Source organism: Tachypleus tridentatus, chromosome 8 (genome assembly GCF_004210375.1).
Source record: "Tachypleus tridentatus isolate NWPU-2018 chromosome 8, ASM421037v1, whole genome shotgun sequence".
In the NCBI taxonomy this organism is placed as follows: domain Eukaryota; kingdom Metazoa; phylum Arthropoda; class Merostomata; order Xiphosura; family Limulidae; genus Tachypleus; species Tachypleus tridentatus.
Window position 1 is genome coordinate 141,972,311 of NC_134832.1, and position 238,270 is coordinate 142,210,580.

General features: G+C 34.7%; 1 protein-coding gene across 3 annotated transcripts; it reads left to right on the plus strand.

The window, feature by feature from the left end:
• The first annotated feature begins 45,515 nt into the window (after nt 1-45,515).
• On the plus strand, nt 45,516-164,411 carry LOC143223631 (cell adhesion molecule Dscam1-like). Of its 3 annotated transcripts, XM_076451831.1 has the most exons (26): nt 45,516-46,412; nt 77,730-78,050; nt 97,860-98,021; nt 99,194-99,340; nt 99,507-99,797; nt 105,663-105,932; nt 108,281-108,688; nt 114,385-114,546; nt 117,283-117,567; nt 119,001-119,120; nt 124,313-124,486; nt 126,407-126,554; nt 126,756-126,904; nt 130,895-131,026; nt 131,574-131,747; nt 131,987-132,057; nt 132,983-133,223; nt 137,441-137,539; nt 139,233-139,418; nt 141,031-141,321; nt 142,029-142,193; nt 142,567-142,763; nt 143,312-143,393; nt 159,055-159,162; nt 160,579-160,661; nt 161,251-164,411. In XM_076451831.1, the coding sequence occupies exons 1-25, from the start codon at nt 46,367-46,369 to the stop codon at nt 160,629-160,631; spliced, it is 4,482 nt and encodes a 1,493-aa protein (XP_076307946.1). In that variant the 5' UTR covers nt 45,516-46,366; the 3' UTR covers nt 160,632-160,661; nt 161,251-164,411. The 3 variants fall into 3 exon arrangements, with proteins under 3 accessions (XP_076307946.1, XP_076307945.1, XP_076307944.1); XM_076451830.1 differs by lacking the exons at nt 45,516-46,412; nt 77,730-78,050; nt 97,860-98,021; nt 99,194-99,340; nt 139,233-139,418 and having other exon boundaries at nt 99,514-99,797; XM_076451829.1 differs by lacking the exons at nt 45,516-46,412; nt 77,730-78,050; nt 97,860-98,021; ... (2 more) ...; nt 160,579-160,661; nt 161,251-164,411 and adding an exon at nt 143,739-144,028 and having other exon boundaries at nt 99,514-99,797.
• Nucleotides 164,412-238,270: the final 73,859 nt, after the last annotated feature.

Below are 238,270 nucleotides of genomic sequence, written 5' to 3' on the forward strand. Positions count from 1 at the left end.
CACAGTTTAATGTTTCAGGTCTTCTTCCATGTTGATTACACAGTTTAATGTTTCAGGTCTTCTTCCAAGTTGATTACACAGTTTAATGTTTCAGGTCTTCTTCCAAGTTGATTACACAGTTTAATGTTTCAGGTCTTCTTCCAAGTTGATTACACAGTTTAATGTTTTAGGTCTTCTTCCAAGTTGATTACACAGTTTAATGTTTCAGGTCTTCTTCCAAGTTGATTACACAGTTTAATGTTTCAGGTCTTCTTCCAAGTTGATTACACAGTTTAATGTTTCAGGTCTTCTTCCAAGTTGATTACACAGTTTAATGTTTTAGGTCTTCTTCTAAGTTGATTACACAGTTTAATGTTTCAGGTCTTCTTCCAAGTTGATTACACAGTTTAATGTTTTAAGTCTTCTTCCAAGTTGATTACACAGTTTAATGTTTCAGGTCTTCTTCCAAGTTGATTACATAGTTTAATGTTTTAGGTCTTCTTCAAGTTGATTACATAGTTTAATGTTTCAGGTCTTCTTCTAAGTTGATTACACAGTTTAATGTTTCAGGTCTTCTTCCCAAGTTGATTACACAGTTTAATGTTTCAGGTCTTCTTCCAAGTTGATTACACAGTTTAATGTTTCAGGTCTTCTTCTAAGTTGATTACACAGTTTAATGTTTCAGGTCTTCTTCCAAGTTGATTACACAGTTTAATGTTTTAGATCTTCTTCTAAGTTGATTACACAGTTTAATGTTTCAGGTCTTCTTCCAAGTTGATTACACAGTTTAATGTTTCAGGTCTTCTTCCATGTTGATTACACAGTTTAATGTTTCAGGTCTTCTTCCAGTTGATTATTACACAGTTTAATGTTTCAGGTCTTCTTCCAAGTTGATTACACAGTTTAATGTTTTAGGTCTTCTTCCAAGTTGATTACACAGTTTAATGTTTTAGATCTTCTTCTAAGTTGATTGCACAGTTTAATGTTTTAGGTCTTCTTCTGAGTTGATTATGCAGTTTAATGTTTCAGGTCTTCTTCCAAGTTGATTACACAGTTTAATGTTTCAGGTCTTCTTCCAAGTTGATTACACAGTTTAATGTTTTAGGTCTTCTTCTAAGTTGATTACACAGTTTAATGTTTTAGGTCTTCTTCTAAGTTGATTACACAGTTTAATGTTTCAGGTCTTCTTCTAAGTTGATTACACAGTTTAATGTTTCAGGTCTTCTTCCAAGTTGATTACACAGTTTAATGTTTCAGGTCTTCTTCTAAGTTGATTACACAGTTTAATGTTTTAGATCTTCTTCCAAGTTGATTACACAGTTTAATGTTTCAGGTCTTCTTCCATAGTTGATTACACAGTTTAATGTTTCAGGTCTTCTTCCAAGTTGATTACACAGTTTAATGTTTTAGGTCTTCTTCTAAGTTGATTACACAGTTTAATGTTTCAGGTCTTCTTCCGTGTTGATTACACAGTTTAATGTTTCAGGTCTTCTTCTAAGTTGATTACACAGTTTAATGTTTCAGGTCTTCTTCTAAGTTGATTACACAGTTTAATGTTTCAGGTCTTTTTCTAAGTTGATTACACAGTTTAATGTTTCAGGTCTTCTTCTAAGTTGATTACACAGTTTAATGTTTCAGGTCTTCTTCCAAGTTGATTACACAGTTTAATGTTTTCTTCTTCCAAATCTTCTTCCAAGTTGATTACACAGTTTAATGTTTCAGGTCTTCTTCCATGTTGATTACACAGTTTAATGTTTCAGGTCTTCTTCCAAGTTGATTACACAGTTTAATGTTTGAGGTCTTCTTCCATGTTGATTACACAGTTTAATGTTTCAGGTCTTCTTCCAAGTTGATTACACAGTTTAATGTTTCAGGTCTTCTTCTAAGTTGATTACACAGTTTAATGTTTCAGGTCTTCTTCTAAGTTGATTACACAGTTTAATGTTTCAGGTCTTCTTCCAAGTTGATTACACAGTTTAATGTTTCAGGTCTTCTTCCGTGTTGATTACACAGTTTAATGTTTCAGGTCTTCTTCTAAGTTGATTACACAGTTTAATGTTTTAGGTCTTCTTCTAAGTTGATTACACAGTTTAATGTTTTAGGTCTTCTTCCAAGTTGATTACACAGTTTAATGTTTCAGGTCTTCTTCCAAGTTGATTACACAGTTTAATGTTTCAGGTCTTCTTCCAAGTTGATTACACAGTTTAATGTTTTAGGTCTTCTTCTAAGTTGATTACACAGTTTAATGTTTCAGGTCTTTCTTCTAAGTTGATTACACAGTTTAATGTTTCAGGTCTTCTTCCAAGTTGATTACACAGTTTAATGTTTCAGGTCTTCTTCCAAGTTGATTACACAGTTTAATGTTTCAGGTCTTCTTCCAAGTTGATTACACAGTTTAATGTTTCAGGTCTTCTTCCAAGTTGATTACACAGTTTAATGTTTTAGGTCTTCTTCTAAGTTGATTACACAGTTTAATGTTTCAGGTCTTCTTCTAAGTTGATTACACAGTTTAATGTTTTAGGTCTTCTTCCAAGTTGATTACACAGTTTAATGTTTCAGGTCTTCTTCCAAGTTGATTACACAGTTTAATGTTTCAGGTCTTCTTCCATGTTGATTACACAGTTTAATGTTTCAGGTCTTCTTCCAAGTTGATTACACAGTTTAATGTTTTAGGTCTTCTTCTAAGTTGATTACACAGTTTAATGTTTCAGGTCTTCTTCCAAGTTGATTACACAGTTTAATGTTTCAGGTCTTCTTCCATGTTGATTACACAGTTTAATGTTTCAGGTCTTCTTCCAAGTTGATTACACAGTTTAATGTTTCAGGTCTTCTTCTAAGTTGATTACACAGTTTAATGTTTCAGTTCTTCTTCCAAGTTGATTACACAGTTTAATGTTTTAGGTCTTCTTCTAAGTTGATTACACAGTTTAATGTTTCAGGTCTTCTTCCGTGTTGATTACACAGTTTAATGTTTCAGGTCTTCTTCTAAGTTGATTACACAGTTTAATGTTTTAGGTCTTCTTCTAAGTTGATTACACAGTTTAATGTTTCAGGTCTTCTTCCAAGTTGATTACACAGTTTAATGTTTTAGGTCTTCTTCTTCCAAGTTGATTACACAGTTTAATGTTTCAGGTCTTCTTCCAAGTTGATTACACAGTTTAATGTTTCAGGTCTTCTTCCAAGTTGATTACACAGTTTAATGTTTTAGGTCTTCTTCTAAGTTGATTACACAGTTTAATGTTTCAGGTCTTCTTCTAAGTTGATTACACAGTTTAATGTTTCAGGTCTTCTTCCATGTTGATTACACAGTTTAATGTTTCAGGTCTTCTTCCAAGTTGATTACACAGTTTAATGTTTCAGGTCTTCTTCTAAGTTGATTACACAGTTTAATGTTTCAGGTCTTCTTCCAAGTTGATTACACAGTTTAATGTTTTAGGTCTTCTTCTAAGTTGATTACACAGTTTAATGTTTCAGGTCTTCTTCCGTGTTGATTACACAGTTTAATGTTTCAGGTCTTCTTTTATGTTGATTACATAGTTTAATGTTTCAGATATTCTCATGAGTTCATTATGCAGTTTAATGTTTCAGGTCTTCTTCCAAGTTGATTACACAGTTTAATGTTTCGGGTCTTCTTCTAAGTTGATTACACAGTTTAATGTTTCTGGTTTTCTTCTAAGTTGATTACACAGTTTAATGTTTTATGTCTTCTTCCAAGTTGATTACACAGTTTAATGTTTCAGGTCTTCTTCCAAGTTGATTACACAGTTTAATGTTTCAGGTCTTCTTCCATGTTGATTACACAGTTTAATGTTTCAGGTCTTCTTCCATGTTGATTACACAGTTTAATGTTTTAGGTCTTCTTCTTAGTTGATTACACAGTTTAATGTTTCAGGTCTTCTTCCATGTTGATTACACAGTTTAATGTTTTAGGTCTTCTTCCGTGTTGATTACACAGTTTAATGTTTCAGGTCTTCTTCTAAGTTGATTACACAGTTTAATGCTTCAGGTCTTTTTCCATGTTGATTACACAGTTTAATGTTTCATGTCTTCGTCCAAGTTGATTACACAGTTTAATGTTTCAGGTCTTCTTCCAAGTTGATTACACAGTTTACAGTTTCAGGTCTTCTTTCAAGTTGATTACACAGTTTAATGTTTTAGGTCTTCTTCTAAGTTGATTACACAGTTTAATGTTTCAGGTCTTCTTCCAAGTTGATTACACAGTTTAATGTTTTAGGTCTTCTTCCAAGTTGATTACACAGTTTAATGTTTCATGTCTTCTTCCTAGTTGATTACACAGTTTAAAGTTTCAGGTCTTCTTTGAAGTTGATTACACAGTTTAATGTTTTAGGTCTTCTTCCGTGTTGATTACACAGTTTAATGTTTCAGGTCTTCTTCTAAGTTGATTACACAGTTTAATGTTTCAGGTCTTTTTCCATGTTGATTACACAGTTTAATGTTTCATGTCTTCTTCCAAGTTGATTACACAGTTTAATGTTTCAGGTCTTCTTCCAAGTTGATTACACAGTTTAATGTTTCAGGTCTTCTTCTAAGTTGATTACACAGTTTAATGTTTTAGGTCTTCTTCCAAGTTGATTACACAGTTTAATGTTTCAGGTCTTCTTCCAAGTTGATTACACAGTTTAATGTTTCAGGTCTTCTTCCATGTTGATTACACAGTTTAATGTTTCAGGTCTTCTTCCAAGTTGATTACACAGTTTAATGTTTTAGGTCTTCTTCTAAGTTGATTACACAGTTTAATGTTTCAGGTCTTCTTCCATGTTGATTACACAGTTTAATGTTTTAGGTCTTCTTCCAAGTTGATTACACAGTTTAATGTTTCAGGTCTTCTTCTAAGTTGATTACACAGTTTAATGTTTTAGGTCTTCTTCCGTGTTGATTACACAGTTTAATGTTTCATTCTTCTTCTAAGTTGATTACACAGTTTAATGTTTCAGGTCTTCTTCCAAGTTGATTACACAGTTTAATGTTTCAGGTCTTCTTCCAAGTTGATTACACAGTTTAATGTTTCAGGTCTTCTTCTAAGTTAATTACACAGTTTAATGTTTCAGTTCTTCTTCCAAGTTGATTGCACAGTTTAATGTTTTAGATCTTCTTCTAAGTTGATTACACAGTTTAATGTTTCAGGTCTTCTTCCATGTTGATTATACAGTCTAATGTTTCAGGTCTTCTTTTATGTTGATTACACAGTTTAATGTTTCAGGTCTTCTTCCAAGTTGATTACACAGTTTAATGTTTCAGTTCTTTTTCCAAGTTGATTATACAGTTTAATGTTTTAGATTTTCTTCCAAGTTGATTACACAGTTTAATGTTTTAGGTCTTCTTCCAAATTGATTACACAGTTTAATGTTTTAGGTCTTCTTCCAAGTTGATTACACAGTTTAATGTTTCAGGTCTTTTTCCAAGTTGATTATACAGTTGAATGTTTCAGGTCTTCTTCCAAGTTTATTACACAGTTTAATGTTTTAGGTCTTCTTCTAAGTTGATTACACAGTTTGATGTTTTTAATCTTTTTCCTAATTTATTACACAGTTTAATGTTTCTGGTTTTCTTCTAAGTTGATTACACAGTTTAATGTTTGAGCTCTTTTTCCAAGTTGATTGCACAGTTCAATGTTTCTGGTTTTCTTCTAAGTTGATTACATAGTTTAATGTTTTAGATCTTCTTCCAAGTTGATTACACAATTTAATTCTTCAGGTCTTCTTCCATAATTGATTATGCAGTTTAATGTTTCAGGTCTTCTTTCAAGTTCATTGCACAGTTTAATGTTTTAGGTCTTCTTCTAAGTTGATTACACAATCTAATTCTTCAGGTCTTCTTCCGTGTTGATTATACAGTTTAATGTTTCAGGTCTTCTTTCATGTTGATTACATAGTTTAATGTTTCAGGTCTTCTTATGAGTTCATTATGCAGTTTAATGTTTCAGGTCTTCTTCTAAGTTGATTACACAGTTTAATGTTTCGGGTCTTTTTCTAAGTTGATTACACAGTTTAATGTTTCTGGTTTTCTTCTAAGTTGATTACACAGTTTAATGTTTGAGCTCTTTTTCCAAGTTGATTGCACAGTTTAATGTTTTAAATCTTCTTCCAAGTTGATTACACAGTTTAATGTTTCAGTTCTTCTTCCATGTTGATTACACAGTTTAATGTTTCAGGTCTTCTTCCAAGTTGATTACACAGTTTAATGTTTGAGGTCTTTTTCCATGTTGATTATACAGTTCAATGTTTCAGGTCTTCTTCCAAGTTGATTACACAGTTTAATGTTTCAAATCTTCTTCTAAGTTGATTACACAGTTTAATGTTTCAGGTTTTCTTCTAAGTTTATTATACAGTTTAATATTTCAGCTCTTCTTCCAAGGTATTGCACAGTTTAGCGTATCAGGTCTTATTCCTTGTTCATTACACAGTTTAATGTTTCAGGTCTTCTTCTAAGTTGATTGCACAGTTTAATGTTTTAGGTCTTCTTCTAAGTTGATTACATAGTTTAATGTTTTAAGTCTTCTTCCAAGTTGATTACACAATTTAATTCTTCAGGTCTTCTTCCATTATTGATTATGGAGTTTAATGTTTCAGGTCTTCTTCTTAGTTGATTACACAGTTTAATGTTTTAGGTCTTTTTCCGTGTTGATTACACAGCTTAATGTTTCATATCTTCTTCTAAGTTGATTACACAGTTTAATGCTTCAGGTCTTTTTCCATGTTGATTACACAGTTTAATGTTTCAGGTCTTCTTCCAAGTTGATTACACAGTTTAATGTTTTAGGTCTTCTTCCAAGTTGATTACATAGTTTAATGTTTTAGATCTTTTTCCAAGTTGATTACACAGTTTAATGTTTCATGTCTTCTTCCATGTTGATTACACAGTTTAATGTTTCAGGTCTTCTTCCGTGTTGATTACACAGTTTAATGTTTCAGGTCTTCTTCTAAGTTGATTACACAGTTTAATTCTTCAGGTCTTCTTCCGTGTTGATTACACAGTTTAATGTTTCAGGTCTTCTTCCATGTTGATTACACAGTTTAATGTTTCAGGTCTTCTTCTAAGTTGATTACACAGTTTAATGTTTCAGGTCTTCTTCTAAGTTGATTACACAGTTTAATGTTTGAGATCTTCTTCCAAGTTGATTGCACAGTTTAATGTTTTAAATCTTCTTCCAAGTTGATTACACAATTTAATTCTTCAGTTCTTCTTCCATGTTGATTATACAGTTTAATGTTTCAGGTCTTTTTATGATTTGATTATGCAGTTCAATGTTTGAAATCTTTTTCCAAGTTGATTATACAGTTCAATGTTTCAGGTCTTCTTCCAAGTTGATTACACAGTTTAATGTTTCAGGTCTTCTTCTAAGTTGATTACACAGTTTAATGTTTCAGGTTTTCTTCTAAGTTGATTACACAGTTTAATATTTCAGCTCTTCTTCCAAGTTGATTGCACAGTTTAGCGTATCAGGTCTTATTCCTTGTTCATTACACAGTTTGATATTTCAAGTCTTATTCTAAGTTGATTACACAGTTTCGTGTTTCATGTATTCTTCCGTGTTGATTACATAGTTTAATGTTTCAGGTGTTCTTCTAAGTTGATTACACAGTTCAATGTGTCAGATCTTCTTCCAAGTTTATTGCACAGTTTAATGTTTTAGATCTTCTTCTTTTTTGATTACATAGTTTAATCTTTTAGATCTTCTTCCAAGTTGATTACACAATTTAATTCTTCAGGTCTTCTTCCATTATTGATTATGCAGTTTAATGTTTCAGGTCTTCTTCCAAGTTCATTGCACAGTTTAATGTTTTAGGTCTTCTTCTAAGTTGATTACACAGTTTAATGTTTCATATCTTCTTCTAAGTTGATTACACAGTTTAATGTTTCAGGTCTTCTTCCGTGTTGATTACACAGTTTAATGTTTCAGGTCTTCTTTTATGTTGATTACATAGTTTAATGTTTCAGATCTTCTTCCAAGTTCATTATGCAGTTTAATGTTTCAGGTCTTCTTCCAAGTTGATTACACAGTTTAATGTTTCGGGTCTTCTTCTAAGTTGATTACACAGTTTAATGTTTCTGGTTTTCTTCTAAGTTGATTACACAGTTTAATGTTTTATGTCTTCTTCCAAGTTGATTACACAGTTTAATGTTTCAGGTCTTCTTCCAAGTTGATTACACAGTTTAATGTTTCAGGTCTTCTTCCATGTTGATTACACAGTTTAATGTTTCAGGTCTTCTTCCATGTTGATTACACAGTTTAATGTTTTAGGTCTTCTTCTAAGTTGATTACACAGTTTAATGTTTCAGGTCTTCTTCCATGTTGATTACACAGTTTAATGTTTCATGTCTTCTTCCAAGTTGATTACACAGTTTAATGTTTCAGGTCTTCTTCCAAGTTGATTACACAGTTTAATGTTTCAGGTCTTCTTCCAAGTTGATTACACAGTTTAATGTTTTATGTCTTCTTCCAAGTTGATTACACAGTTTAATGTTTCAGGTCTTCTTCCAAGTTGATTACACAGTTTAATGTTTCAGGTCTTCTTCCATGTTGATTATACAGTTTAATGTTTCAGGTCTTCTTCCATGTTGATTACACAGTTTAATGTTTTAGGTCTTCTTCTAAGTTGATTACACAGTTTAATGTTTCAGGTCTTCTTCCATGTTGATTACACAGTTTAATGTTTTAGGTCTTCTTCCAAGTTGATTACACAGTTTAATGTTTCATGTCTTCTTCCAAGTTGATTACACAGTTTAATGTTTCAGGTCTTCTTCTAAGTTGATTACACAGTTTAATGTTTTAGGTCTTCTTCCGTGTTGATTACACAGCTTAATGTTTCATATCTTCTTCTAAGTTGATTACACAGTTTAATGCTTCAGGTCTTTTTCCATGTTGATTACACAGTTTAATGTTTCATGTCTTCGTCCAAGTTGATTACACAGTTTAATGTTTCATGTCTTCTTCTAAGTTAATTACACATTTTAATTTTTCAGTTCTTCTTCCAAGTTGATTGAACAGTTTAATGTTTTAGATCTTCTTCTAAGTTGATTACACAATTTAATTCTTCAGGTCTTCTTCCATGTTGATTATACAGTTTAATGTTTCAGGTCTTCTTCTATGTTGATTACACAGTTTAATGTTTCAGGTCTTCTTCTGAGTTGATTACACAGTTTAATGTTTCAGGTCTTCTTCCAAGTTGATTACACAGTTTAATGTTTCAGGTCTTCTTCCAAGTTGATTACACAGTTTAATGTTTTAGGTCTTCTTCTAAGTTGATTACACAGTTTAATGTTTTAATCTTCTTCCAAGTTGATTACACAGTTTAATGTTTCAGGTTTTCTTCTAAGTTGATTACACAGTTTAATGTTTCAGGTCTTCTTCCAAGTTGATTACACAGTTTAATGTTTCAGGTCTTCTTCTAAGTTGATTACACAGTTTAATGTTTCAGGTCTCTTTTTCCAAGTTGATTGCACAGTTTAATGTTTTAAATCTTTTTCCAAGTTGATTACACAGTTTAGCGTTTCAGGTCTTTTTCCGTGTTGATTACACAGTTTAATGTTTTAGATCTTCTTCCAAGTTGATTACACAGTTTAATTCTTCAGGTCTTCTTCCATAATTGATTACACAGTTTAATGTTTCAGGTCTTCTTCCAAGTTGATTACACAGTTTAATGTTTCAGGTCTTCTTCTAAGTTGATTACACAGTTTAATGTTTCAGGTCTTCTTCCGTGTTGATTACACAGTTTAATGTTTCAGGTCTTCTTCCATGTTGATTACACAGTTTAATGTTTCAGGTCTTCTTCCAAGTTGATTACACAGTTTAATGTTTCAGGTCTTCTTCTAAGTTGATTACACAGTTTAATGTTTCAGGTCTTCTTCTAAGTTGATTACACAGTTTAATGTTTCTGGTCTTCTTCTAAGTTGATTACACAGTTTAATGTTTCAGGTCTTCTTCCAAGTTGATTACACAGTTTAATGTTTTAAATCTTCTTCCAAGTTGATTACACAATTTAATTCTTCAGTTCTTCTTCCATGTTGATTATACAGTTTAATGTTTCAGGTCTTTTTAAGATTTGATTATGCAGTTTATTGTTTGAGGTCTTTTTCCATGTTGATTATACAGTTCAATGTTTCAGGTCTTCTTCCAAGTTGATTACACAGTTTAATGTTTCAAATCTTCTTCTAAGTTGATTACACAGTTTAATGTTTCAGGTCTTCTTCTAAGTTGATTACACAGTTTAATGTTTCAGCTCTTCTTCCAAGTTATTGCACAGTTTAATGTTTCAGATCTTATTCCTTGTTCATTACACAGTTTGATGTTTCAGGTCTTCTTCTAAGTTGATTACACAGTTTAATGTTTCAGGTCTTCTTCCGTGTTGATTACACAGTTTAATGTTTCAGGTCTTCTTCCAAGTTGATTACACAGTTTAATGTTTTAGGTCTTCTTCCGTGTTGATTACACAGTTTAATGTTTCAGGTCTTCTTTTAAGTTGATTACACAGTTTAATGTTTCAGGTCTTCTTCCAAGTTGATTACACAGTTTAATGTTTTAGGTCTTCTTCTAAGTTGATTACACAGTTTAATGTTTTAAGTCTTCTTCCAAGTTGATTACACAGTTTAATGTTTCAGGTCTTCTTCCATTGATTACACAGTTGATTATTGATTACACAGTTTAATGTTTCAGGTCTTCTTCTTAGTTGATTACACAGTTTAATGTTTTAGGTCTTCTTCCGTGTTGATTACACAGTTTAATGTTTCAGGTCTTCTTCTAAGTTGATTACACAGTTTAATGTTTCAGGTCTTCTTCCATGTTGATTACACAGTTTAATGTTTCAGGTCTTCTTCCAAGTTGATTGCACAGTTTAATGTTTTAAGTCTTCTTCCAAGTTGATTACACAGTTTAATGTTTTAGGTCTTCTTCCAAGTTGATTACACAGTTTAATGTTTTAGATCTTCTTCTAAGTTGATTACACAGTTTAATGTTTCATGTCTTCTTCCATGTTGATTACACAGTTTAATGTTTCAGGTCTTCTTCCGTGTTGATTACACAGTTTAATGTTTCAGGTCTTCTTCTAAGTTGATTACACAGTTTAATTCTTCAGGTCTTCTTCCGTGTTGATTACACAGTTTAATGTTTCAGGTCTTCTTCTATGTTGATTACACAGTTTAATGTTTCAGGTCTTCTTCTAAGTTGATTACACAGTTTAATGTTTCAGGTTTTCTTCTAAGTTGATTACACAGTTTAATGTTTCAGGTCTTTTTCCAAGTTGATTACACAGTTTAATGTTTTAGGTCTTCTTCCAAGTTGATTACACAGTTTAATTCTTCAGTTCTTCTTCCATGTTGATCTATTCCAAGTTGATTACAGTTTAATGTTTCAGGTCTTCTTCCAATTTGATTACAGTTTAATGTTTTAAATCTTTTTCCAAGTTGATTATACAGTTTAATGTTTCAGGTCTTCTTCCAAGTTGATTACACAGTTTAATGTTTCAGGTCTTCTTCTAAGTTGATTACACAGTTTAATGTTTCAGGTCTTCTTCTAAGTTGATTACACAGTTTAATGTTTCAGGTCTTCTTCTAAGTTGATTACACAGTTTAATGTTTCAGGTCTTCTTCCGTGTTGATTACACAGTTTAATGTTTCAGGTCTTCTTCTAAGTTGATTACACAGTTTAATGTTTCAGATCTTCTTCCAAGTTGATTACACAGTTTAATGTTTTAGATCTTCTTCTAAGTTGATTACACAGTTTAATGTTTTAGATCTTCTTCCAAGTTGATTACACAGTTTAATGTTTCAGGTCTTCTTCCAAGTTGATTACACAGTTTAATGTTTCAGGTCTTTTTCCAAGTTGATTACACAGTTTAATGTTTCAGGTCTTCTTCCAAGTTGATTACACAGTTTAATGTTTCAGGTCTTCTTCCAAGTTGATTACACAGTTTAATGTTTTAGGTCTTCTTCCGTGTTGATTACACAGTTTAATGTTTCAGGTCTTCTTCCAAGTTGATTACACAGTTTAATGTTTCAGGTCTTCTTCCAAGTTGATTACACAGTTTAATGTTTTAGGTCTTCTTCTAAGTTGATTACACAGTTTAATGTTTTAGATCTTCTTCCAAGTTGATTACACAGTTTAATGTTTCAGGTCTTCTTCCATTATTGATTATGCAGTTTAATGTTTCAGTTCTTTTTAATGTTTGATTATGCAGTTTAATGTTTCCTGTCTTTCTCCAAATTGATTACACAGTTTAATGTTTCAGGTCTTCTTCTTAGTTGATTACACAGTTTAATGTTTTAGGTCTTCTTCCGTGTTGATTACACAGTTTAATGTTTCAGGTCTTCTTCCAAGTTGATTCCACAGTTTAATGTTTTAGGTCTTCTTCCAAGTTGATTACACTGTTTAATGTTTAAGGTCTTCTTCTAAGTTGATTACATAGTTTAATGTTTTAGATCTTTTTATAATTTATTACACTGTTAAATGTTTCATGTCTTCTTTCATGTTGATTACATAGTTTAGCGTTTCAGGTCTTCTTCCGTGTTGATTACACAGTTTAATGTTTCAGGTCTTCTTCTAAGTTGATTACACAATTTAATTCTTCAGGTCTTCTTCCGTGTTGATTATACAGTTTAATGTTTCAGGTCTTCTTTTATGTTGATTACACAGTTTAATGTTTCAGGTCTTCTTCTAAGTTGATTACACAGTTTAATGTTTCTGGTTTTCTTCTAAGTTGATTACACAGTTTAATGTTTGAGCTCTTTTTCCAAGTTGATTGCACAGTTTAATGTTTTAAATCTTCTTCCAAGTTGATTACACAATTTAATTCTTCAGTTCTTCTTCCATGTTGATTATACAGTTTAATGTTTCAGGTCTTTTTATGATTTGATTATGCAGTTCAATGTTTGAAATCTTTTTCCAAGTTGATTATACAGTTTAATGTTTCAGGTCTTTTTCCAAGTTGATTACACAGTTTAATGTTTCAGGTCTTCTTCTAAGTTGATTACACAGTTTAATGTTTCAGGTCTTCTTCTAAGTTGATTACACAGTTTAATGTTTCAGGTCTTCTTCTAAGTTGATTACACAGTTTAGTGTTTCATGTCTTCTTCCGTGTTGATTACACAGTTTAATGTTTCAGGTCTTCTTCTAAGTTGATTACACAGTTTAATGTTTCAGATCTTCTTCCAAGTTGATTACACAGTTTAATGTTTTAGATCTTCTTCTAAGTTGATTACATAGTTTAATGTTTTAGATCTTCTTCCAAGTTGATTACACAATTTAATTCTTCAGGTCTTCTTCCATTATTGATTATGCAGTTTAATGTTTCAGGTCTTTTTCCAAGTTGATTACACAGTTTAATGTTTCAGGTCTTCTTCCAAGTTGATTACACAGTTTAATGTTTTAGGTCTTCTTCCGTGTTGATTACACAGTTTAATGTTTCAGGTCTTCTTCTAAGTTGATTACACAGTTTAATGTTTCAGGTCTTCTTCCAAGTTGATTGCACAGTTTAATGTTTTAGGTCTTCTTCTAAGTTGATTACACAGTTTAATGTTTTAGATCTTCTTCCAAGTTGATTACACAGTTTAATGTTTAATGTCTTCTTCCAAGTTGATTACACAGTTTAATGTTTCAGGTCTTCTTCTGAGTTGATTACACAGTTTAATGTTTTAGATCTTTTTCTAAGTTGATTACACAGTTTAATGTTTCAGGTCTTCTTCTAAGTTGATTACACAGTTTAATGTTTCTGGTCTTCTTCTAAGTTGATTACACAGTTTAATGTTTTAGATCTTCTTCTAAGTTGATTACACAGTTTAATGTTTCAGGTCTTCTTCCATTATTGATTATGCAGTTTAATGTTTCAGGTCTTTTTATGATTTGATTATGCAGTTTAATGTTTCCTGTCTTTCTCCAAATTGATTACACAGTTTAATGTTTCAGGTCTTCTTCTTAGTTGATTACACAGTTTAATGTTTTAGGTCTTCTTCCGTGTTGATTACACAGCTTAATGTTTCATATCTTCTTCTAAGTTGATTACACAGTTTAATGCTTCAGGTCTTTTTCCATGTTGATTACACAGTTTAATGTTTTATGTCTTCTTCCAAGTTGATTACACAGTTTAATGTTTCAGGTCTTCTTCTAAGTTGATTACACATTTTAATTTTTCAGTTCTTCTTCCAAGTTGATTGCACAGTTTAATGTTTTAGATCTTCTTCTAAGTTGATTACACAATTTTATTCTTCAGTTCTTCTTCCATGTTGATTATACAGTCTAATGTTTCAGGTCTTCTTTTATGTTGATTACACAGTTTAATGTTTCAGGTCTTTTTATGAGTTGATTATGCAGTTTCATGTGTCAGTTCTTTTTCCAAGTTGATTATACAGTTTAATGTTTCAGGTCTTCTTCCAAGTTGATTACACAGTTTAATGTTTTAGATCTTTTTCTAAATTATTACACAGTTTCATGTTTCAGGTCTTCTTATGAGTTGATTATGCAGTTTCATGTGTCAGGTCTTTTTCCAAGTTGATTATACAGTTTAATGTTTCAGGTCTTCTTCCAAGTTGATTACACAGTTTAATGTTTCAGGTCTTCTTCTAAGTTGATTACACAGTTTAATGTTTTAAATCTTTTTCCAAGTTGATTACACAGTTTAATGTTTAATGTCTTCTTCCAAGTTGATTACACAGTTTAATGTTTCAGGTCTTCTTCTGAGTTGATTACATAGTTTAATGTTTTAGATCTTCTTCTAAGTTGATTACACAGTTTAATATTTCAGGTCTTCTTCTAAGTTGATTACACAGTTTAATGTTTCTGGTTTTCTTCTAAGTTGATTACACAGTTTAATGTTTGAACTCTTCTTCCAAGTTGATTACACAGTTTAATGTTTTAGGTCTTCTTCCAAGTTGATTACACAGTTTAATGTTTCAGGTCTTTTTCCGTCTTGATTGCACAGTTTAATGTTTCAGGTCTTCTTCTAAGATGATTACATAGTTTAATGTTTTCTATCTTCTTCCAAGTTGATTACCTAGTTTAGTGTTTTAGATCTTCTTACATGTTGATTACGCAGTTTAATGTTTCATGTCTTCTTCCAAGTTGATTACACAGTTTAATGTTTCAGGTCTTCTTCCAAGTTGATTACACAGTTTAATGTTTTATGTCTTCTTCCAAGTTGATTACACAGTTTAATGTTTCAGGTCTTCTTCTAAGTTGATTACACAGTTTAATGTTTCAGGTCTTCTTCCATGTTGATTACACAGTTTAATGTTTCAGGTCTTCTTCCAAGTTGATTACACAGTTTAAAGTTTCAGGTCTTCTTTGAAGTTGATTACACAGTTTAATGTTTTAGGTCTTCTTCCGTGTTGATTACACAGCTTAATGTTTCATATCTTCTTCTAAGTTGATTACACAGTTTAATGCTTCAGGTCTTTTTCCATGTTGATTACACAGTTTAATGTTTCATGTCTTCGTCCAAGTTGATTACACAGTTTAATGTTTCAGGTCTTCTTTCAAGTTGATTACACAGTTTAATGTTTTATGTCTTCTTCCAAGTTGATTACACAGTTTAATGTTTCAGGTCTTCTTCCAAGTTGATTACACAGTTTAATTCTTCAGGTCTTCTTCCATGTTGATTATACAGTTTAATGTTTCAGGTCTTCTTCCATGTTGATTACACAGTTTAATGTTTTAGGTTTTCTTCTAAGTTGATTACACAGTTTAATGTTTCAGGTCTTCTTCCAATGTTTTACACAGTTTAATGTTTTAGGTCTTCTTCCATGTTGATTACACAGTTTAATGTTTCATGTCTTCTTCCAAGTTGATTACACAGTTTAATGTTTCAGGTCTTCTTCTAAGTTGATTACACAGTTTAATGTTTCAGGTCTTCTTCCATGTCGATTGCACAGTTTAATGTTTTAGGTCTTCTTCCATGTTGATTACGCAGTTTAATGTTTCATGTCTTCTTCCAAGTTGATTACACAGTTTAAAGTTTCAGGTCTTCTTCCAAGTTGATTACATAGTTCAATTCTTCAGGTCTTCTTCCATGTTGATTATACAGTTTAATGTTTCAGGTCTTCTTCCATGTTGATTACACAGTTTAATGTTTTAGGTCTTCTTCTAAGTTGATTACACAGTTTAATGTTTCAGGTCTTCTTCCATGTCGATTGCACAGTTTAATGTTTTAGGTCTTCTTCCATGTTGATTACGCAGTTTAATGTTTCATGTCTTCTTCCAAGTTGATTACACAGTTTAAAGTTTCAGGTCTTCTTCCATGTTGATTACACAGTTTAATGTTTTAGGTCTTCTTCTAAGTTGATTACACAGTTTAATGTTTCAGGTCTTCTTCCATGTCGATTGCACAGTTTAATGTTTTAGGTCTTCTTCCATGTTGATTACGCAGTTTAATGTTTCATGTCTTCTTCCAAGTTGATTACACAGTTTAAAGTTTCAGGTCTTCTTCCAAGTTGATTACATAGTTTAATGTTTTAGATCTTCTTCTCTATGCATTTTCTTTTTTATTTACTTTTCTTTTTTTGGTTTTAACGTTTGTCTGTCACATTCTTATTTTCTATCACAACCAAGTAGTGAATATTGTTTCGTGTCTTTGTTTGTTAGTTTTGAATTTTGCCAAAGCTGCACAAGAGTAAGACAGGAGGGAAGGCAGCTAGTCGTCACCACCCACCGCCAACTCTTGGACTACTCTTTTACCAATGAATAGTGGGTTTGATGGCACATTATAACATCCCCACAGCTGAAAGAATGAGCATTTTTGGTGTGACGGGGATTCGAACTCTCGCCTCTGAGATTACGAGTCCAGTGCTTTAACCTCCTGTCCATCATTTTTGTTTTATTTCCTTGTTCCATAAGCATTGCTTTCTCTTATAAAAAACGCCCTAGTTAGTTAATTAATTTGTTTTGAATTTCTTGCAAAACAACACGAAGGCTATCTTGGCCAGCCGTCCCTAATTTAGCAGTGTAAGGCTAGAATGGAAAGCATTTAGTCATCATCATCCACAGTCAACTCTTGGGCTACTTTTATCAAGGAATAGTGAGATTTGCAGATGAAAAGGTGCACATGTTTATTTTGTTGGGGATTCGAGCTCGCGACACTCAAAGTAAACGTCGAGTGCCTTAACCACCTGGCCATGCCGTCAAGAAACCTTAACCACCTGGCAATGCCGGGCAAGAAACGTTAACCACCTCGCCATACCGGCCAAGAAACCTTAACCACCTGGCCATGCCGGGCAAGAAACTTTAACCAGCTGGCCATGCCGGACTAGAAACGTTAACCGCCTGGCCATGCCAGACAAGAAACGTTAACCACCTGGTCATGCCGGACAAGAAACCTTAACCACCATTTCATGCCGGACAAGAAACCTTAACCACCAGGCCATGCCGGACAAGAAATTTTAACCACCAGGTCATGTCGGACAAGAAACTGTAACCACCAGGTCATGCCGGACAAGAAACCTTAACCACCAGGTCATGCCGGACAAGAAACCTTAACCACCAAGTCATGCCGGACAAGAAACGTTAACCACCAGTCCATGCCGGACAAGAAACCTTAACCACCAGGTCATGCCGGACAAGAAACTTTAACCACCAGGTCATGCCGGACAAGAAACCTTAACCACCAGGTCATGCCGGACAAGAAATCTTATCCACCAGGTAATGCCGAACAAGAAACGTTAACCACCAGGCCATGACGGACAAGAAGCCTTAACCTCCAGTCCATGCCGGACAAGAAACGTTTACCACCTGGCCATGCCGGACAAGAAACCTTAACCACCAGGTCATGCCGGACAAGAAACAAAACGATCTAGAAAACTTTTACTCTTCCTCTAGTGACTTCCACAAGGTGTTCTTATCTTTCTTATTCTGACTCTTCCCGATAGGTAGCGCCACCACTCTTGTTAGTGTACAGTGTACATTATCTTCTGGCTATGACTTAAACATCCTCCTTCTCCCCCGAGTGAGTATTTATCGACAATATTTCTCCCTCCTATTACCTCTGCCCCTCCTGTGGCACAACAGTGTGTCTGCAGACTCACAATGTTAGAAACCGGGTTTCGATAACTCCGGGTAAACAAAACACAGATAACCCATTGTACAACTTTGTGCCTAATTCCAAAACACCCCGTTATTTCAATTATTTTAGACTTGTTTCACGTAACTCCTCAGTGTTAGTTCTGTTACCTGACTCCCTAGCTTCTACTTTTTGTGATCTTTAGAGGCACTTACATTAAGAACCTACTAATTTGCTTATTTTACACCTATGATAATAATTTTTGGCACTTACCTCAATAGCATGTTAAATTCTTTATTCTACACTTAAGATGACCTTTTCTGGTCCTTACTTCACGAATCTACTAACTTACTTAATTTTTACATCTGGATTTCCATCAACATCTTACATCCTCAATGTAATTACTCTTTAAAGTTCTCTAACTTTAACCTTTTGGTAAGTACTTACAGTTATGTTATTTATTACAGTTCCTATCGTCCCGTTTACTACATACCTTTACTTTATTTTCTCCATGCTAAAGACTTATTTCAAATACCTTCGTCTTCTTTATGCCGGATCCTTGCTTGTTTCAGTAGATGACCTCCTATAAGTCATTTTTCCCTATTTAACGTAATTCTCTGGAGTATTTCATTTTCCGTTTCCATAATTTTGGCTAACACTTTATCTCTTCATGACACTGGTATATCTGTGAAGACAGTTTCTTCTGATGATACCAATAGTTACCCAGACTGGTCAAATACACATGATGATTGGCTACTTCCGACGGAGTGGTTAGAGACATTACGTCCGTGAAGTGGTTCCAGAGGGAATTTCTGTCTTAGAGAGAGACGACATCATAGATATACAAAGTGGCACCAGAGGACGTATGGGCATGATGATCACGTGGATAGTTCGCGAGCGATCTACCAGAGTGTAATGTTTTACCATTTCATCAAATTACGATATCAAGGTCTTAGAATTAATATTTTACCTAATCTACATAACATTGTTTTTATAATTATCACAATTACAGTTCATAAGTAAAACATTAAATTTTATATTTTTAATATTATCAATTTTGTAGTTTTCGCTTTGTGTACATTTTACAAAGGCGGATAGTGCTACTAAAGCTTGTTTCTTGCTTACTGACGTTTTATATATGTTGGCTCGATGAGAAACATTCTTACCATTTCGAAAAACAAAACATTTAATTGCACCTAGGTCATTCTCAAACTATAGCTGACATTACGGATGATAAGTTTATAAAGCGCCGTGGGGGCGTTATAATGTGTATGGTCAATCCCACTATTCGTTGTTAAAAGAGTAGCCCAAGAGTTGGCGGTGGGTGGTGATGACCAGCTGCCTTCCCTCTAGTCTTACACTGCTAAATTAGGGACGGCTAGCGCAGATAGCCCTCGAGTAGCTTTGCGCGAAATTTCAAAACAAACAAACCAAAGAAAACAAGTAAACAAATCCATACGAATGTTTCTAGATTATATCCAGAGTTGATACTTTTTATTTGTGTAGCAATATGTTAAAACGAATTCCGTTTTATGACGAGACATCATAATAACATCATGTCATGACATAAATAAACGAATAAAGAATTCAGTGCAAACTGAAATGTAATATTTTAGTTTACAAGATCAAAAACACTAGATTATTGGTATTTAAAAACACATATTTTCCTCGTGTAAATTTTGAAACAGTTTTTTTTTTTTCCCGTAACATGTCATGTATTATCTTTCATTATAATTTACATAATCCGGCTGTCGATACGTGTGGTGGGCAGAGCACAGATAGCCCATTGTGAATCTTAGTTCTTTATTACTTTATAGAAAGATCATCAAATATATTAAACAATCAATTACAAAACAGCGTTCTTTGATTTTTTTTATATAAAACTAACGTTTCACCATATGCTATTTTTATATAAAACTAACGTTTCACCATATGCTATTTTTATATAAAACTAACGTTTCACCATATGCTATTTTTATATAAAACTAACGTTTCACCATATGCTATTTTTATATAAAACTAACGTTTCACCATATGCTATTTTTATATAATACTAACGTTTCACCATATGCTATTTTTATATAAAAGTAACGTTTCACCACATGCTATTTTTATATAAAACTAACGTTTCACCATATGCTATTTTTATATAATACTAACGTTTCACCATATGCTATCGAATATAAGTAAAATAACAGGCACAGCAAGCATAGTGAAACATTTATTAACACAACTTCAACATACATTAACATACTGTTTATGTAAGTCATTTATTCTATAAGATAATGGCTTAGCTTTCATGTATATTTCGTATATTATATCAGTATTACTATTTGTTCAGTTCAGTAGGATTTTTAATAAGTGACAACGTTAGAATACAACTCTTGTATTTCATTTAGTTTATCATATTTTACAATAAAAATATCTTACATTCATTACTCAAGAACATTAAACTATATCCAAAATATAACAATCAATCAAAAGTTCAGACAGGGTCAGTCAAAAATTATAATCTAATTTCATCTTGCGTTGATTATTCACTACGGTCTAAAGATCAAATTTCACATAATTACGTATCTTTTGTGATAAATTACATCTCATAAATATCAGTTTCTAACAAACATATTTGGACGGTTAGTAGAAATCACCATTTGTATTTCTTATACTAAATTCGTATTTCATCATAACCTAATATACTATCATTAGCACATGTAAGTAGAATAACAGACTTAAAAAGCATCGTGCAACATTTGTTAACAAAATGTCAAGATACAATAATGTGCTATTTACGAACACTATAAATATTATAGTCCATCAAATACTGGCATATACATATCCCGTTTGGTCTATTATGATGAGCGCCCCAGTGGCTCAGCGGTATGTTTGCGAACTTGCAACGCTATAAACCGGGTTTCGATACCCGTGGTGGGCAGAGCACAGATAGCCCATTGCGTAGCTTTGTGCTTAATTGAAAAAAACCAAAAACAAACAACTTTTATGATGAAATAGTTAGTCAGTTATCACCATTAGATTCCATCAAGGAATATAGGGCCGCAATCGCTTGCGGATTCTTCAACAGGTATTTAAGTGAGTAGGTTGTTAGCCCACTGCACTGAGCCGTCCCTAATTTAGTAGTGTAAGACTAGAGGGAAGGCAGCTAGTCATCACCACCCACCACCAACTCTTGGGCTACTCTTTTACCAACGAATAGTGGGATTAACCGTCACATTATAACGCTCCCACGGTTGAGAGGGCGAGCATGTTTGGCGCGACGCGGGCGCGAACCCGCGACCCTCGGATTACGAGTCGCACGCCTCACGCGCTTGGTCATTCCAAGCCCCATGATGAAATAAATACCATGAATTTTAATTACTAATAAGTATATTATAATAACTAATACAAGTCTTCACTTATAGTTCTGTAATGTTATGTAAGAGTATTCACCTTATGATTTTTAGCAGGTTTTATATTTTCCGTAGGCCGACTTCCTGCAGGTATCACACCTCTAAATGTTGCTGGTTTGGTGTAGAGATCTTTTTACCGAATTTACTGAACATATAGGTATATCACCTGTTGTTTATTACGCGAACTTACAGCTGTATTTTCAGCAGTTTCTTTTCAAATATCTGAGCTCTTCATTTTGTTAAGTTCCTGCAACGTATTTATCTTTCTATTGAAATTATTATTTTAATCATCCTGAAAGGTGATCTTATTTCCTCCAAATTATAATTCTTTTCTTTCCTCATGTCATTACACAGACATTCTTTCTCCTATAATGACGCCCACCATTCGTCTTCTCTCCACCTACTGTTGTTGCAAACCGTTAAGTTCTCTGAATTTGTCGAACCCTCACAGCCATTTAACCCTAGCCTGATATGTCTAACCTGCTGCTGGTATTCTGAAATCCTAGTATAACATTCTTTCGAAATTACTGCTTCTTGACTATCCTTTCTAAAATCAGCTCTAGTAACAACAAATCGATCGTCGCTCGCCGCCGTTGCTAACACAGAAAGCTTATAGCGATACTTCCATCTGTTGCTAAGGGATAAAGTAGGATAAAAGTGGATCTGTCGCTTTCAATCCAAACCAGGAAAAGATGCATTTCATTACCTCTTTGTATTGAAAAGATAGACACAAAAGATCTGCCTGAAATACACATTTTTACCGTATTTCGTTGCGAAAGACATTTCAACAGAACACAGAGACAGATATTTCATTACATTTGAAAAAAGGACCATCCGTAATATATATTGTAAATATATGTAAATACTTTACATATCGTGAGTAAGTTAAGCTACTAATGCAAGTACAGAATATAACTGGAAACCTAACGTTTCATGTATTCCAGTAAACCACTGATAAAGAAAAGAAACAAATGATTCGCAGAATGATGTTTTAAGACTGCTAGTTTTAAATTTGATGACAAATGAGAAAGTCATAAATATTAATTCGTCTTAGTGTATTCTTTGTGCTCACAGCGCACTTTGTAATGCCGGTGTCTATCAGCGATCTGAACAACAAAAATATCAATTACATCTCTCCAAAATTATTGAAATCTTTTTTTTGTTTTGTTACACAAGCTTTGAAACGACTTTCCACAAATAGAATAAAAACGTATCGGGTAACAGGGCCCTAACGTGCTTACCTTTCTAGTATTGCTGTTAAGCCTATTATAAATATTGTTTAAAGCTTATGATACATCCAGTTCAGAACAATTTAATGCAATGAAGCAGTTGAATAGCAAATTCAAACAAACTGAAAGTGATGTTTAAAAAAACAGTTTAGCAAGTATTGTTAGGCTAAAAATATATAATAATTTTTGGATTTTCTACATGATTATCATTCCGTCTGATAAATGTAACAAGGTTAACATGAGATATGATATCTTGACGTAAACCCAGTAAAACAAACTCTCATATGATTATTATTTAAAAAAATCTTAATTTGTAGATACTATAATGTTGTTGTTGTTGTTTTTAACTCTGCTCTGTTATGTCAGATTATAAGGTGTAAAAAATAAATCAATATAGCTGGGTGTCATCCTCAAGGATCCATAGGAAAAGGCTCGGTTTACGAGGATAAAGGCACACGTCAGTAAATTAAAGCAAACGTTTTTTTATTGAAGTTTTGAAATGTGACGTACGTTTCTTTGTTGTTGAAGCCTGTCTCTACTTATCAGCCAGAAGGTGCAAGTTAGTTAATAACACCATTATTAATTTATTATATTCCTGTCCTAATTCATGTTTGACAAGCCGACGATCTATTTGGTCTCGTCTTATAACTCTGGAATATAAGATAAGCCTCATCAGTATTAGGCTAAACAATACATAAAACAAATGAGCACACAGATAAGAAAACGAGATTGTGTCTTACAGTTGCCATATCGACGACCGACAGTCGTCCCTTTGAATAAGCCCGTTGGTTATGTCTATAATGCAAACACCTCAGACTCTTGAAAACGCCGTCCATCTGGCGACATTATATGTAGTTTCTTGAAAGTGCCGGGGGTAAGCTAGTTTATTATAGGACCCGGACGTATTACACCATTACAAAAATGAAGAAAAAAGATAGAAGGGGAAACAGAAACAACTTCAAGTTTGTTGGAAATTAAAATATGGCGAGAAACAAATATTTCATGGCGTTATTGGTAAGAAAACACAAGTGGTTCGGAAACAGACAGTTTCAGAAATCGAGAAACATAAATTAGTGACTGAAGTGGAAAATCACACTAGAGAAATAAATGGTTAAGATGACAAGAGTTTAAACGCATAAAAATAAAACTTGTGAAAGAAATAAGTAGAAACAGAATCAGCAGAAAACAATGATAACAACAACAGTTGAAAAGAAACCCTAGCTGTTTGTGATAGAGTGACGGGAGTTGAAACACTAAACATGACAAAAAAGTAACTAATCTGATAGGCCCGACATGATCAGGTGGTTAGGGCGCTCGACTTGTAATCTGAGGGTCGCGTGTTCGAATTCTCGTCATACCAAACATGCTCGCTTCTCCAGCAGTAGGGACGTTATAATGTTTCATAAATCCCACTATTTGTTGATAAAAGAATAGCCTAAGAGTAGGCGGCGGGTGGTGATACAATACAAACTAATCTAACAGAAGAAAAAACTCTAAACACTACAAAACAATGACTAATCTGAGAGAAAAAATACACTAACTATAATAAAAATGGCAATTTTGATAAATGTGAACATTTTAAACATGAAGAAAACGGTGACTGTGGTGACGTAAGTAAAATTCTTAAACATGACAAAATAATCTCTAAAATATCACGAGACCTTAAACAGAAAGAGCAAAACCTGTGACTTAAATCAAACCCTATATATGACAGGATAGTGCCTGCTATGACCTGTGCAAATGTCCCAAATATGTGATGTAAGAAGTTACAACCTTAAACGTAACGAAGTAACTGATAGAGTGATATTTGCGAAAACCACAATTCCGACTAAATAATCACCAATGTGAGAGATGAACGCTAAACCGTAAATAATGCGATAAATAATGTAAAAATTAGGCTGTTTAATGCATTGAATGTTATTGGTATTTAATTTTGATTTGTTGTTATTATACGTCTATTTGAGAAACAAACTCTTCATTGCAACTTAATGTGTGTAGTTAACACTAAATTAAATCTTCCGGTCTGGTTGATTTTCACGATATATTGTTTGGTATGTGTGCGAAAACTTTATTTACAGCGAGGGTATCTAGCTGATGAAATATTGTTTTTTAATATTTATAAATAAAAACATAAAAAACTATATTTAATTAGCTCTTCCTATTGCCAGACTTATTCTTATTTTAGCTCTAATCACACAGCTATACCTGATCGAAGATTAATATTCATTATCAATAACATTTCACACCGTGATAAATTATGTTATAAAATATGTTAAAAACACATGTTAAAAGTCAACGTAAGTCAATATTCTGGCAGCGATAGTGCAACATGTAGAAAAAGTGGGGGGGGATATTACCACAATGAGTTTATTTATGCAATAGATAAAAACATATTGAATGAGCAATATAATGGAAAGTAATTATACGAACACAAAGTGTTCCAAAAACTAACGTAGACTACGCCGTGATTGCTCTAAAAATTCTGCAAATTAAAAACACGGAACTCGACGTAGTGTTGTTGTTTTTTTTTAATTAAGCACAAAGTTTCACAATGAGCTGTCTGTGATCTGCCAACTACGGGTATCGAAACCCGGATTTTAGCGTTGTAAATCCATAGACATACCGCTGTGCCACTAGGGGGCAATACCATGTGTAGAAAGAATAGTATGACGTATAACGTATAGAAAACAAGAGTAAAATTTGTAGTAAAAACAAGAGAAATAAAGTGGATGTTTTGATTGAGCATGCCATTCTACCTTCCTTTATATCCGCCCTTTGGGGTCAAGGGTCAACATCATTTAGTGGTTCACAGCAATCCATTGAGGTCAGTAGGTCAATAACAACCATCTTTCTGTTCTTTGTTTGTAGCCATTATTCTAACATATCCTTCCTTGAAAACTGTAGGTCAATGTTCCGTTATTTTCGGTTCATGTTTACTCATAGAGGCCAAAAATGCACACCTATAACTATTAAATAGTTATTTTATCGCTATCTGAATCCGATAATCAGTAATATTCTGTTTTCTTGTTATGATCGTTCCTTTATCTTGATTACTGACCTTCTTTTCGGCTGATAAAAATTTTTGGTACTCATGAACAAACATGAAACAGACATCAGAGAAATATTGAGGTTATTTTCCATCTGTGATTTAAACACTGAATTAAACCGTTTCACTACGAACACTCAATAATATATAAATGTTAAACGTTTCGTAAGTAGTGTGTATATTCTCAGGAAGAGCCTTGAATTTACGCAATCAAACACAAAGCTACACAATGGGCTATTTGTTCTCTGCCCACCATGGGTATTAAAACTCGGTTTCTAGCGTTATAAGTCCGCAGACATACCATTGTGCAATTAAAGAGCATTGGTAATAAACAGCATAAATATATGTAAATCAGGTACTGAATGTGTCCAGTTTATTCACGTGTTTAGATGATAGTCGCATTTTACTTTTAGCAATCAAATTATCAGTAAAATAGACTGGATAGCTGATAGCTGAATGATCACCATTTGTCTTTAGACTGACCAGTCTAGTTTAGTTGCTTTATAAAATCATAAATAGAGAAATATATATTTTAATAAAAACTATTAAAAGTGGACTGCTTACGTTCTAATGGGAATACTGAATGTAATCATCGTGTCCGGACTATGGATCCTGCGTTTGCCAGTCCTCGCTCCAATTTCGCAAAAACTTGCTCCGCACTTTTGAGTAGTGGACAATCTGTAAGAACGATAAACAATTCCCAATACGTCCTCAACCTGCAGAGGGTATCGCTAACTAATTGTCTTTCCCATAGTCTATCAGATAACCCTTGTGTTTGTTCCTGTAAAAATTCTGAGGTAAATAATTTCATATAAAAAAAGGTAACAGCTCAGTGAATGTCTACACAAATTAAACGTAATCATATCTGAATGAGACGTTCACTTCCAAATAGAAGGAACATCTTGGTTCATTTGAATAATGTTTGAACCAGTGCCATCACAGCGTAAAATTTGCACGTGAGGAAAATAACGGTAATGATTTTTTCTTTTTGTACACTCGAGCGTTTCAGTAAAAATTGAATGTTTTTAATCAGCCAGTGTAAAACGTGTGTTGGCTTATATTACCATAAACTAATTTTTGTATCATACGAATACAAAAACAAAAAACAACGTTTTTGTTATAAAAGACCTTGTTCGTAGAGAGCAATCATGACTATAAATTGTAAAACAAAAGTACATGTAGAAATGACTCATATTACAAAAATTGTTGGTTATCCATTAAAACTCATTATGATACACCAGTTATTCAGGTTCCCTATTGCACAAGGTAAGGTCAAAGTAGTGGCAGTAAGTTATTTTTATTTAAAGAAGAATGTTCGTGAAATATTTCAAATCAACATTCATGACTGTAACAAAAGTTTATCTTTCAGTGCAAATATGACTTAGGAATCACATTAGAAGTGAAACGTCCATCGGCTGAAGTAATCTCGCATGATGTGGAAACCTATCCTTAGAGTACCATTGGGAAACTTCACTCAATTTCAATACGTTTCAAATCAAGCTGATATAGACAACATCACAATAACAGCCCAGTATGGTTGCTTCTTAGACTAACAAAAAAAATTCAAGGTGTTCGGAAAGTCACTGTGCAGTTTTGTAATCATATGTTATTATATTCTTTCAGTGTATTTCAAGCCAGCAACTGATATCGGTGTTTAGAAACAAAATAAGAAGGATCCAGGCCTGTATTGATGCCAACGGGGGTTACTTTCAACATTGTTTATAACTGTCATTCATATTTACCTCCTGTATTCTATATTGAAACATGTCTGTTGATAAATATATAAGTGTACAGTGACTTTCCAAACACCCCGTACTTTTCAATACTTAACAAAAGTGTATCGTGGATATTCAAACTCGCTTTTGTAAGAGAGAAGTTTTAGCAGTTCATCTAAGTTTATTATAATAACAAAAACAGAACGAGATAAATATAGAACAGTAACAACTTCTACTTAAAACTCTTAATTGTTTTTACCATAATCAAAAAATTACGAAACTAACGATATTATGAAAATAAAACAATAGTAACAACAATAATCTAAATATTGTGACATTTATAACAAAACAAAATTACAACTAGTAATGACATTAAAAAGAAAAAAATGATAAAAATATAAAAGTAAAATCAATGACAGTAGCAAACTAAAGCTATCGAGAATATAAAACTAGAAGTAACAATAGAATTAGACAAACTACTGTAAGCGTCAAGTTAAAACTAGTGGGAGGATAGAAATTAAACGGAATAAACCACTGGTTTTCTTATAAAAACTAAGCCGAGAAACAACTTCTAGTTAAGTGAAAAACTAACAATGTAAAATTTGAGAGAGGATTTCCCCAAGTTTGATATCAATAACAATTAAAAACTAGCAATGTAAAATTTGAGAGTGGATTTCCCCAAGTTTGATACCAATAACAATTAAAAACTAGCAATGTAAAATTTGAGAGTGGATTTCCCCAAGTTTGATACCAATAACAATTAAAAACTAGCAATGTAAAATTCAGTGGAGTATCACAAAAAGCCAGTATTATTATTAAACTGAAGTTAAATAAAGTACCTACCAAATGAAACCTAACAATGTTGTAAGGTCAAACTAACAGGAGTACCTATCAAATGAAACCTAACACTGTTGTTAGGTCAAACTAACAGGAGTACCTATCAAATGAAACCTAACACTGTTGTTAGGTCAAACTAACAGGAGTACCTATCAAATGAAACCTAACAATGTTGTTGGGTCAAACTAACAGGAGTACCTATCAAATGAAACCTAACAATGTTGTTAGGTCAAACTAACAGGAGTACCTATCAAATGAAACCTAACACTGTTTTTAGGTCAAACTAACAGGAGTACCTATCAAATGAAACCTAACACTGTTGTTAGGTCAAACTAACAGGAGTACCTATCAAATGAAACCTAACAATGTTGTAAGGTCAAACTAACAGGAGTACCTATCAAATGAAACCTAACACTGTTGTTAGGTCAAACTAACTGGAGTACCTATCAAATGAAACCTAACAATGTTGTTAGGTCAAACTAACAGGAGTACCTATCAAATGAAACCTAACACTGTTGTTGAACGTAAGCTATGTGGAGTACCCACGAAATAAAACTTAATATTATTGTTAAACTGAAGCTAAGTAGAGTATCTACCAAATGAAACCTAACAACGTTGTTAAACTGAAGCTAACTGCAGTATCTAACAAATAAAACCTTACAATGTTGTTAACCTGTAGCTAAGTACCTACCAAATAAAACCTAAAACTTTCGTTAAACTGAAGCTAAGCGGAGTATCTACCAAATAAAAACTAACAATATTGTTAAACTGAAACTTAATGGAGTACCTACCAAATTAAAGTTAAGCATTTTGGTGAAGTGTTTCTAAGAAGGGTAAGTACCTACCAAATGAAACCTAAAAATTTTGTTAAACTGAACCTAGGAGTAGTACCTACCAAATGAAACATAACAATTTTGGTGAAGTGAAGCTAATTGGAGTGCCTACCAAATGAAACCTAACAATGTTGTTAAACCGAAGCTGAGTACCTACTATACGAAACCCAACAATGTTGTTAAACTGAAGCTAAGTAGAGTATCTACCAAATAAAACCATATAATGTTGTCAAACTATATAAGTGGATTACTTGTCAAAAAGAACCTAACACTGTTGATAAAATGTAGCTAAGAGGAGTAATAACCAATAGAAACCTAACAGTGGTTTTAACCAGAGCTAAGTGGAGTACCTACAAAATGAAACCTCTCAATTTTGGTAAAGTTAAACTGAGTAGAGTACCTAACAACGTTGTTCAACTGAGGCTAAGTGGAGTACCTAATAAATAAAACCTAACAATTTTGTTGAACTAAAGCTAAGTTGAGTACCTAATAAATAAAACCTAACAATTTTTTTAAACTGAAGCTAAGTGGGGATACCTACAAAATCAACGTTAAGAATTTTGGTGAAGTGAATATAAGTGGAGTGAGCACGTACCAAATGAAACCTAACAAGTTTCTTAAACTGAAGCTATGTTTAGTTCCTACCAAGTAAAGCCTAACAATGTTCTTAAACTCTACCTAAGTCGAGTAACTACAGTATGAAACCTAAAATTTTGTTAAACTGAAGGTAAGTTAAGTATCTACCAAAGAAAACCTAATAATTTTTTAAACTAAACCTGAGAAGAGTACCTACCAAGAGAAAATTAGCAATGTTGTTAAACCGAAGCTAGCTAAGTGAAGTACCTTCCAAATGAATCCTAACAATAATGTTGAACTTAATCCAAGTAGAGTACCTACCAAAATAAACCTAACAATGTTGTTAAAGTAAACGTACGTTCAATAGCTATCATATGAAACTTAAGAATGTTGTTAAACTGAATCTAAGTTTAGTACCTACCAAATAAAACATAACAATGTTGTTGAACTAAAGCTAACTAGAGTACCTATCAAATGAATTCTAACAATGTTGTTAAACTGGGGCTAAGTGAATTACCTACAAATTGAGCCCTAACAATGTTGTTAAAGTGAAGCTAAATGGAGCATCTTCCAAATGAAACACAAGAATTTTGGTGAAGTGAAGCTTAGTTCTGTATCTACCAAATGAAACCTAACAAATTGTTAAACTGAAGCTAAGTTTAGTACCAACCAAATAAAACCTAACAATGTTGTTAAACTGAAGCTAAGTAGAGTACCTACCAAATGAACCTAACAATGTGGATGAAGAGAAGCTAAGTGGAGTACCTACAAAACGAAATATATGAAGCCTAACCATGTTATCAAATTGAAACAAATTGGAATGTCATCCAAACAAAACCTAAGAATGTTGTTAAACTGAGACTAAGTGGAGTACTTACCAGTTGAGCCCTAACAATGTTATTAAAGTGAAGCTAAATGGAGTACCTTTTAAATGAAACAAGAATTTTGGTGAAGTGAAACTAAGTGGAGTACCTACCAAATGAAACATAACAATTTTGTTGAACTGAAGGTATGTGAGGTGCCATCCAAGTGAAACCTACCAATAGTGTTTTACTGAAGCTAATTGGAGTGCCTACCAAATGAACCCTAAGATATTGTTAAACTGAAATTAAGTGGAGTACCTACCAAATAAGACGTAATAACGTTGTTGAACTGAAGCTAAGTGAAATTCCTACTAAATAAAACCTAACAATTTGTAAAACTGAAGCTAAATCAAGTACCACCAAATGAACCCTAACAATGTTGTTGAACTGAAACTAAGTGGAGTACCTACCAAATGAAACCTAAAACTTTTTGTGAAGTTATGTTAAGTGGAATACCTTCCAAATAAAACCTAACAGTGTTGTTAAACTGAAGCTACTAGAATACCTACCAACTAAGTTCTAAGAATGCTGTTAAAGTAATGGTAAATGGAGTACCTTCTACATGAAACCTTACAATATTGTAAAACTGAGGCTAAGTAGACTACCTATGAAATGAAACCTTACAATTCTGTTAAACTAAAGCTAAGTTAAATATCTGCCAAATAAAATATCACAGTTTTGTTAAACTGAAGCTACTTTTTTATGCATGAACCTAAGTCGAGTATATACGAAATGAAACCTAATAATTTTGTTGAACTGAAGCTATGGAGATCAAATTGAAACTACTGGCACTGTTCGTCTAAACGTTACGTAAAATAGCTAACTAAATCATATAATTAAATCAAAAACTAATAAAGAGAGTGACGAATTAAAAATGGTAACAATATTTAACTGAAGTTAACGATAGTAATAAACCAAAACTAACAACTATAGTTAATGTGATAGTTGAGGGTTACAAAGTAAAGCTAATTACAATATTTATCTAAAACTAAAACGAACGTAGATCAAAAACTGGAGACACTTCTGTACTTACTCCAATGATACAAACAAACTGAACTTCAACTAGTGAAGTTCTTTCTATCAAAACAAAGATTTTTGTTTATGTTGCATAAGGTATTGAGTCGTTTAGACCAAGTGCTTAAGTAGTTAAATTGCCTCTTGTCAGCCATATATTTCTCTAATTTTGTAATATTATATACCCTTTCTTTGATTATTCCGATAGGTAAATCAATTTTGTTGTTATGTTTGTATAATAATCGAATTTCTGTGCTTTTCACGTGTTCAGAATTTCTTACAATTGTTATTTCTGAAGTGAATGATTGATTTCCAAATTGTGTGAATTTCACCGTCAAACTTAGGTATTTTATATCACAATCAGTTTCATTCTTCGCCCTCTATTCGTATTTATCCTGCTGCCACTCGGAAGGAAAATTCCTTAAAAGTGATGCTTCTACAAGTATTTTTAATGGAGACAAAAAAACGACACGTGACAACAAACTAGCTGTGATTTTGTTCAGCCCTTATACATAACCCAGTTTATTGAGATTGCATCGTCCAACGAGCTAAGAAGGAAAACATGTATATTAACTTACGCAGCTCCACACAGATCACTGCACTAATGCGCCATCTCTTTTGTTTGGCACTCTAAGAGAGGCCTCGTATGCATTTAATATGTATATAGATATATACATATCTGGATTCAACGATATCTTGGTGTACTTAAAACAACCTTGGTCGTATTACTATTACTGATATTTCTGTAATAAGTTGATCTTGTTTACTTCTAGTACTCACAGACTGGTCCCAGTATACTTCAGTCTTTCACTTATACGCTGTTGGCCAAAATCTTAAGGCCAAAGAACATAAAGAAAAAATATGCATTTTGCGTTGTTAAACTCAACCACTTATTTGAGTAGAATTTCGAAAGATGAAAATAAGAAAAGGGAAAATAAAAATTAAAAACTTTTTTAGCATTTCATAGGGAAAATGTGAACACTATGAAATTAGCCTGAATACTAGCTGGTCAAAAGTTTAAGACCATACTGAAACGAAGCGTTAATCGGTAAACACGTAATAAAATTTAGTCATTTCTGTTCAAGCATTAGCGTTGTCAACATCTCCCACTGACATCTCCTGTGTTACATTGGGTAAAAACATGGCAAAGGCTAAAATATTGACAGAGTTTTAACGTGGCAGAATTGTCGAGCTGCAAAAGCAAGATCTCTCTCAACGTGCCATCGCTGGTGAGATTGGGTGTAGTAAAACAGCTGTTGCAAATTTCTTAAAAGACCCTGAGGGATACGGAACGAGAATTTCAAGTGGTCGGCTCAAGAAAATTTCGTAGGCATTGAGCAGGAGGATTCGACGGGTTATCCGGCAAGACACCAGTCGATCGTTGAACCAGATTAAGGTCCTTACGGACGCAGAATGCAGCTCAAGAAAAATAACACAGCATCTACGAGAGAAACGCTTTAAAACTGTAAATGTCTTCAAAGGCCACGACTCCTTCCACACAACGAAACAGCTCGGTTAAACTTTGCTGAGAAGCACCAAACATGGGACGTAGAAACGTGGACAAAGGTTTTGTTCTATGATGAGAAAAATATTAACTTGGATGGTCAAGATGGCTTCCAACGTTACTGGCACGATAAGGATATCCCCCCGGAGGCATTTTCTACACGACACAGTGAAGGAGGTTCAATCATGATCTGGGGTGCTTTTTCCTTCCATGGAACAATGGAGCTTCAGGTTATACAGGGGCGTCAAACAGCAGCTGCCTATATTGGTATGTTGGAGAGAGCATTCTTATTGACTGAAGGCCCTCGCTTGTGTGGAAATGACTGGATCTTTCAGCTGGACGACGCTGCAATCCACAATGCTTGAAGGACAAAGGAGTTTTTCATGGCGAATAACGTGATTTTTTGGACCATCCAGCATGTTTGCTCGAACTAAACCCAATTAAAAATGTTCAGGGATGGATGGCATGGGAAGTCTAAAAAAATGGACGTCAATTCCAAACAGTGCATAATCTTCGTGAAGCCATCTTCACAACTTGGAATAACATTCCAGCCAGACTTCTGCAAACGCTTATATCGACCATGCCAAAGCGAATGTTTGAAGTTATTCGCAATGACGGCCCTGCAACTCACTACTGAGACCTCTTGTTGGGCATTTTCTACCCTTTTTAGAACTTCTCTTTGGTATGGTCTTAAACTTTTGACCAGCTAATATTTAGGCTAATTTCATAGTGTTCATATTTTCCCTATTAAATGCTAAAACGTTTTTTACTTTTATTTTCCCTTTTCTTATTTTCATCTTTCGAAGCTCTGTTCAAATAAGTGGTTGAGTCTAACAACGGAAAATGCATATTTTTTCTTTATGTTCGTTGGCCTTAAGATTTTGGCCAGCAGTGTGTGTACGTACGTTTTTATGTACGTATAAATACGTAGCTTGGTCTTCTAGTACCTTAGCATACTTGGTATACTCTTGGAGTAAAGACACTATTTGTTAGTGGGTGACTCTTTTATTTTAAAGATTCAAGGGCATGGAGAGTCAGATTACAGGGTAGTGGGGCTCATTTATGTATCAGTTAGTAATATCCTACCGTTTTTTAATCAACTTCCATTAACAGTATTAGTTAGTATAAATATTTAATAAATAGTTTTCATTATTAAGTTTACACTATTGTTATTATTATTACGATAAAGATCATTTCATTTCGTTCACTTTGTATATGGACTTGGGAATAATGTAGATCTACTAAAGTGAAGGTCCAGTCATAACTCTGAGCTCGAAAATATGAACAAAAACGAGAGTATACAACTAGTAAAACAATGGTTTCTTATAACTCTGATCTTAACACAATACAATTAGCTGTACTCATTACTGGGTTGAGTTTCGCTGTAAATATAGAGCTTGCTCTGATTTGAAATATCAAATACTAGTGTCACCACAATATGATAATGGTCTAAACAAACCACACAATATGCAGATATCTATGTTATTTTATAATTATTATTATTTCTAATAACATTTCTAATGTGTTTTACTACAGTGTTTTTTATGCCCAGCACAAATTTCAGTTTTATTATTATTTTATTTGTATCATAAAGATTATCTCACGTTGTTAGATTATGGGTTTAGAACTAATCTAAATTTACTGAGATGATCGAGCTAAGTGTAGTTTTGACTACAGTGCGAAATTAGACTATTGGCTGAGATATATCTATTTTATTTTATTGTAGTTTCTAGTTTAATTTTATGTTTATTATTTTATTAAAATGATTATTCTGCATAATTAACGTTGCATATGAATTTTGGATAATCTACACATTCTGGATTAGTCGAACTTTGTGAGGTATTAATGGCCAAGAATGTCGTTAATAGCGAGGGTACCCCGATTATTAAACAATGTATTTTGGTCATTATGTCAAAAATAAAAACCATTTTCTGTTTTATCGGTCTGTTTGTGTGTGTGTGTGAATCTCCAATCACATCCAAGCTACTGGGCCAATTGCCTACAAAGTTGACACATGGACTAGATTTGATTTTCTGGTGAATAAGAGTTGTTTGATTTTAGGCAGTGAAGTGCAGATTTGTGTGTGCGCAAAATGACCTTTTTTGTTGTTGTTGTTTTTGCACATAGGAAACGCAAAGGTTGTAGGATGAAAGCTCACTTCCTTAGGGTAAAGACGTGCTATAGTGTGATCCTCAAAGACGTTACTGTGCATGGCTTTCGACCAAAGTCAGTCATAATCATATCATAACCAAGCCTCAAAGTACACATTTTCACATAGGAAGAACTACGTCCTTATTTCTTTGACTAATAAAACTGTCGTTTTCATTTCAAAACCATATGTATAACGTTTTACTTCACACATTGGACTTTTTTCATTTGTGTTCCCTACAGATCACCCAAAAAATGCTGAAACGTAAGCAGTCCAGCCTCTCCAAGCCCAAGAAATTTAGAAAAAGAATAACATTGCGATGAGCAAATCAGACAATGGAGCAGCGAGAGTCTCAACAACAAAGAATCGAGGAATTCCCCGAGGGCTCAGGAGACATCTGAGAAAAAGGAACATCGACAATTCAAAAACTGAATCTCTACTACAGTGCAAGGGCTGAAAACACACCATCCCAAAAAGAAAACACCAGTGACAAGACAAAGACCCTGCTACTGCAAATACTAAGAAACAAAACTCTGTCTGGAACATAGCTTCTCAAGCTCTATATGAGTATCTTGCCAAAACTTTGATGCTAAAAAGTGGAGAGGAGAATCCAAGGAAATGTGCTGTTGTGATGTAAAAGTCAAGCTTAGCCTTCTGGAGACCCCTCCTGTGTCATTGAAATCCTTAGTACCTGGTTAAAGAGAAACCCTTATTCAAAGCACTTGCTGGCCATCATCAGGAGGTACAATCCTTGCTTTCAAATAACTTCTTTTCGTGCATCACAGGAGAGAATGGAGCCAAGATTTATGGCCATCTTCAACGTTCAAAGTCAAGTCTATCATTGAATCAGATCCATTCAGTCGCTACCTGGCGCGAAGAGCCCAAGCCTCTCCAGGTTTACTTCATTAGAAATGAAGATCAGCAAGGGAATCATCGATGCAGCATTATTCCTTGTGTCTAGCGAGATGTTGGCCTTTTTCTTCAAGGGATGTCACACCAACTTTCAAACATTCAACTCAATATGTCACCTCCAATGATTATTGAGTTATAATCAGTGCAGACAAGGTCCCTAGAAGAAGCATTTACGGAAATTCAATGTCCCAACCTGTGATGAGGTTGATATTTTATGTGGGTAAAGATTTGTTGGTTTTCAATTTTCGCGTAATACTACACGAAGGCTATCTGCGCTAACCATCCTTTATTTATCAGTGTAAGACTAGAAGAGATGCAGCCGCTTATCACCACCCACTAACAACTTATGGGTTACTCTTTTACCAACGACTAATGGAATAGACCATAACATTATAACGCCCCAACGGCTGAAAGTGCGAGCATATTTGGTGTGACATGGATTCGATTCCGTATATCTCAAATTACGAGTCGATCGCTCTAACTACCGGGCCATACCAGTCCCGGTTGGTGAAGAATATGGTAAGAGAGGCATTGCTATTCGATAACAAGACAACATCATCAAACGAATTCCTGAGACAAATAAATCCTATGGTGTTCTACAATATCCCATGATTCTGTGGCAAGGTCAAGATGGATACTTACAGATTCCTAAAATAATCAAAGCGACAATCAATGGTTATCCTTACAAAAGCGTCTCTTCAAAAGACTTTATTTCTTCATGGTCATTTTAAGGTGTGCCAACCTTATTCACCAGTATGTTGTACATGAGTCCACCATAACTGAGGGTGAACGCCTTCTTCACATTCAACTCGATCAAAATGCCTGCACGTGGAACTGTATGTTCATCTCATATATGTTGTCAGTGTCAATGGAGGTGGATCGATATAACTGCATTAGAGGACTCAAGATGTGATGATCTGTGTCAGACAATATGACATGCCCGATCTATTTATCACTTTCACTTGCAATCCAAAATAGAAGAAGTTTCAAGTAGCTTTATCAAATTCAAAAGCCAACAGAAAGATAAGACATCATTGCCAAAATTAATGAACTGATGAGGCTGATTGATATAAAAAATTATAGTTAGTGTCTTTGGGAAGACAATATGCAACTTGTACATCATTAGTAGCAGAAACATGGCCTTCCATATGTCCACATCTTGGTACGGTTGGGGAAAGAGATTCATGTGAGTGAGATTGACCCATTTATCGGTACTGAGCTGACTGACCTTTAGAAAGACCATAGACTATTTGATGTGGTCTGCAAGCAAACGTTCTATTGTCTGTTTAGGGAGGTTCAATAAAAATTCGCCCCATATTCAAGATTGCAAGTGCACCAAGAAGTATCTCGCAAACTTGTTGCAAGGAATTCAGAAAATCTGAATATAGTGGTTTAAAAACAATGCTAAGACTTGGTACTAACTCTAAACTGAAGGTTGGCAATCGGTTGATCATTCCTTACTGCCCTCTTCTGTGCAAGTTCTTTGAGGCCCACATCAATGTGGAATTCTTCAATTCTGTGAAATCCACGAGATATGTTTGCAAATATATCAACAAAGGGTCTGACATTGCTTTTTGCCTTGATAAGAGAGAGGAAAACTGTGGATAAAGTTCAGCTTATATTATGGGAAGATACATCAACACCAATGAGGCCATTTGGAGAATTCTTGGCTTCTCTATCCATGAAATTTACCCCACTGTGATCCATTGGTAATTCATTTCGAATACGGTCAACGCATCTACTTCACCGAAGAAAATTTGCTCAAGAACAGCTCTTGTCTCCTAAAAATACCACCCTTATGGAAATTTTTGAATTGTGCTAAAGTGGCAAAAAATTTTGATGAAGCCATGACTGAGGCTGCTTTTACTTGATCCTCTTCTTAACTGATATCGCTCTTCTGCATCATTCTTCATGTTTCCCAAAATCCCAATCTCAAAGTGAACGTTTCTCATATCGTCTTTAACCAGGCCCTCATTCTCACTGCAGAAAAACGTATTTCCATTGATAAGAAAGACCTCAAGTCAATGAGACTACTAAACCCTTTTGGGACAACCAGCATGCCCTAGCCCAACAGATCTTGGGTAAAATATCCTATGATGTTTTGGAACTTCTTGACCTTATTAAGAAAAATTCGCCAAAACTAATGTTTGAACAGAGAGAGGCCTACACAAAAATCCTGGAAACCATTGAGTCTAAAATTGGAGGTATGTTTCTCCTTGATGCATCTAGCGGAACTGAAGAGACATTTGTTCTCAAAATGCTCCTGGTTAAGGTTCGTCAGAGGAAAAAATGCTTCAGCTGTGACATCATCATGAATTTTAGCCACTCCACCCATTCCACGTTTAAGTTTCCATTTTGTCTATTACAACAAGAGTCCCCTATTTGCAACATTTGAAAGGGGACTTCCCTTGTGCAATGGTTTATTATGAATTAATAATGTGGAATAAATGTACAATGACCTAGAAGGGAACATTCAAGGCAGTCAACACAACTTTACAGGATCTTCGGGGTACTTTTAGGATTATGGAAGGTGGAACGTTTCTCTTGATTGGTGATTTCCGACATGTTTTGTCTCGAGGAACCAAAGTTGATGAGCTGAATGTGTGCCTGAGGTCATCTTCCTTCGGAGATAGTTATTTCATGTTTAGTATTAGAGTTGTGTGTGTGTGTGTATGCTATGTTTTCATGAAAACAAAAGTTTTGAAATAAATATGTTTTTGTACTTATTATTGTTTTGCTGTAGTTTTTATATTTTTACTCAAGCAAACCGGATACGTCTGCTAATAACTAATATAGTTTATAATTATTATTAACGTAGTTCGATCATTACAAGTAGAATAATTTTATACTTATATTTAAGTAGGTACACTTAATAGTGGATATATATATTAGTTCTAGTCTGTGTATGTACGTCTTTTTGATCAGTCGTTAATATCAGTTTCTACATATGTAAGATGATATTGTTATCTCTTCGTATACGTAAAGTATATTTGGACATAGCATGACATATAGTGTACGTAATTAAACGTGACTTACAATGAATTTAGACTGTGTAACACCCAATGTACTTAGATGAAAGTGACACGTAATGTATTTAAACATAGTTTGTTCCACACACAGTTTACGTAGATTAGTAACAAATTGCCCTTTTAGACGAATATGACACAGTGTACTTAGATGTAGTGTAACACATAGCGCAATTTGTCAAATGTAACACATAGTGTACCAGACGTAGCGTGACGCACAGTGCAATTAGCCAAATGTGACAGTGTACCTAGACGCAGCGTGACACATAGTGCAGTTAGCCGAATATAACCCAGTGTACCTAGTCGTAGCGTGATCACGTGATTCTCAGTGAACAAATTTTAGTTGCTCGCGCTGTTTAATTCCATAAACAAATACAATTCAAAATCTTGAATATGAATTAGTTCGTTCAATTTATTTCTGATAACAGAATAACATAAAATTCAAATAATACATGGATCATGTAACCAGTTCTTGGGTGTATAAATATATGTAATAATATACTTTTACCAATGGAGGATACCAACCTTTTATCCTCAGGGAGCTAGTCGGTTTTTTAAAACACGTTCATCTTGTCTAGTTTGTAATGAAAAACCACTAATTTAATTGTATAATACAGAAGAAACGAGTTACCTTTCTCATGGATTAGTTACATTTCAAATGTATTAAATTCGAACTCGATATTTTTACTTTATTTCGAAAGACATTTCCAGACCGGCTTAAAAGATATAACAGTCTGTTAGCTCTTTTGTTTCTTATTTTTCTGTTTCTGTTTCAGTGTCTTGAGAACCTTTGGCTCTTGTTCTTCATACTCACATATTACTGTAATATATATTAAATTAGTGTTTTATCTAGCTTACATGCTGTACATACTGGACTGAGTAGGAGAGATAGAATTATTTTAATTCCCAGAAGTAAGATCTGGAAAGAGATAGGAGCTGTAACATACACAGAATTATGTATACTCTTTTATACATCACTCGTATAGCAAGATGAATTTGTTTTAAACTTATTTTGCTTATTACTGGACATGAAACCTTTAAAATTAAAAACTGTTACGGGTTAAAGAATAAAAACATTGAGTTGTCTCTAATCACAAAATTGCACTCATAACAAAGATCGAACACCAAATTGTAGCGTTTTAAGCTGGAAACGAACTGCTGAGGAGAAAGCAAGATTGATGGTACGTTTTTTTTTACAAATATACACACACACACACACGCTTCAGCTATGTAAAGAATAAAAACATTGAGTTGTCTCTAATCACAAAATTGCACTCATAACAAAGATCACACCAAATTGTAGCGCTGGAAACGAACTGCTGAGGAGAAAGCAAGATTGATGGTACGTTTTTTTTTACAAATATACACACACACACACACGCTTCAGCTATGTATTAAAAATCTGTCATAGCTGACTGATGTTACACATTAAATAAAGAACTTAGCTGTGTAATCACAGTACGGTTTTTGTTGTTTAATCACACGTTAACGTACGTATGAAGAGAACAATAAAAATGCTTATGAATAAAGTTTTGGACATTAAACTTTAATCATAAGGAACTATCTCCTTCGTTTCAAGCTGCACGTCCCAGACGCCGAGTCTATGATACAGAAGAAGAAAAATATCAGTTACTTATTGATTTATGTAGAAGTGAAGGGTTTAGCTTTTTAATGGAACAGTTGCATTTCGAATAAAGATTCAAATTGAACCAGTGTTTTAAACCTTTTGCTTTTATTTCGAAAACCCAACTCATGGTATTTTAAAAAGATATAAGGTCTCAAATAATCAATAAACTCTTACTGTTCGTTGGCTCGGCGGCTTGAGACATGGTGAATATTCGATTCATATTTTATGATACGCAGTTCGCACCGTAATATCTTATAAGTTAAAGTGTGTGTTTTCTTTTTGTCAGGACTTGTTTAATGCTCGCATTAAATTGAGTTGGACACAACTACTTGTATTACATGATTTAAATACACAGCCATCTCTATCAGTAGGACACAACTACTTGTATTACATGATTTAAATACACAGCCATCTCTATGAGTAGGACACAACTACTTGTATTACATGATTTAAATACACAGCCATCTCTAGTTTGTGGTTATTAACGAAAACACATTCTCCATTTGATGAGCTTAACTGAGCTAAATGAAAACTCCGTAACTAGATGTTGAACAGTTTAGATTGTGGTCAGTAATGGAAATTTTAAAAAATCCTCAATTTTTGATTTAAATTTTAACCAGGACGTATGAAAATTCAATTTATTTATTTTGTTGATACAGGTGAAAGGACTGTATTGCTTTGTTATGCTTGGAACTGTTTAAATGTTTGGTTTAGAAATAACAAATTAACCTGTACATCTCTTTATTATTACACCATTTTAAGGTACACTAATAATTATATATATATATATGACAGATATGAGATAGACCAAGGTTTGAGTATCGAACCAAGTAGTACCACTGTAATACTTACCTGAATACGTGTAACTGGCTAAATGGCAGTACAACTACTAATATCTGGTTTGTCAATATTACACAGTCACACCTTACTGTAAACGGACAGTTTATCGGGTCCTCGCTTTTGGACAAGTAATGAAATCATTGAATCTGTTTAATGAAGCTGGCTTAATTTCATTATTTTCCACAGCTTTTATCGTGGTTTTCTCTTCGTTTCGCTACCACAGTTATCAAAATTACACTGTGGCTACCATGTTTCCCTTTGACTTTGTTACTGCAGTTGTCACGTACCTTTGTCGCCATTATTGTCCTCCGTGGTAAATATCATGGTTTTCTCTTGATTTCTTTACCAGGATCATGGTTCACTGTCTCATCATTACTCTTTTACACTATTTGTTACCACTTTCTCTCCCACTTTTGCTACCATGGTTATCACTCGTCTTTGGTTAGGATAGTTGTTATGTAGCAGCTCCAAAAAGCATTCGTCTAATAAGACCTACAACGTAGTTAATATCTAGTTTTAGCTTTAAACAAATTAACTCTTACATAATATTAAACTTTAAATTATAGTCAACAATTCGAATGCAAGTCAATAAACACGATGCCATGCCCTTTGACACGTGACTTGTCGAGAAGCGGTAAAAAAGAAAACAGCATTTAGTACCTACTGATATTATTGTATCTGAGTAACCTAATGATATACTCAAACAAACAACCAAGAAATCATCTTCAGTTCTCACTCAGTCCTTTGTTCTCTATTAAAAGAAGTCACTCTGAGTAACATTTCGCTACACGTAATTAATACCAAGGAAACCCAACCTCTCTCTCGTATCACGTACTCTCTTTATTTATGGTGAGATGGTTCAATTAGTAGCGAAAGAAACTAGAAACTCAATATTTACTTCAGGGGCCTAGTGGTACTGCGCTATCTCCAATGCATTAATTTTCCTAAAGCAGTATTTTATTTTGTGTTCATCAAACAACTGATATTTTTAACGTGCATATACCGACATTTGTATTCTCTCCTTTTGTTTATTGTCTTTTGAGTTACTAGTTGTCTTGTTTCTCCTCGTTTTTTCTGGTCGTTTTTTATATTTATTAATTTCCTTGTTTTGTATTTTGTTTAATTTTGCGCAAAGCTACACAAGGGCTATCTGTGATAGCCGTCCCTAATTTAGCAGCGTAAGACTAGAGGGAAGGCAGCTAGTCATCACCACCCACCGCCAACTCTTGGGCTACTCTTTTACCAACGAATAGTGGGATTGATCTTTACATTATAACGGCCCCACGGCTGAAAGGGCGAGCATGTTTGGTGCGACCGGGACGCGAACCCGCGACCCTCGGATTACGAATCGAACGCCTTAACACACGCTTGGCCATGCCGGGCCACTATTAATTTCATAGCTGAGACATTTCTTCTATTCATTTTGTTGTAGTTACATTGTTTCTACTCCACTTGTTTTATTTTTCTGAATTAATGTTGGTAATTTATATGTTTTTTTTTCTCCGTGCTTTAATTCCTAGGTCTTAATTAACAGTTTTATTCCCTTCACTTCTAACGTATACTCTTTGTTTAGGAGGCACCCGTCCTTGTGCTCTATAGTTTATATTAACATTGTCAAATTGGGTTACCACATTAAGAAGGCGACGTAGGTTTATTGTTGTTGTTGTGTTTGTTTGTTTTTTACGTTTTTCTTTGGGACTCAATTACGTACGTACTGCCAGTGTTCAACTATAATGCGGTTCTTCAATTTTCTTTCGAGGTCAAGATATAGGCAGACACAGCGGGCAGTTTCCGCTGCAACTGACGGCTGTGTTACGAACATACGTACACTGTTCTGGTTGTTTAGAAGCTGTTTAACGCGATGTAGAAGACCCAAGAAATAACGTCAGCTGTGGCTGCTATGTGAAATAATAGCCCAACCTACAGACGACACGTGATTACAAGGTATCATGTAGGAAGCTGAGAAAACTTGAGCAACGGCTCTTTTGAGAAATAGACATATTCCTGTTAATGTTATGTTTCAAAACGAAACTCCTCCAAGGAAAGATATCGTACTGAAAATCATAATATATATTCAAGGCAACTCAAGACCTTTACATTTAAAAGGCTCTACATTATCACGAGTCATTACGCTGCTTTTTTGTTTGTTTGTCTATTTAATGACCGCAATCTAATAAAACTTACAAACTACAGACATAACAGAAATAGTAGTGTTATTTTAACTGTACAAGTAATGTTTTCTTTTGTTACTTCGTCACCAGTTTCAATTATGAAAAGCCATTATTTTTAATAATTTGTAAAAAAAAATGGACGTTACATATTGTATATATAGACATATATCGTGAAGTTTTGCAAAGTCAGTGTAATGGTTAAATAGAACTGCGTGATTTTTTTATTTCTCTGAGAAATAAATATTTTAATCAACGAGTATTATGCTATTGATTATTGGTTATATCACTGATTATATTATTGGTTATATCACTGATTATATTATTGATTATATCAATGATTATATTATTGGTTATATCACTGATTATATTATTGATTATATCACTGATTATGTTATTGGTTATATCTCTGATTATATTATTGATTATATCACTGATTATATTATTGGTTATATCACTGATTATGTTATTGATTATATCACTGATTATGTTATTGGTTATATCACTGATTATATTATTGATTATATCACTGATTATATTATTGATTATATCACTGATTATATTATTGGTTATATCACTGATTATGTTATTGATTATATCACTGATTATATTATTGGTTATATCACTGATTATATTATTGATTATATCACTGATTATATTATTGGTTATATCACTGATTATATTATTGATTATATCACTGATTATATTATTGGTTATATCACTGATTATATTATTGATTATATCACTGATTATGTTATTGATTATATCACTGATTATATTATTGATTATATCACTGATTATGTTATTGATTATATCACTGATTATGTTATTGATTATATCACTGATTATGTTATTGATTACATGCAAAACAAGTTTTTTTTTAGGGTTGCACCGTAAGCTTGTAAGTGATTTTGCAAAATTATTTTTATGGATTTGTTTTGTGAACGAACAAATAAAATGGGTCAAGACAAACACTATAACTACGAAACACTTATAGAACGCAGACAATCAAAGAAACCAAACAGAGAACCTCTTGTACCTGGTGTCCACCCAAACACTTTCAATAGTACAAAGCAGAGCCCTTACAAGAACTAAACATTTTATTGAACTATGAAATAAAAAGCGATTTAAAGCTGTTGAGTGGGTCACAATGTTTGTTCAGGTAGCTGTGAATCTATTAAAATCACCAAGTAAAGATGTTTCAAATGTTTCACTCTCTGTTCAAACTTAAGATACGTCATTTGGTCGTATGATTATATTTGAGGGACGGCTAGAAGAGACACGAATGGGTAAAAATTAAAGGAAAAAGAAAGAAAAGCAGGAAGAAATTCGTTTCACCTTATGAGGTTAAGAAAATATATTGGAGGTTAATCCTGAAAAATTCATGAAATTACATATTATTTGTAGGATTAATTTCAATCTTTATCAGTCTTGAAGAAAGCAAGTGAGAAGAAGATGCTGAAAGTTCCACATTCACCATTTTATCCAAAATAAATAATTATTAGCTATATAGTAAGACTTGTTAAACGTAAACAATATAAATAAACGAATGACGTGAAACGTATATACGTCACATGTTTGTGTTTATTCGTGGTCAGAACGTACTAATAATGAGTTTAACACCGTTTTGAGCGAATCCCCGAAGATTTTGTAACGTTTCGCAATAAAAGCGAAAAAGATTTCTTTTAACGACGGAAACGCGCTAAACAGAACACAGACTGGTGAGAGGGCGTGATATGCTTAAGTCAAGCCTAGCATCACACGTAATATGTGTTAAAGCTGTGACTGTCGGGTGAAAAGTGAGGTAGTGACTTAACAGTCAGTTTAACACCTATTGCTTGTCTACTAAGTAATTCTTCACTACCTGCGAAGAGCAGAACAGAGGATATCTTTTCATTAACCCAGCGAGGCATGACCAAAGCCCCCTTTTTTTTTTTTTTTTTTTTTCACGTACTCCTTCGGTAGAAAGGGTGATTTAATAAGATCTACAGCCTAGTGGTCAGCGAAGTGAGAGACGCCGAGAAGAAAAGTGACCAGGCTTAATCACTGCAACCTGTCGCTCAGTAAGTTGGAGGCGGGCGTGTGTCACGTGACTAACTCGAGTACTACAGCAGAGCAGCAGGTTTGGAGGGTGCTACTGCGGGAGGCGCGAGTTGGAGTTCGTCTGCTGGTCCACGCTGTGAGAGTGAGCGAGAAATTCCGTTTCTACCACCATCGAGCTGAGATGATGCAAACACCGAAGTTCTTAAGAACCAACAATTCATCATGCAGCTTTAGAAAGTACTGTCTGAGTTACAAGGGTTTGTGAAAGTCAAACACCGTTTAGAAGAAATTGACGACTTTAAAGCCTTCCTTCTCGTCTGAAACTGGGTATGACGCTGAGTTGGACACTTACATAAAGTGCAAGGTACCAGAACAAATCGCTTCAGCTATTTACATACATATTGTTTCCCGTGTGTGGTGTTGCATTCCTCTGCTGTGCAACAGTATTATAAAGCAACATATGCTAGCTCAATAACAATACTTATCGAAGTAGGCTCGCAATGGATTAGCTACATAAACACACACTTCTGATTCTCAGCCAACCCGAAACATTCGGATGTACAACATGTGGTACGAGATTCGTGGTCTTTAAAATATTCACGATGTTTACTGTTATCACGTTCATCTGCTGGGTTGGATACTATTGCTGTAAGTAAAGTTCTTGTTATTTTTTTTATGTTTAGGCCTACTGTAAATATTACAACGTGTTGAAATTATGTCAGTGTGATACAAGTGTTTTTTACACCAATATTGAATATAAATACTGGAATCAATCAGGCTTTCAAAAAAACAAAACCAACAAAAAAACTGTCACCTTTTCAAAATTAGCCAATAGAAATATTTCTATCCAGTTCGATCAATTAAAATCGGTTAAACTTTCAAAAACAATATTATTGAGGGTAAAATTAACCAATGGAAATAGTTATATTCTGCTTTTTAAATAGTTAAACACTTATGAGCAGTCAGGTTACTTGGAAAAAAAATCGATGAAAAGTCGTTTGGCAATCTCGAGGTGCTTCAGAAACGATAACATAAAAATTGAATTATCATCAGGAAAGCTTACATATCTTTATATATACAACTCTCTAAAGAACTATGTATCATCAGGAAAGCTTACATATCCTTATATATACAACTCTCTGAAGAGCTATGTATCATCAAGAAAGCATACATATCTCTATAGATACAACTCTGAGGAACGAATGATCATCAGGAAAACTTACATATCTCTATAGATACAACTCTCTGAGGAACGAATGATCATCAGGAAAGCATACATATCTCTATAGATACAACTCTCTGAGGAACGAATGATCATCAGGAAAACTTACATATCTCTATAGATACAACTCTCTGAGGAACGAATGATCATCAGGAAAGCATACATATCTCTATAGATACAACTCTCTGAGGAACGAATGATCATCAGGAAAGTGTGATTAAAATGTACAAATATCCACATTACGAATGAATTTTTGCCGTAATTACTGATATAGCTTAGAAGTAACTTCGTTGAAGTGGAATTACTTTAGGAAATTACAAATGTAACGCATGAACAGCTCTGTTCATCCTCAGTATTTATCAGAATATGAACGTAATGTAATGTATTGTTAAAGCAGTTCTGTCGCGACTGTATCACATCAGAAAATACAAATTTAATCTTAGAGCAACTCTGCTGAGATAAAAGTTTCATCAGAAAGTGGTGTCGCATTTTTGGATAATGTATGATTTGTCGGAATAGATAACACGATTAATTAATAGAAACATTACTCCCAATGGCATAGTGTATTTTAAATCATCATTCTTAGAACGCTACCTACACTGTTTTCGGGACAGTGATCCATTTCATCTTTAGAAGAATAACCGTTCTCAACACATGGCGAACATATGACGCACAGAGCTTGGTAGAAATTCTTATTGATTTCTTTTAAAGTATCCGGTTTCAGATTTAAATCACACGCACACACACACAGAGAATTGGATTACGTTACTTTATTATCACAGTATGTCTTGTTTTCCTTTCAAATTGTTTCAGTATTACGTGTGACTTGTTTTATTTAGTGTTTCCTTGGTAATTTTGTCTCTTCTCGTCATGTTTCGTTCGTTGTTGATATGTTTGTGTCTCCTCGTTGTGCTACATGCGTCCTTGACAAACTTCTTTTATTGTAGACTTCTGTGTGTTCTTGATAGGTTATTTACTCTGTTTCTTAGGTTATTTTAGTGTTCGTGACAGTATGCTTTCGTGTTATTGTCAGGTTAGGCTTAATGTGTCAACTTGCTTATTCGTTTTTTTCAGATTAAACTTAAAGGTATGTATCTGCGTTATAGACAGTTTATACCTTGGAGTCAATCTTCTTGTAGATAAAAGTAATCCGTTTCTACGCTATCATCAAGTTAGGCTTAGAATTCAATCTGTTTACGCGTTACCATCAGATTATATTACAAGTCACTCTGTGAATTATTTTGCAATTGTAATTAGTATCAAACCTCCTTGTGCGGTGTGATCATTTTGTTCTTAGAAATTAATCTGTTTGTAATAGAAATCAGGCAGTCTTTTTATATTTTATTTTCAGCTCACATCAGGCATCAAGTTGTTTCTTCTTTATCGTAAAATTAAACATAGGAATTAATTTGTTTGTACGCTATTGTTAGATTATACTTAGTACACCATATGTTTGTACGCCATTGTCAAAATATACTTAGTAGTTCATCTATTTGCATGCTGTCAGATTATACTTAGTAATTCATCTGTTTGTGCCCCCTCCAAAATGAGCCAAGCCTCCCTCAGCCTCCCCAATATTGTTACCTACATATATTCATAAAATATGGGAAACACAATCGTCGTTGTTGCTTAATAATTAACATCGAAGAGACATATATCTGTAGAACTCAACGTCTTCATTAAGATGAAAGATAGTTAGCCTGACAGTGACCTTACTTTTCCTCAGAGTGTATTAACTTCACATGGGATAATTCGTTTCTGCTATGTAAACTATGTCTTTATGTTATATTTCTTTTGATTTGTAGCTTTACTCTTAATGGTACATTAAATGTTCAATCTAAGCTAATCTTGATTTTCTTTATTATTATGTATTACCTTGGGTGGAATTTAGGTGAGTTTCATCTTTTACATATACGCATAGTTTCATAAACAGATTATTTCTAATTTGTAATAATGAATTATTAATCAGAGTATGAGTTTCCAATGAAAACTGCATTGAAAACGCAGTTCAAAATAGCATACCTTTCTGAAATGTACCTTGGTATTTACATTATTATAATTTACCATCTATACTTCATATTGATGGAATTTTGGGAAGCTCCTCCACAGTTTACCTTAGCCCACCAATGAAAATGGTCAGTTGTAGTTCGCGATATTAGTTATAGCAAAAACAAAACATTACAGTGCATATTATGGCGTGTGTTACGCATTGAAATTCATGCTAACGATAAAATAAAATAAATAAAACTGAAAACATGATCTGATTAACCTTAACATGTGGACATTTAAATAGTAATTTCAGTATAACCTTACAGCGTTATTGAAAAATCTTCAAGTGTAACTACATAATTCTAATAGTCTTAAATTAAGGTCCTGTTTGAATTTGCTTTTGTTCAATCAGACAACTTAACTGTACGATATTAAAAAAAAACATCATAAATGAAGGTCCATGAGTAAAAGATAGATGTTAATGTGAACTTTATAATGGTTTAAAGTGATGAATTAGGTCGAAAAACGGAAAACGTTGCATCAATTCTGATCAATCAGGAATTGGTTAAAGGTAGTTCTGAAAATTACCTGGCTAGGTAGCAAATAAGTATTTCAGTTTGTTAAAGTAGCGTCTGAGGAAATATTCATAGCTGTACAAACTAACGGTCCAAAGAAAAAAATCACAAGTGTATCCGTATACATAAAGCAGAGATATCCGTCAAAGCACATAGAACTGTTGAATTAGTAATAATAATAAAACATCCGTGGCTTTATATAAATCGATTTATACGGCAAACACCTTCTGCCGGGTTACAGACACTTCCTGGGATGCTCTGGAATGAAAATCTGCGTCACAACACGAATAGAACGTCCAACATAATTACTTTTCCGGTAGAGAGCGTAATGAAAGTGTACGTTTTGCGAACAAAAATGTTTATAACTAGAATGTCAGCTAGCGTCCGTTAGGAACAGTAATATTACTTCTATTTAACTGTAGGCTTGACTAACTGTTAAAGTATACTGAGGTTCTCGCTCTGTTCGACCTCTACAGACAAGTCCTTTAACGAGTTATTCCCTCGTTTACTCGTAGGTTCGTTGTCTCTTCCTTTCTCCGATTCTTCTCCAACTTTTTCTTCTCCTTCTGTGTCTCGTATGATTCGGAAATTTTTCTTTCTCTCTAATACCTCCTGTTTCATCTTCAGTCAAGTCACAAAATCCTTGTCTCCTAGGAAACCGAACTTTTCAAAGAGACACAACGAAAACTTGAGATTAATTCAGGAAAATGTGTCCAAACTATCGAGAGTAAACTTAATGTCTCTCAATATACCGTGACACTTTAATTTTGTCTTCTTATAAGAAGTATGTTTTGAGATATACTCACTTTAAATATGAACTTATTTCACGGTCATTCTCTCTCAACTGCTTCAGTTACGAGTATTCACTGTAGTTAGCTGATGAGCATCAACGATCACAACTTACGTAGAAATGTTTAGGACTGAAAAGTGCTAACATGTACAGGGAATTGTGTTACAAGTTCGTAATGCACTTTGCACATACTAGAATTTTGGCATTATCAGCCTAATAATATTACATAGAGTACCTTCTAAAGATGTCTGCCAACGTACTATAAATATAGATAAATAGGTGTTTTCTATGAATAAAATACAGTGGAAAATAGAAAGTGACACATTCATAAGGCACATTATTTTTCCCATACACATTGCAGACTTACCTAACTTTATAATATCCTTACTAATTTAAACGTAGTTTAAAGCAGTTTATTAACCCCTTGCTATAAATATAACTTTGTGAATTTAAGAACAGTTCAATATTACTGTACACTACAGACGAGGCTTTAAAAATATGACATCTTAGGACACACTACTGTGTACTAGAGAGGAGATAATTTAAAGTGTGACTTCTTGGGGTACATTATTATGTACTACAGTCAGGTAATTAGAATTCTGTCACCTCAGACACACTACTGTGCACTAGAGAGGAGATAATTTAAAGTGTGACTTCTTGGGGTACATTATTATGTATTACAGTCAGGTAATTAGAATTCTGTCACCTTAGACACACTACTGTGTACTACAGAGGAGATAATTTAAAGTGTGACTTCTTGGGGTACATTATTATGTATTACAGTCAGGTAATTAGAATTATGTCACCTCAGACACACTACTGTGTACTAGAGAGGAGATAATTTAAAGTGTGCCTTCTTGGGGTACATTATTATGTACTACAGTCAGGTAATTAGAATTCTACCACCTCAGACACACTACTGTGTACTAGAGAGAAGATAATTTAAAGTGTGACTTCTTGGGGTACATTATTATGTATTACAGTCATGTAATTAGAATTCTACCACCTCAGACACACTACTGTGTACTAGAGAGGAGATAATTTAAAGTGTGACTTCTTGGGGTACATTATTATGTATTACAGTCAGGTAATTAGAATTCTGTCACCTCAGACACACTACTGTGTACTAGAGAGGAGATAATTTAAAGTGTGACTTCTTGGGGTACATTATTATGTATTACAGTCAGGTAATTAGAATTCTGTCACCTCAGACACACTACTGTGTACTAGAGAGGAGATAATTTAAAGTGTGACTTCTTGGGGTACATTATTATGTATTACAGTCAGGTAATTAGAATTCTGTCACCTCAGACACACTACTGTGTACTAGAGAGAAGATAATTTAAAGTGTGACTTCTTGGGGTACATTATTATGTATTACAGTCAGGTAATTAGAATTCTGTCACCTCAGACACACTACTGTGTACTAGAGAGGAGATAATTTAAAGTGTGACTTCTTGGGGTACATTATTATGTATTACAGTCAGGTAATTAGAATTCTGTCACCTTAAACATACTACTGTGTACTACAGAGGAGATAATTTAAAGTGTGACTTCTTGGGGTACATTATTATGTACTACAGTCAGGTAATTAGAATTCTGTCACCTCAGACACACTACTGTGTACTAGAGAGGAGATAATTTAAAGTGTGACTTCTTGGGGTACATTATTATGTATTACAGTCAGGTAATTAGAATTCTGTCACCTCAGACACACTACTGTGTACTAGAGAGAAGATAATTTAAAGTGTGACTTCTTGGGGTACATTATTATGTATTACAGTCAGGTAATTAGAATTCTGTCACCTTAAACATACTACTGTGTACTACAGAGGAGATAATTTAAAGTGTGACTTCTTGGGGTACATTATTATGTATTACAGTCAGGTAATTAGAATTCTGTCACCTCAGACACACTACTGTGTACTAGAGAGAAGATAATTTAAAGTGTGACTTCTTGGGGTACATTATTATGTACTACAGTCAGGTAATTAGAATTCTGTCACCTCAGTTACACTACTGTGTACTAGAGAGGAGATAATTTAAAGTGTGACTTCTTGGGGTACATTATTATGTACTACAGTCAGGTAATTAGAATTCTGTCACCTTAGACACACTACTGTGTACTAGAGAGGAGATAATTTAAAGTGTGACTTCTTGGGGTACATTATTATGTATTACAGTCAGGTAATTAGAATTCTGTCACCTCAGACACACTACTGTGTACTAGAGAGGAGATAATTTAAAGTGTGACTTCTTGGGGTACATTATTATGTACTACAGTCAGGTAATTAGAATTCTGTCACCTTAAACACACTACTGTGCACTAGAGAGGAGATAATTTAAAGTGTGACTTCTTGGGGTACATTATTATGTATTACAGTCAGGTAATTAGAATTCTGTCACCTTAGACACACTACTGTGTACTAGAGAGGAGATAATTTAAAGTGTGACTTCTTGGGGTACATTATTATGTATTACAGTCAGGTAATTAGAATTCTGTCACCTTAGACACACTACTGTGCATTAGAGTGGTGATAATTTAAAGTGTGACTTCTTGGGGTACATTATTATGTATTACAGACAGGTAATTAGAATTCTGTCACCTCAGACACACTACTGTGTACTAGAGAGAAGATAATTTAAAGTGTGACTTCTTGGGGTACATTATTATGTATTACAGTCAGGTAATTAGAATTCTGTCACCTTAAACATACTACTGTGTACTAGAGAGGAGATAATTTAAAGTGTGACTTCTTGGGGTACATTATTATGTACTACAGTCAGGTAATTAGAATTCTGTCACCTTAGACACACTACTGTGTACTAGAGAGGAGATAATTTAAAGTGTGACTTCTTGGGGTACATTATTATGTATTACAGTCAGGTAATTAGAATTCTGTCACCTCAGACACACTACTGTGTACTAGAGAGAAGATAATTTAAAGTGTGACTTCTTGGGGTACATTATTATGTATTACAGTCAGGTAATTAGAATTCTGTCACCTTAGACACACTACTGTGTACTAGAGAGGAGATAATTTAAAGTGTGACTTCTTGGGGTACATTATTATGTATTACAGTCAGGTAATTAGAATTCTGTCACCTTAGACACACTACTGTGCATTAGAGTGGAGATAATTTAAAGTGTGACTTCTTGGGGTACATTATTATGTATTACAGACAGGTAATTAAAATTCTGTCACCTCAGACACACTACTGTGTACTAGAGAGAAGATAATTTAAAGTGTGACTTCTTGGGGTACATTATTATGTATTACAGTCAGGTAATTAGAATTCTGTCACCTTAAACATACTACTGTGTACTAGAGAGGAGATAATTTAAAGTGTGACTTCTTGGGGTACATTATTATGTACTACAGTCAGGTAATTAGAATTCTGTCACCTTAGACACACTACTGTGTACTAGAGAGGAGATAATTTAAAGTGTGACTTCTTGGGGTACATTATTATGTATTACAGTCAGGTAATTAGAATTCTGTCACCTCAGACACACTACTGTGTACCAGAGAGAAGATAATTTAAAGTGTGACTTCTTGGGGTACATTATTATGTATTACAGTCAGGTAATTAGAATTCTGTCACCTTAAACACACTACTGTGTGCTACAGAGGAGATAATTTAAAGTGTGACTTCTTGGGGTACATTATTATGTACTACAGTCAGGTAATTAGAATTCTGTCACCTTAGACACACTACTGTGTACTAGAGAGGAGATAATTTAAAGTGTGACTTCTTGGGGTACATTATTATGTATTACAGTCAGGTAATTAGAATTCTGTCACCTTAAACACACTACTGTGCACTAGAGAGGAGATAATTTAAAGTGTGACTTTTTGGGGTACATTATTATGTACTACAGTCAGGTAATTAGAATTCTGTCACCTTAGACACACTACTGTGTACTAGAGAGGAGATAATTTAAAGTGTGACTTCTTGGGGTACATTATTATGTATTACAGTCAGGTAATTAGAATTCTGTCACCTTAGACACACTACTGTGCATTAGAGTGGAGATAATTTAAAGTGTGACTTCTTGGGGTACATTATTATGTATTACAGTCAGGTAATTAGAATTCTGTCACTTCAGACACACTACTGTGTACTAGAGAGGAGATAATTTAAAGTGTGACTTCTTGGGGTACATTATTATGTATTACAGTCAGGTAATTAGAATTCTGTCACCTCAGACACACTACTGTGTACTAGAGAGGAGATAATTTAAAGTGTGACTTCTTGGGGTACATTATTATGTACTACAGTCAGGTAATTAGAATTCTGTCACCTTAGACACACTACTGTGCATTAGAGTGGAGATAATTTAAAGTGTGACTTCTTGGGGTACATTATTATGTATTACAGACAGGTAATTAGAATTCTGTCACCTCAGACACACTACTGTGTACTAGAGAGAAGATAATTTAAAGTGTGACTTCTTGGGGTACATTATTCTGTATTACAGTCAGGCAATTAGAATTCTGTCACCTTAAACATATTACTGTGTACTACAGAGGAGATAATTTAAAGTGTGACTTCTTGGGGTACATTATTATGTATTACAGTCAGGTAATTAGAATTCTGTCACCTCAGACACACTACTGTGTACTAGAGAGGAGATAATTTAAAGTGTGACTTCTTGGGGTACATTATTATGTATTACAGTCAGGTAATTAGAATTCTGTCACCTCAGACACACTACTGTGTACTAGAGAGGAGATAATTTAAAGTGTGACTTCTTGGGGTACATTATTATGTATTACAGTCAGGTAATTAGAATTCTGTCACCTCAGACACACTACTGTGTACTAGAGAGGAGATAATTTAAAGTGTGACTTCTTGGGGTACATTATTATGTATTACAGTCAGGTAATTAGAATTCTGTCACCTCAGACACACTACTGTGTACTAGAGAGAAGATAATTTAAAGTGTGACTTCTTGGGGTACATTATTATGTATTACAGTCAGGTAATTAGAATTCTGTCACCTCAGACACACTACTGTGTACTAGAGAGAAGATAATTTAAAGTGTGACTTCTTGGGGTACATTATTATGTATTACAGTCAGGTAATTAGAATTATGTCACCTTAAACATACTACTGTGTACTACAGAGGAGATAATTTAAAGTGTGACTTCTTGGGGTACATTATTATGTACTACAGTCAGGTAATTAGAATTCTGTCACCTTAGACACACTACTGTGTACTAGAGAGGAGATAATTTAAAGTGTGACTTCTTGGGGTACATTATTATGTATTACAGTCAGGTAATTAGAATTCTGTCACCTCAGACACACTACTGTGTACTAGAGAGAAGATAATTTAAAGTATGACTTCTTGGGGTACATTATTATGTATTACAGTCAGGTAATTAGAATTCTGTCACCTTAAACATACTACTGTGTACTACAGAGGAGATAATTTAAAGTGTGACTTCTTGGGGTACATTATTATGTATTACAGTCAGGTAATTAGAATTCTGTCAACTCAGACACACTACTGTGTACTAGAGAGAAGATAATTTAAAGTGTGACTTCTTGGGGTACATTATTATGTATTACAGTCAGGTAATTAGAATTCTGTCACCTTAAACATACTACTGTGTACTACAGAGGAGATAATTTAAAGTGTGACTTCTTGGGGTACATTATTATGTACTACAGTCAGGTAATTAGAATTCTGTCACCTCAGTTACACTACTGTGTACTAGAGAGGAGATAATTTAAAGTGTGACTTCTTGGGGTACATTATTATGTACTACAATGGGGTAATTAGAATTCTGTCACCTTAGACACACTACTGTGTACTAGAGAGGAGATAATTTAAAGTGTGACTTCTTGGGGTACATTATTATGTATTACAGTCAGGTAATTAGAATTCTGTCACCTCAGACACACTACTGTGTACTAGAGAGGAGATAATTTAAAGTGTGACTTCTTGGGGTACATTATTATGTACTACAGTCAGGTAATTAGAATTCTGTCACCTTAAACACACTACTGTGCACTAGAGAGGAGATAATTTAAAGTGTGACTTCTTGGGGTACATTATTATGTATTACAGTCAGGTAATTAGAATTCTGTCACCTTAGACACACTACTGTGTACTAGAGAGGAGATAATTTAAAGTGTGACTTCTTGGGGTACATTATTATGTATTACAGTCAGGTAATTAGAATTCTGTCACCTTAGACACACTACTGTGCATTAGAGTGGAGATAATTTAAAGTGTGACTTCTTGGGTACATTATTATGTATTACAGACAGGTAATTAGAATTCTGTCACCTCAGACACACTACTGTGTACTAGAGAGAAGATAATTTAAAGTGTGACTTCTTGGGGTACATTATTATGTATTACAGTCAGGTAATTAGAATTCTGTCACCTTAAACATACTACTGTGTACTACAGAGGAGATAATTTAAAGTGTGACTTCTTGGGGTACATTATTATGTACTACAGTCAGGTAATTAGAATTCTGTCACCTTAGACACACTACTGTGTACTAGAGAGGAGATAATTTAAAGTGTGACTTCTTGGGGTACATTATTATGTATTACAGTCAGGTAATTAGAATTCTGTCACCTCAGACACACTACTGTGTACTAGAGAGGAGATAATTTAAAGTGTGACTTCTTGGGGTACATTATTATGTATTACAGTCAGGTAATTAGAATTCTGTCACCTTAGACACACTACTGTGCATTAGAGTGGAGATAATTTAAAGTGTGACTTCTTGGGGTACATTATTATGTATTACATACAGGTAATTAGAATTCTGTCACCTCAGACACACTACTGTGTACTAGAGAGAAGATAATTTAAAGTGTGACTTCTTGGGGTACATTATTATGTATTACAGTCAGGTAATTAGAATTCTGTCACCTTAAACATACTACTGTGTACTACAGAGGAGATAATTTAAAGTGTGACTTCTTGGGGTACATTATTATGTACTACAGTCAGGTAATTAGAATTCTGTCACCTTAGACACACTACTGTGTACTAGAGAGGAGATAATTTAAAGCGTGACTTCTTGGGGTACATTATTATGTATTACAGTCAGGTAATTAGAATTCTGTCACCTCAGACACACTACTGTGTACTAGAGAGAAGATAATTTAAAGTGTGACTTCTTGGGGTACATTATTATGTATTACAGTCAGGTAATTAGAATTCTGTCACCTTAAACACACTACTGTGTGCTACAGAGGAGATAATTTAAAGTGTGACTTCTTGGGGTACATTATTATGTATTACAGTCAGGTAATTAGAATTCTGTCACCTTAGACACACTACTGTGTACTAGAGAGGAGATAATTTAAAGTGTGACTTCTTGGGGTACATTATTATGTATTACAGTCAGGTAATTAGAATTCTGTCACCTTAAACACACTACTGTGCACTAGAGAGGAGATAATTTAAAGTGTGACTTTTTGGGGTACATTATTATGTACTACAGTCAGGTAATTAGAATTCTGTCACCTTAGACACACTACTGTGTACTAGAGAGGAGATAATTTAAAGTGTGACTTCTTGGGGTACATTATTATGTATTACAGTCAGGTAATTAGAATTTTGTCACCTTAGACACACTACTGTGCATTAGAGTGGAGATAATTTAAAGTGTGACTTCTTGGGGTACATTATTATGTATTACAGTCAGGTAATTAGAATTCTGTCACTTCAGACACACTACTGTGTACTGGAGAGGAGATAATTTAAAGTGTGACTTCTTGGGGTACATTATTATGTATTACAGTCAGGTAATTAGAATTCTGTCACCTCAGACACACTACTGTGTACTAGAGAGAAGATAATTTAAAGTGTGACTTCTTGGGGTACATTATTATGTATTACAGTCAGGTAATTAGAATTCTGTCACTTCAGACACACTACTGTGCATTAGAGTGGAGATAATTTAAAGTGTGACTTCTTGGGGTACATTATTATGTATTACAGACAGGTAATTAGAATTCTGTCACCTCAGACACACTACTGTGTACTAGAGAGAAGATAATTTAAAGTGTGACTTCTTGGGGTACATTATTATGTATTACAGTCAGGTAATTAGAATTCTGTCACCTTAAACATACTACTGTGTACTACAGAGGAGATAATTTAAAGTGTGACTTCTTGGGGTACATTATTATGTACTACAGTCAGGTAATTAGAATTCTGTCACCTTAGACACACTACTGTGTACTAGAGAGGAGATAATTTAAAGTGTGACTTCTTGGGGTACATTATTATGTATTACAGTCAGGTAATTAGAATTCTGTCACCTCAGACACACTACTGTGTACTAGAGAGGAGATAATTTAAAGTGTGACTTCTTGGGGTACATTATTATGTATTACAGTCAGGTAATTAGAATTCTGTCACCTTAGACACACTACTGTGCATTAGAGTGGAGATAATTTAAAGTGTGACTTCTTGGGGTACATTATTATGTATTACATACAGGTAATTAGAATTCTGTCACCTCAGACACACTACTGTGTACTAGAGAGAAGATAATTTAAAGTGTGACTTCTTGGGGTACATTATTATGTATTACAGTCAGGTAATTAGAATTCTGTCACCTTAAACATACTACTGTGTACTACAGAGGAGATAATTTAAAGTGTGACTTCTTGGGGTACATTATTATGTACTACAGTCAGGTAATTAGAATTCTGTCACCTTAGACACACTACTGTGTACTAGAGAGGAGATAATTTAAAGTGTGACTTCTTGGGGTACATTATTATGTATTACAGTCAGGTAATTAGAATTCTGTCACCTCAGACACACTACTGTGTACTAGAGAGAAGATAATTTAAAGTGTGACTTCTTGGGGTACATTATTATGTATTACAGTCAGGTAATTAGAATTCTGTCACCTTAAACACACTACTGTGTGCTACAGAGGAGATAATTTAAAGTGTGACTTCTTGGGGTACATTATTATGTACTACAGTCAGGTAATTAGAATTCTGTCACCTTAGACACACTACTGTGTACTAGAGAGGAGATAATTTAAAGTGTGACTTCTTGGGGTACATTATTATGTATTACAGTCAGGTAATTAGAATTCTGTCACCTTAAACACACTACTGTGCACTAGAGAGGAGATAATTTAAAGTGTGACTTTTTGGGGTACATTATTATGTACTACAGTCAGGTAATTAGAATTCTGTCACCTTAGACACACTACTGTGTACTAGAGAGGAGATAATTTAAAGTGTGACTTCTTGGGGTACATTATTATGTATTACAGTCAGGTAATTAGAATTTTGTCACCTTAGACACACTACTGTGCATTAGAGTGGAGATAATTTAAAGTGTGACTTCTTGGGGTACATTATTATGTATTACAGTCAGGTAATTAGAATTCTGTCACTTCAGACACACTACTGTGTACTGGAGAGGAGATAATTTAAAGTGTGACTTCTTGGGGTACATTATTATGTATTACAGTCAGGTAATTAGAATTCTGTCACCTCAGACACACTACTGTGTACTAGAGAGGAGATAATTTAAAGTGTGACTTCTTGGGGTACATTATTATGTACTACAGTCAGGTAATTAGAATTCTGTCACCTTAGACACACTACTGTGCATTAGAGTGGAGATAATTTAAAGTGTGACTTCTTGGGGTACATTATTATGTATTACAGACAGGTAATTAGAATTCTGTCACCTCAGACACACTACTGTGTACTAGAGAGAAGATAATTTAAAGTGTGACTTCTTGGGGTACATTATTCTGTATTACAGTCAGGCAATTAGAATTCTGTCACCTTAAACATACTACTGTGTACTACAGAGGAGATAATTTAAAGTGTGACTTCTTGGGGTACATTATTATGTACTACAGTCAGGTAATTAGAATTCTGTCACCTTAGACACACTACTGTGTACTAGAGAGGAGATAATTTAAAGTGTGACTTCTTGGGGTACATTATTATGTATTACAGTCAGGTAATTAGAATTCTGTCACCTCAGACACACTACTGTGTACTAGAGAGAAGATAATTTAAAGTGTGACTTCTTGGGGTACATTATTATGTATTACAGTCAGGTAATTAGAATTCTGTCACCTTAAACATACTACTGTGTACTACAGAGGAGATAATTTAAAGTGTGACTTCTTGGGGTACATTATTATGTACTACAGTCAGGTAATTAGAATTCTGTCACCTTAGACACACTACTGTGTACTAGAGAGGAGATAATTTAAAGTGTGACTTCTTGGGGTACATTATTATGTATTACAGTCAGGTAATTAGAATTCTGTCACCTCAGACACACTACTGTGTACTAGAGAGAAGATAATTTAAAGTGTGACTTCTTGGGGTACATTATTATGTATTACAGTCAGGTAATTAGAATTCTGTCACCTTAGACACACTACTGTGCATTAGAGTGGAGATAATTTAAAGTGTGACTTCTTGGGGTACATTATTATGTACTACAGTCAGGTAATTAGAATTCTGTCACCTTAGACACACTACTGTGTACTAGAGAGGAGATAATTTAAAGTGTGACTTCTTGGGGTACATTATTATGTATTACAGTCAGGTAATTAGAATTCTGTCACCTTAAACACACTACTGTGCACTAGAGAGGAGATAATTTAAAGTGTGACTTTTTGGGGTACATTATTATGTATTACAGTCAGGTAATTAGAATTCTGTCACCTTAGACACACTACTGTGTACTAGAGAGGAGATAATTTAAAGTGTGACTTCTTGGGGTACATTATTATGTATTACAGTCAGGTAATTAGAATTTTGTCACCTTAGACACACTACTGTGCATTAGAGTGGAGATAATTTAAAGTGTGACTTCTTGGGGTACATTATTATGTATTACAGTCAGGTAATTAGAATTCTGTCACTTCAGACACACTACTGTGTACTAGAGAGGAGATAATTTAAAGTGTGACTTCTTGGGGTACATTATTATGTATTACAGTCAGGTAATTAGAATTCTGTCACCTTAGACACACTACTGTGCACTAGAGAGGAGATAATTTAAAGTGTGACTTCTTGGGGTACATTATTGTGTACTACAGTCAGGTAATTAGAATTCTGTCACCTCAGACACGCTACTGTGTATTAGAGAGGAGATAATTTAAAGTGTGACTTCTTGGGGTACATTATTATGTATTAGAGTCAAGTAACTAGACTTCTGTCACCTTAGACACACTACTGTGCACTAGGGAGAAGATAGTTTATTGTGTCACATCTTAGACACGCTACGGTTCCCTAGAGACAAGGTAATTTAAAATGTGACATATTAGGACACACTGCAGTGTACTAGAAATGAGGTTATTTAAACTCTGACAACTTAATACACACTACTGTGTACTAGAGACAACGTAGTTTAAACAGTGACATCTTAGACACACTAGTGTGTAATAGAGACGTAGTAATTTAAAATGTGACATCTTAGGACACAGTACAGTGCACTAGAGACGAGGTAATTTAAAACGTGATATCTTAGGATACAGTACAGTGTACTAGTGACGAGGTAATTTAAACTCTGACATATTAGAACACACTACTGTGAGCTAGAGACTTAGTAATTTAAATTCTGACATCTTAAGACACACTACTGTGTACTAGAGACGTAGTAATTTAAAATGTGATATCTTAGGACGCAGTACAGTGCGCTAGAGACAAGGTAATTTAAAATGTGATATCTTAGGACACAGTACAGTGTACTAGTGACGAGGTAATTTAAACTCTGACATCTTAAGACACACCACTGTGTACTAGAGACAAGGTGATTTAAAATGTGACATATTAGGACACACTGCAGTGTAGTAGAGGTAAGGTAATTTAAACTCTGACCTCTTAAGGCACACTACTGTGCACTAGAGACGAGGTAATTTATACTCTAACATTTTAGCACACACTACTGTGTACTAGAGACGAGGTAATTTAAACTCTGACCTCTTAAGGCACACTACTGTGCACTAGAGACGAGGTAATTTAAACTCTGACATTTTAGCACACACTAGTGTGTACTAGAGACGAAGTAATTTAAAGTGTGATTTTTATCTTGGGCACAATAACACCTTAATTACGTATTCAATCAATTTAGACTTGGAGATCCTCGTGATAATGTTAATTATATCTTTTTCTAATGATTGTAACAACTCAAACCAGTCAGACAACAAAAAGTGCATGATAGGAACTATATATTGCCGTGCCTTCCAGTAAACATTTCAGTATGTCCGTAGCGTCTATATTTCCAATTTTAGTCTTGTATATAACTAAATGTTGTTTTTAGCGTGTCTTTATGAAGGAAGTGCGTTATGAAAGTATTATATGTATGTACTGCTCTTATGGTGGGTGGTATTAATTTCTTAGCTGACGAGGGTTTTAATCGTGTACCACTTTAATATTCCACTTCTTCTTTGATGTAGGGAGTCTACGACAACAGTCTGAGTAATTTAGTCTGTGTGTGTGATTATCTTAACAGCTGACCCTCCATATATCTTACGTATACTAAATTATTCACGAGATAAAACGCTCACAAACAAAATACAAAATTCTCGTGCGATGGTTCGCGTCAGAAGTTGGAACACGTTTTTGTCAAGGAAATAGTTTTTAATACTTCTCGTATGAAAGAAGTTCTTTCTTCGTAAGTGGGACCCCCCAGGAATTAATTTTAACGACCATTCAAAGCTTCTGCTTCAGCTAAAGCACAAGGGTTTTATAACCTACAATATAGTTAACTGTACAGTTACAGTTAACAGGGTTCGGTGCTCGATGAAGGACGGTTGTAAGATATGACGGAGAAAATCTAAAACTTCTTCATTATTAATCTCAATTTAGTAATATTTTATGGATGTGCCTTTAAGAAATAACCAAATCTAATGATTGTGATTTTGTTCTGTCCAAATTAACCTCGTTTATTTTTATTTCTAGTGTTATTTTTATATATAATGTTTGTACGTTTATACGTCTTTCTAGATTTTTCTCACAACAATGGACGTAACAAATCAATGACCGCTGTCGAGAGTATTTCTCGAAAGTGGTAATCCTGTTATTAAATTCATAAAGCCTTGTGTCGTATTAGATTTTAATATATCCTCTTTGATTGGATTCTCGCAGTCAATATGACCGTCTTTATGACAATAGTCATTATGATGCTCATTACATGTCTCAAACCACAGACACTAAACACAGCTTCTTCTCGTTGTCATAGAAACCGGATGGTGTATAATCCAGATGAACGAAGGGGGGTATTTCTGCTGATACAAATACTTCCCTCGAAGCGACTCTAACTGAGAATGTTCAGTGATGAGATAAAATACCTGTTGTGACATTGTGTATATATATATATATATTGTCAATAAAATTATAATACTTGTTTCTAAGACAGATAATGACGTCACAGCAATGAAACTGTAATTCATTTTTCTTTCCACCTATTAACACGTTGCATCAATTTTAATGAAGTTTTAGTACTTTACGATTTTTCTTTCTTCAACGTAGATTAATTGTATTTAGAACTTTTCTAGCCTTGATAATGATGTGATGCGTAGTTATAGAAACACTCAATTAAAATAATACATCATCAATTAACCAGTGAAGCTTAAACTTTGTTCAACTTCTTTAGAGATATAAAAACTTGGTATTCCAACGAATTGTGTGTATGGAAAAAACTGAAACCTGAAGAAAAGAGCGTAAAAAGAATTTAAAATAAACCAGAAAAATCAAATCTTACATCTTCCTCCATCTTTGTTGTCGTCAGACAATGATCAGGTTAAATATATTTATCTGTTAACCTTCCAGACTCTGGTTTTTTAAAGGTAGTGTTTTACATCTAGAAGACATACAAAGCCCGAGGTGACGAATTCTTTTATCTGTGAATAATATGAGTTACTGTTTCTTCAAGATAAATAATGATTGGTTGCATCATTAACTGGAAGAGTTACAAATACAGACAGATATGGAGAAATTTACTTATCTGTCAGCATTTAGAGTTACGTTTACTTCAAGGTAAATGGTTTTATCAGCAACTGGAAGTCTAAAAGCCAGGGTTCGATTCTCCTCGGTTGACTCAGCAGATAGCCTGGTGTGGCTTTGCTATAAGAAATACACGCAGCTGGAAGTGTTACCAAAACATTCAGACTTACTTAAGCCTAACCGTATCTGAACATTATTCTTCAGTTCTCCTCAACATGCTGGTCTGGCATGGCCAGGTAATAAAGGCATGACTCATGGTTAAGGGATGACTTGGTAGTTAAGGCATGGCTAGGTGGTTAAGGCACTCGAGTCGTAGTCTGAGGGTCGCGGGTTCGAATCTCCGTCACACCAAACACACTCGCCCTTTTAGCCGTGTGGGCATTATAATGTTACGGTCAGCCCCACTAGTCGTTGATAAAAGAGTAGACCAAGAGTTAGTTGTGAGCGGTGATGACTAGCTGCCTTCCCTCTAGTCTTACACTGCTAAATTAGGGAGGGCGAGCGCAGATAGCCCTCGAGCAGCTTTGTGCGAAATTCAAAACAAACCAATCCTCAACATGTACGTAACATTCCTATTTAGTTCCTTACTTACTGCTGTTAATCAACTTAAATATAACAAGTTATTTGTATTTATGTAGATGTATACCTAATTACATAATCACTGAATGATGAAAAAGAATTTTATGAAATGTCTGTCTGTTTTACTAGACAAATATACATACAAGGTAGTTTGCAGTAATATACTGATGTATTGTCCAAAACAAAACTGCGGAATCTACATTTTAAATGACTATGATAAAATGCATTTTCGAAATTAATAGGCTGACTTCATTTTGTGTCGAATTTGAAACATACTGCTGTTAGTTTAGTTTCATTTCTTGATACGATAGAATAATTTTAGACTCAATTAACTCGTGCAAAATTTAGGCATGATATAAATATCCAACGAGTAAAACAAAAACGAAAACATAACGTCAGTTTTGTTTAATGTTAGCGAAGAATAAATCAGGGATTGAGTGTTCCATGATTTAACAGTATAAAATGTTGACATCTTGTTTAATGGTGTACGACGCACTTAATGGTCATGTTCTCAGTAACCACCTTTATCGATTGGCGTCTAACTATCTCATAAGCTAAAGTAGATGCCTCAAACAAAATCCATTATAATTATATGAGGTTCAAAGTTGCCCAGCTCTATATGGTAATAAAACAGGTAAGAACTGTAAAAACGAATCTAAACAGCCGCAGCAATATAGCATGATGCCATTAAGGCACCTATAAACTGCAATTCCAAATTACTCTCCAAAAACAAAAGGGTTATGTGCCTCTTGTTTCTGTGCTGTATACATTTATGTTCGTACTAAAAGGGATTAGAATCTTACGCTACCTGATCGGGTTATAGGTTGACATATATAAAAAACGGTAAAGGTTAACACCTTGCTTCTGTATGTCTAGTTTAGGACTACGATTACTAAATGTTAGAAACAAATTTTCTTGTCGCATTTTTTTATCTGTATAATTGATAACCAGCAGGAATCGAATTCATGCGTATCTCAGTGTTTAATTCTTTAGTTGACCCGTCGTGGTCAGGTGGGTTAAGGCGTTCGACTCGTAATCTCAAAGTCGCGGGTTTGAATCCCCGTCGCACCAAACATGCTCGCCCTTTCAGCTCTGGGGGCGTTTTAATGTGACGGTCAATCTCACTATTCGTTGGTAAAAGACTAGCCTAAGAGTTGACAGTGGGTGGTGATGACTATCTGCTTTCCCTCTAGTCCCACACTGCTAAATTAGGGACGGCTAGCGCTGATAGCCCTCGAGTAGTTTTGTGCGAAATTAAAAAAAACTAAACGAAACAAACAAACATTTCTTTAGTTACGTTCGGGACACATCTGCTACATTTCCGAAGTTTATATCGCCCTGACTTAACAAAAACTACATATGTGTGTTTATGTACAACTGTTTGGTTATTATTTTATTTTTATTTTTCACGCAGAAGTTACACATTACGAAGTATATTGTGTATTAACATTGATACGTGCATAATTTAATGAAACTAAATTTAAAGTACATAAGACTAGATTGCTCGTGGTTCGTGAATCTTTTGCGGGAAATAAGCGCTTGAGAAAGTTTCACTTTTATCCACATTCAGAACTTTAGGTTCGTTATATAAATGATGGATGAACGAACGCCATCCTGCGACGGAGAATCCATTTAACGACTGGAGTTGATATCGAATATTTCTAACCGAAGTCCAAATTTACACCAGGATTCCAATACTTGACAGACTATACAGAAAAAAAATTGACATTAAATGAAGCTTAAAGTACCATTTTAGTGAAGGTTGTTGAATAATTTTAGAGATCTCAGTTCGGTGGGTTCACCAATATGTTGTAATATGCTGAAATAGAAAATAATCTGATACGAAAGCTACTGCACATGAGATTTCAAATTATAAAGTTTCTATCCAATAAATTAGGCTTAAAAACTGAAGAAAACAAGGTTTCGATTACAGAACAAATTAAATCAGGTTTCGTATTTTACAGTTTGGATTTTATAATTAAATACACTGTATTTTGAGTTTACGAATGAACGAATTAGTTTCAAGTTTACAACTAAATATATCAGGATCGTTATATTATAAAGAAATGAGGTAAAACGTAAAAATCTAAGGTTTTGTTTTTTCCTATTTATTGTACTGGTTTTGTAACTTTACAATCATTAACTAAATTTCGGATTTAGAACTGCATGTACCAGGTTTTCACTTTCATAACAAAGCACAGAGGTCGTAAAAATCATATACGGATTATTAAACAAAATAATTGAAGTACAGGGCTCACGAGATTTAATAACCTGAGTAGCAATTCATGCTTGTTTATTGGTTGGATTTCGTTCAAAATGTGCTTGGGCTATTTGCACAGGCTGTCCCTAATTTTGAAATGATTAGAGGAAATGGAGCCAGCTGGACAACACCGACCTCCGCCAGCGTCACAAACTGTAATAACGTATTACAGCCAAGAAGCGCGATCTTATTTCATTTCCTGGCAGTAAAGGAAGGCGAATCACAGGACTTTAACTCCACAGTCCAACACTTTAAGCAAGTGACAAGCTCGTTCCAGCAGCAGTGCCACTATGAACGATGATTTTAAGAAATCAGACGCTTGTGTTACCTTTTAGGCACAATTTTAATCATAATAAAAACAAGATATTGCACGTGGATTATCAAAATTAAGTCATAAGTAAAATTTGGATAGGAATAGCTCTAATAATGTTAATAAAGAAAAATATCTTAGTGTTCTGGTTAATCAGTCTCTTAAACCATCGAAGCAGTGTACTGCTATTAGTTGTAAGACAAATAAGATCTTATATTATACTGAATTTAAGTCTATGGAGGTAATAATTTCATTGTATAAATCATTTGTTAAGCCATATGTGGGGTATGTTTACCAGTCATGGATACCTTTCCTTGGAAATAACATTAATTTGTTGGGAAAGGTTAAGAGGAATGCTAGAAAGAGGACACTTAAGTTGGAAAGATTGTCTTAAAATAGTTCAAGGTCTCCGAAACTGTTTTGTCCTGAGAAAAAGAGAAGATTTAGAAGGCATTCAATTAAGACATCTAAAATTATTAATGGAAACCATGGTATTAATACGCCATCTTTTTTCACACTTAATGGTAGGAGATATAAATGATTTTTTGTTTGAAGAATAGGAACTACTTTCAGTGAAAACAGCTGTATTATTCTAACAGGGTGGTTAACCTTTGATAACGAGTTACCTTCAGATGTGACGGATTCAGTTAACTTATAGGGTCTAAAAGATGGCTTGATAAATATATCAATTATAAGGTCTGGCTTTGGGTCTTCTGTTCTTATTTTAAGGTTTATTTTAATGGATTATACAGCCCAGCTGAATTAATAGATCCCTTGGTGTATTTAAATTATGTACGCATGTAGAATTCCTTTTATAAGAGAAATTAAAACGTGGACTTCATTTCTTTGATTCGTTTACTTTTCACTTTTTAATTTCCTCAGTGGCTCAGCGATATATCTGCGGACTTACAGCGCTAAAAATCCGGGTTTCGATACCCGTGGTGGGCAGAGCACAGATAGCCCATTGTGTAGTTTTGTGCTTAATTCAAAACAACAACTACTATTTAACATTATTTATAAGTGACATTTGATATCAATGGCACAGAATTTCATGGACGCTCTTCAAAGATCAGAATTATATACTATTTAAGAGGTTTTTAAGCACCAAAATTATTTTACACAAATACTGTTTTTAAAAAATTAAAACTAGGCATGTTTTATGTAGTTTGTAATATTAAAATCAGAGCCAATGAAACCTGTGACTAGTAAATGTGTTAAAATTGTAGTTGTAAGATAAGGAAACACAACACCTTTTATAATTAGAAAATGTCAGTTAGGGTATACTGAGATAATTGTTTTAAGTTTTTTACTACTCATTCGTACTTAGTTCACTATTCTAGGTTAAATATATGGTAATCTCTTCTTTAGGTCATCGCTAGTAGAATCCTATCTACTTACGTGTGTAGCCATGTAGCCAGTATATTGGGTGGGTTGTTAGTTCATTTGTAACAATGTTTAGCAGGTTAGGCTTATGTTGACACCATATTTTTAGTTATACGTAGGACCTTCTAGCAATAATAGCAAAGCTTAGACTTTAATATGGATACAAGTAAAACTAATATTTTCCACCAGAATAGCCACGATCTTTGTAGAGTGCAGTTTTCACTTCACTTCAATTTGTTCGGGATTATTTGTTTGTTTGTTTTGAATTTCGCGCAAAGCTACACAAGGGCTATCTGCGCTAGCCGTCCCTAATTTAGCAGTGTAAGACTAGAGGGAAGGCAGCTAGTCATCACCACCCACCGCCAACTCTTGGGCGACTCTTTTACCAACGAATAGTAGTTCGCCAATATAATTGGCCGTTATATTATAATGCCCCCACGGCTGAAAGGGCGAGCATGTTTGGTAAGACGGGGACTCGAACCCGCGACCCTCAGATTACGAGTCGAACGTCTTAACTCACCTGGCCATGCTAAGCCTTTGTTCAAGATTTCGAGAAGCTGGCCTAAAGAATAAATATAATTATGTACTTTTATTGTAAGTTAAAAAGCACAATGTATTAGTTTCTAACTAAACAACTGGTTTTAGTTTCAGTTTATCGTTTTGGTCGAGTGTTTTCGAAATTCAAATTTATTTGTTGGCCATGTGCATTTTCATTAAAACAGACTAAATTCTTAATGGAGTATAAGTCGAACTAGCTTCTTTATTTTCCTTTTGAAACCTTTACATGTCGTTTGAATCTATAAGTTTATTTGAAGCGTAAGGTTTATTTCCAAGATCAGGAAAGACTTAAAACGAAGAGGAGAACACATAAACAGAAATAAGACTGTCATCTTTAAACGTGATTCACTCTATAAACAGTCAAAGAATGAATTGATGTTAGATTAAGACATGTTTGTAGGTACAAGATGTTGCCATGTCGAGTTAGTGTGTACAAGCAACATTTGCATGGATCCTAGCATTCTTATGTATGAAAGAGAGTCAGTACCTTTGATGTCATATGATTAGCGTCCACTACTGAAGGAGCTGAGAGGTTCTTCACGGAACCTTTAAGCTACACTATGTCGTACTATATACATAGGATGGATATTAGGATGAGCATTTCATCTCTCTCTGAAGCCATTTCAGGGATCACTTGATTTAAATCGATGATGTCAAATAAGCGCTGATAAAAGGAGCTAAAAACGTGGTTTTCTAAAACATTATTTGCATATTAGGTGATGTGGTTCAGCCACACTGACAACAAGTGTGTTCTAAGGTTCTGTTCTAATGGCATCACTACTTTTGCATTAATTAGATCCCTAGAGATGAAGCACTGAGTAAGAGGGTCAGGGGTACTTTTTCAGTACAAGTATCTTGATTAATGGAAAGACAGCAGAATACTATACTGTCATCTACTGGGTAATAGAAAAATATTAAAATAAACTATGTTTGTTCATGCTTCAGCTATATTAAACTAGTTAACCCTTAGTTGATTTTTGGCCCCATCTTATGTAGGAAAGGATCTTACATGTTTGAAGAGGTGGTCAGTCCAGGTTATCCTGAACTGAAGATTACTTGGTATGTGTCAGTGAAGACACATTTGAGGTTTTACCTAATACTGGTGTTACCAATATTTTATGGAGTCTCGTTGTGTGTAAAGTGGTTCAAACTCAATAGCCATTCTTTTCGATCGATACTTAATTCATTCTGGTAATTGCAAATTGACTAGAAATATAATTTGGAAAAGTTCTTGTGTTTTTCGATTTTGCTTGAGCGAAATTTCAGATGATGCTCAAAAATTTGTTTGTTTGTACTTTTGTTTTTGTTTTTTTAATTTCGCGCAAAGCTGAATGAGGGCCATCTGCGCTAGCCGTCCTTAATTTAGCAGTGTAAGACAAGAGGGAAGGCAGCTAGTCTTCACCACCAACCGCCAACTCTTGAGCTACTATTTTACCAACGAAGAGCGTGATTGACTGGGACATTATAACACCCCATATATGAAAGGGCGAACCCATGACCCTCAGATTACGAGTCGAACGCCTTAACCCACCTGGCCACGCCGAGCCTTTGTTTGTACTTAAGCACAAAGTAACACAATGGGCTGTCTGTTCTCTGCCAACCACGCGTATCGAAACATGGATTCTGGCATTGTTATTCCGCACACGTGCTCTGTGCCACTGGAGGGGGCTGCTGGATATGAAGAAAATAAATGAGTATGCTAGTAGATGGTATAGTTTTGAGTCCTACTCTCTTTTGCCAAACAATAGTGTGTTTGACTGTAATATTATAACGCTCCCACAGCTGAAAGGGCGAGCATGTTTGCTGTGACGGAGATTCGAACCTGCGACCATAACATCTCAGATTACGAGTCAAGCACTCTGACCAGCTGGCCATGCCGGGTCTAACATATTCGTAACCATGCGATTTTCACTGAATGAAACAAAAACTACTAACTTTCCTTACCACAAGAGGGAAACACGATTGTTTTAATGGAAGGTAATGGAAAACATATTAATGATGTATAATGTAAGAATTTTTAGATATTGTGACTTTATTTGAATAAATAGAATCGTCCTTACTTTAGCCTGTATACTTGTGTATTCAGTATGGTTTGCAGAATTGGAATAGTTCTAAACTTTGTGTATCTTACTGAGTATTATATCATTGGTTATTCTGTACAAGTTTAATTCAATAACAAATATTCTGGGTGGACTATTGTAATCTGATTTTGAATTTAGCAGTAAACCAGAGAAAGTATTTCATTCAAATAAAGTTTACCTAGTTATCAGTGCAAGTCGGTGAAAGAGATAGAGTAGTTGTATTTCATTCAAATAAAGTTTACCTAGTTATCAGTGCAAGTCGGTGAAAGAGATAGAGTAGTTGTATTTCATTCAAATAAAGTTTACCTAGTTATCAGTGCAAGTCGGTGAAAGAGATAGAGTAGTTGTATTTCATTCAAATAAAGTTTACCTAGTTATCAGTGCAAGTCGGTGAAAGAGATAGAGTAGTTGTATTTCATTCAAATAAAGTTTACCTAGTTATCAGTGCAAGTCGGTGAAAGAGATAGAGTAGTTGGTTTGTGACGGTAGAGAGTGGCGAAATGTCTTTCAAATTCACTAACCAGATTTTGGTAACTCATCTGGTAACGTTGGTCTAGTAAGTTTCAAACTCTATTAGGTCCAGTTTTCTACTAACACAACCGCACATTGATGGGAATATTTATACGTGCGAACTCTTTGAACTTTATTTCTGTGTGTGAAATAGTCCCAATGAAATTCTGGATCTTTGTGTGTGTGTGTGTGTGTGTGAGTTAGTCGAAAGGAACTTCTGGATATTTGTTTGTTTGTGTGAATTAGTCCCAATGACCATTAGGATATTTATTTGTGTGTGTGAATTAGTCTCAATGATCTTCTGAATTTTTATTTGTGTGTGTAAATTAGTCTCAATAAACTTCAGGATCTCTATTTATATATGTGAATTAGTCCCACTGAACTTCTGGATCTTTGTTTGTGTGAATTAATCCTAATGAACATTTGGATCTTTATATGTATGTGTGTGTGAATTAGTCCTGATGAACTTCTGGATCATTATTTGTGTGTGTGTGTGAATTAGTTCCAATTAACTTCTGGATCTTTATTTGTGTGTGAATTAGTCCCAATGCACTTCTGGATCTTTATTTATGTGTGAATTAGTCCCAATGAATTTCTGGGTCTTTATTTGTGTGTGTGAATTAGTCTCAATGAACTTCTGGATCATTATTTGTGTGCGTGTGTGTGAATTAGTTCCAATTAACTTTTGGATCTTTATTTGTGTGTCTGAATTAGTCCCAATGAAATTCTGGATCTTTATTTGTATGTGTGATTTGGTCCCAATGAACTTCTGGATCTTTATTTGTGTGTGTGAATTAGAACCAATATACTACTGGATCATTATTTGTGTGTGTGTGTGAATTAGTTCCAATTAACTTGTGGATCTTTATTTGTGTGTGTGAATTAGTCCCAATGAAATTCTGGATCTTTATTTGTGTGTCTGAATTAGTCCCAATGAAATTCTGGATCTTTATTTGTATGTGTGAATTAGTCCCAATGTACTTCTGGATCATTGTTTGTGTGTGTGAATTAGTCCCAATGAACTTCTGGATCTTTATTTGCGTGTGTGAATTAGTCCCTATGAATTTCTGGGTCTTTATTTGTGTGTGTGAATTAGTCTCAATCAACTTCTGGATCTTTATTTGTGAGACCCGGCATGACCAAGCGTGATAAGGCGTGCGACTCGAAATCTGAGGTCGTGGGTTCGCATCCCCATCGCGCCAAACATGCTTGCTTTTTCAGCCGTGGAGGCGTTATAATGTGATGGTCAATCCCACTATTCGTTGGTAAAAGAGTAGCCCAAGAGTTGGCGGTGTGTGTGTGTGATGTCCACAACTAATGAAAACATCAGCTTTTTCATGTCTAAAAGAAAGCCAAAACTAGAGTCCAGTTTCTTCGAGCTGATGAATATGTCTCCCATTTCTGTGTGTATTTTGTCAATCATACTTTTCAGCAGTCGTAGCATTTCATTTTCTGCTGTGAGTCCTACATCCTCTGCTGTTTCTCCGAGCATTTTTTCTTCTTCCTTTGCCGTCTCTCAATTTCAACGTTGCAACTCCCATATATGGGACACTGGTCATTAACTGGTTAAGAGGGGAAAATATTTCATTCTGAAATTCATTCCCAATTAAGTAACATCAATTTTGCGCCCGGGGACAGATGTATCTCTTGCCCCCCCCCCAACTACGTCACTGTTGATATGTTCCTAATTTATTCTTTGGTATGATCAAACTGGTTACTAAATACTTTCAGGAAATAATTGATTGTGCTAGAAAGTTTTCTGGTTAATCAGGAACGAAAAATGTAAGATAGCAGTGATAAAAAAACAAGTGTTTTTATATGGAGTGAAAAACTAAGTCAGTCCCTGATAAGCTAGAAGTTCATTAGGATTAATTCACACACACAGATAAAGACCCAGATATTCTTTGGGACTAATTCACACACACACAAATAAAGATCCAGAAATATATTGGGACTAATTCACACACACAAATAAAGATCCAGAAGTATATTGGGACTAACTCACACACACAAATAAACATCCAGATGTTCATCAGGACTAATTCACACACACACAAATAAACATCCAGAAGTTCATCAGAACTAATTCACACACACACAAATAAACATCCAGAAGTTCATCAGGACTGATTCACACACAAAAATAAAGACCCAGAAATTCATTGGAACTAATTCACACACATACACACACACACACACACAAATAATGATCCAGAAGTTCATCAGGACTGATTCACACGAACAAATAAAGATCCAGAAATTCATTGGGACCAATTCACACACACAAATAATGATCCAGAAGTTCATTGAGACTAATTCACATGCACAAATAAAGACCAAGAAATTCATTGGAACTAATTCACACGCACAAATAAAGATCCAGAAGTTAACTGGAACTAATTCACACACACGCACTCAAATAATGATCCAGAAGTACTTTGGGTCTAATTCACACACACAAATAAAGATCCAGAAGTTCATTGGGACTAATTCACACACACAAATAAAGATCCAGAAATTCATCAGGACTTATTCACACACACAAATAAAGACCCAGAGTTAACTAGAACTAATTCACACACACACACACGCACACAAATAATGATCCAGAAGTTAACTGGAACTAATTCACACATACTCACACGCATACAAATAATGATCCCGAAATGCATTGGGTCTAATTCACACACACAAATAAAGTTCCAGAAGTTCATTGGGACTAAATCGACACACAAATAAAGTTTGTTTGTTTTTTGAATTCTGCACAAAGCTACACGAGGGCTATCTGTGCTCGCCATCCCTAATTTAGCAGTGTAAGACAAGAGGGAAGGCAGCTAATTATCACCACCCACCGCCAACCCTTGGGCTACTATTTCACCAACGAATAGTGGGATTGACCGTCACATTATAACGCCCACACGGCTGAAAGGGTGAGCATGTTTGGCGCGATGGGGATGCGAACCCGTGACCCTCAGATTACGAGTCGCACGCCTTAACACGCTTGGTCATGCTGGGCCTCACAAATAAAGATCCAGAAGTTCATCAGGACAGATTCATACGCACAAATAAAGACAGAAATTCATAGGGACTAATTCACACACGCAAATAAAGATCAAGGAGTTAACTGGAACTATATCACACACACACGCACACATACAAATAAAGATCCAGGAGTACATTGGGAGTAATTCACACATACAAATAAAGATCCAGGAGTACATTGGGACTAATTCAGACATACAAATAAAGATCCAGAAGTATATTGGGTCTAATTTACACACACAAATAAAGATCCAGAAGGGCATTGGGACTAATTCACACACAAATAATGGTCCAGAAGTACATTGGGACTAATTCACACATACAAATAAAGATCCAGAAGTATATTGGGTCTAATTCACACACACAAATAAAGATCCAGAAGTTCATTGGGACTGATTCACACACACAAATAAAGATCCAGAAGTTCATTGAGACTAGCTGCCTTCCCTCTAGTCTTACATTGCTAAATTAGGGATGACTAGCGCAGATAGCCCTCGTGTAGCTTTGTGCGAAATTCAAAACAAACAAACTAACTAACTAACTAAAAAATAATTTCACCTTTTTGAAATCTCCTTTAGGAATTAAAACGAGAAAATGTAAATTCGTAAAGATTTTCGCTTTCTATAGTGATTTCTTATAAGAGCTAGTTTCTCTATGTGTTAGCCCTCAGTGCCCCAGCGGCGTGTCTGCGGACTCACACTGCTAGAAACCGGGTGAGCGATGGGGGGAAGCAGACACCCCTCTTTTCTATCACTTCAATATGAGTAATGGATGACTCATAGTCTTCAAGTAGCCGTGTGAAAAATTCCATAAATAACGACAAACAGTTTTTTATCTTCGAGTTTTGCTTATCTGCGCTTTAAAAATATTTTTTAAACAACCTCTGGTTTTGTGTAATTTATATCTACTGGTCACGTGTAAGATAGAATACCACAGTGACAGCTTATACATGAATAAACCTGGGTGCCGTAAAGTTGAAGGTGGTACAATGGAAACTAGACCGAAACTCAGTTCCATAATAATTTGATCTGTAATAAACGTACGGAACATTAATAACACAGTAGCATAGCAAATATTCAACTTAGTTTATGTCATGGCAAATGTAAACTGTAGATCGCACTGTATAAATAAACAGTATATGTATTTATGTCAGTAGAAAAATAAAAAATATATTGATATCAATTATTGTCAGTTTGTTTTTTTCATATAATAATTGAAAGGTACTTAGATCACTTCGTGAAGTCAGTAATCTTTTAGGAAAGATTTTGAAGGTGTTATCTTGACTTGCTGAAATTAAATGTATTTTTGGTAATAACTAAAACAGCCACACTCACTAACCTTTCCAAAAATGTTCATTAGTGTTTGTGAAGATTTTCATTATCGAATAAAGGAATGTATGGCTTTTGAGATAAAATAAAAAAGAAAATACAAACTAAACAGCATTTTGTAAATGTATTTACGCGCTTTTCATCAAGTAAACAAATGAAGATTCTAATTTAAAAAAGAAAATGAATGTTAACTTCGGCTCGTGAGTCAAGTAATTATTAAAATAATTAGGCCTAGTTATCATTAAGAAAAACAAAGAATGGATCAAACAATTGGTTTTAGTAATAGTTAATACAACAGGACCCAGTAATTACTATGTCTATTGACCATAAACAAACACAATTTAGTGATCGTTCAGACCACTGGATCTAGCAATTACACTGCACAACAAAGTTTTTGTTTCTTGAACACTGCTGGGTGTTCCTTACAGATTTTAACTGCTGATCACTAAAATCACATCCAAATTTGTCCATCACGTACCGTTTCATCGAAATCTTCAGTTTCACCAGGACATTGTTACAATAGAAAAACGATATCAGGGCAACTGGAATCCGTCAATGCTTGATGACTACTGTTGAACACTGCAACGTGATGCACCGGACATTGAATACAAACGAAAATCAGGAGCAAAACACTTTTAATTATGTTGAACTTAATAGCGTATTAGAAACATACACGCAATTAAATACGTTATTGCCGGTAAACAGTTAACTCTCTATTTCTCAGAGTTTCTACGTGATGAAGCAAAACCAAAACTATATTTGTGCATACCCACCAGACACCTGTCACAATCAGCAAAAACTTTTCAGGAAGCAAAACTTTTTTAAAAAAATTGTTGTACAGCGTAATTAATATATTTTTACAGTTGACACACAAAAGTCAGTTTGGTTGATTGAATGATTATTTTGAATTAAGCACAAAGCTACACAATCACAATGGGCTATCTGTGCTCAGCCCACCACGGCTATTAAAATTCTGTTTTTAGCAGCGTGAGTCCGCAGACATACGTCCGTGCCACTAGGGGGGGGAGTATGATTCGGAATTGTTTCTAACGATGTACAAGTTATAAATATTCATTTCTTATAAAACTGTTGATGTTTTATTTGAAAGATGTAATTTATTTGGTTGCACAAATTGTACTCATAGAATACTTAAACGCCCCTTTAAAAAGATACTGAAGGATTATTATATGTTTATGTATAAAAACGTTTGGAGTAACAAGAACCTAGCGTTATTTAGAGACAAGCTCTGGAATCTTACTGAGACTAACAGTAAATCCCTAACAAAAAATTAGTCTTTGACCGCTGCTCCAATACCCTTATTGTTTGATTTTTGTCTTGTATCTAACAGATGTGGTGGTTAGTTTGGAACTACAAGGACCTGTGTTCCTAAAAGAACCATCAGAAAATGTCGATTTTGCCAACAGTACTGGAACTGTCATTCCATGTTCAGCACATGGAAAACCTTTTCCAACAATCACTTGGTCCGTCAACGACAGGACAACGGTCAATGATATTCCTGGTCTCCGGTACGTCCGCAGCGATGGATCACTCGTTTTCCTGCCATTTCAAGCCCACGACTTTAGACAGAATATCCATGATGCCACATACCGATGTATTGCATCTAACTCAGTTGGTGTAATAGGTAGTAGAGAAGTTAAAGTCAGGGGAGGTAAGAGAAATCGCGAATTTGTTATTTCTTTTAATCAATATATTATCAAACACGATGTTTAAATTATTCAGCCTTATGTATTTTATTAGAAGACGTTGAATTTTAAAGAGATTCCTTAATAAGCTACATATGTCGCTTTCTACAAAGTGACCTTGTCATTTTTTTTCCAGTAATGGTAAAAGACTATAAAAGGAATTTACTGTGAAAATGTTTAGAAATTATAACGAGAGCTTATTCTAGAGATGGTAAGGTCTTTTAAGATGTAATTATTCTGGAGATAGTAAGACACTATAACATGTATTCTGTAAATGTTAAGACACTATAACATGGTCTTATTCTGGAGATAGTAAGACACTATAACATGGTCTTATTCTGTAAATGTTAAGACACTATAACATGGTCTTATTCTGTAAATGTTAAGACACTATAACATGGTCTTATTCTGTAAATGTTAAGACACTATAACATGAAATTATTCTGTAAATGTTAAGACACTATAACATGGTCTTATTCTGTAGATGTTAAGACACTATAACATGAAATTATTCTGTAAATGTTAAGACACTATAACATGGACTTATTCTGAAAATGTTAAGACACTCTAACATGAAATTATTCTGTAAATGTTAAGACACTATAACATGGACTTATTCTGGAGATGTTAAGACACAGTAGCATAAATTTATTCTGAAGATAGGAATACAGCACAGTGCAACATTCCACTGTAGATGGTAAGACACTATAATGTGAGGTTATTCTGGAAATGGGAAGACACTATAATGTGATTCTATTCTGCCGAAGTTAAGACACTGTAATGGAAGTTATTTTTGAGATGAAAATGTACTATATTTCGTACTGAATGTGGAGACAGATGAAAAAAAAACAGATAATAAGACGCTATGAATGTATTCTGGGAAGGATAAGACATAATAAAAGAAGCTTCAGTTTTTAGTTGTTAGTATTTTGTAATAAAAGCTTAAGTTCCACGCCAGAGTTTTACTTCGAGCTAAGATTTAAACAAGAGGAATCCCAGCATGACTTCCCTGCTACCTCAGTCAACGATACCTCTCGTGCTTTCTGTACTCATTTCAATTTCTGAGTAAAACTTCATGCCGGAAATGAGTTCTCCTTTCTATCCCTTCCCTCCCTATCTGAACCACATCCTCAGCCACCATCTCTCTTCCCTTCAAACCTCGTTCAACTCACATCTCAGGTTATTGGTTATTTAGCTCAGTATATTGTCAAATGGTATTTCGATTAAGTTTGGCATTTCTCTACGTGAATGACGTTAACCCTTTTGTTCTGAGTAGATACGAGAATAGAAACAAATGGAATTCGATGTAAAATAACATTTTTTAGCGTTTTAACATTTGTTTTAAAACTGCTCTAAGTACAAAATCCTGAGCACTCACGCTTTAGAAATAGAATTTAAAAAGCAAGAAATGAAGCAGCCTTTAACGATAAACAACTTTCTATTTCTGCCAAAGTTTCACCGTTGTGGCTTCATTAGGGCTAGTAACACAAGATATATTACATGTACCCGAAATCAGCTAACTTTGAGAGAAGTCACAGTAACTGTATATACATTAAATTATTATTCAATGAATATTTCTGTTAACCCTGGTATTTTTAATGATATATTGCCCCACACACACACACACACACGGCAGCTCATTGGTAAGGCTAGAGGTAATAAAGATCTGGTTTTGAAACCGTGGCGGGCAGAGCATAAATAGCCCATTGCGTAGCTTTATGGTTAACAGCAAACAGGAAACTAAAGATTTACGAATCTCCTTATAAAGACAGTAAGTCGTAATTAGAGACTGGGAAGTGTTACTTTACCAACTGAAACCCTGAAATCCAAGGTGTGTAATTTAGAACTACGCACGATGTTTTAATGTTTTATTAAGACACGCAATACATTCATAACGGAAGTTTTGACAGCCTTTATTTTTTCAATAGAGAAATAATACTTTTTTAAGTTTCGGTTTAAACGCCGAAAGCTGGGGAAGTATTAGAAACCAATAGGCGTAACATTTCTAATAAAAAATAACGTAGGCTACTGATTCAAGATTTGTCTTGTATCCAACGGGTTGATATATACATAAGAAAAGAACAACAAAACCTGGAAAAATTCAACCATCCAAAAAGTAGATGAAATGACACATTATTTTACTAGTTTTAGGATTGTAGGTATTGTTTCAGAGTTTGTAAATTTAATACCTGAATCAGTGTTCACAAACCCTGTTGTAAATCGGACCCCCATACTGATCGTTACAAAATACCATATCAAACGTTTTAATATACTATATATATGAAAGTGGTGTATATTTGGCCTAACTCCTTGTAACAATACGCGATATCAAAGTAAACTATAATGTGCATGCGACACGAGAAGCTGTTACTGTCTTCTACTATAGACTTTCCATTTCTCCATCTGTCTTACACGCAGTAAAGGAACTCTAATTGGCTCGGCATGGCCAGGTGGTTCGGACGCTTGACTCATAATATGAAGGTTGCAGCTTCAAATCCCTGTCACACCAAACATGCTCGCCCTTTCAGCCGCAGGGGTGTTATAATGGGACGGCCAATCACACTATTCGTTGGTAAAAGAGTAGCTCAAGAGTTTGCAGTGAGTGGTGATGACTAACTGCTTTTCCTCTAGTTTTACACTGCTAAATTACTGGTAGCTAGCGCAGATAGCCCTCGTGTAGCTTGGCGCGAAATTTAAAAACAAATAAACACATTATACGACTTTTTATAACTTTTTTTGTACAGCTGTGGTTCTCTTTCGACATCAATAAAACTTAGTCTTTAAAATACCAGACAAGAATCCTCTGAAGATTTATTGATGGACACAGCTTCTTATTAACACGAACAGTCGTGTGAGCGGACCTGTCTGAACATGTTATTTAAAGACTTGCATAAATTTGTTGATATCGGAAAAGGGCAGACCCAGACTGTTGCCCAGAGCTCTGTATATCTTAACTTCGCAGACTACATTTTGAGTTTTGACGAAAACACAGTTAAGCTTTTAATTAACATGGTTTCTTCGAATAATTAGATGATGTAAGCGATTTACATGTGGAATCTGATTCTTTTTTTTTTATTTTTCAACTAATACCTGGATACTGCAGGAGATATTCATTCATTTAGAATAAACCGAACAGTAAAGTTTTTGTTTGCTGATGAACAGATATAAGTTTGAGAAAAAGATATCATTTTTATTTCTCCATATCCTTTAAAACTAGATGATTCACTCTGTAATTTGTTTCTTACTTTCTTAATTCGGATGCATCACACAACAGACGGTTTGATTTAAACTTTCATGATGTCCTAAAGAATCGTAGGTTCAAAACGTCGTGATATAAAATCATTAAAAGACACTATAATCCGAGCGCTTTCGACAGGTGGACTTTTCTTCTACAGGGTCAAACGGCTTGGTTTAAACAATGGCCTTCCAACGTGTCCCCCGCTAGTACAGCGATAAGTCTACGGATTTACAACGCCAAAATCAGGGGTTCGATTCCCCTCAGTGGGCTCAGCAGATAGCCTGAGGTGGCTTTGCTATACAAAAACACACACACACACCTTCCAACGTGTAACGTTTGTTCTGATTAATATCATCTGTTTAAGTCGTTTCAATTGATAATTACATAAAAACACAAATTCGTGTCACCAATGAGTGCTTAGTAAAATATGTAATTGTTTTAGTCGCTTTAGTGTAATATAGAGTCAATCTAATGATATTAGTGTAGGACTTGTTGTAGTGATGTCAGTAAAAACAGAATAACCTACTGGCATTAGTGTGATATTGAGTCAATCCAATGACATTAGTGTAGGAGTTACTCCAGTGACGTCAGCAATAAAGAAAATACCCTACTGGCATTAGTGAGGTACAGAATCAATCCAATGATATTAATGAAGGACTTACCCTATTGACGTCAGTAAGATATAGAATAACCTGGTGGCATTAATGGGCAACATGATAATGATGGCAGCACCAGTAACAAATAATCTCCTTAATGACTACAGTAAAATAAAATACATTTAGCAGGTGGCGCCAGTAAGAAACAATGTTCAAAACAAAAATGTTTCTTTTATTATATAATTCATTTAATATTTATTAGGCTTAATTATTAAATACAGGGTATAGAACTAATCTCATAAGTTTCAAACGTTTATTATAATTTATTTCGACAAATTAAGAATTTCGTCTCAAAATCAATTGCCAATATTTATTCATTATCTCTGTGATTACTGCTCGAGATATTGATCAGTACTTTTAATCACAAAGAACTAATTTTGATGATTGTTAGGCTTTTGTTCAGGATGTTAAATGATACAGATTAAATTAATATGCTACTAATATTCTTCATCTATCTACAATAAATTGCTAAGCCTTGGGGATCCGACTTTCTACATCACTGATGGTTATACTCTTTCATTTCTTATTAATGACTGGTGATCTCTTCTGACGAGGGTACTACATAATTAATAAAAACAACTTGGAGCTACGCTTTTCTCAGTATAGGCAGAGAAAACAACACGAAAGTGGTTTGGAATTTAATAACTTCTTTGTTTAAACGTGAGTATAATATTTATGCATTTGAAGAAGCTGTGCTCTTTTTTTTTTTTTTGACCCCTAAAAGAAAGGATATTTTCTCCCCAGGTGGCTTCATATTGCGTGCAGTAAGAGATTGATAATCAGTCGCTGAAACGAAAACGAGGTTAAATCTGAGACCACAGTTGCATCCAAGTGTATTTATAGTCTTTTAGTCGGTTATAAATATCTCCAAATTTTCAGTAACAAGGTTTTGAATGAGTTTAAGAAAATTAATATTACATTATTATGCTCAGATGTAGTTAGTGGTAATTTTAAGGGCTTATAACTCTAAAATTAACGTGGTGTACACAGTGCAGATTTTGTATTTTTCTGCTTAAAAACACAGACAGTATATACATATAAATGTACGGTTTTTTTATGAAGATATTCAGTAAAGAGAAATATTTGAAACCTAAATATACTTAATTGTAAGATTTTAATCTACGCACAAGGGTGAAAAACCCTGTAAATATAAGGATTGGTTTATCGAATATATTCGAAAAGAAATCGTCAGCTCAGAAGAAACTTATTTCTTAATTTGAAAGGAAACAGAAAGTGTAATAGGCCAAGCATTTTTTGCTATTCATGTGTTTATTATTTGATTATAGGGTTAATAAAAAACACTTGGAGAGAAAAACTGAATTGCATGGTAAATAGTACATTTATTGCTTTAAGCAAATACATCTTATAAGCTATGTTTAATTATTTTTCAATTTTATGAAATATTTTTGTGCACTGATAATCGCAACGAAAGATATGAATGACATCATATATCGATAAGCATTTTTATAAAGATTTCTAACCATGGAAAGAACTGAAGTAATCTATCATAAGAGATGTGAAAAGGCTTACAAAAGTCACACACGGCGGCTTAGTTCTAAACATCCAATCAATCACATGTATATGTAAAAAAAAAAAGAGTATAATATTTTTTTCAATTAAAGATCTATATTCTCGCTGAAGAGAAATAATCAATCACATAGATCTCTAAGAAATTAAGTGATGACCCAGGCAGTAAAATACCAAATTTAATCACTTCTAAGAAATGTTGAGATAGCCCCTTCAACAGTGTGCTCTGAGGACTTAACGAACCGACTTCACTCGCTTGTTGCTGATAATGACGAAGTAGTGAAGACAGATTGTGGAGGTGTTTCCCCTTGTTAGCGGGGACAGGATACATGAAAGAAACAGAGATAGACAGAGAAATAAGAGGATGGACAGAGAGACGAACAACTCGAATGAACTTTATTAAAGTTATCTAGTTCCGCCAACAACTTACTGTCGGATGATAACAATGATTGGACTAAGTAATGGAACCATACTGCAGTTGTCACGTGCAGGTGTTGTTTGGATTACTTGTGTTAAGGACTGATACCGACCCTGAACAAGAACTGAACGCGGTACGATTTGCAATCGCACTTAAGTAGTTTCTGTGGAAATGCAATTATGTAAATTACTATCTTAAGTGACACGTTTTTCAGCAGCCTTCTAGAGGATTTATTATAATTATTATCGCTTCTTTTATTTGAAAGTGGACGATTTAGGTTCATAAACTGGTATTTCCAACTCACGTTTCTTCTCAATTCTCTGATAACGTTTCAGAATGATCATGTTAAACTTCTTGAAGTTGTTAAATTATATCAAGGGTCAAGAAAGTGTGTAACAGTGATGCACGCTTTACAGGGGAATGTTATTTTAATAAATAGTTGTTTAAAGGAAAGTATCAGTAAAAAAAGTCAGAGAAAACAATTGGCATAACTTCTGTAAAAACTTAGAAAAAACCAAGAACAATCCAAAAGAATTCTGGAAAAAATTCAAGAGTATTGCTTCAGACAAAAACACAAATCACATGCTACAACATATCACACACAACAATAAAATCGCAAGGACGGACGAAGAGAAAGCTGACTCATTAGCTGACTATTACAAATCCTCTTTTAGCGATTTAAACTCAGTAGATTTCGACACACAACACCAACACCATGTCAACAACTTCATAAATACAAACCAAGCTTCATTCTCACCAGGATTTCCCGGAGAGACACCAGAAGCATACTCAAGTTCAATCAATAGAAAAATAACCATAACCGAACTAAAGATTAATATCAAAAACTTGAAGAACACTTCCCCCGGACATGACCAAATACCAAATATTATTCTGAAAAAAAGCTCTACTCTCCTGTTACAACACCTCACGAACATCATGAACATTTCACTAGCGACCGGGTACTACCCTGACACGTGGAAAAAAGCCATCATAACAACGATCCCCAAGAAACAAACTAATAGAACAAATCCAGATAATTTCCGATTCATCAGTCTGTTGTTCTGCCTTGGCAAACTGATGGAGAAAATTATCTCCAATCAGTCTGTTAAGCTGCCTTGGCAAACTGATGGAGAAAATTATCTCCAACCGTCTCCAGAATCTCACAAATCCTCCAGGAAAATGCCTCCAGGAAAAATATACAAACAACAGATCACCTCACACGACTCACCGAATCAATCTACAAAGCTTACAACAACAATCAAGTAACCATCGGGGTATTCCTAGATGTCAAAAAAGCATTCGACAGCGTATGGCACAATGCCATCAAATACAAACTAAATCACCTGCAAATAAATCCCACGATAGTCAAATGGATTTCAATGTTCTTAACCAATAGAACAGCACAAGTAAAAGTCAATAAAACTATATCCAAATCATTTAATATAACGGCAGGAGTGCCCCAAGGATCAGTCCTCTCTCCACTTCTATACATAATTTTTGTCAGTGACATACCTTTTCCAAATCTAACATACACACACAATTCACAATACGCAGACGACATCGCAATCTGGAGCACCTCCAGAAACCCAGTAATGGCCATGTCTCGCGTACAAGAATCACTAAACAACGTCTCAACATGGAGCAACAAGTGGAGAGTCGTGTTAAATCCAACAAAAACACAAGCAATCACCTTCTATAGAAAACTAAAGAAACAAAGAAAAAATCTAGAAAAAATAAAACTATCAATTGGAAACACAACCATTAACATGAGCAAAAACATCACATTCCTTGGCGTCACTTTCGACACAAAACTAACATGGAAAAAACACATAAACAATATACACTCATCAATCAGAAAAAGGATTTCATATCTAAAGACTATAACTGGTAAACAATCTAAATGCGCACCGAACACCATTATACAAATATACAAGGCTTACATCCGTCCACTAATAGAGTACGGATGTCAAGTAACATACAATATGTCAAACAACACACTCCAGAAAATCCAAGTGCAACAAAACAAAATATTAAAATCCGCATTCAGCCTACCATCATTTACGCCAACAAATTATCTACACCAAATTAGCAATTTACCAACTATAAGAGACAGAATAACAGAACTTTCTCTCAAATATTATCTAAAAGCAGAAAATAGAAACAAACTAACGGCATCACTACATAAATTATCAAGTGCACCAACAAAATACATATCACCTTACAACATATTTCAAGAATCACAATCCACTCAACAAAGAATCCAAATAAATAAAATCAATGTCATAAACATGAATTCCTTCTTTTTTTTTTCAGACACAGGGCACACGACAGGCAAAACTTTCGGCGCCTGTCCTGTGAAAGTGGGTTTTCTCGGGGCACTCCCGTTTCCCCCCACATCAAAATCTTTAGGCATTGGATTTCTAGATCCCAGCCCAGGCAACTCTTTTGCCAGACCCTGAATCGTGCCGTTTGATTTGATCTGGATTTGAATTATATTCATGTTCACATCTGCTCAACTTCTTCCTTTCGGAACAGGTCCCGGCCTTTCTTTCCGCTGCTGCCTTTGCCTCCACCCAAGACAACATTTAGAGAGACATCCTCCACCCACAAAGTCAAGAATAATAACAATAATTAATTTATTAAATAAAAAAAACACCACTTAATCTTAATAACAATCCACGAAAGGGGACGAGGAGGAACCACAACGTTCCTGAACACCCCAGTTGGAGAAAGAACTCTTCTGATTTCTCTCTCTCTAAACTGAACCCCTGCCACGTTAGTTTAGTTTAGTTTAGTATAAAACTTCCTCTCCAGGTAAAGATAAGACGAATTTATACGATAAACGTTTCGTAATAGTTTTTACAACTGTAATTCAGGAACGGTTTAGTAGTTTAAGTGCCGGAATGTAGATCGAAAGGTGTAAGATTCAAACCGTTGTACAGTAAAACTATCTTCGTCTATTTTACTCGTGGCCCGTCGTGGACAGGTGGTTAGAGAGCTCGACTCGTAATATGAGGGTCGTGGGTTCGAATCCCCGTCACAACAAATACGCTCGCCCTTTCAGCCGTGTGGGCGTTATAATATGACGGTTAATCATACTAAAGTAAAATAGTATCCCAAGAGTTTGCGGTGGGTGGTTTTTATTAGCTGCCTTCATTCTAATTTTACTGTGCTACATTAGGGATGGCTAGCGCAGATAGCCCTTGTGTAGCTTCGCGCGAAATTATAAACCAAACCCAACATTTTCGCTCATAGTTGTGTTATAAAATTACAGTCACTTCTATTATTCAGTTCAAAAAGTCGAACAAAGTTTTTGTGTCAGCGCTAACTTGTTGTTGGCTGATTAGATAATAAATAATAAATTGACAACTGAAAACTATTTCTAGTTTATTTTGTGCGATGGTTTGAGCATGCGCCCTTCTTCGGGCAGTAAATACTGTTACAATCGCCCTCTTGATGGCTACCTGCCCTCTGTCCACTAAGTAGTTCAAAAATTAAACTTAAGAGCGGCTATACCTGAAACACAAACTCTCGTTTGTCCGTTTAGCTCACGTGGTGCATAAAGTGTCGTTTAAGCTGAAACAATTGCAATTATAATTCACATTTTCAGCTCTGAGACGTGTTTCAACAATTAAAGTCCATTTCGTGTAGGCACGAAGAAGAACTTTGAGTTCTTTTGAAATAATGTTCGATATACAATAACCTGTAGTATCCAGTGAGTTCGCCTGTTTTATGAATTCCATGCAAAGCTACACGAGGGCTATCTGCGCTAAACGTCCCTAATTTAGTAGTGTAAGACCAGAGGGAAGACAGCTCGTCATCACCATCCATCGCCAACTCTTGGGCTACTCTTTTACCAACGAATAGTGGGATTGACCGCCACATTACAACGCTCCCACGACTGAAAGAGCAAACATGTTTGGTGTGAGATGGATTCGAACCCGCAATTGTCAGACTGGGAGTCGAGTGTCCTACCACCTGGCCGAGTCAGGCCTACCCTACAGTGAGACAATGGTACGTTTACGGACTTAATTTCCTAAGAAACGCGGTGGATGTAACAGATAGTTAAACATACTTTCCAGATAAAAATATGAAAAAACAAAAAACTTTCATTTGAGCCAATGTTTAGCCCTTGCGGCTTCATGAGGGTTAGTAATAGAATAACTCTGTTGAATTACAAGAATTATTAGTGCACAAAAAGCTTGATTAAAGTAAGATATAATTAAAGTAGACTTCAGGTGTTAATTGGCCACAAGTAATAAATACATGTTCGCGTAATAAACATATATATGATTATACTCCGATAATGTGAGAGATTCGTAATATGAAGCGTTGAGAATCTAAGCATTATTCAAAAATCTTTCTTACATATGCCAGTTTAATGTATAGTGTTTGGAAGGGATTGACATAATATTATAAAGGTTCAGAAATAACTGTCAAAATCCTGGTATATCTCTCTTTACTTTCTCTTTTTTTTAAACAAGGTTCTAACGAAGTGTCATGAATGTCATTCAAGTTTTTGTAAAGTGTTTTCAACATGAAAAAATAAACTAGATCTCTCAGACAAAAATGGCTTCAGACATATATCAGATGGCATTGCTAACGAGCGACCTGACAAAAAAAACACACATGAAAAATAACCAATTTCACCATTTTTTATTTTTTCTGACGATGCAATCCAATGTGATTGTTTTATAGTGATCGGGAAATGAATGAGTCGTGTTGAAGTTAATCAAACGTAGTGATTGTTTTATAGTTAGATGGTGAGGAGTGAGTCCTGTTGGAGTTGTCTGAAAAAAAAACAACGTTTTTCGTTGAAAGCAAAAGTGTATATTGTAATCTATCATTTTATTACGTGATAAAAATAACGTGAGGCCAATTCTTTTAATCTGTTTCGTTATGATAACCATTTCTCGTTACTTTGAGTAGTTACTTAATCTATTTCGAAATCGCTTGTTTAATACTTTGTGAACTTGCGAAAATCACCCCCGCCACACAGGCAGATGTTTAGCAAGCCAGTCAGCCTGTTTCCACACTCATCCAAATGTTAATTCTCATTAATAGCATTTTGTCTTCACCTTTTGAAGGTCTGGTGCCAACTGTGGTATTGTAATGTTTCCCTCAAATAGGAGTTTTCACCTTTTTTTTTTTTTCCTTTTGTAATTTGATTTAATTTGCAAGCAAGCAGCCAGAATCTTCACTGGGCCTCATGTTGCTCATAACGTAGGACCCAATTAAATTGGTAAACCATCGTATGTATACAACGACTATAGAAATAAAAAAAAAAATTCTAAAAGCAAAGGAGCATGACTTTTATGACGTCAGCATCATGGACACGTACTGAGAAAGTGATGTAAAGGAACTAACATTGATAACGTTAATTCACATTTAACTGTAACAAAGCATCATCTGATTTAGGTGACAATATATATACAATAGGCTTAGCAATCGATTGAGACTTGTTTCTTCTAGAAGTGAAGTTTCGTAACATTTATAAAACCTCATAACAACGTGATTCTGTATTTGAAAGTGATACGTTTGGATGTATATATATGTATCCACATACATATGTGTATATGTATATTCCAAATACTATCATACTCTAACATTCCCACATCAGGCCTCTCAGAGGGTTCAGCAGATAAGCTAGCAGTCGCTTTTGGTTTCTATGGTAACCGTTGCCATAATATCGAAGTCTCACATTCGCTCGTGTCGTTGTTCCGTAAAGGAATGTTATCTTGTGAAGCGATAAAAATACCTTAACCGCATAAAAATTGTTCTTTTTATCGCCCTCGCTATATTATGCACACAAAAATAAGCTCATATCTATACGTATATGGAACTTAAATACACATGTGTATATCTTAATGACACGAGAATAAATAAAAAAAATATAAGTAAGAATTACTTGAATGTTAATGGCTAAATTTAAGGATAACACTTACAGAAATGTAGAAACACAGGTTAAGGCTTGTAGGTTCGACGCTAGGTGGAGCAGTGTTCAAATATTTTTTTTAGTGTCAGTAATTAGTATTGATTGTAGGAAAAAAATCAGGTGAAAATGGACGCATAAAATTTGTAACTTCCAATTAAAGAAGCAAAAAATATATAGTGATGTCATAAGGTCGTTAAGTTTGTTTTTGAATTTCACGAAAAGCTACACGAGGGCTATCTGCGATAGCCGTCCCTAATTTAGCCGTGTAAGACTAGAGGGGAGGCAGTTAGTCATCACCACCCACCGCCAACCTTTGGGATACTCTTTTACCAAAGAATAGTGAGGTTGACCGTCACATTATAACGCCCCCACAACTGCAAGGGCAAGAATGTTTGGTGTGACGGGGATTGGAGCCCACGACCCTCGGATTGCGAGTCGAGTGCCTTGACCACCTGGCCATGCCGAACGAGGGCGTTTAGTACTGGTATTAAGTATCTTTTTTCCTTCAATATGCAGAATTTGAATAATTTGAAACAGATATAAGTTTGATCTCATTGCTTTCTTGGTGCAAAGCTGCACAATGTGTTATCTGCATTCTGTCCACCGCGGAGAATGAAACCGTGGATTTTAGCGTTGCAAATTCTGTAAATATGTTTTTCTCTCCGATTTATCCTAATCAGTCAATTACCGACAGTGGCTTGTGATGAATAAAAGTCGATCCGAAAATATTATATTTAACAAACCGTTATTTTGAAATCCTTAAAGGAGTATTGTCTTGATATTGTTTTGAATTAAGCACAAAGCTACACAAGGGGCTATCTGTGTTCTGCCCACCACGGGTATCGAAACCCGGTTTCTAGCGTTGCAAGTCCGCAGACATTCCGTTCTGCCACTAGGGGGCGAAGATATACCGCTGTGTCACAAGAGGACGATAAAAACATCTTAAACTGATGTTTTATATGCGCAACCCAATACGGTAACTACTAGATAAAGTCTTAAAATATTAGATCAATAATAAAAGATACAAGTAGAAAAAGTTACAATATTACTACTGGCCTAGACATTCTGACATAAATACATTTTTCATGCTGGCAAATTGTGGCACTCTATTAAGGTTTACTCGGTGGAATTAACCCAGAAATGACGTTTCGTCACTCGAGCGTTCGCCTCAACAGACCTGAAAATGTTATCTTTACTGTCTTTATCATTGCGATAAGAATCGAGTCCATGAGGTATCTGGATCTAGCAAGGATCGATTTCTTGACAGGACTTCTCTTGAGAATTGTTTCTGATGGTCCAGTGTGACAAAGTGTTACTCATGTTGCTCAAAATCGATGTTATTTTAGATATCCTAAATTATCGTGGCCCGGCATGGCCAAGTGGGTTAAGGCGTTCGACTCGTAATCCGAGGGTCGCGGGTTCGAATCCCGATCGTACCAAACATGCTCTCCCTATCAGCCATGGGGGCGTTATAATGTGACGGTCAATCCCACTATTCGTTGGTAAAATAGTAGCCCAAGAGTTGGCGGTGGGTGGTGATGACTAGCTGCCTTCCCTGTAGTCTTACATTGACAAATTAGGGAGGCTGGTGCAGATAGCCCTCGAGTAGCTTGGCGCGAAATTACAAAAAAAAACAACTGAATTATTTACGCTTTCCTTATCAGTTTAACCCAGTCTGATGCTACAGTTGCTGGATAAAAGTAAAAAAAAAACAGACACAACATGGTTAAACTCTTAAAGCTAAACAGAACATTCTCACGTTATGATATATATATATATCATAATCTATACGGACATACTGTTACGTTGATCGTTTCCTATCCCTTTATCTATTACGTAATTCAAATAAAACTTTGTTAGTAGTGATAAAGTGATATTAAAATTATACTATCATCTTAGTGAAGTAAGAAACTTGTTCCATCTTAGGATCAGTGAGAACTGATTTGAACTATTGTAATTATATCGATATTTCAGTATCGTGCCCATTTCTTACTTCTAATGCCCAGTTTTCTAATACTCAGCTTAGCTGTTCATATCAGCTGTTTGATCTTCTGTGATACAACAGTTGATCATCAGCTGGAAGGTGTTCGCCAAACCTGAGCTGTAGTGGAATAAAACAGTTTTTATTGTTTTTCAGGTATTCGTTAGTTGGTTGTTTTACTTTTGCTGGATATCTTTTCAGTGTTTCGTACAGAGTAGGTAGGTTGGATCTAGAAATACTGACTGATTCTGTGGATTTCATAAGACATGTGTAGAACCTATGTAATCATTAATATTCGCTTCTGTTCCGAGCAAGTTAGCTGTTTGGATCAGAACTCAATATATGTGCACCTTGTAACTAGCATAGTTAATTGAATATAATGTTCAATCTATGTTACTTGTAACGGCTAGCATGCATTGTTTCGTTAGTTGGATATTCTCACACTGATAGCGAACATTTCGGTCGTAAATCCAATAGTAGTAACTCACGGAGATCGGAAGGCCCAGAACAATTATGTGTGCTAAATTCATATACTAAGTTAACACTTCCGAAGAAATACTACAATAAATGAATAAACATAAAATTAAATTAGGAATAAAAATACAAATACAAATAAATATATGGAGTATTCTAACGAACACTGTGTCTGTACTGTGGTAAATATTTTACTTATTTAAACCAATGTTCAAATATTATCCACTACAGCCGTTGTAAAAATTATACTTCGGTTGACTTGCTTATTACATTTATATTAGTTCTTAACCAATAGACTGCACTAATAATGTGAGATAATAAAAAAAAGTACTAATATAAGTATCAGAATCATTAGAAAATTGAAAAATTAAATGAGAGGTCGCTGTTGTTGTGTAAGAGCTTTTGGAGTGTTGAGTTTCTTGGTAGGGACTGGTTGGTCAAAGCTTCTTAACGTTCGTTTTTCTTTCCTTTTATGGAATATTTGGACTGGTAATGTAACAGATATTCGTCTGTATCGCTGACTTTCTGGTAAAGAATGTTAAATAAGGTAGCAGAACTGTGGCTGAAAAGACATCGAGGAAATGTACGTGTCTGTGAAGTGAAAATGACGTTTAATACGCGAACGATCTGTGAAAAGACAACGAAACTACGTAATCATCTCTTATCTTTAATTCTCAACACGAACTTGACGTTCGAGCGTCAAGTTTTCAAGATAATCTAGGAAAATTACTGGTATTACAGTAAACTTTACAGTTGTTATTTATCTTCTTTAAGGTCCGTAGAGAAATATTAAATTATATTCTACTGTATCCATGGAAAAGTGTTCACTTTTACTATTTGTTTTTCTCACTTTAGTCTGTTAAATGTCGTCTACGAACAAACACTGAATTGTTTAACTGTAGTATTTTTTTTATGTCCAGTTGTATCGTTAAAAAAATTCTTGCCACGCCTATTAAATTTCATTCTGTCCAATAACAGGCTGTTCCCTTCAACTTCAGGTGTTGATGAATAAAAGATTTACGAGACTTACTTTGACGGTTCAACTCAATCTAATTAATGAAAAATTGTTATTTTATAATGTTAATAATTTCATTAATCATATACGTAGCATGCAGTCAGACACATCTGTAACAAACTACACGTTGTATACAGAATATGTTTATTAATGATCCAAATATCTTACGCCCAATTAAATCGTTTATTAATTCAAAGACAAAATTTTATTAGATATTCAAAGAAGAACGTTACACAAATTACGATGATGGTCAAACAACAATAATTAGAGGTTAAAACGTAATTGTAGGGGAGTTATATCGATTGGTTAAATAGGCCTAAATTTTCAATTACGAGTTTGGTTTTGATTTTTCGAAGAGATAATTATTTCATTCTACCGATACATTCTTATTGGTTAACAAACGAACACGTAGATTTTACGAATGACTCTGATGTTAGCGAACAAACCTAATACCACAAATTATAGCATAAGTTCAGACGTGTACTTATCCGTATGCTGTTTAGAACTAAGTAAGCTCTGGCTTCAAACTTATTTAATTCAAGTGTCATTTAAAACATCTGCGTATTACAGTATTTTATCTCAGACATTACGTTGTTCTGTAGCAAACAAAAAGAGGTAAATGAGATATGGTTGAAACTTACGCAGATTAATACCATTATGAAGGAGCTTCAACGTTAATGAAACGATGACCGTTGTTGGCCCTTGTTTTTTAAATATATCCCATTTTATTGGTTTTAAGTTTACTATATATTCCACTTCAAAAATTCTCCACATTTTATAAATGAAATACGCTGTCCTCTTCTTAACTTATTACTGTTAAATGAGTTTTCTGTATTTTAAAATCTTCAGGATTGTCACAACAAAAGTTATGAACCTGACGATGACCGAAGAAGGTGGAGATACTTTAACTCTATACAACCCAACATTAGCTTCACACGTGAACAGGAAGAAAGCAATCGAAAGTTAATCGTATTGCATGAAATTAAAATCAAAGTTAGAATGGATTACATACAATGGTGTAAGATAATCTTGCTTGTTGCTACGCGTTTTCATTGCGGGCTGGCTTTACGATAAACTTTCTGTAAGAGAAATAATAAGTTGAAAAGGAATACAGTGTGTCGCCAACATTAATAGTTATGTCTTTAGTTTTATTGTTTCACGAAGTTCTCGGAAACAAACAATACATTTAATGGATTTCAGAAAAATGGGGAATTTGGGTAATGTTTATAAAAAAGGTTATATAACGAGTGTTCTAAAAAATCTTGAGTTCATGTGACTTAAAGAATTAGATTGTGAGTTTAGCGAATTTTAGAAATTGTTAAGACTATAGATAAATTATAAGTTAAGTGTATTTAAAAAATATTATTATGTAAGTTTTACAGTGACTGTTTTTATGAAAAGTGTCAAATCCAAGGCTACTAATACGTATTCGAATATTACCAAAGGAGGTTCGCTTTTAATCCAAGAAGAAAAAAAAATGACACGGAATTATAAAGGTGACTGCGTTTATTTTTGAAGGTGGAAAAATAAACATAAACATCTAGTTAGGACTTGTTTGTTTTTTTTGCACTGTTACTTATTTGATGACAGATACGTGGCACTGCTGTCGGTCTGGTCTTAAAACACTTCTCTGGAGTTAAGTTTATCAAAAATAGCCTATTTTCTATGGATTCATGAGGTAAGATGTGATGTAATCTGGCCACTTAACAAACTACGTCCAGTCAATTAACACAAAGTTGTATAATCTGTTTTGATTCTATAATGTTATTGTATTGCGTTTCGAGCAAAGTAGTTTGAATAACAAATTGCTCACAGTCATTAAAACAAAGTTGGAGTTATCATAGAGAAATTTTAGGTTTTAAAAGGACTGAAGAAGGGAAGTTGAGATTTTATTCTAATTTTGCTTGAAAGAACTGTTTATTTTCAAGTTTACTTCTTGTACAATTAAACAGTAGATTTTAAAGTTAGATTCTTAGGCTTCGAAGTGTGTTGATTAAAAGGAAGGTCTTGACCAAAAACAAAGACTCAAAATGTAGGTGGGTCAAATGAAGAATCATCCAAACCAAATATAACTATAATTACCAGTGGCCAACAAAGGTGCAGTAGAAACTAAAAGCATATACAGTAGGGTGCATACCTCTGCCACGCAACGATGATGGCAGTTGGCTCTCAAAACATATGTCTAACGTTACAAGTGGATACTAACCATTTTTAGAAGAACAATGAGGAATAATATGTATGAAAATGCGATCATTTTTGACTGAGTTATGAGGTTTTTAAAAATTTGGATTTTCGTGACATTTCAAAAACTAATCGCTTCTAAGCTCAGCCGTAGTTCAAACTAGTATCAGCTTTCATTTAAATTTATTCGGTTTAAAACACACAGAGGAGTGAGAGCCTATCCACATAATGCCTAGACCACAAGTTCTGACAATGTCTGTAAATATCATAGAAAAAGATTGAATTTCTTGTGGTTCGTTGTCATTACATAATAACTCAAAAACCAATACAATAATGTCACTGAGGTGACATAGTTTCAAACGGAGTATCCGCTTTTACAAGTTTTAATTAAAAACAGCAACAACAAACTCTGTTATAAACAAGGTTATGATTACCCCTTGAAGTTAACTTTCTTACAGAAATTTGGTGTTACTTTAAAATGCTTAAATACAGGGCGAGACAAGAATTACTAGCCAATAATAAGATAAGTATTTATATTTGGAACTGCATTAACATACAAGCAAACATGTAAATAAAAACTATTTATAACGAAAGTAAATGTAGGGACGGGTAACAACAATCCTACAAAAACATTCTAAACAAGATCGTTGGGATGGAAATTGCAGTCGAATAGTTGTACATATATATATAACTACTTCTTAATTATTATATATATATATAACTACTTGTTAATTATTATATATATAGCTACTTGTTAATTATATATATATATATAACTACTTGTTAATTATTATATATATAACTACTTGTTAATTATTATATATATAGCTACTTGTTAATTATTATATATATATATAACTACTTGTTAATTATTATATATATAGCTACTTGTTAATTATATATATATATATAACTACTTGTTAATTATTATATATATAACTACTTGTTAATTATTATATATATAGCTACTTGTTAATTATTATATATATATATATAACTACTTCTTAATTATTATATATATATAACTACTTGTTAATTATTATATATATAGCTACTTGTTAATTATATATATATATAACTACTTGTTAATTATTATATATATAGCTACTTGTTAATTATTATATATATATATAACTACTTCTTGATTATTATATATATATATAACTACTTGTTAATTATTATATATATAGCTACTTGTTAATTATATATATATATATATAACTACTTCTTAATTATTATATATATAACTACTTGTTAATTATTATATATATAGCTACTTGTTAATTATTATATATATATATAACTACTTCTTAATTATATATATATATATAACTACTTGTTAATTATTATATATATAGCTACTTGTTAATTATTATAATATATATAACTACTTGTTAATTATTATATATATAGCTACTTGTTAATTATATATATATATAACTACTTCTTAATTATTATATATATATATATAACTACTTGTTAATTATTATATATATATATATATAGCTACTTGTTAATTATTATATATATATATATATATAGCTACTTGTTAATTATTATATATATATAGCTACTTGTTAATTATTATTATATGTATATATAACTACTTATTAATTATTATATATATATATAACTACTCGCCCACTGCTAGTACAGCGGTATATCTTTGGATTTACAACGCAAAATCAGGCGTTCGATTCCCCTCGGTCGGCTCAGCAGATTGCCCGACGTGGCTTTGCCATAAGAAAACACACACAAACACACATATAACTACTTGTTAATTATTATATATATATAACTACTTGTTAACTGTTACATTGTGTTTATGAAGGAATGACTCAACTGCCTTTCCTACTATCTGTTTTACACTATTTTTAAAGTTTTGATATTAGCCATCCTTACATTTAGTTCCTTTTGGAAAAAGCTCTTTTTTTTTTCTTGTTGATACTATTAAGTACAGTAAAGTTTAGCCGTAACTAAATAAACCAAAAAGTACATCAGTGAAAGTGTCACCTTATTATTACAGCCATAATTGGTAAAGTTGAAATTATGTTAAGCCTAAAGCAAGTGGATTTTTAGATTTCGGCGTCTGCTGTTAGAATTTTTTTTGTGTTATCCTAGAAACCGCGTATTTAAAGAAGTATTATTGAAATAAAGATATTAATTTGCCCGTAGAACATCTGCGAGCAGCTGCCAGTTGTAGTATATTTTAATGTGTATTGACTATTGTTAAAGTAAACTAATGATAGAACTGTTTTCAGTTAATGTGACGTAAACTGACGTTGTTTTAAAATATTATAACTATCGTTGGCTGTAATTAAGATAAGTGTAATTTTTTTCGGTACAATAGTTGTGCTTCAAAGCTACGTTATTGAGGTTTACACGAAATACGTGGTCAAAGGCAACACTGCTGTTCTCGAATGTCACGTTCCTGACTTTGTTCGAGATTATGTAACGGTGACGTCATGGCTGCAAGATGGATCAGTCGTCATACATCCAACGACCACAGAAGGTGATGTTTCTTGTTTGTTTTTTACGTGTGTAACTACTGTAGTTTTCATTAAAATATTGAGTTTCTTGTATATAAAAACAAATCAATAAGAACTCTATAATAAAAGTTTTACTAGTCTACTATTGTAGTTTTCATTAAGATCTTGTAAAACAAATCAATATGAACTCTATAGTAAAAGTTTTATTAGTCTACTATTGTAGTTTTCATTAAGATCTCGATTTTCTTGTATGTAAAACAGATAAATATGAACTCTATAGTAAAAGTTTTATTAGTCTACTATTGTAGTTTTCATTATGATCTCGATTTTCTTGTATGTAAAACAGATCAATATGAACTCTATAGTAAAAGTTTTATTAGTCTACTATTGTAGTTTTCATTAATATCTCGATTTTCTTGTAAGTAAAACAATTCAATATGAACTCTATAGTAAAAGTTTTATTAGTCTACTATTGTAGTTTTCATTAAGGTCTTGATTTTCTTGTAAGTAAAACAGATCAATATGAACTCTATAGTAAAAGTTTTATTAGTCTAGTATTGTAGTTTTTATTAAGATCTTGATTTTCTTGTAAGTAAAACAGATCAATATGAACTCTATAGTAAAAGTTTTACTGTTAAATATCGTTAACGCTCTACTAGCAGACAACAATTTCAAGTTATTTCTATATTATATAACATGAAAATGATTTTATATTATTATAGCCTTAAGCCGAATATCTAGGTATACTGTAACAATATTATGTATTACTGCCACTGGGGTTAAACTGTTCATAAGTCACTGACAGTTGATGAATGTTTGAATAGACGACTATAAAGAGTAGTTACATGAAGGTATATAAAATAGTCACTTTTGTTCACTATTTATTAACTCTTCTGTCGTAAGGTGTTTCATAACGTTCTGTAGTTAACTACTGAGAAACTGCTTATACATTAAGTGACTGCTTAAAGAGAGCACGCATGTTCGGTGAACACTTTTCAACAAAACGGATATTTTTAAGTCAAACTCTCTTTTGAAGATTTACTTCTCATGAATAGTTAAACAAGGAGCAATGAAAGAACACAAAGTTCTGGAGATTATGGATTTATTCCTAAAAGCCAAGATGCACCCACGCGTTTAATAGAATTAACCTCGCTTGGTTGGATATCCAATAACTGTACAATTACTTTATAAACAGGTCGATACAGTGTCTTTCCAACGGGAAAACTATATATCAGACGTGTGGCGCCCTCTGACAGCCGTAATTGGTATCAGTGTCAGACTCGACACAGGCTGACGCAAGAAGTTTACACTAGCAAAACCAAGGGCCGACTTGTGGTAACAGGCAAGTAATTACACCTTTTGTAAACAAAAAACAAAAAAAAACGTTATTTTATAACAAAATTATATTTTTTATATTTTGTTAAGTGAGAAAACAATGTATAACCGAGAGAAACTGAATACTACTGGAAATCGTATCGTTATATCTTGATTTCTCTTTGTTTTTCTAGAACCCAGCATCATGACACCAAAGATTATAGATATCATGCGACGCCTGGTAGTAAAACAAGGAGAAACAGCAGAGCTTCCTTGTGCAGCAGAAGGTTACCCCGTCCCTTCGTACATTTGGTACAGACATGATGGGGTGAAACTGAAATCTTTGAGCAGTAGAGAGAGATCTTTCCTAGTGGATGGAATCCTCAGGATAAGAGACATTAGAGTAGAAGATGGAGGGAGATACACTTGTCTCGTGAACAACAGTCTTGGTTCAGAGAAAGCAGAGACTCAGCTGATTGTACGAGGTCAGTAAATACCACAAACAAACCTAAAAAACTAGAAAATAACAGTTAGCGAAGGCACAGTTGATAGTTAATGATTGGTTCATATAAAACATCTATTTTTCGGTCCCACTCAATTAACTTCTGCGATAATCCACTCTTAGAACAATTCAACACCCTGACATTTAGCTTTTCCCAAATCCGCTTCCGTGACATGTTTACTCCTTACCTAATTTTTTCGGATAATATTTGAACTTTAAGATGTACTTTAATGTCTTGCACGCAAAAGTCCAAAAGTCGGAAATTCCTGTTCTTTCTTGGACTTTTTACGGTTATTTCATCAGTTTATAAAAGAGGCTATAAATTCCAGAACAAGAGTATCAGTATCAGCTGTATTAAAATGTTAGCAGAGAAACTGCTCACTTCCAAGTTCAGATACTCTTCTTTTCAGTGTCTTTGAGTAATAGCAGTATGGTGCTGCATCAGATCACCAGGGGGCCATGGTCTAGACAGAAAGATTATTTTCTTTTTAGCGTTGAACAAATTTTCAGTTGCTGAGCTGATGGGACATTCAACCCAGCAATGTATCTTTTAGATCAAGTTTATTCATATAGAAAATGTTGGCAGTATCCAGCTTGTTGCTGTGTGAGAGCAGCTAACGACCGGATGCTTCAAGCCATGAATGAGGTCAATCCAGGAATGAATTCACCGAAAATAATGATTAATTTTGACCATCCACGCATTTTAGGGAGATATCTGCTCATGCCCAGCTCATGCCCAATAAAAGATTTTTTATTCTTCATATTTATCAAAATATAAAACTTGATATTTCGTGTCTAAGCGCGCGCCCAGAACCCATATTTTACTCTCAAAGCCAACTTTTTTCTTGACCTTTGCCTATGTTCCTAACTAGTACCATTATCGTTATGGCTTCATTTGTATAAAATGCAGGTGAAAATGGGATATTTCTTGCCCTCTAAATTATAATTTCTAGTATAGTGCTTCAAGAATTCGTAGAATGAAAGACCAAATAGACTAGAAAATGGGTAAAATTATTTTGGAAATACGTAGACTGAATCGACTGGGAAGTCAACACCCTCAGCCTGTGTTCTCTTCGTACCTTTGAAATCATAATATAAGAGTCTGAGAAAATGAAGCAAAAACTAAAATTGCCTTGCAGGTTTTGGTAAGAAATGCATAATATCCTGACAATGGCCACTCTACAGTCTGGAAGATCTCTTATGGTGTTGTAATACTGTTCTCTCTTTGGGGTGGTTCTTTTAAATTATTTGGTGGAAATAAAGCCAAGACCAGTCTACAAAATGATGATAATATAGCTTATTTTTCCTTAAGGACAAAGATAATTAATACCGTTTTCACAGTGACTGGTTTTACTCACTTATGATACAACAACTGACGTACAAAAGGACTGGACAATTTAACAAACTATTCAGTGAATTACTGTCAATACCAACTGAATATTATAAAGTGATTCAATGACTCAGTAATTTTTGTATTTATGATATACTCTCGTCTCTCGCTATTCCTCTAACTTACTAGATTCTTGACATCAAATTTGGAACAATCGATGTATTCTAGGCCCATTTCTATAAATTTTTCTATCTTATCGTAGGTAGTTTAGGTATACAGGGAAGAGAACTGAAGAAATTCAAGGATTACAGCTGAAGATAACAATACACCTACCAATTTAATGAGGAAATTGTAAACTGTGGTAGAGAGGTACTAGGGTGTAGCCACTCCACAAAATACCTTACACCACGAAATACTGACTAAGTCTCGCTACCATGTTTCATATATGTTCAGATTTAAACCATAAGCAAATAGTCGAAGCAGTGAATTGTAACGTATTGTCGTGTTCCGTTTTAAGCACTAGTGCACAGTACTGATATACATATTATATGACATTAGTAAAAGCAACAGAGTAACTTAATTATTTGATAACAAATATTTCAGATTTATTTGACTTTCGGATATTAGAACGCATAAGAAACTTTAATTCCTAAAAGTAGTTATTAAATGTTAGTCATTGGAAACTTATCTGATAAGTAGAGGCTAATAGATGCCACCAAAGACTTATCTCGTTAAGTAATGTTAGTTTACATCGGATATTTACTTCATTAGGTACTACACAGCAGAGACACATCTGATTAAGTAATATTAGTATACATCGGATATTTACTTCGTTAGGTACTACACAGCAGAGACACATCTGGTTAAGTAATATTAGTATACATCGGTTATTTACTTCATTAGGTACTACACAACAGAGACACATCTGATTAAGTAATGTTAGTATACATCGGATATTTACTTCATTAGGTACTACACAGCAGAGACATCTGATTAAGTAATGTTAGTATACATCGGATATTTACTTCATTAGGTATTACACAGCAGAGACACATCTGGTTAAGTAATATTAGTATACATCGGATATTTACTTCGTTAGGTATTACACAGCAGAGACACATCTGATTAAGTAATGTTAGTATACATCGGATATTTACTTCATTAGGTATTACACAGCAGAGACACATCTGATTAAGTAATATTAGTATACATCGGATATTTACTTCATTAGGTATTACACAGCAGAGACACATCTGATTAAGTAATGTTAGTATACATCGGATATTTACTTCATTAGGTACTACACAGCAGAGACATCTGATTAAGTAATGTTAGTATACATCGGATATTTACTTCATTAGGTACTACACAGCAGAGACACATCTGGTTAAGTAATGTTAGTATACATCGGATATTTACTTCATTAGGTATTACACAGCAGAGACACATCTGATTAAGTAATATTAGTATACATCGGATATTTACTTCATTAGGTATTACACAGCAGAGACACATCTGATTAAGTAATATTAGTATACATCGGATATTTACTTCATTAGGTATTACACAGCAGAGACACATCTGATTAAGTAATGTTAGTATACATCGGATATTTACTTCATTAGGTATTACACAGCAGAGACACATCTGATTAAGTAATATTAGTATACATCGGATATTTACTTCATTAGGTACTACACAGCAGAGACACATCTGATTAAGTAATGTTAGTATACATCGGATATTTACTTCATTAGGTATTACACAGCAGAGACACATCTGATTAAGTAATGTTAGTATACATCGGATATTTACTTCATTAGGTATTACACAGCAGAGACACATCTGATTAAGTAATGTTAGTATACATCGGATATTTACTTCATTAGGTACTACACAGCAGAGACATCTGATTAAGTAATGTTAGTATACATCGGATATTTACTTCATTAGGTATTACACAGCAGAGACACATCTGATTAAGTAATATTAGTATACATCGGATATTTACTTCATTAGGTATTACACAGCAGAGACACATCTGATTAAGTAATATTAGTATACATCGGATATTTACTTCATTAGGTATTACACAGCAGAGACACATCTGGTTAAGTAATGTTAGTATACATCGGATATTTACTTCATTAGGTATTACACAGCAGAGACACATCTGATTAAGTAATATTAGTATACATCGGATATTTACTTCATTAGGTATTACACAGCAGAGACACATCTGATTAAGTAATATTAGTATACATCGGATATTTACTTCATTAGGTATTACACAGCAGAGACACATCTGGTTAAGTAATGTTAGTATACATCGGATATTTACTTCATTAGGTACACAGCAGAGACACATACACAGCAGAGACACATCTGGTTAAGTAATGTTAGTATACATCGGATATTTACTTCATTAGGTATTACACAGCAGAGACACATCTGATTAAGTAATATTAGTATACATCGGATATTTACTTCATTAGGTATTACACAGCAGAGACACATCTGATTAAGTAATGTTAGTATACATCGGATATTTACTTCATTAGGTATTACACAGCAGAGACACATCTGATTAAGTAATGTTAGTATACATCGGATATTTACTTCATTAGGTATTACACAGCAGAGAGACACATCTGATTAAGTAATATTAGTATACATCGGATATTTACTTCATTAGGTATCTGATTAAGTAATGTTAGTATACATCGGATATTTACTTCATTAGGTATTACACAGCAGAGACACATCTGATTAAGTAATGTTAGTATACATCGGATATTTACTTCATTAGGTATTACACAGCAGAGACTCATCTGGTTAAGCAATGTTAATACACATCGGATATTTACTTCAATAGGTACTACATACCAGAGACAAAACACATACGTGACTCCCAACGTTTATAAATTAGGAGAAACGGGATAGTAGACAGAATTTTTTTTTTGCCATTTCGATAATTATGTTAGAGGTTAGTAGTCATGTAATATTCATTTCTTTATTAACGGTAATACCAAGTATATTCTCTGTTAATGTGTGTTTTCCTATATTAAAGCCACATCGAGCTATCTGCGATGTCCACTGAGGGGAATCGACCTCAGTTAACACTAATTACTAGTCGACTGAATTAGTACATAGCGGATATTCACCTCATATTAGTAGACTGGGATACTGCATATAAACACCTAAAATGGGTTACTACCCAGTGGATACTTACCTTTAATAAGTTAAACTGGCTTGCTATGTATAGAATATTTACTTGATATTATTAAACTTGGTTACTACGTAGTGAATTCTTACCACGTATATGTGGTATTCGTAAATTAAGTAACTACATAATGGATTCTCACATCATAACAGATATTAGAAGACTAAGCCAGTTAGCGATAGATCATCAAACGATATTAGTGTATTATATTAGCACATATAGATACTCACCTGTTATTAGTAAACTAGATTAATATGTATAATGGATATGTACGTCATTTGTGTGGACTGGATTAATATATAGTGGATACTCACGCATTTTATTAAATTATAATAGTGCATAGTGGACATTCATATCATATTAAAACACTAGATTAGTACACAGTGGATACTCGTTGATATAAGTATATGTAGTGAATACACATATCATCTTAGTAAACTGGATTAATATATAGTGTACACTTACTTAATATTATTAAAAAGGGTTAATATGTAGTGGCTACTTACCGAATATTAGTAAACTATATTAGCGCATAGTAGGTACTCACCTGTTGTTAATAAACTGAATTTGTATAAAATGGACGCTCATCTCACGTTAGTAAACAGGATTAGCATGTTGTGTATACTCACATGAAGCTAGTAAACTGGATTACTGTACACTGGATAATTCTCACCTCATATTACTAGACTGGATTAATATGTAGTGGTACTTATCTCATATTAGGAAACTGGATGCTCAACTCATATTAAATACTTTATTCGTTATTAAAGACAGATGCACGCGGGAATTTCAATGGAAAATTTTGTGAAAAGAAAAGTCTTCCTTTTAAAAAGTTTGTATGGAAGTGAAAAATAGTTGGTCGTTAAATACTGGTAGAGAACAAAATATTACTGAGTTATTAGCAGCACTCGTTGAGAAAGCGAATTCTACTATTACTTTTCAACTGTGAAGCTTCCAAGGTTGTTGAAATATTATTCTAACATCTAGTTACTGAACAACAAACAATTCTCAGAATATTGTTTGTTGAAATAAATAATTTAATTTTCACTTCAGCCTATTTTACATAAGAATATTTATTCTACTTTTTCGAGTCAAAATGCATCATTTTATTTATGCTTGTATTTGCCGTTCATTGTTCTCCTATTTTGCTGTTAAATCGAATTTTAATTTAGCTGGATAATGAAGGTAATTTGTTTACCCTTTTCCAACTGAAACAATAAACAAACAATAATATGTTTTGCATTTTTCTGATTATGTTATATAACCAAGCGTATATCTTTTTCTAAACGTTTTAGAACCTTTATCAGTTGAAATATACCCTCGACGCCAGGTAATAGACATCGGCAAATCAGCTTCCTTCAATTGTTCGATCTCCGGTCAGCCAGTTTCGAGCATACAGTGGAGAAAAGATCTACGGCCTCTAGAGGGTGAGACGAGACGCCATCTAGTGTCCAGGACTGTTGTACAAATTTCTTCTGTGGTAAGAGATGACAGAGGGATGTATCAATGTTTTGTGAAGAATGACTGGGAATCATTACAGTCGGCTGGAGAACTAAACATTGGAAGTAAGCATACGTCTAAATTTTAACCATCTAAACTTTTGTGAACAATTGTATCTCGATTGGTACTCTTTTAAAGGGACTTTCAGACGTATTTTATCAGTAGATAACCAACGGGAATTCTCTAACACTTGAAAATTTAGTAGGGTGAATAGCAATATATATATCGTGCACTGTTTTGTATCAGATTTAGTCAACTACTACTGTTCTAAAGTGCATTCAGACGTGTATTGTGTCCTTAAATAATTAATAGGAATTTTCTAACAGTTTGCAATTTAGCAGGATGAATGGTAATATATGTGAGTTACACACTCTACAGCAAGAGTTTTGTATATGACTTTGATTCATTTCAGTCACGAGCTTTCTCTCGGTCATATTTGTAGATACTGATTTCAAATGTATCGATCCATAGCTCAGTCAAGCATGTGTTGCTTACAAATATCTGAATTTATAGAATAGATATCATTCCGCGAATATTACACGATACTGCGAAACCCAGGCAACAGAACAATAGATTTACAAAGGCCTAGGATACTCGAGCATGTCGAAAAATTGAATAAGAAAACTAAATGAGGAAAAGAATAAAATACAATTTACAAATAAAGCTTTTCTTGTGAGATAAGTTGGTATGTCTGAAGGCCTGGCATAGCCTGGTTCTTTGTTTCTTCGACTCACAAATCTGAGGGTCCCACGTTCAAATCCCCGTCACTAAACACGCTCGCCTTTTCAGTTGTTGGGGCTTTATAAAGTGACGGTAAATCTACTATTCGTTGGTTAAAGAATAGTTCAAAAGTTTATAGTGGGTTAAGCAGACAAACTGCGTTTCTTCTAGTGTATCAGTAACAAATCAAGGACGGCTAACGAGGATAGTCCTCGTATACCTTTGCACTAAATTCAAATCAAACTATGTCTCTCAAAAATAAATTCTGCCATGGTCAATATTTCCACTCGTTTTTACGACCAATTTCACGTGTCTCGGTCTACAGTGATTCCTTGGCACCCTTTTTCTAATAGTCGACATCTTGCCCAAGAATTAGAGCTTCATTAAAGCTAGATGCATATTTTTATTCCCACACCTCTTTTGGTAATTAAGTCTTGTCCAAGACTTAGGCTTTTATTAGGGCCACTTGCAAGTTCTTGATGCCCTTCTTTTGATAGCCATGTCTTACTCAATAATTAGACCACTACTGGAACCATTTCCATGACATGGTCCAAAGTAATCCTTTAATGTGTTTCTTTTGATAGGCATGTCTTTGTTTTGTTTTTGTTTGTTTTTGAATTTCGCACAAAGCTACTCGAGGGCTATCTGTGCTAGCCATCCCTAATTTAGCAGTGTAAGACTAGAGGGAAGGCAGTTAGTCATCACCACCCACCGCCAACTCTTGGGCTACTCGTTTACCAACGAATAGTGGAATTGACCGTCACATTATAACGTCCCCACGGCTGAAAGGGGCGAGCATGTTTGGCGCGACGGGGATGCGAACCCGCGACCCTCATATTACGAGTCGCACGCCTTAACACGCTTGGCCATGACGGGCCCCGACATATCTTACCCAATAAATAGACCACTACTGGAACCATTTCCATGACATGGTCCAAAGTAATCCTTTAATGTCTTTCTTTTTATAGCTAATGTGTTACTCAATAATTAAACCACTACTGGAACCATTTCCATGACATGGTCCAAAGTAATCCTTTAATGTCTTTCTTTTTATAGCTAATGTGTTACTCAATAATTAAACCACTACTGGAACCATTTCCATGACATGGTCCAAAGTAATCCTTTAATGCCTTTCTTTTGATAGCCATGTCTGACCCAATAATCAGACCACTACTGGAACCATTTCCATGACATGGTCCAAAGTAATCCTTTAATGTCTTTCTTTTGATAGCCATGTCTGACCCAATAATCAGACCACCACTGGAAACATTTCCATGACATAGTCCAAAGTAATCCTTTAATGTCTTTTCTTTTGATAGCCAATGTGTTATTCAATAATTAAATCATTATTAGAACCATTTGGATACCTTCTCTAAATTGATTCTATGATTTTCTTCTTTTGATAATCAGTGTTTTACAGTAGAATGAATGTATTTTAATATTTATTATAAAAAGTAAAATGAGCAAGTTTAGCCATTTGGGATGTCTAGGTATAGCACAAACTGGAAACAGTTTGTTATCTGCTAACTACTAATTGGGCTAATTTCTTTCTTTTTTATAATACTGAAAGATTAATTTGATAATTTCTTAAGATTTTTTTTAGTTTTGATTTAATATTTTATGTCATTTGCAAAATCATCATTGAACAAAGAGTTAGAATCTTCATTAATGACTTGTTTTATCTCGCTACCAGTTGATGAGCCCTCTCTTCAAGAAAAGTTTCCTGAGCAGACATTACAACCAGGTCCTCCCTTGTCTCTCCGCTGTGTGGCACAGGGCAGTCCTCTGCCTCAGGTTACATGGTCCTTGGACGGGATGTCCCTTCCCGAAAGCTCTCGATTACGCATGGGAGATTACGTTACGCGACAACAACGTGTTATCAGTTATGTTAACATCTCCAATGTTCTACCAGAAGATGGAGGCACCTACACCTGTAAAGCAACCAATGACGGTGGAGAAGTCACTCATTCTGCTAAAATCAATGTCTTTGGTCAACCTTTTGTCCGGACTATGAAGAACTTATCAGTAGTGGCCGGAGATATGATGACACTACAATGTCCAGTTGGCGGTTACCCTATTGACCTCATAGTGTGGGAACGTGGTAGGTATAGAAGTAAAAATATATATTATATTATTTCAATACTATTTTATTGTTACGTATGCTATAATACAATCTATCTCTTCTGTTTGGTGTCATTAGTTTTATCATGAACATTTTAATTTACTCTTATTATTAATGTGTTTACGTTGTGTGAATTTAATGTTTAACACCACTGTTGAATAACACTAACTAACTGTATTCTATAGCTAACATTAATGTTCATTGTCATTGTTGGATTGCATTAGTTACCTTGATCTACATCTAAAGTTAATGCTTTTCGTCATTGTTGTGTTTTTTTGTTGTTAATTTGTGAATGAAACTTTATTCTTAAAGATAATGTTCATTTTCATTGTTGCGCTGAAATATTTATCGGACTGCGTATCAAAAGTTAACGTTTTTGTCGTTCTTGGATATCACTAGTTATTGTACTGTGTACCTACCAAACATGCTCGCCCTTTCAGCCGTGGGGGCGTTATAATGTGACGGTCAATCCCACCATTCGTTGATAAAAGAGTAGCCCAAGAGATAGTGATGACTAGCTGCCTTCCCTCGAGTCTTACACTGCTAAATTAGGGACGGCTAGCGCAGATAGCCCTCGAGTAGCTTTGCGCGAAATTCCAAAACAAACAAACTGTGTAACTAAAGTTACTACTTATCGCTTTGATGGTGTGTTATTAGCCAATTAAAATCTAATATTGATTTTTTACTGAGTTTGTTAGCTGTATTATGTTTAAAAGTCTATATTCTGTTTACGATTTTACTCATTGGCTCTGGTGAACATTACAATATTTTTACCTCAATTTGAAACATAACTTAGGTACCTAAACAGAAAGGTTTTATCTTATTTTGTATCAAGGGAAAATCTACGGTTTATTTGTTAAAGTAAATAAAATTTCATAACTAGAATCTCAAGTGTTAGAAGGACATTGAAAACATAATGACGAAATTATCGTCCGCGAATTTTATGCATATAAACATTTGCATTACTTTGCTTTTATTATTTGCTAAAATTAACGATTTTGAAACTTTCTTAATGAACCATCGGATCAATTTTCGTTATTATCCAAATCGGAATTCTCCTGCAAGCCTTATGCCTCATTAAGTCTGCTTTAGAATGGAATATCGAATAGTTTTAGCGCGTTTCCAATAAGACACTTTAATTAATTCAGTTGTAGTGGACGCCTGACGGACTTTAACAGCTCGAGTCGTGCTGTCTTGAGTGTCGACTGCAGATAAAGCAGTATATTCTCCTCTCTAACGTACAGTTTACAGACTGTTGCAAGGCAGTATTCCACAGGAATATATCGACACAAAAGCTCAGGGGCGAAGACCCTAAAGCAACAACACAGTGGAACAGAGCTTCAATTTGGTAATGGAACGTTTCTCAGCGTGGCTTGTTTTCATTTATTTCTCAACACCTTTCGAAGGCAAAGACCTTAATAATTAATTATTCGTAACATTAATTATCTTAAAGAGGTCTTTATAATTTAATTCTGGACGTCAGCATCGAATTCTGAAGCATCAGTTACTGAATAGCTTGGTTTTATTCAAAATACCTGAGGATGTTGTCTGTTTATCGTGCGATAATTCAAGATAGTTATTACAAAGTTGTCGAGGTCTAATAAAAATGCGATAAAGTAATTTTTGAAATGGTATAACCTAAGTGCTTATTAGAATGTCTTCAGCATCCCTTGTTAGCCTTAACCATTGATCTATAAGTGCTGCTAATATCTACCATTTAACACAGTATTTTCAAATTCTAACCGCCAAATTTCTACTCAACCGATACATTATACCAATCAATCCACCAGTAAAGAACATATCGTTAATCATTACCTCTAAGGTTTTACTAGCCCACTAGATGGCACGAGTAGCTTACGCAATCTTAGATACTTTGTTTGTCGTTCTATAATTTTCTAATACAATGTTTATCTCTCGGTGGGACAGTGGTACGTCTTCGGATTTGCAACACTACAATCAGGTGTTTGTTCCATCTCGGTGGACACAGCGGACATATAAGGCTTTGCTATTACAAAACATACACTGCACATCTTTATTTAGATATTTTGGTTCAAATAATGAAAGCAAGAAGTTAACAGCTTGAAAGCGCAAATATGTAAAAATAACCAGTTAACTAGTGAAATTTTCTCCTTGTCTTTTACATTCTTACCGGTAAATGGTCAAAGTACGCACTAGCAATGAGAATAGCAAGCAATTCAAATCAACTACAGATGTCGCTGTTAACACTCACAATATGGTCGACGCACAGAGGGTAAGGGAGTATTGCTTAATCGTCATACTGTTAGAAACTGGTTTTAGTCTTAAGTGTTGAAGCACAAAATATCAGTGATTTTTATTGATTACTAAGAAATAAGAAGTAGCAAGCATTAGGTTTTCAACCAATTTTATAACATGATTTACAGTCAAGCAATTACGTATGAGGAGAAATAACCGTAAATGTATTGCATAATCAACATGTAAACATAATTAGAAGTTTTCATGTGTTAAGATTCTTTATGAAAACTACGCACACACAAAATATTACAGTGTGGACTTCAAAACGTATTTTGTTATGGAGAGAATAACAAAGTTATGTAACTGTCCGGCAGAAATGTTTTTGAGAAATGCAAGCACTATATTGGTCCACTAATACAATGGTTGTCCAAGTTAGAAATTATTTGGATTTAACACACACATGTATGTACTAGCTGGAGTACCCGTCCCCTAAGGTTATGTAAATTCATGATTAGTGAAAGGTTATCTTGGGACATGAAAAGTTGCTTCCCTTATTCTTAGGCCCTGCATGGCCAGGTGGTTATGGAACTCGACTTGTAATCCGAGGGTCACGGGTAAGCATAATACGTATTTTGGAAAATATTTTTAATGCTGTCATGGTAAACAAAACACCTATGTCCAACGCACAACTGTTATTTGTTTGTTTTACTTTTGATTTCTCACAAACGGCGGAATAACAGAGAACTTCTTAATGCGTTATAATTACGTTCCAATACACCTAGCATTATCTATTTCGATTTTATTGTTTCGAAATTCCGTTAATAGAAACTGTTGTTGTTGTTTCGAATTAAGCACAAAGCTACACAATGGGCTATCTGTGCTCTGCCCACCACGGGTATCGAAACCCGGTTTTTAACGTTGTAAGTCCGCAGACATACCGCTGAACCATTGGGGAGAAATAGAAACTGTAACTGTAACTAAATTTAGCAGATCTAGTTTACAAAAATCAGTCATTTGTTCGTCTACACTTCATGTTTTAAGGCTAGGCATAGCCAGGTAGTCAAGGCACTCGACTCGTAATCTACGGGTCACGGGTTCGAATCCTTGTCACACCAAACAAGCTCACCCTTTCAGCCGTGGGGGCGTTATAATGTGACGGTCACTCCCACTATTCGTTGGTAAAAGAGTATCCCAAGAGTTGGCGGTGGATGGTGATGACTAGCTGCTTTTCCTCTGGTTTTATACTGCTAAATTACGGACAGCTAGCGCAGATAGCCCTCGAGTAGTTTTGCTCGAAATTCAAAGCAAACAAACCATGTTTTAGCTTTACAATTTGCCACTAGAGTGAGTCGACTGAAATGGAACTGCGTATATCTATCGTCCTCTTGGTTCTTAAGAGGCTATTAGGGTTAGCAGTCATCTTTGTAATTTAGTTGCTGTACCCTAAATTTCCAGTAGACCGCCAGCCATTACTTTTATTTATGACGAAAAAGTTGTTCGTCTAGACACTTTCGAATAAAGATTTTTTCATAGAAAACTAATTAGAGACCTTAAAAATCTTTGTTTTTCAGGTAAAGTAAATTTCCTTAAAAAACTATAATTTGTATTTTTTTTTTGAAGTAGTTGTTAAGACTAAGTGTTATAGGATTTGATAATTGTTATTCTGCGCCAGTGTTGTTGATTTAGCATTCTTTAAACCACACAGAATATAGAAATTATAAGGAAAATATTTAAAAAAATAAGAAATGAACTCCAATCACGTATTTTAGGAGCTTAATATATTGTTATGATTAGACACCATTCAAACCTAAGGAAATATTTTCGATGAGCTGAAAATGTTTTTATAGGCCTACCAAAACACGCAAATTGCATGTAAGAAATTCTGTTTTGTGCACTGACAAAACGTTTGAATACATTTTTTTATAACTTTTACACATTTGTGTTTAGGATGTAATAAGCGTGAAAGACCAATCATTAGATTACTGTGAGACTTTTTCCACGTGCTTATATGTGTGTAAGTAAACTGCACCTGTTTCAAGGGTCATTAAGCAACATTTAACGATAGATGGCGTGCTACTTTTAAAATTTAGTGAAAAATTGTGAAATGCCATCAGTGTTATGAATATGATTTGTTACTGTGCAAACGTGTTTTTTAAAGAAAATATTATAATAATATTTGTTTTTTTTTTTTATAAATATCTATTCCATTTTACTGTATTGATTTTGTCTTGTTAAAAATCAGTCTGATCACATAACATTATTTATGATAGTTTCAAAAGCATTCTAAAAGTATATATTTATTTAACATGCTAACAATTTCAATACTGTGCTTCAATTACCAGCTTCATCTAACTCGTCCCTGTGTATTAGGGTTAGGTTTGATTCTGACGACATTCTCCTGTTTGGGTTTGTAATTAATTATAAGCATTTGAAAGTTTCGTAACGACAAGTTTATAGCTAAGCCTAACGAAATTTTTGAAATATGAAAGTGAAGCCTTACCCAAAGTGTCTTCTGCAGGTAGATGTTGAAAAGTTTCTGTTTTGTCGTACTCTTCTTTTAGATATGCTTTGAATGGATTAGTATAAACTTTATGTTTAAAAACTGCTGGAAGTTCGGATGTGTATTGTTTAACATATGCTACTTTAATGCTGAAAACATCAGTAAAATAAAATAATGTCTTATAGTATTTGTGAGTAAGAGCATAAGAATAGTATTTAATAGTAACTTTGATGAGAGCAAGCTTCCTATTTAGATCAATATTACAAATCTGTTAAGGATTATGACTAATTACACATATTCAGTGATATATTAAACATTCTAATTAATAGATATATTAAACATTGTAATTAATAGCGTGGATGAAATTAGAATTAAAAATAATATAATATACTTCAGTTATTATTACTATTTAATATACCACATAACAAGTTTATTTTTTGTTACGATATATATTGGTAGACTGCTTTCATTATAAATTAATAATAATTACGTAACTAAATGTATAAGCTAAATAATGTTTTTCTGTTCGAGATTTGTTGGAAGGCTGGAGTTTTTTTGTTTTTTTAATCAACTTGTATTATAGGTGCTATTATTTTGTCTTGTGTTGACAGAAATGATCTATTTGGAAGATGAGTGTTGTTCTCTGTATTAGACCAATTTGGAAGGATGGGTAGAATTTAACATTATGTTTAGTCCACTAGAAAGTTTACTGTTATTCTTTTGTGCTAGACCAACTTGGAAAGTGAGATGTTTTGTGTATGTATTGTATCCAGTTCAGGCTCAAGAGATTCCAATAGTACAGATTCAACTTTCTCATGTTTTTATTTTCTTCCTTTTTCAAGCAGGTCATTACTAAATGGACATCTCAATTTCTTTAATTGGTATTTTTAGATCAAATGGTCAGTTTTAGGTTACTTAAAATACAGGTCATTTTGATCGCTGTGTGTCTGAAATATTCCAGAGGGCGTACGCCTCCCGTACAATCATAGACAAAAGGTTTACCTGAATGGCACCTTAGTGGTGAGGGATATTATGAGAGCTACAGATGAAGGAAAGTACACCTGCCAAGCTGGCGATAAGGAAGGAAACACAGCCCAAACTAGCTTAGTGGTGTCGGTTTTAGGTAAGGCTCCATGTCTTCACTGTTCAACAACCGTTTGTCTTTAGATAAGAGGGGATTTAGAGCTCAAAAATAACTAGGCGCGTAATAAATCTTGACTATTTTGTGTGTCACAGATAACGATTTTATAGCGAAACAACTAAAATATAAAAACCAGAATAATTAGTGTTAAAAAGTACCAATAGAAAAGGCTTTTGCTTCGTAAACCTCCGAACTTAAATTAGTCTTTTTTAACTCGTTGAGCGTAGAAACTTGGATACATCGTAAAATAATCTGTTTGTCTATGGAAAAAAAAACAGCTGATGGTGATCACTTGTGATATTCATTTATGTAACCAGCGGTATATGTAATACAAAGCGCACATACACTTACAGCTAATTTAGCTTCATTACTTCAGGTGTTAAGAATAGATTAAGTAGATAACACGCATAGAATAATGTGTTGTTAAGCACACATACTAATAGGTAAATAATGAAGCATGACAAAATGAAATAAAATAATTATTTAACTTGTAAAACAAATAGACGGAAAATTTTAAATATAGATAACTTCATTACTTATATATGTATAAACCGTTCCCCGAGTCTCGTTTTCCCGCGATGGGCACAGCAGATCGCCTGATGTGGTTTCGCTATAGAATAAAGAAACTAAACCGATGGAAACTAGGTAAATTGACGGTTCGTTATTTGTAATCAAGCAGAAATCTATACAATGGGCTTTGTGTGCTCTGCTCACAACAGGTATCGAAACCTGGTTTCTAGGAATGCGAGTCCGCAGACATAGCGCTGTGCCACTAGGGTTTGTTTGTTTGTTTTGAATTTCACGCAAAGCTACTCAAGGGCTATCTGCGCTAGCCGTCCCTAATTTAGCAGTGTAAGACTGGAGGGAAGGCAGCTAGTCATCACCACCCACCGCCAACTCTTGGGCTACTCTTTCACCAACGAATAGTGGGATTGACCATCGCATTATAACGCCCCACGGCTCAAAGGGCGAGCATTTTTGGTACCACAGGGATCCGAACCCGAGACCCTCAGATTACGAATCGAACGACTTAACCCCCCTGGTCGGCCATTGGGGGAGGACTAGATAAATAAGACCACGAATATAGTAATAATGACTATAGCTTTAATTAATTTTAAAAGTAATTATTCAACAGGAACAATATTTAAAGAGGAACATGCTCATTAAGAAATAAAAACTTATATTTCGTTTATAATATGGAACCTAAACGAAACAATGAATTCTTCACACGCAGGCTAAATGTTTCAGTTTAACAAAGTAATAAGTAAAATCAATAAGTCTATTTTAATATCCTCTCTATTTCACTTTTTGTCTTAAATTACTGTTCTGCAGACTCACTAAATGAGCAAACCGTTCTAATTAACGCAAGTTGCTATAGCAACCATGTGTGAATTAGGAACTGTACATTCAATTGATCTCAAAACAGTAAAAAAATATCCTTGGCTGTGCCTACCTTCTCAACTTCTAATGTATAGTTATATAGTCGTTCATATCTAACCAAATATACCCCGATGGAATAGCGATAAGTCTACGAATTTACGACCCTAAAATCAGGGGTTCGATTCCTCTCTGTGGGCTCAGCAGATAGCCTGATGTGACTTTGTTATAAGAAAGCATGCACATCTAACCGAATTATTGTAATTATGTTGTTTTTTTTATATATCTGATCAGTCTGTCTCTCTTGGCCCGGCATGGCCAAGCGTGTGATGGCGTGCGACTCGTAATCTGAGGGTCGGGGGTTCGCATCCCCGTCGCGCCAAACATGCACGCCCTTTCAGCCGTGGGGGCGTTATAATGTGACGGTCAATCCCACTATCCGTTGATAAAAGAGTAGCCCAAGAGATGGTGATGACTAGCTGCCTTCCCTCTAGTCTTACACTACTAAATTAGGGACGGCTAGCACAGATAGCCCTCGAGTAGCTTTGTGTGAAATTTAAAAACAAACAAACTGTCTCTCTTGGGTAATATATCTATCCATCTGTCTTGTATAATAAATATTATTGTTTACATTTTATAATGAATCAGTCTAGCTATTAGTTTTATGTAATGTATCTGCCGATCTATTTATTATGTGTAATAAGTTTATCTTTTAATGAATCATTATATCTATCTGTCTTATACAGGATACCTATCTATCTATTTCTCTTATGTAATAAATTTATCTATGACTGGTGGTAAGTATTGTTAAGGTAAATTCATGCACTGACCTTAGACTGTAAACTGAGTTTATTCCTATAATGAAAGCGAAATATATTAAACCCTGTGCTGTTGGTAAGTCGTGGTTTAACACAGAAATTAGAAACAGTTTGCACTCATTCTTTGTACCCCTGTTTCCTGTGACCCTTTGTAACCTTTTTCATTAAATCATCAAGATAAGCTTCACGTGGACACTTCAAATGACCATAAAAAGTAGTGAAGAACCGTAAAGTAACGCCCCACTCTTAGCTTAGTGAGGGAAAGATACTGTTGTAGTTACTTTATATCAGTTCTATACATTTTATTCTCAACTCTTCAGGTACGAGAGTCTTAATAACGAAAGATGATTTTGTTATAGATTCTCTATGGATCGGTCATATAGGTTAAAAATGTTATTGCTCTTTTTGGTCAATAATAAATGACGCTTTTAATTTCATACATTTTACACCTATTTTTTGAGTGATTTGGTAATGCACTTTGGAATTATTCTAATTTTATATTTTGTTTAAATGTTTTTTGTAGAACGTCCAGTAATTGACCCCTTCAGCTTTCCAGCGTCGGTCTATCAAGGGCAACGGTTTACACCCATCTGTACTGTCATCAGTGGTGATTCTCCTGTCCAGTTTACTTGGCTCAAAGATGGCCACATGATTGAAGACTATTTAAATATTCAAGTTCTCAGTGTCGCTGAGTTTTCGTCCACTCTGATCTTTAAGTCATTGCGGCCAGAACACCATGGTAACTACACGTGCATCGCAAGGAATTCAGCAGGTTCTGACAGCCACACGGCCACAATGGTAATTCATGGTACGGTTTGGGAGTACAATATCCGCCTATTTATAGTTTTATTAGAAATTTGTTTGATTTTGTAAGAACGTTTCCTGTATGGAATTAACTACAAAACATCGTATTGGATTTTAGTCCTATAATTAGTCCTGGACATTGTAGTAAAAGTATCGGGCTGTGTGTCAAAAAGTCCAAACCTCAAGTCACCATATGCCACTAAACACAGTATGCTCACTCAACAGAGAAAAATTACTAATGCGACATTCAATCGTATTATTCGGTTGAGAGTAGCAGTAGTTACGGCTGGGGTTGTTTATTTTTTGCCCTAATTTTGGTCAGCAGTTCTAAATTAGGAATGGCTATGCGTGAATATTCGACTTTATTACCTGTCCCTGTAGTCCGTGTGTCGCATGAGATGTCGTCTGAAATTAACTACAAAATATCAAAGATTCTTTATCGATAGAAAAAAAAGCTAGTTTCAAATTACAATCCGTCGGTGAAAAGCAGTAACTTTACGGACTTACAACCCTAAAATTCAGGATTCTATTCCCCACGGTCGAAACAGCAGATAGGCCAATATGAATTTTCTCCAAAATAAACTATTAAAATTGAAGGTGTAACATTATTGTTACAAGCCGTCATGATCTTCAACTTCATTTTAATTTTCGTTGCCAAAATCTAAGAGGATAAATGGAATTTCTAGTATTATATCTGAGTGTCTCAACAGATCAGCTTTGAAGATTAGCCACAATAATGTTAGTGTTTAAGTTCAATTACAGAATAATTCAAACATTTTCTGCCTTGAGACATTGGTCTTAAGATTTAACGCACAAGCCTCGGTTTGTTTGAAATTAAGCACAAAGCTACACGGTGGGCTATCTGTGCTCTGCCCACCACGTGTATCGAAACCCGGTTTCTAGCATTGTAAAACCACTGTGTTACTGTGGGGCGCAATTCTCAGATTCAAACCTTCGTACAATGGTTAGCTTTAATTATAATACCCCCCCAGTGGTATAGTGGTACGGATGCGGACTTATTCTGCTGGAAACTTAGTTTCCGTACTTCTAGTAGGCAGAACAAAAATAGTTCTTTATGTATCTTTGCGCTTAATAATAAACAACACCAACAACGTTCACGATTCTTAATTAAAAAACGTTTAGTATAAAAATACGTAACTGACAGTGCAATAAATCTGATAATCATAAAATAGGGCTTCCTTCATCAGCCGAAGACAGGATAAACTGACATTTTAGCACTAGGATTAGTCTTAGTATTAGCCCTAAATTTGTATAATTCATAAATACCTGCTGTAACATTAAACTTTATTCCTCAACATAACCATAGATATTTTAGACTCAAAGTTCTTTTTGTAATAAAAAATGTCATTCTCAAACTTTATTTAAGATGCACTATAGATGTTTTATCCTCATATACCTCTCATTTGTTTCTCAAAGTTCCCCCTAGATGGCGGGTAGAACCTAGTGATACTTTTGTCATCAAAGGCGAGACCGCTCTTATTGACTGTCAGGCTGATGGGTTTCCTCATCCCAGGGTAACCTGGACTCGATCTGAAGGTGAGAACATTTCGATCGCTATAACAAGAAATCTGTCATGTGTCCATATAAAACCCTAGCTATTTCTCGCACTTTACAATGATTATATGTTTAGTGCCTTAAACCGACAATGGCCCGGCATGGCCAAACGTGTTAAGGCGTGCGACTCGTAATCTGAGGGTCGCGAGTTCGTATCCCCGTCGCGCCAAACATGCTCGCCCTTTCAGCCGTGGGGGGCGTTATAATGTGACGGTCAATCCCACTATTCGTTGGTAAAAGAGTAGCCCAAGAGTTGGCGGCGGGTGGTGATGACTAGCTGCCTTCCCTCTAGTCTTACACTGCTAAATTAGGGATGGCTAGCACAGATAGCCCTCGAGTGGCTTTGTGCGAAATTGAAAAACAAACAAACAAACCGACAAAACGTAAAACTTCACCATTGCCAATACAATAACTAGAGGGCGCGATGACTCTTTGCACTCCTCTTATTCAAAAGTTTGTTCAAAAGCTACTCAAGGGCTATCTGCGCTAGCCGTCCTTAATTTAGCAGTGTAAGACTAGAGGGAAGGCAGCTAGTCATCACCACCAGCCGCCAACTCTTGGGATACTCTTTTACCAACGAATAGCGGAATTGACCGTCACATTATATGCACCCACGGCAGAAAGGGCGAGCACGTTTGGTGAGACGGGGATTCGAACCCGCGAACCTCGGATTACGAGTCGAACGCCTTAACCCACCTGGCCATGCCGGGCCCTCTTATTCAAAAGATGTAACATGCTATTTATAGAAGAATTGAAGTATCTACAAGTTGTTTGTAATTATTCAGCGTTTAGATGTAGTTAGTTATAGTTTCGAGTGATTTAGAAATTATTTTTAATGTTGAAAAAATTTCGAGCGCCATCTTTTGTAAATACTTAAATGTTATTAAACTCATAGGAGAAACTTGAAAAGAAGATGTGGATGATATAAATTGTTTAGATATTTTTTCGTGCAGCCTTCTCAAGCTATTTTGTGTACATGACAAACATACAGTAGTTTTAGTATTAGTATTATACACTCTTCTAATCCTTAAAAATCCCTAATGGACCATATTATTTTAAGCCTAATTACTAATGTTTTATGATATTATAATTGTAATCATTCTTCGTTGTCTTATAAAAGGTGTGCACATCGTAACAATTGTTAATGTATCAAATAACCTATGTGAATAGTTTTCCAACCAATAATCAACTTGTATCCCCGACAGCTTGAAGAGTATTGGGTTAAGTTAAGCCCGTTGTTGATAATGAGAAATATAGTGTGGTTGGAATGTTATTATCACTCATTTCTCTCATTTATGAAATTTCCTAAGAGTGTGTGTGTTTTCTTACTGCAAAGCCACATTGGAATATCTGTTGTGTCCACTGAGGGGAATTGATCCCTTGATTTTAGCGTTGTAAATCCTTAGGCTTACCGCTATACTAGCAGGGGATATTCCTAAAGGACTATATTAAAAATGTATTGCTTTAATATGCAATAGGCCTAATACTAATGTCTTATGACAAATGTAATTGTAGTTTATATAACGCTGTTTAAAAAACTAGTATAAAAATAAAGACGTCAGTCACTGTCTTCAATTATTGCGTCTTGGTTGTTTTATACTCGACCAATCTTTGCCTTCAGTACCCAGTGAGTGTTCTTTCTAGTGAAATGAAACCAAACATTGTGGATATTCTGCTTAGTCAGTCGTGCCCTATCTGACGATCTTGCTTCTTGACAAGAGTCCTTCAGCATAGTTTACATTGCAAAAGATTCCGTTCCAATGCTGTCATGGCCGAAGCACACCTCTCCTCGCTGCATACTTTCTATAATGTATTTAGTATTCGAGAACAACTGTTTCACAGCATCTGTTTTAACAGTATTATTGCATGGAAATGCATAGGTCTACCCCTGATAACTTGACAGGTGCATTTTACTATAGACTACCATGAATAACAATCGAACTGTTTGTGGTATACAACAGATAAAAGGATGTCTCGTGGAAACAACCTGTGTACACATGTTTTATGTTGCTATTCCAGATAGAGCTTGTTTTGTATTGCATTGCGCACTGTTATGTAGAACACTTTTACCATCGACCTTTGTGTTTATGAATTCTTACTTGTGAAAAGTTGTTGCACTTTGCTTACTGCGACTGAGATGTGACTTGTCGCAGATCTCTTTCTGTATCGTCCTGGCTTCTCAAGTTGATCCATGTCTCTTTGTTCTCCACTGCCATTATGTTGCATGCCTTTAAAATTCTCAATTTTCCGCATGGACACGTCTTACTATTATGAATGTAAGAATATTTTACATACCTTCCCCTTACGGTTTCACATCAGTTGTGTTTGTCACATGACTTGTTGATTTGAACATACACATTTGTTATAACGCAACATACTCAATCTTCGGTTTTTTTGAAGAACAAATCCCAAACCTATGCAAGCTGTGTCGCATCCATACCATCCTTTTTAACAAAATAGCTTGTTCCTCGGGTGACAGACTTCGAAATACGGGTTTAATTTGCATTTGTTGTAAACGCTTATCTTGTGACACGGAAGATGAATTAGGCTACCTGTGGTCCATTAATCTTGGGCTCGGGCTATGTATAGATTGCACAAGGCGTGCTACGTCACATGAAATTCAGAATAAAAAGTTTGAAAACAAGTCGTGGTTAGAATATATAAATCACGGAAGGTTTTATATAATAACAGACCTTGGGAAAAGGCAACGTTACCTCATTCAGGTAACTAGTGATCAGATTTAATAACTGGCTTGTTTTACATGTGCAAATAATTAATTCTGATGTTAATTATAAAATACAAGAGATATTATTAACTCTTTTTATATGTTTGAAAATGTATACCTAATTATATCGGGATAGATATATGAGGAACAGGTATATTGTGAAGTATGTTCTGATTATGGGGGCCGCGCATTGCCAAGTGCGTAAGGCGTGCGACTCGTAATCCGAGGGTCGCGTGTTCGCGTCCCGGTCGCACCAAACATCCTCACCCTTTCAACCGTGGGGGCGTTATAATGTGCCGGTCAATCCCACTATTCGTTGGTAAAAGAGTAGCCCAAGAGTTGGCGGTGGGTGGTGATGGCTAGCTGCCTTCCCTCTAGTCTTACACTGCTAAATTAGGGACGGCTAGCACAGATAGCCCTCCAGTAGCTTTGTGCGAAATTCCAAAAACAAACAAAACAAACTGATTATGGGTTCGACTTAACGACTGATAATAAATGAACATTAATCACGTAATTCTGCTAACTTCTAGTTACATTTCTGCAGATTTGAGACATAGAACTTTTACATGTAATTAATGGTATGCTTCTAGCGATTACGTTATGAATTCAGAATGTTCGTTAGTTAAATACAAAAATATTTGTTATCACCTATTGGGACAGGCATGGCCTAGTGGTTAGCATGCTGGACTGTAGAGTAAAAGACCAAGGATTCGAGTAGTAATTCCACTGATCTTGCTCTGCGAGTTAAGCTGTGGATGCGTTATAAAAGTGACAGTGAATCCTGTTAGTTGATCCAAACTTTTGTGGTGACTGATGCATCTGGCTGTCATTCAGTTCGTCAGTAGTTCTAAATCAGGAATAGCCATAACCGAACCTTAAAGATCGTGGAGCCTACTTACACATAAGATTATATTAGGGTTAGAAATACCACTTTACTGCACGTTACTTATTTAATGATATAACGATCCATTTTGTAACTGTTCAAGAGTTTATTTACAGATGAGACAGTCTGGTCCTCAATGTTTATTTTGTATATCACCACCTTATTATACGTTTTATTGTATCATTTAATAGAATTAGTCTTAGCACTATCATAAATAATTTTAGCTGTGAGGGCGTTATTATGTGACGGTCAATCCCATTATTCGCTGATGAAAGAGTAGCCAGAGTTGGCGTTGATGACTAGTTGCGTTCCCTTCATCCTCACACTGCTAAACTAGGAACGGCTAGTGCAGATGGCTCTCGTGTAGCCTTGCGCGAAATTCAAAACAAATAAACTCATAAATCCATGAAAGCTATTTGAATGTTAACAGTTAGTCACCTTTGAACTTTGCGCAAAGCCACTCGCGGGCTATCTGCTCTATCTAGCCTTTCCTAATTTAGCTGTGACAGAGTAAAGGACCAGTACTTGGGGTATTTTTTAACGATGAATATTGGGGCTGTCGGTCACAGTATCACGTCCCCACAACTGTAAACGCAAGTGCGTTTGTGACGACGGTTCGAACTCGCAACCCACAAATTGCGAGTTGAGCGCTTTAACCACCAGGCTACATAAACATAAGACCAACAATTCCATATCAAGCTCTTCCATAAAACTACGAAAATATTCTACAGACAAGTATATGTGTGTTTAAAAAAATTGTATGTGAAATGCATAATCTGTAACTAATGCATTTTTTTCACGCTACGTTATATATATATATACATACATACATTTATCATCACTGATGTTGTCTGTAATATGGTGAGGTAGTTTCCCTTCACATAACACAGAGTTCGTTAGTTACAAAGTATCCGTCATTGGTGTAATTTATACTTTATAGTACTATAAAATATTTGTTAAGCCTTATGTATTAGTTGCGTAATAACTGTCGATTATATCACTTGCAGTATTAAACCTTCCTTTAATCGGACGGAAAAGCCATAAAATATTTTATCTTATGTCTCATAAGCGAATATCTTATATACTATTTCTTAGTAGAATTTTGCTCTACCATTTTTCAATGTTTTCGTCTTAAATATTATATCGTGTTGTGTATTATATTCTGATTTTTATTCTATTTTAGAAACAAGTCGATTTCTTATATTATGTTGAGTGAATGTCTCGTACGTAAAACATTTATCTTGCTAAATGATTTTGTCGTGCGTTACTTTAATCTGACTTTATTCAAAATACTAACGTGTTACTATAGACACGTGTTTCTGGTTTAAAAAGTCTGTTTCACAGTTTGATATCATACAATTTTACAACAGTTTTGTTTTCAATCACGAACTCAGATTAGGGAGAAATATTAAGGTAATTTTGTAATTATAACTTTTATGTTACAGCCAATAAACGGGATCTAACATGACTACGTAATCTGTACGTTTCTTCTTAGTATTGCCATATTATTATTTACTGAGATTCTGCATTGATGTTATTTGAAACAATAAAATTTCCTTCCAATAGGAGACCGTTCTGGAGATTTCCGACCAATCAGCAGTAGCTCTCACCTTTACGTATATGAAAATGGCACAATGGCTATTCACAACGCGCAGAAAGAAGACGCGGGGTATTACTTATGCCAAGCAACCAATGATATTGCCCCAAGCATAAGTAAGGTCATCAAATTAAGCATTCGTGGTAAGAAATACCGTTACTATCGTTATTCTAAAATTTTAGTTATAAAATATTGTTGTAAATAAATATATATGTACGTATATTTAAACATAAAAAATATTACTTGTAACGTCGGACATATTTTCAAGAAATTGCACTAAACTTGCTAGTTAATGGTTTATTTTGAATTTCGCGCAAAGCTATACGAGAGCTATTTGCGCTAGCTGTTCCTAATTTAGCAGTGTAACACTAGATGGAAGGTAGCTAGTCATATCCACCCACCGCCAACTCTAAGGTTACTCTTTTACCAACGATTAGTGGGGTTGTACGCACATTATAACGCCCCCACGGCTAAAAGGGCGAGCATGTTTGAAGTGACTGGGATTCTAACCCGCACCCGCGACCCTCGGATTACAGTTAGTCATCACCACCCACCGCCAACTCTTGGGCTACTCTTTTACCAACGAATAGTGAAATTGATCGTCACACTATAACGCCCCCACAGCTGAAAGGCGAGCATGTTTGATGTGACGGGATTCGAACACACAGATTATAAGTCGAGTGCCTTAACCACCTGGCCATATCGGGCTTGGTAGTTAACAGGCACTAACACCTAAAAATGTTTAAGAAATATTTGAGGTCTTTATGTTCAATAATTCTGGTGCAATGAATTGCCTATGAATGTAACAGCACAATCTGTTCATTTATTCATTTAGTGAATAAATGTACTATCATTTATTGAAAGATAATAGTTTTCAAGAACTCTAATGTTTTAGTACTACGTTTATCAATTAGATCAATAAAAGGCCCGGCATGGCCAAACGTGTGAAGGCGTGCGACTCGTAATCTGAGGGTCGCGGGTTCGCATCCCCGTCGCGCCAAACATGCTCGCCCTTTCAGCTGTGGGTGCGTTATAATGTGACGGTCAATCCCAATATTCGTTGGTAAAAGAGTAGCCCAAGAGTTGGCGGTGGGTGGTGGTGACTAGCTGCCTTCCCTCTAGTCTTACACTACTAAATTCGGGACGGCTAGCCCTCGAGTAGTTTTGTGCGAAATTCAAAGACAAACAAACAAACAAACAGATCAATAAAGATATAATCAAACCCTCACAAACAGCCCTACTTAATATCGTGTTCTTGTCGTGAGAACTGTAATTTTATTTAAAACTGTGTTCTGTTGTAAAGAAATGGGTGTTGCTCACATGGTAGTTAGTTTTATAATTATCTGAATCTTTAATTTTCAAAGTGTTTCGTTTCTTTTAGGAATATTTATTTTTGGTAAACTCCGGTAGATGGCGCTACAGTTCATAAACCTTTAAACGTTTTTCACCACTTCTGGCATTGACATCTCGTATTTCAGCAGAAAAGGTGGCCTTATTGTATATATTATTTTGTCACATACATCGATATATGTAGATAGCCATGCTTTATCTTTATCACAGTAACAATATAATCTTACATATCCAATTGACATTGTATTTTGCCAGATAGATCAATGTACAGGGATTAGTGCGACAATGTGACAGAATGTGGATGGCCCCACGCGTTCGTGTGTCGCATCCCATACCGCATGTTTTGGTTGTGGGTGCATTAAAAAGATATCACTTTGAATTATATTTTAATAACCGTGGTGCATGTGTTCCCATTAAGCTCGTTTCATTTATATCCCCGATGACTCAGTATAACGTTGAGGTCTTATAACACTAGAATTTGGTGCTCGATCTGTGCAACAAATACAATATAATGCTGATTTTGGCTAGATTTGAAGGATTATATTTCATTTACTAAAGTCCAAACCTACATGACAGGGTTTTTGATGAAGCTATAGAACCATAGCTTTTATAGAACCATATGTGGAAATATTTGAAGTTTCCATACACAGACAAACTAATTTGGTTTTAAGAGAAAATGCAGAGAAAAATGTATTTTATTTTATCATTTCTAGTTCCTGCCCATTTTCCTTCGAAGTTTCGAGCCGAAACGGTGAGGAGAGCCCATGATGCTAAACTTAAATGTGAAGCTAGGGGTGATCGGCCGATATCCATTGTGTGGTTGAAAGACCAACAGCCTTTCCATCCTCAAGAAATATCAAGGTTGGTCAGTTTTTATATTTACAAATATGCTGAGTGACAAATAAGAAGACAGGCGTTAGATAAGTACTCGAGTTCAATTTAACAGTTTTGGTGGCTGTGAAGCCCATTCCTTTAATGTATTCGGTGAGACAAAATTTATTATAGGTAGCACCTCGATCGTGTGATTTAGTTTTGTATTTTTACTTGTATATACATTTCTAGGTATGTTATTACGGAAACAGTGCATTCTAACGGTGTGACGTCATTGTTGGTTATACATTCTGCTGACAGACGAGATTCTTCTTTGTTCACATGTATTGCCTCCAATCCATATGGCAGTGACGAAACGAATATTCAACTGATTATGCAAGGTAAGTTGGTATTTTTTGTTATTTTATTAATTCGCGTAAAGCTATACAAGGGCTATCTGCGATAGCCGTCCATAATTTGGCAATGCAATACTACAGGGACGGCAGCTAGTCATCACCACCCACCGCCAACTCTTGGGCTATTTTTTACTAATGAATAATGGAATTTACCGTAACATTATAACGCCCCAACGGCTGAAAGGGCGTGCATGTTTGGTGTGACGGGGATTCGAACCCGCGACCCTCGGATTATTAGTCAGGCCTAGGTAAGGTGGAAATTAACGCTCAAACTATGTTAAGTTTTTTGGTATATTAGGAAGCAGTAGTGAAAAATATTTAATAGATTGGATATGTATATATAATTATTGTGGTATTAATTATAAGTAATGTTCAATTGGTTCACGGGTTCATTTAGACTTTTTCGATAACATCAATGTCAAGTACACTAGACATAAATTATTGATACAATAAACGTCACATTCACTTATAGGCTTGATTTCATAAACAATATTTCAAGAGAGTTTCCTTCTCCATTTAGCTTAGACCGATAAACGAAAGTACTAAATCATCGAGTAGCTGAATAACAAATGTAATAACTCTCACTTCTGAATAAATGTTCTGACACTGAACTGACTAAGCCATCACTGAATACTAATTGATTTCGTATTCTTATTTCTACATATTACTTCAAATCCTTGGTAAGTGTTAAATATTTCTGTTTGAACGTCAGTTAATGTCATTAAAGCTAGTCCTCATATGAGAATAGAAAACAAACTGAATAGCTTGTTGTTCTTATATTAATTTTTGTGTCGTTTTTCTAATTTTCTGTCTATTTCTTCCTGATTTTATTTTTCTCTCTTTCTTTTCCTCTAATTTGTTGCCTTGTAATTCTAATTTTCTGTCTATTTTTTACTTGTTCATATTCTAAGTTTTATATCTCTTTCTTCTTCAGTTTTTCATTGTTTCATCATATCTAACACTGTATCGATCACAATTCGTAAGCGGGTTGTCATCTTATAATTTTGTCAAAGTTTTATTTTCACCAAAGTAACTTCACTATCGATAACAGTGTTTTAACATAGTCTATCGTTGGGCGGGCTCTTTTCGTTTATTTGGTAAAAAAAAAACAACGCAAACTTCAGTCCATCTAATAATAACGAAGTAACTCATTTCTTCTATAAACGTTTACTACAGCCACGTTCACGTTTAGGCTTAATTTCATAAATAAACTTTTCACAATAAATTCTGAATCCAATGTAACCCTAACGCTAAATACAACGTTTCAACATAAATTACGAGACTACTTGTATCTACGCCTAACTCACTTAGATTGTTGGATCAATATATAAATACGCAAACTCACCGACTGAAGAGTAGAACAAACTCACTAACCCTAACTTCTAGCATTAAATAACCTTTAAGACAGTGAGTTCACTAACCCATCACTTCTCGATTTTTATCTTTCATGAACTTTCTAAATCTTAACATCACGTCCCTTTGGGAAACGAGTAGATTAAAACATTAAATATATAACGTAAAACAGTAACATTTCAGCATCCTTTTATATCTTTTAAAGTTATTGGACTCACGAACTGTAGGTAAACGTATTTTGTGTCCAAGAGTGTGAAATAGAACACTATCAAAACATCTACTTCTAGAAAAAAAAACCTATTTTTCCACCATGCAAATATTAGTAAAAATGTTAGACATTTTACTACAATATCAATAAATTTATAAAATTATAATTCACATACCTTTAGGTTCAGTATATTTTGTTAAGTTTCAACAAAACATGATACAGTCATTAGCTGGGTACCTCATTTATTTTGTTAAGAAAAAATTGTTCTAAAGGAATATTTTATTGATGTAACTGAAAAAAATTAATTATAATAATAATAATACAAAATAGTTGATTATAATAACAATATATATACAAAAATTCTTTATCTTTTTCTTTTATGTGAGTCAATGGGCAGGACAGCGGAAGGTTTATGAACCTATGACGTTAAAATACAGGGTTCGACGAAGTAGACACAGGAAATAGCCTAATTTGGCATTGATCTAAAATAAACAAAAAACACTGTTGTGTACAATTCGTCATCACTCGTGTGTAAGCCTGTTACCATTCTAAATATAAGTAATGTTATGCGTGACTTAAAGTATTTGTTTTGTCTAAATTAAACATTCAGCGTTATAATGTGACGGTCAATCCCACTATTCGTTGGTAAAAAGAGTAGCCCAAGAGTTGGCGGTGGGTGGTGATGACTAGCTGCCTTTCTTCTAGCATTACACTGCTAAATTAGGGACAGCTAGTGCAGATAGCCCTCGTGTAGCTTTGCGCGAAATTCAAAAACAAACAAACAAACATAAATTAAACATTAGCAGGAAGACATCTATGACAATTGTAAATTGAAAAATTTACTTCAGACACAAATTGAAGGTATTGGAATATGTTATACCTAAGTGTATATATATATCTATGTTCGTGTAAAATATTATTGTCAATTTGAAAAATAAAAGGACCTGTTGAAGTGTAAGCATTTGCAAACGGATTTTTTTAAACTTAGAATATTAAGCCTTTTGTCACGGATTACATTTGAAATTTCACCTTTGATGAATAAATAGAAAAAAAAACTGTAATAATATTGTAAAATTTAATGCGTAGAAATAGTAATAACACGAATTTTAATTTCGCGGTGGAGAACGTTTGTTTGAAAAAGTGTGTGTGTGTGTGTTTTTCGTATAGCAAAGCCACAAAGGCCTATCTGCTCAGCCCACCGAGGGGAATCGAACCCCTGATTTTAGCATTGTAAATCCGGAGACATACCGCTGTACTAGCGGGGGGCGTTTGAAAAAGAAACAAGTGTGTTTAGGCCTAGTAAAGGTTCGGTTTGTCATGGATTCCTTACAAAGCTACACGAAGGCTAGCTGTTTCTAAGTTAGCAGTGAAAGACTAGAAGGATGGCAGGTGTCACCACCACCCACCGTCAAGTCTCAAGCTACTCTATTATCAACGAATAGTGGGTCGAGGATTTAAACCTCGGACCCGCAAATTGCGAGTCAAGCACCCTAACAATCTGGCCATGCGAGGCCTTTTTTATCTTCCTGTGTCCACCGCAGGGATCGAACCTTGGATTTTAGCATTGTGAATCCGTAGATTTAACGTTTTCCCACTGGGATACAAAAAGGTATCAGATCAAAAGACGCCACAACCTAATTACTAACATTTAACAGTTTAAAATACCTGAATAGTAGATTTAACTTAAAAAGTGAAAAATATCGAACATTTTGACAATTTCATTGCTCGTCATTGTTGTTAAACATACATCATAGCAAAACTTCTGAGTCAGCAACTTATTTTTCGATACAATCAACCGTTTTTCCTGTATCAACGGTTGTTTTTATTGTTTTGTCTAATTTTAAACGTTCATAATGTTGTCTATTTCTTATAGTATTTCACGAAAAAGAGCATATCTGTGTATGTTTTATCATAACATCCAAGTGGTCTATCATTAGAATTTGGACTTATGGGTATTTTGATTTTGCGTTGAAATCTTATTTCTTGATAAAACCGTACAGTTTCTTTGTTTTGTTATTATATACAAAGCAACACGAAGGGCTATATGTGCTCTGTCCACTACGAGTATCGAAACGCGGTTTCTAGCAGTATTAGTTCGCAAACATACCTCTGTACCCCGGGGGGGGGGAAAGACGTATAGAATTGATCTTCTGAAAGAAACTGGTTCTGGAGCAGATATCTCTAAGTGGTCAATGTTTTAACTTGCGGCTTTTAAATTATAGACACTCAATGGCAAATCCATGAAGGTAAAACATTACATTAAACTTTTACCTTACGTGAAAACCACCAAGAATATCGTTTGTGGCGCCCTCTGTTGAATTGTACAGATATTTAAGTTGCATTTCAAACAGACACCAATATATATATATATGATAATTATCTAACTTGATCAGTTCATCACGTGTTTTTGGCAGAACCACCCGATACTCCCCAAGACCTGCAAATTAAGCTGGTCACTAGTAGAAGTGTAACAATAGAATGGGCTTCGCCTTACAGCGGCAACTCTCCCATAATAGAGTACGAAGTCCAGTGGAAAGAAGAAAAAGGTAAGACATACGTTACATTAATAACCTATGATCAAAGAAAGCTCACTGCGAAGGTCAGAAGTAAAAAGTTCTTGATTCTTTATGACGAAAAACCCACTTGAAATAAAAATGTATCACAGAACGGCTGGTATGGGTATTAACACTTACTGATAAGGAGAGAACAACGTTTTGACCTTCCTCGGTCATCTTTAGGTTAACAAAGGAGAGTTTGCAACTGGACGTTACCGGGCACAAGTCATAGGGACGAGAGTATAAAGGGGTACGGGATTGTAGGGGGCGTTACAAACAGGAAGATCGAAACGTTGTTCTCTGCTTTATTAGTAAAAGTATTAATACCTATACCAGCCGTTCTGATATACAATAAGATACTTAATAAGACGAACAGTACACACTTACAGTTAATACAGTTACAATGTTATGACAATTTATTTAAAGTTACTTACTGCCTATGTTAGTAGTTCTCTTTATGTTTACACGTTATCTTCAAAAATCTAACAAAACGATATTAAGTGTTAATTTTTAACCATTTTTACGCTACTTATTACAGATAGATGGCAGCACAGTGTTTCGGTGAACAATATTTCGGTGCACGGATCGGAAACAATGACAATAATTAAAGGATTACAACCAGTTACCACGTACGATATTCGTGTTCGAGCGAAAAACAGCTTGGGATTTAGTGGCCTGAGTGAACCAGTTCGTATCAAAACTGATGAAGAATGTGAGAACAGGTTTTAATATTAGACTAATAATCTTAATGTTTTATAACAACATCATTGTAGTTTATTATGCTTTACTTTATTACTCTGAAAACACATCTCGTAAACAAACGTGTATTTTGTTTTCGTTAGATGAAGTACTGAAAATCGTGGTTCTTACACAAAATCTAATAAACATTTCAAATGTCAACATATAATACGAATGTCTTTTTTATATATATTTTAATAAATAACCACACAGCTCCTGGAGGACCTCCAGTCAACGTCCAAGCTGTGCCTACAAGTTCCCACTCAGTAAAAGTTGCGTGGGAGGTAAGGGATATGAGCATATACTTAATAGTTTTACTTTTTTGTTGTTACTTTTAAGTTAATCTTTAGAGTCAATAATTCATGTTCAAGGAAGATAGAAATCCCAGGTTGGATGTATTTGTTTGTACTAAACCATCAGGTTTCAATTGTTACATGTATACTACATTGTCTGTTCCCCAGTAACATTTTTACACTATATTTCTTACACGTCCATACAGCATCGAACAAATATTAATTTCACAAACACAACTGATTTCACATACAGTACAAATACTACTAGAATGCTGCCAGGACTTATAACAAAAGTACTGCTTTTTCTGGTGTTTAATTTAGAGCAAAGCCACACGGAGCTATCTGTTTTGTCTACTGCGAGGAATCGAATTTCGGATTATAGCGTTTTAAGTCCTTAACTTGGTCGCTGTTCTACCAAGGGGGGGACAACTAATTTTTACTACTGAAAGTGTGCATCTAGACTTTCTTCTCATTGTTTGTGACTAATTCTAGTCATTACTCTTAACGTTTGTGACTAGTTTGTGTCATTACTTGTGACTAATTAGCTATTTTTCTGAAAGTTTACGATTACTTGTTCTGTTTTCAATGTTTTCGAAATTGTTAGCTGTTATCTTAACGTTTGATACTAGGTTTTAGTTATTATTCGTAATGTTTGTGACTGAATTATAATTAATTAATTATAATTAATGGTTTTATATTGTTGTTGTTTTTTATGTTTGCGGTTAGTTATTCTCGGTGTTCGAGACTTAATTATGAACGTTTTAGACTAGTTGTTGCTAATGTTCTGGAGTGCAATGACCAATGTTCGATCACATAATTGTAAATTACCAATTGTTCTCACTTTTCCTTGTAATTCTGCTTTTGATATCCACTCTCTTAAGTGAATGTTGTTGTTTTTTTTTTACTTCTGTTCCAGCCACCACGTCCAGAGGTGAGATTTGGAGAGCTCAAAGGTTACTATATTGGCTACAAGAAGGCAGGATCAGCGGATCCTTACGTGTATAAAACGTTAAGCATGGATGGTGAAACTGCAGTAGATGAAACACACGTGAATAACCTTCGTCGTTTCACCAAATACAACATCGTAGTGCAGGCCTTCAACAGCAAGGGGGCTGGTCCTTACTCTGACGAAGTCCTCGTGCAGACCTTACCAAATGGTAAGTTAAGATAGGTCTAGCTTAAAAGCAAATTAACAGGGATTTTTTCAAAAGGCAAAATAAATTCTCCGTAACAATCGAAAACTTGTACCATATGATAATCTTGACTGTACCATATGATAATCTTTCATTGACCAAACCATCAGGCGGCGATGTCAAATTGACTCCTTTATACAGTAATATCGGAATGACTATACCAAATGGTAAGCCAAGGATGACTTAGCCAAACAAGATTCCGTGAGTTACCATATACCAAACAGTAAAGCGACTTGTAAGGCTTGTTGTACAAAATATTAAATCTGATCCTACTGAATGTTATTACAAAATTGGCACTACCAAAAACAGTATAAGATTGGTCATACCAAAATGTGAGCTGATTGGAAGCCAAACATTAAATTCAAGACATTTCTAAGTACTGCGGTAAGACTACTTACCTGACCAAATTCAAAGTGTTGAACTCCAGACATAACCAAAACCTCTGTACCAACTGTTAAGTTAACTGTTCATTCACAAAATGTGTCGTATACTAAAATATGTAACTTTCCTCAGATAAGTCAACTGTGTAGACGGAAATTAAAACAAGATAGATAACATTAAGTTTAAACATATCTTAACAACAAATGTTACAAAACCGATTTATAACTTAAAACACTTGATTTTACAAAGTTTTTGCTAGAGGTGACGTAAGATTCTGTGTCTAGTACTTAAAAAGACTGTAAGTCTGTCTGTTGTTAAATTTCTCGAATTCTTTCAATTTCTAGTAAACCCAGTTAAAAAAAATGGAGTATGAACAGACCTGTAGAATGTTTAACCTTACAACGTTATTCTGATTCCGTGATCAGGCCTGTACAATGTTCAATCTTAAAACGTTATTCTAGCTTCCATGATCAGACCTGTAGAATGCTTAATCTTACAACGTTATTCTGGATTCTGTGATCAGGCCTGTACAATGTTCAATCTTAAAACGTTATTCTAGCTTCCATGAACAGGCCTGTAGAATGTTTAACTCTACAATGTTATTCTAGTTTCTATGATCAGGCCTGTAGAATGTTTAACCTTAAAACGTTGTTTTAACTGCCATATACAGGCCTGATCATGGAAACTAGAATAACGTTATAAGGTTAAACGTTCTATAGTTTCTATGATCAGGCCTGTAGACTGATTCAGTAATGCACACTTCGTATTCCGTTGTTATAAAACCACTCTTGACTCTGTTGGGACATGGATAGTTTATAAGAGTGAGCCTCAACTCCAACTATTAATTCAAAGTATCCCAAGAGATTGCGCTTGTTGTTGTTAACTGGCTGTCTTCCGTCTACTATGTCAGTTCCAATATGGGGATGGCTAGCACAGATTATCCGAGTGTAGCTTTCCACGAATATCAGAGCCAAACTCAAAGGCAGGTTTCCAGTCACGCTTGGAAATCAACAAATGTTTTTCATAGGAAAAAACATTCAAATAAAATGTAGTCACAGCAGTCTTGTTTTGTCATATATCTCTGAAGACCCTCGTCAGTTGCAATAGACATCGGTTCCTCTTGTCTGCTTAAACATGGTCATGGGAGACTAGGTCTTCATACAGTGAAACGTTTGCCAAGATATGTGATCTAAAAAAATTATCTCGCCGTTTTTTACAATAAAAGCTCAAATAAAAAGGTATTCTAATGAAGTTTGGTATGGATAATGAAACTGTAATTAAAATGAAGTACAGAACAACGTTTCGACTTACTTAGGTCATCGTCAAGTTAACAAAGAGAGTTTGCAACTGACCATTGCTGGGCACTGCATAACTTGGGGACGCGAGCACGACGGTTAATTTAAAGACAAAAATTAGTGTAGAAAGAACGATTTTGTATTTACTTTATTTCACATATTGCAGTGTTTAGATTTACAAATATTAACATTTTTAACCCTGAAAAGCTGTTTAAGTCTCACGTGTCATTTATTGCTTTCTTGATTTGTTAAAGGAACAATCGAACGAGGTGCAGTGTTGTAGGCTGTGTTTTTAATCCAGGCATTTCTAGGTTTAACCGGAAGGAAGTGTAACGTAACACGTATCACGTATGTACACAGGACTTTCTAATGGCAGTTAGATTTTCTTAACGTAACTCTCTGATATGTGTGTAAACTGTTATTGTTACGACGGTTAAAACAGTTTACACAATAGTAAGGTACTTGACCGTTAACACTGAACTAAGAAACAGTTTACACAATGGTAAGGTACTTGATTGTTAACACTGAACATGAGAAACAGTTTACACAATGGTAAGGTACTAGATATGTTCTCTACTTCCCCTTTACCCTCCCTCCCTTACCAACACAACTGCAAAGAAAAATGCGAGTTAGGTTCGTGTCACTAATGGAGTGAGTTCTTTATTTAGTTAAATAGTCCGTAGTGTATGATTTAGTCGGATTATCTTTTACTGTAGGCTACCTATTCAGGTAGTTAAGAGGTGTTACTATTGAGTTTATATTTTAATGGGGAACTTAAGATGTGAAATTAGTATGTGTTAAACGTTAGATGTATTGTTACGCTTGAAGAAATAAACCATTTTTATTATTGTTATTTGGACTAGACTTTCACTTATTATTTTTACTGAATAATTTTAAATAATATGCCAATAGCAGATACTATTACAACAATATCACGCTATTAATATTTTTTAACTGTGACATTATATATACGTATGTATGACGTCAACAGTAATATTCTTGTTCAGCCAACAATGATGTATCGGTTTTTGACTGTTGTTTTACAAAAGTTTCTTCAACACTAGTCGTATATGACCTCTCATGCATCATGACATGATCCAGAAACATTTCATGTAAAACATATATTTTGTGTTGTAACGTAATAGTGTTAGATCTTCTATACCATTCCAAATAAAAGAGATATTTCGTCTTATGATTTAATAGTGTTAGGTCTTTCATACCATTCCAGATAAAGGAGATATTTCATCTTATGATATAATAGTGTTAGGTCTTTCATACAATCCCAAGGAAAGAAGATATTTCGTCTTATGATCTAATGGTGTTAGGTCTTTCATACAATCCCAGATAAAGAAGATATTTCATCTTATGATATAATAGTGTTAGGTCTTTCATACAATCCCAAGGAAAGAAGATATTTCGTCTTATGATCTAATGGTGTTAGGTATTCCATACAATCCCAGATCAAGAAGATATTTCGTCTTATGATATAATAGTGTTAGGTCTTTCATACAATCCCAAGAAAAGAAGATATTTCGTCTTATGATCTAATGGTGTTAGTTATTCCATACAATCCCAGATAAAGAAAATATTTCGTCTTATGATATAATAGTGTTAGGTCTTTCATACAATCCCAAGGAAAGAAGATATTTCGTCTTATGATCTAATGGTGTTAGGTATTCCATACAATCCCAGATCAAGAAGATATTTCGTCTTATGATATAATAGTGTTAGGTCTTTCATACAATCCCAAGAAACGAAGATATTTCGTCTTATGATCTAATGGTGTTAGTTATTCCATACAATCCCAGATAAAGAAGATATTTCGTCTTATGATATAATAGTGTTAGGTCTTTCATACAATCCCAAGGAAAGAAGATATTTCGTCTTATGATCTAATGGTGTTAGTTATTCCATACAATCCCAGATCAAGAAAATATTTCGTCTTATGATATAATAGTGTTAGGTCTTTCATACAATCCCAAGGAAAGAAGATATTTCGTCTTATGATCTAATGGTGTTAGTTATTCCATACAATCCCAGATAAAGAAGATATTTCGTCTTATGATATAATAGTGTTAGGTCTTTCATACAATCCCAAGGAAAGAAGATATTTCGTCTTATGATCTAATGGTGTTAGTTATTCCATACAATCCCAGATAAAGAAAATATTTCGCCTTATGATATAATAGTGTTAGGTCTTTCATACAATCCCAAGAAAAGAAGATATTTCGTTTTATGATCTGATGGTGTTAGGTATTCCATACAATTAAAGAAAATATTTCGTCTTATGATATAATAGTGTTAGGTCTTTCATACAATACCAAGAAAAGAAGATATTTCGTTTTATGATCGTATAGCATTCTAACTTCACCTTTTATTACTGCTGTATTATAAACTTCGTCTCATAGCTTCAAAAGGTTTGTCATCTTTTGTTTTCATATCTCACCACACGTCTTGATCCCTCTGGTGTGAAATAAATAGTGATCCTCCCATTTTTCTCATCAGATCCACCTACGTCTCCAACCTTGCGTGTCTTAACCTCCACCAACTCTTCTGTTGAAATAACGTGGGAAGACAACACCATGGACAACAACCTTGTTACAGGTAAAGTTGTTTTTTTTAAGATTATCTTTTAGTTTAAAAATTTATTTTACGTAAAGGGAATAAAATCCTGATCTGCATATGTTTCACCGAGATAACGGACAGTTGTAGATCAAGTTTCCTTTTTAACCCATTTTTAAAATATTCCTCGAGCATTAGCAAGACGCACGGGCTACGTGCTCTGCTACATGCCCCCAAGTGTGACAGCGGTATGTCTGCAGCCTCACACTGCTATAATCCGGGTTTCGATACCCGTGATCGACAGAGCACAAACAGCTTTGTACTTAATACTAAAACAATTATTCAAACAACTGCTCTGCTACAAGCAGGATAAACTTATAAGTATTTGTGAAGATGGTGAAACAGCTAACCCTTCTATTTATAACTGTTGTCGTATCAAATGGCTCATACAGGAGGTATGTTAACCTGAAGATGACCTAAAAAGGTCGAAACTCTGTACTTTATTTTAATTAAAGTTTTGTTACCCATACCAACTATCTTGAGATACATTTTTACATCTAGTGGGTTTCTTATCATCACGAGATCTCTGCTATCAATTTCATAGTTTTGGTTCCCTTTGACCTGTGATAGACGTTTGTGCTATAGCCTATAGCAAAGATCAAATGGTACGTCTCACAGGCTTTCTTTATGTAATCAGAGACTGTATTTTACAGCAAACTTGAAAAATAAAAACTGAATTGTGTTACTGTTATACTTTTCTTACCACAACTAGCCTGGTATGGCCTGTTGATTAGGGTTTTAACTATCAATCTGAGGGTCGCAGTTTTGAGTCCCTATTACCAAAGATACTCCACCTTTCAGCCGTTATTTAGTTACGGTCAACCCTTCAATTAATTGGTGAAAGAGTAGGCTAAGTGTTGGCGGTGGATCGTGTTGACTAACCGTCTTGTCTCTTACTAAATTAGGAACGGCTAGCGCAGATGGCCCTCGTGTTGCTTCGCGCGAAATTCAAAACAAACCAAACTTGCGACGACGAGCTATTCATTTTATTACAACAAGATAAACTGATAAGACTGTAACAGTTTCACTTTGTTTTTGAACACAGGCTGTTTGTTCTACTATATGTAGGATAAACTGATAAGACTGTAACAGTTTCACTTTGTTTTTGAACTCAGGCTGTTTGTTCTACTATATGTAGGATAAACTAATGAGACTGTAACAGTTTCACTTTGTTTTTGAACACAGGCTGTTTGTTCTACTACAAGTAGGATAAACTAATGAGACTGTAACAGTTTCACTTTGTTTTTGAACACAGGCTGTTTGTTCTACTATATGTAGGATAAACTGCTAAAACTGTAACAGCTTCACTTTGTTTTTGAACACAGACTGTTTGTTCTACTACAAGTAGGATAAACTGATAAGACTGTAACAGTTTCACTTTGTTTTTGAACTCAGGCTGTTTGTTCTACTATATGTAGGATAAACTGATAAGACTGTAACAGCTTCACTTTGTTTTTGAACTCAGGCTGTTTGTTCTACTACAAGTAGCATAAACTGATGAGACTGTAGCAGCTTCACTTTGTTTTTGAATACAGGCTGTTTGCTTCACTACAAGCAGGAAAAACTAATGAGACTGTAACAGCTTCACTTTGTTTTTGAATACAGGCTGTTTGTTCTACTACAAATAGGATAAACTGATAAGACTATAACAGCTTCACTTTGTTTTTGAATGCAGGCTATTTGCTCTACTACAAGCAGGATAAAGCTGAATGGGAGGAGAAGACATTATCAGGACAGTTTAAGCGATACAAACTTACAAGTTTGAAGTGCGGGGTTCGCTACCAGTTCTACCTATTGGCCTTCAATTCTGCAGGAAAAGGAGAGCCAAGCAACGTGATAAGCACTAAAACTGAAGGAATGGGTGAGACTTTGTTGAAGCTTTAAAGTGGGTGTGAGACTACAGTAACTTAAAACCATACTTGCTTAAACACAAAGAACTGAAGTACCATACTAGCTTAAACACAGAGAACTGAGGTACCATACTAGCTTAAACACAGAGAACTGAGGTACCATACTAGCTTAAACACAGAGAACTGAGATACCATACTAGCTTAAACACAGAGAACTGAGGTACCATACTAGCTTAAACACAGAGAACTGAAGTACCATACTAGCTTAAACACAGAGAACTGACGTACCATACTAGCTTAAACACAGAGAATTGTGGTACCATACTAGCTTAAACACAGATAACTGAGGTATCATACCAGCTTAAACCTAGTGAATGAGATACAATGTTAGCTTAGTACAATAACTCATTCGCTGGGTTTATCTTAAACTCAAAGAATTGAGGTACTGTACTACTTTAAATCCAGAAAACTAAGGTACTATTCTAGCTTAATCCTAGTGAAAGAGGTACTGTACTTGCTTTAACAGAAAGAATTTAAATACTACACTAGCGTGAACCCTAGGAGTTGAGGTACTACACTAGCTTAAACTAAGGGAATTTATAAGATTCTGTTCTAGATTAAATAATGGGAATTATTGTATCTTACATTTAGGGAATTGTTAATACAGTATAGTGAATTAAACTGATGAAATAGGTATGTTATTGTATATTGTACTTCAAATGAAGAAATGCTATGCTGATGAGAACTGATGAGATATAATAATAGTTGAGACTGAGAGAACTGATGAGATAGTTTTTGAGCTGAAACCGAGAGAACTGATGAGATATAATAATAGTTGAGACTGAGAGAACTGATGAGATAGTATATTAGCTGAAACCAAGAGAACTGATGATATTCTTTAATAGCTGAAATCAACTGAGATATCAGTGAAATATCTCAGTAACTTTATCTGATGATATATTTGATGTATAGATATATATTTATATCATTGGATTTGAGACAATAACAAACTAGTTTTAAGCATTACTAAACAATTATTACCTTTTTATCAATTTTAATAATCACCAGTCATCGTCTGTTCAGCAAACGCGCGCACACATTACCTCTATATGTGCACACGTGCGCACATCATTTCAGAGTTAAACAAAAGGCGGATGTAAATACAGTTTAGTTGACATTTTGTGTAACAGTATATTAAGAGACCTATTAAAGTTTTGAAAAATGTCTGAAGTTGTTTGATACGTGCAATAACATTATAAGTTCATTCATTAATAGTTTCACCCTAACGAACTAAAAGTGAAAGCTTCTCTGCTAACTATGAATTCCGGTGTTTACGATTAGAATTATTTTGTATTTCCTAGAAATTGTGTTTAAATAAATGTTATTGAAACAAAGATATTAATTTGACCGCAAATGGTTTGCAGGTTTCTGTTATAAATAATATATTGAAAAATCATGAACATGTTTGATTAATTCGTCAACTTTATTACTGGAACATTTACTTACAAATTTCAAATATACGGAACTTGAAACTCGTTCAGTCCTCCATTCTGAAACTTAGTGACGTTAATAAAAAAAAAAAGTTCATTTTATGTGGAAAATTAAATTTGGTTTTCTACTTAGCTCCTGTGGCCCCCAACAAAGAGTCCTTACTGGTCCATAACAGGACATCTGTCACCATCCGATTGGATACTTGGCATGATGGAGGTTGTCCAATCACGTTCTTTAGTGTCAGCTACAAGGCTCAGAAAGACGACAATTGGAGTATTGTGTCTGACAGAGTTCTCAGTGAGCAGAAACAAATAACCATTCCATTCCTCACTCCAGGAACAAGATACCAGGTCAAAGTAACAGCTCACAACGAGGCTGGGGCTACTGAAGCAGAGTATTTCTTTGTTACACAGACTGTGACTAGTAAGTTAAATACATGTCGTGTTGTATACGGTTTTTGGTTAGTTTTAGCAGAATGTTTTCGACTTTAATAAATAAAATACTGATTTTCCATAAAAATTTATGGAAAATGGTTTTCCAAAGTAATAGCATTTCGTGGAAAGTGTTGAACTACCCTACATGGTAATTAGTTTTCCCGAAAAATGTCGGATGACAAATATCTAGTTATTTAACTTTCAATGGTAATAGCTATCCACAGAATATTATAATCTTCTGTATCAGAATTACTATTGAAAATGAATAACCATCTAGCGAAAGCAGGAATCCTTCCTTCACAGCTGTTAATCTTTAACAGAACATTCTTAAAGTTTATTACTGGCTGTGGTTAATAACCATCTAGCGAAAGCAGGAATCCTTCCTTCACAGCTGTTAATCTTTAACAGAACATTCTTAAAGTTTATTACTAGCTGTGGTTAATAACCATCTAGAGAAAGCAGGAATCCTTCCTTCGCAGCTGTTAATATTTAACAGAACATATTGTTATTCAGCTTTTATGATAATACTAATGGTAATATGGTTGGTTTTTATATAGCAATATTGTTTTAACATCAACATTGATACGTTTTGTACAACCATTTGTCTATGGAAAACGTTATTAAATTTCATGTATCGATATGTGTTATAAGTCGAGGTTCAGTTTCCTGTAGTTGTTGTTGTTGTTTTTTTTGTAGTGTACACGACTTCCATCCCCATACTTATTGGAGAGAAAACCCCTATCTACTTGGACTTGAACATTATACTGCCAATTGGAGTGTCGTTTGTTGTGGTTGTCGTGGTCATGTTCCTGGTTTGTGTGATTGTAAGGCGTCGCAATTCTTCAGAGAGTTCAATAAGTGGTTCGTTTCATTTCAAGTTCTTGTATATTGAAGTATATTCTACTGTTGGTGACAATTATAAATTCGAAATGACAATGCACGCATGTCTCCATATTTGGAAACATAATTATGGTTTAGAAACACGTTTTATTTTCATTCTCTCATTTTGAAATATTGTTTTTTAAGTAATTTCACCGCTAGGTTTTTATTATATGTGACGTATTACGAAATATAATGGTTAGGCTTGCGTTAGAGAAATATCTTGCTAAAATTATGCGAACTTCGATATTGATTTTATTTTTTTTATAACCGATTAACAGAATTAAACAAAGCTGTTATAGTTTAAAACGTGTCCCATTTCAATTGTGTCATTCTTAGTCGGTTCATGTTCTAGGAAGTTCTGTGTATAACTGTCGGAAAAGACAGACTCGAGAAAACGTGCAGTTAAGTAACCTAGACAACAAGAACTCAATTAAAAAACCCTCAGCGTCGCCAAGTCGAGCCAAGTCATTCACTTACCCTCAGCCTTATGCTACTACCCGGTTATCAGAGTCAGAGGACAGAAAGGCTGGAGATGTTAACGATAGTTTGGTGAGTTTAATGACAGATAATTTGATTTCACTAACACAAAAAAGTTTACTTTTGTATTATTGAAATGTCTTACTTTACGACATATCAGAGTAGGTATTTCTAAACTTCATTTTATTTTCTCAGTGTATTGATAAAATTTAGCTCCTGGATTTGGGCATAATATTATTTTGTACGTCATTAAGCGATCTTACGATATTATTTCTTCATAATTTTGTTGCTAGGTGGCAGCACAGACAGCTGTAGAGTTATTTTAATTTATTTGTTTTTTCTACCTGAAGGTTAAAAACTGTTGTGTTCAATAAAAGAGTTACAAATAACACTTAATGTTTTAGACTAATGATAAGTACACTCACTTTTAATGAGATAATTGTGTATTTTTTTTGTTAAAGTGATTAATTGTAGAAAATGTGTATTATATACTTAAAATAATTTGTGTTTATTTCCAGTCACAGGGCAATTTTACTTTAGATGAAACAATGAAAATATACATTTTCTGAAATGTTTTAACTCGTAAAAAACAACAATAATTATTGTTTGGGTTTTTTTAGGCTAAAGACGAACCTTTATATGCTACTGTAAAACGCACTCCTCGCCCACCTCGATCTGAGGTTCATGTTTATGATTATGAAAGTAAGTTACCATTTTGTTCAATAGATGGCAGGACGTATAAAATCTTTGTAATTGAAACCTTCATATTATAACATTATCTCCTAAGGGCTTTGAAATTATTATACGTATTACTAAATTATCTGTTTTTCAGAAAAATTCTAAGCCTTCAAATCGATAATATGCATTTGGTATTATTAGGATAAATTCGAATCTTTTAAAGTATTTAATTGTTTTTTAAAAATTCAAATAAGTTGTTGAATTCCAAAAAACCAAAACAACAACTTTTAATAGCTTTTATATATTACCATTAGATTTTATTTGTTTATCTTTGTTATATAGTTTTCTGTTACTTTTATTTTTATTTAGAAGTATGCTATACAGTTGGATATTGTTTCGCACCGAAGAGAAAGTAGGATTAGTTTTGTTTCGCTTTTAGGGCTTCCCGGAATGATCCTCAATATCTTCCATGCTTTATTTTACCATCAACAATTCTGTTTCTTGACAGTTTGCGTTAGTGCAGGCTTGTGTCGTTTTACGGTCTTCAACATCTGGAACGTAATGCGGATACAAACCGCACTGCCGTCTGGTGATTTGTTGGTTTGGGCTTTAAAGGTCTGTCAAAAATCTCAACAAAAAATAAAGGATATTAAGGTTGAGCTTTTGTTTGTTTGTTTTGAAATTTCGCACAAAGCTACTCGAGGGCTATCTGTGCTAGTCGTCCCTAATTTAGCAGTGTAAGACTAGAGGGAAGGCAGCTAGTCATCATCACCCACCGCCAACTCTTGGGCTACTCTTTTACCAACGAAAAGTGGGATTGACAATCACATCATAACTCCTCACGGCTGAAAGGGCTAACATGTTTAGCGCGACTCGGATGCGAACCCGCGACCCTCAGATTACGAGCGCATGCCATAACGCGCTTGGCCATGCCAGGCCCCAAGGTTTAGCTAAGAGCATATATTTATTTAATCTCAAAGTCTCGCATCATTCGTCACTTTCTCGTTTATAACGACATTTTATTATTTGCAACACTTTAATGAAAACTTAAGCAGTGAAGAATAAACGAAAGGCCGAAAACAGAAAATAATAAGACTTTGTGTTTTATAAAGACATATTATTATTATTATAGCAATATATAATAAAATAAGGGGTGTATTAAGAAAAGTTAGACAATTAAAACTGATAAACGTGAATGAATGAGAGATATTAAACTGACATAAAATATTAAAAGCAGGAAAATAGGGAATAAGATAACTTTTGAGACAAGTACTTAAAAAGGACGAAATAATCAGTAATATACAACAAACTTGATCTAGTGTAAGATAAGTCTAACCATTGGAACTGAAGATGAATATGTATATCCTAAAGCAAAATGTAGGAGTGATATATACATATAAACTTAGGATTTAGTGGAGTTAGGTGGTGGAAGAAACAACTGGAAATAAGGAATAAGAATCGTAAGACTCAATGAGAATCAAACATAAGTATTATTTAACTTAATACAACTGAACAAATTATTAAATACGCCGACTAAACACTACGCTCTCTGATTTCCAAACAAGTAATCCTAAGGATAAACAGAAAACAGGTTTCAGTTTTTTTATGTAAACAAATGCACAAAGTTTTGTTAGTCCTAACTAGAGGAATGTGTAGATTCTAAAGTGTAATTGGTCTTTCAGAAAGTCCCATAAAGAAGTAATAAAGTTGAAATAAATTATTGGACGTTTAGAGACAAGGAACATGAGTTCAGAATTGAAAGAAGTCGAGTTTACAAAAAAAAAAAACCCTCAAGAATTAGCTGAGAAAAGAAACGAAAATATAGCATATACCGTAGAAGTAGACGTGTAACACAGATAAAGTGGATAGACAACTAGGAAAAAACCTTTCAGATGTACACAATAGCGCGTAGATTAATGTCGTGTACAGAAAATAAACATACGTGAAAAGTGTAATTAATTTTACGTTTAGAATCTTCTCTGTGTACCAGCAGGACAGCCACACAATGGGTTTTGATAAATTGAGCCTTATTTGCATTCGGCTTTTCAGTTGTTTTTTTTTCTTATTCTACAACTGGGGTTTGTGTAGGAAGTGTATAATTGTCTATTTCCTTTACGCAAGTCTGAGTTTTGTAACCATTTTTGACTGAATAATAACAGTTTGACATGTTTCTACGTTTTCTTGAAATCTGGATGAACCACAGAATAATAATAACATTGCCACTTGTTTCTATTTTGTCTTCAACCTTGGATGGCTGCATTGAACAATAATGGCTCTACTTTTTCAACGTTCTGTTCCTACCTGGATCACTCCACACCAACACTTATTTCCACGTTATTTACAAAACTTAGATAGCTTCAATTTATAGTAATTATAGTATCGGTTATTTCTATTTACCCACCAGGCCTGGATTGGTACACTGAATAGCAGACAGGGGCAATCTCAGTCATTCTGGAGTTCCGGGCAAACTTTAATAAATCGGGCCCTATAATTATAAGAAAACTCAGAAGTAGATTAACAAAGCGTAGTATCGGGAGCCCTTACATACGTGTAACCCATGGCAATTTTCCCGTTTGCGCAACAAGTAAGACCATATAAGATAATAATAATAAAGCCTTCTTCTATAGATGGTTTAAAAAGCATCATGGCGAGTACATTGGAACGGATGGCAACCGCCTGTTAAAGAAAAGACAGAAGTGCAGTAGACAACAGTTAAACGGAAGACTTTCGAAGCGTTGTCCGCAACAGTTGTGTTTTATGGACAACTGTCATCCGTTCCAGTTTACTAATCAATACAACTTTCTACGTTTTGTATAAATCTGGATGACTCCAGAAAATAACAACAGTGTCTGAATAGCTCTACACAATATTTATGACATTTGTTTTTCTGTTCAAACTTGAGTAGCTCCAAGTCTGTTGCGACACATCAATAAATCTGTCTTTTATTTCCGTTATACGGATTTACTGAATGTAAAAGTTATGTTTACATGTATATTAGATTTCATATAATATTCACTATTCTCCTTAGTTTGACCGCGTTTTCAAGCATAATTGGGCCCGGTATGACCTCAAACATATGTTGTTGTTTGAGTATAGAATGAAAATACGAGAATTGGCCAACAAGAGACGTTGTTATATTACACATAGGCAATGCATTACATGCATACAGTCATGTGAAAAAGTTAGAACACCATATGAAAGCCTGTGTATTTTTGTAACATATTTGGATATATAGATATATAATCACAATTTTAACAATACTGAGAGATTATAGGAATATAACTAAACAATTAAAACTGAAGAAAAGACTTTTCAAGATCTTCTGTAAATGTAATTCTACAAAATGCATATTATAATTGAGGAAAAAGTTAGGACACCCCCACATTTATACCCACATAAAATGGCTCAACTTACAGGTGTATCACACTAGGTGCACATGATCAGAAGATCGTTACTCAGCATTTTGAATAAGGCTTGCCCTATTTAAACCTCAGACATTTAGTTTGGTGTGCTTCTGACTGTTGAAGTGAGAGTGAGCACCATGGTGAGAGCAAAAGAGCTGTCTGAGTGCTTCAGAAAGAAAATTGTAGCAGCTTATGAGTCTGGTAAGGGATTTAAAAAGATCCCAAAAGATTATGAAATCACCATTCCACTGTCCGTAAAATAGTCAACAAGTGGAGGGCTTTCAAAACAACTGCCAACATTCCCAGGTCTGGTCGTCGAACAAAGTTCACCCCGAGAGCAGACCGCAAGAGGCTAAAAGAGGTCTCCAAACACCCTAACATGTCATCACTGGACCTACAGCAGGCTCTGGCTACTGTTGATGTGAAAGTGCATGCCTCTACAATCAGAAAGAGACTGTACAAGTTTAACTTGCATGGGAGGTGTACAAGGAGGAAACCTTTGTTCTCTAAGAGAAACATCAAGGCCAGACTGAAGTTTGCCAGAGAGAATGTAGACAAAGACCAGGACTTCTGGAATAATGTTCTTTGGGCAGATGAGCCCAAAATTGAATTATTTGGACACCACAACAGAGGACATGTTTGGCGTAAACCAAATATAGCATTTCAGGAAAAGAACCTCATACCAACTGTGAAGCATGGAGGTGGAAGTGTCATGGTTTGGGGCTGCTTTGCTGCAGCAGGACCTGGACAGCTCACAATCTTAGAATTCACCATGAATTCTACTGTGTATCATAGGGTGCTTGAGGATCATGTGAGACCATCTGTACGAAAATTAAAGCTGAAGCAGAGCTGGACCCTGCAACACGACAATGACCCAAAACATACCAGTAAATCCACCAAGGACTGGCTGAAAACTAAGAAATGAAGAGTCCTGGAATGGCCAAGTCAAAGTCCAGATCTTAATCCCATTGAGATGTTGTGGGGGGGACTTGAAACGGGCTGTGCATGCAAGAAACCCCTCAAACATCTCACAGCTGAAAGAATTCTGCATTGAGGAGTGGGGCAAACTTTCTTCAGACCGATGTCAGAGACTGATAGATGGCTACAAGAAGCGTCTCACTGCAGTTATTTCAGCCAAAAAGGGTAACACTAGCTATTAGGGAGTAGGGTGTCCTAACTTCTTCCTCAGTTAGAATATGCATTTTTGTAGAATTACATTTACAGAATATCTTGAAAAGTCTTTTCTTCAGTTTTAATTGTTTAGCTATATTCCTATAATCTCTCAGTATTGTTGAAATTTAGATTAAATATCTATATATCCAAAAATGTTGCAAAAAATACACAGGCTTTCATAGGGTGTCCTAACTTTTTCACATGACTGTATATATACTACACTCTCTTTCTGTGTTGCACTGCACAACAATTTTTTTGAAAAGCTTTGCTTCCTGAAAAGTTTTTGCTGATTGTGACAGGTACCTGGTGGGTATGCACAAATATAGTTTTGGTTTTGTTTCATCACGTAGGAACTCTGAGAAATAGACAGTTAACTATTTACCGACAATAACGTATTTAATTGCGTTTATGTTTCTAATACGCTATTAAGTTCAGCATAATTAAAAGTGTTTTGCTCCTGATTTTCGTTCGTATTCAATGTCCGGTGCATCGCGTTGCAGTGTTCAACAGTAGTCATCAAGCATTGACGGATTTCAGTTGCCCTGATATCGTTTTTCCATTGTAGCAATGTTTTGGGTAAACCTTTCACCGTGATTTGCGGGTAAGAAGTCCATGTGTGAGTGGAGGAAATGAATCTTGAGTGACATATTGTACTTCATTGTTTTGTATGCTTTGAGAAGTTTGTCTACCAACTGAATGTAATGTGGGGCTCTGTAATTGCTAAGAAAATTGTCAACAACGTCTGTGAAGGCTTTCCAGGCAATCTTTACTGGCCCAACTAACAGATCTTCGGACCGCTTGTCACTCATAACATGTCTGATCTGAGGGCCAACAAAAATGCTCTCTTTGATCTTGGCCTCAGTTATTCTTGGGAACATCTGTCTTAAATAACGAAAACCTTCGCCTTCTTTGTTCATTGCTTTCACAAAATTCTTCATAAGTCCCAATTTTATGTAAAGAGGAGGCAAAAAAATCTTTGCCGGGTCGACAAGCGGTTTATGCGCCACATTTTTCTGTCCTGGAACTAACTTTTTACGGAGTGGCCAGCTCTGTCTAGAATAATGTGACTCTTTGGCACGACTGTCCCATTCACAGATGAAACAACAGTACTTTGTATAGCCAAGCTGCAGTCCCAGTAACAGAGCAACAACTTTCAGATCTCCACAGATATTCCAGTTGTACTTGCTGTACTGAATGTGCTTCAGCAACATTTTCATGTTCTCGTAGGTTTCTTTCATGTGTGCTGAATAGCCAACAGGTATTGAAGGGTGAACGTTGTCATTATGTAACAGAACAGCTTTGAGGCTTAGCATTGATGAATCAATAAAGAGACGCCACTCTTGCGGGTCATGGTCACGACCCAAAGCAGAGAACAAGAGAACAGAGACTGTCAACTTGTGCACAGAATTTGGTTATATCATCTGGGCGGCTTCGAAAAACAGAAATTTTCGTACCTGGTGACAGCAAACACCATTTCTACATTCTCGAACCCAGCAATTCGGCTTTTGCTTTTGACAGATTCAAATCTCTGACCAGATCGTTTAATTCTGACTGTGTTATGAAATGTGGATCGCCTGAGGAGCACGGTTCAAAATCCGGATTAATGTCACTGCCAGTTCCCTGCATTGCAGTTTCTTTATCTGGTTCGTTTAAGGTCCATTCCTCTGGTGGTTTCGGAATTGGAAGACTGTCGTCATGTGGCACGGGTCTCATTTCTGAAGGCAGATTATGGTATTCAATTGACTTCTTGTTTTTGGCAGAGAAACCAGACACATTAGACAAACAGAAGTAACAGTCCGTCACATGGTATTTCTGTTCTCGCCATATCATCGGGAGAGCAAACGAAATTGTCTTTCGAGTGCCTCTGAGCCAAGCTCTCAGACAGACAGCACATGTCGCACAAGTAATGTGAGGCACCCATTCCTGGTCTTGATCACCAATTTTACAGCCGAAATACAGATGATATGCTTTCTTCACAAGAGCAGTCATTGAGCGTCTCTGACGAACAAGAGTATACTCGCCACAAATGGAGCAGAATGTATCGCGGCTGTTACAACATTGACGAGACATACTGACCGACACCAATCGTCCTGTAAAACGTCTATAACATCTAACTTACTTGTTACGGTGCTACTGAGGCAATGCTATATTCTGAAACAATACATACACATTATAAGGTCTGTATTAATCTAATGAGCAGCATCTGTGTATGCAAGCCACTTTTATAGCCTTCTGGGACAGTGTCAAGTGGGACAGTGTCAATCTGGTTCTGGCCTGCCCAGGCATGCCCGGGCCGCATACTTTCACAGAACAGCTTCCAACCTGGCTTGATTTCATGCCTGGACATGCTAAGACTGCACAAAACATTGTTCACAGGTCTCTTACAAAAACGAAATTTTTTTGGACACAAATGCAAAAAAAATATGACAAAACTGAAAATTTTGATGGAACGGTACGTGATGGGCAAAATTTGGATGTGATTTTTGTGATTAGCAGCCAAAAACCTAAAAGGAACACCCAACAGTGTTCAAGAAGCAAAAACTTTGTTGTGCAGTGTTTTTTACCCATCCTCTACAGCCCGATATGACCAGATGGTTAGAAATCTCCACTTGTAATTTGAGGGTCGTAGGTTCGAATCCTCGTCAAACAAAACATGTTCGCCCTTTCAGCCATGGAGGGCGTTATATTGTGATGGGCAATCCCACTATTCGTTGGTAAAAGAGTAGCCCAAAAGTTGGCGGTGGTGATGACTAGCTGCCTTTCCTCTAGTCTTTCATTGCCAAATTTGGGACGGCTAGCTTTGTGCGAACTTCAAAAATAAACAGACATAATGTGCTTTAAACAGATATTCTTTTATAGAAAATGAATATTTTTGTTGTAACAACCCTGTACCCGTCACGTTCAATGAACACTTTAATTCATATTCTTAATCGAAGAAAGAACTTCCTTGTTTATTTTTCAACCTAGACGACATAAGATTTAAAAGTCATTGTAGTGCGGTGGTTACATGTAGCAGAAACCATTCAGTATTTATATTAGAGTGAAAGGTTTAGAATGAACGTTATTGAACAATAAATGTAGTATAATATTAAGCCTAATTGACGTGAAGTCGCTACTGTTTAAGATAAATATATTGAAGTTTATAGTACGTGAAACTAGCGGACTTAAGACTTGATGGGTAAAGTTATTAAAATATGTTACAAAGAGATGTTTGAAATATTAAAACAGTTATATGAATAGAAGAAATGTACATTTAACTAATGCAAGTCAACGAATTAAATCTAAAACAATAGTGACATCTATCTCACACATATATTGCATTATTATTTAAAAATTAATTGAAAATAATGAAAAGATAATTTAAAGTTGTCACGTCTCAAATTCCTCCAATAAAATTCTTCAAATTCCTGAAAGTTTATGAACAGTTTTAAAACTGCATAAAGTTTTGATCTTATTTCGCCTCCTGGTGATTCAGTGGGGCCTATGATACTAAAATTCGAGGTTCGATTGTCGCACAGCCGATATCTTTAGCTTATCTTTACTTTTAAGCAAAGATATGAATTGAATTCTTTTACGAACATAGAAACGTAACGATTTTGTACGTGTTGTTTGTGACATTAAAATATTTTAATTTATTTTGATTGGTTGTCTACATAGCTACGAGTTAACTATCAAAGCTACTAAAAGCTCATTAGCAAATATTCACTATTTCTTCCATTTTCTAGGCTGAATTTATTTGGTGAAGTAACTAACATTGATTGTCAACTGTTGGTCAGTTGTTGGTTCCTTGTCCGAAAACTTCTATTGTCTTTTATGGATAAAATTCGACCTTTGACTTTTACTCTTCTCGAGTAACGATATAAATTATTAACGCCCGTGTTCTGACCCCCTCAGAGGAAGGTATGCAAGAACATGACACTAAAAATAAAACCACAGTATCTGTTGTGGGCAAAGCACAGATTGCCCATTATGTATTTTTGCTCTTCAACAGTTCAGCGTTAAGTTTTCAGGCTTACGTCGCTAAAAGCCAGGTTTTGATATTTGTGGTGGAAACAGTACAGACAGCTCATTATGTAGGCTTGTATTTAAAAACAACCAATTAATATGAGTCTTCCCATCAACGCTTTATTCATTGATTTTCACAAGTCCACAACCGAAACCCGAACGCTGACATAATCCTGTCTGTTTGTTTTGGAACTAATTTTTTTTTCCCCCCTAATCAGTAGTCTAGCTTTGGGTTTATTTAATACCTTGACGTTCGTTTCGTTGACCAGTTTTGTCGTCGTTATTTGGTGGACCCATGTGCACACTTTTTTCACAACACATAATATATTTATTATCAGTGTGTGAGAATGAGATACAGTTATATACAGTCTGGAAACTTAGCTTGGTCGAAAGACCATCAGTCTCTTGTTACGGGAATGACAGAATGATTTATGGAAATTGAAGTTTGCTTCAGATTCAATTCTACAACGTCCTGGGAAGTATAATAGTGTTTGACATTTCTGAGTGATTGGCATTTCTCGAGGTCGTATGAAAACTTTTCCATGCGACTGAGCAATGCGAGACTTGGTTTCCAAGAAGGACTAGAACAACAGATTATAGGATCAACAGTCTTACGGGATATCACGCACTATTGCTTGAGAGCAAAAAGTAAACAATGCCACAAGCCAACCCAGTACACGGATGGGGACGTAGTTATCAGGTTTTAGAAATTGAAGTTATCAACATGAACGTTACCTGGTGAGTTGATGGGCAAAAAGTACTACTGGTTCGGCTGTAGCTCATTTCTAAATTTTGAACTATTGACCAGAGGGAGGGATCGTATTCAGCCCACGAAGGGCTTTCCTTTGCTCTTGAAAATCGAGTGTTTGTCGTTGTTTTAATCCTCACTCAACTGAAAGTGCAGAGCATGTTCACTAACATCATGCTTTGATACTTGGATCCTTCCTATCCGCAACCCGATACGTCAACCACTAGGTAACATCCTTAACTAGTAGAGCGACTTCAGTAGTAGGCAGTTTTCTTGGAGTATAAAGCTACTCAATGGGATATCTGCGCTGTGACCACTAAATGAAATTAAACCCCAAATTTTGGCTTTATAAGGCTCTAACCTTACCCTTAATGTTTCCCGCCATTAGTTAGAAGAAACGTATACATAAAGTAGAAACGTGTGGATTTCTTTCTGTTATTTAAACCCTCTTGTGTTACTGTAATAAATTATAACGTCGTCTAAATCATATCCTTCAGTTTGGCCTAATTAAAATTCAAACCGCAAACCCAGCAGTGTAACACACAATAACGTACACTGTGCTCCTAACGTTAAAGATAACCATCGATTCTATTGATAAATAAAAATAAGAAAAGCAGAAGAAAACAGATTTCAATGTGCAAATCTTCTTCTTGAAAACCATGTAACAACTGTCAATATAAAGTCGCATTGAAATGGAACATATCGGAACTACATTTTCACATTGTTTAGCGATTCATAGATTCATTGATCGCTTTTCAGGAAGGATATTTAACAGTCTTTTCTGATCTATAATATTCATTTACTCAGAGCATAAAATTAGTCCTGATCGGAGATTTATAATTTCCAACAGAGAGATATAATTTGCACTTAATGACACTGATAAACAGAGGGATATGAATTACTTTGGGATACAAGAACTATCCAGAGAAAGACTTACAATAAGTCTGTTACAGGTGTGATAAGCAAAGTGCAGTGTCTTGTTAAATGCGAGAATCCACAAGTACAAAGACCAATGGCAAAAGCTGCCCACGTGTCCCAACAGCAATACAAAACATTGTTAGCTTTTATATGTATGGGCCAGATTCTTTATAGTGAGTGTCTGTGACTTTTTGGCATTAAATTTCAACAATGCATAAGCAGCACACAATAAAAACTGCTGACTATTATAGCTATATCCAGAGCTTTAAATAATAATTAATATGCACCAACATATGTAGTCACCTTTATGGCCTCAGTGCAGAACTGATAGTTATAAAGATACAGTGCACACCTAATTATTCTCATATCGTGGATTTTGCACCTCTAGGTAATGAACTCCTTTCCATAGAGGTAGTTCTGGAATTTTCATATGGCATTTATGATGACCAGACGCTCTTTCAACAGATTTTTGCTGGCGTACATTATGCAAAATTGTACATCCACATATTCTTACAAAAGTACTGTACCAATTCTAAAATCTGAAGCATCGTCCTGAACAATGAATAGATTGTTGAACTCTGGCATTCTGAAAAATGACAAATTTCCTGACATGTTATTCAGTTTCATCTAACGTGTTTGGTTCCACTTCCATTTGTTGGGTTGGCTTTTCTTGGTCAGGTAAGTTAGTAGTATTGCGACTTCAGTGTACTTTGAGATGACTTTCCCTTAGTATCCCGTTAACCTCAAGAAGGATCTCACTTCTGCTTGGTCATCAAACCTGGTGTGTATTATACGCATGTTAGCTTCTCCTCTTTCATGGCCCTCTGTCAGTTGTCCATCGCAGAATAACTGATTTAGCATACAGATGGTCTGACAGTCAGACCTGTTGTCCTCATTCGCTTGAATATTCTTTCTAAGTTTCTTCATGTGACGTTTCCATCTGGCTGTATAGGTCAGAATGTTATCCAAGTAATCCTCGATGTTGGTGGTTTTGTGAAACATTTTCTTTATCATGTGGTTGAATGTTACTGGTGAGTGAACTAATGCAAACCAACATCCTCTTGAACTGGTAACATTCGTCTGATGTCACAAAGACTCAATCGTGGCACTAATAAGGACTTCTTTGCTCTCTGTGCTCCTCTTCAACAGATTAGCGCAGTAGATCCTGAAACTTCCCAAACACTTTCACCTTATAATCCACGCTGGTGACCACTTCCTGCAATTCGAAAGGTCATTTCCACTATAGGGTGAGTTTGTTGTTGTCAGTGGGTAGCAGAACCAAGACCACCTATTTGGCTTTCATGCATCGATTATTGACAATTTGTCACAGAAGTCCTTTTAACTGTTGTGAGCTGCATATAAACATTTTCAAGTTAGTTGTCAGATCTTATCTAGTCCTTTTCTGAGGTCTCGCACGTGCTGTTGTGTGTTCCTCACTTCTAATTCTTCTACTCCTGTTCACAGTTCTTTCAGTATCTGCATCAGACCTCGTACTGTTCTTCCATACAATATCTCAAAGGGTGAAAATCCTGTACTCGCTTATGCGAAATCTTGGTGGGCGTGTGTTTTCTTATAGTAAAGCCACATCGGGCTATCGGCTGAATCCACCGAGGGGAAATCTTGGTAAGCGAATACTAATGCCTGCAGGTACCTGTCTCAGTAACGTTTTTCCCTTCTGGCAAATCTTATTCATCATGGTATTTAAGACTCCACTGACCCTCACAAAGTCCATTACATATGGGATTGTAAAGAATTGTCCAATGCTAATGAGTCTACCTGCCTCTTTTCTGGATCTCTTACTGAAGGCTTCTTTCGGAAAGCCTACTCTGCAGAACATTTGTAGGAGGGCTTTTACTACTCTCACCATTTTAATCTTTAGCTGCACTATGGCTTCTGGGTAATGTGTCACACGGTTGACTGCTTCTATCACCACATACCATTGCCGTTGTCAGATACAAGTATTAGTTATCTGATCACGACTACTGTACTGAATGGATTCTTCTATGAGAGGCATTTCACTCAGTGGCACCTTAGCTACCTTCCCTTCAGGTACTGTTGTTTGTCAGATGACCTGTAGAATCTGGTTACATCTACAATGACATCCAACCAATGTAAGTTTCTGGTTATTTTGTCTGCCATAACCTGTAGAACCTGGTTACATCTACAATGACATCCAGCCAATGTAAGTTTCTGGTTATTTTGTCTGCCATCTTCTTTGCTCCTAAGTGTTCCCCCACAATCGACTCGTGAGCCAACTTCATCACTTGAGTCTAGTATTCTGCTTTTACTATAATTTGTTTAAGTTTCTCAGTAGAACTGCCCCAACAGATCTAGTACAGCAATCCTTTCAAGTGCTCGATTCTATAAGTCTCTTTGTCTTACGCTCGACTTTCCCCATGCATTGTTCAAAACTTCTGCAGTGAAGGGTATTTTTTCTCTGCTTCTAGCAAGTCCCGCAGACCCACATTCGGGATGTCACCTTTCTATACTTGTACTAGATTGATGTTTTACTTGCTTATCTTTTCTTGAGCTCTTGTGGTAACTGCAGATGTCATTTCAGTCTTTTTTCTCTTAGGGTCTTTCAAACATTTACTGCCTGCTATGTTGCCAATCATCAACTCATGGATGGATGTCTTCATACACATGGCCTTAAGGTTTCCCACATAGTATGGAGTGTCGACTGCTATGGGAAATTTTTTCACTGTCCCATCAGTCAACACAAAACACACACTTTGCCCATCATCCGGTCATCAGACATCAGGCTGGTTCTCACTGGTGATTCCAGAGTCTCATAGGACTTTTACTTTCTTGTCCCACAGATAGCCATCAGCTACTGGCATGTTGTAGTTTGCAGACAACTCTCAACGTTGTCACATGCTCCAATCACCACTACCACTGTTGATCTATTTGCTAACTTCAGCTGACCATCAATCATGCATTGCTTAAGCAGGGTGATAGCACTTTCGTTCTTGTGGTGAGTTTTCTATTTTTCTGGCAGCAGTCCATAGTGACAGTCACTTTTTCTTGTTTCTTGCCTTTACCATATTTGTAGGTAACTCCAGCTGCTTTATGTTAAGATTCCTGTTTTTGCTTGTTTTTGACAGACATATACTCATTCGCAATGTGCTCCATTTTATAACAAGCATGGCGTCTGTTCTCTCATTTGTCTGTCGACTTCTTGTTACCTTTAATAATATTTTGTTTTTGATCGGCCCCTTCCATAGTTACGACTTTGGTTATTCTTTGGCTTGCCAGTTATGCTCATTCCATGTGCTTCGTATACTGTTCTGCCAGCTTGGTCATCTTGTCCACGTCTTTTGGAGCATGTTAATTGGTTAATATAAACTGTTAAAGAATCAGTAGGTCTACCAGTTCTTCAAGACTCTCTTTACAATTGGCCAAGTCAGTCCACTTTGTAGAGTGTCTCTGTAGATGTGTCACAAACTGAAATACGGTTTCTCCTGTGTCAGGTTTGACTTCTTTGAGCTTCCATTGAAAACCTACCTCATTAGGTTTATAATGGTTCAGCTAGATCAATTTAATTTCTAATAGTCCATGGCATCTTCTGACACCATACCTGTATTAACTTGTAGGTCTTTTCCTTGAGAAGAGGCTAAAACAGCCTGCCCAGTCGCCTTTGTGATTTTATGTGAATCTTTCATATCTCAATAGGAAAGAATCCATGTCGTCAGTCTGTTAATCAAATTTGAGTAGCTTGAGTCGGCTAACCTTAACTCCATTGTTATTCTTTGGTTCTCCATCTTTCTGTTGTTAAACTTGGCAATCTCAGTATGTTCTCTTATTCTTTCTATTTCTAGTTTATCTTTCTTTCCTTTTCTTCTATTTCTTCTTTTATCTGCTGATGCTCTTTTCTCTCTCTCTAGGTAGTTTTATTGTTTAACAAACTTCCGTAAATTGTCATCCTTGAGCCTGTGTTGTATGTCCTTCTCTTACCACTTACCAAATACAGTTGACATGCTTATATAGTGTGGTTGTGGCCTCAGTAATATTTTCACTACCACCACAGTTATGTGTGTTTAGACCTATTTGCTGGTTGTTTACGTTTACTTCTACTGGTATTTACTATTGTAGATCCTGACTCGATTGCCACTGTTAGGTTTTATATGTATAGGCCTGAGTCTTTAATATGGATGTCTGTGATTTGTTGACAATGAATCCCAACAATAAGCAGCCAGTCCAGCAGAAAGTGAAACATATATATAAATGTTCATTACACTATTGATCATCACAGTTGTATTCAGAACATTAAATAATCTTCAGTATCGTCACTATATGCTCTTTATAACTACAGTCACAATCTTGCACCTTCAAACTAAATTTCCAAGGCATATTTATAACCAAACAGAAGCCTAGAACGTTCCATACAATACAAGACATTATGATGCAATAATATTCAATTAAAACAACGAGAAAACTCAGAAGGCTCCAGTAACGTGATGTAACAATACAAGAATTTCCAATTCACAACAACTGAACTACACAGCATATGATTCGAAAAAGGTAATGTAAACAAATCTACGATATGTTGTCTGTGCTTGTCTTTCCTAATTGAAAAGTGACAGCCTAAATGGAAAGCAGGTAGTCAACACTGTAAACCATCATAACGATATTTAACTTCCATTTTTATAATGCATCTTAGGTCTCAAAGTGTAGAGCTGGATTATAACTATTTGCAGTAACTGGCTTTGAACCACGGAATGTCATATGTACAATATTATATATTAACCAGAGGGGTTGCGCTCAGCCCTACATTAGATGGATTATGGAAGGTGCAGAAGATTCGTTTGGTTTGGACATGACAGTCTTATGGTGCACTTATTTGCGATAGAAATAATTTTTAAGATGAAAAGACGTTAACTAGCACATGGCCAGCATGAACCATCTCCAAACTGATTTTAATGTTGAGGGGTAAACATTATCTGACTAATTTTTAACTAGTAAGACTAGGTTTTCCATCTACATAACACTACTTTCCTAAGTATTACTATCCAATGAAGGTTCCTAATTTTATTTTGTTTTTTTATCAAACTATAAAAGGTAAGAGTTACTGCTAGTTTAGGTACTTTGGAGTACTCATTTTACGTATTAGGTGAAATAATTTCAAATTTAAGGCTTAATCAGATCTCAAACAAGACGAATTACCATTAAGCATGCGTAAAGTAATCAGAGTACAGACCATAGAATGTGGTCGTGAATTTACTCAAGGAAAATATTTGATTTGTGACTATTAAATAACATTTTCGAAGTTAAGTCATATTCTTCAGGCACACTATACTTAGCTAAACCAGAATTTGGTTCATTTTGTTATTATAAATGTCCTGAAAGTTATCATGAGTGAAAGTTATGAATAATAACTAGCTGTGTGAACTTCACGCTGCACTATTTGTGTATGTTAAACACCTGATAATTAACGCAGGTCCGTCTCAGTGTCTGTATGAAGAAAGTCATCCCTCAACCAGCTACTGGAAAGGCACCCATGCTTTCGTTCGAATAGAAGAGGACCCTTCTGAGAAGTCACTCGCAGGTAAACCAGCCACCCAACTAGCTGTCATATTTAGTCACAAACCTAGCTGTTTCAGTTTGATTAGCTAGGTAGACAGATTGTGTATGTGTGTGTGTTTTTTCTTATAGCAGAGCCGCATCGGGCTATCTGCTGAGCCCACCGAGAGGAATCGAACCCCTGATTTTAGCGTTGTAAATTAGTATACTTACCGCTGTACTAGCGGGAAGCAGACAGATTGATTTGATCTGTCGAGCTCTTAGAAACAAAAGAAGAGATATGTATTTCTTGCTTTACATTGCTGGTTTAAACACTGACTTACTAAACGTTTTCACCGTTAGCTCCCTTTATTTTAACAACGCATACGGTTACACATTCGTTTTGTTTTTATATTTTGATAAAAGGTCTAGAAAAAAAACAACCTTTAATATATGTAAAAAAACAGTTATTTCTTATAACCAACTTTTCGCCTTTGCAGCTTTATCGGGGTTAATATACATAACGCCCCCTAGTGGCACAGCGGTATGTCTGCGAACTCGCACTTCTAGAAATCGGGTTTCGATACCCGTGGTGGGCAGAGCACAAAGAGCCCGTAGTATAACTTTGTTCTTAATTCTAAACAACCAATCAATAAATATAATTGCGAAACATTGGCTAATATTTTTATAAATATATATATATAGCTGGAATATAAAGGTTGTATTTTAAAAAAACGTATTAATCTCTCTGTATGCGATACAAATTTTGAAAGACAACAGAAAAGTCCCTTTTATACATTTTGTTTTATGTCTAGAATTTTTTTTTTAAATTCACCACTTAGTTTTATCACAAGAGTATTTATCTATCCCAGAAAATATCCAAAACAACATCTCGTATATCCCACCCTATAAAATACGGATTTTGGGCGTTCGTAAAGGGTCCTTAACGGGTCTGGACGATTACAGATGGCCTAGGCCCTAACTACGATCCTGAGCAGTAAGTCGAATATAGAAATTGGTGCACAGTAGTGATTCTGTTAAACCTTATTGACATATCTTATAAATTGGTGTTTGTTTATTTATTTATCTGAGACGCTAGATACATACTTTTATGGAATGAGAGACCGCTAAAAAATCAGAGGAAATCTAAATTTAGCGATTAACATATAATTTCTTAATGAAAGGTTATTTGTTTAACAGTATTAACTGAAAAGTGAATATATCTCTACTGTTTTGGTTTTGTTTTTATATTTCTTGACATAGATAACAATTTCAAAGGAGAATTTCTGAATGCGTTCTAACAATACAGTAAATAACAATATTATTGTATGGTATAACAATGTTTGTTGTGGTTGTTGGGACATTTATTCTTGATAATATAACATGTAGTCTTTTTTTTAAAACTGAAAACAACAATAACAAGTACAGATTGTTCTTTTTATATAACTGTTTGTTCTTGTAGCTTCTCCAAAACGAGTTACTGCTAAAACGTGTGTAAAATCATCTTACAGATGAATTATGAGGATACTTATGTTCACGTGTAAGGTAAGCGATGATTGTAAGGCATAAGAAAAGTCATTTATTAAATTGTATATTCTAATATAATATAATAATACTTTATTATGTTTGATTTTTAAATCTTTCAAAACAGATGTAGAGATGTCTCAACTTACAAACTGGATATTAACAAAGACTGGCCCAGCATGGCCAATTGTGTTAAGGCGTTTGACTCGTAATCCGAGGGTCGCGAGTTCGAATCCCGCTCTCACCAAACATGATCGCCTTTCAGCCGTGGAGGCGTTATAATGTGACGTTGGTAAAAGAGTAGCCCAAGAGATGGCGGTGGATGGTGATGACTAGCTGCCTTACCTCTAGTCTTATACTGCTAAATTATGGACGGCTAGCGCAGATAGCCCTCGAGTAGCTTTGCGCGAAAATTCAAAAACGAACAAATCAAAGAAATGGGTCACGTGATTTAATAATCCTAACTATGCAACTTGGACCTAGAATTTTAAAAACTTTATGTGCAAAGTTTGCTCACTTTCAGTTTTTAACTTAAAATGTATTAACTTTCTTTCGGATATTCAAATGTTATTTGGTTGAATATAACTGGGATATAACTTATTCATTTCAGAAATATCTGTTGTCAAGTTGGCCCTCTGTGAACACGTTCGTTCTCATCGTGCAAAGTAATGTGGTAAAATATGTCAACGAGATTATTCATTCGATTACTAAACAATGTGCCAAGCTGTATCCACTGACGTTTTGTGTATAAGATTTATTGGACATATTTCTATCCTTCAAAAAATTCGCTCTTTGATCAGGCGGTGCTGAGTGCCAAATCTTGATTCAGATTAATCGCTTATTACAATGTAAACAATAATTGAAGAACATGATAGCGGTTAATAGGTGGCGCTGTGCTCTCAAGAGCAGAAAGAAGGAACTGTGACACCATACTCTTGTAATTTCTGTGTGTTAAGTGCATTTACTACAATATTACAGAGGAATTTCAGAATCGTGAGTGCAGTCCACTTGTTTTTGTTTGTTTATTTAATGTTATATATTTGTTACCCTTGTTTATCCAATATCAACGTAATATTCCGATTAGTAACGCTTGTATTACACACTCTCCTCAGCGTTCCACTAGGTGTCGCCTTGATAGTCGTGTTTTCACTAGTTGTTGCATAGATTGTGATACATGTCGATAGCATCGCTGCATTGTCTATTAATACTGCTTTAATTTAAAATGTTAATATACTGCTAGTAAACAGTAACACCCACGATATATATACGTTAACAGTGATTAAATAAAACACTTGCTGGTGTGACAACTGAAAATAATTAAAAATGGTGCTTCCTCTCTTTGGATAGAGGTCGCCTCAACACCAAAGAAAAATGTGTTTTTCCCACATATATCAATTCGGTTTGGAGTATTACTTTAACTTCTTGTTATTTTACAAATATCTTTACCCGCGTCTACGAATTAATTCAAAATAGTAGATTTAAAACGTTTCTTGAGTTACATTTATCAAATAGAATCTATTGTATCGATAAAGAAAAGTTATACACGTAACACTTATATTACCAGTTTCTACAAAGTGGAATCTATGAGACTTGACTCTTCTATTTACAATAAATGAATCTGTTTTCCTTAAAAAATAAGAAAAAATATAAGTTACGTCTTATTAATCGAAGAAGTTCAAATAGTATTGTACTGTAGAAACAGATGTTTAAATGGTGTTATTATAAACAGGGGGAAATTGTAATTAGCTGTTATGAATAAACGGAAGTGCAGTCAACACTATGTTAAAACTATAAGGCAATTTTAGTACCAAACAGGCAAAAAAAAAGATATTTTTATATTAATCAAGAATAGTATAAATACGATTGTATTTCTTAACAGTTTTAAGTAGAAATTACATTAATGTGTTAAAAATATAACACGACTAATATTGTTTTGCTACGCAAGAGATGTATGCAGGTTATGTTTAGGGTTACACAAGAGCACAAACATATTGAAGCCGATGTCTTTAATAGACGTCAAGTGACATTGTTTTGTTAAATAAAGAAAAGCGGTATTGTTGAGAAAAAAGTTAACAGTTTGTTATTTAAGGCAAAAGTAAACGATATTGTTGTGTTAAAAAATGAGACACAATTGGTGTTCTTTACTACAAAAATGAGAGAGGTACGGGTGACATTGTTACACAATATAAATTTCAACGAGAAACGATTTTTTGTTGTATAAGTTCTGTCATTTTTTGTAGAAAACATGTTAACTTAAAGAAGTATTGAATATATCGTTGTACAGAGTGAATATATGTGTGAATATTGTACGAAATAAGTCTCTTTAATATAATTATTGATATTAATATATGTATATATAGATAGATAGATTTAAAGAGTATATGATGTGGTAATCTATAAATCGTATTTATTGCGTATAAAGATATCCAAAAAAGCTTTATAAAAGCTCTTTCCTTGCAACTTGAAATGTGACCTTTGACCTCTCCATCATCTGGATCTCCCACTTATCATCAGAGAAGAAATAAAAAAATAACATATCACTGTTATTTGTAGGCTTTCAGAAGTAACATACATGCATTGTGTCAGGATAATGTTTACGCTGTTGTTCAAAATTCCTTAGTAATACTCAAACGTACACTTCAAATTTTGTGATACATGTTTTAGACTTAGTTGACTGTTTACTAACAAATACTTATATGTGGGGAATGTGATATATTTCTCTGTATTATCTCGATCTTTTAAACAAACAGGTGCCTATGAAACTATTGATTTTGTCTTACAGTTCATCAGTTATCCAAGAAAAAGTCGCTGAGAATCATATCCTAGTAAAACTGTGTTGGAAGGTTTTTAAACTTTCCAAGTTACTTTGTCTTATCTGTTAACCTGCACCTAATATTTTTGTGTTGTGATGTTGCACCTCTTCTTAAAAATATTTTAATTTTTTCTGTTTAATTCCAATCTACCTAATTATTAACTTTGTAATTAATTCATTTATCTTCCGCTGATCAAAATTAAAGTAACCATTCTCAGTTGTTCTGTTTGGAACCAACTATCTAGTAAACAGACAACAGTTCCGTGTTTCCAGCTGCTATTTCTAACCATATATTTGGTCAAATAATATTGTCCTACTTTGATTAATCAAGCTGTCTGTTACACTTTCTGTAGTTATTTGATCATTTGTTTTGATGTCTCACCAAAACTATATCGTGTTATCTTGTCTTCTGTTTCTCCACCAACCCATACAATACTTCACGTTGTCTTGTCTTCTGTTTTTCCAGCTACCCATACAATACTTCACGTTATCTTGTCTTCTGTTACTCCAGCTACCCATACAATACTTCACGTTGTCTTGTCTTCTGTTTCTCCAGCTACCCATACAATAATACTTCACGTTATCTTGTCTTCTGTTTCTCCACCTACCCGTTATCTTGTCTTCTGTTTCTCCACCTACCCATACAATACTTCACGTTGTCTTGTCTTCTGTTTCTCCAGCTACCCATACAATAATACTTCACGTTATCTTTTCTTCTGTTTCTCCAGCTACCCATACAATACTTCACGTTATCTTGTCTTCTGTTTCTCCACCTACCCATACAATACTTCACGTTATCTTTTCTTCTGTTTCTCCAGCTACCCATACAATACTTCACGTTGTCTTGTCTTCTGTTTCTCCAGCTACCCATACAATAATACTTCACGTTATCTTTTCTTCTGTTTCTCCAGCTACCCATACAATACTTCACGTTATCTTGATGTTCTGTTTCTCCACCTACCCATACTGATACTTCACGTTATCTTTTCTTCTGTTTCTCCAGCTACCCATACAATAATGCTTCACGTTATCTTGATCTTCTGTTTCTCCAGCTACCCATACCTGATGCTTCACGTTATCTTGTCTTCTGTTTCTCCACCTACCCATACCTGATACTTCACGTTATCTTTTCTTCTGTTTCTCCAGCTACCCATACAATAATGCTTCACGTTGTCTTGATCTTCTGTTATCCGGCTACCCATACAATGCTTCACGTTATCTTGATGTTCTGTTTCTCCAGCTACCCAGCCTGATACTTCACGTTATCTTTGATCTTCTGTTTTCTCTGGCTACCCATACAATACTTCACGTTATCTTTTCTTCTGTTTCTCCAGCTACCCATACAATACTTCGTTATCTTGATGTTCTGTTTCTCCAGCTACCATACCTGATGCTTCACGTTATCTTGTCTTTCTGTTTCTCCACCTGCCCATACCTGATACTTCACGTTATCTTTTTCTGTTTCTCCAGCTACCCATACAATAATACTTCACGTTATCTTGTCTTCTGTTACTCCAGCTACCCATACAATACTTCACGTTATCTTTTCTTCTGTTTCTCCAGCTACCCATACAATACTTCACGTTGTCTTGTCTTCTGTTTCTCCAGCTACCCATACAATACTTCACGTTATCTTTTCTTCTGTTTCTCCAGCTACCCATACAATAATACTTCACGTTGTCTTGTCTTCTGTTTCTCCAGCTACCCATACAATACTTCACGTTATCTTGTTTTCTGTTTCTCCAGCTACCCATACAATACTTCACGTTGTCTTGTCTTCTGTTTCTCTAGCTACCTATACAATACTTCACGTTCTCTTTTCTTCTGTTTCTCCAGCTACCCATACAATACTTCACGTTATCTTTTCTTCTGTTTCTCCAGCTACCCATACAATAATACTTCACGTTATCTTTTCTTCTGTTTCTCCAGCTACCCATACAATACTTCACGTTGTCTTGTCTTCTGTTTCTCCAGCTACCCATACAATACTTCACGTTATCTTGTTTTCTGTTTCTCCAGCTACCCATACAATACTTCACGTTATCTTGTTTTCTGTTTCTCCAGCTACCCATACAATACTTCACGTTGTCTTGTCTTCTGTTTTTCCAGCTACCCATACAATACTTCACGTTATCTTGTTTTCTGTTTCTCCAGCTACCCATACAATACTTCACGTTATCTTTTCTTCTGTTTCTCCAGCTACCCATACAATAATACTTCACGTTGTCTTGTCTTCTGTTTCTCCAGCTACCCATACAATACTTCACGTTATCTTGTTTTCTGTTTCTCCAGCTACCCATACAATACTTCACGTTGTCTTGTCTTCTGTTTTCCAGCTACCCATACAATACTTCACGTTATCTTTTCTTCTGTTTCTCCAGCTACCCATACAATACTTCACGTTATCTTGTCTTCTGTTTCTCCAGCTACCGATACAATACTTCACGTTGTCTTGTCTTCTGTTTCTCCAGCTACCCATACAATACTTCACGTTATCTTGTTTTCTGTTTCTCCAGCTACCCATACGATACTTCACATTATCTTGTCTTCTGTTTCTCCAGCTACCCATACAATACTTCACGTTATCTTGTTTTCTGTTTCTCCAGCTACCTATACAATACTTCACGATCATACTACCATCTCATCCTTTGTTACTCCACTTAATAAATGTTATTATCATGTCGTGTTTCCCCAGCTAACCATTTAATAGATAGTATTGTGTTGCCTGTTTTTCTCTAACTAACCGTTACATACAACATGTTATTTTGTTTTCTGTTTTTCCAGTTAACCATCATTATATCCTGTCTTTAGTTTGTTCAGCTCACTTTATAATTAGCAGTTACCAAATCACATTTAGTTTGTTCTTTCAATTACCACATAGACAAATCTACGATGTTTTATGTGTTTTCTTGTTGTTGATACCTTCATTTGCCATCTTGGAAAAGAGATGCTTTTGATGTTTTATTTATATAAAGGTTAAAGTAATAATCATCAGGGTAGTTTAGTGAATTTGTGGACGGTATTTCAAACGACACATTTGTTAAGACTGTGTTCTTTGGAATACAAAGTTCATAATCCTCTGTGATTGGTTACTCTGTATTTCCAGAGAATATTAATTATTAGTGGTAATGATATAACATAGATCTTTTAGTTTATTTCATGATCTCTCTCATTATATGAAACCAGTTTTATTGATACTTCTAGTTTTATATGTTTTCTATAAGTTTTTTATAGATCCCCAATGTGCTAATTTTTACACTGATATCATTTGACTCACGAACATTAGTTATATCTTTAAATACAACTTACCTAAGTTTCCTTCACTCTGTTTATATCTAGTCTGTTATGTAAGCCTTACGTACAGTTGACTTGAATAAAAACCTGATGAACTAATTAAAAAAAAAACGTTTTAAGCTGTTTCTTACGTCCAAATACATCACAAATTATGACATTTGGATGATACTGGTTTATGACAATATCACAATGATATATATACTTTACATTCTAGATGTCAGCAACAAAAATAACCAACATTTGGAAAAACTCATAACTGAACATTACGTTCCAAGTAAACACTAAATTCATTCAAAAACCGGGTACAAAATTAAAATTTATGCTATGTAAAAACTACCATGACAAGCATAATACCAACGTCGTATTTAAAATAAAAGGCAACAACTGTCACAATTTCTATATAATAAACAACTAGTCGGAAAATGGAAACCAGAATCACTGAACACAAAAAAAAATCACCTTCCCATATTTTTAGACATTGTGTCATAAATAACGTCTCTACATAACTAGGGCCCGGCATCTGAGGGTCGCGGGTTCGCATCCCCGTCGCGCCAAACATGCTCGCCCTTTCAGCGTGGGGGCGTTATAATGTGACGATCAATCCCACTATTCGTTAGTAAAATAGTAGCCCAAGAGTTGGCGGTGGGTGGTGATGACTAGCTGCCTTCCCTCTAGTCTTACACTACTAAATTAGGGACGGCTCGGACAGATAGGCCTCGAGCAGCTTTGTGCGAAATTGAAAAACAACCAAACTAACAAACTGTATAACTATGTACAATAATAAACAAAAGTTAAAAAAGGGAAAGTAAAGATGTATTTCTAATACAAGGACTGAGACCAACATTAAACCAGCACCAAGGAATAGTTTTTATATCTATAATAATTATTCCATAATGTTAAATATCATATAATAAGTTAACTATTTACAATCTTACACATATCATTACTGTTGTCTCCACAGTCACTATTTCAGATTTCATTCTTAACGTGAACATGGCTTAAGGAAACAAGTAAAAACATACGAGTTATTTTACCAAATAAATTGGGCATGACACGAAAAGACACTGGTACGTCAGTTGTCACTTCAGACGACCATATCTTCGTAGTTATACGTGTGTTTTGTCTTGTAGTTAACTGAAGCTGCGGTTAAAATGTAACACGCTGAGAGTTGTGTATCAACAAATTAAGAAAAGGGTTATTACCTTAGATTCAGTAAGAATACAGACACGATATCACTACCTAAGTGGGAGTAAGGGGTCTATGGTGAAACTTGATTCTCCTTGGTCTAAAAGATGGACTGAATCGCGATAAAGATGAACTCACGACCTGAGGAGGTCAGAACATTGTTAGTTGTTTTGTTATTTTCAATTATAAGCTTTCATACTTGTATTAGCCAACTGTACTATATATACATATCTATATTTTTGCTTCTCTGTTATATCACTCTAAATTCAATAAAATAAACCCATACGGTGTGTTTCTCGAAATGCAGAGACAACAGAAACATGGGATAAAATGTATTTTCATTTGTAATACGATACTAAGCGACGTTCGTGCGTTAAACAAAAGATAAAATAATTTATAATGTGTGTCGATAATAGATTTCATGTGTCTTGTGACTTTCGTTTTCGCGTTTCTATCAAATTATCCAAGAAAACAACAGATATAAATGAAACGAAAAAACATATAAATAAGAACTAAAGCAGTTTCCACAAAGGCAATGACAACAGATAAAGAAAAACACATGTTTTAAAACTAGAAGACACACACACAAAAAAAAACTGATTTATGGTTGAAGTCAGTATAAAAAAGTGGAAAATTACAGCCAACATCTTGCAAGAGTGGGACACAAAAAGAGCATCTCTGTGGTTTTTACTGACGTTATATCCAGTCATTAAGTAGTAAATAAACGAGCAAAACAAAGGGGTGATAAGGCTGGGGATATTTCAGGGGGCCCAGTGCCCCGTAGGATAACTTGGAGGCAAGGGGGGGGGGGGGTAATTGAGAGGAGGCTAACAGACTGATCTCTTCCTATCATTCGTAAAATCTCTCGGTGTCCATGTTGAGTCTAAGAAACATTAAAATATTTGTTGCAAAGGTAGCTGAAGTGCAGGTGCAACACATTGCATAAATATCTTCATTCTATTGAACAACATAGCCAGACTTTTGTTGATGAAATCACTAATGAATCAACGTGATGGTCTGATTCCTTCAGCGATGTTTCACCATATTTCTGGTAATAGAAGAAAATGTTGGTATTTAGAATTTATAATAAAAAATCATTCACTTAATGTGTGAAAATGTTGCAGGAAAGAAGATACTTGAGTTAAAAAAAATATTAATAATAATAAACAGAAACTTTCAGTGAATAGAATCATCAAAGGTATGTTTTGTTTTGTCACGCGGGTTCGAATCCCCGTCACACCAAACATGCTCGCCCTTTCAGCTGTGTGAGCGTTATAATGTGACGGTCAATCCCGCTATTCGTTGGCAAGAGAGTAGCCCAAGAGTTAGCGGTGGGTGGTGATGACTAGCTGCCTTCCTCTAATCTTACGCTGCTAAATTAGGGACGGCTAGCGCAGATAGCCCTTGTGTGGCTTTGCGCGAAATTCAAAACAAACAAACAGTTTGGTCACGTGTTGGTAAGAAATGTAAAGGAGAACTATGGAAAAACATGTGCATAAAAGTAGAACCAATTAAAATGAAGATAAGTCTAATTATGCTTGTCGTATAGCACACAAAAGGAAGATGTTCGTAGGTTTGTAGAAAATGTGACAGAAACACGAAAAATCATTAAAAACCCCAAGAAAGTTTCCTTAACGATAGTGAGGACCTCTATATTTTATTCACGTAATCTGCTTAATGACACAAGGAGTCTCTTAAGTTTCAGACCAAACTAAAACAACTCCTAACAATTTGTGCGTACATGAGCAAAAGAGTAATACTTATATGTCTTCAACATATGAGAAACTCAACAGAATATAAACGAAACTAAAACAGTGGGGAAAAAAGAGATCATCTCCTGAAGTAAAACACCGGTAATTCCCCTTCTGTCCAATCAAGATAGAGTATATATATTTATACACGAGTATGTTTGTTTTAAGTTAGGCACAAAGCTACACAATGAGCTATCTGTGCTTTGTCCACTACGGGTATCGAAACCGAATTTTAACACTTTAATTTCACAGACGTACCGTTGTGCCACTAAGTGTTGAATACAAATCAAACAGAGATGTCAGTCATTATATGCATTATGTGAACAAAATCCTTATTGTAATTAGTATCGTTCAGAGGAATGAATGGACATGCTGTGGTTTTTGTAGATACGTGTCCGTGCTCTTAAGTTTTCTGTAATAAAAGTGGTACAAATGCGTTGTTTTAGAAGAGCAAAGTATTTAACAAACGACTCAGGAAAATGGACACACAACATGTCACCAAGATGTGGGTCTTTAGAGCAAGTAGTAAAGTTACAAAATATAGGAAATAATGCATTACATTTTAATACACTTATTGAACTTTACTTCATAGATAGGAAATAATGCATTACATTTTAATACACTTATTGAAGTTTACTTCATACATAGGAAATAATGCATTACATTTTAATACACTTATTGAAGTTTACTTCATAGATAGGAAATAATGCATTACATTTTAATACACTTATTGAAGTTTACTTCATAGAGCCAACGATTTTTTGTTTTATTTTGTCATATAAACCATTAGGTCAGGCATGGCCAGATGGTTAGGGCGCTCAATTGAGAGTCGCGAGTTCGAATCCCCGTCAGACCAAATATGGTCGCGTCATAATGTGACGGCTAATCCCACTATTCGGTGGTAAAAGAGTAACCCAAGAGTTGGCGATGGGTGGTGATGACTAGTGTTACGCTGCTAAATTAGAGACGGCTAGCAGCACAGGTAGCCCTTGTTTAACTTTGCACGAAATTCAAAAACAATGTAAAACAATGATCACTACGAAACATTGCACAATAATTCTATATAAAACAGAAGGAAATATCGAGCGAGTTTGAAATCACTTGTGACTCATTTTAGCTAGAAGTAAAATCATTTTTAATGATTTAATATCTCATTCCTCTTCAGTACAACTACTACTCCACACGTTCACTCATTCCTCTTCAGTACAACTACTACTCAACACGTTCACTCATTCCTCTTCAGTACAACTACTACTCCACACGTTCACTCATTCCTCTTCAGTACAACTACTACTCCACACGTTCATTGTCATTTTCACACGTTGTTCTAACTTTGATTCTAAATATCTTTCTTCTGGAGATAAGTGTGAACTTATTCGTATGTAATAAACAATTTTTTTATGCTCGCTTTATAACTTAAAAGTGAACAGTTACAAGTCACGAGTTCCAAAATTACACTAGAATCAGTTACATCCATCACAACTTAACAGTTAACTGCTGAACTTCATGCATCGCTTCTTGGAACCTATACATACAACTGATAATGCAATTTGTTAACGGTATTTAATGGAAGTTAACCGAGTTGAAGACTTAGGATGGTAGAGGTAGCAGGTAAACTTTCACAAGCCAATAAACTGTTTATTTGTAACTCTCCACTATAAGCCTCATTATTGGAAAAAATCCTGCATTTTACCTTAAAATCGGAGCATTTTAGGCGTGTAATATCACTTCCAGTTTTATATCCAGTAAAAGTATGCACATCTGTGAATGCTCTGCACAGGTATCACTTGGATTCTTACACAACAAACACAAACTCCACCGAACATATTTTTGTCTCTTTCTAGATTCTGTGCTAATCTAATTTCACAACTTATTGTTTTACTTGGTGGTTAAATCTCTTCTGATGAATAGATTCTTTTCATCTCCTTAACTGGAACAGATTTGTTTGTTTTACATATTTTTTCGTTTATTGATGTAAGAGACCAGTTAATGAATCCAAGAAGATGACAAAGAACCTCACGTATGCCATATAGAGTTACTCCTATCAAAATTGTCGGTTTTAAAATGTCTAAATCTTCCTTTATACTAAAACTGAAAATGGTTCAAGGATGTTCAATTATTGCACCTAAGGACTCTGTGATTTGTTTTTATTAAGGTTGGATATCAAAATAACACTAACAGACAAGTTTTACTGTTGCTAATATGGGTACAGGAGTCTCGTATTCTAAATAAATTAGTTTTCATAATTACGTACAGTGAAGGATTGGATAAAAAATAATATTATCAAAGACAAATAAATACCAGGAGAAACAACACTATTAAGTATGTTTATAGACTTGTTCCATTTCTTCAAGACCTCATCGAACAGTATCATATGAGAACAATGAATTTTGCCTGTTGATAAATACCGCTTTTTTTATGATGAGCCTCAGTGAGCATGTTTAAAGAAGCCTCGTATTATAAGTAAGAACAGCTATAAACAAATTGTGAAACAAACTTAATTGAATATTAAAGTTCGAAATGTTTAACACACCTGAAGTAAATGTCTCGGAATAAAAAAAACCTTCGGATTCTTCTTAACATGGAATATCTGATACTGAGAAATTAAATGCGTTTCTAATTGACCGGCCTTATCTTAAATCCAAATCACGCTCTAAATCTAAAATTAAATCTAAAAATCTTGCGTTGAAGAAATAACTGCACGTGCCTCACACAGTTACAATTCATCCTGCAAAGAGATTACAGTAAGACAAGTAATAAAAATATGTAGTGTGTTTTTCTTATAGCAAAGCCACATCGGGTTATCTGCTCAGCTCACCTAGGGGAATCGAACCGCTAATTTTAGCGTTGTAAATCCGGAAACATACCGCTGTACTAGAGGGGGCTAAAAATATGGAAACTGAAATAGAAGATGTCGTACTCACATCAACCTGAATATGATACCACAGTGGTGTGTAGTTAGAAATGTAAATTACAGGTCTTTAATTAGTTATTATACATCTGGTTCTCAACCATTCAACAAACAGTGTAGTTTCAGTACAGGTAAGTTTAAAACTGACGATGTATCAAAAGACGGCTGGTATGGGTAGTAAAACATTTATTAAAGTAGAGAACAACATATCGACCTACTAAGGTCATCTTCAGGTCGAAACGTTGTTCTGTACTTTATTTTAATTAAAGTTTTAATATCCGTACCAGCCGTCTTAAGATACATTTTTACTTCAAGTAGGTTTCTCGTCGTCACGAATTTACAGCTGACGGTTTACATCAAATAGCTGTTCAAGGAAGGACGTTTATGGAAAATGAACATTAAATGGTGTAGAGAAAAATTATAGACAATTTTACAATCGGAGGTTTCCGATGAACTTTATTAAAGTAGATCTTACAACTAGGTCCTGAAAACAGCTTATACAAAACAGAACAGTTCTTTGATCTGTGCCCCCGCTAGCACAGTGGCAAATTTCCGGATTTACAGCGCTAAAATCAGGGGTTCGATTCATCTCGGTGGGCTCAACACAGATAGCCCGATGTGGCTTTGCTATAAGAAACACACACATACTCCTCGATCTGTAAAAGAAATCCAATTTACAAGAACATATTTCAGTGTCAGAAAGATAAAAAACAAGTAATCATTTTAAAATAATTTTATTGACATTGGGTAATTGGTGTTAAAATCATCAGTAGTGTAAAAAACGACAATACATCATTACTTGAGGGTAAGATTTGTGCTTTAGCTACTGTTAGATTCTTCCCCTCTGCGGATTCAGAAGATAGCCTGATGTGGCTTTGCAATAAGAAAACACACACTCTTAGACCTATGCATTGGATAAATCAATAGGTATAATTGAACTTAAACTCTAATGTTTTATAACGTAAGTAGTTTTATTAATGAGTTCTAATTTATCCTATGATTAAATATAGATCTAATTACACACTTATCAAACACCAAGCTACAAGTGTAAGGACGACGTACCATCTGTGTTTATATAGATCCAATTACACACTTATCAAACACTAAGCTACAAGTGTAAGGACGACGTACCATCTGTTTTTATATAGATCTAATTACACACTTATAAAACACTAAACTTCAAGCGTAAGGACGAAATACCATCTGTATTTATATAGATATTATTGCACACTTATCAAACACTGAGCTTCAAGTGTAAAAACGATGTACCATCTGTGTTTATATAGATATTATTGCACACTTATCAAACACTGAGCTTCAAGTGTAAAAACGATGTACCATCTGTGTTTATATAGATATTATTGCACACTTATCAAACACTGAGCTTCAAGTGTAAAAACGATGTACCATCTGTGTTTATATAGATATTATTGCACACTTATCAAACACTGAGCTTCAAGTGTAAAAACGATGTACCATCTGTGTTTATATAGATATTATTGCACACTTATCAAACACTGAGCTTCAAGCGTAAGGACGATATACCATCTGTATTTATATAGATATTATTGCACACTTATCAAACACTGAGCTTCAAGTGTAAAACGATGTACCATCTGTGTTTATATAGATATTATTGCACACTTATCAAACACTGAGCTTCAAGTGTAAAAACGATGTACCATCTGTGTTTATATAGATATTATTGCACACTTATCAAACACTGAGCTTCAAGTGTAAAAACGATGTACCATCTGTGTTTATATAGATATTATTGCACACTTATCAAACACTGAGCTTCAAGTGTAAAAACGATGTACCATCTGTGTTTATATAGATATTATTGCACACTTATCAAACACTGAGCTTCAAGTGTAAAAACGATGTACCATCTGTGTTTATATAGATATTATTGCACACTTATCAAACACTGAGCTTCAAGTGTAAAAACGATGTACCATCTGTGTTTATATAGATATTATTGCACACTTATCAAACACTGAGCTTCAAGCGTAAGGACGATATACCATCTGTATTTATATAGATATTATTGCACACTTATCAAACACTGAGCTTCAAGTGTAAAACGATGTACCATCTGTGTTTATATAGATATTATTGCACACTTATCAAACACTGAGCTTCAAGTGTAAAACGATGTACCATCTGTGTTTATATAGATATTATTGCACACTTATCAAACACTGAGCTTCAAGTGTAAAACGATGTACCATCTGTGTTTATATAGATATTATTGCACACTTATCAAACACTGAGCTTCAAGCGTAAGGACGATATACCATCTGTATTTATATAGATATTATTGCACACTTATCAAACACTGAGCTTCAAGTGTAAAAACGATGTACCATCTGTGTTTATATAGATATTATTGCACACTTATCAAACACTGAGCTTCAAGCGTAAGGACGATATACCATCTGTATTTATATAGATATTATTGCACACTTATCAAACACTGAGCTTCAAGTGTAAAAACGATGTACCATCTGTGTTTGCCTTATGAACAGTGCAGAGTAAACTTAGCACATTTATCAAATTTTAGTTTCAAGCACACAGTTCCTGTGTTATTGTTTTCCATACACGTTACTAAATGTTCAGTTATAGACATAGTTTATTGTTACTATATCGGTTACACCTTTGATTCAGTCTTAGATAGATAAGATATAATGTAATATGAATTCCAAATACTATAGTAAATTATCATTGGTGTTAACAACCAGCTTCGTTGACTTTTAGGTCGCGTTCAAGATGTCGTGTTTGAGACAAGGAACAGTCAGCTGTGTGCAGCATTTTGGTGGATGAATTTGTGGGGACACAGCCAACACAACTTAGATATGAAAGCTGTACCATTTATGGAGTTTATCATCATATATACATAAGATATATACATATCTTTGTTACTAAAAGATATACACAGAACAGAAATGTCTAGTTACCGATTACAAATAGAACCAATAGTTGTAAAGTCCTGGGGTATAGAGACTTCTCGATCGTAGGAGGATATCTTTATACCCTATTGGCCAGGGTTACTCACTTCAAGAATGGTATCTGCGTTCTAATAGGCTTCTAACTCTTATCTCCATTGTTAGCGTAGGAAAGGATAGGAACACGAATTCTGTACACTGAGTGGTTAATGTATTGTTCACAGATACTGATATACGTTGAAACATTGTGCTCACGCAGGCCCTCGTGTGAGAAGTATAGCTCGTGTACTTATTGGATAACCTCATATGTTACCCACTAGGAAAAGGATAGGGAGAATAAGGCATACACAGTGAGCTAATAAATGATTCACGTATAAAAGTGCACCAGACTCTACTACTATCACATCATGATAAGCTAGTGCAATTCTAGGGGGATCATGGGAGGCACATGCTCTCTAATTTTATGACGTCATAATCTATGAAAAACCTAAACTACCACACACTGAGAAGTTCCTTCTCACTGACTTTAACGCCATACCACCTGATGCCTCAGAAGCTAGAACTGCCACTGTACTTTGAGACACCAGCAACTTCTCTTAAGAACATAGTAAAAGCTCTCTCCTTGACAAACTACAAATCATCCAAACAGCTTACGCACAATTAACCGCTTATATCAAAACCATTAATGTGTACCTGAGATACAGGTAAAAAAAAGATTAAAAACGAAAGTTTACATTCTGCTCTCTACACGATAGCCACCAGTCTTGAAATATTCGATTAAGGTTAACAATCAAGGCAACTGGAATTCTCGCATAAACTTTGCTACCACATCCTGCCTGTCATTTTTGTCAAACATAGGGGGCGTAATATCTTATATGATAGCTTCTTATCTAAGATGTGGTATAAGTCAATTTAAAAATCCTATACAAGAATGTCCATCATTAAGTGAAACCAAAGCATCAACATATACAAAAAGAAATTACCAATACTGGTCAAATGTATGGTTATGTTTTTATTTTGGCAGAGGATAAATGAGACAAGTATTTATTTATGTTAAACATGTTTAACAACTGAGAACAGTTAAAGGAAAATGGCTCACGTTAATCAACGAAAAAAAATAAGTTGATTTTGTATTCCGAGTTACAAATTAAAATCTAATTTCAACTTATCTCTGTCTATATTTTTAATGCATTGATGCTCCATAATACATTGTGTAGTAATGTATTCATCAAGCAAGAAAAATCTATTTTATGTTATTCTATAAGTACAAAAATGCAAATGTCTATATAATACGGAAGATGATGTATTTCGTTTAACCCAATTAGAAGCTGAAGAGGATAAAGTTCTTTAGATATTTATCTCGAGGTTTGTTAGAAAGTTTCCATTTACTTTGCTAACAAAGGTCAACGAGCTCCCACTGTAATCTTATTTCTCAGTTTCTTTATTTAAAATCTTGAGTTAACTTCCTCTTATCTTCGTTCACTTCTGTGATCATTATCTGCTTTCTCTCTCTTTTCTTTCTCTTGCTTTGTTTTCTTTCTGCATCACTTTGTCGATTCATATCTAAATTAAAATTAATTCAGGTTTAAGTAGATAGGTTAAAATGAAACACAAAGAATAATGGGGTATTGGAGTGAAAAGCATTAAGTTCATTGTATAATTGGTGAACTTCTTTATCTCGTTTCATTTTCTATTTATAAAAGGTATATTTAAGTTTAAAATTACTTGTGGTACCCTTACATGACAATGGAAGTATATGTAAGAGGTGATATGTGCTGTCTCTAATTAGTCATACGAATGTTTAAAACTATTTGTGGCAAATTTAAATTAACACTAACATTTACTGCCATACGATTATTACACTTTTTTGGTTTGGATTGGTTGAATGATTATTTGGAATCACATATAAAGCTACACAACGGACTTATCTGTGTTATGTCCACACGGTAACGAAACCCGGTTTCTTGCAGTGAGAGTCTGCGGACATATCGCTGTACCACTGGGGGGGAGAGTACATTTTTTGGTGGGAATAAATTGTCATTATTAATTTTCTGATCAATGACGTTTCAACAAACTCTAGGTTGTATGACGTTTCAACAAACTCTAGGTTGTATGACGTTTCAACAAACTCTAGGTTGTATGACGTTTCAACAAACTCTAGGTTGTATGACGTTTCAACAAACTCTAGGATGTATCACGTTTCAACAAACTCTAGGTTGTATGATGTTTCAACAAACTCTAGGTTGTGTGACGTTTCAACAAACTCAGGTTGGATGACGTTTCAACAAACACTAGGTTGTATGACGTTTCAACAAACTCTAGGTTCGATGACGTTTCAACAAACTCTAGGTTGGATGATGTTTCAACAAACTATAGGTTGTATGATGTTTCAACAAACTCTAGGTTGTATGACGTTTCAACAAACTCTAGGTTGGATGATGTTTCAACAAACTATAGGTTATATGACGTTTCAACAAACTCTAGGTTGTATGATGTTTCAACAAACTCTAGGTTGTATGACGTTTCAACAAACTCTAGGTTGGATGACGTTTCAACAAACTCTAGGTTGGATGACGTTTCAACAAACTCTAGGTTGTATGACGTTTCAACAAACTCTAGGTTGTATGATGTTTCAACAAACTCTAGGTTGTATGACGTTTCAACAAACTCTAGGATGTATGACGTTTCAACAAACTCTAGGTTGTATGATGTTTCAACAAACTCTATGTTGTATGACGTTTCAACAAACTCTAGGTTGTATGACGTTTCAACAAACTCTAGGTTGGATGACGTTTCAACAAACTCTAGGTTGTATGATGTTTCAACAAACTCTAGGTTGTATGACGCTTCAACAAACTCTAGGTTGTGTGACGTTTCAACAAACTCTAGGTTGTATGACGTTTCAACAAACTCTAGGTTGTATGACGTTTCAACAAACTCTAGGTTGTATGACGTTTCAACAAACTCTAGGTTGTACGACGTTTCAACAAACTCTAGGATGTATCACGTTTCAACAAACTCTAGGTTGTATGATGTTTCAACAAACTCTAGGTTGTGTGACGTTTCAACAAACTCTAGGTTGGATGACGTTTCAACAAACTCTAGGTTGTATGACGTTTCAACAAACTCTAGGTTCGATGACGTTTCAACAAACTCTAGGTTGGATGATGTTTCAACAAACTATAGGTTGTATGACGTTTCAACAAACTCTAGGTTGGATGACGTTTCAACAAACTATAGGTTGTATGATGTTTCAACAAACTCTAGGTTGTATGACGTTTCAACAAACTCTAGGTTGTATGACGTTTCAACAAACTCTAGGTTGTATGACGTTTCAACAAACTCTAGGTTGGATGACGTTTCAACAAACTCTAGGTTGTATGATGTTTCAACAAACTCTAGGTTGTATGACGTTTCAACAAACTCTAGGTTGGATGATGTTTCAACAAACTCTAGGTTGTATGACGTTTCAACAAACTCTAGGTTGTATGACGTTTCAACAAACTCTAGGTTCGATGACGTTTCAACAAACTCTAGGTTGTATGATGTTTCAACAAACTCTAGGTTGTATGACGTTTCAACAAACTCTAGGTTGGATGATGTTTCAACAAACTATAGGTTGTATGACGTTTCAACAAACTCTAGGTTGTATGATGTTTCAACAAACTCTAGGTTGTATGACGTTTCAACAAACTCTAGGTTGGATGACGTTTCAACAAACTCTAGGTTGTATGACGTTTCAACAAACTCTAGGTTCGATGACGTTTCAACAAACTCTAGGTTGGATGATGTTTCAACAAACTATAGGTTGTATGATGTTTCAACAAACTCTAGGATTTATGACGTTTCAACAAACTCTAGGTTGGATGATGTTTCAACAAACTATAGGTTGTATGATGTTTCAACAAACTCTAGGTTGTATGACGTTTCAACAAACTCTAGGTTGGATGACGTTTCAACAAACTCTAGGTTGGATGACGTTTCAACAAACTCTAGGTTGGATGACGTTTCAACAAACTCTAGGTTGTATGACGTTTCAACAAACTCTAGGTTGGATGATGTTTCAACAAACTATAGGTTGTATGACGTTTCAACAAACTCTAGGTTGTATGATGTTTCAACAAACTCTAGGTTGTATGACGTTTCAACAAACTCTAGGTTGGATGACGTTTCAACAAACTCTAGGTTGTATGACGTTTCAACAAACTCTAGGTTCGATGACGTTTCAACAAACTCTAGGTTGGATGATGTTTCAACAAACTATAGGTTGTATGATGTTTCAACAAACTCTAGGATTTATGACGTTTCAACAAACTCTAGGTTGGATGATGTTTCAACAAACTATAGGTTGTATGATGTTTCAACAAACTCTAGGTTGTATGACGTTTCAACAAACTCTAGGTTGGATGACGTTTCAACAAACTCTAGGTTGGATGACGTTTCAACAAACTCTAGGTTGGATGACGTTTCAACAAACTCTAGGTTGTATGACGTTTCAACAAACTCTAGGTTGGATGACGTTTCAACAAACTCTAGGTTGTATGACGTTTCAACAAACTTAAGAAGGTGAACGTTATTACGATTGTAAAGAAATATATAGACAAGCATTCTTTGTTGTCGTTCATTCAATTTACTAATTCACATAAGAAGTGGAATTCAATAGAATATTTTGTATTTAACGTACTATTAACGAAAATGTAGAAAAAATAATAGCCTTTAATATAGGAAAAATAGAAAAAAATCGTGCAAAATAATAAATATATATATAAAGAATATGGCAGAAAATTGATCGCGTCACAGAGATGGGAACTTATCAAAATTCGAGTTTCGTAACTTCGTCCATTTGTTCGGGAACATAATATGAGTACATGCATAAAAGATGCCTGAAAACAAAACATAAACCACTGCACACATGCGCAGCAGTAAACACAGTATTTACAAACAAACACACATACTGCCATCTTTATTAAAGATGGCAGTATTCAGGCCATCTATTGGTAGATGTTCATCAGGATTGTATTTCATTGTATTTCTTCAATGTTTCACTCCTTTCGGTCAGTTTGTACGAGAGTAAAAGAAAACAAAAACGTTTTACTCACACGTGTAAAGACAGAAAAATATGTGTGTGTGTGTGTATATATATTCACGCTTTTGATTAAAAAAAAAAATAGAAAGACCCTCACCAAGTAGAACAGTGGAGAAAACATAATGGGAATACATTTCTAATCTCCCAGCAACAGACCCCTACTGACGAAAGTTTCCAAGGTACGTTCTCATAGATTGAGTGATATAGTGAGTGTACATATGTCATGTTTAGTACCTGGAAAGATACAGAACACAGAAAATAAAACACACGTTATTTCTAGTTATTTGTATATTACAAGCTGTAATTCTGAAAGATTGAAACACACTGTTGTTAAAGTACCATTTTAGACTCTCTTTCTACGACTCGATCTGCTATATCCACACTGTTTTATAGTTAAAACATGTGTAATTACATGTGTGAATTGAAAAAGCTTAATTTCATGTGTGTGTTTTTCTTATAACAAAGTCACATTGGTCTATCTGCTGAGTCCACCAAGGGAATCGAACCCCTGATTTTAGCGATGTAAGTCCGTAGAAGTACCTCTGTACTAGCGGGGGGCTCTTAATTGCATACCAAGTGACCTCATAATATTTTTTTCTTTCAAATTACTTATTTCAGTTAAGTTACACGTGGTGAATAAACGCCAAAGCATCGAAGTCATTTAAAGACATTGAACATGAATAACTCTGTCAAGAAAAAAAAAATCACAAGGAAAATTTAAAATTAAACATAGAGAAATAACCACAAATTGTTGCCTTGAGAAACCAAAACTAAACGATAGAGTTCATTAAGTGCTTTGAACACCCAGTTCAAATCCACGAGAGTGTTTCGTAACAACTGTGAATTTAAAAGTATAATAAGAGAAAGAGACGTCCAATAACAGCATCCAGACGGAACAAGCCGTTCGTTGTCTTTAAACCTCAAAAAGCTTCAAAATATTCCAGTAATTAATGTGTGAAGTGCAGTTAGAGTGAGTGAGCAATAGAAGGCGATTGGAAGAGTTGTTTTTGCACGAGAATGTTAAAGACAAATAAGCCTTTAAAAAAAACAAACTTGGAATGTTTGTTTTTGCGACGTTTAAAGGTCTCTACCTTTATATTTTAATAAGGTAACGATCCGAAACGGAGTTATTTAAGGAGTTTATAATAGAAATAGTAATGATATGACCAGACACTAACAGAAACCAAATGTTTAAGACACCACTTGAAAGTTTGTTTATTTGTTTTTTGAAGTTCACGCAAAGCTACTCGAGGGCTATCTGCGCTAGCCGTCCCTCATTTAGCAGTGTAAGACTAGAGAGAAGGCAGCTAGTCACCACCACCCACCGCCAACTCTTGGGCTACTCTTTTACCAACGAATAGTGGGATTCACCGACACATTATAACGCCTCCACGGCTGAAAGGGCGGGCATGTTTGGTGCGACCGGGATTCGAACCCGCAACCCTCGGATTACGAGTCGAACGCTTAACACGCTTGGCCATGCCGGGCCCCAGTTATAAGAAAAAGAATTGTTACGGAAAAAATATATATTAAACTAATTTATGGTAATTATGGGAACTTGTAAAACAAGAAGTAAACGACAGATTGACTAATAATATCAACAACAATAGAAAAAAAAACGTCGCGTGAATTTCTATAGTTGAAAAAAAGGATGATACGTGTACACTAAACACGTACAGTCCCATAGGAAGACTTACCAGTAGTGGAAACTTTTATCCTAGAATGACTTCTCACGGTTCTGTCCAATCAAACAAGAGAACACATACGTATATACACACACAAAATACAAAGTCACACAACTCCCGTGTATCAACGTTTCAAAATTAATTTAACATCTCACAATAATAGCAGGATTTCCTCTGAGCTGACGCCCTGTTCAGTTAAATCTATTCTCGCTGATCGTTGTTTTATATTTTTAACAACTTTATGCCACTCTTGGTAAAGTGTATTAAATGTTTACTGTCACTCCAATGTTCAAAGCAAGATTTTATTCTTATTTCGAATGATTATATTCGATTTTTTTACTTTCGTTTTTAAATTATTTAGCGACTTCTTGCTCCCTCTGGTAGTCATTACTTTATATATCTACTACCGTTTATAAATTTTTAACTATTTTTTTAGCTTCTGCGTAATGACATTTTACTATCGTTCAATCTTTTTGTTACACTCTTTCTTACCCTCAATAGTGTGATTTAAGAGATTCGTTCGTAGCCGCTGTAAGTAGTTAAACCTAAATTCCTTAGATATGTTGATCTTCAGGAGGTTGCCTTAAGAACTAGAATATTCAGTCGACCTGTAGACTCTCGTTGGTGAAAGTTTAATTTGATTAACACAGTCTGTGTTCTATTAGCTTAGCATTCAATCAGCTAAGTGCTTCCTTCTATATTTCTTATGAAAGTAAACATCGAACTAAAGTAGCTTATTGTCATGGTTTCATTGCTTTTTGTTCCAACACAAAAGGTTTGTTGACGTAGCCCCCAACTGCTGGCTTTACGTAAAGCATTTTATAAAGGAGAGTTAATTAAATGTATAGATTCGTCGGTTTTGACTTTGTTTTTTCTTATTCAAATGATTACATTTATTGCTATAAATTATTAGGCTTTAAAACCTAGTTAAAAACATATGAATATTGGACAAAATAATAATATAAGGGATAATAATAATACATGTGATACATAATGTCATCTTTCAGTAAGAACCTGAAAAGAAACACATTAATAGATGATTCTTTCCAATCTAAATCTGTTTCCTTCTCCAAACGTTACTGCATATTTCTGGAACAATATATTTCTTATGGCAACTTTATTTAGGACCAATTAAAAAACACTCAGTAAAAAACAACGTTTAAGTGTAGCTGCACGATTGTGATCATGCATGGCCAGGCCAGGTGGTTAGGGTTCTTGACTCGCAATCTGAGAGTCGCAGGTTCGAATCCCCGTCCTATCAAACATGCTCGCCCTATCAGCTATGGGACCGTTATAACTGGACTGTCAATTGCACTATTCTTTGTAACAGAGTACCCTAAGAGTTGACGGTGGGTGGTGATGACAACTTGCCTTCCCTTGAGTTTTTTTACTGCTGTATTATGGCAAACATCTCTTCTGTAGCTTTGCGTGAAATTCAAAATAAACAAACCAGTTATCGACCTTCCGGTAAGAATCCCTTACCTGGATGTTTGACTGACATATTACTGAAGAAATATTAGCTGACAGAAACTAACAAATGTGTTCACAGGACTAACTGTGACACGCTATTGATGGATAACGTTAACACGTCGGGCATTGAAAAACTTCTATATTTATCTACATATAGGTTCCGACACCGATAATCAACGGTCGCTTTGATCTGAACGCCACCTATTACGCGTTTTCTAAGATGTCTAATTTGGTAAATAGGTTCAATTTTGTAATGAATTGTGAAAATGCAAGAGGTAATAAAGTTGAAACTTTTACTGATAATACTCAGACATCTTCCCGGTTGAGAGTATTCTCTCTACAAGTTTCTACACTTAGGAGTAAATCGTCTAGGTTTTCATATATTGGATTACCTTCTCTGTTAGTTAACCATAAGTTAAATTGTATTTTTTATTTCGTTCAGGCACAAATCTACACACTGGAGTATCAACGTTATGCCTACTGTAGTGATTCAGCCCTAGACTTAATATTGAAAGTGCCACATTACCTCCAAGGGGCTTAAATCAGCAGTAAGCCTATTGACTTTTTTACAACGCTAAAACTCGGGTTTCGATACCTGCGACGGGAAGAGCACATGCAGCCATTAGTATAGTTTTTATTAATATTAGTTTTAATTACGTACCAAGCTACAAAACGTGCTATATGTGCTCTGCCAATCACAAGTATCGAAAGCCCTATTCTAACATCGTAATTCCGCAGACTTACCGCTGGGGGGCTACAACTTCGTGTTTAACAACAACCGAACCAAAGTATTGGAGACGATGACTTCATCGGCACTTGCGATACATGAATGGTATTTAGCGTTTTATGAACAAATTCGTATTGTTTGAATCAGTTGAGCATGTATAACATATTATTTACCATTATCCATTTTCGTAGCATTATTTTTGTCCTTTTATTACCTCTCCTGACCAACTTATTGTACTCACTTTATTTCACGTGCTCATTTTAGTTCGCACATTAGTCGTGTAGTTTTAATAAATGTTATTATTTACTTGTACGTTTCTTTTTTTAATTTCGCGCAAAGCTACACGAGTGCTATTTGCACCAGCCTCCCTAATTTGTCAATGTAAAACTACAGGGAAGGCAGCTAGTCATCACCACCCACCGCCAACTCTTGGGCCACTCTTTCACCAACGAATAGTGGGATGGACCGTCACGTTATAACGTTCCAACAGCTGAAAGGGCGAGAATGTTTGGTGTGACGGGGATTCGAACCCACGACCCTGAAATTACGAGTAGAGCGCCCTAACCACCTGGCCAAACCGGGTATGGGATATCTGTTGTGTCTAACTCAGCGAATCCTAATTTGGTAGTGATAGACCAAAAAGAAGACAGCTAATCGATAGCACCTTACGCCACTGTTGGTCTACTTTTCAAAAACAAATAGGAAATTGATCGTCGTGTTATAACGCTTTTATGAGCAAAAAGTTTTGTTTCCGGAATTCACAGTTGAGCTCCCTGATCAACAGGTCGTGCCACGTTCTACCCCGGCGGACAGCGGTGTGTCTGCGGACTTATAATGCTAGAAACCATCTTTTGATACCCGTGGTGGGCATTTTTTATCTTTGTGATAAATTACAAACAAACCGTGTCAGGTCTTATTAGCACAAAAGAATATTTTCTATTATGGCATAAATGTTTACTATACTACAGGTGAATTTTGCCCATTTGGTAATTCTGTGTTTTTATTAGTACAGGTCAAATACATTCCATTATAATGAGTATGGTATTACTGATCTCTCTCTGAGTGCCCTGTCCAGTTTGAACGTTGACGTTCATGGTTCTCGATAGGTTCCTGTCTTTCGTACGTTTCAAAATTTCATTCACCCTGACATCCATCCATTTGCTTATACTATTGATGTATTCTTCCTCGAATATTTTTCCACCCTCTATTTTTCCAGTAACTACCAGATTTTTATGTGTCCTCGGAACCTCAGATGTCTTTCTCTGATGGTTATGATTGACTTCCTCTGTATTTCAATAATTCCTCATTGGTTGTATGGTCTGTAGATGAAATGTGTAACACTATTTTATTAAACCACAGCTCTGTGACTTGAAGTCGCTTTTCATTGCTAAGTGAGATGGTTTGACACTCACTGAATCCGATGTTTTACCATGGTTATTCTATAAAATAACTTCAATGGTTAGTATTGCCTTCTGCAGGTTATAATACTAGCTTAGCTAACCAGAGCAAGAATCAACTACCGGTACTCCGTCGACACCAGACATCCACCAGCCTAAACAATCACCTCCCTGCCTCTAGCTGAGCAGACTGGACGTGGGGCGATTCGATAAAGAGCACTGTCTACCACACCCTGAGGGTTAAGTATTTAACCCCTGCTATGCCAGATACTGAAACAGATAAGCAGTTAGTATTTTTCAATGTTTTGATTAATTTGTTTTTGTTTAAACACACAGCTTCACAATGGGCTATATGGCCTGTGCCCAACGTTGGAATCGGACTCCATATTTTAGCATTATAAACTCTCATTCTTCTGCTCAACCGTCGAAAGTGTATTGATTTCTACTGCTAGATATTTTCTATTGTAATATGTAGATCTACTAATTACGGATAAGTGACTCATTGGAAAGGTTTATTATTTTAAAAGGATTTATTTTCTATAAAATATAGTGGTCCAGCCTGGCCAGGTGGTAAAGGTACTCGACTCGTAATCTAAGTGTCGCGGGTTCTAATCTACGTCACACCAAACATGTTCGCCCTTTCAGCCGTAGGGGCGTTATAATGTTACAGTCAATCCCACTATTCGTTGGAAAAAGAGAAGCCCAATAATTGACGGTGGGTGGTGGTGACTAACTGCCTTCCCTTTAGTCTTTCACTGCTAAATTAGGGGTGGCTAGTGAAGACAGTCCTAGTGCAGCTTTGCGCGAAATTAAAAAAAACAAACAGACAATCTATCAAATATCACTTCTTTTATACGTAAGTAAATCCTTTTGGTTCTTCGTTTCACTTAAAGTCCGAAAACATTTCACTGTAAAAATCAAAACAACTATTGTTGTACTTTGAAATATAGCTATTCATTTTCAGTTTAACAAATGTCAAAAAAAATAGAGAAAATTCGAATAATTACTTAGAATCTGCGAATGTTTAAATTTTGTTAAAGATAAATGAGCTTCGAATAGTTACATACGTAGTTCATACCAGTTTTAAACTGAGGATGCTACTCTCCGTTGTCATGACAACCACTATTACTCAGAAGAAACCATAACTTTTAGATTCTGTATGTTCCAGAAGTACGTCTGTACTTTGTCCATTACCGATCGATAGGTCTAGTGAACATCTGATTTACTTACCGTGGATCAGTTTGTTTCACATCACAGCCTCGAGCTTCAACAACTCCCGATCACGTGGTCATGAATTTTACAAAACATTTGCGAATTCGCAAGAGCTTGGAGCCAAAAAGTCTAAAAACAAAATGAAGATGAAAAACAGAAAAGCCCCGCTAACACATTAAAAATTCAAGTTTAACACACAGCACGTTAAGAGCTGAATAGGTCGATCAAAGGTAAAAAAGGATCACGACAGACAATTGAAACAGACAGCAAAGTACAAATGAAAAAAAAAACGTTTCCATACTGTTGTAGAAGAATATGCAAGTAGATAAACACATATTTAAATTATTTGCTTTTGAATTTCGCGCAAAGCTACACGAGAGCTATCCGCGCTAGTCATTCCTAATTTTGCAGTGTAAAACTAGAGGGAAGGCAGCTAGTCATCACCACCTACCGCCATTTCTTGGGCTACTCTTTTACCAACAAATAGTGGGATTGACCATCACATATAACGCTCCCACGACCCTCAGATTACGAGTTGAACGTCTTAATCTACCTGGCCATGCCGGACCCATATTTAAGTGAAATCAGATAACAAATGTTTCATGTTTAGTCCTTTCGTTTAGGCGACTGGCGCCCGAGTCGCGCCAAACATGCTCGCCCTCCCAGCCGTGGGGGCGTTATAATGTTACGGTCAATCCCACTATTCGTTGGTAAAAAAGTAGCCCAAGAGTTGGCGGTGGGTGGTGATGACTAGCTGCCTTCCCTCTAGTCTCACACTGCTAAATTAGGGACGGCTAGCACAGATAGCCCTCGAGTAGCTTTGTGCGAAATTCCAAAAACCAAACCAAACTTAGGCGACTGATCAGTTTTAGCTGTTTTTGAATGGATATTATCCGAACTTTGCAAATAGCACGAGTTCTAAATGACGCTGACGTTAGTAATTCGTATTTTAAAAATCATATTATGTTAATTATTTGGCATCGGCAAATGCTCCGTGTTGCTTTATTTTTATTGGATACTTCAGTGTAATTTAAAGTAATGGATACAAAAAGAGTCATTACTAAATTAATGTTTGTTTGGTTCAGAATTTAGCTCAAAGTTACACAAGGGCTATCTTTGCATAACGATTCCTCTGTTTGATCTGTCAGATCCGAGGTCGAACAACTATTCAACAGTACCCGCTGCCAATACTTGAGACAGTCTTGTTTGACTACATAGTGGGATTCGACTGTCACTCTTATAGTACACCCACAGCCCTAAGAGTGAAGCACATTTGTCTGTTCTTGATGTTGTTTTTTTTTTTTGCGATTTCAGGTTTCACAATGCGGATATGTTAAATACAGGGCTACTCCCAGCCTCGCAGATTATCACCTTGTTACGATCTTGAGACCTTGGTAAGTGAGACGAGATGTTCTTTTTGTTGGAAATACTAATTAGCAAGTGTTCTGTTGATTAGCGATCCACGCATACTTCAGGTCCGTCCCTGAAAAATAATATTGTCCTTACCAATAATCAAATAAAGTGTTGCCCTTTTGGAAAAGCTGTTTCATTCACGAATATCCTTTTGTCCAGTCGGTTTGTAGATTACTTTAACAGTTACGAATGACGACTTTATAGTCCTGACTATTTAGCCGCGGCATAACGGCTCATAGAATGTCTCTGTTTTTTGTTGTTGTTTGTTTTTTAAGTACAACCATTTAGCTTATAGCTCCATCTCTTGACCGATTTGAGATTTACTTACAGCTACGGCTATTGAGAATTCCCTTTTGTTCTCTCCCTAAATAGATTAAGTTATGTTGTATCAAAGTAAGTTATCACGCTAGTGTTAACGCTGACTAGTATGGAAAAAATAGTTTCCTCTTTAGCAAGAAAACTTACCAACGAAACGAACTAAAATTCACTGGGAAATGTCTGAATTACCTACTGTCCATATATTTATTTGTATAGAAAATCAAAATAATAAGGATGAATTTATAAAAAAGTGTTTAAAAATGCTAATTGAAGTCTACAGAATTTCTTATTACTTTCAATACGATTAGTTGCATTATTACTTAAACTTATAAGCACTTCATTTAAAAATATATTACACTTATTTTAGTTACGTTATTCCTGTAATGAAAAAATTACAGTAAGCGAGTTAAAAAAACAGTAGTTAAAGTATGTTATATAACACTGAAGGCACAAAGATATACCATAGATAACCGTGATGCATTTCGCCACATACCAAAACAACTAAAGAAATAGATAACATTGTTATAATGTTTCAATCACAAAATTTTTGTCAGTTGTTTCTCCGAACTTTCGGTTTTTATCACGCCGCATTACTTTTATTGAGTCGAGTGTGTCCGAAAAATCAGTGTGTTAAGTTACAGGTCGAAAGTCTCAAGGTTTGAGTCTCGATGAATACGTACCACATTTTCAGCTTTTGAGGTTTTATAAATGAAATAGTCAATCCATTTGATGATCCTTACTTATTGTTCATTATCTGGTCAATAGCTCTAGACTGCATGGTGGCTATATTAATCCATAGGACTCTGACCCGGCCATATAACCCATGTTAAGGTTTAAAACAGCAGTATTTCGCTTCATTATTTGTTATATTTGAAACAATATCTTGTATAAGGTCACGGATACGTTTTAAGATAAATAAAATGAACAACAAATATAAAAGTTTTAAATAGGCTTTTTACGAGCTTTTATGTAACTTACCATAACTTATCAACTAAAGATTCTAAATGAAAAATTATTTACTTTAACAAACCATTTCCCACAATTTAGATAAACGTAATAATAGATGATTCCGAAATCAGCCGAATGTGAACACACAATGTTAACGTATCTCAATAGTTCCGGTGAAAATTTATGAAAATTACAGCTATTAGTTACAAGTAGATAAAGCACTAGAACAATTAAACAAAGCACTTTTACTCAGTTAGTGAGTTGTTCGTAAGAAATAAAGTAAAAAAGTCACAAATTTTATGGTTAATTCTCTCACTAGGATATAAATTTAATTTTTCCTGTAAATTATTACAAAAAAATTGATTTCTTGGAGAGGTCTCTAACTGTCGTCTCTCTATTTTCTACAGCAGTGTACGCCATCAATAACAGTCAGGAATCGGTGCACAAATGTATGCAAATTCGTGAGATATTGAGCTGGAAGAATCGTGGTAGAACCTTGAGGCTTTATTTAATAACTTCAGAGAGTTCGAGAACAAAGCAATCATAGGAGACTATAACTGAAAATAGACAATACTTGCTTCACAACACCAGAGGGCTTAAAAGCGAATTATTGTTTTTTCTCGGAATATCGTCTTTATCATCCGGGTTAGTCGAATCCAAAATGCTAAGAATACGTGTCTTTTATTTCATTAAGTATGTTGGACAATGGTAAATAGTATGTATATATATGTATGAAGGTGGAGTGAGTGTTTGTGTACACGTAGTTTATCAAGTATCTTACGGTTCTCATTGTATTAAGGCACAACAGAAACAAAAACACACAAAATTATATGAGCATAGCTTCGAAACAGAAACATTGATTTAAACTAGAGGTTAAATTTTAAAGTAATATAATGTTGTTTATAAAGCAGTCTTTTTTAAATTTATGTTTTCCACGTATTCTATGACATCTCAATAGAATTATAATTTCTAGACAATTAAGATTCTATTATTTTGTAATACACCTCCTATCGAGTAACCTGCTCCAAAAGTGACATTTCATGAAGTTGAACCTGGTACAAAAAATTCAATTAAAATAAGTCTTAGGAAAATTCTGGTGCATCGTTAGAGAGACCTGAAAACGTATCCAAAATCCTGCAGGATATAATAGTACATCGTTAGAGACCTGAGAACGTATCCAAGCTCCTGCAGGATATAATAGTACATCGTTAGAGAGACCTGAGAACGTATCCAAGCTCCTGCAGGATATAATAGTACATCGTTAGAGACCTGAGAACGTATCCAAGCTCCTGCAGGATATAATAGTACATCGTTAGAGAGACCTGAGAACGTATCCAAGCTCCTGCAGGATATAATAGTACATCGTTAGAGAGACCTGAGAACGTATCCAAGCTCCTGCAGGATATAATAGTACATCGTTAGAGACCTGAGAACGTATCCAAGCTCCTGCAGGATATTATTGTAAATCGTTAGAGACCTGAGAACGTATCCAAGCTCCTGCAGGATATAATAGTACATCGTTAGAGAGACCTGAGAACGTATCCAAGCTCCTGCAGGATATAATCGTACAGAAAGGGGTGCAGTTAATAATATCAACGTTTCCATAGTAATTTGTTTATTTGTTTTTGAATTTCGCGCAAAGCTACACGAGGGATATCTGCGTTAGCCGTCCCTAATTTAGCAGTATAAGACTAGAGGAAAGGCAGCTAGTTATCACCACCCACCGCCAACTGTTGGACTACTCTTTTACAAACGAATAGTGGGATTGACTGTCACATTATAACGACCCTACTGCTGAAAGGGAGAGCATGTTTGGTGCGACGGGGATTCAAACCCGCAACCCTGAGATTACGAGTTGAACGCCTTAACCCACCTGGCCATTCCGGGCCTTCCATAGTAATGCAGAGATGTGTATAAGAAACGGCAATATTGTACTTTTTACTTTCTGCACTTATTAGAATTGATTTTAAAAATGGAGTAAGATGTTTAAATAAAGGAGTAAACAGGATGAGGAACTCTTTAACGTGTTATATAAAGAAGTAAAAATGGCGTAGAATGTGTGTTTTTCTTATAGAAAAGCCACATCAGGCTATCTGCTGAGCCCACCGAGGGGAATCGAACCCTTGATTTTGCGTTGTAAATCCGAAGACTTACTGCTGTACAAGCGGAGGGGCAGGGCGTAGAACTCTTTAACATGTTAAAGAAAAGAGTAAGTATGGAATGGAACTCTTTTTGTTTTCTGAACCGAAAGAATTGCGAGACTCTGAATTTATTGGCAATTCATTTGTTTTAAGTAAATACGAATGGATAATGTTGTAAGGATGAAAAAAATTTGTCTAAACTAGAAATCTAAGATATAAACCAACATTTTATTTATCAAACGAAAAGTGAGTTCTATAGAACACAGTGAAGACAAGTCCTAATTTAGTGACAGAAAGAATAAGATATTACGAAGCGGAACCTCATAAAAAATGATCGCTTACTGTTTGTTCGTTGTGTTCATTATTGTTACTGATGCCAAAATTAATGACAAAAACAACCGATGGTTGTCGTGGTGTTTCTACTGAACGTCGGGACTCGAATAAAAAAGCAAAACATCGTCTGCTTCAAATACTTGCAAGACAAGTTACTTTGTTGGATTTTGGATATTGGCGCATAGCTACTATGGAGCTGTCTGGTCTAGCCGTTCCTGATTTGGAATATTGATGAACTAAAGAAAGACCAGTTACTTCAACATCACCCAACGCCACCTCTTGGGCTACTCTTGTCAGACATAATATTGGATCTTGACCGTAACTCTTTTAACGCATTCACAGCCCCAAAGTGTGAAAGGAGATTTATTTTGGGCGGTAATAGAACGCGAACAAGAGAACCTCAGATTATCAATCAGTCTGACAGGCTAGCCACTGAGCCACACCTGACCCGAAACGTAAAGAAATAAAATGTGATAAAAGACAGGTTTATGCATTCATTATTATTCATTCGATAACTTAGAAGCTAGTATTAAAACGATTTTTATTTCATAATTTTAAAACTGTTATATTTTCTATTGAGTTTCCAAGCGCTTTCCCTTTGATAGATATCTATACAGCCTTACATGATTGGCTCCCAGACAATCAATCACTTTCTTCTCTGTAATACGTCATGCTCAAGAACCAACGTTAGTAGAAAACACGTTAGGCACATGATGTAAACTAGTTTGTATGAATATTAAAATTTAGATGATAGTTCAGAACGCAGATATAATGTTAAAATATGTCTTCACAAATACAGTTTACGTTATTCTAAAACCTAGAAATATCTGAAGCAGATGAGATGGTAGAATAAAAACACATCACTACAACCGTCTCAAGCAATGGATAATTGGAACACTTGATAAAGAAGATAAAGTTGATAAATACTGACAGTAATCAGTAAAAAACACAAACATATTCCTAGATGTCAGGAGTTTATCTGAAAACACACATCCATATTCCTCTACGTCAGGAGTTTATCTGAAAACACACATCCATATTCCTCTACGTCAGAAGTTTATCTGAAAACACACATCCATATTCCTCTACGTCAGAAGTTTATCTGAAAACACACATCCATATTCCTCTACGTCAGGAGTCTATGTGAAAACACACATCCACATTCCTCTACGTCAGGAGTCTATCTGAAAACACACATCCACATTCCTCTACGTCAGGAGTCTATGTGAAAACACACAGAGAAAATGTAAACATGAAGTTAAAACAGTATTCAGAAGTCTCAACCAATAGTCTCCCAATCAGTGAACACCAAACCAATTCACGTAAAACTCAATGGAGAGGGAAAATGCCATTTTACAACATTCACAGTGAATATAGACACCAGTACAGTGAAGAAACATAAAAGACTAACAAAAGCTAGAATTCAAGAGAATAATAGACATATATGACTCGATAATGCCGATCAATCTACAACGGTCCATAATGCCAGAAAAAAACATACGATAAATTGTCATAAAACTAAAATAAGGATACGAGCCGTACAAGAGATAAAGCAAGATAAAAGGTTTCTAGATTGACTTGACTGTAGCACATACAGTCAATCCAACATAGATGTCATAAAAACCTGAATACTTCTGTTGAAAACATTCAAATAGTTATTCGATTCAAACTTTAACGGTAGAAACTCCAGTCGAGTGGATAACACTCCGGATTTCCATCAAAATCATCCCGGATCGCATTCCAGTTACCATCAACAAGATAGTACTCAGTACTTGGTTCAAAGGAGCAGTGAAGTGGCAGATGAAAGTAGGATAAGAATAATCAGTTGAGTATCTATTATATGATTTTATTATATTCGTTCTATGAGGCAAATAGATGCTAAACATCAGTGATGTCGAGAAACCCACTTGTTGAGAAATTTATATGCAAAAACGGCTCGTTTGGGTTGAGAAAATATTTTACATAGAAGAGCGAACAACGTTTCGACCTTCTTCGGTCATCGTCAGGTTCACAAAGAAAGAGGTAACTGACCGGAAGCTGACCACATGTTTGAAAGGGGTTGTGTAACTGAGTGTCGGAATGTAGAGGGCGGTATTAGATGTTTGAATACATAATTTTAGTTATTTTATTAAATTAATATAGGTATAAAAGCGTTCCTTTATATTGGTTTATTTTGGGTTTACGTTGTTGTTTAAGTAAGGCTTCTTTAATTTTGCGTTTGTTTATGTTTGTTTCTTTATTTAGTATTTGAGTGTTTTCTATGGTTATGTTGTGTTTATTTGACTTGCAGTGTTCGAAAACGTGTGAAGGTGACTTTTTATGTTCTTTGAATCTGGTTTCCATTTTTCTACTTGTTTCTCCAATATAGAAGTCGTGGCAGTTATCACATTGTATTTTATAAATAATGTTGGTGTAATGTTTGTCAGTGTAGTTTTTACATAGTATAGACCTCAGTTTTGTGCCTGGTTTTTGAATAAATTTGGTATTAACTGGAATGTTATATTTTGTTACTAGTTTTTGCCAAATGTTGGTTATTTGTTTGCTGATGTCAGGAATATATGGTATACAGCAGTATATGGTTTCGTGATTTTTTGATTCGTGAGATATATTTACTTTAGTTGGTTGATTTTGCTTTCTGTCTAGGTGTGTGCGTATAATGTTTTCTACGGTTTGTGGAGGAAACTTATTGATGTTGATGAAGTATTGTTTTATTTTGTCTAATTCATCGTTAATTTTATCTGGTGAGCATAGTTTTATGGCTGTGTTTGTTTGGTTTCTTAGTATGTTGAGTTTTTGTTTTGTTTCATGTGCCGAGTCCCAAGGAATGTATAGTCCAGTATGGGTGATTTTTCGGTGGATTTCTGTTTTGAATTGTGTGTCGGTTCTTGTGATTTTGAGGTTAAGAAATGATATTTGATTGCTTTCTTCCTGTTCACATGTAAAGTTAATGTTGGGATGTATAGAGTTAATGTGATTGAAAAAAATTAAGTATGTGTTCTGTAGATTTGAATCCCGCAACCGTGTCATCTACATATCTGTACCAGTATAGTGGTGGATGTAATGCTGTGTTAATTGCTTGTGTTTCAACTTGTGTCATAAAAATATTGGCTAGAACTGGTGATACTGAGTTGCCCATGCTTAGGCCATTTGTTTGTATATAGTTTTGGTTGTTGAACATGAAGTTTGTCTTTATCGTGGTGAATTCTATGAGGGTTGCTAACTGGTTACTGGGAATGTCTATAGTTGGGTTAGGGTCTCGGATATAGAGTTCTAAGGCTATCTTGCAGGCTTCAGTGGTTGGAACTTCTGTGAAGAGGGATATAACATCGAAACTGGCCATTAAGGCTTTATGATTAAGTTGATTTAGATTAGACTTGAAATTAAAAGAGTCTTTGATGAATGAGTTGGCTGATGTTACATATTTACCAAGATTGTAATTAAACGATTAATATGTGGACATTATGAAGCCTGCAAGATAGCCTTAAGAACGTCTCTAATATGAAAATACTAAAGATAAAAAGAAAGACCCTGATATGAAAATACTAAAGATAAAAAGAAAGACTCTAATATGAAAATACTAAAAATAAAAAGAAAGACCTTGATATGAAAATACTAAAGATAAAAAGAAAGACCCTAATATGAAAATACTAAAGATAAAAAGAAAGACCCTAATATGAAAATACTAAAGATAAAAAGAAAGACCCTGATATGAAAATACTAAAAATAAAAAGAAAGACTCTGAAATCAAAATACTAAAGATAAAAAGAAAGACCCTGATATAAAAATACTAAAGATAAAAAAAAGACTCTAATATGAAAATACTAAAGATAAAAAGAAAGACTCTAATATGAAAATACTAAAGATAAAAAGAAAGACTCTAATATGAAAATACTAAAGATAAAAAGAAAGACTCTAATATGAAAATACTAAAGATAAAAAGAAAGACACTAATATGAAAATACTAAAGATAAAAAGAAAGACTCTAATATGAAAATACTAAAGATAAAAAGAAAGACTCTAATATGAAAATACTAAAGATAAAAAGAAAGACTCTAATATGAAAATACTAAAGATAAAAAGAAAGACTCTAATATGAAAATACTAAAGATAAAAAGAAAGACTCTAATATGAAAATACTAAAGATAAAAAGAAAGACCCTGATATGAAAATACTAAAGATAAAAAGAAAGACCCTGATATAAAAATACTAAAGATAAAAAAAAGACTCTAATATGAAAATACTAAAGATAAAAAGAAAGACTCTAATATGAAAATACTAAAGATAAAAAAGAAAGACTCTAATATGAAAATACTAAAGATAAAAAGAAAGACACTAATATGAAAATACTAAAGATAAAAAGAAAGACTCTAATATGAAAATACTAAAGATAAAAAGAAAGACTCTAATATGAAAATACTAAAGATAAAAAGAAAGACTCTAATATGAAAATACTAAAGATAAAAAGAAAGACTAAAGATAAAAAGAAAGACTCTAATATGAAAATACTAAAGATAAAAAGAAAGACTCTAATATGAAAATACTAAAGATAAAAAGAAAGACCCTGATATGAAAATACTAAAGATAAAAAGAAAGACCCTGATATAAAAATACTAAAGATAAAAAGAAAGACCCTGATATAAAAATACTAAAGATAAAAGAAAAAGACTCTAATATGAAAATACTAAAGATAAAAAAAAAAAAAAAACCCTAATATGAAAATACTAAAGATAAAAAGAAAGACCCTAATATGAAAAGACTAAAGATAAAAAGAAAGACTCTAATATGAAAATACTAAAGATAAAAAGAAAGACCCTAATATGGAAATACTAAAGATAAAAAGAAAGACTCTAATATGAAAATACTAAAGATAAAAAGAAAGACTCTAATATGAAAATACTAAAGATAAAAAGAAAGACTCTAATATGAAAATACTAAAGACAAAAAGAAAGACCCTGATATAAAAATACTAAAGATAAAAAGAAAGACCCTGATATGAAAATACTAAAGATAAAAAGAAAGACCCTAATATGAAAATACTAAAGATAAAAAGAAATACCCTAATATGAAAATACTAAAGATAAAAAGAAATACTATAATATAAAAATACTAAAGATAAAAAGAAAGACTCTAATATGAAAATACTAAAGATAAAAAGAAATACTCTAATATGAAAATACTAAAGATAAAAAAAAAGACTCTAATATGAAAATACTAAAGATAAAAAGAAAGACCCTGATATGAAAATACTAAAGATAAAAAGAAAGACCCTGATATAAAAATACTAAAGATAAAAAGAAAGACCCTGATATAAAAATACTAAAGATAAAAAGAAAGACCCTAATATGAAAATACTAAAGATAAAAAGAAATACTATAATATAAAAATACTAAAGATAAAAAGAAAGACTCTAATATGAAAATACTAAAGATGAAAAGAAAGACTCTAATATGAAAATACTAAAGATAAAAAAAGAAATATGACTCTAAAGATAAAAAGAAAGACTGAAAATACTAAAGATAAAAAGAAAGACCCTAATATGAAAATACTAAAGATAAAAAAGAAAGACTCTAATATGAAAATACTAAAGATAAAAAAGAAAGACCCTAATATGAAAATACTAAAGATAAAAAAAAAAAAAGACTCTAATATGAAAATACTAAAGATAAAAAAGAAAGACTACTAAATATAAAAATACTAAAGATAAAAACTAAAGATAAAAAAAGAAAGACTCTAATATGAAAATACTAAAGATAAAAAGAAAGACTCTAATATGAAAATACTAAAGATAAAAAGAAAGACCCTGATATAAAAATACTAAAGATAAAAAGAAAGACCCTAATATGAAAATACTAAAGATAAAAAGAAAGACCCTAATATGAAAATACTAAAGATAAAAAGAAAGACTCTAATATGAAAATACTAAAGATAAAAAGAAAGACTCTAATATGAAAATACTAAAGATAAAAAGAAAGACTCTAATATGAAAATACTAAAGATAAAAAGAAAGACTCTAATATGAAAATACTAAAGATAAAAAGAAAGACCCTGATATAAAAATACTAAAGATAAAAAGAAAGACCCTAATATGAAAATACTAAAGATAAAAAGAAAGACCCTAATATGAAAATACTAAAGATAAAAAGAAAGACCCTGATATAAAAATACTAAAGATAAAAAGAAAGACCCTAATATGAAAATACTAAAGATAAAAAGAAAGACCCTGATATGAAAATACTCCGCGTCGCGCCAAACATGCTCGCCCTCCCAGCCGTGGGGGCGTTATAGTGTGACGGTCAATCCCACTATTCGTTGGTAAAAGAGTAGCCCAAGAGTTGGCGGTGGGTGGTGATGACTAGCTGCCTTGCCTCTAGTCTTACACTGCTAAATTAGGAACGGCTAGCACAGATAGTCCTCGAGTAGCTTTGTGCGAAATTCCAAAACAAACAAACAAACAAATGAAAATACTAAAGATAAAAAGAAAGACCCAAATAAAAAAATGTACAAAATATAAAAAGAAAGACCCAAATACAAAAATGTACACAATATAAAAAGAAAGACCCAAATACCAAAATGTACAAGAGCTAAATAGAAAGACCCTGATATGAAAATGGAACAAATGGTAAAATGAAGAACCCTAAAAAATTGGATTGAACGAAAATGGAATAAATGGTAAAATGAAGAACCCTACAAAACTGGATTAAACGTAAAAAGAAAGACCTTTATATAAAAAGGGATTGAAATAGGATGATTGTTTTAAAAATTAGTTGAATGTGAATCAGGAATATCTGATTAAACAGTATACTTCTTGGTCAAGTGAAAACAACAATAGAGAATGTAGGCCTTAAAGAAACGTTGTACCTGACATTAATAAGATCATTCTATTAATAACAACTTTGTCAATTACACAATCTTCTTTCAGGTATGAACGCATAAGGTTTAAGACGGATTATGAGGGATAACAGTAGATTGGATATTTTCGGTCTACTCAACAGCATCAAACCGTTGGCCTGTGTTGAGAAAAAAAATTAAAACTAAATAGTTCAGCCACTTGACACAAAAAGAGGGTGGGAATTTAATTAATAACATTGGTTTAAACAAGGTTTGTACGTTATTGTACTCAGATGTTTTGTCTCCCACTCATGAATAACTACCGGAACCCATTGGGGAAGCTTCCCCAAACTCCCTTGTTTTTAAACTTTCTCGCTTGTAACGCTCAACTATAAATTCTTCACGTTTGTTATGTCACGATATTTGTTTGTTTGTTTGTTTTGAATTTCGCACAAAGCTACTCGAGGGCTATCTGTGCTAGCCGTCCCCAATTTAGTAGTGTAAGACTAGAGGGAAGGCAGCTAGTCATCACCACCCACCGCCAACTCTTGAGCTACTCTTTTACCAACCAATTGTGGGATTGACCAAAACATTATAACGCTCCCACGGCTGAAAGGGTGAGCATGTTTGGTGCGACGGGGATTCCAACCCGCGACCCTCAGATTACGAGTCGAACGCCTTAACCCACTTGGCCATGTCGGGCCGAATCCAAAAATGAACATCCACTTGATCCGATATCAGTCTGAATGGTACAATGGTGTGATCTTCAACCATTGAGTTACTTGAACCTGTTAATCACCTGTATGAGGTACTGAATCACGCGTGATTACCGAGGAACCGTACAACAAATTTCAAACTATTTCAATGAGACATATTGTTATCACTGTTCATGAGATAGCGAAAAGCTGGAATATCCAACTATACATGATATCACTGATGACTAGATTTCAGTGTCATAACCAAAAGTCGAATATTCACGACATGTTGGTTATTTCTAAGAGTTTTCCACCGTTATTAATATCTTCCATATGAGAAATATTAACAATATTATACTAAAGTTGACCATTGGTATCGGACCAACGAAACGAACCGAATTCCTTTTCCACAGAATTGTTTTGCGAGGATATGAAAAATGAAGACGAAATGTTTGGAGTTATCCACAGTGTGTGTATATGTTTTCTTACAGCAGAGCCACATCAGAATATCTGCTGAGTCTATCGAGCGGAATCTAACCCCTGATTTTAGCGTTGTAAATCCAGCGAGGGACATTATTAACAATACTAATGGTAATAATAACTTATCATCAAACATTATTCTGCTACATAGAAACATGATTTGTTTCTTAGTGATTTGAAGAACCGCCATGAGTGAGAATTTAAGAAGGTAAGATTTTTGTGACATATTTTTATTTGTTTGAAGTTAAGTACAAATAGGCTATCTGTGCTCTGCCCACCAAGGGTATCAAAAGCTGGTTTCTAGAGTTGTAAGACACTGGGGGACTTGTGACACATTAAATAATATTTTTCAATTGTTTCTTGTAAAATGTGTAGAATATTCAGGTCTGCTTTCCAAAAAAAGCTAAAAGATACACGAATTAAACATTATTTATAATCGCGTGTTATTTTCTTTTACTACTTAGAAAAATTTCAGAATTATTTATCAAGGTCATTATATAACTCCAATAACGTTAGAGAGTAGAGAGCCTAAATAACAAATACTGCCGGCAGAGATATAAAGTCGTCATGACGACTAACAAACGATCTCGTTCATCAGAGGTTCCAAGTCTCTGTCGACCAATAAATAAGTGGGAATCATGGTTAAGACTTTATTTCAACATATAGATATTGTAAAGTTTTAGGCTTGTTTACAAAGCACGAAGTTTGGAAGATGTGGTAATTTTGAGAGTAGAGTGTAAATGTAAGCCTATTTGAAATTGTAAATATCTGGTTTTGAGTTTTGTAAGAACTAAAGTACCTGCAACTTACAATTTATTACACACTAGTGAATGTACCCTGTTTCGCTCAGGTTATTAGGTTGATATATTCTATATGACTATGTCAGTGTGTGTATTCTAAACCCATTTTAGCATAAAACTATAACCTACACACTTTCGTTTCTAAGCAACACGACTTAAAACTGTTGTTGGAATCTATTGTTACCAAAACGCACTGTCTTTTCTAGATGTTAGAAGCTGTTATGTAAGGAACTACTTTTTTCTATGTGGTTTTACGCTGGCTTACCTCATAAAAAAGACGAGCATACGATCACGCACGTGAATAAAGTAACTAATACTCAGATGCGCATCCTCAGGGTCCACTTAGTGTGAGTGCAAAATGTTAGATTTCTAGGTCACATATTCTTTTCTATATGGGTCTTTACTTGCTTACCTCACATAAAGATATGCTCGTACACGCACATGGACAAGTAGATGCACACCATCAGGGTCCATTATTTTTCACTAAAATGTCATGTTTCTAGGTTCTTTCCCTTTGGAGTTGGGCCGGCATGGTCAAGTGGTTATGGTGTTTGACTCGCCCGTGGGGGCCTTATAAAGTTACGATCAATCCAGCTATTCGTTGGCTAAAGCATAACTTAAGAGTTAGCGGTGAGTGGTGACGACTATCTTCCTTCTCTCTAGTCTTTCACTACGAAATTATGAACATCTAGTGCAGATAGCCGTCATGCAGCTTTGCATGAAATTTAAAAAAAAACTAACTTCTTCTTGGAGTTATGGTTGTCACAAACAGGCACACAAACCCACAAACACGCCCTTTCATTAATATAGATAATGTGATTCGAGTTAATTACAATTTTTATTTCTCTAATAATTCATCAAACGCTTATTTATCTATAAGTTTGCCATTTCTAAAAATATTCAGCCAGTGGATAAATATAGAGCAAGAAACAACAAAGATAGTTCGTGTAGAGAATAATATGAGGAAAACAAATAGATTTAAATTACCACAAATTACATGTAACGTAGGCCTAACAACCGTACAAAAGCTTCAAATAAAAATAATGGTAAATAATCCATATTGCTATTAAAAATACTTAAAAAATAAATATAGAATTATTTCCTTCTCAAACACTGTAACCGTCATACAAATTTTGCTAGCGTCATTTGTAATTAAATATGCATTAATATGCTGCCTTGTAAACTTTTCTAACATAGAATAAAATGAAGCAACAGACAAATAACATAACTGTTTTTTTGTTTTTTTAAATCACTTGGTAAACAAATTAGGTAAAAAATACCCCAGGGTAAATAATTGAGAAAATGGAGAACACCCACATATCAAACTAAAGTAGAGGATTAGGAACTGTTACATTGTTGAAATATGAAGCAACGTTAATACAAGTCTATTCGGAATTTAAAATATAAGAAATAAACCTGGTCATGGTTTCAAGTTAGGATTAGACATATTAAAGTTAAAGAAACAGAGCCATTTCTCTAATGAAGTTAGGTTTCAAATAGTTTGTTTTTGTTGTTGTTTCTTTCTCAGCAATGTTTTTACGAAACGTGTCGTCTTCGTTTTACCATGACTACGATAGGACAGACGCATAGAACAGGAAGTAGGTTTAACATCGTAGGCCTAAGTAGGCAGAAATGCCACCTCTAACTTACACTACATTTTAAATACAGCTAAAATCAAATAAATAATTAAACATCTGAACAAACCTTTTCGGGTGGATATTAAATTACTTAGATAAGAAAATTCTAACAAAGAGATGCTTCAAAGATATTTACGTAAAGACGAGTTCGGAAACTTGTCAGGTAACTATGTGAGTGTCTAGACAAATGATTGTGGATTTCCCGCGTTTAATGACTCGTTTTGAAATGTTTGTACGTATCACGTAGCAACGATGTTCAGAAACCATTGTGACATCATATTTTGTTAATTTGGCTAATGGTTTGCAAATTGTGCAATTAAAATTAATGCTATGACTGGTTGGAGATTTATTAAATGTCATTAGAGGATTGAATGAAATGAGTTACGGTTTTCATGAGGTTCAGCTAGAAATAAACCTCTATGTTTGAGGTAAATTAATATCAGAACTGTTTAATGGTGAAAAGTGAAAGCTAAAGCTAGTCTGGCTGTAGATATGTCCACATTCAACTACAGTAAATATGGATTACCCAAATTAGAAGTTGTGAAAGATCATGACAGAACTGGTCAACCTAAACAAAAACAGGAAAAGTTCAAAACCAAGAAATAAAGTATGTTTTAAAACATGGCCAGCTTTTACTTACTTTTGATTTGAATCGTTCAATTCAAAGGTTTTCCTGCGTGACTCCCACGCACCTCGAGCAGAGTGGATAGGTTTCACGAGGTATGAATTAATGCTATGACGTCATACAGGTCAGTGAAACACGACAAATCGCTAACAAATTCAGTGTCGCAACGGGTCTGTTTTAAGTTGATAAGACAAAGAACAAAACCAAAGGAGTAGTGGGGTGGGTGGAGAAACACTGAAAACCCTGTACAATACTGATATTATTCCAGACACAGAAAGCAATATCAAAGTATTGCTGTTGTGGCATTCTCATATGTACTGATTTACTCTATAGGCAAGAATATTAAACGCAGTCAACAGGGAGAAAATAAGGAAATGTTTATTAGAATTTATCTAAATTTCTTACTCTGAATGAGGTAAAGAAAAAGGCAAAAATCAAAATTAGAAAACAGAATGACTTTTGTTATAAATCAATAAAATTTAAAGAAAGCACGAAAGACAAAGTATAATGGTGTTCCTGAAACTGAGTAAAGCTCTTTACTCCAAAACTTCTGAAGGAAACCCAAATAAGATGGAGAGAGCTCTTTACTCCAAAAGGTCTGGCGAAATCCAAAATAACATGGAGAGAGCTCTTCACTCCAAAAGTTCTGAAGAAAACCAGAATACGATAAAAAGAGCTCTCAGAAGGTTTGATGAAATCCAGAATGAGATGGAGAGAGTTCCTTACTCCAGAAGTTCTGAAAGAAACCAGAATAAGCTGGAGAGAGCTCTTTAAACCAGAAGTAAAAGGAAACGAGGTAAAAATACGACTTGAAATTTGCCATAGTTCACCCAACCGATTAATTTCCTAAATATTTCTCACGTAATATAAAGATGTAATAAAACAAATAAACTGCACCAGACTTACGTATGTCTTAAATGAAATAAAACGGTAAAACACAGATACAATACATGGCCAAAGGTATGAAGACACTCCTTCTAATTAGTGGGTTCGGCTATTTCAGCCACACCCGTTGCTAATAGGTGCATAAAATCAAGCACACAGCCATGCAATCTCCATAGACAAACATTGATGGTAGAATGATTCGTACTGAAGAGCTCAGTTACTTTCAACGTCGTACTGTCATAAGATGGCACCTTTCCAACAAGTTAGTTCGTCAAATTTCTGCCCTGCTAGAGCTGCCCCAGTCAGCTGTAAGTGCTGTTATTGTAAAGTCGAATATCTGGGAGCAACAACATCTCAGCCACAAAGTGGTAGGCCACACGAGGTCACAGAATGGAATCTTCAAGTGCTGAAGCGTGTAGTGCAAAAAAAATCGTCTTTCCACAGATGCAGCACTCACTACCGAGTTCTAAATTGTCTCTGGAAGCAACGTCAGCACAAGAACCTTTCATCGGGAGCTTCATGAAATAGGTTCCCATGACCGAGCAGCAGCACACAAGTCTAAGATCACCACGTGCAATGCAAAGCGTCGGATGGAGTGGTGTATAGCATTATTGGATTCTTGAGCATTGGGAACTAGTTCTCTGGAGTGATGAATCACGCTTCACTATCTGGCAAAGTTTTGTGGAGGAGAAATAATGGTCTGGGGCTGTTTTTCATGGTTTGTGCTAAGCTCTATAGTTGCAGTAAAAGGAAATTTTAATGCTACAGCATACAATTATATTCTAGAGAATTGTGTGCTTCCAACTTTGTGGCAACAGTTTGAGGAAGACCCTTTTCTGTCTCAACATGACAAAGCCTCCGTGCCCAAAGCGAGGTCCATAAAGACATGGTTTGCCGAGGTTGATGTGGAAGAACTTGACTGACCTGCAAAGAGTCCTGACTCCGACCCCACCGAACACCTTTGGGATGAATTGGAACGCCGACTGTGAACCAGGCCTTCTCGCCCGACATTAGTGTCTGACCACACTAATGCTCTTGTGGTTGAATTGGAGCGAATCCCCGCAGCCATGTTCCAAAATATAATAAAAAGGCTTCTCAGAAAAGTGGAGGCTGTTATTGCAGCAGAGGAGGAACAACTCCATATTAATGCCAATTGTTTTGGAATGAGATGTTCAATAACACATATGGATGTGATGGTCAGGTGTCCACATACTTTTGGCCATGTAGTGTATTCGTTTAATACTATTAAGTATATAATGTCTGTTTTATGTATGATATTAGAGATATTTAACATGTTGTAACACGTAAAACAACAACACATTTTCATTTTATGCAATAGTTTATTCGTGATGAGTATCAAAAAATCCAAATCCAAAGAAAATAAACTTTATGTTAATTCACCTTGTGTGTGGGCTTGTTCGTATCTCCAGAAATTCCTTCAACAAATGTAGAACTATCAGGATCAAACTAAGCATCCGAGCTTGGGGTAAATCTGCACTTGTCTTTATCTATACGCTATAGTCCCCTATTGAAGAGGTTACGAAATAGGAACAATACGATTCCTGAAGGCCACTGAAGGTATGATAAGAATATACTAGTAGATTTTCAGGGTTACAGATCCAGATTAGAACATTAAAGCCCTTTCGCGGTCTAAAGAGGAATGCTATGTACGAAAATGTACTCATACCCTTATTAACAAGTGAGCGGAGCCAAACAAGCCCAACTTACTCAGGTATCAAGGGCGGATGTGTTCCAAAGTGTTTTTGTTTCGGGCAAGAATCCACCCTTGGGGTCGATATGGAAGTAATTTTAACGGTACGTTTGTGAACCATAAGGAGAGCCTATAAACTTTGTAGGATTTTTTTTTTTTTTTGAATTTCGTGCAAAGCTATCTGTGCTAGCTGTCCCTAATTTAGCAGTGTAAGACTAGAGGGAAGGCAGCTAGTCATCACCACCCACCGCCAACTCTTAGGCTACTCTTTTACCAACGAAGGGTGGGGTTGACTGTCATATTATAACGCCCCCACGGCTGAAGGGGCAAGCATGTTTGGTGTGACGGACATTTGAACCCGCGACCCTCAGATTATGAGTCGAGAGTCTTAACCACCTAGCCATGCCGGGCCCACTTTGTAGTGAAGCGCGTGTGTTTTATCATGCAGCTTTGAGTTAACTTGTGCTATACCTAGCTCAGATGTCCTTAGATTGTAAACATAACCCTAAATTATATATGGCTGGAATTATGAATGATTGTTAATTAAACAGAAATAAATGAAGCTCTCGAGACATTCACAATAGAAAAGTTTATAAAATTGTAAAACAACAAAAAACAACACTTGAATTCACCACCATTCTAATGAGTTTAGAAGTGTAGAAAAATTATGAATGCAAAAATTATAATTAAATAATACCAAATGACTACGGTGTTTGAAAAAGAAACGTTTTAAGTAGCGAGAATATAACACTGAGTTAATAAAGTTAGAAACTCAGGTAATAATAAAAATGAAACGACAACTTCTCCATTCGAAGCCCTCCAGTGGCACACCTGTATTTCTGCAAACTTGCAACGCTAAAAACGGGGTTTCGATACCTGTGATGGGCAGAGCACAGATAGCTCATTGCGTAGTTTTGTGCTTAATTACAAACAAACAAACGAAATCTTCATTCGACATTAATCCTAAACTAGTTTTGTAATCAACAGCTCGGGTGTTTCGTATTAGCCAACAATGTTTACACTCGAGCCCCCCAGTGGCTCAGCGGTATGTCTGCGGACTTACAAAACTGAAATCCGGGTTTCGATACCCGTGGTGGGTACAGCACAGATAGCCCATTGTGTAGCTTTGTGCGTAATTCGAAACAATAGCAACAACAGTTTACACTCGGGTGTCTGTACTTGACAGCAACCCTAATGGGCGAACATAACCGGTGACGGGGATTTGAATCCGCAACACTCGGATTGCTAATTTAGCACCCTAACCATCAGGCCTAAGAACAAAATTACACAAATCTGACATTAATATTTTTATACCGCAAGGATAAGATTGGAAAAAACATAAATAGTTTTAAATGTACATGTTTGGATGACACTGATATGTTTCGTCGCCGTTAGTCGATACTTATAAAAACATAAACCCCATAATAGGTTTTCCTGAACGCCATAAAACTAGAAAATTACTTAAAGATCTTGTGAAGCGATTACTCTCCAAGGAGAAACCAAAAGTGTAATATTTTACTTCCTGTTGTAAAAGTGAAAATAAAAATTTGAAAATTTCCGGATCGCCCAACTAATTGAGTTCATGCTGAAACTACAAGTGTGATAGTTCATTATTTTAGTTTTATATACCAGAACGTGAGATTAGTTTCACTAAAGGATCTCTCCCTATCCAACCAGAACTCATGTTATGTGTTACATATTTAATTTAGTATCGGTCTCAAAACTTTTCCTAGGGTCCTTGATTTCTCATGTATGAGCAGTTAGCGGCTTCTTTTTTGTTCAGTATGGCCCGGCATGGCCAAGCGTGTTAAGGCGTGCGACTCGTAATCTGAGGGTCGCGGGTTCGCATCCCCGTCGCGCCAAACATGCTCGCCCTTTCAGCCGTAGGGGCGTTATAAAGTTACGGGCAATCCCACTATTCGTTGGTAAAAGAGTAGCCAAAGAGTTGGCGGTGGGTGGTGATGACTAGCTGCCTTCCCTCTAGTCTTACACTGCAAAATTAGGGACGGCTAGCACAGATAGCCCTCGAGTAGCTTTGTGCGAAATTCAAAAAACAAACAAACAAACTTTTTTTCAGTTTCATATTTCTTATTCATATGGAAAAATTTTTATCGGAGTAACGTTTAACTGATAAAACAATATTCAACTTATTTCATATTCCTGGATAACATCTATTCTTTCTCAATGCATTTCGAGTTTGCAATACTATTTTCTTTTCGTACAATATTTTCCATCAGATGTATAATTACATCAAACCTATTTTGCCATAGTTAAACGAACAGTTCAAAGAGCATGGAGCCCGATGGAATTCATATTCTTACAGAATATTGTTTAAGCCTGTTGTGTTTATACATACCACAGGGGGCCAATCGTATTTTTTTGCTTATGCTAATACATTATCTTGGTGTAAGCGACAAGCCTTGGTTCATCTTTTTGACAGCGAAATCCGTCCATGGTAGACTTATAACTAGATAACTATGTCTCAGCTCTTGTCCAAGGAAGAAATCTATACAATAAAATATCAAAGAAGTACACATACAATGAATAACGTTTGGATGTTGAGAACAGCACACCCGTATCTTATGGATATAAACGTGATCTACACGCCGTATGAAGAACCATTCTGCCATTACAAAAGTTCCCAGAAAGTGGTTTGTAAAAAGTTGCGCATCCCAATTAACTGTGTGTACAATGATTCTCCAAGATGTTCTCTTTTAAAGAACCAAAAACCATAAATTCTAACTAAGTATATATATATACTGTTACTCAAAAAACACTGAACGGTCTACAGAAAACTATACAAAGATAGAATGAAAACAACTTTTCGCGTGAGATATGGAAGTTGTAATAATAGACGAGGCCTGGATTTGTTTGAACAACTTCGAAAACAAATAAATTGTTTGCTATTGATCACATTGTAATAAGACATTTCATGATATAGATAAAGTTTTACCGTCGGGCCTTGTAAAGAAAAGGTGAACTGTAGTTACCATCAGTGAAACATGCTACATCACACATACGAAACAGAATACCTAGAAAGATGTGGCATCAGAAAATAAAAAGACATGTCAGACATGTATGACCATAGCATAGTTTTTACAAGCCACAGAGAATAAAGCTGGTGCTCATCATATACCCTATCCTGGTATATACTTTTCACGGTTACATCAGGAAAGACATACAAGTCAGCATAGTTTTATCGAACCATAAATAATGAAACTTAACCCTTTCCTTTCTCTGCTAATTCACTGACTGTAGAACAGTGGACTTCTTCTGCTTCAAAGTTGTCTTGAAAGTCGATGTCTACGTACGATGGAAGGTTTTCCAAGATCTTAAGACATTTACAACAACTTAAGGAAGCTTAGTACAACAGAGATTGTGGTGTTGTAATATAATATGTAACCACGACTCTCAGACTTGGCATTATCGACGATAGGGAAAGTAGTTCGAAAACCACTCGGAACCTGGAACTCCGTTCTTGTAACTTATTACCAACTCTCCACATGGAATTCCTACAATTGTCTAGTTTCACTAAACACTAAATAACTGGAACTCCATATGCCGTCGTTTAACTAAGTTTTATTATAAATATTTTGCCTAAATAATCTATGAACTCTAACTGTCTTTAGATATAAAATAATTATATGTGTTTAAACTGTTTTTAGTTACACTCACATATTCTGTGTCTCTGAGTTATTTTCTTCATCTACGAAATAGTTTCTGGAACATTTCTACTTTTCTTTATACTTGGAAAGTGTTCAGATGGTCTTAATTGGTTCGGACTTTAAAAGTTTCAGGATACAGCCTGTGCTCGTTTCAAACTTACTCTATTTATGTAGTTTGTGTCAAAAAGCAATTCTCGAATTACCCTCAATAAATACATGTCTTTCACTCTGAGGTATTATTTGATAGGTTTAGTTTTCTTTCGGATTAAAAAACATTGTCAACTTGCGTTAACAACAAAACAGGTTTTGTTTGTTTTTGAATCTAACGCAAATCTACACGACTGCTATATATATATATATAGCTATCACCAATTTAGCAGTGAAAGACTAGAGAGAAGGCATCACCATCCACCACCAACTCCTGGGCTGGTCTTTCTTTCAACGAATAGTTGGGTTGACAGTCATATTATAAAGTCCTCACGGTTGAAAGGGCGAGCATGTTCGGTGTGACGGGGAATCGAACCATCGACCCACAGGTTGCGAGTCTAACTTCTTAACCATCTGGCCGTGCCGGGTGTTTGGACATACAAGCACACAAAACCCCACATCTACATCACCCTTCACTGCCTGCAGGCACGTGTGGGAAAATGGTTGCTCTGTAAAGTAAAGAAATAAAAATAATTGAAATAAAAACAAGGAACCACAGTACTGCCATCTGGGTGTAAGTAAGATGAAAAACTACTTCATGAAGTTACCATACCAGTCCCCAATATGGTAGAAAGATACTAACTGAAAGCACAACAACTGAATTATACTGGTATGAGCGTCCCATCCAATTATCTAAATAAATTAGCACAGTTCCCAACCACCAACCATTCATTAAATTTGCCGTGACTATCATGCTACAAACAAGACTTCACATAGAGCATGGTTGGCCTAGCGCGTTATGGCGTGCGCTTCGTAATCTGAGGGTCGCGGGTTCGCGCCCGAGTCGCGCCAAACATGCTCGCCCTCCCAGCCGTGGGGGCGTTATAATGTGACGGTCAATCCCACTATTCGTTGGTAAAAGAGTAGCCCGAGAGTTGGCGGTGGGTGGTGATGACTAGCTGCCTTCCCTCTAATCTTACACTGCTAAATTAGGGACGGCTAGCACAGATAGCCCTCGAGTAGCTTTGTGCAAAATTCCAAAACAAACAAATAGAGCATGGTGTACATCCGCATAAAGTAGTGCCAGGTTGTTAAATGACCTAATTCATAAATAAAATAGTTTTTATTTATTTATATTTATTTAATGCGTTCTGATATTTGTTACAAAACAGTTTAATAATTTTGTTTGAAATTTCTTCATTAAATGCATTAAATATTAATTTTAGTATCAGTATTTCAACATTACTGATAAAATATTGTAATTTTACAGTATTTGAATAACTGTGAAGTTATAATACTTATAAAAGAAGGGTATGGTACCTTACTATTAAAAGAGGGTAAACCATAAACTGGATAAGAAAAATATTTTCTTTTATCAAAAATATTTACATTAATATCCATATCTATTATTTTAATTTCTAAATCTAAATGTATTTCTATATTAGACAATTTCTAATTCTGCTAGATAGATAGTGTTAATAACATTATTTATTTCAGGATTATTTATACTAACTAAACCATCTCTATATCTGTAAGTTAAGGTAAAAAATATCTAGATTTTTCTAGTTTTTAATAAATATATTCTCATAATAATAAAGATATACATTCGCTACATAAGTAGAGTAGTTAGCTCCTATTACTTGTTTAAAAACCTGTTTATTAAAAAATATTATATTATTATAAATACAGAAACTTAATTTATTCTTTACGCTTTTGGAGCTAAATCATCTTTGTTCTAGTTCTATAGCAGTTGTTATTATTTTGAATTAAGCACAAAGCTACACAATGGGCTATCTATGCTCTGCCCACCCTGGGTATCGAAACCCGGTTTTAAAGAATTTAAAACAAGTATTTAATATTTTAATGGAATTATGGTGTACAATGTGATAAAATAAAAATATTTGAATATTATTTATTTATTAATTTTTAAGATATTTTAAAATAGATTGACTATTTTTTATTATACGAAAATTGTTTTTTATTATTAACACTTACATTGTTAATTTTTACAAGTAAAATACTGAACAATTTATTTAATAATATGGCCAAATAACTACAAAATTCTGAAAAATCAACCCATTTTAATCTGTTATTTCCTTTACCTATAATTTTTTTTCCACTTTTATAAAACCGTTATCTATAAAGAAAAAATTACAGTACAGCAATCATTACTCAAATTCAAAGCAGTAGAATTATTAAAACCTTGGTTTCATCCATAAGGATATAATGTTCTTAGTTTCAAAATGTAGCCATGCATGGCCAAGCGTGTTAAGACGTGCGACTCGTAATCTGAGGGTCGCGGATTCGCATCCCCGTCGCGCCAAACACGCTCGCCCTTTCAGCCGTGGGGGCGTTATAATGTGACGATCAATCCCACTATTCGTTGGTAAAAGAGTAGCCCAAGAGTTGGCGGTGGGTGGTGATGACTAGCTGCCTTCCCTCTAGTCTTACACTGCTAAATTAGGGACGGCTAGCACAGATAGCCCTCGAGTAGCTTTGTGCGAAATTCAAAAGCAAACAAACAAGCCTTCCCTCTAGTCTTACACTGCTAAATTAGGGACGGCTACCACAGATAGCCCTCGAGTAGCTTTGTGCGAAATTCAAAAATCAAAATGTAGAAATTCTCTCGTTGAAGTCTACTGATGTCTTCATTAACAATTTCTAATATAGCTATATTAACAGACGTAAAATGGAGAATCCTGAAATGCTTTGATTATATAGATTTCATTAAATTGTTTTTAACTTGAGAGCTATGCAAATTTATACGAATATGCAATGGGTTTGAAGTTTGACCCACATATCGCATATTACATTTAGTACATGTTAATAGATAAATTGCATTTTTTATTTTACAAAATGAATTTGTGTAAGTAATAGAGTGAAAAGTATTTAGAGCAGGACACGTGAGACGTCTTTCGCTATTACACTTTTTTATCATTTTCAGAAATATAATTACTACAATCAGCTCGCTAGGCTTAATAATAATTTCACAATATGTCATTAATTTAGGCTGTTACACATAACTTTATAAAGATTAAACAATATAATGGAAAAGTGCGACATAGTTATCGACACATCACATATATTGAATGTATTTTAGTAAAAATTAATACATTTTGAGAAAGTTAAGTAAACAAAATCACAAGGAAGGACTGCGTTAAAACAGCAAATCCATATTTTCTAATTCTTATTTTATTTCAATTAATTTTTCTTCTTTCCTTTGGAGAGCAATCACCCTCCCACAACTGTCTGCAGCTACATCTCACTCTCCAAATTTCTATTTCTGTATTTATTTCTACTCTTTTATTTCTTATACGAGACTGGCGAATGGAGGTTACGACTGATAGACAGTGTATCCCCACCGCAAAGTCCCCTCCAAAACCTAGGATACCTTTTATAATCCCATATTATAGCTTATACCCTCGGGTCTTTCCTGTTACTGCATCGTTTTTCCTTTAATTTATTTTTGTTTCAGCTTGTTTTTTAAGCTATAACAAACTAATATATATATAATTCATTGCCTATGTGAACTATAACAATGCTCTTTTTTACTGGCCATATTGCCATTCTATACCTAAACCACGTGTGTTTGAGGATTCGTGAAACATAATAACAACAACCTTGTTAGAATAAGTAACATGGAAAAGGAGATAAACATGTGACGTCATATTACACACTACGCCTATAGAGAGCTTACAGCAAACTGGATAGTTAATATTTAACTATACATAGATGCTCTAGGGCTTTCGTATTTATATATATTAGCTCACACACGTGTTTATGTGTATAGGCGTTAAAAGAAAATTTAATATCCTGCAATAAGCAGGATAATTGTTATCCAATAAGTCGTACTTATATCTGCGCCAAAGGAGCAACTGAAACATTAGCACGCCTGTAGGTGTGTTTATTAGTGTACATTAGGTATATATATTGACGCTAACGACTGTTATTAATTACCATTTAGCGCTCCGAACAGCGGAAAATGGGAGAGGTCTTTAACTGATGGGGAACCTGGTCTCTCGTCGCTTTTAGGAAATTACCAAATTTTTAACGACCTTGCTGTGATCCAACTGAGTCAAATACATGTGTTTGCACACTTTCGGAGAGAAATATAGAATAATTACCTTATCTTTAAACCAAACCTTTATCTTTGAGGCAAGAACTAGGCTTTTATTGAAACTACGTTCTCTTAGCGACAAACAAAAAACATTTTGTTGTTGTTGCCTTTCAAACTAAACGAGTAGGCTTGTACTCAAATAGTGATATTTTAATTAGAATAATAGACTTGTACCCCATAATTGTACTTAAAAAACATTTCTTTCGTTATAAGCTTTTATTTGATATGTTGGTTTTTATTTCGGTTTGAAAAACTTTGTCAACTTGATAGGTTGGTTGTTGCTTTTTTTTAATTTCGCGCAAAGCTACACGAGTGCTATCTGCACTAGCTGTCCCTAATTTAACGGTGTAAGATTAGAGAGAAGGCAACTCCTGTGCTACTCTTTTACCGACGAATAGTGGGATTGTTCGTCCCATTATAATACCCCCACGGCTGAAAGAGTGAGCATGTTCGGTATGATAGGGATTTCAACCCGTGATTCTCAGATTACGAGTAGAGCGCCTTAACCATCTTGCCATGCCTGGTCCTGTATTCAATATGTTTTAGGGTTTAGAGGACCTTAAGTGATATAAGACATGACATTTATCACAATAGTAAGTGTGATATAACATCGCAGTAAGATCAATAACAATATGAATCACGTCATTCTCTGCTGGCCTACTGATTTAATTTATTAAGAGTTTTATTGTGATCTTATATCACATGTACCAAGCTAGGCCTACGGAGTTAATTTATTAAGAGTTTTATTGTGATCTTATATCACATGTACCAAGCTAGGCCTACTGATTTAATTTATTAAGAGTTTTATTGTGATCTTATATCACATGTACCAAGCTAGGCCTACTGATTTAATTTATTAAGAGTTTTATTGTGATCTTATATCACATGTACCAAGCTAGGCCTACTGATTTAATTTATTAAGAGTTTTATTGTGATCTTATATCACATGTACCAAGCTAGGCCTACTGATTTAATTTATTAAGAGTTTCGTTGTGATCTTATATCACATGTACCAAGCTAGGCCTACTGATTTAATTTATTAAGAGTTTTATTGTGATCTTATATCACATGTACCAACCTAGGCCTACGGAGTTAATTTATTACCAGCCTTATCGTGATCTTATAACACGTGTACCGAGCAAGGCTTGTATGAAACACATCGTTTTGTAAGCTAGAAAAGTAGGCTTAAACAAGAACATTTGGGCATTTAGAAAAAGAAGAACTTTCTGATTTTAATCGCTCCTTTGGGTTTGAGAGTGTGATGTTGCGTTCAGTTTCTGTGAGTCAGGAGTTTAAACAAAGCACAAAAAGTTAAACTTCTGGTTGCGAAACAGAGCATGAACTCCTAACAATCAGAAATGCTAAACGTATTAAGGATTGCTTTGGTTCATGAGTTACAGATTGTGACTTGCATAATTACTTGTTCTTGTTACTTAAGAATCAGATTCACTTTTTCAGAAACATCATGATAAATGACTTCATTTCGATCTTATTGTAAGCATCAGATTTTCTTGGGCCCGATAAAATATGGATTTAAAGTTGTGAGTTTAAACTTTGGCTTTACGTGTATATACATTTTACAAAAAAAAATATTATAATTAATTATCTTTTCCAATTATATTATTATATAAACCTATACTAAAAAAACAACAACTCAGGATACTATCTATAGAGAGCGATTCTTAACTAGGCTTAACAGTAATATGGGTTAAATACTCTACAAGAAAAATAAAATTACAAAAATAAACGGATATACTTCTATCTGTGTATATATTCTTGTTAACTAGCTAAAATAACTGATATAACTGAGCTTTCAAATATAGTATACGTTTTACTTGACTCGTATTTTGAATATTATAAAGAGTTAAATCCATGTGGAAGATGGCATGTTATTATAAAGTAACATGAAAACCTGATGTGCAGGCTAACAACCACCGGGGAGTAAGAGAGCATATCTTGATTGATGTCTCGTTACGTACAACTCGTGACGGATGTACAGGAAGAAAATCACGTTAGATTGTTAACTAAAGCTTGTCCTGGTGACCTTTTAAACCCCGTTAAATTTATATTGCTGCTTTGTGGCTTAAACAAGGGCAGCAGCTCGTGATAGCTATTATTTTCCTGTCTTATTAGGAAGATGTTTGAAGTTTATAATAAGTGGTAGCCTGCTTTGAACGCGATTTACCTTAATCTTACGTCATTTCAGTTAAATTAGCAACTGTCTTTTCTTTTCCCCAAGAACGAACTAAAGAAGCAATTTCGAGTTTATAATAACAATTTGTACTTTGAGAAACAGGAAATAACAAAAGCGCTGGTTCTACACCTTATCATAGTTTCTCTAAATAACAAGTGTTTGTTTTTGGTTTTTGAATTTCGCTCCAAGCTACTCGAGGGCTATCTATGCTAGCCGTCCCTAATTTAGCAGTGTAAGATTAGAGGGAAGGCAACCCACCGCCAACTCTTGGGCTACTCTTTTACCAACGAATAGTGGGATTGACCGTACATTATAACGCTCCCACGGCTGAAAGGGCAAGCATGTTTGGTGTGACAGGGATTCGAACCCGCGACCCTCGGATTACGAGTCGATCGCCTTAACCACCTCTAAATAACAAGTTAAAACATTTTTGAACATTTTGTTTTGATACATCAAAAAACAAAATTAGTAAAACCTAAACAATCTAATAACATAGTTACGCTGCAACGCAGCACTCAACACGTGATAACGACATTTATGACCATAAAAAAACATGTAGAAACTTTTCCATATTTCACCATAGTTACAATAATTAATTAGAACTGCAAATACAAGCTGAAATTCACTAATGCTGATCTGGGTATAGACGAAGAGTTTTATTATATTTCAGTGCTTATATAATCGTTAAGAATTTCTTTTCAGTTTCTAAAGTTACATAAACTAGGTTTTTTTTCTTTATTTTAAACCTATCTGTCTTACAGTTGATTTCTTTGTCACTTCAAGAGGTATCCGCAAGATATTTTGTTCAATGATTGGTGTTTCTTTCGAAGCTTTCAGAACTAGATTATGTACTACATGCGCACGCTGATAGAATAGATTGAAGGTAGCTAGTTAACAGTACCTACAGCCAACATTTGGACTACTTTTGCTGACTGTTACTCTTATAGAACACCCACGGTTCAAAGTGCGGAACGCGTGTTTGCAACAACGGAATGCAATGCGCGAATTCTTTGATTAATTTCCTGAGCACGCCAAGGGCTAAGTCACGCCTTACACATTAAATACAGGGTGGCCCGTAAGTCCCTACCCATCCATATAACTTATGTATCCAGTGTATCTATGTGCTGACCCTCATTCTCGCTGCATAATATTATGCGACGAGTATGTCACAATACGCTCTTCAAATGTAAATGGGCTTACATCGGTCATATTTCTCTGGAAAAAAGAAAAACATTATAATACATGCCTAATTGAATATAACATAATAACATATGGATGGGTAGGGACTTACGGGCCACCCTGTATAATGACATTTATGTTTCGGGAGTAAAGTACTGTTAGAGTTTCGCTGAAGGATGCTAGGTTGTATTCATTATGCCCCCCTTTGTCCCCATTGTAAGTGTTTTCGTACAACAATAAAAACCTGGTTACGATGTGACACAGCACAGACAGCCTATTCTGTAGCTTTGAGATTTTAAAAAAAAATGTTCGCAGATTTTTCTGTCTTAAAGCAAAAAATGAATTGTTACAGAGGGCAGTAGATAGATTTAGATTTAGTCATTATAACTGCTTCATTCATGTAATAGAAATCTGTAAAAAATATCTTAATGTTGAAATCAACGTAGTGTAAAAAGTCTAGCTGTCAGTAACGTACAGTCTGGAAAACGTATCTATGATACAGAAGTCTAGAGATTTTATGTTAGCAATGTAAGTATAAAAATGTTTAAAATACGTCTAACCATAGGAGTACTGTTTGAAGTCTAGGCTGACTACTGGCTGTCAATATCATAGAATTTGAGGTACGTATGAGAAAGAAACCTATCGGTTAGAATGTTAACGAATATGAAAATGTGAAAGATAAAATAATGTAATAACGTTATTGTGTATTAAAGGTACCTGCTGCTGTCTCTAACTTTGAACTACTGACCAGCAAGTCGACAGTCTGTCATATGTATCCTATCAACTACCATCCATCCCGGCCTGGCATGGCCAAGCACGTAAGGCGTGCGACTCGTAATATGAGGGTCGCGGGTTCGCGCCCGCGTCGCGCTAAACATGCTCGCCCTCCCAGCCGTGGGGGTGTATAATGTGACGGTCAATCCCACTATTCGTTGGTAAAAGAGTAGCCCAAGAGTTGGCGGTGGGTGGTAATAACTAGCTGCTTTCCCTCTAGTCTTACACTGCTAAATTAGGGACGGCTAGCGCAGTTAGCCCTCAAGTAGCTTTGTGCGATATTCCAAAACAAACCATCCATCCCAAGGAATTTACCGTCACTTTTACAATGCACCCACAGCTTAAAGTGCTGGGAATATTTTTATTGTATCTTTCTGGTTTGGGGGCGATGGACCAACATGTCCAAGTGTTTAGAACGCTTACCTCTGAATCTTAGGGTCGTGAGTTCGAATCTCCTTTCCACCATATGTACTCGTCCTTTCAGCCATGGGGGCGTTATAAGTAACATTAAATCCCACTATTCGTTTGTAAAAGAGTAGCCCAAGAGTTGGCAATGGGTGATGATGGCTGGCTGACCTCCTCCCGGTCTTTCATTGCTAAATTAAGGACGGCTAGTGCAGATAGCCCTCGTGTTGCTTTGCGCGAAACTCAAAACACATAAACAATCAAGCGCGGTACACCACCTACAAATTCCAGAGCTCTACGTCAAGCCCAATATCTGCTCTGACTTTGAAGCACGTGTATAAAACATATATAATAACTGGTGTCTAATTATTGTTAACTTCAAAAATCCTGCACAAATATATGTTTGTTTGTTTGTTATTTGAATTTCGCGCAAAGCTACACGAGAGCGATCTGGGCTAGCCGTCCCTAATTTAGCAGTGTAAGACTAGAGGGAAGGCAGCTAGTCATCACCACCCACCGCCAACTCTTGGGCTACTCTTTTACCAACGAATAGTGGGATTGACCGTCACATTATAACGCCCCCACGTCTGAAAGGGCGAGCATGTTTGACGCGAAGGGGATGAGAACCCGCGACTCTCAGATTACGAGTCGCACGCCTTAACTCGCTTGGCCATGCCGGGCCATAACAAAATATATACTATTAAATTTCTTAATATCTGGTTGTCTCTAGTTATAATTTTTAACATATATATATATATATATGTATATATTCTTATCTTCTAAAAATATTGGGACGTTTCGTGGTTAATATGCAGTCATTTTTTTCTTGTATATATTTTATCCAAGGAAAGCGAAATGCTCTGGAAAAAAAGCGAGAGTTAAACTAGGTGATGGTAGCAGGAGTTGTTAAGATAAGTCACGTTTCTCCGTCGTCCACCCAGCAACAGGATAGAACGCCTTTTTTCTCAAATTTATTTTCGTATCTCCATTAAACTTCTTTCAGAAGGAAATTGATTTTTATTCTTCTTAACCAAGACCTTTTTCCACGATTCAAAAATTGAAGACAAGGCTTAGTGAACCATTCCAAAGAAAAGATAAACTAATCTATAACTGGTTTCCTGAGATAATGGTATACGATTGCTTGTAAAACTACGGAAGTAGTTTCCCAAAGGAAAATAATGAATTTTTTAATCAAACACATGATTTGTTTAGTGTGTTTAATGCATTATCAGAAAATGCTACTTGTCTTGATTAAACAAAATATGATAACCCAGTGCTTTATTTTAAGAACTTATGAGCGAAAATTATTAATATGTTACAATATAGTAAACCATATTAAATATGCCATTTCCAGTGCCGACGAGATCTTTCGCTCAGGCCCGGCATGGCCAAGCGTGTTAAGGCGTGCGACTCGTAATCTTAGGATCGCGGGTTCGCATCCCCGTCGCGCCAAACATGCTCGCCCTTTCAGCCGTGGGGGCGTTATAATGTGACGGTCAATCCCACTATTTGTTGGTGAAAGAGTAGCCCAAGAGTTGGCGGTGGGTGGTGATGACTAGCTGCCTTCCCTCTAGTTTTACACTGCTAAATTAGGGACGGCTAGCACAGATAGCCCTCGAGTAGTTTTGTGCGAAATTCAAAAACAAACAAACAAACCTTTCGCTCATTACCAGGAGTCATCAGGTCGGCTGGGATTCAACAGACGTAACAGTACTTCAGAAGTTATTTGTACCATTTACATCAAATAACAGTGCTTTCCATCTGGACTATTCTTTGCTTCTCTACCTGTCTTTTCATCTTTATTTTTGTTTGTTTTTCTTGACTCAAACGTAATAGATAGTTTAATATTTATTTTCACACTGTTTAATTCATTATTCGAATAAAATGGGATACTCTGGTTCATCCAGTGCTAGAAATTGTCTAAATTTAAAAAGCGTTTCTATTTATACATTGTTGGTTATTGTTCCCGTAAAGGTTCTGTAGAATGGATTGTTCACTTATAGTTTTTAATATTCAAATGGTTTTACTTTTCATTCAATGTCAATCATTGTTCAAACAACGTTGAACTATTGGCTGTTCATCCAACGCTGGTCCTTATTCACATAAAATATGATCACTAGGTGCATCTGCTTATAAAATCAATTTTTATTCAAACGAAAAAGAATTTTTGGGTGTATTTCCTCGTAAAATGTTAGTCCTTATCCAATCAAAATAGGATCATATGGTCCATATGTTCACACAAAACCAGTCCCTATTCAAATAAAATAGGATCATATTGGTATATATGTTCACACAAAACCAGTCCTTATTCAAACAAAACAGGATCATATTGGTGTATATGTTCACACAAAACCAGCCCTTATTTAAACAAAACAAGGTTATATTGGTATATATGTTCACACAAAACCAGTCCTTATTCAAACAAAACAGAATTATATTAGTATATATGTTTACATAAAACCAATTCCTATTCAAACAAAATAGGATCATATGGTTCATATGTTCACACAAAACCAGTCCCTATTCAAATAAAATAGGATCATATTGGTATATATGTTCACACAAAACCAGTCCTTATTCAAACAAAATAGGATCATATTGGTATATATGTTCACACAAAACCAGTCCTTATTCAAACAAAACAGGATCATATTGGTGTATATGTTCACACAAAACCAGCCCTTATTTAAACAAAACAAGGTTATATTGGTATATATGTTCACACAAAACCAGTCCTTATTCAAACAAAACAGAATTATATTAGTATATATGTTTACATAAAACCAATTCCTATTCAAACAAAATAGGATCATATTGGTATATATGTTCACACAAAACCAGTCCTTATTCAAACAAAACAGGATCATATTGATATATATATGTTCACACAAAACACAAAACCAGTCCTTATTTAAACAAAACAAGGTTATATTGGTATATATGTTCACACAAAACCAGTCCTTATTTAAACAAAACAAGGTTATATTGGTATATATGTTCACACGAAACCAGTCCTTATTCAAACAAAACAGGATCATATTGGTCTATATGTTTACACAAAATCAGTCCTCATTTAAACAAAACAAGGTCATATTGGTATATATCTTCACACAAAACCAGTCCTTATTCAAACAAAACAGGATCATATTGATATATATGTTCACACAAAACCAGTCCTTATTTAAACAAAACAAGGTCATATTGGTGTATATGTTCACACAAAACCAGTCCTTATTCAAACAAAACAAGGTCATATTGGTGTATATGTTCACACAAAACCAGTCCTTATTCAAACAAAACAGGATCATATTGGTGTATATGTTCACACAAAACCAGTCCTTATTTAAACAAAACAAGGTTATATTGGTATATATGTTCACACAAAACCAGTCCTTATTTAAACAAAACAAGGTTATATTGGTATATATGTTCACACGAAACCAGTCCTTATTCAAACAAAACAGGATCATATTGGTCTATATGTTTACACAAAATCAGTCGTCATTTAAACAAAACAAGGTCATATTGGTATGTATGTTCACACCAAACCAGTCCTTATTCAAACAAATCTAGATCATGTTGGTATATATGTTCACATAAAATCAGTTGTTGTTCAGGCATATATACATTTCATAAGTGTTACTGTTCATCCAATGTCTTTCTGTTTTGAAGCAAAGTACGATTATTGGATATATATGTTTACACATTGTTAATACTAGTTAAAATAGAATAGAATAAAGATTCTGGTCATGGAATATTGTTATTGTTTAAAAGCACAAATAGAAGAATTACATCTTTCTAAAACATCAGTTTGTTTGTCTTGTGTTTTTTGTGGGTTTTTTTTGCTTAAGTTGAAGCATAGTGGATATATATGCCCAGTCATCCTCAGTTTTTTTGTTGAAATAAATTGGAGTTGTTTTGTGTACCTGTCCAGCCAATATCATTATTACTGAAACAAAGTTGGATTGCTGGATGTATCTCTCCAGTCATTATTAGTACAAAGTTGGATTGCTGGATGTATCTCTCCAGTCATTATTAGTACAGAGTTGAATTGCTGGATGTATCTCTCCAGTCATTATTAGTACAAAGTTGAATTGCTGGATGTATTTCTACAGTCATTGTTAGTACAAAGTTGGATTGCTGGATGTATCTCTCCAGTCATTATTAGTACAAAGGTGGATTGCTGGATGTATCTCTCCAGTCATTATTAGTACAAAGTTGCATTGCTGGATGTATCTCTACAGTCATTGTTAGTTTCTGTTCAAACAAAATTCGAATGTCGGATGTATTTTCTTAATCAATTTAATTTCTGTTGAGACAAAGTTTAGAGTTTGTTAAAAACCAAATCAGAATGTCGGTCATATCTGTTACTACATCTCTTCTTTTTATAAGAGAGTTCAATGTTAACCAATGTTAGCTTTTGTTCAGATAAATTTGTTTTGTTGGGTGTATCTGTTCGGTCATTATGAGTTTTTACTCAAACATTTGGAATGTTAGGCGTATCTCTTCAGCTATTGTTACTTTTTGTTTAAACACACTTAGAATGTTATACATATTTATTAAAACATTGTTTGTTGTTGTTCAAACAGTGTTATGTGTTGGGTGTATCTATGCAGTCATTGTTGGTTTTTACTCAAACATTTGGAATGTTAGGCGTATCTCTTCAGCTATTGTTACTTTTTGTTTAAACACACTTAGAATGTTATACATATTTATTAAAACATTGTTTGTTGTTGTTCAAACAGTGTTATGTGTTGGGTGTATCTATGCAGTCATTGTTGGTTTTTACTCAAACATTTGGAATGTTAGGCGTATCTCTTCAGCTATTGTTACTTTTTGTTTAAACACACTTAGAATGTTATACATATTTATTAAAACATTGTTTGTTGTTGTTCAAACAGTGTTATGTGTTGGGTGTATCTATGCAGTCATTGTTGGTTTTTACTCAAACATTTGGAATGTTAGGCGTATCTCTTCAGCTATTGTTACTTTTTTGTTTAAACACACTTAGAATGTTATACATATTTATTAAAACATTGTTTGTTGTTGTTCAAACAGTGTTATGTGTTGGGTGTATCTATGCAGTCATTGTTGGTTTTTACTCAAATAAAGTTGTGTTGTTGGATGTATCTGCCAACCCATTGTTAGTTTTTTGTTTAGCCTCACTAGACTCTCTGTAAAGTCGGTTATACCCGAAACAAACCTAATATTGTGAATCTTTGGTTAGTTCCTTGTTCGAACTCATTAGTTGATATACGAAATTTTTACCACAGGTAATTAATTACCTTGTTAAAACAGAGCAAAAACTAGTTGAATATTTGGTTTTGTACATTTTAAATGTTATTTAAATAGCTTTGAATTATCGATAGTCGCAGCTAATCTTTTTATCAAATCCAACTGAGTTGGCTAGTTTAGTTTATTTGTTGTTGTTCTTTTCCACTGTTAGTCTGTCTCTGAACAACGAAGACAGGCTCTCGTATTATCATTCGCACCACGTGAACAAAGTTTGTTTGGACAAAATAATCTTATCAGAAGTCTCTGTTGACACGAACTAGTTTTTCCTAAAAAACAAAGCAGACTTATTACGTATCTATTTTCATATACACATAGCACTAAATGGCTTATACATAGCTTCATCTGAAACGCTAAATTAGGGGTTCGATCCCCGTCGGTAGACTCAGCAGATAGTCTTATGTAGTTTTGCTATAAGAAAACACACACAGACATAGCTACACTGTCACACAACTATATGTTATTGCATGCAAGTACGTGCTCCAACTCAAGATGTGGCAAATGGTCTGTAATTACACTGTCACGTTGCTAGATGCTCCTCAATAAATCTGGCATGCGAAATAAATTAAGGGTTACTTGATGTTCAACATATCAACTTTACAGCCCTGATGCTTAAATCTCCCTCGTTTCTTAGCTCGTATAAATTTCCACCATGCTGTTGGTGAGTCATAGACCGGTTGTTATTCAGGATTTCCCTGAGTTGTCTTTCCTCCAAATTTTTGATATTAATAACCAATAGAAACTTTAACCTTTTGTACTGAAAAACCAGACTGATTAATAATAGTATTGTTGTTCCGAAGATAAAATATAAAGTACGTTTCATGAGAAGCTCAATGTATATTTTGAAAATACAGATATTGTATGGTTGTGTTTATAGATTAAAAACTATATCTTACATTATTTATCCTATGTGTTCTTTCTCTTCCAAACTTCCATGTTGCTCTAATTGGATTGCTTGTTTTGTGAATTGTTCATCTTCCTATATGTATAAATCTATAGATCACAGTTTCTATGCGTTACAGAAATCCTTACTTTTTAACAAAGTTTTTGATATCAAAATAAATGTTTTTATCTAAATTATGTGTTTCATTTTATCACTAAAAAATCCAGCAAAGGTATCTTGAAGATCTTGGTCGCTCACACATAATGCACAAACAGTGGTCTAACTAGGTACCATAATGCACAAACAGTGGTCTAACTAGGTACCATAATGCACAAACAGTGGTCTAACTAGGTACCATAATGCATAAACAGTAATCTAACTAGGTACCATAATGCATAAACAGTGGTCTAACTAGGTATGATAATACATAAATAGTGGTATAAATAGGTACCGTTACACATAAACAGTAGTCAAACTAAGTACCGTAATACATAAACAGTGGTCTAACTAGTTACCATAAAAATTATAGAGTGGCCTACCTTGGTTCCGCAACAAATAAACAGTGGCATATCAAGTTACCATAATAAATAAATAATGACCTATCAAGCTACCATAATAATTACAAAGTGGCCTACTAAGCACCAAAATAAATAAGTTAAATAAACAATGATTTAACAAAGTACCATAATAAATAAACAGTGGCATATCCAGCTAATACAATAATTCAAAAGTGGCCTATATAGGTATTATAATAAATAAACACTGGCCTACGTAGTTATCACAATATATAGGAAGCGGCCTACCTAGGTACAATAATAATTATATAGTGACCTATCTAGGCATTAAAATAAATAAACTAAATAAGCAATGGTTTACCTAGATACCATAATAAATAAGCAGCAGTACCTAGGTACCACAATAAATGTAGTGCAAATTAGTTTTATTTAGATTTCAAACTATCATTGATCACCTAAGTTTCTACACATCCATTGTGCATATACTTTGAATTTTTGCTAGTTTTTAGTATGTTACGTATTGCACATACATTAGAGAGTTATTTATGTTTTACTTGTTCTATTAGGCTATGTTTTCATATACTTTTATAGGTTATCTATGTTTTACATATCATATTAAGTTATGTATTCACATACTTTGATGGATTATGTGTCTAATTAAGTTATGTATTCACATACTTCGATGTTTTATTTGTCTAATTAAGTTATGTATTCACATATTTTGATGTTTTATGTGTCTAATTATGTATTCACGCATTTTGATGGGTTATGTGTCTAATTATGTATTCACGTATTTTGATGGGTTATGTGTCTAATTAAGTTATGTATTCATATACTTTGATAGGTTATCTATGTCTTACGTTCTCTTTCAGTCTTCATCTGTATTAGAAACTGTGATTGTTTATTCACATTTTATAATCCCCTGTAGGTTATGTTACACATTTTCTGGTAGGTTATCCATATGTTATATACCATTTTAATTCGTATATTATATACACATTGCTTATCTTCGTAATATGTAATTTTTATTATCAGTGTGTAAGGTATTTAGTTATGTTAATTAAACTCTTCTTAAGCTTACTTCAAACTCCTTATTACTTTCAGATGAATCGCTGTTTATAAATCGAGCGATACAACATTTTAAGCTTTCTCTTCTTGCTAATACAGAATCAGGTTTTCGCCGTCTAGAAGGTTTCAGTTTCGATAATATTTATTTGATAGGATAAAGTAATCAGGAATTTAAGAAAAGAGGATCAGCTTAATTTAAAGTTAATTTAATCCACTGGTGGATCCCATTAGGCGAGGAAAGATGTCCTAACATATGAAATACTCTGAAAGGACATCCGATACTGTCATTATCACCTGCAGAAGCAGGCTTCATTATGTGATCATGTTCGTCAAATTTGGAAGTTAGAAAATGAGATTAACTTGAATTATCTCCTTATCTAAAACAAGTGGAACACGTTTTATATTTAAGGAGCACTCGAAACAAAAAAAAGAAACCAAAACCTTCTCTTATACAACGTTGCATTAAAAATAGCATTGTTTTTGAAAATGCGTTCAACAGGCGTAATCATTTTTATATCCTTACGGTAATATGCACAACGAAACACATAAATGCTACTGATGGAAGCGTAACATTATGCATATCATGTATATCGTAGCGTCATGTATATCATCTCTTATTCGCTAAAATCACGACATATATTGGTTTCATATTTTCTTGTTGTTCCTAGTTAAAACTGAGCCAGTTAGTGGAATTTTACGCCAAAACGCAAAATATTGAATTAAGTAATGATAGACAATAATTAATGAGCCTTTGAAGACGTCCTGAACATCCTGGTAACATATGGTGCATAAGAGTGACAATCATTAGATAAAATGAACGTGAGAGATGGAAAAGGTTCATCCTGGTAACATATGGTGCATAAGAGTGACAATCATTAGATAAAATGAACGTGAGAGATGGAAAAGGTTCATCTACCCTTAATTCAGAACTCCTTTTTAAACGTGTTTTAACCCTATCATCTTACCGCATTTCGTTTGCTTTTTTATTTCTTTCATCCATGTACATACGAATAACATACAAGTCAAACATTATCATAAGGATGAATTTTGTATAGCGTTGGATAACAGAAGCCATGGACGTAAATTGTGGATACACACGGAAAAGAATAACCAGCAGCTTCAGTTTTATGAAAGCATTGTTAGATTATATTAGTGTGAGTTGTATTTAAACATGGTTAATAAATGAAATTAGGTTAAGCTGTTTAAAAGCACTGATAAAAGTGGAGATTTAATAAGGTACATTTAAACATTCGTAAAAGTCGAAATCAGTGAGCATGTGATACAGACATTAGCAGTGAGCATGTGATACAGACATTAACAGTGAGCATGTGATACAGACATTAACAGTGAGCATTATTGTGTATTGAATGTAAGCACTAGTAATGTTCAACATTAATGTCAACATTATAAAACATAGCAATCGATAGTATGGTAAACTGCTTGTCAGAGTTTATAATAGCGTATATTACAGTATATTACATGCAAGACTATTAATAGGTGCAGTTACTGCAAACTGTGTAGTAATACCAATAATAGTCAATATTACTGTTAGTTGTATTTTTACCTTGTTAACAATCGACATTACGATAAACTGCCTGTAACCCTTGACAACATTCGATATCAGTGTAAGTTGTATTTGAACTTTGTTACCTGCATTACACTAAACTGTGTGTATTCATTGACAACAGTCGATAGCAGTGTGAGTTGTATTTGAGCTTTGTTAACAATCGACATTAGTGTAAGTTGTGTAACTTACAAAAAAATTAAATGTAAAACTTCATCAGTTGCATACATATCTTAAGTATTAGACTGTACGTAAAGTGACAATTATCATGTGTTCTTCACATAAAATTAGTTTTAGGTAAACATCCTTCAAATATTTTAAAATTCCCTTACTTACTAATTTATTCACTAATGTTTGTATTTATAAACAACTCAGTGAACAACATTGTTGTCAAAAATATCCAATTGTTTTTAACTTAAAACTGAATGTACTGATATTTTAAAAACAGAAGAATAGAGAGAGACACGAGAAACATTTACAAGTCGTTTTTTGATTTTTATTTACAGGAATTATCTTAAATAATGTCGTATTCAGGGGATTGTTTTCACCACACCTGAAATTCTACTTTTTTATTCTATTTGTTAAAGTATCGGTGACTTTAATACTCCGACTAACTAAGTCGTGGAATATTTCTTTGCAGACTGAAAGACGCCAAAATTGTATCTGTGACAGGGGTAAGGGTCGAGTACAGCGCGCAAGCGTTTTAGCGATAACTTCTAATGTATTATCCATCAAACTGTGTCAAAATCAACCATGTTTCAAACATTATTGTCTGCTTCTCTTTTTAAGACTGTTTCTTCAAGTATAGCCATATCTCGAAGATTAATAGTTACCTGTTTTTAAACGAAACAGTTACGTTACATACAGACACCAGAGAAAACTGAACGTTTCAAAATAACGTCTTCGATTTTCAGTAAGATGTTGAAGTAATTTATACCGTAAGACTGACAAAGGAAGATTATCACGCGTAAGATGTACAACTGAAACAAGGACCTGAATTATGAACAGATAAAACCGTTCCTGTGATTTATTCTCTTTGAAGAATAAGAAAATGTCTCACTGTCGTTTTTGTGTGTGTGTTTTTGTTCAGATTGTTTAAACAAGTGTCCAGTAATGTTACACTATCTTATTATGTATTCAGTTGAGGGTCCCTTTTGTCCGTGTCAACATTTATTTCAATTAGTAGGCTGCATCATTTTGCAGGATATTTCACAAAGGCTTACTTATATTATCCCATTGTAAGTTGCTTTGTTTTAGATTTATTGTTTGTTCACAACACTGGTATTACTGCTTCTTCTCTTGTTTTAACTGTTATTTGAAATAATCTCGGATTTATTTTCTTCGTCCAGTTTTAGGCTCTTAAACTTCAGTTTTTTTAGAAACTTTGTTTGTTATCAAAGAACACAACTGATGTATGTCCTCACCACTTAGACATGTTTCTAAACTGGTGCGATATTCTGTTGTTGTTGTTGTTAGATCTTAGTGGTGAATTTCTAGTTTCGTCTAGTAGTTTGAGACTTCAACATCAGAAACACAATTTGTAGGTTTTAGTTAAACGTATAATAGTGTTATTCTGAGTTATTTGTTTTTCAAGGTAGTAATAATGTCCAATCTAATAAACTAATATTGCTATTAATTCTTAAGTCGTATTTGTTTTTTATTTATTGTTTGCTCGTCAAACAGATTGAAACCCGAATTTAAGCGTTAAAAAACATCAATCTCACCCCTGAGCCACCAGTAGGGGGCGTAGTAGTGTTGCTGATTCAGACTCCTTGACAATACATTTTTAAAATAATTTTTATGTCTCTTCTACAAAGCAATAGTTTTAACTGTATACTATATTTTAATGTTTTCAAAATACTATTGTATTTTAAAAATATTAAAACAGTGATAACACTTGTTATTGGTTTAAAACTATGATGAGTTGTGTTATTGTTTTAATAGCAGTAATAACACTTATTATTTTAATAACAGTGATCAACTCTTGTTATTGTTTTAATAACAGTGATAAAGCATATTATTGGTTTAAAAACTGTGATAAGCCTTTGTTAATATTTAACAACAGTGATAACACTTATTATAGTTTTAATAACAGTGATAAACTCTTGTTAATTTTTAAAAGCAACGACAATAATTACAGAAGTCCCAACCACTGAAGCCTACAATATAGCTTTAGAACTTTATATCCAAGACCTCAACTCATTATTACACAATCCCAACAACCAATTAGCAACCCTTATAGAATTCACTACCACCGAAACTAACTTTTTAAGTTCAATAACCAAACCTACTTACAAATAAAAGGCCTAAGTATGGGCAATCCTGTGTCACCAGTTCACTACGAACAGGACAAAACTAACCAAATAGCATTTCTTAACATTAAGATCACAAGAACTGATTCGTAATTCAAAAACAGAAATCCACCGAAAAATCACCCATACTGAACTATTCATTCCCAGGGACTGAGCACATGAAACAAAACAAAAACTCAACGTGTTAAGGAACCAACTAAATACAGTCACAAAACTGTGTTCACCTGATAACATTAACGGTGAAACCAACAAAATAAAACAACACTTCATCAACATCAACAAATTTCCTCCAAAAACCGTTGAAAAAATTATAGGCCCATAACTAGACCAACAATAAATAAATAACAATAAATCCCAAGATACAACAAACTACAAAACCTTACATTGCTGTATATCATATATCCCCGACATCAGCGAAAAAATAACCAACATTTAAAAAATATATATAAAACACAACATTCCAGTAACCACCAAATTTATTCATAAACCAGGTACAAAACTAAAGTTCACAGTATCTAAAAACTACACTGACAAACACAACACCAAAATAATTTATAAAATACAATACAACAACTACCACGACTTCTATGTTGGAGAAACAAGCAGAAAAATGGAAACCAGATTAAACAAAAAACACCTTCACACAATTTTGAACACTGCAAATCAAAAAAACACAACATAACCATGGAAAACACACAGATATTAAGTAAGAAAACAAACATATACAAAGGCGGAATTGTTTGTTTGTTTTGATATTTCGCACAAAGCAACTCGAGGGCTATCTGTGCTAGCCGTCCATAATTTAGCAGTGTAAGACTAGAGGGAAGGCAGCTAGTCATCACCACCCACCGCCAACTCTTGGGCTACTCTTTTACCAACGAATAGTGGGATTGACTGTCACATTATAACGCCCCCACGGCTGGGAGGGCGAGCATATTTGGCGCGACTCGGGCGCGAACCCGCGACCCTCAGATTACGAAGCACACGCCTTAACGCGCTAGGCCATGCCAGGCCCACAAAGGCAGAATCAAATAAGGCCTACTTATGTAACATATTAAACCAAAATTGAACTAATATAAAGGAACACCTTTATACCTATACTAAATAATCACCTAACATATAACTGCAACGCTGCCTACAATCCTGTACCATTTACACTCATCCCTAAGCCATATGCCCGGCAACGGTCAGTTTCAAACTCACTTTGTTAACCTGAAGATGCCCTAAGAAGGTCGAAACGTTGTTCTGTACGTTATTTCAATTAAAGTTTTAATACCAATACCAGCCGTCAAATACGTGGTTTGTCCCAAGAATTTTATGGGAGCTTTATTGTTGTTTAAGCAGCAGAGATGGACTCTCTTTCTCATGCTAAGGATATCAGGGAATTAGGAAATAGGGAAGAACCACTTTTCTTGATTTAGGTACACAGAAGAAAATCCTTTTCTTGATTTAGGTATACGGAAGAAAATCCTTTTCTTGATTTAGGTACACAGAAGAAAATCCTTTTCTTGATTTAGGTATACGGAAGAAAATCCTTTTCTTGATTTAGGTACACGGAAGAAAATCCTTTTCTTGATTTAGGTATACGGAAGAAAATCCTTTTCTTGATTTAGGCACACGGAAGAAAATCCTTTTCTTTATTAGGAGTACAGAAGAAAAAATGGACCATAGCGATTTTTTTTCTTGCTTCGAGAGGAGGAACGAAATATGTTCTTGTGTTAGACCCAATACAAAATTCCCCGTTTTGCATAGAAAAACTAAAAAGGAAAAACGTTTTTACAGACTAGAACAATATATTCCTCATCGTGTTCGACAGAGAATGCAACTATTGTTTATGAATCAAGGTTTAAGAAATAACTTCAACAAACTACATGTCCAAATCGTCAAACTACAAGTTAGAAACCTCCATTTTTGTCCCTTTTCTAGTTCCTGTAACAGCAACACTCATAATTGGAAAATCGTTAGTGAAACAAAAAAAACGTATTGAAGTAGAACACAGCCACTCACCTATGAAAGGGAAAACGAACACACCATGAAATCACCTCATTACTGAATTTCTCATCTTAGAGGGAATAAAAATTATACTTTCATTACATTGCCTCCTTTGTGATTCGAACTGAATACTTTCTGTTTCTTTTCTTCTACATCTTACACGTTCTGTTTCAACATCAATCTAAGCCTAATTCTCCTCCTGAACCTGGCATAATAATAAAAAAACAATTCCATGAGTTGAAACTTCAAAAACTGTAATGTCCTTATCTTACATAGCTTTAAAGGCATTTCCATTTTTCGTGTTCGATTAATACAATATTACTAGGTGTAGTCTCATATAAACTGGAACATTTTACACGCTTTGCAAGTATGGTCTCTGCTACCTTACGTTGAAACATTTAATTAGCTGTGAAGGACAACACTAGCTACAATTATGTGGATATTAAAACGTTTAATTAATTCTCAAGGAGATAATTAACTACTTAGAATGGAACATTTCACCAGTTTTATACAAGAGATCACTGGATGTAATGCATACAAGTTGCAGCATTTAAACAAGTCTAAATGTAGAATCAGTTATATTTTATTGAACCTACAAGAATTCTATACGAGTCAGAAGGACTTGAATATCTACATTATTTATATTGTACTAGGGGCTGTAAAAGCGGTCTCTTCACGCACAACCCAACTTAAGGATAAAAACCCGCGAACAAATTGTGACACATCACTTTTATTAATAAAGGTTTACAATGTAACACTGGTATTATAGCACAGCCTATTGTTTGAGTTTATTTAAAATGTACCTAAGCTATTATTATTATACAGGTTTGAGTTATGAATCAGACGAAGACGTTAAGTAATGACTACGATTTGATGTGATGATGACTGAGTAAAAGTTTCTGAAATACAACACCAGGGAGATAAATATATATTAAACCTAAACCTTTTCCGACGAATGTCACAACAGACACAATCTCGAAAACGTATATTTATTGTTGCGTAAAGCTTTACAGGATTAAATTCTGAGTAGATTTGCATTCGAACGTAAAAGTTTAGTATCTAATCTGCGTTTATTGAGAAGATAAAAACTTTTGAATCTCACGTAAATCATAAAGCCAGTTAGCTTTTTCCCATTTAACTTTATGTCCTCTAGCCTTTCTCATGAGGTATATCTTGCCAAAGAGATTTTATCTCTTATTATATAAAATTTGGATCGGTAGCACATTTGCTGTTTGTTCAATAGTTTTCCAGAGTTTCGTTCTACAATTGAGGCTCGCTCTGCGATTCGAAAAAAAAAAAAAATTTGCCAGTTTAACAACAGCGGATTCTCTCTGTGTATTACAGCTCAAAACAAATACATTTGAGAAAAGGTATAACAGCGGAGCACGTACAATGACTCAAGAAGTCGAAATATGCTAGCTTGTTTGAATAAATAAATAACCATAAACTTGTAAACATCAAATAAATGGCTTCAAAGCAAGAGTACGTTTACATTGACTCATATTTTTGGTTTAGGGTATTTTCACTTCCAGTAATTCGACTCCCATTTCACTCTTCAAAACAATCATGAATATGATTTTTGTTTCTTAAAAGTCAGCATTAAAATAACATTTATTAAAAATTATTGAATGTGGTGAAAGTTATGAGATATTGCTCATAAAAAGTCAGTCTTGTTTTCTATATTGTGTCTACCAAGAAGAACATGCAGCTGTTTGTTCATCTTTATGTTTGTTGGTTTTTCTTTTGTCGTTATTGTTACACAGATCAAACTGCCATCATTTAGAAGCTTAAAATATTTCAGTTAAAACTATTTCTTAAACTAAGTTTTAAAACTTCGTTAATTAACTTTTCAATTCTAAACTACTTAACTCAAATCTTAATTTACATTAAATTTATTAATATTAACTACAATTACTAATTATTGTGTTGACAATTACCAGTCACTTGTAGCTTCTCTTATCCAGTTAAAATGTGAAAATACGTTCTAGCTGTAACCTTAAGTTACATAAATCAGTAGTTAATATGCTAAGAAAATAGTAATAGTTGAAAAAGGACGACACAGTAGATACTCTAACAGCTCAATTTTTATTATTTTCTTTTCTAAAGAGAACGAATGTGAAAAGCATTATTATTTTTTGGAGCACCTACATATCTTTGTACTCGGAACTCCCAATAAAGCTAGTCTCTTCACTGACACTTTACCAGGACAATTTCTGCATCCAAAAACACGTGGTTCTCTGAAAGGTGTGCACGTTTCTTCTGTCGTCTTGGTTCACTTTAGAGAAAATGATCTTATGTTCCAAAAAAAAGGACGCTTCACTGTAACATTGATTCTCCATTGCTATAAGACCTGGTATCCATACTTAACCTGCTGTTATAATATATATAGCCAGATCGACTCGAAGGAGCCGAAGTGAGAAGAATCTAACACGTGGCAGTGTATTCCAGAGCACATGTTGTGAAGGATATAAAATGATGAAATTAGGAACAGCCACAAAGAAAGAAAAACTGTACTAATCAATTATTTTTGTCACATTGCCATCATGTAATAAAATATGCTTTGGTTCATACTGACTGTTTCGAGATTTGAGCTGATTTCCCAAGTTTAATCAATCTTCAATGAAGCCACAAAGCTTGTGTTAAAACAAAAACTATAATGGTATCTTTACTTGGTTCACAGTTTCTTCAGTTATGATTACTTTCTGACATGTCAGGAGACTGGTGTTCGTGTGCACGAAAATTCGATTTCTGGTTAATAACTCTCAATACATTTAACGTCTCTATATTGTCATTACACCACAGGAACCACAGAAAACATATTTATTACCGAATTCACATCACAGTAAATTCTGTGCTTTTATGTAAAAAATCTATATACAAATTATTTTAAGGAATCATAATAGCATCTAATGACTCTTTTATGTGGCTTGGAATATATGCAATTAACTAATGTTTGGAAGACGTTAGCATGTTTACTTTGATTTTACATAAACTATGTATTAGTATTGTGAGTGTGGCTGTTGAATACCTTTCGATTATACATTCAACAGAATCGTTTACAACGTATATTGAAATACCAGAAATAATTATTAAAGTTATATAACAAAATTAATAATATATCGCTCTTTAGCAGCTTGCCTCTATTTATCCTTTTGGAAATATTCTATAATGTCTTACTTACTTCGACTCACTCGTAACATAAAAGTCCGATTGTTTAGGAATGCAGAACTTCCTTCTTCAGGGGTGAGTGGGAAACTGAATACGAAATATAAGAAGCGAAAATTAGTAAAGAAATGTTCGTTAAGATTATACATATATGTAACAGTTCCACATGAAAACACAAAAGAATATTTCCATTTAATTAAATAAATCACATCCACGTAACAACATTCTCGTTGAAAATCAATCAAATCACTTCCACGTGACAACATTCTCGTTGAAAATCAACCAAGTGACTTCCACGTAACGACATTCTCGTTGAAAGTCAACCAAATCACTTCCACGTAACAACATTCTCGTTGAAAGTCAACTAAATCACTTCCACGTAAGAACATTCTCGTTAAAAGCCAACCACATCACTTCCACGTAACAATATTCTCGTTGAAAGTCAATCAAATCACTTCCACGTAACAACATTCTCGTTGAAAGTCAACCAAATCACTTCCACGTGACAACATTCTCGTTAAAAATCAACCAAATCACTTCCACGTAACAACATTCTCGTTGAAAGCCAACCACATTACTTCCACGTAACAATATTCTCGTTGAAAATCAACCAAATCACTTCCACGTAACAACATTCTCGTTGAAAGTCAACCAAATCACTTCCACGTAACAATATTCTCGTTGAAAGTCTGTTATTTGAAAGTATTTGGATTATCGATTTTCTTGTTTGGTGACTGATTTTTAAGAACAAAGAAAAAACGTAAATTCTGGAACATATTTTGAAACACTAACAGTTAATTCATTTATTATAGGGCCCGGCATTGCCAGGTGGGTTAAGGCGTTCGACTCGTAATCCGAGGGTCGCGGGTTCGAATCCCGGTGGCACCAAACATGTTCGCCCTTTCAGCCGTGGGGACGTTTTAATGTGACGGTCAATCCCACTATTCGTTGGTAAAAGAGTAACCCAATAGTTGGCGGTGAGCGGTGATGACCAGCTGCCTTCCCTCTAGTCTTACACTGATAAATTAAAGACGGCGGGCGCAGATAGCCCTTGTGTAGCTATGCGCGAAATTCAAAAAACAAAGAAAGAAACAAACAAACATTTATTCTACCTCCTATAAATTACAGTACAGTGTTATATCACAACAATTATATCAGCTTACGTCATAGGATGATACTATCTTATTGTGTTGCCACTAAATTATACAAATAATAACAAAATACTTGATAATTAATTATGACGTAAAGATGGTGACGCCATAAAGTACAAAAACAAAGTACAATACACAAAACCATACAAACAAATTCCTACATAAGTAGCGAAATCTTTCCAAGAAGAACTTTTGTCTACAAATAAACGTTGAATTATTTCCAGTTGCATAAATTCAGGTTTTATTACAATAAATTAAACTTTTTAATGCTATAAAGTCTTACAACTGCTGTTTCCCATAAACTTCTAACATTGGCTCAGTGGTTACTTATGTGTGGATTTTTGTACAGTTTTATTTATTCATCTTTACCTGGTTTCTCTAAGTTTTTCCTACATCACAACTTTGTTCTGTTTCAAGTTTTATTTGATTACTTGTTTTCTTTCTCTCTCTTTAAAAAAAAAATTAGCAACGAATATGTTATAATGAATTATATTCACTATGAAGGCAGCAGTTTTAGCCTAACTTGATGGACATCATGTGCTCAGGTTAGTTAAACCCTATACTGCTTATACACTACTCAAGTAAAAAATGCAACATTTTGATGTTTAAGTCTCGAGACATTGGTGGGTCAGCCCTACTCACCCCACAATCAAAATAATCGGTAGAACATTTAGGTACTGCGATATTCGCTGATTCCCTAATTTGGCGATTTTTTTTAGGCTAAACTGAAGATCATAAAAGCTTTTGAATGTCTCGAAAACCTATGATAGGTGTTTATAAAAGTATCTTAGGTTGTTACAGGTGAGATTTGAACCTATGTTTAGCAATATATAATGTGTGTCGGCCATTTTCTCCCGGCCCATCCCTATATACTACGCACTATCGAGATTACTGACACTAGGATTCTATTAACTTTTAACACAGAATGTTGTTCACATTTATCTTATGATTATAATAACGTACCTAACGGAATATTATCATCCTACCTTTCGCACTGTGAGTCAGCCGTGACCTAGCTGTTATCGTGTCCAGACAGGCTTTGAATGCAGGATGCATGATTCGAGTTCCACTGGCGCAAAAACGAACTCCGCTCTTTGGTTTCGTAGGTGTATTATAACTGTGGCAGACAAATCCCACTATTCGGTCTGACACGAATAGCCTAAAAAACTGATAACGACCGTTTAATATCGACTTCTTTTGGTTTGTTTGTTTTTGAATTTCGCACAAAGCCACTCGAGGGCTATCTGTGCTAGCCGTCCCCAATTTAGTAGTGTAAGACTAGAGGGAAGGCAGCTAGTCATCACCACCCACCGCCAACTCTTGGGTTACTCTTTTACCAACGAATTGTGGGATTGACCATCACATTATAACGCCCCCACGGCTCAAAGGGTGAGCATGTTTGGCGCGACGGAGATGCGAACCCGCGACCCTCAGATTACGAGTCGCACGCCTTAACATGCTTGGCCATGCCGGGTCCCGACTTCTTTTTATGCAATAGAGTAATTATAAATCCTGCTGTCAAAATATACGAAATACAACTGATAGTTTATCCCATAGAATGACGGTACTCTATAGTAAGTAAATATAACTAATAGTTTATCCCATAGAATGATGGTACTCTATAGTAAGTAAATAAAACTAATAGTTTATCTCGTAGAATGAAGGTACTCTATAGTAAGAAAATATAACTAATAGTTTATCTCATAGAATGACGGTACTCTATAGTAAGTAAATATAACTAATAGTTTATCTCATAGAATGACGGTACTCTATAGTAAGTAAATAAAACTAATAGTTTATCTCATAGAATGACGGTACTCTATAGTAAGTAAATATAACTAATAGTTTATCTCATAGAATGACGGTACTCTATAGTAAGTAAATATAACTAATAGTTTATCTCATAGAATGACGG

Bases quoted from the DNA above. Each gene is read 5' to 3' on its own strand.
- LOC143223631 (XM_076451831.1), top strand. From the start codon at position 46,367: ATGTTTACTGTTATCACGTTCATCTGCTGGGTTGGATACTATTGCT. The intron at 98,022-99,193 runs GTGATGTTTCTT...CTTTATAAACAG, and splicing joins ACATCCAACGACCACAGAAG to GTCGATACAGTGTCTTTCCA. The intron at 142,194-142,566 runs GTTCGTTTCATT...TTCATGTTCTAG, and splicing joins TTCAGAGAGTTCAATAAGTG to GAAGTTCTGTGTATAACTGT.